The sequence below is a fragment of the Caloenas nicobarica genome, chromosome Z (assembly GCF_036013445.1).
Source record: "Caloenas nicobarica isolate bCalNic1 chromosome Z, bCalNic1.hap1, whole genome shotgun sequence".
Taxonomy (NCBI): domain Eukaryota; kingdom Metazoa; phylum Chordata; class Aves; order Columbiformes; family Columbidae; genus Caloenas; species Caloenas nicobarica.
Window position 1 is genome coordinate 10,381,821 of NC_088284.1, and position 262,007 is coordinate 10,643,827.

The window sequence follows — 262,007 nt, forward strand, 5'->3', positions numbered from 1 at the left end:
AATGTGCTCCTATTGTTTTGGGACCTGAAGATGAGGCTGCTTGGGTGGAAAAGATCCCTGGACATTGCGCTGGTTCTGGGCGTGGGATGAGCCCAACCTGGCTCAATCAGCCACAGCCACTTCTCTGCAGCGAGATGCACAAGTCATGGTAGAGCAGGTCAAGCTTCAAACCCTGCAGCTCAGGAATTGCAGACTGCAGTTACAAGACAGTGAGGGAAAAGAGTTATCATCAGGGCTCATTTAGAACTATATAGGGTAGCTGGGAAAGCATCTGGGTTGACAGCAATTTTTAAAATAGCATTGACACAGGGAGGGCTTCTTGCAAGGACTGGCATGTAGTTTAGGTCTGTGCTGTGGGATGCTCCAGGTTGTGTTTCTCTGTTTTTCTACTGTCCTCTAGCTATCATCTCCAGTTACTTGGGGTCATATTAAGCCATTCAAAGCCTTACAAGATCACTGAGTATGTTGGGGTTCTGTGTGCTCCAAAGAGTGTCCTCTGCTGTCTCAGGTTTGCTGTTTGGAGGGAGAGCAAATCTGGTCTGGAAGGTGGGCTGAGGGCATCCCTTAAACATCAGTGTCAGTAAGTCTTTGGTTTTGCCTCTTGATCATAGTTGAAATGCAGCACAGGCTGAATGACTGGAAATTGTTTTCCCAGATACAGTCCTAGGATAAGGTCTTAATGGCATAAATTTAAATCCATCCCACTCTATGCTGGCACTCTGTGACTAGTGGGCAGTTGGGAAAGTGGAGGATTCAAACGTGAAGCACCATGGTTTGAAGGTAGCCACCTGGCCAGGAAAACTGCTCATTTACTGGAAAGGTGACAGACCAAACTTCTTCCCACTGCATCTCTACCCAACCCATGCTGGCTGCAGTGGGAGCTAAGACACCATGTACGTGTACACCCTTTATACAGGCACTGGAATTTAGACAACTGACATTGCAGGCTGCAGCCATCCCTGATGCATTCAGAAATTTACAAAGGAGGATGTGAATGGTGTGGTTATGCGGAAGATGCTACCCAGGGACCAAAGTGCAAGGCAAGGACAAGAGACCTCAGAGTTGAGTTCATAACACTGAGTCACTACTGTTCTGAGTGCTTCCACGTGTGCTGAGCTTCCCTACACGAGCAGGTTCCTGAAGTCCGTGGGGAAGGCATAGCTGAGGGAAAAAGTGATTGTCAACCTGTGTGAGGTGGATTTAAGTGCCAAGAAAACTCATTAACAGAACAGCCTATCAAATTTTTAGCTGTTTTAAAGTCTAAACAAGCCTCAAGGCCAGCCGGTTTTATGGCTGGGTCCACTCTCATGATAAAGGAAGGAGATAAACCTAACTCTAGAAAAGAAGAAATGACTGTGGCCAAGGTGAAAGTGGTAAGGAGCAAGCATAAAGAGAGCAGCAAAGAAAGTGGGAGTAGTGTGGAATGAATTGTCATTAGCTAACATATTAAAACGGGGGAGGGAAAGCAGAAGAAAGTTCTAAGAAGGAGGAAAACTCCAGAAGGAAGCAAGAACAAGGGGTTCTCCAAATATGTGGAAGGACCAAAATTAATCCAGATCCTTGGTTGTAAGAAAAGACGTGGTATTTGTGGCTGTTGATGTGAGATGGGGTGTGGGTGGTGAGAACATGAGAAATGGCTGGTGCAGGGGAAATTCCTTCTCAAGCTAGAGGTTTTTCAGTTCAAAATAATCCGAAAATCACCTGGGTCTTGAAGAGGTTAGTCCTAAATGCCAAGTCCCACGTTGGCGGTTCGTATGGATACTTTGTCTTGGAATTAGGAAGCCAATTCGATGAATGATGTCTCAGATAGGTGCAGCTTGGAAGAATAACCCTGAAGTCATTGCAAAGGGACATAGGCTCTTGTTCTTCTTTCAGAAATTGCTCATAGTTCTGTAGGGTCGTCTTCATCGCCACTCTGCACTTGAAGCTTCATGACCACTGCAGTACTGCTGTTGCAGCATCCAGGGTCCTCCATAGCTTTTCTCTTGACAGAACTTCAGAAAATTTCACCTTCTAGAAAATACTCTCTGGCAAAGCCTTGACTCTCGTGTTACTATAATTAAACAGCTGATTAATGCATTCAATTGTTTGTGGGTAGGTTTGAAATTAATTCTAACAGTGTTCACATAAATCCAGTGGGAAAACACAGAAGATGAAGGAAAAAACAGAGATAAATACACATAGAAATCTTTCATGTTAAACTTTCTGTTGCTGTCTGCAATGAATTGGCATGTTCCTGTCAGGGATTACTTTCAACGCGACTTGGGAAAAGAACATGGTGATCTTAGAGTAACTGCATTTCACAGGTATAGGGAAGCAGAAGCGGGATTAAAGTTGCAGGTGGCCCAGTTTTAGTCTTGTAGTGCACCTGGTAGGTAAAATGACAGGTGACTGGCACATAGGAGGGCTCTGTATTGTGAAGGATCCAACAATGTGGGGGCAAAAAAAAGTGAACGTTCAGTTGGTTGATGGTGGGAGAAGGAGCGGGAAGGTCAGGAGGCTCATGAGAGTGTGAGGGGGTTTTGGGGAGCAAGGGTCCCCTGGCCAGCGGTGAGGCCAGGCAGGTGCCCCAGCGGCCGAGGGGCGGTCACGGCCTCGGGGATGAGCAAGGCCGGACGTTTCGGCGCCGAAGTGATCCTCTGGCTGGCTGGAGGAAGCTCAGTGGTTGCGTTATGCAATTGTGCTCTACGAGGCTTTTCTCTGCAGGGTTTTTGCTACTCACAACTGTTGGAAAGCGGGTGAAGTGCTGCCTCGGCATCAGCTTGCAGGACGGCGTCTCTGCGTTTAAGGAGTCCTGACTGACTCCAGAATGGTGGTCACAGAGAGGGGCTGCTGCCGAGAAATGGATCGCTTGCTAAGTTCATCCTTTCTTAAAGCAATTTGATATGTTGGACTCTTTTACTCCCTTGGTTTCCTTTTGAAAGTTTCTGCGTCAGCAGGAGGTAGGTAAGGTGAGCAGCAGTTGCCTCTGGAATTAATTGGGGTGCCCCAATCCTAGGTGCTCTGCTTTTCTGCTTTACTCTTTCACAGCTTGTTGTGCTGAAGCAGTTTATTTTTAAGGGAGCTACTACACTCTCGCTATCTACAGGAAACAGAATTTAAAAAAAAAAAAAAAAAAAAAAGGAAGAATTTGGCCACGAGCCAAACCCAGTGACTGAAGTAAGAAGTAGGGAACTTGGAGTAAGTTTAGTTACCAGGACATTGCATGGCAGAGCGGGTGCGCAGTGGATTTTAAGGGGCTCGGAGACAAGCACGCGATGCCCATTGCACAGCGCAAAGAAGCTTTGCTTTCTTAGATGAAGGTCTTGGCACCGCGACTACAAGTGAAGCTGTTGGCTTGGGGAGGGAATAAAGCTGCGTGTAAATGAGAAGAGAGGAGTGTACCGGAGTGCTATGGAGGGCAGCAACTTTGTTGTGATTTTTACAAGCCTTCAAGGGTAAGACACAACGCTTTTCTTCTGCCTGCTTGTTTTCTCTCTCAGTTTTTGGGGCCAGAAAGCTTGCTTTTTTTTCCCGACCTGCGAGTTTTGCGAAGCTTGATTGAAGCTGTTGGGGCTGAGCTTTTTTTTCTGCGGGCGAGCTGATAGACTTCTGGGTGGAGTGAGCTGAGCTGTGCACGATTTCAAGCAGCAGCAGCTGCCCGGGGAAGCTGCTATTGTTTGCATTGTTTCGGAGGGAGCAGACTGCAGCCTGCATTTCTGTTTGGGAGCTCTCTCTGCCTCAGCTGTTGATCAGTAACTTGAGCATTGCAACTAACCTACCCAAAGGAGCTGAATGCAAATTTTTTTGCCTGCCATTCTGGTGTCAGTTTAAAGAGTGTTTTAATGAAGACAGATGGAAGATATCGGATCATTACTTTAAAACGTGGCAGATAACAGACTGAGTCTGTTTCCCAGCAATTATAGCTAATTGCATTGGCACATTTGAGTGTAGGGGGTAGGAGCACACAGTTCCATGGGTTTCTGTACGTATGGCTTGGAACAGCACCAAAAAAATAGCTGGAGGGCTAGCTCACCTCATCCAGGATACCTCTTCAGGTATTTAAAAAGTTAAGGAAGTTTCAGCGATACTTTCAAACCTCTTGCACTGAGCTAGTAGATTTAAACCAGAGTCACCACTCCTTTTATAAACCCTGATGCCAAGGGTGACCATTTATAGCTTTTTGAACTTATTCTAGATTGAATTCAGAGAAATCTGATTTCAGCCCCAAGATTAAAAACACGACTTTTGGTTGTCCATCTGGCAGCTTACTTTCCGTGTTTCCGATTTGCAAGTCAGGGAGTGGTACAACACATGCTGCTCCTTGTTTTGCCCTTGAGGTGTTTGAACACCAGAGGATGTAAGGAGGAGTGGAGAAATACAAATGCTAATGTATTTCAATGTTAAAAGATTATTAGTACTAATTATTTCTAATGGCTGAAATTTTTGTGTTTGCTTTTGATAGGAGAAAGCAAATGCATTGTACTCTTTGGAACCAAAATTTGAACAATTTGACTGAAACTGTTAATATACCAGAAGTTTAAAGGGGTCCCTTTGCAAACATGACTTTGCATGGCACATCACAAGGTCAGTCCACGCCAGGGGTGCCAGGCCTTTACATTGCTCTCCCTGGGGCATTAGCAAACGTTGCACCATCTCTGATGTCCTCTGCGATACCTGGGAGTGAACACAACGCTCCTGCTTTAGCACCTGACTTTGTGCACCCCCTTAGCAGGCTTGCAACTAAGGCATGGAGAAAACAGTTTGGAGACCTAATGTATTTTAAGCCTTTAATATTTCTCAGTTGTGCCTCCAAATCCAGTTTAAAGCGATACGTGCTCAAAATCTGGGGACTTAGATTTGGTTCATCTTGTGGTATTTAACAGCATTACTCCACCAAGACCACTAGGCAGTACGGACGGTCTTGAACCTTGTCTGTCACAACGCCCAGTGCTTGGAATCTGCTTTCTAACATATTGAGCTATTGGTTGGATATGTAGTACTTTAGCATGGAAAAAAAAAAGTTCTAAGACCTGTGGGTATTTGTGATTATTACATCAGCTGAACAGGGATTTAAAAAAAAAAAAAAATTAACTCATAAATCTTGCTCCGGTACAAAAACTGACCTGACATGGAAAGGTGGTGAGTGGAGGCATGGTCTGCTTTCTGAATTTTTACCTGGACAGGGTTATTTAAGCTTTTTAGGGTGTATACATACTGCACTATGTTTGGTGGCAAAACTGACTAGAGAAATCTTGTTCTCCTGCCTAATCCTCCTGGACTCTGGGTACTTGCTCCTAATATTACAGTGTAATTTGCTGCCCCCACAGATCTACTACAACCACTGCTTGGGCAGGAATTTTGGTCTGTACTGAATTACACCCCATGGTCTGGATTAAAATAACCCTTCCAAAAATGACTGTATTTAACATAGATCATTTCACAGAGTCTGGGAACAACATGATGGAAGCAGAAGCATCAAGTGTTTTCTAATTCATATTTATCACTGCATCTGATATATCGTGTAGCTACATCCACAGAAACAGGGCCAAGAAACTAACCATGTTTTCCATCTGCAACATTTGCTCTCCATTCACCCGAATTGTGCCATGTCTGTTCTCATTTTGCTACTCATCACCACCATGGTGGGAAGTGCCTCCTCCACCTCCAGTTTGCAATACAGCCCTTAGCAAGCCATGGCTTTGGATTAGGCTGTAATCTTTGCAAATTCCATGTGTCGTAGCTCATCGCAACCTGTCCCTCATGCAAGAGGAGCTTTGCAGTTTTGTTCTCAAGCCAAATCTGGCTCTTGTCCCTCTTAAATAAGGTGGAGCTTGGTTTGCAGGAAAGCATCCCTTCCCTATTCAAGAACCATCAAAGTAGCTTCTCACTGTGGATATTAAATAGCTCAGAGCCCATGATTAAACTGTCAGTAGCTATAAAGCAGGTGGATTGTCTTTGCAGAAGTATAAGCCATAGCTAGACAGTTTGTAGAGCACTGTAGGTACAAAAGCCTTCTATAGCGAGAAGGGATAATTTATTCATAGCTTATCCCCGCAAATCCCCATAAATGAGGAACTGGGAATCTGGGCTTTAAATATTTTTTGCTTTAGCCTTTGGAAATATGGGGAAGTAACATGTGTCCCTTTCTGCAGAGGAGCTGGACCTGTATGATTATTCAGATACTGTGAGCCCTCATTGATTCCTGAACAGCACAAGGTACTTGTAGTGAACACAAATGAAAACAACCAACCAACAACAACAAAACAAACACACGCCCCCACAAGAAAGCAACAACAACAACATCAAAACAAACAAACAAAAATAAAAACACAACAACAACAAAATGATCAAGTGGAAAATGGAACAACACAAAAAACCCAGAAGGGCTGACATGGGCTCTGGAAGGCAATTTGAGATTTAGGCAGTGCTTCACTTTGCCTCTGAAAATAGTTGGTGCCAGGGAAAATGAAGGCAAACAGGAAATTGCCTTTCTTCTGACTATAGGACGTTTTCATGTGTTTTATGGGTTTTCAGTTAATTCAGGAATAGGAGGCTGTGAAAGTGTCTTACCAACATATGAGAAGTACTTCATACCACATGAAAATGAGACGTGAGAGAGATCATTTTTTCCAGAAAGCTCAAAGGGAAATTAAAACCACAGCAGTGCATGTGAGCGATATGAGGCTGAAAACCCATTGTTACAATTTTGGAAGGGAAAGTGAATCTCAGATTTAAAAAACAGAGAGATACGTAAAGAAAACTGAACACGGACACAAATTTTGATTTAAAGTGGAATCTGTGAAAAAAAAAATACCCATAGTGAGGTTGTTGATACAGACGCAAAGATATTGGATCCTGCAAGGTAGGACTGAGAGTCCAAAATACCCCAAGAAAATGACCTGGGACTGAAAAAAAAAAAAGTTAAGGTCAGCCAAGAGACCACATCTGTGTGAAGTTGTGGTAACTGACACAAACAGGAGCAGAACCTGAGGGACCACCGAAAGGGACAACTCTACCATCATTTGCTTAGGTTTCTTTTCACACCTGCAGCTGATGGTCAATGAACTCTCAGACTGAAAAGAAACACCTGGAAGCGTGAAGGTGTCCTGGCACGAACAGGAGTGTGAGCAGACATGCACAGAAGCTGTAGCCAGCGTGAGAGAGGCTTGCTAGGTAAAGGAGTGTGAGGATTAGATGTGTGAGTCAATAACAAAGCAGCAAAGGAAGATATTTGCAATATTATGAAAATAAAGGGTATACCTTAATGCAATAGGGGAGTGTCAAGTCCTTAATGCCATCATGTGTGCCCATTGAATTCTGACACATTCTCAAATTACAGTGTGGTTTGGGCAAGCCAGGAACTGAGTTTTGCATGAAGAATCGGGTCAGCTTGGGAAGGATTCGTAACTTCTGGGCTTTAACTAAGTGAGCAGCTATGCTAAATCTGTGCAGTGGAAATGAGGTACCAGAGACGTAATTGCTGCAAATGGGTATGGCAAAGTTATCACCCACATCTGCCCTGAGAGACAAGGTTTTACAGAAATGGTGAGCCTGAAAAGACATTTGTGCTGGCCATGATGGTAGCTTAAATTTGCCACTGAGCAAAGATGTTCAATGAATGCAATCCTAACCAAATGCACTGGGAAGCTGAAGAGATTAAAAATGCCCTCCATGAGAAAGCAGTGTATTGTTGCAGTCTTGTTGTCATACTGCAGTCATGCCAGAAAACAGTGATTAAAGAATCACAGTAATTTAAAAAAGCCATGTGTCAAGGCTGAATGAAGTTTCAGGTTTTTCTTTGTGAGACAAGGATCTTAACTGTATTGTTTGTTGCATTTTATTACTGCTGTACAAAGGCTTATAACCTCCTCCTCCTCTCCTCTCCTCTCCTCTCCTCTCCTCTCCTCTCCTCTCCTCTCCTCTCCTCTCCTCTCCTCTCCTCTCCTCTCCTCTCCTCTCCTCTTTCTTCTATTTTCTCTTCTCTTCTCTTTCTCTTTTCTCTCTTTTCTCCCCCCCAAAGCTAAACATCCTTTTTTCCCCCTCTGCTGACATTATATGCCTTGTCAATTGAGTACAGAGCTGGAAGAGATTTGGTAGTTGCGGAGTCTTTCCAAAACGTTTGGCAAATACAGCAAAATCCAGAATTCAGCAGTATAGCCATATGGTGATTACAACCAACCAACCTTTTGCATCCTTATGCTGCAGTGGACAGTGTTTATCAGATCTGTGGCTCTTGGTGCTCTAGGAGATCTGAGGTCTTTACCTCTGGGTGTGTGGGAAGCTTGTCTCCCTCCTCCCACCAGTTCATGGCGAGCTCTCAGCCCTCATTAGGAGGCTTTTGTAAGACATAATAGTAATTCTAAAACGTGGAAGAAATTATGTTGAAAATAATAGACTGAGGTCAGTGAGGGATGGAAAGCAAGGCCGGTCAGCAGGGTTGAGAAAGCTTTAGGATGTGGCATTGAGTATTGTAACTTTAAGCAGTTTAGCTCCATGGACATTTTGGGCACAGGTGTTGCTCAAGCGTTTGTTCTGGTGGGCAGAAGCAAGTGGCTTTATGTGAGTGAATAGAAAAAGGATCACACTCAAGCACAGGGGACAGAGGGGCTCCCAAATGCTGCGAGGAGCCCCGTGCTGGGGCTGCGCTGTGCTCAGGGTGTGCAACAGTTGGCTGGCTGGCTGGCCTTTACCTGCTGCTGTTTGCCTTATCTCAGGCTTATTGAATTGCAGCTGCTAAATATAGCTTTGCTTCAGCATCTGGAACAGAGATCTGTGCAGAAATGTTCGACCTGTGCAATGATTGCAGAGTTTTCCTTCAAGTTTACCTTAACTTTCTGAAAAGATTTGAAACCCAAGCTTGCACTGGGCATGGTCCAGTGATGATGTATCAGGCTTGCATTTGAGCAGTTGATGGCCTGTATGTGCTTTTGCTTGTTTCCAAAATAGAACATATTTGTTATATTTGCCTTCTTAGGTACCATTGCTCTGCACAGATAGCACAGGATAAAGCGCAAAAACTTCTTTCTGTCACCTAGAAAACTTTCTGAACAGATTATGATTCCCTCAAATGTCTCAGCTTGGCTCCACTGGCCAGTTAAGCAACTGGTACAACATTCCTATTGATTCAGACTCATGGTCAGCCAAGCCTGCTGGGCAGTGCCAGCTTTTCCCGTGCTCACAGATCTTCTCAGGCTGTCAGCACCGACATCACCATTAAGTCCTTCAAATAAACTGGGAGATGTGTGGAACACTGAAAGTTTCATTCCTGACAGGTTTTGATGAGGTATTGTTTAATGCTCAGTTCCTCTGTGTATCAGGATATACTCGGTGCCTTAAATGCATTTCTGGTGTCTGGCTTTTGGCTTCTGGGATAGGATGTTTGCAGCCAGGAGGGGAGAAGTTTTACTTGGAGCCATCCAGGCTAGTTCACCCTGAATACGGAGGGTGACAGGCAGATGGACAACAGTGTGAGCCAGCACATGTTGAACACAGGCAAATGTACAGGAAACAAGTGCTTCCCGCTGCTTCCTCCTCTTCAGGGAGGCTGGTCTTGCTCTGGGTAGTCACACAGTTCCTCTGTACCTGAAGTACAAGCCCTGTGTGCATATTTCTCCTTTTCATGGTAGGGCCAAGATAGTAGGAATGTCCTTTTCAGTCTCTCCCAGACCAGCCCCTTCTTTCATGTCGGGAGATGAACAGATCAAAATGTCCAAGGTAAGGTAGCACACACTGATGCAGTGCAACTTGCAAACCTGAGATGGTTCTGCATTTTAAAAGACGCTATGTGATGAACTGTACCTGTTTGCCACAGTGCTTAGGAGTTTGGTCTTCCATTTATTGGGCAAAGGTTTACATGTATGTGCTGCATCATGTCGTGCTGTGGGACTAGAAACCCCCATTGTGAATTACCTTCTGTTTTCTCTTGCAGAAGTTCCATGGAGTTGGACTAAAATAAAGTTTTGGGATGTCTCTATTTGAATTGAAATTTGGAAAGAAGAAACTGAAAGGTGAGTGCGGTCTGGTAATGCTACTGTCATGGGTGACTAATTAAGGAACGTAAATTCAGCACACGTGCGAGCCCTTGAGATTGTGTTTGGCTGCATGTCTTACAGTGGCAGAGCAGTCAGGGGAAGACACGCTTTCCTTATTTTTCCTGCATTCCATACCATCTTGGAGGAGTGCTATGAACTGTGTGCTGGTGAATGGGGGGACATCAGCAGCAGAACAGACTGCAAAGTTTGTGCTGTCTCATGGCATATGACTGGTTTGGGGAAGTTGAGTTTTGGTGGTTTTTCTACGAGAGTATTTTGGGGGAGTGGGTGGATGAGCAATGCACAGTGGCCTCTCTCAAGCAGTTTATAAAATATGCTAGAAGCAAGTTAGCGTGAAGGTCTGATACAGTCTTTTGATGATGAAATATGTTGATGGCAATGGCCCAGACATTCCCTTCAGTAATAGGTAGGAAGAAGAGCAAAGTACAGAGGTGCACCCTAAGAGTACCCCAAAAGCTGCTGAGGGAAACACTGACTCTGGAAATGAAACCAGAGTCTACATAATTGCCTCCCTGCGAGCTCCACCCAAATAAATGCGTGTGGAGATAGGGAGCAGACATCCTCTGCAGCATGATCCATGCTGGACTTTGTGGCAGAAATCCCTGAAGAGAGGAATGCTTGGAAAAAGTCCATCAGGAGGGCTACTAACGTATCTTTAAAGTGGGCCAGCTTCCTACAGCTCCTTAGGGTGCATCTTCATCAGGCTTTGCAGCAGGGGCCACTGAACTGGGTCTTGTGTTTTATCACTTCACCTCCAGGTGCAGGGTACGATCTCTGGTTAGGGATCCAGGTCCACAGATGCTGTGAAAATGGGAAGTCACTAGCCTTTCCTTTCCAGGGTGTTCCTCCTTCTATTTAATGAACCCAGAGATTAGTGGCCTACTTGTATTTTGACATAAAATTATTTTTTTCCCAACCTCTCAATAGCTCAGAAGACTGAATTGCTTTTTCCCAAAGGTTTATTTTTGCAATTGTGCTGCTGTTTCCACGTCCTGGCACAGGGCAGATCGTGAGCTGTGGTGTTAAGACAAAACCGTCTGCTTGCTGCTCTGAAAATCCCAGGAGAGGAGGTTGTGATTGCTCCTGGGGAAGGATCTCTGCCAGCCCAAGGTTTCTTTCTCCATCTTGGTTTTGGAGATGTGGGAGCACAGGCTTGTCTGTGAACCACCCTCCATCCGGGGCATTCTCACTTGTAAAGCAGCAGCTCTTCCGACTATCAAAAAGATTATGTTGCTATCTTAGGAAAGTTTTGTGTTTTGCTTGGTCCTGTATCAGAGTTTTAGCAGGCAAGTGTTCAGCCCCCCATCAACCATATGTCTAAGAAACTCAGATCTTCCTAGATATAAACCCCATACTTCATAGGGAAAAATGATTTATTTTCATATTTTATGTGCTTTTGATCACCAGTTCAAAACCAATGAATTCAAACTGGATAAGGGAAGCTGGGGTGATCAGAGAATGAGGCGCTTCCATGACAGGAATCTAAAAGAGCATTTGTCCCTCCCCTTTATTTTTAATTCTTTTGCCTTGCAGCCCAAAAGCTGAAAGGGCTACGATTGCTCCTTGCAATCATTTCACTGGAGTAAATGCCAGGGTTGAAGTGCTATTTTAATCCAACAGTTTATAAGCCTTTGTATTTGGAGAAGTGTCTGGGACTGTGCTGCCTGGCAGCAGACAAGGCTTTCTGCAGGGAACACCCCATGCACTCATCTTAGAGGGACAGTACTGCTCATGGAAAGACCAAATTTCTATTCCAAACCCAAAGCTAGGCGACAGTTAACCTTATGCAAGATCCATGCTCGTGATATGACTTTCAGGAAAGGGAATGGGTTACCTCAGGCATCAGCTGTTGAAACTGAGATCAGGATTGCTCCCATGAGAACCAGTAATACTTTGCTGTTTCCCCCCCGGCAAGACATGGCTGTTTGCACATGAGCTGGGATGCAGGCAAAATTAGGAGAGTTTTTTCAGGATAGGTATAGTTTAACAAGACAGGTTACATGGTCTGTATTTCTTGGAGATAAGAGTCATTTTTTTATATAGTTTTGTGTTCACAAGGAATCAGGGATGTAATTAAAACTCAGCTTCACAGAGCAGTTATGTAGTGTCTTGTCAGACACACAAAGACTGTTGGAGGAAACTAGTTCCTAGATGACTAAACCTTGGTGAAGCTCTTCAAGCTGAAGTGGGGAAGTACATCTCTTAGATAAGCTGCAGTAGTGTTTCTGTGGAAAAGATGCCTGAGATCTTTTACACTGAGGTTTAACCTGCAATGAGCACTGATGAAACAGAAAGGAATGAGGATGCTTTCATTTCATGGAGTGTGTGGGAAGGAATTGGTGATGGCTAAAAATGTGGAATATGGAATATATATGTCAGATCAAGCTCACTGGCTTGATCTGACAGCAGCTTAACTCGGCACTGGAGCTTCGTACCTCAAGGATAGGAGTTGTCAAGTAGTATCTATGTCACAAAGGGAGATAGGGCACAGAGAGAACTCATCTACACAAATAACTTTGTCCCAAGGTGTGAGCTTCCAGGCAATGGCAAGAGCAGTCACTGCCACAGCTTAGTCTCTGTAAGCCCAGCCTAGGGGCCCTGTGAGAGGAAGAAGAAGGATATAAATTGAGCCAGGACTTTTGAAAAGTTCCACTGGGTTTTCCTTCTTTCTGCTAGGGTCAGGCTGTTCTCCAGGGCAGCCGGGTTTTGAGGAGCTGGGCTCTGGGCAGAGCTTGGCGGGGGTAGCAGCTCCCTATGGAGAAAGCAGCCTAAGACTGACATAAAGCTCGGCTGCCTTCTGGGACTCCTGTTTAGATCTAATAGGAAATGTTTTACCACAACAGACTTTGAGTATTAAAAATATATTTATTTTAACAAAATTTCCCATGGGGGCAATAACTGTGATTTGAAAAGCTTCTCTAAGTTTGTGTCAGAGCTGTATTTATTTTTGTGATTTTTGCATCACTTCCTATCACTGTGTATTGCTGTTATTAACATGTGCAATTGTGTCAAGCTGTGGCAGTACCAGCATGTCTAGGAGATACTGTTTTCTAGTAAAGGGAATCATGTGTGCCAGTCTGTCACTGTCAGACCAGTTTTTAAAAATGAAAACAATTGACTATCTCAGCTGCTTTATTTGGCATGCTGATATCGGTCAAAATATTGTGAACTACTACAAAACCCAGGACACAAAGTGATATAAGATTCTAAACCAAATTTGAAAAAACCCCCAAAACAACCAACTTTAAGATTAAAATTTTCCATAATGAAGAAGAGACAATTTCTACTGCTATTAATAATATATTTGAAAAAATGCATACTTTAGTCTGAAGTGGGCTGAAAACAGACATGAAAATATGTAGATGCTTCCTGAGAAATAATCTGTTGCAAGGCATTCCAGTTATGTGGTGAGTCCTCACCCCTTGCCCAGAGCCAAGGCAGATGGGTGAGGTGTTGCCAGGTGGAGGAAGGGAAGGAAAACCAGAACTTGTGTTATTGTAGGAGACGGGGAAAGAGAGAGACGAGGCAGCCCCGTTCCTTCCCAGAATAACCTAGGAGGGAATATTTTCTGGTTTAAGGTCATGTAGCACTTCTTCCAGGCCTGTGTCCCAAAAATGGTGTTTGAGCACAAGTGTTGTATATGCTGGGCAAATCTGAGGCATCCATTTGGAGCTATCTTTTCTTGTTTACTCTCTCCTTATGGTGATAATAAAAAATGCTGCTTTTAGAAAATGGCAGGATCTAATACTGAAGTTTATCTTCTTATTACAAATGTACTAGACCTGAGGCAGAAATAATTTAAGTTCATCCTTAAATTTTTTTATTTCAGACCTTTCATCTGCTCTATGAAAATGGAGATGTCAGTACCTCTCCCAAGTGGGCCCTCTGTTAGTGATGCCAGGAAAAAAATAATTTTGTACTAATACCAGGGGCATATGAAATGTTTTACCTGTGTGGGAAATTCCCGTTGCCACGTAGCGTTTGTTTAGTGCTAGCGGGAGGCTGGGCTCAGTACCAAGCACCAAAGACACAATCCATGACCACGAAAGTGTATTTCAGCATTTCATTTCTTCAGGAGGAAGAAGGATTCTTGTTCTTTCAAGGCAAAAAGACATAATAAAGAAGATCTTTATTTAATAATGGAGGAACAGGCAGGAGGGAATAGGGCTAAACCCGTTTATGGTGGTGTCTCTGAATGGTCTTGCTGCAGGTTTTTTTAAAATTAAATCCCTCACACTCAGTACAAGCTACTCCATTTCAGAGATGAAAATGCGTGTGATTGCCAGCATAAATCCTCTCCAGCCACAGCAGCCAGAGGGGCTCCACAGAAGAGAGAGCATCTCCACACCAAAAATCTGCAGTTTTGTAACATGGAGCCCTGGAGAGGCCCTCCTTTGAGTCAATAATAATTAAAAAAAACCAAACAAACCACGTTTGTTTGCCAGGCAGCTGGGCATGTTCCTGCTGCGAGCAGGGCTTGGCTGTGACCTTCCCCTTCCCCGTTTCCATCCCAGCGGGTTCTCACCGCTGCTGCTGCCCCGGCCACGCCGGCTGCGCCCTGCTGGGCTCTGGCTGCGGTTCAGGGCAGCGATGGGCTTGGGTTTCGTGCCACGGAGCAGCTGGCACGCCGGCACCAGGCAGGTCACAGCGTTAGCCTGGAACTCGGGTAATGAGAGTTCGGCTTTTCTCTGTGCCCCAGGCTGGCCGTGAATTGTAGATATTCAACCAGTGTGCCTCAGACCTGTGGTGTGGCTCTTCCCTTCACCCACGTATCCTCTGATCCATGTTAAATGTTGAGCTTGTTGGGTAAAAATCCCTGGCTTTGGTTTTGGGCAGAGTTCGCTGGGTGCAGCTCTGACCCCAGCAAGGCGCTGCTGTATTATGAATGTGAAATACTGTGATATCGCTGCTGTAAAAAATAATCCTGTTCCGCTGGCAACTCTGCCCCGGTACAGTGCCTGCAATGGAGAAACTCGTTGTATGGTTCCTTCATTTCTCATGATTGTTTTATGGTGCAAGGAGATTTTGGCTGTTAGCTTGTAGAATAACCTCCCCGGGAGCAAAGATTTTAGTTACCTTGCCCTCTCCCATGGAGTTGCCTTTCAGTGCACAGTGTAATTCTCTTTTTTGAGGGAAGGATAGAGGATCTGACCATGACAGGTTTCAGTTACTTGTGCACACGAAGTAACAGTTCAGCAAACACCAGAAATAAGGGGTGGGATTTCTCTGCCTGTGAAGAGATGGGAGATCTCCTGGGTGGCATTTGTGCTGTCACTGAAACGTGATACCAAAGCTGTCCCACAGTGATGATGGGGTGCCCAAAAGTAGAGTCAACAAAAGTAGGAGGGAGATGGGACACAGTGGAAGGAGGCGCATTATGAGATCTGAAACAAAACAACGCGCTGTGGCTGGTGGAGGTTCTGAGACTGCTTATAGCCTCTTGCAGGGGCAAACTGAATTACGGTCTCAGGAAGGTCAGATTCGTGCCCTTGGGAGCAGAATAACCATGTCACAGCTTTCATGGCTTGGTATTAGTGAGGTTAGTAGCTTTGCTGAGAGCCACTCTGCAAGGGAAGCCAGGATCCACCTCCTGAATACCACTCTTCATAGCTGGTCCAGAGCAGCATTCATGCTCTTGAGGTCGCTTGTATAAAGGGTGGAGTAGAGATCATTATTTTTACAGAGTTTATGTTGTCTCTGTTCTGTTGTCAGGCTTAGTTAAGCTGACACTCCCCTAATTGGGCTGTGTTCATTTCATGCATGAGGTATCAGGCCCTAGTTTGTGTATGACTTGGCAAAACCAGGCAGATCTCAAACCTGTTTCTTGGAGCCACAAGACATAATATCTACAAAACTTTTCCAATAGCCTATTGAAAGCACTGCTCTTGGCATACACTGCTTAGCATAAACCAGAAAAAAATTTCCAGGCTGTCTGACCAGATCTTGAATGTAACCTTATGCAGGACTTTTCCGTGCAGCAGTCCTAAATGGAGGAGGCTGGTGGGCTGGCCAGTTACATTTATAGCTGAATTTTGGCATGGGTTTAATTTTATTAAATACAGATGTTATTCTGTGGTTTAGCTCCTAAATCGGTCTGCCTGAGAAAACATCCACTTTCCCAGTGACTTGGTCTCAGTGGTTAGACCAAGAACTGGGCACTAAGCCATATTTATGTACGCTGAGTTTCCACTGATGAATAATTTTAAATAGTTTTCGGTGGCAGTGAAATGATAACTTGGAGTACAAATCCCATTCCTTTTTTCCAGTGATTTGTGACTGCAGTTTGCAGAAGCAGAAAGTTTGAGTTGCTTAGAGATACAAAAAAGTTTTCAGAAATTAAATACTTCTCATCTGATAGCCCTTCAGGTTTCCCCTCCCTTTCTCCTCAATGCTTTCAGAATCAACAGGGCATGATAAGACATGCATGCTTGGATCTACAGCCGGAATACTCTGAGTTGTGGTTTCAAGGTGAAGCTGGTGTAATGCTTGTCAATCCCTAACTTTTTGTTTATTGTGATCACCCAGGAGGCTTCATTTCTGTCCAAACAGTTCCAGAAACAAATAAGAGTTGCCTGGTCTGTGATAGTTGGGAACTGCTGGGTGTAGGAGGCACAGCAGTAGGACCTCACAGTTCTCTGTTGGTAAAAATAAAACCACCAGAGCAGTGTTGCCCTGTGCATGTGGTCAGTGGTGGTTCTCTTTTGGTGTAGCCAGAGCACAGAAAGTTCTGTTTGCTGACGTTGTTGGATGAGGCACCCTTTGCAATTCCTTGTGGTTGTTCTTGCTTTATCCAGAGGTATTGGCTGTCATCCAGTAAAAAAAATGAAATTCTTACTATAGAAATTAGCCTCATATTTTAGCCTTTAGAGACACCACCTCTGAGAGGCACAGGTGGCTACGGCAGGACAGAGGCTTTCCATTCAGTTTTGAACCAGGTTCATGGCTATTTGGAGCCTTCAGAAGAGGGTTGTCCTAGAAAACCTGCCCCTGGGTACCATACAACCAGGCACAGGAGAGCAATGCCTGGAGTGAGTTTAATTTGCTGTTTTTGTTTCATGTCCCACTGCTTCATGTTTTTGTGCCATCTCGAAGCATTTTGCAGCTGTTTGTGAGTCTCTCATAAAAGCCGCTCCTCGTGCAGAGTGCATCCCTCACTGCGGTGGGAAGCCGGGCTCTTTTCCTCGCCGCAGCAGGTACATGCACGGTTTCTTTCTAGCAGCATTTCAGATCCTTGAATTCAAATGCATGTTTTAAATGCCTCCTCCCCAGCTGTACAGACCCTGGGGGACAGGCTGAGGAAGGGGGACAGTTCCTCACACCCGCCACGAGCCCTGGGAAGACCAAAAGAGCTCACGGAACCTCCAGCGACTGCCAGCAGCACTTGAATTTCTGTTTCTGCATGCAGTCTCCTCAAGGGCTGCCCTGCCTACAAAAGATGGAAAGTCACTGAGGACTTTAGAGCCTCTCAGAAGCTGCCATGTGACCCTGAGTCTCTGTTGTGTGCCCTGTGTGAAAGTTCTGGCAAGGGAATATATACCCGAAGGGCTCCAGCCCAGATTAGCAGTTCAGTATCTCTCCCATCCACCATGCGTTTCTGTAGGTCCTTCTGGCAAGGCAGCTGGGTAGACCTGCTGGCTGTGAGCAGCATGGACAGTGTGGTCCCCTGTGAGCGCTCAGCCTTTCATTTCAGGGTCACCACAGGTCTTTGGCTTGCCTGTGCTGCTCCACATGAGCACATGGTCTTCCCAGGACCAGCACGGGCTCTGCAAACGTGCTTCTGTAGCCTCGTAGATTTTCAAGCTGTGTCATCTATTCCTCTTTACATTAAAGCTGTTTATGTTTTTTTGGTGGCATTTGTTCCAGGACTAGACCTGTAGCCTCTGGGGAGGGGATCAGACTAGTGCTTGCTGTATGGGAGGAAACGTGCAAGTGTTGGGAAGTTCTGTTTTTAACAAATAGATTTATCTTTCATCTGCTTTGATAATACTGGTTGCTCTTAGGAAAATTCCTGAAGGGGCACATAACACAATAGCTGAAGCCCTGCAAGCCTGGACCTCTTGAGCTCTGCTTCTGTTTTACTCTGGGAAGCCAGACAAGTTACTCTGATCTCTCTTTATATTGTTCTCTCCATTGTAAAATAATAGAAAAATGTGTCCAAGGAAAGCAGTGAAGGATTAAGCACTTTGAGGGTCTTGAATGAAGCCTCTGTGTTGGTCTGAATCACCCAGTAGGAGCAGATGGCAGCTGACTTGGAAATGTCTCACACATCTAGATGTGCCTAAAGAAAGTAAAAAGCACATTTACCTGCTAACATAGCTTTAAATTAGTAATTAATTAGAGGGCTTGATGAAAACAACCTGCAGAGACAAAAAAAAAAAAAAGAAAGAGGTGATCTGAAGAAGGGATAAAAATTAGGGAGGCTGTGTTATTTATAGGGTTATTGGAGGAAAAGGAGGAAGGATAGCAGTTCAATGCACTAAATAGCTCAGACGCTTGCTAATGCCAGAGTGAATAAACAGGAAGAACTAGATGTCTTAACTCGTCATTTAATAGGTATACTAGGCACGTGCTGAGATAACTCATGAGGCTGGAATATTAATAGAAAAGAATAAAGCTTTTTCTGGAAGGGTATCAGAGGTTTTCCTTGTATGTCCATATGCTCTGAGATCCAGCATGAAGAAAGAGATGAACAAATCGCAGATCTCTGAATAATGCTACAAGGGTAAACATCACAGGCACAGCAAACTGAGGAGGGCAGTCTTTTGTGAAAAAATAGTACATAGTTTTCTGAGAGGCAGAGCATGGTGGTAAATGAAGAATTCTAGTTATGCAGAGACAGAGACGAGTGCAGGGGAACATGACCTGTTCTGCTGGCACAGGGCTTTGGTGCAGAGGTTGGTAATTTTTTGGAGCTAGAGAGGAGGCTGTTTCAGAACTGATTCCCTCCAACAGGGAGGAGCAAATTGGTCGTAGGAAAGCAGGAGGGAGTGTAAACAGGAATGGTTATGAAATGACGGTATGATACTTAGGAAAAAGTGACAATAGCAAAGTGTTTAAAATGGACTTTAAGAAGGAAATCTTCAGTAAATATGAAGAACTAGTAACTGAGATCTCATGGGAAAAAAATCTGGGGTGGAGGAAGAATTAAGCAGAGCTGTCGTTTCCTTAAATAGTTGATATTAAGGGCACAGATACAAGTTACCATCTTTCAGGGAAGGGCTCGGAAGGGTAAGTGAAATGACAGAAAAAGCTGTTGAGGATGTAAAGGGCATTGAAAGTTGTTCTGTAAGAGCTGGGATCTCTGGGGTTCTGTAACCATTCTAGTAAGAGGGAGATCAAAGTTTATGTCTGCTACTCAGTGAAAAAAGCCTAGCAAATAATGTTAAGAAATATTTTTTGTTGTTGTTTGTTTGTTTTGCTTTAGACATCTAACGTAACAGTTGCCAGAAACAGAGGAGAAGGGGGGAGGTTTGGGGCTGGAATAGAGAGGGAATGGGTTGGCTAGGTAAAGTAGACCATGTCCTGAGGCAATGCTGCCTTTGAGAGTTTCTAGTGCACAGACAGGCAAAGTTCAGAAAACTGGGAAAAGAGCAAGCATAACATCTATCTTGAAACAGGGGGAAATGAAAAGCTGAGCGATTATAGATATATTGGCTTCTCTACTTGGGTAAAGGTTGAACATTCCAACAAACCACTTCGAAGCAACTAGAAGTGTGTGTGTGGGGGAGGAAATGATTAACAGTCAGCAGTCCTGAAAAACTGCATCAAACCAAACTTAATTCTGTATTAGTGGTAGCCAGAGGGCTTGTGAATTAGCTTTAGATAACTGCCAGGTATCTTGACTGTCATTTATGGCATTTTTACAAGTAAACTGGAGATACACATTCAAGATAAAATCACCACACAGTGAGTGCCAAACTTTTCAGAAAAAAAAATACACTGACAATAGTCATCAATGACTGATTATGGAACTTGAGAGATTCATGATGGATGTATCCTGAGTCTGGTATTCAATATTTTTTTCTATGTCTTGGCTGGCAGAATAGAGAGCACACTTAGTAAATCTGCAAATGGCACCACGCTGGCAAGAGCTACAAGCACACTAAAAGATAGGATTAGAATTGACTAGTTGGAGAAATAGTCTGAAAAAATTTGGATGCAGTTCAGCAGGCACAAATGGAAGATTTGCATTGCCTGATGAGGCATAGGCTCTGCCAGAAAGGATCTGCCAAAATGGATCATATTCTGGAATGCCATCAGCTGCATGCTGGTGGTGCATAAGGATACTATTTTAAATTACTTCTAGGTGAATTCCCATGTCAAATATGCATTGTCTACAAGACAGATGGAGTGTCCCTTGCCCTCTGGCCAGCTTTGGTAAGGCCTCAGCTGCAAACTGTGGCCCATTTTGGCCACTGTGTGACCAGAATGAGGTGAACTAGCTGGGAACCCCACTGGAGAGCAGCAAGAGTGATGTTATTTCTGACAGATTGACCCATAAGAAATGACTGAAGAAACTGGAGTTGCTTATTCTCGGGAATAGAAGACTACAGTAAGGCATAACAGCCTTCAATGCATAATGTGCTCTGCGTCTTTGGCAAATAGAACAAGGAACCAAGGGGGAGCAGAAGAGCACTGTTGACCATCCCGGGAGAAGATATAATTTGTTTAAATTGAATTAATGAGTTTTATGTCAGATAATGGGGAAAAACTCCCCCAGCAGAAGGACACTGCAGTCCTGGAGTAGGCAGTCTAAGGAACAGTCATCACTGGAGCTTTGTAGGACATTTATTGGGAATGACAGGCATGACCATGTCTTGAGGTGGAGGATAGATATGATGACTTTTTGAAATCCTTCCAGTAGGTTTTGATTTCACAATAGCTCTTGTGGTGATGTCTCATCTGTGGGATGATGCTATGAGATGTACTTGTACTGGAGGAAGGTCACTAACTGTAGACTGATGGCAACAGCCTCAGAGGGTTCAGGGAGAAGAGATGGAGCAGGGTTGGAATAGTGAGTACCGCTAGTGAAGCATTAATTCTTACCCAGGAGAAGGTGAACAACCTGTAAAACCAGTGGTGGCATTGCAGTGGGATGTGTGCAGAGGAGAATCAGAGTATGGGCTTAGAGTGCTGTGGTACCAGTCCACAGTGCTGCTCTATCAGTGTCATCACCAACCTTCTCAGTTCCCTGACATGGGGTGGTTGCACAGAGCACAGATACCTGGTGACATTGTCTTTTAGCAGCTCTGCTTGGTTTTCCTGATGCTTCACTCATGTCTACATTGACTCTGCTTACCTTCAAGCATATCTGACACATTTTCTCTTCTTTACAGAGGAAGAGAGACAACTTCAAGCAAACAACCGGGATTTTAATCTGCAGTTTGAATATGCTGTAAGTAACCAGCATATGTTTTTTCATGCAGATGTTGTCACAGATGCAGCTGCATCTGCTTCATATCTTGCGTGTTGTTTCAAGGCGGTGACATGACTGGATGCTAGCTATGACGCTGCAAACAAGGCAAGAATGTGCCAGATGAACCACCAGAGATGGTTCATTGCTGAGTCAGCCATGGGCAGCTCTGCCTTTGGAGTCAACCCTGCAAACGGGCAGTTGAAGGAGATCTGATGCTGGAAGAGTGAATGCAGTGACTTCTCACACTTCCAGAAAATTATTTGTGACTCAAAGCTTTTTCAGGATCAGGCTTCAAGGCCTTTCAATAACGGAACCTTGGGGGGAGTTTGATGTTGGAAACGTGTCTTCATTTAAAGAAAAACATGAAAGGAAATGTGTCAGTTCCTCAGCTCTTGCAGCGAAATCCTCTCTGGCAGGAAGGTTTTCGATCTGGCCTTTGTGGCTTCCTGCCAGCTTTATTTCCAGCTCCTTAACAGCATACTTAGGTTCACGTCGTGCCCTGAAATCTGTGACTCGAAGGAGCACTATGACATGGGCTGGCTGTGACCCAGGTCTGCCAAGCTGCGGTGCCAGGCAGCTCCTTGAGAAGCTTCATTTCCAAAGCTCATGGACCATTTGCTGATGCTGTGTGCAGAGGAGATGTGGCTCAGTTGCTAGACCTGTAGTGCCTGGCTGCAGGGTCATCTCCTTCTTGAGGCAAGCCTGAAGCTCCATTCCTTCAAAGCATTTGCAGCTGCCAGCTGATATCAAAATTAGTTTTGTGCATTTTTTTCCTCTGCATATCTGAATTCCAGTGGTAAAATTCATCCTTCAGTTTTACTCAGGAGCTCCTTTGAACCATGTTTTGGTTCAGGAACTTCACAAGTATTTTCTTGGTAAGAATTGGAAAAAGTCAACATTTCAGAACATTGTAATTTCTTCTGAGATAAAAAGTCTGACTTGCCAACAGCTTTGACTAAGGATGTTAATGAAGCTGATCTGCTGGCAACATGAACTGGATGGTTTTCAGTGGTCACTTTTCATCCATGAATTAACCAACACAGGTTAGAGACTTCCTTGGTACAGAACTGCTGCATGTGTCCTGAATATGAATGCACTGTAGTAAGTATACGTAAAGGACTATGCAGCACAAAAGCCTTATCAAGCCTGGTGATTTGAGACTGGGAATGTGCATTTGGTTTGCACAGAACCCTGCCAATAGAGTACTGGTGTGGGTATTGCCACTATGTACAGATTTGTGATCTTTCACTGAATGATTGTAACGTAGACTATGTGCAGCAGCGGGGCAGGAAAGCAGGAGGGAGATGTAAAATGGTGTCAGGGTAGAAAGAACAAGCAACACATGTGGTTCTGAGCCTATTTCTGTGAAAAGCCATTTGTAAGGCTGACTTTGGATGTCTCTGTTTTCCCGTTGATTGCTTGCATGCCCAAGGATTTGCAAATAACCAAAATTAAGGAGAAGACTGTGGGACCTCTGGAGGGTTTCCGTAAGAGTCTCCTGATTAGGTATGAAAATAAAGGCAGCCAAAAAGCCAGCTCAATATAATCTGTTAAAACTTGGCAGTGAGTTTCAGTAATCCTAGCTCTCATTTTAGTCAGCTGTGGCTCATGATTTCTGGAGTCTGGTGTGCACTGAGGCTTATGAAATCTAGAAAACTGTCCAGAAGGAGCCAACCCTTGAAGTGGTGAGTGGCTGGTCAGGTACTAAAAGGCCTCAAGTGGTGATGCAGGCGCTGCCCTAACTGTACAGGGCTTCACGTTATTCCTGGGCTGCTAATTTCCAATAAGTACTGGTAAAAGTTCAATTTATTAAACCCACATTACCATGGTGTATAAAAGGGCTTAACCTTGCTCATAAGTTACTTCAGATCCTATGTTATAGATTTCTGGGTGCATCTGGAGATGCCAAAAAGGGAGAAAGTCTCGTGGTGCCCTCCCATCCACATATGCGTGATCCTTCTGAAAGTTAGACCTTCCAGTCCTGTAGTCCACTGCAAAGGTCAAATCTGGGCCCCTTCCTCATGTCCAGGTTTCTCTGAACATTGGGGTTGCACTGCTAAGCACTAGGATGTGGTCTAGGGGAACCAAGACTATCCAAACAGAGGAGCCTGCCCATGGTTGCTCAGGCACAGCAGCTATGAGGCTCAGTTGTCTCTCAGCATGCTGACATTTTCTGAACACAGTAATTTCTGTCTCTTGCAACCATAGTCCTCCCTCAAGACAACTTACAACCCTCATGTATTTAATTGGACCTGTGTACAAGCAAACAACAGAAGCGTTTGGACTGCCTGTGCTTCATTGTGGTGCTCAGCTCTTTGGGACATGAATATTGGCAAACACGGGCAGCCACATTATAATTTACATCTTTTTAGAGCCAGGAGGGTAATAGCCATCCTCCAGCTCTCAGTCCCACAGAGAGGACTTTTAGTCCTTGTCCTCGTGCACAGGAATCCTGTCTTAGCCTGAGGCACAAGGAAGGTTGCACCAATAGCTGTTCCAGCCAGGTAAAAGGGACACTGGGCAGAAACTGGAAGAAAAGCCTGTAATATAACAAAGCTTAGAAAGTACTTTAGACAGTGAAAGCTGCAGAAGTGAGGTTTACTTCACTTGGTAACTTAAAGCCATGTTAGCTATAAGACCTATAGAACAAGTTCTTGTAACAAAGCTAGGTGAGGCGGTAAATGTTTCTGTAGGGTGAAGCAGTTGCTGAGAAAGGCCAGTAAGGAAAAGAAAGGGAAATGCAAATGGGAGTGTAGTGTATTGCCTTACTGCTGCTGTATGTTGCAGCTGTTGTGAAAGTTCAAGCCTTTCACTAAAAAGAGGGTTTCGATTATGTAGGCATAGATAAAAAGTACAGAGATGCTTTGTCCTTGGTCAGTTTCAGTGAGAACAGGGAAGTGGGAAAGTACAGTTGGAGGTGGGTGTGTTGTCACTGAATAGCTGGTGGTTATCACCCCTTCCCGGTGCAAAGTCTACAGGATATCTATGAAGGGAGACGAGAGAAGCTGAAAAAAACTTGTAAACTCTATTGTGTGTGGAGTCTGACATAAGCTCTGGCAGCTGCTGAAAGCTGGCCCTCCTGGTATGAAGCAAGACTCACAAATATGCTCAAACCAGCTTTGCAAGAACCTGACGCTGCAGTGTGGAAAGCTGTGTCTGCCAATGCGTGCAAGGACATGTCCAGATCCATCACACTTGGACTTGCAGGAGACCTTGGAGGGCAAATTCCCTCCCAGAGCTCATCAGCAAATACGCGAGAAGCCAAGGTGCAGATTGTCCCTTCCATGCTGCTCCAGCCATGGAGCCTCTTCAGCTGAGCACCCGCTGGGCAAAAGGGTTGGACAGTGCAGCAGGCTGGACTGATGGGTAGCATGGGGATAAAAGGCGGGTAGGAGCTGCACATAGTGGAAATCTCCTTAACACAGGGACTCCGCAGTGAGGCAGAGAGGCAGTTTCAGGAGAAGAACTGAATGTGTCTTGTGGGCATATGTGTTATGCGGTGGTGAAACGGAGAAATAAACTTAACAGCGGAGTCAATTATACTGTTAGGCAGCATTATTTATTGACAACGCTGGAGAGCTCTCGGGATCATCCTCCATAGGTGCTCCAAAGACTGGATGCTCTTGTGTTGTTTATTTTCACATAATTATTACATATGCATTACAATTTTTGAAAATTTTGACACACAATACATCTATACTAGGAAATAATTGATGATGTTTGTTATAATTGTTTAGTTTCTTACTTACATCTATTAATTATTAGTTAAATATAAACTAAGCACTCTGCTTCTAAACAGTGTATTACTTAATCTTCTGTCTCGCCCTTATCATGCAGAGGGATCTAAAACTTGAAAAATATCGCCTTGTTTTGCAGGTGGTCAGAAAGCATTTATCTCATGTCAATTGGTTAATGAGGGGTACATCTTTTATAACTTAGTCACAGTATACATTAATTTGGCAGCTTCTTTTCAGTGGGCTGGAAGATTGGGATGGTCTCCTTCATCTCCATGAGCAGAGACAGTACAGACTGATATGAGGACAAGGGAAGTGCCTCTTGTCTTAAGAAGCCTCTTACCTGTCTTCTGATGATTTTTGCTGCCGTTAAATAATAGGAGGTGCCCGTGGTTGAGAGCAGAAGCTTCAAGCAATGGCAATGCTTGGGTAGGTCAAGATTTATTTGGACTTGGTGTGAAGACTGAATCTGAAACTAGAGCTCTCAAACTAGTGCAGCCCCAGATATCCTTGGCCTTATCCTGCACAGCAAAACCACAGTTGCTTAGAAAAATAAACTTTAAAACAAAGTGCTGTGTAGTTGACTGGAAGGGCTGAGTGTGAAGGTATGTACTACCCACCAGCTCACAAAATTAGTTAGGAATGACTCAGAAACCAAGTGTGAATGAGTGGCATGCAATGGCACTTAGTGCAGCACAAAAATGGACTCAATATAGACCTGTAAAAATGAAAAGTGAAGTCCTAATCCTGTGTTTATTCACACTGCAGACAGAAAGATCCTTCCTGACTTCGGTGAGAGATCTGCCTGAAATAAAGTGAAATGCAGGGTGCCAGATGTGGTCCAGCAAGATTTAAAGGCTTTGATCAATGTTCTTATCTGAGGCTATTCAATCTGAATGCACTGTCCCCAGTCTGTCTGCACTGTCCCCAGCGCAGTTGCAGAGGGGACTGACCTGTGTGAGTCCACCATGACGGGCTCTCTGTCTATCGACACTCTACAGAAGAAAATCTCTTCTGAAGGCTTTTAATGTTTGCTCTGATCCCAATTCCCTTTTATTTCTTCACTTTCATGTTGGAATTTAGCACAGCTGCACTGGGACGTCACAAAGGGCTGCGAAAACAACTTTGAAATTGGCTTTCAGACAATAGGAGAGGAAATGCAGGGCCCATGAGTCAACGACAAATTTCATCTTGGATCAGGATCTAGGGTCAAACCAGCATCCTTTCTGCAGGGCCAGCAGTGAGGAGGCTGCCTGGACTCTGCTTTTGTTCTCCCTGGTCACCTGGTAAACTGTAGTGAAAGAGGAGGGATGTATAAATCTTATGAATCACAGAATGGTTGGGGTTGGAAGAGACCTCTGGAGATCATCTAGTCCAAACCACCTGCTAAAGCAGGTTCACCAGAGCAGATCGCACAGGAATGTGTCCAGATGGGTTTGAATGTCTCCAGAGAAGGAGACTCCACAACCTCTCAGGGCAGCCTGGTCCAGTGCTCTGGCACCCTCAAAGTAAAGAAGTTTCTCCTCATATTCAGATGGAACCTCCTGTGCTTCAGTCTATGCCCATTGCCCCTCATCCTATCGTTGGGCACCACTGAAAGCAGTCTGGTCCCATTCTCTTGACATCCACCCCTGAGATATTTATAAAATCTCCTATGGCAAATACACCTCCACCTGGGCTGAATCAGCAGCTGGGTTCTTACCTCTTTTGAAATTAATCGTGGAGAAGGTATTGGGATCAAGCTCTGCTCCACCGCCTCTTCTTGCATGCTTTGATCTGAAAAGGATGCCTGGTGGCTTATTCTCAAGGACCTTGGCAATGTGGTCAAGGTGGTAGCAACAGCTGCCCTCTCTTCCCATATGAACCTGCAAATATTGCCCAATGTTCATCACACTCAAGGCTGAATTAAGTGTTGTCTGATCATGTGAAGAGTGGTCTGAGTAGCCCCTGAAAGTATAGCTGCTCCTTTTGCATTTAGGAAGGTCTTAGCTGGATTCACCCAAAGACTAGCTGAGACACTGTCAAGTAGCAGCCAGAGCAGGGCTGCCCTATGAGAGGGGATGAGTTGGGAGCTGAGAGTGACCCCAGTGCAAGCAATGTCCTCACTGACCAGGACGCAGTTCTGCAGCATCTGGTTGGGGGACAGGGCAGGATGCTACTAATGAGGCCCATCCTGGCCATCCCAAACAAGGTGAGGTCATGAACCAGGTCCAGGGTCCATCTAGGGAGCCTAGTCAGGGGCAGTGGGAGACAGACTGCACCACATGTTCAAGGTCCACCCAGGAGGCAGAGATGGCTAGGTCTGTCTGGGAGACTGGGACAAATGTTAGGCTGGAGACTGATATTCCTACAATGTGGCTCAGGTGAGGACTGAAGGCCCAGGGCTGGGCTTAGGTGGAGCTCCTGAGCCCTGGGCAGGGGCTGTGGGTGGAAGCTCCAGGTGAGGTCAAGGCCATTAAGGCATATTAGGGCCCTGACAGGCCCAGAAAGGCTGAGCTGTGCCAGACATGAGCTGCAGTGAAGTTCATAGACTCTCTTCAGACTGAGTCCTTCACTCTTCATCTTACCTTAAACCTCACGGAGACAAAACTACTGCTATACTGGTTGGGAGTCTGACTATGTGAGACCTTAACGAGTAGGGTATGGTGGTTTGGAGTTTGGCCCTCTGCACCTCTTGGCAGTGCTCTGCCTTCCCCTTCACTTCTCCTCCCTGCCTGGCAGCAGCTTCAGGTACTGAGCTGAGTGGAAGGAGAAAGCAACATAGTCAAAGGAGATAAATAAGAGACAAGACCTTTAGATCCCATGCATTGGCCTGTCCGTAAGCGAAGGCATAAGGTCATCAAGCCATGCCAGCTCCATCTGCCTCCACGTCCTCCTCTGCACCACCATGACGAGGACACTCATCACAGTAATGTTACACGGATTCACAGCTCTGTAGTGGGATGAGTCCAAGCACAAGGAACAGCATAGGAAAACACAGCCAGTGACCACATGTTCCTAGAGGTTTTCCTGGAATACCCAATGTGTGATGGGATCCTAGAACTCACTTTGTTATTTCTGTCAGGAGGCTGTTGAGGAGCTACATGTGTAAGAAATCCTAAAAACTGTTAAAAAGAAAAAAAGAAATAAAGAAAACAAAAAAATAGAAGTTTGGGTTAGATATAGATCCTTTTATTTCAGGTGTTTAGCCTGTCTTTTACTTCTGACAGTCAGGATGAGATTTTTGAAGAGACCAAATGAGACCGACCAGCATCCTGTTGGCCTTTCTCAGTCTTGTGTTGAGTTGTGACTCCCGATCACTCTCAGGAATTAGGCAGTGAACCTGGCAAGCTTAAAACTGATGTAGTCTGGCTACTCTGTACGCCCTATGGAAAGAAAGGCTCCCTGGTATCGCATGCGTTGTTACGAGTGTTTATTAAGTATGTCCTTGAGCACATACACAGCTCTATGGTAACGTTTCTGCATCTGGCAGCCACGTGCTTTCAAATTGCACTGCTGCATTTAAACAAAGTGCCATCGAATTGTGCTCCTGCTGTCTCCTTGCAAGGCTTTATCAAAGCACCCAGGAAAGCCATTTCTGCTTCTCGGCTGTTTCATTGGTCTGTACCTTGTGCTACATAGGCACCAGTGAAATTTCCAGGTCTCGTGGCACAGCACCTCCTTGCGTGACAGCCAAGGCTTTTCTAGGATTTGCTTTGACGCAGGTTGTCCAGCTGCTAGAAGCTATTGTCACTGAGACAGGGGTGTGAATGCAGGTGGTCAATATCCTGCCATACTCTGTCTTTTCTGGTTATCACCCTTTATCGTCTGTAATCTAGTCACAAAAGCAGCAATTTCTCTTATTTCCAGTGACTTTTATGGCAAGGAGACCATTTGTTTGCTCAGCGACCAAAGGTAGGAGCCATCTGCTGAGCATTTGCCCACAGTTGGACGTCACAGCCAGGCTTCTGAGAACACCCCCAAAGTAACAGTTCATCTGCCAGATCTAGACTTGTGTAACTGTGGTGCGATGAGCACTATTCTTGGGGACAGCATTTCGATGGAGTCACACCTCCAGGAGGTGTGAATCTAGCCCCTGAAAAGAGCAGATGACAATAATCCCTCACCCACAGACAACATTGCTCTCGTGTCAAGCTTCGCATCTGGGGAGCTCGAGGCTGGCGGTGGGTACCCACGCTTGAGCCTGTTCATTTAGGACACAGGTGCATGCAGAAGCTGCCCACCATCAACCAGAAGTCTATGGCAGACTTGGAAGTAAGTGTGAAGCTCCCAGTTCCCATCTCTGTGCCCAGCCCATAGAGTTGCTTTTCTTAGGTGTTTGATTTTTATAAATCTATAGGAGAACCAGAACCTCCTGTAAGGCCTCTTAATACTTAATTGCTGCTTCAAAGACATTTCCGATCCATCAGTTTTCCCTTATGGGAGTCTCCTTCACTGAAGGCAGGGCACGGGGAAGGTAAGAGGATGATGCTTTAGAGGTATTGCTTATAAAATGATGGCTGCATTGGACTGTTTAACACACTGTGGTGCTGCAGGTTCCTGTAGTACTCCTCCCATCCCAAAGTCAGGTTCCAGTACAGGGTGTGACGGTGTTAAGCGTCACAGAATAGGATAAGATCAAGAGCAGAGGCCAACTGAGATTTCTCTGCAGTCAACTGAGAGCCTGACCAGTCAAAGCATACAGCCTTGGTGTACTGCATGAAAAGATAAATTAAGCCTTACACAGAGCTTCAGCTGTATCCTTGATGTGGGAATGCAGAGCTTTGAATTGTAAAGGCTGAAGTTTTCCCTAGTTTGTTTTGATCATTTAATATTGATATTCCCTTAGTTCCCAAGGGCCATGAACAAATTGCTTGTTAAGCTAGAAATATTCATAGTGATTATGAGGAGTTCTTTTTTCTGGTGCTTAGTTTTAATTACAGATTTTAGAACAATGAGCAGATCCACTACAATACTCTCTCTCTTTACTTTGAGGTCTGTGGTGTCAAAGTGTCACAAAAGACAGTGTGTGCCAAACAATATCACGATCCTGAACTACTATGGGGAAAATTTTGGATGTCCAGATTTCTGCAGTTGAGCATTTGAATTTGTTATGTCTGGGTTTTTTTACCATGCCTAATGGCAATAGGAAACAAAATGAATGGCTTTGATTCATTCAGTGGTTTTCCTGACGTAATTAATGGACAGAAATAGAAGGCAGGAATTGAAATAAACCACTCCGTTTCTTTTCATATTCTTCTCTGAGATTTTTGCAGGTCACGTTCTATAAACTTCATGTGTTTACTGAGTAGTTTTTCCCATGTCGTATGTGACTCTCCGAAATCTGTCGATGCACAAAGGTTGTGTCCCCTTACTTTTTCCTGCAGCCACTGTCTTTTTTTTTTTTTCTTTCCAGTAAGCGGCTGTGATGTTTTTCTTTAGATTAGTAGTCAGGGAACATCTTTAGATCCAGGTTTTATTAAAATGTCTGTCAAACTCTGTGTCTGGTGGACACAGACTTGTCAAGCAAGTAATTTAATTCTCTGTATGTTGGGTTTGTAGAGGATGTTGTTATTCCATTTCTTCTGTTTTAGCAGTGTCTGTGGAGCCTGTATGAAACACATATTCCATGGTGAGGAATTTTGAAATAAACTAAATTTAATCATGTATCGTGGCATTTAGATCACAGACAGAGTTAACCACACCCAGAGATGGCTACATGATGTCAGGAGACAGGCAATATTGTTTCTATGTTGATCACTGATAAACTCATTTTCTTGCTGGAGTGCAATCAATAGGACGATTTGGCTAACTCTTCCATGAAGGGCATTTCCATCTCTGCTCTTTTAGAGACTTATTCATTGGATTGTACAAGGGATAAACATGATGTTAATGCTGAAGAACATTGCTGCACTTTGTGTCTGGACATAGCCAGAAATCCAGTAACTGCCTAAAATGGAATAGTTCCCCATATACACCTTACAGAATAGCTTTCCCCATACACACCTTAAGGTGGTGATCTTAAATAATGGGTTTAGTGGTAGAAACCTGAAGATGTGTGTCAGTTTAGAAGTCAAGATCTTGGATTAATGCATGGATTGGAGTAGCCTGTGATCATAATTGGTTGCTTCTGTACTCCCTCCAGTGTAGCCATATATAAAGGTTATTAGAATACTATAATTGCCATTTTCTATCCCATTGAACCAGTAAATCTATTACCGAATGAAGGTGCACTGTGTAACCTCTGCCTCCTTGTGCTGTCACACCTTAGGTCCCTTGGGAGAGGGTTAATATGTGTCTTCTGGAGAACTTCTGAGGAGGAAATTTTAGATGTGCTGGCAACAGATGGCATACGTGGTTCCAGGACTAAACGTGGATGAGTACTTGGTAGAATTCATATAAAAAGAAAGTCTAAGTCTAGCACACCTAAATACTGAAGAGAGAGCCCCAACTGGTGTATTGATGGATAGAGCCCATCTATTAGGCGGCAAGAATCAGACCAGAGAGCTCTGATCTTCCAGGAAGAAAATACCCGGTTCTGTAATCTTGAGCCTGAGTCTTTCTCTGTTTTGAAGAAGACAGATGGGGCAGCAGCCATTGTTTGTGGCTGGAGGGGCCATCTGCAATTAGAAAAGGAAACTGGAAATAGGGAACAAAGCTGCAACTTGCTTACTGAAATGGTGAGTGCCTGTATTACTGGCTGTTTGCACAACACCGCATTCATGGAATCTTTGTGGAATAGAAACAAGCCACTGCTCCAAGTTGCTGAGTTCAGAGGCTGCTGAATCAGCTGAAAATAATAATGTCATGTTATGCTCCTGAGAGAACCTACAGCTCCTGTGTGGTTGTTCAGCCAAATGGTATGTCAAAGTCTCAGACAAGTTACAGATAATTGACCTTGCATGCATTTTCTAACACGGCTTTGTAGACGGTACCAGTGAAATGTTTTACTTGTGTCTTGGTTACAGTTTTTAATTCTATCTGTGCATCATGTAAATGGAGAGACTAATAAAGGAAAGGTGCATCTCTGTGAGCAACTGCATGTACCTGTATCTACCTGCAGTTCCACTAGCACAAACTGAACATCACGTTTTCACCAATTCTGAGAGGAATTCTGTCTGTTTATCCAGGCTTGGCATGACTGTGTGGGGGAAAAGGAAATGTTTTTTGAGCTGCTGTTGGAAACAATGCTATTGCTAAATATAAGCAAGTAAAAACACAGTTGAAATGGGTTGTGCTGTAATTTTGTTTCCTGTTTTACCAATCCTTTTTTTTCCTTTTTTTTTTCCCTACAGAACAATTCAATTAAAACATCAAAATACAACTTCTTCACTTTCCTGCCTCTCAACCTGTTTGAACAGTTTCAGCGAATAGCCAATGCTTACTTTCTTTTCCTGCTGATTTTGCAGGTATGAAATCACTGTACTGTTTCTAGCAGATTCCATTGTCTGTTATCAAAGACTGTCTATGTATGATAGCTGTAATAAGGTGCAAGCCATATCCCTGTTATGAATTAGCATCTTAGTAAAACCTGAAAGTAGATAGAAAGTAGGGCAGAATAAAAGAAATTTCCTCTCTTACCTTTGGATATGAGGGTTTGAACTGAATAGAGAAAAAAAGTAATTAAACTTTTCAACCAATTGTGTACATTTTTCATGCCATGTCCTACTACCTTTGTATCTACATCTGAGTGCTCCTGGCTGTTCTTGGATTTGCATTACTTATTCCACCTGTAGTACGAAAGGTGGTTGTCTCTTATCCATAGGTTTAAAGGCAAATTTCACTGGCAGTCACAAAGAACAAGGCAAGAAGAAGAACAAATTTGTAACTTGTACTATTTCCCTGGGAAGGAAGGAGTTAACATCAGGAAGGTTCAATGTTGGACGTAGTTTGCTTAAAGCTGAATATTGCTGCTCCCTGGTCAGCAGGGTGAGGGAGGTGTCTAATATGGGGCATGTCAGACACTGGCAACACTACTGAAGCCTGTGGCTCATCATGGCATTGAGTTGCACTTTGCCCATTGCTTTGGTAATACTACTCTGTCTGGAAGCCGAATGCACCTGAGAAATTGATATCAGGATTTCTGCCCCATTGCACTTTGCTAGAACGTCGATAAATGCAGTGTACTCTGGTGCCGCTGAATCATACTGGAGTACATGTTATCAAAAAAAAGGGTATAATTTTGATTATGTTTAAAGTATACTGTTTTAAATTTGACCATTCCGGTGCACACAAGTTTGCAAAATTACCTTCTTCAAATGCTATTTTTCAATTGCAGCTCAAAAAAAGCATAGGCAAAATCTTTTTAAGCCTGTAGCAAGCTACATACAATCTTTGATTATTTACAGGGAACAAATTTGGGAAATTTCAGCCCACGTGTATTTTTCAAGAAAGTAGTGAAAGTGCCTTTTCAGCCAAACTGACAGCATTGTTCCTGTGTTGTTGTACTGCACTCTAGCTGCTTGTCCATCAAATTCATAGTATTTCAAACTATTTGCCTTAGATTATTCTCCTGTATTGTTTGCTGAACCATCTAGGAGTGACTGTGTGTAAAACCATACTACTTTTTCTGCTGCCTGCATCAAGTTAGGCTAAAAAGGGAAGCCATTAGGCATTTATATTTACATATACCTCCGCGTAGCTTTTTTCCCTCTTCTGCCCACTTGCTCCATCCCTGTAGCACTGGGAGTATCCCTTCCTGCATCAGGGCTGGATGTGATGGGTGGGCTGTGGGGACTCTGCCTCTCCACTCCTTTGGCACAGCCCAGAGGGACATGCCCAAATCCACTGTAATGGATGCACTGATGCTGGTGTCACATTGCTTCCATCATTAGTGCCATGCTTCTCGAGGAAGCGGGGAATTACGCTGGACTAAGAAATCCATCTCTGCATCACTGAAGGCATGACAGAGTCACCTTCAAGTCTTGGGTCCTCTCACTATTAAAGATGTGGGAAATAAAAATAGCTCTGTTAATCTTGGAAGAGCAAGGTCATCCCTGGGATCAGCTATGCGTTGTTTATTGATATGAAGTTTACTTCAGCAGAATGTGAACAGTTACTGAAACAAAAAACCAGAAGTATTTGAAGGCTCTGCCACAGCAGGCCTTGCTCAGATAGCTCTGGGTCCCTCACAGAAGGCTTACCCATGTCAGTACCTCCACTGGGACTTTGCAATCCTAGTTTTACAAACAACAAGAAAGGGCAACCCACTACACTTCCTGACAGCTCTGTGTTTATAACCTAACTTACAACTTGTTTATAAGCAAAGCACAGGTTCCTTGGCTCTCCCACCTTTGTGGGATCACGTATAAATGATAGAGCTACATTTCTGTCTCTATTCTGCACTCAGGTGTCATAGAAAGATGTTATCTGCAGTTTCCACAGAAAACAGTGGTTCGTTTCCATCTGTTGGCTGAACTGGCAGGAAATTTCTTAACTCAGATCTTTTCTTCCTGCAGTTGATTCCTCAGATTTCCTCGCTGGCCTGGTTTACAACGGTGGTGCCCCTGGTCCTGGTGCTGGCTGTGTCGGGAGTCAAGGATGCCATTGATGATTTCGTAAGATTTGTATTGCTGACCTGTACTTTGGACTTTGCCCATGATTCTTCAGCACAATCACTAAAGCAAACCACTTAAAATAAACACAGCCAGTGGCAAGCAGTTGGAGAACTGGTCTGTGGCCAAGATGGGGTCTGAGATTAGGTCTCCAAATCTATAGTTCATTACCTAAAAAGGAGCTAGAAATTCCAAATTGCTGAGAAGCCCAGCAGTTCCATTGACTCTTTCTGAAACTGCTCAGCATGTCTGAAGATGTGGTCACTGATAGATATGTCTGGATACATGCACGGAAGTCTGTTCTCAGGCTTCCATTTCGGAGAACTCATCCTTTGCCATCTATCTGCAATGTAGATGGAAAAAACATTTGTTAGGAAGTAAGCATTCAACTCATGTGTGATTTTTCAAACTTGCTCAGCTTTGGCTTAAGTCTGCTCCATCAGAGCTGGATAAAGTTCCATTGACTTAATGGGGTGACATTAGAGCTGAGTTTAGCATCTGAGTTTCTCTCATTATTAAAATAATTTTGATGCTCCCTGGACACTTGGTGCAACTTTCCAAGTAGAGGTGGCGAGGTGCTCTCCCAGGAAGCAATGTCAGAACATCTATGCACACTTTCTGTATCAGAGCAGAGGAATGGATTTCTCTGGTGTTTATGAAACTGTGATGGGCAGGACTAATGCCAGTTGAGCAAGGACTGTGCTAAGTGACATACAAGGCTCTACACTCTTTATTCTCTCTAAGAGCAAGCCCCGTGTTGCCTGTTGCTCTTTGCAGTCCAGTTATGCCCTATGTCACTAGTGTAAATGTGGGCTTGTCTATGACTCAATTGCGACTCAAATCTGCCTGACCCATTCAGCCGCCCGGGTTAAAACCTAAAATGTTAATGAACTGCCTACAGCTTTTGTGTACTTGGTTTCTTGGAAATGCCTTTTAATGTACTGTTCAAATTTTCAGAATCGACACAGAAGTGACAAACACGTCAACAACCGCCCAGTCCAGGTCCTGATTAATGGCATGTAAGTAATTTTTATTTTACTGTAACTTTGACTGGGAAGAGCATTTTATTAGTATTTTCTTTTTTCCTCTGTGATTCTCAAGGATCACTGAACTACTTAAAATTTGATTATCTTTCACACCATTAGTTCACCGTTCTGGACTAGGTGTCTGATTAATGAACCCAAGACATAGTACCACAATCAGTGCAGACATTATTTCTGTGACCTTGCACTGACAAAAAGTAAACTACTTCTCCTTCCTGGACATATATATATGTTTATATAAGTGATACTTTGAGAGTATTGTATTATTTTACTCCTTACCCTAGAAGTGACAAGCAAGGCTATCTTCCCATGTCCATTTATGTTCATAGCAGTTATTGCTGCATTAAGCAAGATGAGGCATTATCAACAAGTTCTTTTAAATTAAGAAGCATAAATAGCTTCCTCATACATGTCATAATGCTTTGAGTGTGTGTAGCACTTCTGACTTAGATGTTCTCAAAACATCTCAGCTGTGTGCTTTGGACATTGTACTGCTAGCACTGTTCTTTCCTGCAGAAAAAATAGCAGAGGCTTTGGCTTTTGTGGCAGACAGATGTGCTGTTTACTTGAGGCTTCATGAAGTCCAAATGTGTGTCAGACACAGCTGTAGACAGCTGTGAAGTCTCTGATGACTTTTTTTTCCAATACTATAGATAGCAGTATGTTGTGTAAGCTCCAAAAGATGATCAGACAGTTAAAAATGTAACTGGAAACTGAAGAATAGGAACATACTTTTTGTACTTTCTGCTAAGTAAACCAGTTTCTTAGTTTACTGTGTATGAGTTACTGTATCTAGGAAACATACATTGAAATAGAACTTTTCTAATATTTTTACTTTGTTCAAAAACTAGGAATCATAGGTCCTACCCAACTCCAAACAACACTGAAAAAGCAAGGTGGAGCTGAACTCAAGCTGGAATACCAAATCCTGTTTTGATATAGCTCTTGATATTTCTCACCTCTAGATTTTGCATATACATCTATCGTGACTCGGTTACATTGGCACTTGCAGTCTAGCAAGCTGTCTCCATGCACATCTTGCTTAATGCTGTGAAGGCCATTGCAGACATAGCTTAGCTGGGCACAGGCAAAACCAAACCACCTGCATTGACCTTCCTGACAGACAGGCCCACACAGAACTGGATCTGTTGCTCTGGCCCTTAACACCACTTAGGAAAACTAACACAACTGGCAGTTTTCCCAGGTGTTTGGAAAGTCTGTTATGCAAAGTAGAGAGTTTTTTCTGAGAAAATGTGGCTCTTTAGGAGAAGGAAGAGAGTAGTCAATCCAAACAGGACAGTGCACGTGGACCGTTCTACTATTGTGGGTCTTGGTCTTAACCCTGCACGGGTCACCGCAACCACTGTTACCACTTTTTTGTATTGTGGTGGTCCCTTAGCTTAGTATGGATCAAGCCACATCATGGCAGACCCTGCTCCATCTAATCAACAGCCCAAGTCCTGATGGCACTTGCAGTCTGGCTTCAGGAGCTGAGCAGAGTATCCTACTTTCCCAAGTGGAGTTTGCTTTACGTACCTACTTACTAGGAGTTTTCTTGCAGGTTAAAGGATGAAAAATGGATGAATGTCCAAGTGGGGGATATAATAAAACTAGAAAACAACAACTTTGTGACGGTGAGTACAGTTTCTCTTCCTCCTGCATACGGTCTCTGTAATGACTCTTATCATTCACATGCAAATTAGTCAGTAGTGATAACTGCCTCAGAGACCTGCAGTGTGCAGAAACCACAGGTTGCATTGCGGTGCCATGCCCTCTGACCAAGGGAACTCATGCCAAGTCTCTCTGTCCACATTCAGGCCGACCTACTGTTGCTGTCGAGCAGCGAGCCGCACAGCCTGACATACATCGAGACGGCTGAGCTGGACGGGTGAGTGAGCCTGGGGGTGCAATCGCTGCTGCCAATGCCAGGCCAAATCTTCTCTGGTGACCCCAAGCGCTGCAAGCCTACCCGCAAAAGCTTTTGTAGCAAGAGTTTCCTAACACATAGAATAAACTTTGCATAGGTATCTTGAAAATAGCGTGTTCTGGTGGATACTTTTGCCACTTCCACTGCAAACGTCGTGTGAGGAGGGGATTTTTATTTTTAGGGACAGTTCTAACAGCGATAGTTATTTTGAAATGTGTTCTTGCAATATCCCAGGTCACTGGCAGAAGCCTTCTGTTTCTTGTATCTCACTTTGTCTTTTCTCTTAGCCAGATTATCTGGGTGAGATAACCATGATGAAAAGGTCCAGTCCTTTGGGCTGCTATACCATAATATTAATGCATGCAAAGGCTTCTAAAGGTTGCTTACTCCAGGGCACAACTGGCTTCAAGTCAGAGGGCTGCAACTAATTTGTATTAATTAGAATAAACTGGATCTGACCTGTCTTTATGACCCAATTTGCACTACCCTTTCTGCATTCCCTGGAGCTAGCATCAGCTTGAAGGACTAAGCAAAACCAGAGAGATCAAGAAATCGTGTCACTCCCAAGACCCTACAGACAATGCTCTGGACTCTCACTGTCTAATTTCTGCTGAAAATGAGCTTGTAGTTCTTGTATATGCAAGTGCCAGGAGATCCTGAAAAAATGCAGTGTTTCTTTGGCATTGCATTTAAAACTCACCTTCCCAGCTAGGTAGTCCCAGGACCTGAATACTCTTCAGGACCAGAATACCATGGGAGAAGATCCAGAGCTCTCCTATATACTCAAATACCTCAGGGTTGGGTGTGGTATGAGTGACAGGACAGAAGGTGAGCTGCTCAGGGAACTGAGGTGGCTGGTCTTGCACTTTGTGGTGAAAATGAGAAGACAGAGCCCCCTCACCCTCTTTGCTACCATGGTACCACGTCCAGAATTTGGCCTGCCTGTCTTTGCAAATGAAGGAGACACGTACACTTTTTGGCCAGGCAAAAAAGGCTGATGACGGCGTGGTCCATCAGATGTCTAAGGAAGAAGACTGTCCTGAAGAGCAGAATTGACTCTCAGGGAGAGCTTTCAGTTCACACATGGCTTTCGGTTCATGCTTTTGTCTCCTGTTATTTGTTACAGTGAAACAAACCTCAAGGTGAAGCAGGCACTGACAGTCACTGCAGAGCTTGGAGAAGATCTTCAGAAACTGACAGAGTTCAATGGTGAGTGTACATGGAAAATTCACTTACCAAAACATTTGCCCGAACACCAGCATTCACAAAGTGCCCATGAATCTTCCTTCCCGGCTGTGCCCTGCCCCCTGCCAGGGCTTCTCTGGGTACAGCGGCAGAACAGAATGGGCACGTTGCAGTCTGTACAACAGATATCAGCAGTGTACATAGAAAAAGAGGTCCCCCTTTGCATGCGGGTCTCCCCGTGCTGTGCATGCCTACAACCTGAAACGGCACTGCTGGCAATTCTCCTTCTGGTTGAGTACTTTTCTTTAACATCAGCCGTGTTGAAACTGCTCACCTCGGACTTCAGTACAAGAGTTTGTGTAATTGCACCGTGGAAACAGTTTTCCTCAAACTGCTTGCTTCATTCTGATCTCGAATTATTTTCACAATGCACTTTTACACTGATGCAGTAATGCTGGTGCATTGATTACATTTACAGTGGCAGTTTTCAGACACTGTGCAGTCATGAGAGCTAACTGTGCACATAGGACAGGTGACAGCTTCCCATCCTGAAGCCTTGCCCTGCCAGCATTCCTCTCCTCTCTTGATGCAAGAGTAAAAACTGCATTTTGAGATATTTAAAGACAAGCAGTGCAGACATAGTTAGTGGGCAATGTGTCCTTTCTTAGCACTGTTTTGTATATCAAATACATAGCAGCACATGCACAGAAAGAAGCCAGACCTGTCAAAATCAGAATACTCCATGCTCACACATCATCTGTCTGTGGAGAGGATGGGGGAACAGACCAAGTGGTGTTAGTCATGCTCTACCGTGTCCTGCTGGCTCAGGTACGAGGGCAGGATTATGGGAAGAGTCCATATGGAAAGGGGTGGAGTGAATGCTGCTGTCCTTGGAATGTCTCAAGGACCGCAAGCTGAAAGGAAATATTTCTAGATAAAGAGGAAAACTAATTTTTAAAAAATGATTCAAGGATAAATGATGGGGATGTGGCAGAGAGTTAGCATAGCTGTGACTGTCTCTGGTAGAGTCATCCAAAGGCATGGGCTTGGCTTTTGCTTTCTACATCGAGGTTTTGTGAAATAATGTGCGTGGTCTCAGTTGAGTGTCAGCTCAGTACATCAGGTTTCCTCTGAAGTGATGGCTGAGGTTCTGAGTGTTTTAGGTCTCTTGAAATATATTTGCACAGGTGCAGTTAGATGCTCTATGTTAATAGTCAGGGTGGCATGCCTTAATTATTTTCCTGAAGAGGCTGCAGTGTGTATCAGTTGTAAGCAAAATCTTCATCTGAAATAATTTTTCAAGCTTTTTTGTGTGTAATTCTTATCTAAGAATACTGCATTCTTGAAAGTCTATAATTAAAAAAACATTTAAAAACTTTTAAAGTCAAATATTTATTTGTCCTTTAAATCTCTATTTTAATTATATTGTAAATAAAAGTGGCCTCTTCACAATACTTAAAATGAATAAAATGTTTCCCAGGATGAATTATATTTGGCAGAATACTGGGAAGAGTGCCTGGAATCAGACCCAACCTTGCATTTCCCCAGCAAACCTCCGTAGAAGTATTTAAATATTTATGTAACTCTTTATCTAATTACTTCTTGAGACAGGAAGAGAGGGAAGGGTTGAACAGCTAATACAGGCACTCACTGGAATGCTTAATGTGAGTTATAATGTTTGTTGACGTCGTGATGGTTCAGATAAGGGAGATGCTTGCAAAACGCTGAACTTTTCATTTGATTTGGGGAACTGGGAGATGAGAAAGCAAACAATACTTTCCAGTTACCTACTCCTTATCACATGTAGACTTGGCAGTTTTTAACTCTTTCAGGTGAGGCGCATTCCAGGTATCTTCTTGCTGTTAGTGGGAGGAGAAGACAGGAGGCATGGTGCCCTGCTGGGGCATCTCCAGCTGCAGAGTTACTGGTGTCAGTGCAGGTATATTGGGTGGATCTGTAGGGCTTCTCACTGTTTTTTGTGTGATCGGTCTAATCTGGATGAATCTCTTCTGATCTCAAAATCAGCATAACAGTAACCCAGATGAGCCCACTTGCTGGAAAGCAGACGTGGATGTTGACAGGCAAGGCTGTCCCACAGCTGGCACAAGGAGAGGCACAGTCTTCCTGGTGAGGGATCGTGCCCTGGGTTCTGTTCACCAAAGTCTCGTTGTGCTGTGCGCCAGGTTGCGGTGCAAAGCGTCTGTTTTCTTTTTGCTTTTCAAGGAGTTACAGGGGCTTCAGTGAGATGGGTCTGGTTGCTGCAGACTTTCAGAAATGATGGAGGAGAGGCCCGATTGTTGTTTGGTTGACTAGATGACAAAATAGAAGATCAGCATAGTTGTTAGTACGAGCTCTGGCATCACATGTGTCGTAGAATTTGCCAGTTGCTTCATCTTTCAAGTCTAATGATTTGTCTGCCCTAGAGAAGAGCTACTTTTCTATGAAAAGGACATCCATTCTTGATTTCAAAATATGCAGTGGTAGAGACTACCATGATTCTTAAAGCTGTACTTTTTTTTCTGTACTTCTCTGGATTTTCCTTCCAGTCCATTGAGCTTGGTATGTTTTGTCTGAGAACAGCTGGAAAAGCTGTATTCTCTGCAAATGCCAGTCCTTATGTAGATATTTGCAGCCTGCAGTCAAAATAACTTTAATGTTCCTACTGATTAACTAAGCAGACTGAACTCTTGGATTCCCTTTCAATAATGTGTATTTGTATTTTCCAGTTCTTCCTTATATATTCATAGGGCTCTGCTTTGAATCTTTAGATGTCTGGTGCAAATTTTGATGTACATAATAATTTTTATACCAGAGGATCTGTGTTTACAGTTTTGTGTGAACAGATTTTATTCTAAGAAATAAATATAAAGCATGGAAATAGGAACAGGTTCTCCAATCACTTACAGTGTCAGCTGCGTGGCTGAAGGTAGTAGTACCTTTTTTTCATGTGCCACTAGGACTTAAAGTATAAAATAGATGAAATTAAAAAATAGTGAACAAAGACACCTCACTTAATTACTCTCTTTCAGGCTTCAGGCTATGATTTTCTCACTTGTACTCCTGCAGTTTCAAAGAAAATGGAATAGGAATTATGTGAAATCAGCACTTTTATCTAAAGTTACCCAGTGGCATCCTACCACTATGAACTTGCTGTGGAAGTATGTTGCTGTATTAAAAGTATGTTGCTGGTTCAACATTTCTTCTTACCCAAAAAAAGGGCACGGAAACTTTGTTTTGGACTCTACCAGTGCAAAATTGCGATGTTCAAAGAATAGGATAAATTTACAAATTCATTGTGGTCTGTTGGATTATGACCTGAATATGAGGAAGGAGCAACATCCCAAAACATCAGTAAATATAGGATATAGGATGGGAATGACAGGGACAGGAGTGGACTGCAGCTTCAGTGGGAAATATTCCCTGTCTGGGGAACAGCCAGGAATCCAGTATTGACCAACATATATCTGGCCAAGAAGATTTCCACTATCTTTTTGTTTTTACCTTCCTTTTACAGGTGAAGTCAAATGTGAGGCACCAAACAACAAACTGGATAAGTTCACAGGAACTCTCACTCTTCGAGGAGAGAAGTACGCTCTGGACAATGAGAAGATGTTGCTGAGGGGTTGTACAATTAGGAACACAGAGTGGTGCTTTGGTCTTGTTATTTATGCTGGTAGGTAGAAAAATGGACATATGAATTGCAAAGCACAGCAGCAGTAGCATGGAAGTACATCACACCCAGTATGCACAAAGGAACCAAGAATTTTCCTCTTTGGAAAATATGTTTCTACTAGCTACAAGAAGAAAAGCAAAACAATACATGAGATCCCTTGGCTTGATTCTAGGCTGCAAATGATGCATATTGTAGGGGATTTTAATCTGAGATTTTTTTATAGCGGTCTATAAGAGGAAATGGCTACATGACAACATCCAATTCCATCTTAAGTGCTTTAGTAAGATGAAGTAGTCTTTTATTTCAGAAACGCAGCAAAGTTTATGAGAAAAGTCTTAATCAATAAGAAAGAATATAAAAATTAAATCTGTTTAAGAATTAAAGCTGAATTAAATCTGCCTTTACTGGCCCACACTGGGCCAACTGATGTCTTTCTCTCACCAGGCTTTTTCAAAAATTTTCGCCCTTAAGCGTATTTTATTAAAAAATCCACATCATTTCTATATTATTTGAATACATATTGGAATATCAGGGTCATCAATAATATTATTGTAGTCCATTAGATCTGTGCTTTTTATAAACATAGACCTTCTATTGTTTCTATACTGCTGTAGACATGTGAGATGATGTGTAACATGTCAATAATAACAGAGCAGTATCAAGTATTCTGTGAAAAGTAATTAAACCTGAAAGGGAGGATTGTCTGTTGAAAGAAGAGAACAGGATCAAAATCCAGAATAAATGGCTTTATTTTACTCTCTCCATATAATCTAAGGCCTAAGTTTCTGCCTAAGTTTCCCACCAGCACTGTAAAGTCTGTACCTGCCTTCAAGAAAGCTGTGATGAGTATTTTTGGTATAAAGCACAGTGGGGCCTCAAAAGGAATTAGCTTTAGAACAGCTAAGCTTTATTACTAGAATTCATGAGTGTGTTTCATCTCCAGGGCCAGACACCAAACTAATGCAGAACAGTGGAAAAACCACTTTTAAACGTACAAGCATTGATCGGCTCATGAATGTCCTTGTGTTGGTGGTAAGTCTGATTCATGTGTCTTCATTTTTTCAGATGTTTTGATCATTTCCAGATGCTCCACCCCTTTGTCCACACAAATGAGGAATATCAGTAGTGACTAATGATAAAAAGAAAAATTATGTAATAATTTATTAGCAGCCTGTGTTCTGTAGGGCCTCTGCCAGCCCGTCTTGCAAAGCAAGGCCATTGCTTTGACAGCATTAAGGACCTTTCTTCTGAGCTTTTCATTTGCTCTGCTCTCCCTTGCTCCCTTTTTTGTGAAAATCACTTTGAAGCCTGCAAATGCCCTTTATTCCTAGCAATTTTGTCATTTTCTGTTTAAATAAACATTAGCAGTTCTCCTTCTTCTTCCATATTTCTTGGCATCTCTGGTGATAGCTGCATAGGACTTTGTAATTGGGTTTGTTAATTTACTTGATGCCAGCTTCTGACTTAACACATTAGGGTGAAATATTAGACATGGTCTCATTAATACTCGGAAACTGGTGTTTTTAGAGGCTGGGAAATTTGAGAACACTAATCTTATCTAGCAGGCACTCTCCTCAGATTGGAAAACAGATAAGATTTGAGCATTAAGCTTCTCAGTTGTTTTAACGAATGGCAAATACTTCCAGGCAGAGGTAGTGATTCTTTTATAGAATCTCCCAAGATTTTACTGCTTGAATTCAAAACCACTCAGGGAAGAAAGACATATACTCTGACACTGCTTTACTCAATGTTACTTGAAGAAAAACTCTCTGGTTTCAGGCTTTTATTTTCCTGTGGGTGGAAGTTTGTTACGGCTTTTCATGCATGCTGCACCACCTTCTGTTCACAACACTGGGAAGGTCTGGTGGCCACTGTTCCCTTCCCTTTCCTCCTGCTCTTACTCTCCAGCCCAACCTGACAGCCAAGCTGGGGCGAGGATCCATCCCCAGGCATTGGAGCAAGGCGTCCAACAGCGCTTGCCCATCACAGCAAGGCTATCCTGAGCTGTCCCTGCTCTCCGTCGCTTCATGCCTCCTCAGCACCAGGGCTTATCGCACAAATGTCTCCAGGATTGCAGCAGTCTCCAGCCTTGCCGCTTCACTCCAGCCCCCATCCACCTGCTTTTTTCTCAGGGTCCTGAAAGCTCTTTGGGTGGGCCCAGGGATGGGGGATGTTAGTGGACAGAGCCAGCCAATCTCTGCGAGACTGGAACAGAATTAAAGCAGCAGCAATTAGCTGGACTCTCAGCGCTGTGAAGCAGTGCCCTGAACATCTGCATGTGCCTCTTTGCTGTAAAGCAGTGCCACAGGACAGAGAGCCACTCCACGGTCATCTTCAAGCCCTCTTGAGTCCTTGCTCCGTGTACACTAAGGACATGCCCTTGACTTTAGGACAGGCCAAGTGAAAATCTTGATTGCCACTATCAGCTTGTTTTCCTCACTGTTTTCTTCCCTTACACTTAAGTGGACAGCAAAAACATACAAGGTTTGGGCCTCTTAGGTTCAGAATTTTGCAAGCATCTAAAAAACTTCACATTTTCTTGGGTCTTCTGCTATGCTCCAGCTGGAGAAGAGGATGGGCTGTGGGGTAGGGCTATGGGGCATCCACAGGGCACAGAAATGGAGCAGGTAGAAACTGAGTAGGGAACTCAGGACTCAGCATTCAGTTAAGTTTTGCCAAATGTCCTTTTACAAGCCAAGGGTCCCACCCAAAGCTTTCAGTCTGCTTGGCCTCTCTTCATGGACATGAAGGAGATGAATTTATCTTGTGGCTCCATTTTTAAAAAACTGAGCAAGTTGCAGCTGATTGCATCAGCCTCTGCCTGGGCTCTTGGGCACTGATGGAGCCAAGGGTGTGTTTTTCTCCTTTACTCATTTTTAAGGCGCCTAACATCTTGGTGTCTAAGTAAAGCTCTGTCCTACCCTAAGCAGCAGGCTCTTTGCACAAACAAGGGGATGTGGCATCAGGTCCTTCCAGCCCACTGGGTGGTCAAAGGCTATGAAGTGCGGTCATAAAAATAGGCAGTATATTGCACTCAAGTATGGAAATAAAAAGCAGCCACAGCTCGCTATAAATAGCTTATTTTAAGTGTAATGAAACTTGTTCCATGTTAATACTGGCAAAACTATTTTGTGTTTAATTGCCCATAAAACTTCCAGGCACAAAGCAGTGTTTAAGTAGGGCTCACCAATGGAGCACTGGTTAAATGTTGCCCTGGTCTGTCCCAACAAGAGTTAACCAAGAGTGAACCTTTCCAGATGGCAACCATAGCTTTTTTTTCACATTTGGGAGTGTTTCTCAGGGATCTGAGAAAGAAGTGAATGTTCTTCTGCCAGGGACGCACCCGCCAGCTCCAGGAATGCTTTTTCCTCCAGAGCTTGCTTTTTAGTAGGTTTGGGGAAGTTTGTTTTCAGGCAAGTACATCTGTCGCCTTCATCTCTTAAACAACTTCTTGCTTCAACTCCTGGAGCAGAGCTCAAAGTGCCAATAAAGAATCCAAGACAGTTTTAATTCACAGTCCAACAGGAAGTATTTGTCAAAAGTCACCTCCTCTTTACAAAAATACAACTCAGTCCCGCAGAGGATCTGCATGGGCGGGTCCCAGGGAGGGAGGATGTTCATGCTGGGAAGCCCTATGAGCACACATAAGCCTGTGATCAGGGCTTTTTCACATCCTTCTCTTGCAGAGCTGTGGTTATGATTACAACACCCTGCACACAGTTGTTTCTCTGCACAGAAATTAATCTCTGGGGCTGCTGTTAACAGCTTGATCTTTTGCATTTGTCTCAAAGTGAACAGCGTGTTAGTGAGCTCAGTGTAAGCATGAATATTGCAAAGAAGTTGAGCTGTTAGGGATGAGAGCATTGCCATGCAAAATGCACGTAAAGCAAAATGTATATAAAGCAAGTGCAGGCATAGACAAGCACTGCTGTGACATGGGAAAGTTCAGCTGCTGTCTTGCCCCATGTATATTTCTGTTGCTAAATCCTGCATTGGATTCCCTACATGGATTGTGATATTCTACAAACTCACAATTTTTAACCTGTGAGGAAGCAGGAAATTATTCAGGGTATAGTGATAAAATAGAATAGCCAGCTGGCTCTTCTAATTAATTTAGTTCACAACAAACAAAGTCTGCAGAGAGAAGTAACATGTTTTACTCTACCGACAGAAATATTTATAAAAATGGACAGACTTGTCTATTTTATCTGTCTATGTCTGCTGGTTTAGTAAAGGACATGACCTGCCCCCTGGCTATGCCTCTCATATATCCTTAAGTCCTGATGATTACAACAGCACAAATCGAAGCCTGTTTTTACTGCTGGCCACAGAGGTTTAAAAACACTGCACTACATTCCTTACCAGCAAACAATACTGTCTTCATTTCACAGAATCACAGAATCACAGAATGTTAGGGATTGGAAGGGACCTCAAAAGATCATCCAGTCCAATCCCCCTGCCAGAGCAGGAACACCTAGGTGAGGTTACACAGGAAGGCGTCCAGGCGGGTTTTGAATGTCTCCAGAGAAGAAGAGGAAGGAATGTGGAGGAATTTATTTGACCTCCCACAGTTAAATAGAAAAGCTGCTACTGATGTGGGAAATGTGTCCCCTGAAATTCAGCTTATCACCTTTACTTACAGCAGTTCGCTTTGAGCAGCTTCTTGGTATTACAACTCGAGTTGGTCAAACATGAACTTTTCACCAAGTGATTCAAATCGCTCCATTAAAGTATCCTTCTTGCTCTCACAGATAACCTCAGCAACACAAATATCAGCATTACCAGCAATGTTTCTATGTTTGTACCTCAATTACTGTTTTTTCAAAAGGTTGATTACTGTTTTAATGTGATTGTTACTGGGTGGCCTTACACATAATGGCCCAACTTACTCATATTTCCTCCCTAATGATTATACTTGCAAAAGATTATTTTTAACTGTTCTGTTGTGCAGCCTGTTGATTCCATATATTCACATTTTTACTAGGACATTGGTTGTTTTAAGTCAAATGTTTGCAGAAGTGTATATCAACAGAACTGTTTTATTATCATCTGTCCAGGAGGGATGTCAAGCCAGCTTCAGTTTATCTTTCCCATGATCACTATTTCTACCTTTCAAATATTGGAACTATCATCTTAGTAAATTTTCAATATGGTGGAGCTTCCCGCTTTTCAAATTGCCAGACTCTGCACTGTGTGATTTTGTCCTTGAGGTAAAAGTGTCATGACTTTGCTCTTTTTCCTCCTTCACCCCTAGGAACTTTTCCCTGTGATTCAGACTGTCCAACCCAATCTCATTAAGGTCTTCTGATTAACCTATACATAATGAATTTCTTGTTTCTAAGTGACAGTATTTTTTTTTCCAGATCTTTGCATTTTTAGCACTGATGTGTCTTATCCTAGCCATTGGTAATGGCATCTGGGAATATGATACGGGCTACTACTTCCAGGTCTATCTGCCCTGGGCAGAAGGTGTCAACTCTGCCCCCTACTCTGGCTTCCTCATGTTCTGGTCATATGTGATTATTCTAAACACGGTGGTGCCAATTTCACTCTATGTCAGGTACGTGCCAGAACCTCCTTTCATGTTTCATATTAGCAGAAGCTTAGCTTTTGCCTTAGCTGTAAGCAGCATTTTTCCTAGACACACATTCCACCCCATTGTGGACAATCAGACACAATCACAGTGATGCTTTTGTTTCTGCTGTCTTTGGAGGTCTTTGTCAGGGTTGGAGCAGGGGTAGCAGTGAGCCCTGGAAGAGAAAAGGATGATTTTGCAGTTAAAGGGGAGGCGTAGGTCTAAGATGCTATGGGAGTAAGACTGGAAGCCTGCCATAAGTGGCATCTTGCTCTCTCTCACTTGCATTGCCCACCAAACAAAGTGAATGGCATGTACTTCGAGGTGGTTGTAGGGCTCATGTGAAGAGTGGATTGCCATGTAAGTAGGTATAACCAAGTTAAGGATTCATAGTGCTCAGTGCCATATAAGCAGATTGAACACCATAATTTCTCAGAGAACGTAGTGCTATGCTGATTATTGCGGATAAGCGAACAGGGGTAAGCAGTGCATCCGTGATGCTCTCAGAACCTGGAGGTTGGACCTAACTCTTCAAGGCAGCTTTGCTACTGAGACCCTCTTTTGTGTTGGTAAATATGAGGAATTTATCCCATTCCTACCCAGCATGTCACACTAGCAGGAAAGTGGAAATTCACGTCATCTGCGAGCTGATACAGCTCCTTGGGTGTATTGAGTTATACAATGATTCACTTGTTGTGGAGCTCTGGGATGTTTCTGCCGTGGCTGTGCTCATCCCCCAGCAGCGGGCTCAGCCCAGCCCAGAACCCCACTGGAGATGTTCCCATCCAAGCACCACTCCCGAAACTGCATCAAGTGAAACCCACAGCTCCTGCCTTGCTTTTCAGTCTGAAAACTTCTGAAACTTTTCAAATACATTTATAAGACGCGGGTTTATAAATAGAGGCAAGGAATTTACTATAAACCTAACAGATAGTGTCAGCGGGACTTGCTTCAGCTTTGCTTACTGCAGGCCATTTGAGAACAACCTGATGAGTACACGTGTCATTACCTTCAAAGTTGTCTTCTAATTGCAATTGCTAATGGTGGTGCTGAAGATAAAGATCTTGTCCCTTAAACTATTGAATATTCCATCACCTTCTCTTTCTCTTTCACCAGTGTAGAGATTATACGCTTGGGTAACAGTTTCTACATTGACTGGGACCGCAAAATGTATTACCCCCTGAACGACACGCCGGCTCAGGCCCGTACTACTACACTCAATGAAGAGCTGGGGCAGATCAAGTACATCTTCTCAGACAAAACAGGAACTCTCACTCAGAACATCATGTGTTTTAATAAGTGCTCCATCAATGGCAAATCCTATGGTATGTTATCTATTCGTCTTACTCTCCAGGTTTTATTCTATGACGTGCCTCTTCGTCCACAGAAACTAAATGTGAAATTCAGAAAAGAGTGTCTTGTTAGAAGCTGCAGTGGTCAAGTGTAGGACTGCCGCTCAGGAATGCCTGTACAGCCCTGTTTACATCATTTGCATAACGATATCATTTTCCTGTCACTACTCTCCCCTTTTTGCCACCCTTTTACCTCTGTTTTTCTGCCCCAGTATCATCCCAGCTAAAGAACCTGCACCTTATTACTTCTTCTTCATTGTGCCAGTTTTACTACATCTGTACTCAAATTAGTTTTCTTCCTGTTGTCACTACCTAGGTAATCTCAGCCTTTTATGGTATTATTGACATGGTTACCCAGATATTACTAACCCTGCAAAACATAACACATACCTCACATAACTAACTCCCTCTTAACCATTTGTGAAGTCAGCCATACCTCATGGGGTTATCTTCAAATTTTGTTGACTTCTCACACTGTCCTTTCTCACATTCAGCAATATCTCCTGCCGTGAGTGGCGGTTTTCCACATCCCGTTCAGGTAGCTTAACCTTTGGTTGGCACCTCGTCAGTGGCCTGGTCATTTGTCTGCAGCTCTGACATATGGCACCTACCTGATGAGAGAAGAGTTTTTAGGGAGTTGGAATAAATGGGAAACAAAAACTGTTAGCTCTGTTGGATCCTAACAGTCATTGACTTAAAAGGCTTGTTCATTGTATGGCCCTGGGCAGTTTTCTTCATACTGCTCAAGAGGTGCTAACAATCCACAAACTGACTAGTCTGTTAACATCATTAGATTCCCCTAGATAAATCAGTCACATCTTGTTGGTAGATTGATGCTCGTTTTACCTGTGTCAGACCTGCTGATGTACTAGTGTGCCAGAAAGCTTGTCTTCTTTTCTCAGTGCTCTCAGCTGTCCTAATAAAAGAAGTTATTTCTTCCTGTAAATCTTGTTTTGTGTATATTTAGAGACCATAATGTCTCAAACAGTGCTATGTAGCCAACCTCAGGGCTGCTAAACAGTTTGGGAAATATTCAGGCTGCTCATTCATATATCCTGTAGTTGACTTTCCCACTGTCACCACTGAACACAGATAGAGGGTGTGGGTTCAAGAAATTAATGGGAAGTATGTGGAAAGAAGACACAGTCTATTGCTTATAGATTTCTAAATGTTTAACTTCTTCCCCAGAATATATGTCTTTGCATTTGGAAAAGCCATGCCAGAAGGATGAATGAGTTCTGCTGCCAGAGAGGGTACTTGGGAGGCTTAGGCTTCCCATTGGGAATCACAGTATAAAATCATAGAATAGTTTGGGTTGGAAGGGACATTCAAAGGTCCCCCCCTGCCATGAGCAGGGACATCTTCAACCAGATCAGGCTGCTCAGAGCCCCGTCCAGCCTGGCCTGAGGTGTCTCCAGGGATGGGGCATCTACCATCATTTTGGGCAACCTGGGCCAGTGTTTCACCACCCTCTTGGTGAAAAATGTCTTCCTCATGTCCAGCCTGAATCTCCCCTCCTTTAGTTTAAAACCTTTACCCCTTGTCCTGTCATAACAGGCCTGCTAAAAAGTCTGTCCCCATCCTTCTCATAGGCCACAATAAGGTCTTCCCAGAGCCTTCTCTTCCTCAGGCTGAACAGCCTCAAATCTCTCAGCCTGTCCTCACAGGAGAGGTGTTCCAGCCCTCTGATAATTTTTGTCGCACTGTGGGAAGGAGGTGTCCTCTTGGTTACAGTTCTCAGGGGATCAGCTGATGTGCAGTTCTCAGGAGACACAGCTTCTTAGTGTCTTTTACACCGTCAGGGCTTTTGTGAGGGAATATCAGTACCTAGAATTGACTTAGGTCACCATTGAGTTTGCTAGTGCAGATATGGATCTATCGTTCATGTAATTCACTGTATTTCAATCTTATTACAATGAAGTGCTGAATCTGGCTGAGCTGGACATAGTCCATACCTTCCAAGTGAAATTTTTCTTCAGGCAGAAGAAGTTTCAATAGCGTTTACTGGAAATTAGATGTCTTCCATTTCTGTGACCAGATCATCAGTTTAGGGAAAATGAATGGAGCAGCCTTGCTACCTAGATGTGGGAAGAATGGTCTGTGACAACTCCTCTGTGGTTGTCCAGGGACTGTTGCAAACGCAGTATGATCCAGAAGCTGGATTTTGTCTCACATTCCAAAGGGAAGGTACAAAACAAGTCATCCCCTGAAGACACCTTTGTTTCCTACCCAGCACGATGTCTTTTTTTGGGTTCAGCTTGAGCCAAGATTTCTTTGCCCAAATGTCAGTCATTTTTATGGTAACTGCTTTGAGTTTCAAGCATCTGTCAGTCTCCGGATTTTGTCATGGTTTAACCTAGGAACTGATTGATATGAATTGTCAGTCTCCGGTGCCCATGTCAAGATATTTGTGCTTACTGCAACTTTTTAGATACTAGCTTCAAAACACTTTAACCAATTTTTGTGGTAGAAAAGTTCAGAGACTGCACTTACATGGAGTTTGTGACTATAACCTCAGTCTTTCTTGCTTGCAGGTGATGTATATGATACATCTGGACAAAGGATAGAAATAAATGAGGTAAGTGCTCAAGTTCTAGCAGGATCTGTTCTTTCTGTGCACCTGCCTGCATATTTGCTAGTGTACATGACCCACCCAGGCACAGCTCATGCTCTTAACCCTGCCAGAGCTGATGCTCTTGACCCTGACAACAGGGATGCGTCCTCTTGTGGGTGTCAGAGCATCGACAGAGTTGTATTCCCTTCCAGTAAACCTGGTTTAAACCTGCAGATCGGGCAGCCTGAGTGCCCACTGTTCCCTCAGCTTACCATGACATCCTGGTGCATGCACATACTTGGCCATTAATATTTGTTGGAAACATGGACATTGGTGCATTTTAATATCCTTGACAGCTAGTTAAAGTTTTGATGAGGAACCAGTGAGTTCAGTTCATTTCGATCACAAGGTCACTGTCAAATTCCTCTGATATCTGGACATTGGAAAGTGTGAAAATGGGTGACTCCTCCAGTTCTCTCTAGCCTCTGCTTGCTGGCACAAGCACATGTCATGGATTTCACTGCCTAACATGTCAGAAAACTGCATGCAGCAGTCCAAGTAGCAAACAGCAAGATGATGATGAAAATCTCACTCCTCTTTCCAATGATTCATTTCCAGGCCATTTGAAAATTAAATTACCCACTGAAATTGGCTATTTGTAATGAGCGTTATGCCTTCAGACTGCCTCTTGCTCAGACAGCAAAATGCGAAGGGCTGACTTGCTTGGGGAAACATGCTGGTCTCCTGCCAAACGGCTGCCCCGCAGCTCCTCCTGCCCATAACACTTGCTGGAGCAGAGTCCTGCAGGTCAAAGGGCTGCTGCCCACACACCCATGGAGTTGCAGTGCCCAGAGCTTGCTTGCAAAGTTGGCTGTGTGCGTGGGGTGGGCCGTGCTCTTGTGGTAAGTGCTCATTGTCAGCTTGTAGAGGTCAAAAGGATGACTCCCATCCTGGAAACTCTGAGCTCATTGGGGATAGGGCGGGAGTCAGAATCATCCTGGGAAGGCTCAGCAGTGCGTTCCTTCATGACACATCATGGTCTGAGCTTCTGGCCATCTCTCCACTATGTTTCCCTCTGCTTGGGGCTCCTTGTATTTATACAAAATGGGCAGTGCCTGTGAAGCCGAACCTTTACATCCCTTGTCTGTCGTCTTTTTCCATATCATGGTTTTTTTTCTTGTTTTAGGAGAATAGGGTGAGCAACACAGCCTCTTGAACTGTTTTAAATGGGGCTTCCACATTCCCCTGTCACAGGCAGCCACTAAAATCAGGAGCATGATGCCACCAAGCAGGCGTGTGTCAAAGGCAGGAATTTCTTTGCTATAGAAATCCTTTGGCAGGGACCCTGCAGGAGCATTTGCTATCTTACGGAGAGCCATCTTTAGCTAATCAGGTTCTCAGCCTGAGTGCTGCTTTGAACAGCACCCCAAGTGCCTGTCCTCTCCTGTGGTTCAGTAGCTTTCATGACCTCCCACTTATTTAGACTCATCAGTCTCTGTCATGAACAGCCCTACAGGAGAAAGCCCTTTGTAAATGTAAGAGAGGGGTCCTATGGTGGGAGCATGAGAGGTCTCCGCAAATAACACCAAACCATGTTTTTGCAGAACACAGAGAAGGTTGATTTCTCATACAACCAGTTAGCCGACCCAAAGTTTGCCTTCTATGACCATAGCCTGGTGGAAGCTGTGAAGCTGAGTGATGTCCCGACGCACAGGTTCTTCCGGCTGCTCTCACTTTGCCACACAGTGATGCCAGAAGAGAAGAAGGAAGGTGAGGACTGTCAAAGGCATCAAGCTGAGTGGTTATGTTCACCCTGCACGACAGTATGTCTTCTCTCTGCAGAAGCTGTTATTGGTCCTTTTGGCTCCTTGGTGATTTTCTGTAGTATATGGCTACACGTAAATCAGTGTCTTTGGAGATGCCACATGGGAAGAGAAAGGACCAGGGCCCCCAGTCCCTGTGTGTTCCTGTGGTGGAGCTGACACTGCTGCAAACACCACATTTCTGGAGTGCAGAAGTTGCAGGTGCCACAGCTTCCCTGAGGTGGCAGATGGCTTGCCCCATTCTTCCTCTGCCCTTCACCAAGTCCCATAAAGCAAAGAGCACAGAGCACCTATCCACCAGAGACTCTTTAGCTCTGCTCACTCAGTGTTCCTGTGGGTACTGGGTCAGTCTCTTCTAATCTCAGATGGGAAAAATCATGGTTTAAAATCTATAGCCATTGACACATACAAGGTGAAAATACTCATGAGAAAAATATATTCAGATGTAACTAGAAGGGGTTAAACCCAAGGAAGTTGTCCTCTCAGTGAGATCTGTTGGACTCTGAAGAGAGTGACAAAAATCCCCAAAAGAGTCTAGGGGATCTCTTGCCCTGTCCTGGAGGAGGTGTTTGTGGGACTTGATGGAGACCTGTGGACATAAAGTTCTTTTTAGTGCTACACCTCTGGGGATAGACAGAAAAGCAAAGGGTTAACTGCTATACAATGTCTTTGATTTTATATTCGTTTAGCCTCAGAAAAGAGTCAGAAACCACATGATTTTTTTTTTTTTTTTTCCCCCTTGCATGTCAGGTAACTTGGTGTATCAGGCACAATCTCCTGATGAGGGAGCCCTCGTCACTGCTGCCAGAAACTTTGGATTTGTGTTCCGGGCTCGCACACCAGAGACCATCACTGTCGTGGAAATGGGAGAGACAAAAATCTACAAACTCCTGGCTATTCTTGATTTCAATAATGTTCGCAAGCGAATGTCTGTTATTGGTATGTTCCCTTTGCTCCCTTCTTTACTTCCTGACTTTTTCGGCTTTCAAGTTGGCCCTCATCTTGCTGTGATGCCTTTTCCTAGGAGACCTCCTTTGCAATGCTTTCTGAATAACATTTATTTCTGAGCACTTGAGATGGGCTGCTGTGACTTTTCAATTACACAGCAACAGTGGTATTATATTAAATACTGAATTTAGGCTGGTGGGAGAACATCTTAACATCTGGACTACAATGATGCAGCAGCCGGCTGAAGACACTAAGCTTTTTGCATATCTTACCTCCCTCATGAAAGTGCAGGAAAGACCTTCTTTCTAATCACCTTCAAAATTAGCAGCAAAATCTGAGAAAGCCGGAAAGAAGAATGCAAGGATAGGTAGAGAAGCTCACTTTCCTGAGAGGAAAATTGAGAAATTATTCAAGAAACCTCATCTGGCCTTTATTAACCCTCCAATGTCCTCAGATATTTCAGAAATTGGAATATCATAACTGTGGCTAGAGAGTGGTAGTACCTTTACTGGTAGGAGCAATAGAGCAGCAGGACCAGTTCCATAAGAACAAGTTGTTCCTGACTTTTGAACACAAATGTCCTACCTGAAGGACAAATGTCCTGCCTGTAGGAACCATGTAGTTTATCAGATCATCTGCTCAGACAAGTGCAATCAGAGTACAGTTGCCTATGCTGCTACCGCTAATGTGAAGAATAGTTACGCTGTCTTCTGTTCTAAGCAAAGCCTGTCTTGATTCCTGTGAGGCTGCCAACATTTGGCACAGTTTGGACACCTCTAAAAACCTTTATTTGTTTTGACGTGAAAGCTGTGAATCTCAAGTGCCTCAAGTCTGGGATTTGTAGCATTTCTCTTCCTCTTCCTCATAGTGCGGAGCCCAGAAGGTGACTTGACTTTGTACTGCAAGGGAGCTGACACCATTCTTTATGAACTGCTTCATTCATCCTGCGACTCTCTCAAAGAGGAGACCACAGAACACCTGAATGTAAGTGTTTCATTCTGCATGACATCTCTGCATTTGATGGTTTCCTTTTGTCCAGGCATGGAAATGTACTTTGTATTAGGAAAAAAACAGGTTGCAAAAGCAGCACCCAAGCACTAGTTTTTTGTTTGTTTGTTTGATTCATTGTTTAATTGAGTGATTGGGTTTTTTTTGTGGGGAATGGAGAAGCAAATCGATTTATAAAGCCTTAGGTCTCAAGTCAGTTGCCTAAGCATGGGCACCAGCTACCATTTGAACTGCCCTAGGATATCCAGGACATCTGAACACGAATGGCAAATACATTGCTGGACATTCAGAAGACTTGTATTTCTATGGATTAGGAGCTGGAAGCTAGGCAGAATAGGTGAAACACCTGAAATGGCACTACACATCTGTATTTTGGCAGCTAAATTCCATCCAAATCTGCTGTTACTCTACAACACATGCACCTGATGCGTTCAAGCCTGACTTGGATGAGAATAATTCAGTTGATCAGTAAAGGGCCACAGAGCTGTTTACCTTCTTGAATACAATTCAGATTGCAGTGAGTGTGATCCAAGAGGTCTCAGTCAGAAAGGACTGAGCAGGTACTGGGACCTGCTCACTCCCCCTTCTTCTAGGCCATATAGGGGCATATTGACTGTGTAGGAAGACAAATGCATCACTCAAACTTGTGGCCTTTTACATTGTTGTTGGTGTGCACCAGGTGGATGTTTTGGCTAACATTTGCTCCCCCTTGTGATGCCAGATCCTGCTGGTACAGTGCAGAGCACAGGATAACAGAAAGTTTTGCCAGAGGGTTGTGTAATAGCATTAACATCTCTGCTCACTGCCTGGGGCAGCCAGAGAAAGTTGCTGGTGAGAGCAAGGGCAGAGCAGAGCTGTGGATGTAGCCTGATGTGCCTTTACTTCAAGCCTGGGGGGAACACCTCACTTTTCACAGAGAGATCTCTGTTATTCCACCGAACAGTGAGATTCTTACTGTCAATAATATATCTGCAGAAAGCACACTTACGAGGACTTGCTGAGTTATCATGACTGACTGCTCACATTGTACCTTTCAGCCGGCATTTGTACCCTCAAAATGTTGAGCCCAGGTCCAAAATTCAAGGCTGTGTTCAGTGTTTATTTAGGTTTCACTGTTCTGAACCTTATGTTGAGAAATGCAAACCTGGGAAACAACTATGTGGTTAATGTCAAGCTTTAGAGCCAGAAAGTAGGAAAGCTCTTTGGAATTTGTTCTTTGTAAGGACCATGGATGGCAATGATAAAGTGGTCTGGAAGTAGTTTTTAAAAAGTACCCTAAGGTTTGTGGTCTAAGGTGTGATTTTTTTCACCTTTTCTCTGCAAACTTCAGGCAATAAGCTTTTACAAATAGCCATTTACTTTCTGAAGGTCCTTTATAAGCCTGGGTGAGCAAACTGCTTTTTTTTGACTGATTCTGCCTCACCACTGTCTCGCAGGAGTTTGCTGGTGAAGGTCTGAGGACACTCGTGGTGGCCTATAAAAACTTGGATGAAGACTACTTTCAGGACTGGATCAGGCGTCACCACGAAGCAAGCACTGCCTTGGAAGGACGGGAAGATAAATTGTCGGAGTTATATGAAGAGATTGAAAAAGACCTGATGGTTGGTGTTTCAGGGAATCTGGGCCAAGCTCTGGGGGAGGCAGTGAGGATGGTGGTTTGTCAATAAACAGCTCAGTATGAGTTCGGTAAACATTGCTCTGCAAACAGCTCAGTGGGTTGTGTGACGGGAGCGGTTGAGAATACGGCAGTCCTGGGTTTTCACTGGCACCTCCATCAGGAGCCTGTAACTGGGGTGTCAGCCACCAGTGCAGGGGAATGGTTTTATTTTAACTCATGTGGGTGTCAGAGTAGCTTTCTCGTGATGAAGTGACATACCAGAGCCGGAGGGAGCTGACGTGGACACAAATATTTTGTAGTGATCCTTTGTATGTGCAAATGGCTGATCTATTTATTTTCCTGTCTTTGAAATGTCAGGCAGTGAATAATCCCCAGTGCCCCTCCTTTTCAGAGAGTGTCTTCTTTGTTCTTGCAGCCCTGGGCAGGATGAGGAGATGATGTCCGTGGACATGTTTGTGTCAATTTGAAAAAGGGTTAAACTGTGATCTTCAAGTCATTCTTTTCTCCATGAGTGTTGTTACAGATTTTGAATGCCCTGGGGGGTCTGCCTGTGTTTTAGAGCTGTGAATAATGAATTAAAAGGATGTGTGGGATCTGAGGGGAAGCAATTCAGCTTTTGCACTCGCAGCAGTGCTTTCCTGAAATCTTGGAAATCCTGGGAAATGTGCTGTTGCTCCTTCCATTAGCTTTATGCTCAGGATGCCAGCAGGGCCTGGGAAGAAGCAAATATGAGGCAAGGAGCTGCTGACCTCTGGAAGTCGTATAGTCCATGGAGCAGGGCCTACTGCCCTTCTGGGTCTGGTCTGGGAAAATGCTAACCCTCTAGTCCAGAGAATGCTTTGTGCAAATGCTGCGTGGGTTGTGTCCAAAGCAGGAAAGATATGGAGGTTTAGGAGGTTAAGGAGCCAACTGCTTTGCAAGGAATGTTTATGAAGCTCATAGTGTGAGTAGAGAAGAGGTCATGGATGCGCAGCAGGAAGAAATATGGCTCAGAAGAAAACACTCTTTACACCAGACTCTTCTCTGTACTCTGTACAGGAGTGACTTGACTTCCCGAAGGTGCTTCAGGGAGAGACAGAGGGCAGGTGCAGGAAATCCTGGCTTGTGACAGAGATTGGGTGTAGGAGCCTGAGTCAGCAAGGAAGTAGAAGGGTCTTGTGGAGACGCAGAGGACTGTCAAATATCATAATCAGGTTGATGGGCAAGAGCAGAGGTCCCTCTGTGTGGCAGACTCCTGATAAAGGTCCTTTGGGGGAGTAAGGATGTAAGGACAAGGAAGAACAGGGTTGGAACATGGTTAAATTCAGAGAATAGTAGTAAAAATAGTATTTATAATTGGTTGACCTAAAAACTAAGGAAGATCCGCAGTCAGGAAGGCATCACGATCGTCCCACCAGCTGCTCTTACATCAGGTCGTGGGCAGAGAGGCAAAGGCCTGTCAACAATACTATTGTGGCTTCTGCAGCTCCAGCAAGACAATGGCTGTGGGGAGTGCACGCCCTTGTTCTCTGTTTCTGAGCATATGAGCATCAGCGTCCATCTTTGAGCTTCCAGCTCAGACTCAGGATGCCAAGGATGAGCAGGTACTCCCAGGAGGTGGCTTTGTATGCTACAAGCATGTAAGCTCTCACTAGCTTGACCAGGATCTACTGCTGTGAAATGTGGATTGTGCAGTTTTGAGGACCCTATAGAGAAGTTACCTCAGAGCTGTTATCTACATTGATAACCCTCATAGCTGATGAATGATGAATATCCTGGGAAGCCAAAAGGGATCTTGGGCTTAAAGCCAACCACTGAATTTAGTCTCCCAACAGCAGGAGGTACGTGGTAGCAGATGCTGTCTAAACCTGAGCTAGTGATGAAAATTTCATGTTCCTTTGACAGCAGGTTAAAGCCACCAAGTATCTCCAAAATGCAGAAAAAGCTTTACTTTAAAGCTTTACTTTAAAGTAATGAAGGTTTGTGTCCTGAGCCATCTGTGGTTTAGTTGTGTGACAGTGTAAAACAAGGTGGGGACAGGTCTGTTGTGCGCTCGAGAGGATGCTTAGCAGCTGTATGACTGTGGTAGCGCAATATGGCTGGGATCAAGCTGCACACTAGAGGACACATGTGGAGGTTTGGGGACACAGATCCACATCTGATCTTGTCCCTCAGTGACAGCTCTATCTGCTGTGAAGGGGACTTGCAGGTCTGCAAACATGCTGGCAGGTAATTTCCTGCACGTTCATGATCCAGCTGAGCCTGGAGGATTGGAGACTAGAACATTTGTAGGATTGGGGCTCTACTCTGTACCCTAAATTTGCTGAGGGAGAATGAAAATTAGTACAGCCCTACTCCTGTGTTTTTGTTTGCCTGAATAATTAGCTGGAGGCCTAATGCTTTCTCCTTTGCTAGCAATGGGAAAACTTACCAGTTCCCTGCCATTTTCTGTTAAGCTGCTAGGTGCCACGGCGATTGAGGACAAGTTACAAGACGGAGTCCCACAGACAATTGAGACTCTTGCCAAAGCCAACATTAAGATATGGGTTCTCACTGGAGACAAGCAAGGTAAAGGGGCTACACTTTTGGATGTTTCTCTTCTCTCCCACTGGTGGGATAATTCTGCTATGTTCTCATTCTTTCTCCTTTGAAAAACTTTACAGAGGACAAACTTACAGGGCTTTTCTTCATTGTCAGCTAGGCAAAACTCCAGTTATCTGGAATTAGACCAGGTAACTGTAGGTAGTGCCTGTTCTTAATTCCTGTCCTGAGGCTGGAAGGAGCATCCTTTGCCTTTAGAGATGTGACAAGGAGCATCCCATAGTCCCTGCCATGTGCTTTGAAAAGGTGTCAATTTAGTACAGTTGACCATCTTGGTGAAGAAGGTGGAAAACATCTTGTCCTGTGTTCCAGAAACTTTAATGCTAACATGGATGTTGGGTCTGTTTCAATTTGGTCCTGGCATTAATGATCCAGAATAGAAATGCAGGAAACACGGACTTTTGGAGAAAGCATTGAACTGGAGAGAAATGTGAATAGACTCAAGTAAATTCTTTTGGAAAAAAAGCAACTTCACTGAAACAATGATGTTTCAGGGAGGCCAAAAGTGTTTGCACGTGCTTTCATGTGAGAAATGAGAAGACAATTTTTGAGAAAAATGAAACATTTTAGTTTTGTCATGTTCTGAATGTAGTAGTCCTGCTCATGAAATACCAAAATACTTTTTTTCCCCCAAATTTTCTGAACAAAATGTCTTGATGTTCTTCTTCAGAACTATGGTTTGAGGCTTTTCTGGGAGTAGGGGGAGAGAAAGATAATATCCTGAAAAAAATTTTGGAATCAGCATGAGATATTTTTTGTTACTTCAAGTGTATTGGCCAAAGGGTGGTTTAAGACTTCATTTTGGCAGAATTTTTTTTTCTGTGGCCACTTAGGGGAGATTTGCTGCCATGTCCATTAATGTGACTCTCCTGACTCTCTTAAGCTGTTGACTCTGAAAGAGTGAGAAAGAGAGCTTTTGTCATGTGTGTAAAAAGGCCACAGAGATGGTGTGCAAGTTTGCGGCTGCTAAGATGGATCATCTTCCTGGTTTTATCTTTCCCAGAGACAGCAATGAATATTGGTTACTCCTGCAACTTGCTCTATGATGACATGGATGATGTTTTCATTATTGAAGGCAGCACATCTGATGACGTACTTAATGAGCTGAGGTAAACGGCTGAAATATATGTCTTCATTGCTGTGCCCTGACACTGGAATGGAAAACTATAGCTATTGCTATTCCTCCATATTGTGGTCCTTTGGATATGGTCCTTTTCTAGCACTATCTGGAAATTTGCCTTCTGCCATAGCCTCCTTAGTAGACACAAGTTCTTTGGCATCAGTGAAAATGAGAAGGTTTTTCAGTCATTTTCTGTTGAATTAGGTGTTTGCCACACAATATACATAGAAAATTGGGATGCTCTTTGGGATACTGTCCTTCATGGCATTCAGATTATTTGTTTGACTTTAAATCAGCACAGGTTTAGCACACACCTTTTAGAGTTTCAGGAGCATATTGGTGGTCTGCACAAAAACCAGAAGCTTATCCATGCATGTTGTTGTAGGGATACAGGGAAAATTGAACTAAACTATCAAAAGGAAGCATCAATTTTTTTTAATTTTCATAAAGTTGATTTAATAAAACATACATGTCTTTGCAAGCTTGCCATTATTACTCTGTATTTTTTTTTAGGAATGCAAGGAAAAAGATGAAGCCAGACTCCTTTCTGGACAGTGATGAACTCAACATTCAGTTTGAAAAATCACCAAAAAACCCCAAAATTTTACCTGATGAACAAGCAAATGGAGTGTATGGTCTGGTTATCACTGGCCACAGCCTGGTAAGGAAGGTTCAGAGTCATGTTAGGGCTGAGTTCTCTTAAGAACTTAATGTGATAGGGGCACACTGCAAGTCTGAAAGTGCTTTAAAAATTTAGTTCTAGAGAACCGTGGTTTTGTTTTTATTTTTTTTCCTAATTGAAAATTGGACTCAGTGGTTACTGGAGGCATCAAAGGTGATGAACACGGTTTCAAAAGACTGGAACAGGGAAGAGTTTACCCTGATGCTAGGTGAACAGGAGGGGTAGAGTAGCGGGATCAATTTGCACTTCCAGAAACATACCAGAAACATAATCAGACAGCTTATGGATGCAGCAAGAAGATAAGTTAACATGAGACATGTGTGTCAAGTATGACAAGAACACATTCTAACAAATATACCTGATAACAAATATATTTGACAGGCAGGATATATATCCTATAACTTAACTAATAAATTGTTTGATGCTCTCTCCCATGACGTTCTTCCAAGCAAACTGAACTAACACAGTCTAGATGAAGTTGTTAAGTGACAGATGCAAGACAGCTTAGAAAGTATGACTTTCAAGAGCTCACTGTTGATCTACAGCAACAGTTAAGTGGCATCTGCAGGGGGCTATCCCACATCTGTTTGATATTCAGTGTTTTCATTAACTGCTTAAAAAAAGAGCACAGGACATCAGGGTGGGAGAAACCACAGGCATGATGGAGTAGAAAATTAGATTTTAAAACAATTTTAAGAAGTTGGAGAAATACTTTGGAACAATGGAGAATGCAATTCTGTAAGAGCAAATGTGTGTAGTCCACTTTCACATAATGGACTACACACATATAAAATCAGAGAGATGTATGTAAAAGCATCATCTGTAAGACTTGTGAAGGAAGCCTCCTCCTTCATTTGGCATTGATAAAGTCTTAGCTGAAATTATTTAACTTTGGGCCATTTTCTTTGAAAAAATATAGACCAACTAGAGAGAGTACAAAGAAAACTGTAAGAGTACTCATGCATGATCTGGAAAGCATAAGAGAAAATGGAGAGAGGATTTCTGAGCCTGAAGGATGCTGATCAGTCTTGGTAATACTTTTCAAATCATAACAGGTAAATGAAGTAATGGAATTAAACTGAGCGAAGAGATTTTTAGGTGAAACGTCTTCCTGGTGAGAACAGTGAAGCACTGGAGTAGATTTTCCACCCTTTGAAATTTTTTAGAACAGGTTATAGAAAAAAAACCCCAAAATTTAGATACATTTCAACCTGTCTAGGAGGAAGGCTTAATCTAGATCAGGTTTATTTATCTACTGTGTTTTAATTTCCTGGATTACAGGGGAAGCAAATAGGTAGATATGGAAAGAGCTGGGAGGTGCTGCCTTTCAGAGAGAAGATGCTTCTCTTCCCTCGGTTTGCTACCTCTCTTGATGGCAGTCCAGCAAATTTAACTCCCAGCTCTGTACCAGCCCAGCAAGTTACTATTAAAAGAATCTCATCTTGCTCCTTTTTTGGCTTGCATGCCCTGTATACAGAGCTTGGACTATACGGGACACTTTCAGGCAGTGTCTATGTTGTCAAGTGCACCCTCTCCCTCTTTTACACTTGCGCCCTCTTTAACTCCAGGGCCTTAATCCCATTTAGATCCCCACTGCAAAACAGACAAGAGCTCTATCAAGTTTGGTACTTCTGCATGAGCGAATCCTCTGACATCCCAGCCACCTGCAAGCCCCTGCCTGCTCCTGCTCCATACCTTCAGCCTGCAGGACAGACCTGAGTACGGTGCTATAAAAGCACCACTGGCAGTGACAAAGCTTTATTTTTATTCCTGGAAAACTACACACTCACCCACACCCCGGCAAGGAGATATGTACCACACAAAGAAATTCAAACCTGGGCTGTACAGGAGCAACCAACCCATATAGCCTGCAACAGAGAGGACACAGCCAGATTCACCAACACCGTGGCTTTCTCCTGGGTGTGGGCCACAAGGACAGTGTGGACACAACTATATGTTATGTATTTCTGTGAACCTAGAGCCTGAAAATGGTAACAGTGCTAATACTGTCCCACTCCAGCATAGCATCTGCTCTACCCCATGCTACGCCTATGTGTAGATGGGTGCAATGGCTGCTCTGGGGCTAGGCACATGGGTTGTCTTGCTTAAACTAAGCAAACAAACAGAAGCACAACAGCATCTGTAACGGCATCATCATATAAGTAGTTGCTTTGTGTGTAATACCACGAATATACTATGTGATAATGTTTTGCTAGTGCTGTGCAGTGAGGATGTTGTGGCAAAAGCCACCTCTAACAGCAGTGACCCGCCAGTACTGAAGCTAAACCATGAAAAGGTATCTTGCTGAGCAAGCCTACCTGCCATGGACCAGATGGAAGCAGGAGTGCTGCTGACTCATAGCTCTGTTTCAAGAAGAAAGGGTATCTAGCCTAAGGATTGTCTGCAGAAAGGACAGTGCACCTGCTGTAATGGCTCTGAGGAGGAGAGAACCTTGTAGATTCTTTGCATGCATGTCTACAGAGAAGACACATCAAAGAACAAAGCCAAAAAGCATGACCTAAAAGAAATAACAAAACCTAACACTGCTCCTTTTCTCTTGTGCGAAGCTGGAGGAGCGACCAGACATCCAATTATCTCTGTGTTTCCAGAACAGAAATAACATGGCTGACTGATTTAAAAGGTCAGCACTCACAGCAAAGTTGCCTTCTCCCTGGCTTTGTGTTTTGCTTTGTCACGCCCACCTAAGCTCAGCTTCTTCCATGTTTGTTTGTTTGTTTGTTTAATTAAGTACTCCCAAATTGAAATACCCTCCATTTATACCACGGATCTCTCAGAGCTTAAAAAATAAACCAAGAGGGATGAGCAGAGATTTACATGGAGATATGCGAGGTTGTCTCACGCCCAGCAGCTGTGTTAGTTTAGTGATCCTATTGTCTGACACTTCTGCTGCACTGTCAGGTTACATCAGCCAGAGCAGCTGTTGTGCAAATCCAGCTGTGAAGAATCCAAGGTGCAAGCTTGTAGGTGTGTGTTGTGTGGTTTCATGTTGTGCTGTGTGGATGCTCCCTACAACTAAACGGGTGGATTCACTTGGGGTACCACATACTTTCCTTCCACTGAATACAAGTGGAAGAACTAGCTCAGTTCTCATTTCTATCCCGCTGCATCCTCATTGTCAGCCCGCAGGTTGCTGTTAGTCTGACCTGAACACCTCCTTTGCTCCTTCTTCTCAGGCTTATGCACTGGAAGGGAATCTGGAGCTGGAGCTAGTGAGAACTGCTTGTATGTGCAAAGTAGTGATCTGCTGCCGGGTGACGCCGCTGCAGAAAGCCCAGGTCGTGGAGCTGGTGAAGAAGTACAAGAAGGCTGTGACACTGGCAATTGGAGATGGTGCCAATGATGTCAGCATGATCAAAAGTGAGTGATGGCTGACAGCCGGCATGTTCTAGCAAACTGACTCACCAATGTATTTGCTATATCATAGAATCATTATGTTTGGAAGAGACAGAAGTCACAGAATCACAGAATGTTAGGGATTGGAAGGGACCTCAAGGGATCATCTAGTCCAATCCCGCTGCCAGAGCAGGAACACCCAGATGAGGTTACACAGGAAGGCGTCCAGGCAGGTTTTGAATGTCTCCAAAGAAGGAGACTTCACAATCTCCCTGGGCAGCCTGTTCCAGTGTTCTGTTACTCTCACTGAGAAGAAGTTTCTTCTCATATTTAAGTGGAACCTCTTGTGTTCCAGTTTGCACCCATTACCCTTTGTCTTATCATTGGTTGTCACCAAGAAGAGCCTGGCTCCATCCTTGCGACACTCACCCTTTACATATTCATAAACATTAATGAGGTCACCCCTCAGTCTCCTCTTCTCCAAACTAAAGAGCCCCAGCTCCCTCAGCCTTTCCTCATAAGGGAGATGCTCCACTCCCTTAATCATCTTTGTGGCCCTGCGCTGGACTCTCTCCAGCAGTTCCCTGTCCTTCTTGAACTGAGGGGCCCAGAACCGGACACAATATTCCAGATGAGGTCTCACCAGGGCAGAGTAGAGGGGAAGGAGAACCTCTCTGGACCTACTAACCACCCCCCTTCTAATACACCCCAGGATGCCATTGGCCTTCCTGGCCACAAGGGCACAGTGCTGGCTCATGGTCATCCTGCTGCCCACCAGGACCCCCAGGTCCCTTTCCCCTACGCTGCTCTCTAACAGGTCGCTCCCCAACTTATACTGGGACCTGGGGTTGTTCCTGCCCAGATGCAAGACTCTACACTTGCCCTTGTTATATTTCATTAAATTTCTCCCTGTCCCACTCTTCAGCTTGTCCAGGTCTCGCTGGATGGCAGCACAGCCCTCTGGTGTGTCAGCCACTCCTCCCAGCTTGGTGTCATCAGCAAACTTGCTGACAGTGCACTCAATTCCCTCATCCAAGTCATTGATGAATATATTGAATAGTACTGGTCCCAGAACTGACCCTTGAGGCACTCCACTAGATACAGGCCTCCAACTAGACTCTGTCCCATTGACCACAACTCTCTGGCTTCTTTCCTTCAGCTAGTTCACAGTCCACCTCACTACTCGATTGTCCAGACCACACTTCCTCAGTTTAGCAGCAAGGATGCTGTGGGAGACTGTCAAATGCTTTACTGAAGTCAAAGTAGACCACATCTACTACTCTGCCATCATCTATCTGCCTCGTTATGTCCTCATAAAAGGCTGTGAGGTTGGTGAAGCACGACTTCCCCTTGGTGAAGCCATGTTGACTGCCCCTAATGACCCTCTTATCCTTGATAGGCCTTGAGATGGCGCCAAGGATAAGTTGTTCCATCAGATCATCGAGTCCAACTGTTAACCTAACACTGTCACTCAACCATGTCCCTAAGAACCTCATCAACGTTTCTTTTAAACACCTCCAGGGATGGTGACTCAACCACTTCCCTGGCCAGCCTCTTCCAGTGCCTGAAAACACCTGAAATATGAGGTGGCCCAGCAGCACAAACACATATCTGAGTGCCTTCTGTACCACCCTCCTTGTGGCAACAAGTGGCAGTGTCCCAAGTTTTGGCAGGTTTCTGCAGAGCGCTGTCACTATAGGCTACTCATGTCTTCTGCCTTCCAGGACACACAGGAGGCCCCTTTGCTGTCAACCCACCTCTAGGATCGCAGGAAGCTAAGGTTGCACTTATTGCCTGTTTCTCTGTTTCTACCTTAGAACAGGTAAAGCCCACCAGGGCTGTGACATGGGCACCTGTGTGTCTGCAAGGCCACCATCACAAAGAGAATGGAAAGAACAAAGAAGTTTGTTTCAGAGAGGGCCTGTCTGCAATGCAGAAAGAAAATCTTCATGCCTGTAAATAATCTGGATAATGTTACATGATTTATTTTAACATTTTGATGTGGTAGGGCCATTTGTCAATTATCTCCCTTGAGCTATAAATCAAGGGCTTCTAGGCCCCTTCGTCCTTGAGCATCATATGATGCTGCATTACCTCAGTGAATTTATGAAAAAACATCCCCTAACTAGGTATAATGAAATTAAGATTTTTCAGAAGGGCCTATTGCTAATCTTCCTTGTGTTAATTTGTAGGAATTGATTAACTGTAGCCTTTTAATTAAGAAAGAAAAGGCTAAGTAGGGAGCTTCAAGGGAGATAAGTCAGGCAGTCAGTAAAGAAAGGATAAGAAAAGCAAGTTGAAGTGTACATGATAATTAGAAACTAAACCACTCCTCCCATGGGAGGGCTGGGACTTTGGGATTTTATCAATTTACTATTCCATGGAAACTTTTGAATTTAACCAACATCCAGCCATCAAGATTGTTCTAATTAGTTAGAGCTGTATAATTAGCTGTCACATTAAACTTATGTCCATGTTTAATAAACCTAAGTTACTATTAAAAAAAGACGTGACTCGTCTATCTAATTATTTGATTGAACTAATAAAATCTAGGAAATGTAAAAAGGCCACAGTCTGCCTTGTAGCACTGTGTCTGAGAAATCTATAAGGGGTTTGAAGATTTTGCTTGTCTGGAGTGATTTTTTAAGGCTGCTGGAAGGACATATATGCATGTAAATACAAGTCACCTATCGATATAAATTAAAATTATTTTTTCATATCAGCAGATGTTATGAACAACAGCATTTATGCAGTTATAAAACATTCGGAGAGAAAATACAAATTGTCACTGAGGGTGTAATTTCATTCAAATAATACAAACCCAGTCACTGGAAAAGTATCACCACAGCCAAAATCATAATAGGATTAGTGCCCCATTTTTTTTTTCTTTTAGTAACTTTACATATGACTTTTCATGAAAGCTGGAAAGGAATTAACACAGTGTCCCAGTGCAGGGGATTCTTTCAAAAACTGGAGTAATCAAAACTCACACTGTAATTACATGATCAATAACCTTCTTGTTGCAGCTGCCCACATCGGGGTTGGTATCAGTGGCCAGGAGGGGATGCAGGCGGTCTTGTCCAGCGACTTCTCCTTTGCACAGTTCCGTTACCTGCAGCGCCTGCTCTTGGTCCATGGCCGGTGGTCCTACATCCGCATGTGCAAGTTCCTCAAATACTTCTTCTACAAGAATTTTGCCTTCACGTTAGTGCATTTCTGGTATGGCTTCTTCTCTGGCTTCTCAGCACAGGTAGGTCCAGCTTCTGTTTTGTCATGGTCATGTCTAGCATTTTCAAGCAAAGTGTCTGGCAACATTTTAGAAGGAAATAGACTAAGCCATTGCTTCCACCTCACTGCATGGCACACAGGTCTGTCGTCTTCTCCTGTATAAAGCAGATATTGCTGCTCTCATTGTACTGCTGGTAGAGGATGGATGCCTGATGACAGTTAGAATAGAATTATAGAATCATTTTGGTTGGAAAAGACCTTTAAGGTCATCGAGTTTAACCATTAACCTAACACTGCCAAGTCCACCTTGAAACCACGTCCCTAAGAACTTCATCTACACACTTCTGAAACATCTCCAGGGATGGTGACTCCACCACTTCCCTGGGCAGCCTGCTCCAACGCCTGACAACCCTTTTCATGAAGAAATTTTTCCTAATATCCAACCTGAACCTTCCCTGGTGCAACTTGAGGCCATTTCCTCTCATCCTATCACTTGTTACTCAGGAGAAGAGACCAACAGCCTCCATGCTACAACCTCCTTTCAGGTAGTTGCAGACAGTGATAATGTCTCCCCTCAGCCTCCTTTTCTCCAGGCTGATCAGCCTCAGTCTCTTCTTCTGCTCCTCAACAGACTTGTGCTCCAGACCCTTCACCAGCTTCACTGCCCTTCTCTGAACTTGCCCATTGAAAGCTTTTCTCTTGTGTGGTGAAGGAAGGCCCAAGAAATCTATGAGACCAGTAATTACATAGTATAGCAGCCTGCTCATAGGAAATCTATAAAGGATCCAGGAGCTCTGATGTTTTGAATTGAGAGAGGCTTAGCACCATGGATTCCTGTATCCATAAAACTCTCAACAGTTCAGGACCTGCTTGGATGATCTTCATATTCTCTGTGGAGACAGTTATAATCCACTTAGTTAAAACTAGGTGCATTATGAAGCACACAGGTACCTTGTGGGATTTCTGAAAGTGTTCAAACTGCCTACATCCACCAAACAAGGATAGAGATCACACAGAGGCTGGACCAGTTTGGCCACATCTGTGTAAGCCCCGCACTTGCCTGATAAGCACATTTCACAGAATCACACAGAATCACAGAATGTTAGGGATTGGAAGGGACCTCGAAAGGTCATCTAGTCCAGTCCCCCTGCCAGAGCAGGAACACCCAGATGAGGTTACACGGGAAGGTGTCCAGGCGGATTTTGAATGTCTCCAGAGAAGGAGACTCCACAACCTCCCTGGGCAGCCTGTTCCAGTGTCTGTCACCCTCACTGAGAAGAAGTTTCTTCTCAAATTTAAGTGGAACCTCTTGTGTTCCGGTTTGTACCCATTGCCCCTTGTCTTATCATTGGTTGTCACCGAGAAGAGCCTGGCTCCATCCTCGCGACACTCATCCTTTACATATTCATAAACATTAATGAGGTTGCCCCTCAGTCTCCTCCAAGCCAAAGAGCCCCAGCTCCCTCAGCCTTTCCTTATAATGAAGATGCTCCACTCCCTTAATCATCTTTGTGGCCCTGCGCTGGACTCTCTCCAGCAGTTCCCTGTCCTTCTTGAACTGAGGGGCCCAGAACTAAACACAATATTCCAGACGCGGCCTCACCGGGGCAGTTTAGCCCCCAGTGTGTTCCACCAGCTTGCAAGAGGAGCAGCTCCCGTGCAGCGAAAAATCTGGTGTTAGTTTAACACAAACCGATCCCCAGCCCAGCCCCTGGGACGGGCGGGCAGCCTGCGATCGCCAGCGGAGCGCTGCCCGCCGCGGAGCGCGGCCCCCCCCTGCCGGCGGCCGCGGCGGTCGTGCTCCGGCTGCGGAGCGAACGGGGCCGGGGTGCGACCCTTCCTTCCCCCGTGCGTTCACACAGCTCATGGCGATGAGGCGTTTCGGGCTGCTGAGATTGAGTCACCTGGTAATTTTGGTCTCAGCGGCGTCTCAAATTAGCATGTCCCAATATTTAATTGTGTATGCTTTTGAAGAGCTGGAAAAGGGACCATTCTGCTAACTCCATGCTCTGTTTATTTGCTTGTTTGTTTTATCTTTAGACTGTCTACGATGAGTGGTTCATTACGCTTTACAATTTGGTATATACCTCCCTCCCGGTGCTAGGAATGAGCCTCTTCGATCAGGTACTGTTTCTACCACCACTTCTATTTTTTTTTTTTTTTTAATAGGGATTTTATCTCCAGGTGCTTTGAGCTGGTTCCATGAAGGAAAAGCAGCTGATTTGTTGGCTTGCTACTGTGGTAGCTCCTAAAATAGTTTCCTTCCAGTGAGACCTGAGAGCACCAAAAAAATAAAAAAAAAGGATGCACCACAGAGGATATCGTGATTTGGCCAGTGGGTTTCCATGTGTGATGAGACCTTTGTGTTAGGCTGTTGACTACAGAGAAATCAGCCGTTGCAACGCTCCCCTGAAGCTCTGTTCCTGAAGTCTGACAAGTGACTTTTTAATGATCACACAGAGCAATGAATGAACTAGAACTCTGAAGCCAGGTTTTCCAGGTTCAGCCTTTCTAGTGACAGTCTTCCTGCAGTAATTTCACATACACATTTCTATCTCATGCACTATTCAGCAAGACAAAGGAGCAATAAAGCTGCTCCTATATGACTTTTACAAGTTAAATAAGTAGGAACTTGCCACTCCACAAAGGTTCACAGTGTTCAGTTCTGGACACTTAAGGGATATAGGTGAGGCAGCTTTGCCTGTGTGTGGACCCAGGGAAGGTATTTTCTATCTCTTAGCTTCCAGGCAACTCACAGGAGAGCAAACCATGCAGTCTGCTTAGGATGAATCATACCTTCTTTTTTATTTCTTGCAGCACTTGTCAGCTTTCTCAGCACAAGAAAGGTGAAATTCAACATGGAAAACGTGCCTAGGTGATCTTGGGATATGGCATGCTCATCAGCACAATGGAGTGAATTATGTGCTAAACCTTTCCTCATGGAAATGCATGTCACAGTGACGCGGCAACCCTAAATGATCTTGTGTGGTTGGTTGGGTAGGTGTCAGAAAATCTGACCATCTCCACTCTACTTTCAGGATGTGGATGATCGTTGGAGCATGCTGTTTCCTCAGCTCTACGTGCCTGGCCAGCAAAACCTCTATTTTAACAAAATAGTATTTGTCAAGTGCATGTTTCAAGGGATTTACAGTTCCCTCATTCTCTTCTTCATCCCCTATGGGGCCATGTACAATACAATGAGAAGTGATGGGAAGGCCATTGCTGACTACCAGTCCTTTGCACTGATGGCCCAAACCTGCTTATTGATTGTGGTGTCTGTACAGGTAAGCCATTCCAGGTAACATTTTTAGGAATTAGTTGTTATTTTATGAAGGCAGCATTTGGAGGGCCGCTTGGGATCTTGATAGCATTGCATTTGCTGCTGCGTCTTGCATTCTTGCAAAAAAAAAAAGTCTCTTGACACCAGATTACTCTCCTCAGTTCAACAGAACAACAGATTTGTATGTTATGAAAGATCAGGGTGAGAGGAATGCAGATTCTTTGCCTTGGCAAGTTTAGAGTCATAGCAGAAAAAAAACAAACAAAAAAACCAGTTAAGGCTGGGAGTAAAGAAGGACTCATTCCTATTTTACAGGATGGGTTTGAAGCATAGGACTGTCTGTCTGCTGTCAGGCAATTATTTGCAGGATCTCCATCATGAGCCTGTCTCTGTAGCCTGGCCCTATGCATGACACAGATTGTGCAGCTGTACTTTCTTGAAGAAATAGCTAAGACTTGGGTGGTAATAAAATGCAGACGGTACTAGCAGGATGAGAGAAATTTCTTAAAAGAAAAGCCAGTCAATAACACCTCCCTTACTTTGAATGGTGTCACATCATCCTATGATCTGTGTCTTGGTGTTTCTTGAAACTTGAATGAATAACAGTCTTGGGGGCAGGGGTACAAAGAAGAGGACAAGATCTCTACCTGTGTTCAGCACAGATCTGCTAAATAATGAAAGCACTGACAATAACTATATTGCTCTGTTCTTTCAGATTGGCTTGGACACCTCTTACTGGACAGTTGTGAACCAGTTCTTCATCTGGGGCAGCCTTTCTGTTTACTTTGCTATCACCTTCACCATGTATAGTGATGGCATGTACATGATCTTCACAGCCTCCTTTCCATTCATTGGTAAGCCCTAGGACAAATTTGGATTGCACTCAAAATGGGCACACTGCAGGGCTTAAATCTGTCGAGTATTTCTAGTACATGTTATTGCCTCTCTGTAGGCAATAACAGAATATATTGATTGCCTTTTCTACAAGAAATGCCAGGATATTTCTGAGGGCTACTGGGAATGCTTACTTTGAATCCTGTCCATGCTGGTGAACTGTGCTACATTCACTTCCTTGCATAAGAATGCACATTCACAGGCAGACACAGGAATGAACCTTTAAATAAACCCACTGAGCTGGCTGGAATGCTTTCTGCAGCTCTTTTATATTCTGTTTCTAGGTGGACACACTTATAGATGGACACATACAGATATCTAGCAGCATTTTGTTTGCAGAAGAGTGCATGTTCTTTTGCAAATAACATATTGGTATAGGAAAGCGTAGAAGCACAACATTCAGCTAGACATGAGAAAAATGCCATATGATTATGGTGAGCCTTCTGCCAGGTTAAATGGCAAATTCCCAACAACAAAAAAATCCAGTGATGACCATGTCTTTGGAGTTAATCTACGTAGCAGATTTCTGAACACATGCAAAAATTGAAGGATAGTATAAAAATGAGTCCATCTCCTGAGACTTTGACCGGGAGGAAGATGAAAGTGTAGCGAAGTAATTCAGGTGGTTTTTAATAGCTCTCTGCATCCATAGCAAATATTGATACAGTATTGTAATGAGACTCTGTTTCTAAAATCCCAGTGACTTTTGTTCTGAATCTCAGGTTAGTATATTAATCAGTGTCTTTATTTCTGGATTAATTGTTAAGGCAAGATTTGTTGTGCCTCTCTTCACGGCAATATCAAGGTGCTTGGCCATTTTAGAAATATGTGATATGCAGGTCTGTTGTTGCAATATATTTTCCAAGCAGATGGTCACAGCCACTGGAAGATGGCTTTTAGTGTCAAAAGTGCTGAGTGAAAGAAGACAGAGTGTCTGTTCAGTTTCCAAGGACAGGTAGCAGCTCACTTGCCAGGGATATCTCTATCTGATGCTCTATTGATACTACATAGGTCAAATTAGCCATAATGCTGAGTGACTCTTAATAAGGCCTCAGTCTGAAACTATTTTGAAGGAAAGTGTTTCTGGTCTGGACAGAGACAACTTGTTTACTTGAATTTCAGTGGAGTTGTATTACAGCAGAATTTGGCCAACTGAAAAGAAAACATTAAGCAACTTCACTGCCAACGACAGCATCACTGAGCCCTGTAATCAGAGTTTTGCAGACTGTTTGTTCTCTCTTACGTTCCTTCAGTTTTGGAGAAGCCAGAAGTGAGTGCTTTTGTTTCAAAGAAGGTTGCAGTGTCACGCCAGCCCAAGGCAGCTGCTCTGTCAATACACCCTTTCGAGTATGCTGTCCATGCAAACACCCAGGGCAATACATGTTTATTTCATAAAAGGCTGTGATCCTGTTGTCTGCTGGGCAGAGCCAGTACTCCATATGCTTCAGGAAATGGTGCTGGAAAGTAAGAAGATAGTGATCCTCCTTTTTGCACTAGAGTTCTGGCAAAACATGAGAGCACTGGAGTGCTGCTCAAAAAGGTCTCCTGGACATTTGTATCAGTCATTTGCAGTGACTTGACTCTTTGTAAAGAGATTAGGCATTCACTCTGACATCCTTGTCTCCCTGAGTTGCTTCAGTTGTCTGGATGCTGCATTTTTCTTTGCTTATCTCAGTGTTACCAGTATTGCTGTCCTGTTTAGAGCAAGCTGATTTAATTATTGGAGATGGTGTCTGCTTTATATTTTCATCTGTTCACTGAGTGCTTCAGGATCACAGAGAGTGAAAGGTTCAGGTGAATGATGGTGAGAGGTGCTGCTGTCACAGTTTTAATCACACTTTTATTTTTCAGGTACGGCTCGAAACACCCTCAGCCAGCCAAATGTGTGGCTAGCAATCTTCCTCAGCATCACCCTCTGTGTGCTGCCTGTGGTTGGCTTTCGGTTCCTGAAGACTCAGTTAAAGCCAACTCCCAGCGATAAAGTAAGGACATACCTTATCAAGCCAGAAATCCTGCTTACTACTACCTGAGCTTACTGTGGAACCATAATGCATGGGCTTGAGCATTGCTCAGAGTCCATGTCCCTATAGGTACAAGTGCTGCCATCCGTCTGTCCCCTAGTCCCTTGAGAAGGAGGATTGAATACGGGGTTTGGCACAGTTCAAACCATCTGCAGCTGGGACCAAGGCTGAGATTATTCAGCTGTGGATTAGATTGCACTGGAGCAAGGAAGCTGCACTATTTTTAGGTGCAGGGTTTAAGTGCTGTGGCTCAGTGGCAAAGGAGTGGCCTGTTCCTCCCGCCCTGCTGCTGTGCAGTTTTTATCCTGGCAGACCACAGCCCTTCACTCTCCACCCAGGCATACTTGTTTGCTGGGGATTTTTTTTACTTCAGAATTTACTTCATTGGTAGCCAATGGTTTTATGCCCCCTCTGAAGCCAGCTGCCCTCCTACCCCTAGGAATATGAATATGAGGCCATTAGGGCAAGGAGAAGCTGTGAGAGATGAATAGCTTATGCCAGAGACATCACTGAGAAACTTGCCCCCCTTAACCTTCTCAAGGATCTTCTGCAGGTGACTCCCTTGCTCATTTAAGACTGATGAACCTGGTACTTTGTGTATGGTGTGGACTGTAGCCCTGCCTCAGGGAGCTGGCAGAGGTTTGCAGGAGCCTGAGCTCGCTGCTCTGTTCCTCCTGTGGAAAGATGGTGGGTTTGTAGCTCAGAAAGCAGCGTCTTTCCTGAGGTCCAGTGACTGTGGTATCTCTGCTGCACAGTCTCTTAAGTTACACATGTATCCCTTAAGGAGAAAACACATTGTTAATTGCATTCTTCTAAATGATAAGGGATGAGAGAATTTGGTTGCAACAGAGAAGCTCACCTGGGCTTCTTCAGCTGAAGTTTATTATCTGGAGTTTTGTGTCCAGTCTGGGCTCCCCTGTTTAAGAAGGACAAGGAATTACTGGAGGGAGTCCATCGGAGGGCTACAAAGATGCTGAGGGGTCTGGAGCATCTTTCTTATGAGGAGAGACAGAGAGACCTGGGTCTGTTCAGCCTGGAGAAGAGAAGCTGAGAGGGGACCTTATCAATGCTGATAAATATCTCAAGGGCAGGTGTCGAGAGGATGGACCAGACTCTTTTCAGTGATGCCCAAAGATAGGATGAGGGGCAATGGGCACAGACTGAAACACAGGAGGTTCCTTCTGAATATGTGGAGAAAATCGTTTACTCTGAGGACGCCAGAGCCCTGGAACAGGCTGCCCAGAGAGGTCGTGAAGTCTCCTTCTCTGGAGACATTCAAAACCCACCTGGACACATTCCCTGCTCTGGATAACCTGCTTTAGCAGGTGGGTTGGACTAGATGTTCTCCAGAGGTTACTTCCAACTCCAACCATTCTGTGATTCTGCGACCACATAGCTCACTACAGCCAATGGACTTCTCCAGAAGATCAGCATAAACACAGCTTTCCGGAGTTGCTTCCGAAGAGGAGCATCTGCTAAATGCTGCTGCCACCTGGTGCTTCCTTCGTCTTCCTGCACCGAGCTGTGAGACACGACTGTCTGAGCACAGTGCCAAGGGTGTGCTCCTCAGTGGCTGCCCTGGTCATCCTTGGGATGTCTGCGAAACTCCCCAGGTGCTCCAGGACTGTTGGAGAAGGAGTGAAGGGGAATTCTCAGCCCTTGCAGAGGGGGTAGGTGGGTGCTAGAGAAGACTGCTAGGTAGGGGGGTCCCCAGGACACAGAGGCAGTTCAGGTGTGTGAAAATGGGCTGAGTTTACCCTTCAGTTGAGTGGAAGTCCAACAAAGCTGTCACCCAGAATTCCAGCCTCAGTGCCTGGGTTGAGCATCTCTCTCTAGTGCAAAATTGCTTTACTTTTCTACCTCCTCTGGGAAGTGAATTGTTACAGGAGAGGAGTGTTTGTGTGTCCTGCTGTATGGAGATCCTCAGCTGTCAGAATGACAGGAACTTAAATACAGACCTGATGTTTAGAGAGGCCAAGTAATGGCAGCAATGGCTGCCATTGCCCCAAGCCAAAAGTGCAGTGGTCCGGCAGCTGGTGATTCTGCTGACCCACTGGCACTCAGCACTGGCTTCCTGCCTTTGACAGCCCTTTTCTGAAAAGATGCTTTTCTGCAGATGATCTTGGTGGCCATGTGGGAGCAGAGAGCCCACTACCTGCAAATAAAGTGCATTATTTCTTTCCCTTCTGCCAAGGAATATGAGAGTCTATCGATCACCATTCTTATCATGAAAAGCTTTTATGTATCAGAGATCCCCTTTAGTAGTCTGTTTTCTAGATTGAGTAAGCCAGTTCTTAAATGCCTCCTTATTTGTTTTCTGGACTATTGATTATTGTTGAGATGACTTTCACATTTTGGGTTATTTGACTGAAGGAGTTGCAGTAATACAACAACCAAAGCATCTAAGAGCTGTGAGGACAAATACACTGAAATTATCCCTTTCCATGACTTACAGATGATACTCCCATTAATGCCTTTTAGGATAAGATTGTCTTTTTCTTTTACCAGGCTGCCATTCTGTGCTGCCAGTTCAGTTCCTGCTCCACAACCCCTCCTGCCATCCCTCTGTGCTGTCAATAATTTTTGGCTTTGGACCTCTGTTTCTGTTTCCCTTCCTTTGTTCTTCTCTTACTGTTCTTGTGAATAATGATGCACTTCCCATGTTTTCCATCTCATTTTCTGATTTCAGGTCCTGCTCAAGATCAAAGAAGACAAAAAGCGGCCACCTCCACCCTCACCCAAGAGACGCCTGCGTCGGACTAGCACCCGCCGCTCCGGTTATGCCTTCTCCCACCAGCATGGCTTTGGAGCACTCATTATGTCTGGAAGAAACATGCGGCCAAAATCACCTTTTGCCACAACAGGAACATTTTCACCAAATAGTGACAAATATAAACACAAAGGACTGTAAAAAACAAGCAAGTAACCAACCAACAACAAAACCACAAAACAAACCCCTAAACCCAAACAAACAAACAACAAAGAAGAAAACAACAAAAAAACCCAAAGCAAACCAAAATAAAGGGCTATCAGGAGAGGAGGTCATGCTCCCTGCAAAGCATCGAGCCAGTGGTGGCTCAGAGCTCTGCCCTCTGGGGTACCAAATCAAGGACTTGGGCCTCTCCTTTCACCCACATGCGTGCTCTGACTCCAACTTCTTTTCCAAAGACGTGTGCTGCTGCCATGGAAGGCAGGCAGGGTGAATAAGAGCTATTTCATGGTATCCCAGAGGGTGTCCATGGAACAAGAGAGAACATACTGCGGAAGGCATCTCTGCTCCTTGAGATTGTTCATAATGCTATTTTATTTTTTTCCCTCCCTTTAACTACATACCTCAGAGCAAAGAGAAGTCCAGGCTGAGGGAAAGGCTGAATTGGTGATGTCTTTCTCATTCATGTGCCTTTATTTTTGTCATAAATCCACTCCTGGCTGTATTACTGGGGTGACAGTATTGACCCCAAGTGTGCCTTAGGTCCAGCCACACAACCCCCAAATCCCCGATCTTTGTAATATGTGTAATTTTTTAGTCTTTTAACTGTATACAGGCACTCTGAAAGGCATGAGTTGGAAATAACCTCCTTCCAAACTAACTGTTAATCCAGTTTCTCAAGAGATGGCCAGTGACCAAATACCAGCATCTTCCCGCATCTGCAGTCAGGAAGTGCTGCAAGCTCAGAGAAACCCTTAGTTGGTCAAGGGACAAGGACTTGGCATTCATCGGCCTGCCCTGTTTTATCTGCATTGCAAATCTGCTCTTGTAAAGAGATCATTGTCCTCAGAGCCCTCTCAGGTTTCGTAGCTCGGCCACAGCCATTTCATTTAGACTCAAAGGGCAGAAGCAGCTCAGGCTGCCATAAGAGTCAAGCCATAAAATCTAGCCGTGAGAAGGCCAAGACACGGTTAGGGCTCATCTGAACTGCTGGCACCCAGTGTCTCTCCCACCAAAACAGGCTGAGGCACACGCACGTTTGACTTGATGGAGATCACTCGAGCAGTATCAGAGGCAGAGATGCTATTTCATGGATAGTGGAGGGTGTCCTGCTCCACTCGTGCTGTTGCTCAGTGTAAGGGATGAAGCATGACCCAGTGGCTCCCTCACCCTCCCTGATGAGTGATGTGGGTCAAGTTTCAGAGGAACTTAGTGAAGGCTTGGGGGCCTCTACAGAGTTTCGCTGTGCTGGCTAATACTTTATTTGAGAATGGCTCATCTGTGAACCACCATCTGCAGAGAGCTGAAAATCCTACCAGCCTGACTGCCAGCAGAGGGACCTGAGATGCACAGACACAGCCAAAGACATGGTTATCCTGGGGGACTGGGATTTGCTCACTGTTTTGTTACACCAGCTCCATAAGCAGCAGGGTTAGTGGGTGGAAGGCCAGCGTGGCAGCATGAGAGTCTGTCCTGCCAGCACTGCTGAGCTGTCTAAATGAAGCTTTTTTGTGCAGAGGACTAAGCAGCATTTGCTGGTTTGTTGGTTTTTTTATGGTGCTTCTATACAAATGTAGACTCTTGTCTTGTTTTGAACTGGATTTTTTTGCACAGTAACCATCTGGTATTTATTGGTAGCTCTCTGCCTCGAGTCTGAGCTATCGATGGAAGCAATGTATGATGGCAACAGGCCAGCCATGTCCCTATTACATCTGATCTGCATGTAACACCTTGCTGCCTGTGGTCCCAGTTTCAGCAGTTACTAAGAAGCTTTAATAAAAGGTTGAAGCTTTAATAGAAGGTTTCATCTCCCAGCATTTACCCCAGCACCGAAAAAAGATTCTGTCGCACCTGCTGCTTTGGGAGGGTCGTTGCAAACTGTGGTATTACATTTCAGCATAGCCAGTGCAAAACTAGAACTGGGACTGGATCCAGACTTCAGCATCCAGGAGCTGCTTGCTAGGGAAGGACCAAATTCTAATCATTGGTCTCTCCTGCAAGGAGATACCTGAGTAAAGTGAGAGCCTGCACCCTGACTGAGGAAACCACTGTGATAGTGCTTGTCACCGGTCTCTGATTTAGCATTCACTTTGCACAGACAATCATGGCTTTCTGATGAGGATTGTGGGTTTCACAGTCAGCCTCCCTGGGGCTAGAGGAAAATGGGGAATTTATGCAGTTAAACAGACATCCCTACGATACCCAGCCTGGTCTGTGGGCTGAGAGTCCTATCAAAGCTGTTCCTAGGATGTAATGCAGCAGAATACGATGCAGAGTAGCAGAGGCAGACCTTTTGCTGACAAAGCAAGGCGACTCTGAGACTGTGTCATTCTTCTCATACGGTTTAAGGGCAAAGCATTCACCTTCTGGCTGAAGCGAACTTGCAGATGCTGCATAGGACGCACAGGGGATAATAGAGCTGCTGGTGAATTTGCTTCGGATACAAATATTTCAGTGATTTGACGAGATCAGCATATGAAATATATCAGCTAGCAGTGATGTCTGTCCTACATCGCTCCTGATTTTGTAAAATAATTTTTTTAAAAGGAAAAAAAAAATAAAATATGGGGATGACTGATTCCGTTGCGAGTCTGTGAATCGATCAAAAGGAATTTTATCACCACATGTGCATCTTTGTTCTTGGACCTCCTGAGGCCAGAGGACCCGGGCGGGAGGCGGGGAGCGCCGAGGTCCCGCCCCGCCGCCCGGCTGTAAACAGCGGAGCGGTGCGGGCGGCCGGTAAGGGACGGCGGGGTGCGGGGCGCGGGGTGCGGGGCGCGGGGTGCGGGTGCGGGGTCTGTCCGTGGCCGGGGCGGGCAGCCCTGCGCGGCGCGGCGGGGCGGGCAGGGGGGCTCGGTGTTCGGCGTGTGCGTGGTCATCTTGCTCGGTCCCGCTGCGGGGCGGGGGGAGGGGAGAAGATGTCAAACCTCGTGTCATCGGGTGTGAAGGTGATAACGTAATCTTGCTGAAGCTCAGTATTTGATGGGTATATCGAAAATTAGTCCCTGACATGGATTTTGTTTTTTGCTGTCTCACCCCGCCTTTTCCTCATTATTCCATAATACAGACGTTCGTGATTTGAACCCTCTTGTTCTGCTGTAGCACCTAAATACTTGACAGTGTGCTGGGCAGCAGTTTCAGGATCGTGAATGATAATGCTTTGATGATAACCACTGATAGAATCATAGAATCATTTTGGCTGGAAGAGACGCTCAAGATCATCGAATCCAACCATAACCCAGCTCTAGCACTAAGCCACGTCCCTAAGAACCTCATCTACATGTCTTTTAAACACCTCCAGGGATGGTGACTCAATCGCTTCCCTGGGCAGCCTGTTCCAATGGCTGACAACCCTTTCCATGAAGAAATTTTTCCTAATATCCCATGATGATATCATTGTAATGACGATAACATTACTTTTATTACACTGTAGCAGAGGAGGGCTTAGAGTCTCTCTCCTGTGAACCCAACATGGTGATGGGGAGCAACCTATGCCACTAATAGTGTGGGGCATCGGGTGCTTTTGAGCAGAGATGCGTTGAGATGCTTTTGGGCAGAGGCACCTCAAGGATGTTTTACATGGCTAAGTGCAATGCCTGCATTCCTGCTAGGCTGCCTGGTGGCTCTCACTTTGTTGGTGTGCACCCACACAATTCTCTTCCACGGACCTATATCCTGGAAGTCACTATTCATGAGCAGCTCCTACGGAATGGAAGGACGAAGGAACGCCTCAGGCTCCCCAACTGGAATGATCCTCAACAAGGTCTGTTATAAGAAAGGGGCCATCTGAATAATGTCCTGTGTTAACTACCAGCTGGGAACAAAAACTGGAGCATAAGGGAACTCTTGGATACCTGTAGGCAGAGGTGCTGTGTTTGATAACCCCATCGGACCACTGATAAAACTTAATCCTAAAAACAGCCGTTCCAGCTGAAAAACTTCTTGTTCTGATGGTTGATTCCGCCTCCCCCCCCTATAATTTTCAACCTAAATGTGTTCACTGTGCGTTTATTCTCTTGTCATGCCAGCATTATCCTTTTGCTTCAGCAGTTTTGTTTGTCTCCTGTGATATATTTAGAGAGCAATCCTATCTGCACTCTGCCTACATTTGGCTAGGCTAAACAAACCAGGCTCTTAAGTTTCTTCTTGTTTGATAGGTTTTCTGTTTCCCTCCAGGCCCTTTCTGCACCTGTCAATTTGAGTTTATCATTTTTAAATGTGGGTGACCAGAACTTTTTTGTATGTTGCTCCCTGTCATCAGTGTCTATACAATAGCACTGGTATTTCACTGCCTTGTCTAGACTGCATTTGGTTTTTTTATGGCCTCATCTGTGATCCCTACTGCAGCTTTAGTGGTTATTTTTCCTAACTGTACTGTGAATGTGCACAACTGTCAGCTAAATTGTGTTAGCTAAACAAATACCTCTCGTCTCTCACTGTCTCATGCCTGGTAACGTGAGGAGGAGCTGAAGTCATCACAGCAGAAGTCTGTGCATGTTGATGCTTTAAACTGGTGCCTTTTCCTCAGGGGCAAGCTTTTTCCGTGAGGGCTGGCAAGGGCTTTTTACTACATCTGTTTATGTGTTGGCCGATGTAAATACGCTGGCGTGAGGGAGCTGTCATTCCTCCTAGCAAAAGTAAGTTCCTAGCCTCAGCTCCCTGTCCAGGAGCCACCTCTAGCCCCATTTCAGTGACAGGGGACTGGGTCGCTGGAGGGGTGGACGTGATGCTGTGCTCCAAAGAAGGGCACAGAGCCCTGCAGCCTGGGCTTGACCTGTGAGTGCTTCTGGCTGTAGCTGCAGCTCAGCTGCTCTTTGGTTTTTCCAAAGCTAGTCTTCTGCTGCCCTACTTTTTGTAATTCACTCAGAAGCCGAGAGTGTTTTTCTCTGCCTGGCACTGTGAAGGAGCAATGTCTCTCCCGTCGCCCCAGCTTGAAGTGGTTTTCATATCCCCGTCTCTTTCCCTAGCTCTCCTCTCCTGCTGGGTGGAGCTGGCTGTACTGAGCTGGCTGTACTAGGCTGTCAGCTCCCTGCCTTTCCGCACAACGCTCAGCCCTCTGCCAGACTTTTCAGCTATAAATGGATCTGGCTTTTTCCAACCCCCCTTCCCACCCCCCCGACACCAAGAGATGTCGCGGGAAATCGGAGCTGGGCCACGCTTCCTCTGAATTAGGAAAACATATGATCCAAACACTGGCTTTTTGAAGGTTCTCTGGAAGCATCGTGCCTGGCTTTGAGGAATGGTCTGTTCCCCTGGTGAGAGCTGTGCTGCTGAATTGCTTCTTTGCACTGTGAGCGTGGTTATTCCCAGACCCAAATGCAAAGCTGGGGCAGACCTATAGGTGCTATCTCCAGCCCCATGCATCACCCCACAAACAAAGCGCCGTCTGATCTGAGCGTCGTGTCTCAAGGGAAGACCAATGTTTTGTTATAGGCTGCATCCTGCTTCCGCATCCTATTAGGCACTTAATAAAAGGAGCTTGGCTTTTGTACATAATGAACAACCCCGTTTGCCTCCCTTAACTTTGGGATTTAAGGCAGAGGTCCTGGGATCTTTTAAGGTTTATTGCATTCCCCTCCCCTGAGAGGCATGGAGGATCAGTCTCTTTGTGATCAGCTGCAAGCTGGGGCCTGAAATATGCAGACCAAGGTGACTCAGGGAGTCCATAGCTGCCCTGAATTTTAAACTGAAGCCTTTTGTGTCATCTGGAGCAGAGTACTACCCTCCATCAGCCCTGCAGGCACCCAGGCCATTCATTCCATATAGAGTATAGGTCTGTATTTAGAAAACTAATTTGTACTCTCATGTTGAAAAATTGTAGTCTGAAAGTTTCCCAGTTCGTGTGCTTCACAGCAGCTGCTGGGCCAGGTTCCAGTCTGGTGACCTTTTGCTGACAGCAGTGGGTTTGCATCCCTTGGGCTTAGGCAGCAACACCTAGAGGAGATGCTTCAGAGGCTTCCTTACCCCCTGGCAATTGTCCCTCAGAAACCTTAAGGCTGTGGATAAGGAAACATATAATACTCGAAAGGTGCAAGCCTGGTTTATGGTTACCCGGTATTCTGTCTGCAGTTCTGCTTCTGGTTCAGTTTCTGCTGTGACAGCAGATGCTGTCTGACACTTTTTCCTGTGCAGGATGCCTGGTATCCTGAGTTTTCTCTACTCAGTGACTTGGTTGTGTTGCCTGTTGGATGGGTTGCTGGAGCTGTTGACTGGGCAGTGTGCGATGGACAATGTTCAGAAATACATCTGTTCTCTTTTTATGTGAGCTGGTTGCCCCAGACCAGAATATTACATAGGGGTTATGGTTGGCTGAAACCTCCTTTTGGTCTTTCTGCAATATTTTGCAGGTAATGTATGAAACATAGATGAAGTGCCTCCTTCAACCTTTCCCATGTCATCAAGCTGCTGTGTGGCAAGGGTGCCTTTGAACTCTGGGAATAAATGAAATGAAGATAACTGTGTAGCTGCCTGATGCTCTTTCCTGTGGTAAGCTCTGCTGAAGCTGGGCCAGGCACTAGATTCTACTGATCTGCCAGCTCAGCTTGGGGTGCTTCAGGGTAAACTTGCCTGGAAGCAGTTCTCCTGCTTGCCATATCCATCCCAGATGTTCAGAGAGGCTGGTTTCCCCAGTTCTGCTTGGCCTTACACAACCTGCTTTCTTCTGAACACTTAATTCCCAGTTCTTCACCAAAGCCCTGAACAGATAGCAGGGTGCTTTCTGAGGTTTGTTTGGTATAAATCTCTGTTCCTCTGATTCTGGAATGTGAAACCTTGTTGGGGTTCTGCTTGTGGTATCTGCTGCTCATCTCAAGCCCACAGTTTCTCCTCCTCTTCTTCCCATTCTTGTGTTCTTGCCTGGATTGGGAATGTTGGTTTCCACAATTCACAGATGTTGTACCTGGGGTGGGTATTTGCCGAGCATCTTTGCAACCCTTAAACCTTGCCCCGGACTCTGCACTTCAGACTGAGTCCTCAGCGGAGCTGTGGATGGGTGTGTGTGTCCATCACCTGGCACTGACAGATTCTTTTAGGGATCATTGGCAGAATGATGACAGCACTAGATCGTAGTTACAATTAAAGCTTTATTTTCTTAACAGGCTCTTGGCATCCAGGAACCTTGGGGCTGGTATGGTAGGGAAGAAGAAATCTGTTTGGTTTGTCTATTTGCTGCACAAGACCTTCAGGGCCCGATAATGAGCGGAAGGGAACGAATACATGATCCGCTTGGTCACAGAGAATGGCAGTTCGCCTCATAAAATGACAATAGTTGGTTCTAATGACATTACCAGGGGTCAGGAGCAGGGGTTACCAGTCACGCCATGTCCTCAGGACCATTCCTGTCTGAACAGTCTCCCCACGGGCGGCTCTGGGGCTGCAGTTACAAATGTTCCGCTGACACCAGTATCTGTCTGGCACAACCTGTGAAGGCTGTTGGAGGACACTGCCTTAGGGTGCTTTCAACCTCTCTGCTAGTTCAATTGCTTTGCGGAAAACTATACACTGTGGTGGTGGTACCTCTTGGGCAACTCATTCATGTCCTTCACAAGAAGAACCGCTTGCTGGCTGCTTTCGTCATGGCTGGTTCAAGCTGCTCTAAGATCCCCCACGAGTGTCAGGACAAGACACTGGTTCAGTTGCTGGTGTGTCAGCACAAATTTGATGTGCTGCTCATCTCATCCCAGCGGTGGGATGTGGCGTGCGGTTGTCCTACTGCTGTAATGGTTGTGCTACCATACACACAGCATTGAGACTGTGCCTGGCAAAACCTGTGGAGTATCTGGTACAGGTGTCTACCTGTGTGTGGCTCTGTGTCAGCACAAGTTCAGCTGCAGACCACGAGCATTAGAGCTCCACAGGTCCTTGCATCAGGCCACAGTGTGATATCCCCCTTAGACCAGACATCCCTGGTCACCGTACTTAGAGCATTCCTTGTCAAACACCTGGCTTTGCAATGCATCAGAGCTCTGGTACCTGCAGTCCTGGGTCCCATGGGGATCCCTGTGGAACACATGCTGTGTAACACATCTAGCTGTATTTGGAGTGAAGACTGGAATTTTCTGACAATTCTATGTTATTCAGGGTGTTTGGTTTGAAAACTACCTGAAGAATTATAGGGGTATCTTGCAAAACTTAGCATGATAGAACAGCAAACGGCGTTCCATGCTGATAAATGCCACAACTTTATGCATGTGATGGTGATTTGTGAACAGTTTCTCACTGCCCATAAGAAGACCTTTGAAGTCACCGTGGATTGTTATTTGAGCTCATCAGCTCAATGTTCAGCTGCAGCCAAAAAGGCAGCCCTCATACTGGAAATAAAGAATAAGTTAAAAATTGCTGGTATATATTCTTGTATACTTAGGCATACAGTCATGTTGTTCCTCAGTCTTGAGAACCACACACAGTCAGGTCACTGTCTCTCAGAATAGAGTGGCGTAGACCTAGGCATGATGCAGAAAATGAGAATGGGGATGATGACAGGACTGGAATACCTTTTGTAGGAAGACAGATTAAACAAGGAAAAGTAGATGATAGTAGGAAAGAGTAAAATAGTGTACGGTGGGGAGAAGTTGAGTAAGGAATGACCTTACTCAATTTTGCTGTTTCTCACAGCACAGAAGCAGCCCATCCAGAAAAATTATTTACTAGGCAGGAGGTTAAGGAAGTCCTTTTTCAACACAGTTGATTTGTAGAACATGTTGCTACGAGATGGCATGAAGGCTGAAAATATACACAGATTCCAAAAGGAACCAGACACCTCAGTGACAGAGATGTGTTTCAGTGACTGTTAAACATGGTGGTCAGTGTGCGATCTCCAGCTCTAGAAGTTCCTCGACTGCCAAAAGAGTATGGCCTTAGGAGAGCTCACTCAGTACTCTGTGGCATGTTTATGCCAATGGCAAAATGTCAAAGATAGGACACTAGGCCAGAAGAGTTGTTGGAGTGACTCAATGTGGTGGTTCTTGTTACGCGAACATGCCGAAAAAGTGGGGTGAAAATGAACTGAATTGGTTTTGAATGCTTCTGATCTGATCTGGTGACTCTGCTGTGGGAGTTATGAACAGGTCACCACCAATTTTCTTACATATATTATTAGCAAACCGGAAAGCACTTGCAGGAGAAAGGGACTGGTGCAGGCACATCCCACCACCTCGGTGTGCCAGATGCTGTGGTTGTTGCAGGGAGGATGCCCCAGGTCAGTGACTGCTGCCCACCCTGCCAGGTGAGATGCCGGGCATCTTCTCTCTTGTCCTATCTTTGCTCACCCTTGGCTTCTGATTAGGGTCTAGTTTATGTCCTCATGGAACAGAATCTGGATTCTTAGAGACTCTTTTTCGTACAGCTGTGGGTGTTCTTGTCATCCATCCAAACGTCTCATTCTACAGTGAGGGGAAAGAGCAGGCTATTGCGAATTCTATTGTGAATTCCTCTGTCCTTTCCAAGTCGTGTGTTGCAATTTCCTTCACAGTCTAAGTAGCAAAATGTCTCCAGTCCCCCTCCACTGAGAACACGGAAAGTCTGGAACTGCTGCCTTGAAAAAGCTGTTTGCTGATCATGGAGTGCCTTAGATGCTCCTTTTAGGAGCAACGGCAGAGCTGCTGTTATTTGCCACTCACCCCATTGAAAGCTTACCAAATACATGTTTTTTTTCATGGGAGCTGGCTGAGGTTGTAGCAGAAGCAACCAGACAGCAATGGGCATATGATTTTTGCCTGGCATTCAGTTTGCTGAAGGAGGATTCTGAACTGCTGAAGCCTGAGCCTGGTATTGCAGTGGGATTTTGGGAACACTGGGCTCAGAACTCAGCCATAATTTTAGCTCTGCCTTGTTTCTTGAACCCAAATCTACACACTCACGAGCTGTAATGTTTGTGCCTCTTTCACTGAGATGGATAAAGAGTTTAAAGCCCCTGTTGTGCTGCTCAGTTCCCTGCTCCCTGCAGAGAAAAAAAAAAAAAAAATCTCCTGGCAGCCTCAAGCTGTTTTTAAACGAGACAAATGCCCAGGGTGCCTGTCTACCAGAGCCCCCAGCCAGTACACCGAGTCCCTTTTTAGCACGCTTCTCCGCACAGCTATATCTGGCTCCAGTTCCTTGCTCTGGGAACGTGACCTCATAGTTGTTTTGATATTTCCAGTGATTCAGCCTGGTCCGGGGCAGGGAGGAGTCATTCCTGGTGCAGGCTGACGGGTGTTTGCACGTTGCTGGAATTCCAGAGCGGTGCAGCCCCAGCCCTTCCGCTGCTTTGACAGCTCGGCTGGGCTGGTGCATCGCATTCCTGTTGGCAGATGGCCTGGACGCAGCTGGTAGAAGGACTGAAGCTCCTGCTTTTGGGGTTAATGGGGATCCCTGTCTTTGCAGCATACCTGATGTGGTGAGGGTGAAGAAGGCTTCATGCAGTAGCTTGTACGCCTGGGAAAGCCACGAGGAATCTCTGCTCTATGGGTGGAAAAAGAGTCTCGCAGAATGCTCGGTACTGTTTACAGACTGCCAGCACCCCACAACGCAGTTAACTTCACAACATCTCCAGCAGCTTGGTAAGTGTCATGATCCTTATTTCACAGTGAGGGAAACAGAGGCACCGAACAGGGAGGTGGTCTGCTTGAGGTTTTATGCAGCTGAGCTGGAAAAGTAAACTCTCGTGAAGTAGTGCTGACTGTGCATGTCCTCTCCTGTAAAGGCTGGATTCCTCCAGTGAGTGATGAATATGGGCAGTGGGTCAGACTGAGGTGGAGCAATGCTTGTAGGGAAGAGCAGCTCCCAAAGTCAGACAAGGCCAGGCTGTACAGATTGTTAACCCCCATTTTCTGTGGGTATTGCTCTTCCTCTGTCTCTCCAGGTGTGGTCAGAAAGCCCAGGGGAGAGCTTGTAGACAGGGTTCCCCAGCCAAGGTCAATGCTCATGCTCCTGGCAGGCTGTGGATGCTGCAGGGCTGTCACTTGTGCCTTGGCAGGATTGTTATTGCTGCAGATGCGGCGAGCCTTATTGCAGCCTTGATCTAAACACTCTCAACTGCCTCGCTTGAGCCTGAGTTGTTGTGAATGGTTTTTTAAACCTGTCGGCATCATCTGGTGGTTAGCCATTCCCTGGCTGAGACCTGTTTGGCTGCAGAAGCAGCTTAGTTGAAGATGTGTCTTCAGTGTTGTCTAGCTTAGCAGCGAACCAGACTGTCAGTGTAGTCGCTTCAGCCCAGCAGAAACTTGTTCCCAGTTTGTTACTACACAAGAATAAGTCATGAAGGTTCATCATGTTTGGAGAAGAAGCCCCCTGTCTGGAGCTCTCTTGCCGATGTTGATGAATACTTGGCTGTATTTTGTCTCAGAACTATTTGGTAACCTGCACCTTGTACCAGGTTCACCATTGTTAAATTGGAAAGTTTTCCCTTTTTTATTGTGCAAGGGCAGCTCAATGCTAGGAGAGTTATCTCATCACAAGGTCAGCTAGGCTGGGCTGTGGTGGAGAATCTCTGCACTGTGGAAAGGGAAAGTGTGAAGCACCTTCCTCATGGCAGGCACCATCAGCCTAGGGAAAGAATACCAGCATGTGCAGGGAGTTTTGACTCCAATAACCTTGCTTTCCCAGTTGTAATGAGGGGTAGTGGCTGTACCAGCAGTTTGCTGGAGAGAGGAGACAATAGATAATACAACCTTTTCTTTTTACCTACATACTGCTGCTTTCATTAACAGGGAACACGTCAAGCTGAGTTAATGTCTGTCTGGCTTCAGCCCTCTTGTATGTATCGCCAGGACATACGCCTGTTACCTTGGGGTCCCTGAGCTCTCCTTGAAGCTAGGTTTTTGACAGCACTTGCTGATGCAATTGGCCTGTGTCAACCGTTTTCAACCATTTTTCTTTGAGACCAGGCAATATATTTTCAAAGGAGGTCTCTGCTACCTCTACAGAACAGACTTCAGCTATTATGTAAGTACGTGAACTCCCTGTTTTTTGACACTGGTTACACCCAGGGGTCACTGGCGTGAGCTATAGGCCTGTCTGGCACTGCGTTTACTGAAAACAGGCCATGCCCGCTGTGGTGTGCATCCTGACACATCTCCTCAGCCTCTCACTGAAGTCTTTCAGTGCTGGTTTAATGGGCAGTAGCCAAAACCTGCAGACCCCCTGTCGCTTTCAGTTGTGGGGACGTCAGAGGCAAAGGCCCAAAACCTTCTGAGACATTGCTTCTTTGCTGAACTAGTCCCTGTCCCCCATCGTCCTTATTTTGTGTAAATCCAGTTGCAGTACAGCTTGTAAGTTATCCTGAAGTGGGAGGGAAAGAAGAATCTTAGCAGGAGGTGCCAAAGACAGTGAACTGGAGAGGGTAAGTCCCAAAGATGTGGAGCACAGAGAGAGAGCCTGGACAACAGGAATGGGCTCCTTCACCACGAGCTGATCACACACGTGGATGGAGCCTGATCAGCCATTCTCCCAGGTGTGATGGGCTGCCGTAGTTCTGTGCACCAGAGAAGGTGTGGGGCTGGGGCTGTCCAAGGTGGGATGTAGGATGGAAATTTGCATAGGTTTGGATTACCACTATCTAGCAGGTACTGTGTACGGACTTGTAGGAGCTGCTGGAGGGTGTGGGGTTGGAGGGTCTCCACTGGCTAGTGGTCACTTTGCCCCATGGCTTTCCCTCGCAGGCAGCTGCCCTGCCAGCCCCTGCCTGTGCAGGAGTCAGCCCGCACAGCCCCATCACGCACGCTTCTTTCTGAGCTTGCTGTAAATGGCTCTCTGTAACACGAGCTGCATTTCTGCCATAGCCCTCTCCAGAGTGCATCTGTATTTACACTGGGGCTTTCGTTAGCAATCTGGCTCTTGCATCGCCAGCAGCCCGCAGCCCTCGCTTTTCCCTCCTGCCCACACGCTCTGTGACTGAGCCCAGCGCCCTGGCACCACCGTGCCCGAGGAGAGGCAGGAGGAATCCCTGAGCCAGCTCCCATCTGGAAGAAGTGCCTTGTCATGTTGCCTCTAGCCCTCCATCCTGCAGCAGCGGGGCAGCTGCCTGCGGAGAGTCCCCGCAGCATGGCTCGCTGATCCCTGAGCCGACACGGCGACAAGCTGGTTTTGCTTTGGATTATCACCAGCTCTGCTTGCTATATCGTTCCTGCTGCTCTCATGCTGTTACTGCTGCACCCAGCTTCCAGCTGCAGCAAGCTGAGCCTACGACCTGGGGGAGATTTTATCTGGCAAGGTAGGAGCTGATCCCTTCCATTTCTTTTGCTAAAAGCAATGTGGCCAGTCCTGCCCCTGTCTGGAGAGCATGCTTCAATTAGTAGTGTGTATGTGGTTTTACTTTGCATTGTTCTGTAGCTCTGATGAATAATCAGTATGCTGCTCAGGCTGTAGCCTCTACTACATCGAAAGAAAATGTATGTATCCATTTTCTTTTTACCTACACCCTGGAAAATCAAACCGTGGCTCTCTTTCTACACCCGGATGGTGGGCTGGTACTCCAGAGCTTGTCTGTCTTCTCTGTTCTGGTGCAGCATCCTGTGCATGTTCTGCAGGGCATGTCACCTGCTTCTCCAGGTGACATAGAAGGAGATAGAGTAGTCTGAATGTGTCTTGGGAGAAAGGGGGAGGGAGAGGAAACTCACAGGAAGACAAAAATCAAGGAAGTTCAATAGGCACGGAAATGGCTTTAGAGAAGTTATTTTTACCCCAGAATATTAGACAGAGGAAGAGCCTCCTTTCCCTGGGTAGTCTCAAAAGGATATTTTTTTTTCTTCAGTCCTTTAAGCAAGCTGTTTTGATATGGAAAGGCCTGAGGCTGCTGTTGTCCATAGGGATGAAGGACAGTCAGGCTTGTTAGTCTGGTGCCTTCTTTCCAGTGAACCTCACTAGCATTTAATGCTTCACCTTCCCCCACCACTGCACAACTTTACTGGGGCTGTGAAGGGAAAAAAGATGATGCCCAAGGAACCCTACCCCTGCTGGATTTCCCTGCAGTAGCCAAGGACAGATAAAACAGGAGGGCAGCAGCATTTTATTCTCAGCTAGCTGGTGTTTAGGCACAACTGCTCCCTTTTTAGTCTACTGCAGCTGGGGTTCACCTGCCCCTGTGCACACAGCCATCCACCTTCCCCAAGCTTGCTGTACTTGGGCCTTCCTCCCATGTGGACGAGAGTCTCTTAAATAGGACAGAAAAGGATATCGGGCCTTCTGCAGGTGATGATGGTTTACGTCTGAGGACTAGACCAAATAACAAGCCATGTTTTAAGGCGCCCCTATATCCCTAGCTGCTAAGCTGTGAGGAGGAAAGGGGGTCCTTTAGCTTTCCCTCCTTAGCACATCCTACTGTGCTGCCAGTGGGTGTATAAATAGTGCCCACAGTATACTATTTTGGTGACAAGCTCTTCCCAGGATTCATCCAAAGAGTTATGTGAGCAAGTGTTAAAAATAACACCGAGCCCTGCCCAAACGCTGGCGTTGTTTCAGCCAAAGTGTTGAGAATCTTCCATAGAGAGCAGCCTTGGACCCTTGGGAGGGAGCAGCAGGAGGGGGCCCAGCAGGCCTCCCCATATTTTCCTCTTCTGACCACAGAGGACACCAACCCTCAGCTTCAGCAGATGTGCTGTCCACTGAGAGGATGTGAGACTTTCACTTCTAATTAGGCTATTCGCTACTGAGCTTTCCCTGTGTGTTCTAGGTATTATCGCTAGGTCTAATGAGAGGTACAGGAAATTCCAGGAGGGGTTAACCTGAGCTTTAATCTAGCCTGCTGCCACATTCCTGCCAGCAGCCAGTGCTAGCTGCTTCCCTAAAAATTCTTGGGCTGTAGCAGTGGTCAGTTCTGGCCCTGCATTAGGTTTAGCCTGAGGACTGGTAGCTGGAGATCAGTTTAATTGCGGAAGGCATATTAAATGTGTATATTGAATTAACAGCTACAGCTCTGGACATTCTTGCCATCCATATGAACACAGAAGTAATTCCAAAATTCTGCCCTTTTCATGGTGTGGTCAGTGCCTATAACTGAAAACCAGACCGCACTGCAGAGGCTGCTGGGGAGCCGTGCTCTAGGGCTGTGCAGCCACCGCAGGGTGCACCGTCCCGCGGAGGAACTGGAAGCTGCAGTTTGTTTCCCTCAGGCTGGGTTTTGCCTGTTGTTGGTCAAGTCTTATGCCATTCAGCTGCTCTCATGCTGCTGCATCAGCTCCTGCTCTGGTCTGGAGAACAGCAGACCCCACTGGAAAGCAGCAGACCTCACTGAGTCTTGATGTTCACTTGGTGGAGCCCAGAGCTCACAGAAATGCTTCTTGGGGGTCTCATGCTCAAAGACGCCCCGTGTGAAGACAGAAATGCTCCCTCTTGCAGATAGATGATGTGTGTCCACTCTTGCCTGGTCTAATATGGGATGCAGGAGAAATGACCCCCTGTAGAAGTGCAGTCCCCATTGCTGTTACGCGGCTTAATACATGGAGCCTTGCACACAGAAGAAGATGGAATGAGCCAAGATGTCTTCTGGCTGCAAGCTTGAGGGCGGTGCTTGGGTTTAGCAGTTTGCTCTGAGTGGAAGGCAGCAGTGTCATGGACAGGGGAGATCACGTTTTCAGATGCTAGGGTTTAGGACTGCAGCATTAATCCCCTTCTATAGCTCGTGGCCTGCACGTTTGCATCCCCAGATACATCTGTGCTAGTTTCTGACTTTGTAGAGGAAGGGCCAGATGCTTCTGCAATCTCTGAGTACTTTATTTTCAAAAGGGCTGGATTTATTTTAAACTGATACAGAAAGTTGCTGTGAAAGCAGCAGGCATGCGAAAATTGCTAAAAAGGTCACAAGCACTGTTTGGCGCTCCATGCTTCACCTCCTCTGATAGGGGATTACTAATTCTGGCAGATGTTCCCAGGGATGGAGAGCAGGTCCTGTCAGAATGTCGTGACCAAGAGTTTTCTCCAGCCCTTGCACTGAGAATGAGTGAGAGCAGAATGGCCGCTCATCTTCTGGCTTGGGCTGTTGTACCTCACATGCTCATCCCTTGCTAGCCCTCCTCTCCACCTCACCATTTAGCTGATCTTCTCTTTTCCTTGCTGTGTGTTGAGAGGCACATGCTGGGTTTGTGCACAGGATGGAGTGCTTTCTTAAGTGTGTATTGAAAACACAGACTTTGGAATTGTCCGGAGATGGAAATACGTCATGGAGATTAAAAGCATGTTTCTGTTTTTCCAGGAACATGCTCTGGGCAATCAGTCAATGAGGGGCTTCCTGCTTGCTCCTCCTGTTCCTCTCCCATGTCCAGCCAAAAAAGGAGGTCTCTGAGTCACTGTTGTTGCTGCTAATTAGGCCCGAGCCAAGGCTCTGTGTATCATCATACGTTACAGAGCTCCTGAGGTCTCTTTCAGGGCTCTTTCCACCCAGGCATGCTCTTGTTCCCCTGGCTGGAATGTGTCTGGCGTGGATGGGGACGCATGACTTTGTTTGTCATCTTAAAGCACCTCTTTGCTGGATGTTTCTGAATACTCTTCTTAAGCACCTCTTTGCTGGATGTTTCTTGATAGTCTTCTGTGCAGTGCCAGAGCCCCACACCATGGTTTCCAGCAGTTCCTGAAGTGCTGAGACATCTCCATGGGGAACCCTGCAGAGCAGTGCTCCCCAGCCCTTTCATCTGCTTCACATGTGGCTGAGCGCTGTTTTAGTCTGTCCAACACAGTCTAAGCTTGCCGTGGTTTTCAGGCAGCTCCTGTGACCTGCTTTGCCTTTGCAGCCTGCCTTCTTGCTGGTGCCAGGTCATGGGCACTCTGAGCTTTGCCTCTACCAGCTTTGGTTTTCTATTTTAAAGAACATGGCAGGATTTCCTCCCACACATGGATCCCCTTTATCCCTATAGCATTTCCGTTGCTGTGGGTCTTTCTCCAACTGGAGCAAAACTGTTGCACGCAGTCGACAGGCACGTTCTTCCCATTTCTGACTCTGTGTGCCTGCCTGTGTATGAGATGGCTGCCTATGGTAGAACATGTCTTTTGGAGGAGGTAGACCTTGCACAAGTGGCTGCACAGCAGTTGGTGCTGCAGATGGGACTCATTGTGCCAGTTAAGCATACGCTGATAAGCACATACAACAAAAAGGTTGTCTAATCATGGGCTAACTTGACATGAAGACATTCAGTGCAGCTGATGGGTGTTCCAGGACAGCCTACTCTAATAGATGGGAAGAAGTTGATAATAACCAGAGAGAACATTAGAAGGGTCCTTAGCCTATGGTGATAGGACAAGGGGTGATGGTTTTAAAATAATGGAGGGGAGATTCAGGTTAGAAATGAGGAAGGAATTTTTGACCACGAGAGTGGCAAAACACTGACACAAGTTGCCCAGAGAGGTGGTCGATGCCCCATCCCTGGACACATCCCAGGCCAGGCTGGACGGGGCTCAGAGCACCCTGATCTGGGTGAAGATGTCCCCACTTATGGCAGGGTCGTTGGACTAGATGAGCTTTGAAGGTCCTTTCCAACCCAAACTGTTCTACAATTCTGTGATCATCTTCAACAAAACCGAATTAATGAGAAAAAATCTCTTCACTGTAGTGGATGAAAGGAGGATGAATCTACTGGCCGAAAGCTGGTGGTAAGCATATTCCATTTAGAAAATAAACCAGCAAAACCGGAATATGTTTTTAACAGCCAAGTGGATTAGCTACCAGATCAGCTGGCATGGGATGCTTTTCCATTCTAAGGCTGCACCTGTAGGTTTGCTGTGTCTTTCCAGGAGCATGTTTCTGTTTCCGTAAGTATTCTGCCTCACAGAATAAGCTGCTTGAGGCTTTTAATCCTGCATTAGAGGCTTCCTGCTCCTCTGAGTCAAGCAGAAATCATGCAAGAACAAGACCTCCAGAAGCCATATAATTACATCTCCCTTACCCAGGGATAGTGAAGTTGGGCTATGCCATTCCTTGTGTTTCTTCATTTCATATCTCTCTGGAAGCTCCCAGGGACTGGGGCATTATCTGCTCCATCCTGTGTCATAGCAGTTCAGTCTCTCCCCTTAATCAGTACCTCCACATCTCACACTTGGTTGGCCAAGACACTAAGATATGCTTTTCTTCAGTGGCAAACTCAGAAGAAGAAATTATTTATAATTTCTGAGGTTAAGGGCCTGTCAAAACTAACTGGAATGCATACCTCTACATAAAGTGCTTCTGAAACAAACAGGACCATGCAAAATATTAAGAAAACCAATCTTCTCTCCTGACTGCTGTGGTGGAATAACGAATGGCTAGTTTTATCTGTTATACCTTCTGTCTAACCTGAACTTCCCTGGCTGCCCCTCAGGGAGCCTATTCCTGCTGTCACAAATGTGGAGAACAGCTTATTCCCTTGCTCTTGGCAGCAGCCTTTTATGCATTTCAGAATTGCTTTCACATACCCCCTGCTTTTCTGCAGAGAACTAGCCCACTTGCTTTGCAATTGACTCTTCTTTGGTTTATCTTGCTCTCTTTGAGGTCTTACCAGTTTGTCCATGTAGGACATGTCCATGAGGCATGTGCCAGGGTTGGGCAGAGAGGAAAGATTACTCCACATCTTGCATATGACATGCCTATTCATACAGCTCTACATACTTTTTGCCTGCTTCAAAGCAAGTTGCCACTATTACTCAAGTTCAGCCTGTGATCTACAGTAACCACAGGTCCCTTCTGAATGAGCAGGTCATGCATAATTATTATGGGTGGGGATGTACCATCTGTGCTGTGTGAGGTGTCATGGTAATGATTATAATTTATGTCACTTTGCTGTTTGTGTACAGACCTTATCCCTTCAGCTAACAGTATCGGTACTGTAGACTATACAGACCAAGAGTGAAAAACAACTGCTTCATCTGAGACCCAGCAGGTTAAATGCACAAGTGTTGGATGGGGTCTCCAAGATTTAGTTACAAGCCTGCATTACAGAGGCTTTTTAGCAGAAGTTTTGAGTGGTTTTCCCTTTACTGTCCTGTTCCCTCTCCTCTTTGCAGCTTTTCTAGGTGCCTATTGGGTTGCGGGTGCACAGGCAGTCTCTCGGGTGCCATTGGAGTTCCATGCCTGCCAATCTTGTGCCGTAGCATTGATGTTGGTGGTTTTTGAGTGTACCTTCAGCAGCCTCTTTTAATCACAGAGTGCTTTGCAGAAGCAGAAGCTGTCTAGACATTCCTTTATTTGCCACTAAAATGAACAGCCAGCTAGAGCAGGTAACACTGCGTAACAGTGCTACGTGTCCAGTTTGGGTAGTAAATGGAGAAACTTAGGAAAAAAAAAATCTGTATAAACAGCCCTAATTAATATCACCTGTGTCCGATAAATCAGCTGGTGTGCTCCCAGGGAGCGTTTGAGAACAGGGAGGTCTGTAAGGGACGCGCTTTGTGGTGAGCCGGCAGATCTCACTGCGTGACTTTTGCTGTTGCCCTGAGCAGCGATGGCAGAGAAGCACTTCGGCATGCGCAGAGGGAGGAGAGTGTGGGTTTTCTGCATGAAATCCAGAGCAGTTTTCATACTTGCCGTTGCCTAGGAAAACTGGAATATTTATGAGTCAGTACTGAAGCAGAAGGGCAGGAGGCTTTTTCCATTCTTGGATGTGGCCTCTTGCGTGTCTGACAATGATGTTTTTCTTCTCTGCTTGCCCCTTCCCTGCTGCATCCCTGTCACTGCAGTTTCTGTGAGCAGAGGCTTGTTTGCAGCGCAGTCACCCTCACTTTGAGTCAGCTGGGCGATGCCCCTGGAGCGGGAAAGAAGTGTCACTTCGGTGTACATCATGGGAACCATAAGCTGTCACCTTCCCTGAGCAGTGCGTGCTGCGTACACAGTGGTCTGTGGTTGTATTTAGTATTTAGTATTTAGTATTTCAGGGCTGCGGATTCAGCTCAGACCTGCAGCTTTTCAGCTGCTTAATTGGAAGTACGAAATTTTTATTTGAGGTCGGAAAACAAACCGGTGAATACAGCAGAACTGCAGCTGCCAGATTCACCAGCTCTAACACAGTATGTGATGTGGCACCTTAAGGCTTTCCTCATGGCAGTGCGGAGCTATTAAGTTATGGTGAAACCACCAGTTTAGGTAAATTGTGCTGTAGAGGAAACACTGAAAAAATTTTGAAAACTAATTTTAATAGGACCGAACCCAGTAACAGCTTAATACCCATTGTTACCATGGGCTGCTCAGAACAATTGATTGCCAGATTAGAAGCCTTTTTTTTTTTTTTTTTTGGTAATAATACCCTTTCTGCTCCTTTTGCCAAGGCTTTAATTGACCAAAGAGTTTGTATTCCCACTCAGTGTATCATCAATGTTAAAATGAGTGCTTGAAGAAGCAGGGTTGCTATTGCTGACCTCCTGCTTCAGACACTCTGAAATCTCAGGCTAGATCAGTTATGTCCAGGCTTTGCTTTAATTCAAGGTTTTCTGTGAAACATTATGAGCTTTGTTTATCAGATTGAAGCTGAGACTTGAGGAGCTGCTCTGTTGTTTCTGTCCTGATTTCCCTCTGCCTAAAAGTATTCAGCTATTTCTTTGTGCTCTTGCTTGCGCAGCACTAATTACTTGGGCTAAAAGATGGGCACTGGGGTTGTAGGATCGGTTCTCCCTCTCCAACAACCTTCCAAGTGATTCACACCTCCTTCTTGCCCCAGTCTCCTGCATGTAAAATGTTGATAGCAGGACCTTCCTAGAAAAACAGTATGAACATACTGGAATCCTGGGCTGGAAGGGACTGGATGCAGATGGCTGATTGTCTGCTTGGTTTGGTTTTCCTGTAGACATTTCCATGCTGTAGAAGTATGTGGAGCTGAGCCCAGCCCTGATACAAGAAGGTGGAAATCAAGACAGTGACTGGGATGAAGGAACCACCTTGCCCAGTCTGATTTTTCCAAAAGCAGTTGCAGGTGGCCAGCTAGGGAGGACAGGGAGCAGGGCAAGCAGGTATCACAGCCTAAGCAGGTATCATAGTCTATTTTTTTTCCCAGGAGATTTGCTAAGTCTATTGTATTTTATCTGTTTAGTGAGCTGAAATGGATCTCTCAAGTGCTTGTCCTGCCTCCCCTTGAATCCATGTGGACTTCTTCCATCCATAATACACTTTGAGAACTAAGAAGCAGTAAACAGACTAGAAAAAGATAACAGGAATGTTAAAAGAGGAACTACTGGTCTGAAGGGAAGTTTTTAGTAGAGAGTAGCCTCAAAATGGAGGCTATTCAATATGTCAAATAATGCTCTGAGCATTTGAAAGTAAGATTTCAGTAGCAGTGTTTCCCAAAAACACAAAAGCAGGAAGCAGCATCAGAGGCACTTTGGGATTATTCAGCAGGAAGAGCTTGGAAGTCCTTAAAGAATAATACAAACGGGAACTGAGTAGTTCAAAATGTTGTGGTTGTGTGCATGAGAAATCAGCAAAAAGTTTAGCTCCAGCTGAGAGATGCTCATTGGAGAGAGTGGGAGAGACGGGCGAAAACCCAAGGTTTATCAGTGATGTGCAAGGTAACTGTGAGGATCTAGTCTGATGCAGCCATGAAAAAGATAAATGTCATCCAATGTGACACATTGGACAAAATATTTGTAGAAGAGATGGGGAAGTTTGAGCGCATTAAGGCACATCTTCTTGCTCAAAAGTCTGTGTGCATTTCCAGTCACTTTCTGAAGGCTGTATGCAAACTGGGGCAGGTCCAGAGAAGGGATATGGGTATGATCAAAGAAACGGAGAGACTACCTAATATGAAGTGATTAAAGAGCTCAGATGATATAACTTTAAGCACAGACTGGATAAATGCTGACGTTAAAGCTCATTTTTGGAACATGAGTGAATAGGAGTGAGCTGCGCATGGATAAAGATAAGATGGAAATTCTGAGAATGTTCTTAAACATCAGAGGAATGCATTTGGGGAATTAATTCTGTTAGAAGATAGTTAACAAACAACACAAAATGTCCAATTTTGGGAAAAAAACAGCAACAACTTTCTCTTTTAAATCCATTTTGTTATTTGGAGGTGTGACTCCTGCCTTGGGTCACTAGCCCTGAGGAAAAATCGGTCTGCTGTTCTGGGTGGTGGGGAGGGCTTGCTGGGTCAGCATCATCACAGGGGGCTGGTGAATCCCACTGTTGTGAACGTGACTGTGACTGGCATAGCCCCACAGAGTCATGTCCCCGTGTCCTCAGATCCTCTCGGAAGGCAGGCTCTGTGAGGATGGGTTAGTGACCCCCTGGGGAAATGTGAGGACTGAAGGCAGGCATTGGCCACTATGCTAAGGTCTGCTTTTATCAATCTGCTTGGATTTTTGACCCCTCATTTAAAAGCTCCTGTATTTGTTACTACCGAATAGAAAAGTTGTCAAGCACATGTTGGTAACGATCAGCCTGTATTGATCTCTGTGTGTCTGAGAGAGAGATGGTGTTTGACCTTGAAGGGCAGGGCTTGCATGGATGGGGAATTATTTTGTTTTTCCTTTCTAAGGATTTTTATAAAGTTTTCAGCATCTCCTGCTTTCCTGATAGACTCTGTGCTCTGGTCCCCCTTGCTCCAGTTATGCAGGACCATGCTCTTAGTTCAGCACTGACCAACATGTCTCTCTCTGGCATTGCTTGAATGGTCTCAGTGGTGATGGATGAGGTTGTCATGTCTTGGGGATTCAGATTTCTGCCACGAGCAATGAATGAGCAAGATGGGAAGGCACTGAGCTGCTCCCACCTTATTCCTGAGTGGTCCATGGTCCACAGACCGTAGAACGTGTGGGAAAGAGCAATGACATCCCTCCCTCCCTGTGGCCATGCTACAAATGGGGTCATGATGATCCAGAAGCTGTAACCTCAGCATGTTCTTGCTGTTTTGCCCACAGATAGCAAGGCACGGATTGTCCGCCATGGTGATGAGCTTTCTGTTGCTCATACCACTTTCTGTTTTCCAGAGAGCCATGGACACACTGAAGCTAATGAGGGCTAGATCAAAATATCCATCCTTCAGGAGAAGGCAGCAGGCAGTTCCCTGTGCTGGGGAACAGTTATACCTGTGAGCTGCGGCTGAGAGGTGGCAGCCCTGGGGCTGTTTGGCTGTTGCTGGGGTGGGCAGGTTGTGCACCATGTCTGACGGTGAGGGGTGATTAAAGACCTGTTCCTGCCTGGTGCTTGGTGCCAGAGCTACAGCCCAGGCAGCCAGCAGGGCTCTGAGGATGAGATGTTTCCAGTTCACAGCTCGCTGGAGCAGATTTGCAGCAAATAGGTGGGAAGCTTGGGCTGCTGGTGGATGATTTTGCTGTACAATGGCAGCAAAAGTGGAAAGGTTTCTTGCTTCTTGTATGTGGGGGCGTGCTGACCTCAGCAGCCAATTTCTACATGGTATGTTAAGGAAGGAGCCTGAGGCCTAGGCAGAAATATGCTGGACTTTTTACCACCAAGATGATCTATTTGTGTCCTGGTTGTTGTCAGGAAGGGCTCCAGGTGCACACACAGCTCGTGTCCAGTGTGAGTGCAGCACATGGGTCTTTCCCAGAGTGGTGACCTCTGCTGCAGGCCAGCACTGGGAATGGGGTGCACCACCTTACACGGGTGGGAGAACGTGTTGTATAGTGAGTTGTCACACCCTTCGAACAAGGGAGAAGGAGGCAAGATGGCAACAACCCTGCCTGACACCCAGGATGCCTGTGAATAATGAGATCAACATTGCTTGATAAGTAATTTTCTTCTGCCAAGCTGCATCTCAAGATCTGGGGTGTGTGGGAAGCACCTATCCCTACCTCACCAGGCCAAGCAGGATGAGGACCTCTGTTTCTGTAGGGATGGGCATGTTCTGGCACTTCCATCTCCCTCGCCTCGCTTCTCTAAGGAGCGCCGTCACCAGCTTGCAGTATCCCTGCTCCCCTCCTTGCATGAGACTCTGGAGTCAGCCACGCTCCCCTTCCCACAGTGACTCATCTCTGTGATCAAAGAGAAGTCATCTCTTAGAAGACAGTCCCCAAGAAAGACCTTTCTTCTTCCTCATTAGCGCCTGTAATCTCTTACTGCCTATGAGGCTTTGGGACAGCCCATCAGTTTCTGCCACTGTTGCAGATCCTGTGCGGAGATGCAGCAACGGGGTGCTTGCTGCAGAGGTGCAAGGCTGCGTGAGCTCTGAGTGGGGGAAACGTGCTGAAAATGTTTCGGGGAGGAGGATACAAGTGTTTATGTCAGGAACAGATAAGTAAACAAGAGTGTTTCTCAGGGAGCCCCTTGTCTGCTGCATTGCTCTGTCTGATTTTTAACAAAACAGCCCCCTGACTCCATCTGCTCTGGTGTGCGTGTCAGGCATTGCTGTCAGTGAATTGGTTAATGCCAGTGTCCTGGGGCAGGGACAGGGATGCGGGCAAGCGCTCAGCCTGCCAGCATTTATACCTCCTGGCGTCAGCATTGGCAATGCTCGTGGAGGACTGGGGAGGGCACCGAAATAGTTTCCATTCTCCTCTCTGCTGTGGGAACGAGTCTCCTGGGCAACAAACGCTCCTTGTTCTGCACAGAGCTCCACAGCTGAGACTCTCTGTCTCCTTCCTCGCTGCTGCTCCCTGACTGTCCCAGCTGAAGGGTCTGGACACGTCTGTGTAAGCCTGCCTTAATTAATGCTGACAATACAATGGGACTGGCCATACAGGGGTCCAGGGGCTGCACACTAATGGGAGTACAGTAAATAGTCTCATTTACTGCAGCTCGGGTGGAGCAGAGCCCGGCAGGACTAGCTTTCTGCTTGCTGTAATAGCCAGCCTTGGAGGTACATCCCTCTCTCCTGTGTCCTCTCTGGGGCTTGTCCCTGCTGCCTGAAGGTGACCAGCTGGTGGTGTGGGTCCCAAGCATCCAAGGGAAGGCAAGCAGTGGGCTGGGGAGCGTCAGGTGCCACAGATGGGGCAGATGCAGTGGCCTCTTGGGAAGGACCTGGGGAGCCTGAACTTTGGAACGGGCTGAGGGATCATTCCCAGCGTTTTGGAGGTGAGTAACTGAGCCGTGTACGTGATGTGGGCTCCAGTGCATTGCAAATGGGCTGCACATCCCACAGCCAGACCAAGGCTTTATCTCCTTTCTCACTGGAAGGATCTCTCTGCACTGGGGGTGGTCCTGGACTCCTGCCTCTGGGGGCCTTGGTGGGAGCCACCCACCAGCCACTGGGTTTTCAGTCAGAAATCAGATCTGAATGTTACCTGAAGAGAGATTTTTAAAGGTTTCTAGTGGTCTGGGATCTGAGACAATTGGCAGCTGCTTCCAGTAATGAGTCTAACATTTTTCTGGCATAGCTTTTTATGTTGGCCTTTCCAGAGGCAGAAGCTTCTACAAAGTGTTGTATTGTCTGGGCTGTTGTATTTGTTTTGTTTGGTTGCTGCTTTGGGTGCAACATGGCATTGAGCAAAAAATACTCAGGCATGTGAAGGTTCTTTGTTTCTTTGAACTGGGTGTCTGTGTGACATTTTTACCTCTTCTCTGACTTACCTGCTCCTCATGAACTATCAGTTTAGGAGATGGGGTTTGGTCTGGACTTGTAGGTGTTGCTTTTTCCAATGTGGATGCTCCGTTTTCTCGGCTCTGCTTAGTTCAGCAGAGGGTGGTGGCTGTAGGAGCTGGGATAGATGGCAAAGTGCAATAACATTGAGTGGTCCCTCAAAGATGGTTGTCTCAGGGCAGCTGCTCCAGCACTAGAACCATCTCCCCTGGCACAGCCTTGAGCACAGCTGAGTTTCTGGGGTGTGTGGTCATGCCCACATTATGGTAGAAAACCAAAAGGAGCCACATGTGTCCTTTGGGGAAGCTACCTGTGCTCTACCAGGAACTGCACCGACTTGCCTATGGAGCAGGATGCAGCTGCCTCTGGTGAAATGGGGTGACAGAAAAATCCTTTAACATGGCCCCAGGATAGCAAGAGACCCTGGGCTTTCACAGGTGGTCATGTCTGGTTTCAGGAAGGAAGGTCTGCCAGGATTGCTTTGCAGAGATGCTGGGTTTTAGCCCAGGTTACGGGCAGCACTTTACACTTTAATCACAAGCTGTAGTTCTTAGTTGCTGGGATCTTGATTTGAGATTCCCTGTGACAGCAGGAACTTCAGCTATCCTGTCCCTGGCAGGTGTGTTTGGCACTGGGGGAAGTGCTGGTGGTTGCATCTTGCTCTGGGGATGGCTGCATTTCAGGGATACTGTTGGTGAAGCTCTTTAGGACAAGGCACTACAGAAATGTTAAAGAAGCTTCAGGAAGCTTCTCGTAGTCTTCCTGGTCTCTCAGTGATAAGTCCTCCATCCTTCTCCTCCTGTGTGTAGCTTTGGAGACTAGCGTTTTATCTCCAAGGGCTCTGGCTGCCGTTATCAACATAGCACTCCAGTCCCTTCTGCTTTCCTTTGCCAAGCCAAGAGATCAGGCAGCTTGCAACCACACAGCATCTGAACGCCAGGCTCATCACAGAATAGGATGCTGCAGCTCTATTTTATGGCATAAGCTTTAGTCTTCTTATTTCTCCTTATGCTACCTTCCCCGTTTCCCAGTTCCTGTCAGAATCAGTCCTCCATCTTCCAGCTTGATTTATTTCCCCTCCTCTCCTTCTGCTCTCCCTCCCATCCTCTGCCTTGTCTGAGGTCCCGCAGGGACTGATTGCGAGCTGGAGCGGCAGTGCTCTGGGCATGCTTGCTCCTTCACACGCAGCAACATCACAGCAGCAGCAGCAGCAGCAGGAGCATTGGAGATGTAATTGCGCAGACCCTCTGCATTGCCAGGGATGCAGCTGTGAAAAAAAAAAAAAAAAAAAAAATTGACTCTGTGTTTCCCACAGCATCCTGGTGAGAGAGCACAGAGCCTGCTGGGATGCCAGTGCTCAACATTGCCGGAGCAGAGCGTGTTCAGTGAAAGGAGACAGGGAGCGGAGGATCTGTGGAAAGGTGAGATGGAGAAATGATTCGGGGTGGGCGTTAGTCGTACTGATGGTTTTCAGGCCGTTCGTTGTCCTGCAAAGTGGCTGGTTTGCTTTTGTAGAGATTGCTAGCTACCCGATGAAGCTTAAAGAATTTAGGGTTGCTTTGTCTCTAGAGAGGCTGCGTTGCTTTGGAGCTGCTGTGATTATAATGGATGTAATCGAGTGAGGAGGCTGGTGTGGCTGTGCAGAATGCGTGTTTGTCCATTGTCGCTATGAAATACCAGTTGTCATGTCCGGGGCTGGTTGTGCAGGGGCGAGCCGTGCTTCACCCCGACAATGCGACCTCACAGCTCTCCATTGTGCCTGCCATGACAGCCGAGCCCACACGGATTGTTTTGGTCCTGCCAGCTACCATGCTCTCTGTGCATCCCTGGCGGTGATGCTGCTGTGCAGCTCAAAAGCTGTTTTGACAGACAGCGCTTCCATGAAAAGACAGAAACAAAGGATGCAGACAGAGGAAAGGCTGCTGTCAGTGTGGCTTTTGGCTTTTTTTTTTTTCCCCTTTTTTTCCTGAATACCTGTAAATAAATTGCTCAAAAGACATTAGGATAAAACATTGTGGCAGGTAAAACCCTGCTCTTCTGCTAAGAGATACACGGGCTCTGTGCGTGCTGGAGTCCTTTGTGTTGCCCAGGGTGTGTCTGTGCTGGCTGTGTAAATGGATGCTTTCTCCCTGCCTGTTTCCGTGGATCAGATGAGAAAGGTTATCTAGGAATGGAAGAATTAATGCTTTTAATTACTGAAATGAGGAGTCCAGGCTGGGTACCAGTTACTAGAGCTTGATTACATGGTCTTGTTATAGTCAAATCCCTCTTTTCCCTCCCTGCCTTCCTTCTTCTTCCCTCCTCCACCCTCTGCACAAATCCTCTGCAAACACAAAGGGAGAAGGGCTTCAACAAAGAGAAGGGTGTATGTGGGATAGGGATATAGATGCCGGAGAGGCGATATTCAGGATAACAGTCAGCAAGAAGAATAAGGTGAAGGTATAAAAGTACGAGATTTCGTAGAGGTGTATGGTGTGTGGGGGAAGTGCAGATCTGCTTTTTTACGTTCAGGCACCTACAGCCTTATATGCCAGTGTTGCTAATGAGCGAGCTTGGCAGGTCTAAGCAATTCACAAAAGCTTTCTGCTTTTTGCCAGTGACCCAAGAATAATTTAAATAAAGCAGTTTTAGGCTTGTCAGGAGCAACAGGATTGTAGGAAAAATGTAAAGAAAATGGTAAATATTTGGCAGATCTGTAAAGGAACCTCAGAGCAGAAGAGGCAGGTGTGAGGGACATTGTAGAGCTGGAGGAACAGGGGGCTGAGGGTCAGAGACCAGCAGTAGAAGGCAAAGGGGAGGAAATGCAGGGATATCGTTGTCAGGGAATGTGAATGTGCCATTTGTACGGTGATTCTCCAGCCTCTCACTGTGTTCTACCAGACAGTCAGTGCTGGATGCAGCCCCAAGGGGTCTGTGGAGGTGGGAGTGGTCCCCAGCACAGCCTTTTCTGCAGCAGTTTTCTGAAGGAACCATTTTGCTGCTGCAGGTTCTCAGCTGCTTGCTCCATCTCTCTCCCCATGGAGTGGCAAGTCTCTGTGGCCTTTACACCTGCTGAAGAAGACAGATAAAGCCAGTGTCTCAGTGCAGGGTGCCGGGTGGAAAGGAGAGGGCTTCCAGCAAAACCCCACAGTGCAGGATGCGTTCTGCTCACAGCTCTGTGACAATGTTCTGGAAGCACCGTAGCGTTTCCTGAACTGCAGCTCCTTCTCTTCCCTGTTTTGCCCTGAGACCTGGGAACCCTCTCTGTGTCTCCAGGTCTGTCCCATTCAGCCCGATGGGAGCAGGAGATGCTCCTGATGCTGTGTACCAGGCTGTGTTTGTGGTGATGCTGCAGAACAGGCTCCCGCAGGAGCTTGCAGGGGGGTAACAAAGAGCACGTGTGTGTTTGTAGGTGTATTGTGGGCTGGAGAAGAGGACACGCAACAGGACATATCTATGCAGGATATACATACTGGTATCGGGGTGTGAAAGAAAAATTGTGTGTGGTTTGTGTTTACAATGCTTGCCTAAAGGAATAAAAAAGACAGGCATGCAGCCTCCTTTGCTGTGTGGGATAGGAACACTCCCCAGGACATGCAGGCTGTGCCTAGCTAGCAGGTGCCACTCTTACAAGAGCATCTGTTAAACAGTGAGAGTGCACAGATAATCTCTGCCTTGAGACGCTTAAAAGATGTGCAAAAGCTTCTGGTGGCTGGAGCTGGCTGAAATGATTCACGGGAAAGAGACAAAATTGCTGCTGTGTGTCTTCCTCACTGCATCGATGCAGAATGCTGGAAATAAAGTGCAGCTGGATCTCTGGATCCCAGAGACCTGGACCTGCATTGCAGAAAGTGCAGGTGACTGAGGAGAATGTGCTGTGGACTCAGGAATGGCCTGCCCATAGTTCCATTACCACCTGTCAGATGTCTGAGGCTGTGATAGCAAACGAAAAATGAGTTCTCTGTCCCAATGATCTTAATTTTCTCCCAGTCTGATGCTCCTGGTGAGGCAAGATCTCACTCTGGTATTATTCCTGTTAGACAGACAGTAATCCACCTTTAGCAATCCCATGTTCTGTTTTACCCTATTTTTCATTTATTTCCCAGTCTTCTTATTCTTTTCCGATGCTTTCTAAAAGCCTTGTGTAGTATTAATGGCAGGTCAATAGATCTAATGTGGGTCACTTTCCTTTCTCTTTCAGAACAGGTACAGTTTTATTATTTGCCAACACACAGCTTCCGCTTCTTCCTCTTTTTCCTGATGGGTATTTTTATCAAAAGCCCTGTCGCCACCTGTGATCATGCAACTATTCTTTCACTGTTCTGGGATCAAGACTATCTTGTCCCTCTGACTTGAGTGCATTTATTTTCTGGAATTTGTTTCCACTTCAAAAGCTCATTTCCTTTCCTGCACCTTCTTTCCTCTGTATTGTCTAACCTGCAGTTGCTGCAGCTTCAGTATTATTCTTCTTGCCAAAACAGCACCAAAGATGCTGTTTTGCTTGCCTCTAATATCCTTCTTGGTGTGGTCATTCACTCAGGTTGATCAGGAGCCCTGCTCTTCTGATTTCCTCACCTTGCTTGGTGATTCCAGATTTTTTTTTTTTAATCCATGATATACATTCAAAGTCTCTTCTGCAGTACTTCTCCAAGCTCTTTGTTCTTGCTGGCATAATAACTGTTTTCCCTGACACGCCAGAGACCTGCTCTTTAAAAATTTAAAAGGTTTCATTACAGAGCTGTTTGCATTCTACCCTTCTGTTTAATATAAACCGGGTCAGCTTGAGATGTTCAGTCCAAAGCCACTTCTATATTGTAGATGCTGGGTAATAACTCGCCTCAGTAGGCAAGGTTGTGATGGACCTGAGCAATGGTTAAACCCAAGATAGGCAAACAAAAAGTGAGAAATGTGGAGATCTGTGCAGAGGGGTGAGACACAGAAGACCAGAGATGGAGGTGCCTCCTCATCAGCTGTGGAATCTGAGGGGGACAGTACTGGATGAGAAGATTTTGTCCCCGTGTTTGTAGAAGCCATTGAAATCCAACTGGTGGTGGGAAAGCTCACTTGTCTGCTGCCTGTACTGCTTCATGCGAGGTGTCCTGATGTGGATAAAGTGCCTCTGGCAGTCCAGACTGTAAGGACAAAAGGGCCAGAAGTTCACCCCATTCTAGAGCTATGTGGAAGGCTGCACGATAAGGCTTGAGGGAGCTGAGGGAGCTTGGCTGGCAGGAGGTGAAATCCATAGCAATGATCTCGCCTTAGCAGGGATTTGTCACGTTATCTGCTGAGCAGGTTCCCTGCATGCCCTAGCACTCCTCTCAAAGTTGGTTACTGTCCAAAGAGGAAGAAACAGGCTGTCAAAATGGCTCTAGTCCCTGATTCTGCTCCAGTTTTCTCTCTTGATGAAAATTATTTTAATGTTCGTATTCCAAAAGATGTGGGTCAAAGCAGGGACATAACTGTTAAGATGAGCGCAAGAGCAGGCATGTCCACAAACTCTTCCTCTCCCCACTGCCATTGTGTTGCAGTCTCAGGGTCATGTAGACAATGGGTTTTTTTCTGCCCGTCAGACTCATGCAAATATTCCTTACTGGGAAAGGCTGGTGGTGGTTATATCAGCAGATATTAAAAAAACCCACAAAACAGAACAAAACAAAAACCGCTACCAACAATAAAGCAAACCCAAGCCCCCCAAAAACAACAACAACAAAAAACAAACCAAAACCACTGCAGTTCTTAACTCTTTTAAATAGGAGAGAGGCAGGAGACAGAGCTGTAATGTAGGTGAGTGGCCATGGTGTAGCTAAAAGTAACTTCTGGCTCAGGCTCACCCTCTGAGTTTGAACTACTGGGAGAGACACCGTGTGTTGGTCTTTGTGCAGTGCTGAGGATGTGGGGTTGGCAAAGCCTTTGAGTGATAAATAATAGATATTTGAGTGATGGCAGCAACGCTTTGTACTGACACTGTGCCAAGTGATGGGAAACTGGCACTACCACCAAAATATCTCTCTCTGCTCCAGCGCAAGGTGCTCTCTGGAAGCAGAGACCAAGTGTCACTGCTGTGCTTTTTGGGTCAATGGTACAGGTATCTCAGGGTTATGGGAGCCAGGAGTTCCTTCTAGGAAGAGGGGATTTTCTCCTCTGGGAGTTACGGGGAAGAAAAAAAACATGAGACCCTGTTGGGAAGACCCTGGCAAATATATATTTCACCTGATAACTTCCCTGGGACCTACTGTCACCTCAGACTAGACCATGCTCTGTTCTTGGGGAAGGGTGGGACGCATGGACCAAGGATGGGTACTGTACTGGGAGAGTCTGACTTCCCCCTGGTTTCCAGATGTGGAGACTCTCCTGAGCATCTGTGGCTCTGACAAACACTCAGGAACTTTCCTGCTTATCGGTGCCAGAACAAAAACCATACATACAGTTGCAAGAAAAAAAGTTTTTCACAAGAAATGTGATGTGATGTGAAATTTAAGCTGATGCGTTGCTTAACTGTGATGCAGTCAACACTGGGGAAAATTTATGCTCCTGAGTGTTGGCTAACACAGACATGATTCTGCACCAGCTAGAACATCTCTCTCAGCTCCTTCTAACCCTCAGGGAACGGGCTCTTTATGTGTTACCCTTTAAGGGAGCAAGGAGTCCTCCCTCCATACACTCATCGGTTTGTTTTTACTCCAGAACTGCACCTTATTCTTGGTAAACTGCCACCAGCTGCCATCGCTTCTGGAAAAGTCTGACCTAAATACTTTGGGTGGGCAGGCTCTTCTCTGTTTTGCTCTGCCTCCATTGCTGCAGGAGAAACAGGCATACTCAACCTCCTTTTGCCTAGTAGGCCAAATTCACCTGAATTGTCTACCAGGCCACCTTCTTTTGGTCCCTCTCTGAGGTTCACATGCTGAAGTGCAGGGACGAGTGCATCGTGCTGCATTGTCAGGTGTCTTCTGTGTAGCTCAGATAGCATAGCTGTCCTCATAGATGTCCTTCTCAGCAGGGAGAATGACCCATCTGAACCATTGTTGCAGTGCAATTTACTACTCTTAGTAGTAAGGCTAGTTCCAGAGCCTGCTTTCATGGCATTTTTCCCTGCAGTCTGACCCTCAGACCTTTCCCACTAACTTAGGTGGTGGATTCATAGGTCCATATATGAGAAGATCTACTAGGAGGTATTAATAATTGATATCTCTGGTCCCAATATATTGTTGGCCCACTTGGTATATCTTCCCTGGCTTTGCCTAGATCCTTCTAATGATCGATACCTGGAGTGACACATCTGCCCTGGGGTTTGGCTTACTCTGGTTGACCTCTCCTTCACCACTTGTTAGTTAGTGAGTAGTTGTAGCCACTCCTAAGGGATTTCTTGCCTGGATGTGGCTTATCATGAGCAGTTATTGTAGCTTGATCCTTCAGGAACAAGAAGTGGATTTCAGCAAGCATCAGCCATTTTCTATTAGCAACAAGCTGCTTCTTCTCGTCCACACTCAGTGGCATCTAACTTAACCTACTGCTGGGATTTATCTCCAGCTGCAGGTCATACTACTTGAAATGGTCATTGAGGACATCATCTTCCTTACCCTGATGTCTCCTCCTGCTTTCAGCTCCATGTCCTATGCCTCATTTTCATTTCTGCAGACACTTATATTTATAAAGCACTCCAAAGATGGTGATGACTTATTACAGTAAGCCTGATAGCATTTTCATACCCCTGTGCTTCCCTTCGCTATTTCCTCTTAAGACTGGCTGTTTTGGAGGGAGGACTGGATCAGAGGAAAGGTGAGGCAGCATGGAGCACAGGGGGATCTCAGACACCCCTGGCGGTCTGTAGACCCTAGTACAGCAGGGCTAGGCAGTTCATGGCACAGTAACAGAGGAGGAGAGGAGGAACTGCCAGAAACAGGTATGTCCCAGCTCTGACAAGCAATGGCATGAGAGTGGTTAATGCGCAAAGGTGGCACTCCTCCAGTCACATGCCATTCGGGCTATGTTTGACCATATCTTGTTGAGACACTGATAGCAGCTGTTGACCCATTGGGGTTTCTGTTCTCTGTGCTTCTGGTGGTGACTTTGCACAAGCTATAGAGACCCCAAAGAATGTCTCCTTCTCTGTAACCCTGACCTCTCCCAGGCTGTGTGCTACTGATGTGATTTGGTACTGCATGGTGGAGGAACACCCCAATCCGAAGCAAAGCATTTATATTTGTCCTGGAGGCACTGAAAGGTGATTCCCTTCTGTACCAGAGCATGTTTGACAGCCAGTATTTTGGTCTACTGCCTTGTTGTCTGCTTTCCTCTTGGCATTAGCTGAGGCTGAAAAGAAAAACCACAACAATCTCTTGGCCTGCCCATCAAAACAGAAGGGGAATCTTCTTTCATGGAGGCAAGCCACCAGACCTCATTGATTTAACGAGGCAAATTCACCAGGGAAAATACCCTTCAGCCCAGACCTTAGTCAGACATTGATGACCTTCATCTCTTGGGAAACCACAATGAGAATTTCCATGGGAACGTGCAAAACCTCTCCCCACAGGCCTATGACAAGAGTTTGTGCAACTTGAGGGAGAAAAACCCCAAAAGCCACACTCCATAGACAGCAAAGAGAAACTCCTCAGATAACAGATACATAAGAAAAAAACCCTGGTTTCTAGTGGGCTAGTTTTGGTGCAAACCTTGAGGTTTTGATGCTATGTTATATAACTGTGTGTAACGGAAGAGAATCACAAAAGTACAGTTCATTGGTTTCCAAATCATTAAACTGATTGAATTGATTCAAACTCATTAAACTGATGTCATTAAACTGCGAAAAAGCACCTGGATGTCGCTTTGGTCATAAGGAACTTTACTGGGTGAACATCTACATTAGAATGTTAGGATACATAAGAAATGGAATAGAAAACTATGGTACAGAGTCTCCTAATGTTGATACAGAAAGCAGGGAACATCTCAATGTTCATTGGGAAACTGTGTGCAAATAGTCACCCCAGCTCAGAAGCATGACTGCAGAGTTGGAGGAAATTGAGAAACTGCCTGGAAAACTGCACGAAGTCCTGGAAAACTCTCATAAGAGAAGCAACTGAAGAAATGGGAATTGTGTTAAAGGGGAAACTGTAGGGCTTATGATGTAAAATAATGAACAGTCTGGAGAAAGATGATAATGATTTATGTTCTGCCCTGCTTGTAAGACGGAAGTATTCCAGAAAATTAAGGAGGATTATTTGAAACTGATAATAGGAATAATTTTCACATACTGTGATTAATTAGTCCAGGAAGCTTTCTGTCAAGCTTCAAACCCCAGCAATATTCCCAAAAGGCTTGGCATTTGTGTAAATAAGACTACCCAGTGCATTTATTGTACAAGTTTAGAAGTTGCAGAGTTTTGAAACCTCCTGGTTGAGCTGAGGCACATCTCAGTGCAAGGGCTTAGGAGAGACAAATTCTTCCTCACCAGATGTCACAGGTACTTTTTCTTTTCTGAGACAATCTGGTACAGAAAGGACGTAACATCTTCAAGAAAGGACGTGTCCAAATGTGAGCATGTCCTAGCTGGGAAGATCTGGGAGCCTACAGTCTTAAGGTGTCTCTTCAGTTTCTTGAACAACCTTGAAGTGATTAGAAGCAGAATGGTCATCCGTCCAGTAGTCTTGTTGAGAGTCTGACCTGCTCTTCCAGTACAGAGCCAAGGATCATCCCCATTTGTCCTCTTTTTTTCTCCTGCTGAATAGTTCTATGCATCCTCTGCAGCCCAGCAAGACTTTCCTTAGCAGAAGACCTTGGTTAATCCAGGGTTATCAGATTTAGTTAGTTAGACCCTTAATGCTCTGTTGAGCCCAGTCATTCCAAACCTAATTAGCACATGAGCTGTCTTGTGGAGCAATATCCTAAAATAAACTGTCCCAAATAGCTACAAGCTGAGTTCAGTTTGGGGTGCCCGCCCCTGCAAGGGATAAGTTTCTCCTCTCAGAAGAAAAGTATTTGTAATCATTAGGAGTGCCTGGTCTGCTTCATAAGTATTTTATTAAGGTTCTGGCTTGCCTTTTGTTAGTTCTGTTGCATGGAAAATATTCTGTTACGTAAATTGATGCTGCGGTTTCATCCAGATCCTCTGAATTCTGCCTTGCCACTGGCCATGCAAACATGGAAACACACCCACACATCAGGAAGACACTTGGGGAGAGGCTGGTGACAAGACCAAGGATCTGAGAATACTCTTGTATGTGAGCAGAATGAAAACCTTGGGATGGCTCAGAAGAGTGGCAAATGTAGTAGAAAATACGGTACTTTCCCTGCCCTAGCCCACGGACAAGCAATGAAATTAAATGCCCGTATGTTCAAAAGGACTGACAGACTAACTACATGTAATTTGGTGTGGAACTCACTGGTTCAGGAAGTTACAAACCCTAAAATTTGCAAGAATTCAGGAAAAAAAAAAGCAGGATGTTATAAAGGATGTCAAGAATATATAACACTATGATAGTATAGGCTCCTAACTTTCTATGGGTGTGTTATGAAACCCACTTCTAGACATAAACTGTTCCCATATGGAGGAGACTGCTTTTGATTGGGGAGTAATCTTGCAATGGTCCAAGGATTTGTTCTCATTTCAGAAGCTTCTTGTCCTGTCATCTTGGGAATCATTCTGCCATTTTGTCACCCACCCTGAATTCTGCTGAAATGAGCTTCAGACAGCATTTGGACTTGATTACAGTGGACCTGTTTGTTCAGGGACCTGACCAAAAAAGGGTCAATTAATGTACAGTCTTGACAGTAATCAGGCAAATTCCCTTTTCAAACTTACGTGTTACAAGACCTTTTCCTCTAGCTACCTTCAAGGGATTGCAAAATCCAGCATTTGGACATCAGCAGCAAAGTATACGCGGTCCTGATGTCCTTGAGAGAGCAAGATAAATTCGATGCATTAATCTCATCAGATGCTGTCTTTATTGGACTGTTACTTGGCCTTTTTGCTTTGTAGCATGCTATCATCCACAAATCAGGGTGCTGCCAGCCTCCAGACTGTTGAATTGCTTATTGCATATTCCTGCTTTGGAGAGATGGAAAATTTCTTCTTGTGTATCCAGTTACTGTTTCTGGTCTTGGCAGAACAACCTAGAGCTAAGAAGCATTAAAGTTTCCTGCAGTCTTTGCAGGAGTCAGCTGTTGGACGTAGCTGCTGTTTGAAAAACCATTTATATGTGCACTATGTGGAGGAACATCTAATAAAACCAGGCTGCTGCTGGGATGTTCTCTGTTTGTGCTTGATTTTGGAGCTTCTGATCTGGTTACACACAACATGTATTAAATTCCATGTAGGATTGCATCATATAAAAATAATACAGCTCTGCAGATGCAGGCATTCTTGCTGTCTGGCAGAACTGATGCCCATCTCTGCTAGGTAATGCCACACCTGCATTGCTTCTCCTGTTCACTGGGAGGTCACTACCTAGTCCTGATAGCAAACCATTGCACCACTGCTGCGTTCAAGACTGAAAATAATCCTGCTGGACCTTTCTGACATCTCTAGCAGCTTTATTTACAGTGGCTTGTGGGATTGTACTTCAGTTATTTCAAGAACTTGGCCCTGCTGTGGTTTTACTTCACTGTCTCGTAACCACCTTTGCCACCTGCTTTGCTTTTACTATGTTGCTACATGGGGTTGTACATTTGTAATCTGCCATCCCAGAAATGTTTGTTTTTCACTTGATGGTGGGCGATTCCTACATACATGGAGCTCTGGACTGAATAGACAGTAAGCATGATTTTACAGCCTGTTTAACTGAGTTATCTTATTGGTCGGCCTTTCTCCAGTGATCGCTGACACTTTTGCCTTTCAGGGAGGGTTCAGGATTGTTTTGCAGCTGTGATTCCTGCAAGGGGTGGTCTGGACAGAAATGCAATGTCAGTTTTTATCTGGATGGAGAGGAAGCAATAGTGAAGGTTTGCGGCTGTGGAGTGTCTGGAGTCTGTATGGGTGTGCTGACCTGTACAGCAGTGAGATACTGTCACTGTGAAGACAGACCTTTGTCCCTCTCAGGGCTTAGCTCATCTCTTTTCCCCAAGTCATGAAGGTGATAGAGGATCTGGATCTACTTGAAATGGAGCTGTTCTCTTGTGCTTTTTCTTTGTTCAGATGAAACTTGCTTCTGAAATTATCCTCCCATAAGCCTTGGCTAAGCAGAGCCTCTCCTTTGGTCTGGACAATAACAAGTTGTCTGAAGCCAGATTCCAGTAAATGTTATGGGGGAAAGTCCTGGGGGGGGCCAGTGGAAGTGATTTGTGACCTCTCATTGAGAGGTCTTTCTGAAGTTTAGTAGTTCTTGGGATGTTTCAGATCATCAGCAGCCCCTGAAACCTCCAGTGCTGTTGACAATATCTCCATATTAAGCATCCACACCTTTTCCATCTCTTGCTGTCATCTCAGGAGCCTTCGCTCTGGCAGTGCACACCTGAGCAAGAACAGCTGCTCATTCGCCATTGCCTGTAGCCGTGTAACAGACTTTGGGAGCAGCTTTGCCATCTTGTACGCCTGCAGGCACAGGTCAGAGAGCCAGCTTTGATCCCTGAAGCTGCACTGAGTTTGATGCCTGACTCCCTCAGCAGGACACTTTATTCCCTTCCCTCCTGTGGCTGTTGTGGCGGAGAGTTTTGACCTCACAGCTTCCAGGCATAGAAGCTGGTGGGAAAACCTTCACTCCGCACTTTTGCTGGCTTTGACTCTGGTTCACCCACAGCTGCTGGCTGTGTTTTGTCAGTCCTCAGCTGCAGCCCCTGGTTCCTAGGGTCCTCAGGCATGCAGGTCTGTAGAAGGAGCACGTTCATGAGGGAGCCAGCTGACAGTCCTGCTTTGCGGCTAAGCCTTGGCCAAAGCTGTGCAGTTAAGGAGGAGTTAAGACTGGCACCTTCAGCTACTGATTCATCCCAGCCATTTCCTTTGCTTATAGGATTATTTTTCTTTCTTCATGGGTTCTTGAGTGCTCCAGGAGCCCTTCAGCAGCCAGGCTCCAGCACCCAGGCAGAGCCCTGTTTCAGAAAGGAATTGTGTAATTTCTGCTCCTGTGAGATCTTCAGTATGCTTTTAGAGTGCTCAGGCAGAAAGGCACTACAGAAGCATGGTTCATCCTCCTGCTGATGCTACTAGAGCAGCATCTATGTTAAGAAAGGATTTACTCTGTCTGCAGTTAATTCAGCTGCAATTTCGGTCTGATATTAACAGCTAGAAACATCATAGTCTTTTTCTCCTCTGTGGATTTGCATATAGTAATTAGGAGCGTGTGTGGTGGCGGCTGGGGCAGAGGAGAGCCAGTGGGGAGGAGGAGGAGCAGGTTCCAGCCCAGATCACCTCAGTGGATGCTAGTGAGTCACAGCCTGTAAGTGGCTCCTGCGAGTGCCACATGCCAGATGATGAGTCACAGAGCAAGAGAGCACAGAAATGGGAGAAACTAGTTGGGTGACTGTCTAGCTCTTGTGTTAGCTGTTATAGATCTGCTGCTTGAGCTATTTCTGAATGTCTTCCATAACTCAAAATGCATGAAGCAGGTGGGGCTTCTTTTCCTCTGACTGGGAGGCAATATCTGCCTCATGCTAGTTGCGTTCATCAGCAGGAATACACATTACCTATTGCTTATTTTCGTCTCACACACCCTCTCATCTCTGCTGGCAAGCCCCTCAGCCCTGACCTGTGCAGCTCCTTGCTGTCTTGCGCACAAGGGCTGTGATTGATCATCATGTGCTGCAGTTTCCATTTTGAACACATCATAACCCTGTATAGTTCTGGGATGTAATGATACATTAATCATGAGCTTAGTCAGGCTGTCCTGGAAACCACTGGAAAAAGCCCTGGCCCAGGCAGCACCTCCCTGAGGAAAGAAAATAGAAGTGGTCTTTTCAGGAATCACTGTTTGCTGAGGGACAGGAGGGGAACCAGCCTGAGCTGAGGCACAAATGTACTAAGTATTCAGTTTTACTGCAGCTCCCTTGATGTACAAAGTGCTGGAATATTCACCCTGTGACCAGGCAGACCACCATCACTATGCTCCCTGTTCTCTGAGGCAGGGAAGAAGAGCTAGAGGTTTAGGATGAGTCAAACAAGTGATTTTTAATTCTACACCTTTTATTTCCTTAAACTGGATGATTTCCTGAAGCATTTAATGAACGCTTGAATTTGGCAGAGATGTATTAGCTGGCAAGAAATAAACAGACATCCAAACAAATACCACTGGCTAGTCCCACCCTACAGCAACTTACAGGCTTCCTCACCTCCACCGTCTTCTTACGCACCTGAGTGGTTCAGACCCGTCCCCAGGCCACTCATCCCGTGCCTCTCGCTCCATCCTCTTCATTCATGCTGCTCCCAGAATGCCCTCCAGCTTGCTGGAATTTTCCCGTTGAATGTTTTTTAAAAGCATTCAGTACTTTCTGGCAGCTTTTGGAGTGGCAAAGCTGGGGCAGGGACAAACTGCCATACTGGGATCCTGGAAACTGGTGCTGGAACCAGTGAGCTCTGAGATCCCCTGTGCTGAAGAGTGGCTTTCAGTTTGGATTCATCTCCCAGCCTTTTTGCCTGGAGGTAGACTTACAGGGAGTAAACTGAATATATCTCTCACTGTGGAGCAAAGAGGAGAGGTCTGTATTGTGCGCCCATCTGCAACCCCACAGAAGCTTTTGCTTTTTGCAGCATTTCTGCTCATACTTGTTTTGTAGACCTGTGTGGTTTCTTCAGGCGTGTTAATGCAAATGCTCTGTATCAGTCAGGGATTCACATAGAACAACACTCAAAGAACAAGCAGCTGCAGTACAAAAGGATTTTTGCTGGCTCATCTATGTAACTGAATGCCTAGATTTTAACCCTGTTTTTTCCATCTTTCACCTTTGAGTGACATGATGGATCTCGGTCAGTCTGAGGAAGATGATAATGACAGTGAAACCACAGCCATTCAGAAAGAGGCAGCAAGAACCTTCACAGTTAAAGCCTTCCATTAGGCATTCAATTTCATAGATGAAGTGGCTTGAGATTTGTAGAAACAGTAATCTGTTCAGAAAAGCCAGCCTCCGAAAAGCCAGCATTGCCTCCATCTGACTGTTCTGATGATTGTGCTCCTGCCTCTTCATCGTTGGTGCTACATATACACAAGCTTCTTGCATTTAAATCACATTTATTTCTTAAATCTCTGCATGCCTCCCCCAGTATTGCATTACATTTTGTGAGGAAACTTGTGTCGCAGCGTGTCGAACCCGTCCGCCCCACGTGTGCAGTTGAGAGGATTGATCAGAGCAGGGTATTAAGCAATCAGCGATGGAACTCCAAAAGCGTGGCTGGAGCCGTAACAGATAGTGGGGTATGTCTGGAGGTATGTGACCGACACACCTAATGCATCAACACTTAGAGGCAAGGCTGGTGTTTGCAGCAGCCCCCTCTAACTGAAGAAGAGCCTTGCAGGCCAGTTTGGAGCTAGCTCTGATGGCTTCTGCATCTTCTCAGCGGCGTTGCAGAGGCAGGAGGTTGTAATCCAGAAGCCACGGAGCTGCACTGACCACCCTGAAAATCAGCACAACGTTCTCAATTTTTGAGGGTAGGACAGAAGGGAGATTTGGAGGCATGAGGTGCAGAGCCTGAAGGTCTCAGCTCTGCAAGGTGCTGCATGCCCCTGTTATCTGCAGCTTGCTGCCTCCTTTCTACAGCACAGACACAGCTTGGCAGGCAGCTGTCAGATCAGTGCCGAACCACCTTTTGTTGCTCAGTGCTCCCCTCCTGGTTCTTACCTAGAGCTTTGCTGCAGTTAAGGAGTTTTTGCCATGTGTATATATATATATATTTATACCTGGAGATGCAAGCATTGATCACAGAATCACAGAATGTTAGGGATTGGAAGAGACCTTGAAAGATCATCTAGTCCGATCCTCCTGTTGGAGCAGGAACACCCAGATGAGGTTACACAGGAAGGCGTCCAGGCGGGTTTTGAATGTCTCCAGAGAAGGAGACTCCACAACCTCCCTGGGCAGCCTGTTCCAGTGTCTGTCACCCTCACTGTGAAGAAGTTTCTTCTCATATTTAAGTGGAACCTCCTGTGTTCCAGTTTGTACTCATTGCCCCTTGTCCTATTGTTGGTTGTCACCGAGAAGAGCCTGGCTCCATCCTCCTGACACTTACCCTTTACGTATTTATAAACACTACTGAGGTCACCCCTCAATCTCCTCTCCTCCAAGGTAAAGAGCCCCAGCTCCCTCAGCCTTTCCTCATAAGGGAGATGCTCCACTCCGTTCATCATCTTCGTTGCCCTGCGCTGGACTCTCTCCAGCAGTTCCCTGTCCTTCTTGAACTGAGGGGCCCAGAACCGGACACAATATTCCAGATGAGGTCTCACCAGGGCAGAGCACAGGGGGAGGAGAACCTCTCTCGACCTACTAACCACCCCGCTTCTAGTACACCCCAGGATGCCGTTGGCCTTCCTGGCCACAAGGGCACAGTGCTGGCTCATGGTCATCCTGCTGTCCAGCAGGACCCCCAGGTCCCTTTCCCCTACACTGCTCTCTAATAGGTCGTTCCCCAACCTATACTGGACCCTGGGGTTGTTCCTGCCCAGATGTAAGACTCTACACTTGCCCTTGTTATATTTCATTAAATTTTTCCCTGCCCAACTCTCCAGCCTGTCCAGGTCTCGCTGGATGGCAGCACAGCCTTCTGGTGTGTCAGCCACTCCTCCCAGCTTGGTGTCATCAGCAAACTTGCTGATAGTAGACTCGATTCCCTCATCCAAGTCATTGATGAATATATTGAATAATACTGGTCCCAGTACCGACCCTTGAGGGACTCCACTAGATACACGCCTCCAACTAGACTCTGCCCCATTGACCACAACTCTCTGGCTTCTCTCATTCAGCCAGTTCACAGTCCACTTCACTACCTGATCATCCAGACTACACTTCCTCAGTTCAGCTGCAAGGATGCTGTGGGAGACTGTGTCAAATGCTTTACTGAAATCAAGATAGACCACATCCACTGCTTTGCCAGCATCTATCCACCTCTTTATGTCTTCATAAAAGGCTATGAGGTTGGTCAAGCACGACTTCCCCTTGGTGAAGCCATGTTGACTGCCCCTGGTGACCCTCTTATCCTTGATATGCCTTGAGATGGCACCAAGGATAAATTGTTCCATCACCTTTCCAGGGATGGAGGTGAGGCTGATTGGTCTATAGTCACATGAGTCCTCCTTCTTGCCCTTTTTGAAGAGTGGAGTGACATTTCTTTCCTCCAGTCCTCAGGCACCTCTCCCATTTCCCATGACTTGGCAAAGATGATGGAGAGTGGTCCAGCAATGACTTCAGCCAGCTCCCTCAGCACCCGCGGGTGCATCCCATCTGGGCCCATGGATTTGTGGATGTCCAGATTGCTTAATTGCTCCCTAACCCAGTCCTCATCAACTAAAGCAGACTCCTCCATTGTCCTGACTTCCTCTGGGGCCTCAGGGGTACGGGGCTCCTCAGGACAGCCTCCGGCAGAGTAGACAGAGACAAAGAACTCAGTAACTCTGCCTTCTCTGTATCTTCTGTCACCAGGGCACCCAATTCATTAATCAGTGAGCCTACATTGCTTCTAGTGTTAGTTTTACCTGCCATGTATTTGAAGAAGCTCTTTCTGTTGTCCTTGACCCCTCTCGCCAGGTTTAATTCTAAGGAGGCCTTAGCTTTCCTAGTTGCCTCCCTACATCCTCTGACAACAGCCTTATATTTTTCACAAGTGGCCAGCCTCTCCTTCCGTGATCTGTAAACTCTCCTCTTCCACTTGAGTTTGCCCAGCAGCTCCCTGTTTAACCAAGCAGGTCTCCTGGCTCCCTTCCTTGACTTCCTACATGTCGGGATGCTCTGATCTTGAGCTTGGTAGAAGCAGTCCCTGAATGCTAACCAACTATCTTGGGACCCTTTACCTTCAAGTACCCTTGCCCCTGGGATTTCCCCTAGCAATTGCTTGAAAAGGCCAAAGTTGGCCCTACTGAAGTCCAGGGTTGTGATCCTGCTGGGTATTCTGCTCCTGCCACACGAGATCCTGAACTCCACCATCTGATGGTCGCTGCAGCCAAGGCAGCCCCCAACCTTTACTGCTTCAACCAGACCCTCCTTGTTAGCGAGGATGAGATCCAGTAGCGCTCCTCTGCTAGTCGGCTCATTCAGCATTTGCATCAGGAAATTACCATCGATGCACTGGAGGAACCTCCTGTACTGTGGATGGCTGGTTGAGCAGTCCTTCCAGCAAACATCAGGGTAGTTAAAATCCCTCACAAGAATCAGGGCCTGTGACTGGGAGGCTGCTCTCAGCTGCCTGTAGAAGGCCTCGTCAACTTCCTCACCCTGATCTGGTGTAAGAGACTCCCACAACAGTGTCACCCCTGCCAGCCTGCCCCTTAATTTTCACCCACAGACTCTCAACTCACTCCTCAACCGCACCTGGACAGTACTCTATACATGGTAGTTGCTCTCTCACATAAAGAGCAACTCCACCACCACGCTTGGCTGGCCTGTCTTTCCTGAGAAGGACATAGCCATCCATGACCACATTCCAGTCATGTGAGCTGTCCCACCATGTCTCTGTAATTGCCACCAGATCATAGTCTCCTGACCGAACGCAGGTTTCTAACTCCTGCTTATTCCCCACGCTGCACACATTGGTGTACAGGCATTTCAGGGAGCAAGATGAGTACACTGATTTCACCCTAGGGGTATGGGAGGCCTCCCAGTCTTTATCAATTCCTGCATGCTGCCCCACTGGTGCAAGCCCAGCTACAACCCTATCCCGCTTCGAATCTAGTTTAAAGCTCTCCAAATGAGCCCTGCTAATTCCTGCCCCAGCATCCTTTTGCCCATGTGAGATAAACCTTTCTCACGTATCACTGTCTGGACTGGTGTCTTATAAAACCAGCCATTGTCAAAGAATCCAAAGCCTTGCCTGCAGCACCAGTCTTGTAGCCAATCCTGTATGGACTGAATTTTTCTATTCCATCCCATGTCATCACCTGAAAATGGAAGGAGGGAAGAGAAAATCACTTGCCCCCGAGAGTCTTTTACCAACCATCCCAAGGCCTTGAAATCTTTCTTCATTCCCCTCAGACTGCGGGATGGAGCTTCTTCCCCATCTGTCTGCAAGATCAGCAGTGGTTAGTTGTCTGTTGGGTGAACCAGGTTGGGGAGCACCCTAGTGATATCCCTGATCTGGGCTCCAGGTAGACTACATGCTTCCCTATGATGAGGGCCAACTCTGCATATTGGGCACTCTGTTCCTCTCAGAAGGGAATCGCCTACTACAATTACCCTTCTTTCTTTCTTATCAGAGGCAGTCTTGAGGTGTGGAGTCAACTGCCTCTTCCTATGTGACCTTGTAGGTGGGCCTTGCATGACATCCTCACCTACCTCTTCTTCAGGATCCAGGGCCTCAAACCTATTACAGATGGGCACCTGGGGAAAGCAAATTCCACACCATAGGTGGCTGGCCTCTGCTGTCAAGGAGGCACCCCAATGTCAATTTAGGCAGGCAACAAGCTCTGCACAGCCTTTATTCTAACCATACCTGTTTAACAGAAACCATCTACAAATAGGGTTTGTCCAAAATTATTCAGCACTCCAATAACATTATACAACATGGGTCTGGACAATAGTGAGGAGTTCAATTACTGTGCAACTGACTCAAACTCAAAGGGATCAGATCCTAAAACTGATGAACCATCAGTGATGGTTCAAAATGCACATCTTCCCACTCTGTGTCTAAGTGAGGACTCTCCAGGGTACCCAGATCGCTTACCAGATTGGCAAGGTGTCTCAGTCCCCAGGGAACGTTCCTTAGATGACCAGTCTGAACAGAAGAGTCTTCAGCTACACACTTGCTGCCCCAAGGAAGACCAACTCAACTGAGGTCTCTAGTGGGCTCCGTTTATACCTGAGTTGAATCCGAGCTGTGGTAATCTATGGTAATTGTCCAGAACCTTCTCTCCACCAAGGTGTCTTATTGGCCAAAGGCCTTGCCTGTCAACCAAGGGGTGTGTGCATGACCATAGTGGTCCATCAGCCTAGAAGTTTCTGGTGCTCTCAGGAGTGGGGTGGGTGGAGAGTGCATCTGCCACATCTGCTCCATATTAGCTTGGCTGGAGTGAAGCATCCACTGGTAATGAAGTGTCTGGCCTTCACCTTCTCCAGGTAACCCTTAGCACCTCAAGAAAGAGCTGACTGAATGAACAACCCATATCTCCTGTGTAGCAGCAGTTGGTGTCAGTATGGAGAAGGTAAAGAATTTTAAAATTTGCAGTCAAAGTGGCTCTCGTACTGATGTGTTTAGAGTCATGGTGCTCCCTGTGTGCCTCCCTGCCTTGTAGTGCCACCACACGCTTTTCTGGGCAGGGAACATTGCTGGATGCTGTGTCTGGTGTTGTATGTGTTAGGATTGAGCAGGATTCAGCTCACTGTGGGCCTGTGCTATTGCAAATGATAAAAAGAATGAACTGATTTGGCAAAAAGTGTTCAGGTACAGTCTGGTATCCCCTCATCTGGAAACTTGTACTTGCAAAGAGGTGTGAAGGTTTTACAAAGTGCTGATCAAAGCCAGCAAAATCTAAAACTACTCTGCTTGCTGGATTTTATTCTCCAGCATCAATCCCAGCCTACCAGACCCTGAATAGAAGAGGAAGGATCCTTCTACAGTCTTCCAGCATCAGGGAGAGAGAGCCAAGGGGTGGTATGGCCAGGAAGGATGCTCTGGTGTTGGAAATTGAATAATCCCTGCTCTGGCAGTGCCACTGCCAACCTCCCTGCATCCTTGAGACAGGAGGAAACCACAAGAGGTGTCCCAAGGGAGATGGGGTTATCTAGGTCACAAAAAAAGTCATGCATATCCCTGGGGAAGCTGTCAGACCGACTCCTGGCAGGAGCTGGCTGTGTGCTGCCTGTGATATTGGACCTCAGAGCCTGGTGCTGGGAGCAGGCTGTGGGTGCGGACAGGGTGGGCATCCGTCTGCCACAGCATCTGCGTCAGCCAGTGAATCACAGCCCACCTGGGGAGCCTGTGCTGCCACTGAAACCAAATAGCTGGGCAGAGCTGCTGGCTGCAGCCAGGGCTCCAGAGTGACAGCTGGGAAATGGCTGTGTGTCAGATCTCTTGACATTTTGCTGTCAAATGTCAAAGTGTGCCTGTGTGAGCCTTGTCCTCCCACAGCAGCATCTGCACCAACATGAAGTGTGTGTCGCTCAGCAGGGCTTGTCAGAAGATCAGTGCTGGGAGCCAGCTCCAAGCAGCCATTTCCCAGAGACAGCGGAAATTCGGTGCTTCAGCAGTGAAGTGTGCTGTCATCACGGTCTGTATCCTCAAAATGATGCTTTTCAAGTCTTTGCATTGTGGCAACACTCAAAATATAGCAAAACCTTTTGGGGATGCTTGATCTAAGCATTACAATCAGCTACCAAAGCAGTAACAAGGGCAGACAGATAGTGGGGGAGCAGCTTTTTTGCCAGAGTTCTGGAGAGGGGTTACAGGATAAATAGGGGCTCCTGCTGCTACATGTACCAGCAATGGTGTGCAAGGTCAAAAATGGGGCGTGAACACTGCCCCAGCTTCTGAATACCACTGTCAGTGTGTGTGTGTGTGCTGGACACGGAACCAGGAGCTGCTGTTCCCCTTGGTGGTTCTTGAACACTGTGATCTTGGGAATCCCTCATGTGAAAGATCTTGTCCCAGGAACTGGGCTGAGGACAGACTCATTCCTTTCGGTGGCTGTGGGAAAGGAGCCAGAGGCTGGTAGGACAGAGGAGTCACTGAAAGGGGAGTGAGGAGTGATATAGGCATTATGAAGGCTATATATGGGGTGTGGTTTAGGGGTCCCATAACAGTACAGCTGGATGTGGTCCAAGTGGTCCAAATGACCTTTCTACTTCAGAGCCTAATCCTGGGTGAAACATCCCAGTAGACGCAGACATGAAGGGTGAGTGTGTCCCTCGTGTAGGTATCATTATGATCTCTGGTAGAGTCTACCAGAAGGTTTGTCTGTTCTCTAACACTGGTGTTAGCATTAAATTTTACATCATTAGGTGTTTACTGTAAACACTAGGTCCATTTCTATCTTCGTGGTTTTTTCCTGCTAGCATCATCCTATGTCTGTGAGAAGCACTACTATGCGTGGGAGGAAAGTACTTCTTTTGATCATTTTTTTAGCACCTTTTAATTGCCATTCTTATGCCATGAAGCTGAAAGAACTGAAAAAAATGAAGTTCTTGATCTTTCTGTGGAGCTGTCTCATTGCTTACACTGTTGTTCTAACTTCACTTATCTCACATTTCTCAGTTTCCCTCCTGGGCTCCCATGTGCCTTTGCAGCTCTGCTCCAGATCCATTATCATCCCATAGCCACACATGCTGGGGTAAAGGCAAAGTCTGATATTGTGACTGCTACTTTCTGGAGCCTGAAGGTCAGCAATGGCAGCGGACTCAGGGTCCAGGAGTCTGCAACAGGATCATGGTGTGTGGTGTCAATGTGCTTTGAGCACTGGGGATGCCTGGATGAGATATGGGATATAGATTGCTGACCAAGGGTGTCTGGACCAAGGTTTTCAGAACAAGTGATGGATATATGAGAGCACAGGTCGTTTTTTAATCCCTCATGATCATCCTGGATCACTGTTGTCTTTTGTGGTTTCTCCCTCTCCTTGCTGCTTTAGCTGCCCTCCCATGCACTTCTCTGTGCTGGCTTCAAGGGAAGGCAACAGGGAAAACCCCTCCAGACTGTCCTGGAGGCGATTGCATGTTGGACCTCTGGAGTGGATGGGGAAGGAGGAATTAATATGTTCTCTGCTGTCTCATATGAAATGCTGGTGAACATATTGCTCTAGCTTTATTTACTGAACACTGAGGGAGTGGGGCTCTTAGTGTCCTGCCTGTACAGCTCGTGGGACTGTGGGCTGTGGCAGTCGTACTGTTGTGAAGTGCAGCAGGTAATAAGGTGAGCAGATAAATGCCACAGATAATGTGGCAGGGTGCTAGAGGAGAGTGAACTAGGCACCCCAGACCACAAAAAGAACCAGTTTGAGCTCATGCTTAACTGTCAGCAAAAGGTCAATGGAAGGCAATGTGCTGCGTGGGACCTATTTAACCATCACCGGTAGCTTCCCATGGCCTCACTGAAGTAATCTGCTGCTTTTCACAGGAGAGGCATTTGTGCACATAAGTAGTTGCGTACTTTGGCATGCTCCCCTGGCACCATTAGAAGAGCTCAGGACCTCATGGGAGTTCCTGGATTTTGGAGAAGAATGGTTGTTGCTACTTTCCTGTTCCAGTCTGCTCTTGCTTTCCAGTCACAGCCGAGACTTGTGTCTCTCTAACGTTGCAAGGTCTGGCAGAGCCATTCAGTGTTTGGTTCTTAAAGGGAAGTTCAAGGTACCTAGAGGCAGGCAAATGTGTTGAATCCAGTGCAGGAAGATGGCCTGCTCTCACCAGAGTGCAGCGCTGCATTTTAGACCCTGTGCGGTCTGCATGTTTTTCTGTGAGCATACAGTGCCATCCACAGTCAGGTCTTCATTTGGCTCAGATCCTGTGCAACCCTTTGGCTACTTGAGTGAAATCAGTAGCTCACTTCGGGTAAGTTTGAGAGGTGTCACTAGGAAACACAAGTGTTGTTTCAGGAGTCTGGGAACAAGTTTGTCTTACATTGTGATGTTTTCCCTGGAAAAGGACAGCTCAGGACCTTGTGCTCGGGTACTTGTGCGACAAGGACCAGTCTGTGTGGCCCTTGTCAACACATGAAGTCTTCAGTCAAACCCAGGATGCTTCAAAGAGCCACTACCTTTCCTGAGAGGTGACTTCCTTTGTGTTTTTGTCTCTCTCTAGGTATCTGAATTCCCCCATGAGAAGTGCCCTCCCTGCCTCTCATGTGCAGCCCTACCTGTCCATGGGTAGCACCAGCTTAACTGATGTCCTGAAGAGCATTCCTCACCATGGATAGTCCACCCAAACTGACTGGTGAGACGCTGATTGTCCATCACATTCCCCTGGTGCATTGCCAGGTCCCTGACAGACAGTGCTGCTCCGTGAGCAAAAGGACCAACCCCTTCTGCCAGCCAGAGCTCAGCATTACACGAACCTCTGCCCTTCCAGACAGAGACCTGTCGCAAGCCGACTCCTTGGTGTACAGCAGCTTTCTGCAGACCTCCAAAACCTCAGCAGAGGCCTCGGACAGCAAAGAAGGCAAAGCGAGGGATTTGATTGTCCCTAGTGTCAGTAAGCGACACAACCCTTTTCTGTTGACTGAGGGCGAAGACCTCAGCGTTTTTGGGGATGACTTGGGTCAAAAATCTTTCCACCTTCACAACTCACTTGTGGCTGGCAAACCTCCCTTTCATCTGCACGAGCTGTCCTTGCCCCCTTTCCACCTTCACGACTCCAACCACATTGTGAAATCCTGGAACATGGCCAGCCGGTCGGGTGTGGTAGATGGGCAAGAGGACAAAATCAGCAGTGATGATGTCCAGAAGAGGAACAATGCCAACCGGTGCCACCAGGCCTCAGAATGCATGGAGCTGGATGAATGCAGCTGCCATCGCGGCAGCTCCTCCAGCTTCTCCTTTGATGTTGGTGACCAGGAGTGGAACCAGAACACGAGTGAATTGCTGAGGAATCAGGATGCCCCGCACAGCCGGACATGCAGCTGTTCCAGCTCGGAGCTCCAGCACTGTCACTGCTACAGTTCATCAAGTCAGTCTGAAGTGATTGACCAGCAGATGGGTTACATCAGTGACTCTTCCTGCAACAGCTCCGATGGGGTGCTGGTGAACTTCAGTGCTCTCTACAACAAAATGAATGGCCATTCTCGATCTAATCTGAATTCAGCAAACCTGTCTTGTGACTCTTCCTTCTGCAGCCACTCGGACACAGGAGCTTTTTACCTGGATTTGCATTCATCACCCACAGAATCCAAGATGTCTTGCGAGTCACATCACCCAGAGAGTTCAGAGAAGGTGTGCGGGTGTCAACACTCTTCCTCACCTGTTCTTGATGCTAACTGCAACTCCTATCACCTCCACTGTGAGCCTTGCACTTCGGAGAGCTCAGACCTCACTGCCTGCTTCCAGAGCCAAGCACGGCTTGTTGTGGCTACTCAGAATTACTATAAGTTAGTCACATGTGACTTGTCTTCCCAGTCATCCCCTAGCCCAGCAGGATCTTCCATAACTAGCTGCTCGGAAGACCAAACCAAAGGTAGCCCAGCCCAGCCCACTGAATACTATCTGTTTAGAAGGCCTGACGTGAGACAGGAAGAAAGCAACGTGGAGTGCAGTGAAGAGGAGGCAAAGGGAGAAGCCACGCAGAACATGATTGAGGGTCAGGTCTATGTGAATGTGTCACCACCTAACCTCAACACAAGCCGACAGCGCTCCAGGAGCTATGATCAGAACCTGGACAGGAGTCCCAGCAGCAGGCTGGGCTCCTTGGAGCGCATGGTGAGCTGTCCTGTCAAGCTGAGTGAAAGCCCAGCAATACCCATTCAGAGTTCCCCCCCGAAGCGAGTGACATCTTTTGCTGAACTGGCTAAAGGCCGGAAGAAGAACGGCATCTCCCCACCACTCCGGTCCAGTGGTGATTCCTCTTTGGATTTCTCCCCTATCCCTGAGGCACAGCGGGATTGTCCAAGCTTCCTTGAAGAAAGAGCTCGCCGCAGCCAGAGTCTTCCACCCATGCCCTTCGTCCATGGCCTGAACCGGAGCTGCGAGGGCTTCTGTTTAAATGATGCTTTTGGGGACAGCCAGGCTTTGTGTTCCACCAAAGACTCGATCTCCAGTGAGAAGGTCCCCAGTGGGCATGGGGCAGGTGAGCAAGCTTCTCTCTCCCTGCTGACGGAGGCAGATGCCAGCTTCTCAGGTGGCTCTGCCAGTGGCCACGGACAAAGAGATGCTAGAGCCCGTGCAGACGGTAAGGAGACAAACTAGGCAGAATGGAGAAGTAAAAAGAAAGGCTGCTGTTTGGGACTTGAGGGGCGCAGCAGAGGAACCAGCATGGTGATGGGAGACCAATGCCTGTGCAGTTTGTTTTCTGGTCTACCATTCCCTGGGAGAAAGCTCCGCTGTGCTTATTTCAGACCTAGATCGGTGCAAGCGCCATGTCCTTTTATGTCTAAAGCCTCTTGAGGTTTTGTGCAAGCCTCTCATATCATGTAAGGGAGGACATGGCATTAGCACTTAGGGTCAGTGCAGCTTGGAGGGTTGTCTCCTTTCCAGGGCATTGTACTCCCCCCAGTCCATGAGAATCACTTGCCTTTGGCTCCCAAGACAGACATCTGAAGATGCTCAGCAGAGTCATATTCCCAGCAGACAAAGGGAAGGGAACCATTGAGGAGTTTTTAGCTGCCTTTGGAGCCTCATGGGGCAGAGGTGGAGAGGGAAGAGGTGTAGCCAGCGGTCTGCTCTCACTGCAGGGTCAGGGACCTCCCACAGTCTCTGCCAGACTTGAGTCCTGCAGACAGTAGAGGACCTGTGTGTCTCTGCTGGAATCTCCTGGCCATGTCCTCCACAGTGCATTGGGCTGCAGCAAAGGTTCCTCTGGAAGGTAATTGTCCTAGCTCCCTCTGCAGGAAAGCTTGTAATACATTAATTGCTTTCCACCTTGAAACTGCGTTTCCATGTCCTGATGAGGAAGTTGTGTGACAGCCCCATCAGAAGTATGGCCATTTCTCCAACATGGCAGGAGACCTCTGTCTCCACCATAGACAGCACTTGTACCTGCTTCACAGGTAGGAACCTGTCTAAGGGGATTGTTCAGCCTGGAGAAGAGAAGGCTCCAAGGAGACCTTATTTGGCCTTTCAGTACTTAAAAGGGGCCTATGAGCAAGACGGGGACAGACTGTTGCGATAGGACAAGGGATAATGGTTTTAAACTAAAAGGGGAGATTCAAGCTGGACATGAAGAAGAAATTTTTTACAATGAGGGTGGTGAAACACTGGCCCAGGTTGCCCAGAGAGGTGGTTGATACCCCAACCCTGGAGACATCCCAGGCCAGGCTGGACGGGGCTCTGAGCAACCTGATCTAGTTGAAGATGTCCCTGCTCTTTGCAGGGGAGTTGGACTAGATGACCTTTGAAGGTCCCTTCCAACCCAAACTGTTCTATGATTCTATGATTCTAAAATGGGGCTCTGACCAGACTGCTGCGATAGATAGCTCCTAACATGCCAAGTACCAGACTGCTTCCTTTTCTGGCAGGAGACAGGAAGAACATGTGACGCATTGCTGTGGCAGGTGTGGGAGAGATTCTGGCCTTTGGAATGAGAGCTTTTTTGTGTATCATCCTGCTTGTTTATTGAGCCTTGAACATGCACTTGGTGCAGGATGGCAGGGAAGGCTGGTCTCTACGGGGAGCAGGCAGCACGTAGCAGCCCTCTAGGTTTACAGAAGGAGTGCTTGGAAGGAGCAAGAGCTGCTCAGGAAGGAGAGGACAGACAGGAGCTCTCAGGACAACGTTCCCCAGCAGTTCCTGCACCTCCTGCTGCGATCCCTTCCTCTGCACTGTCACAGCAAGAAAAGCGTTAGGGCTGTGGGGAAAGCTCTTGCCTGTGGCTGGAGATAGAAGCAGAGCTGCCTTGCACCGGCTGAGAGCAACATGTGAGCCTAGAGGGTCTGAGGAGGGACTAGAGGGAAAGCAAGCCCTGCTGAAGGCTAGCTATAGGGAGAGAGGACTGGAACGCCCTGCAGGAAGCAGCAACACCAGGGCTCTGCTTGGAATGGGTCCTTTGTCCCAGTATTCAAGTTGCAGCCTCACCAGTGCCCAGTACAGGGGGACGATCACTGCCCTGGTCCTGCTGGCCACACTAGTTCTGATACAAGCCAGGATGCTGTTGGCCTTCTTGGCCACCTGGGCAAACTGCTGGCTCATAGTGGGGGACGGGCAAGGCAGAAAGTGCCACACTGCACTGGGATGTGGCATGGATGGTGATCAGGGATCCCAGTCAGCCCTGTGCGTGCATCCAGTCCTGTGTGTGTTCTGCACTGTGCGCACGGCATGTCACCCTTCAGCTGTGTCCCTTGGGATACCGTGGGCCCACCAGGAGCTGCAGGCATGCATAGGGGATCAGCCCAGCACACTCCCTTAAGGACATCCCTGCCAGTCGTTTGATGGATCAGATCTGCTTTTTCCAGGGTTGGAAGCTCTCTTAATTCTGCTGTGGTCTTAATGTCCTGCTTGGATCTGGTACGGGCAGGAGGAGGAAGGAAGTGGTGTGTTCAGAGGTGGAACAGTTACAGGAGGAAGAGGAGGGAGGGAGAACGGGAAGCAAGCAGCCTTTCCGACAGCACTGAGAGCAGTGTGGGCTGCTGAGCCGCGGTGCTATTGCACGTAATGCCTGTGCTTGGCTGGGTGAGTTCTCAGCACACGTGAGAGGGAATGGTCCTTTGGGATAAGAAATCTTGTGGTACCACAGTGCATTGGGCCATGTCTTTGTGGTGCAGCCTGGGCAGAGGCAGGTCAAGGGCAGGCGCTTGGGGCCATGACATTGTGCTGTCCTGAGAGCAAGGGATGGGGAAGGGACGTGAAGCTGGTGACCCTACCAGGAGAGACAAGCTGCTGGTGCAGCACTCTATGCTTCCAGACAGCTGTCAACAGCTGGAAACTGTGCATTTGTGGCCACATGTCTTTACCCTGCCAGCTCATGATGTCTGTAACCGGTTCAGACTTGAACCACTCTGCATGTGTCACCAACCTCTAGCTCATCCTCTTCCTCCCTCAGCTGAGAACATGTAGATGCCCCATCCCTGGAAACATCCAAGGCCAGGCTGGACGGGGCTCTGAGCAACCTGATCTGTTTGAAGGTGTCCCTGCTCATTGCAGGGGCGTTGGACTAGGTGACCTTTGAAGGTCCCTTCCAGCCCATGCTATTCTATGATTCTGTGTTCCCTTTTGCCTGAAATCTGCTGGGCTGATGATGGCTATCCCCCTGCCCATCCTCACACTCTGTCCCCCTTTCTCTCCTCCCAGGTGGTGGCACTGACAGCAAGCCTGTGGTACGCTACAGCAAGGACCAGCGTCCCACAACTCTGCCCATCCAGCCGTTTGTTTTCCAGCACCATTTCAGCAAGCCACCCAAGGCCCGTGCCCTGCACAGCCATTTTGCCTCCAGCCTTTCCCAGCTCTACAGCCTGTCCAGCAACCGGCCTGCCAGCCAGCAGATCTCCTCCAATTCCCACTCCTCAGCCGTGGCCACCTTGGCAGAGCAGTCAGGGGCTGGGGGGAGCCAAGCCCACAGCACATTCCTGACTCAACGCTCAGCGGATGGAGCTGCCTCACGCAATGATGGCTGCATGAAGAAGCCTGCTCCCGAGACAACCCGGCCGTCCCCCCTGGGGAGTTACTCTCCGGTGCGATGCAACGTGCCTTTCTTTCAAAGCGTGGAGTCCTCTTCCTCGCCCACCACAGAGAGAGCTGGAGAGAGCCAGCCCCCCAGGAGCAGGTCCTGCCCCATCTCTGCCAGCCTGCTTCCCACCAGGTCTTCCCCTGCTGTCAGTGCCATGCAGCCCTCCCAGGCCACCAAAGCCGATGCCCTGAGGCAAAAGGAGAACCCCAAGCCAGTTCTCAAGAAAGAGATATCACTGGCATCAAGCCCACCGCTCTCTGAGTACCGACTCCACAGTGGGTCCCTCCCGCCGCTCTCCTTGGGTGGTATGCCCATGAGCAGAGTGAGAGGCCATGCAGATCCCCACTGGAGAAGTGGCAGCGAGACCAGCAGCTCTGGCCCCCTGAGCAGCGTGGGAATACGGCCCCTCAATGGTAGGTACCCATCTGCCAGGACGTGCTAGTCTGGAACATCTCCAGCTCCCTATGGCTATGGCTGTTCCCTCTAATACCACCCACCTGTATAGCCATAGCCTGGGCCAAAATCGCATCTGGATGCTGCAGTGCCAAACAGCCTCTACACTTGCTCTGCCTGCAAAAGAAAGTCCTGCACTAAGGGCATGTCCCTCCAGTCCTGACTCCTACACTGTGTCTCTGGAGCAGGCAGCGTGGACCTGCTGATCTTACAGCACCCCATGCCAGGTGCTGGCACCCTGAACCTGTCCCCTCTATGCCTGCAGCCACAAGGCCACCCAGGACCCTGCCCTGCTTTGCCAGGCTGTGGCCTCCACCTCCCTTCATGTTTATGTGCTAACGCCCTGGAATGCTGCTGGACTTTTAACTAATGTGCTGTCTGTCTTTCTCTGTCCTTCCTCTTTCTTCTTCTCTCTCTCCCCATTTCCCCTCCACATCCTATTGTCTGCTCATGTCCTTTTGCCTGCGGCATCCTAGCGAACCACCTCTCCCCACAAGCGCTGAAGTGGCGGGAGTACAGGCGGAGGAACCCCCTGGGTCTGGATCGTGTTTCAGGGCTGCCCGGCTTAGCAAGCAGCCTAGACAGGAGGCAGCAAGAGCCTCGGCTGAACCGGGGGAACCCCGTCTTTGATCTCCCTGGCACTCTCAACACCAGCCATTTCCACGGCAAGCTGAACGGTGCGCACCACCTTTCTGCTGGGGGGGTCTTGGGAGGTGGCCTTGGGGCTCAGATTCAGACTCTTTTCAGTGGTGCCCAACGACAGGATGAGGGGCAACAGGCACAGACTGGAGCACAGGAGGTTCCATCTAAACATGAGGAGAAACTTCCTTACTTTGGGAGTGACAGAGCCCTGTTAGAGGCTGTGGAGTCTCCTTCTCTGGAGACATTAAAAACCTGCCTGGACACCTTCCTGTGTGATCTGCTCTGGTGAACCTGCTTTAGCAGGTGGTTTGGACTAGGTGATCTCCAGAGGTCCCTTCCAACCCCAGCCATTCTGTGATTCTGTGATCCCTTGGGGCTCAGGTTCAGCCTGGCCTCATCACTGCTCTGTCTGCTGCCGGCAGGACGGATGATGAATTTGATCATAGTGGGACCAAGGTGTAGAAGAGGAAGGTGAAATTTGCCTCACTGAGGGGTACACTCCGTGTGGAGCCTCCTTTCTTCTCCACAAGCTGAGAGCAGTTGGATCCAGATCTAGTCTGGATTGAAAAGGAAAATGAATGGCCCAAGAGCTGGCTCAGACCCCAGAAGTGCTAGCTTGTAGTTCATGTCCTGTTCAGGAGGAGTTGTAGCCCTTGCAGATGTTGTGTCGGTGCCACACGGGGTCTGCCCATCTGCCCCAACCCTGGCTGTGTGCCAGGTGCTGAGCTGTAGCTTTCATGGAGCAGCTGTCAACACTGCAGGGCTCCGTGGGGCTCTGTCTTCTCAATACTTTGCCCTTAAGGTCTTCCCTGTCCTCCAAAACCCATACAGGAAGGGCTGAGAGGGGCAGGCTGCTTTTGGCTGAACCTTTGAGAGTCTTCTGGGAAGAGCAGTGGGGTCTATCTGTGGGAGGGAGAGGGTTCTTCAGGCCAGCCCCAAGTCCTGGAGGGAATTCTCCAAAGCTCTACACCTCACGCTGCAAATCAAAACAGTTTCTCCATCTGCCTTCAAGGGAAGATGCCTAGCACAGAGCTGGGGAATCAACCAGATGGAAATAGAGCACATGAAAGAGCTCCTGCAGAAGTCACCCCTTGAAAACAGAGACCATCCCAGGGGACAGGCAGAAGACATGTAGTCTGTTGCCTGTGGATGCCTGTGTGTGACAAGTAGTAACTCTCTCTGTGCTTTACTTTTGACCCCACTTGCAGGAGCTATCCACGCAGCAGCCCTGAGATACTGGTGCGGCAAGGTTTCCCTTAGTACCAGCCCCCGAAGGGTGAACCTCCCACAGCATCTTCCAGTGCCTGTGAGCCCCCAGTCAAGCTGGGGCTGGATGTTGGATGTGCTGTGGGGTTGAACTGCACAGGCTCACATTGCAAACCATTGCTGGTAGAGTAGTGAGCTTGTAGGCCTGCTGTCCCAGTCTTGGAAAAGCTGGGGTGAAGACTGTTGCTCATGCAGGTTGCTTCAGAGAGAAGCAAACAATGTGGGAGAGGCTTCAGTATAAGGGCATGGGGCTGATCCTTCTCTCTCCTCTCTTGGCCCTGCAGGACAGTCTATGAGGCAACTCCAGCTTACCTACACTGACTTCTTCCCTGACTACTTCTCACTAGCAGAGAAACCCCCTGCTGAGTTCTGCCTCTCCCCAGATGGCAACACAGAGTCCATCTCCATCGACTTGCTGCAGAAGAAGGGTGAGTCTATGAATCTCTCATGAAGGAGGGTGTGATGTAGCACAGCATAAGGTGAACGGTGCTTCTTTCTGTCTCGTCTCATATCTGATGATTTCTTTCATCTCATGATGAGATGATTTCTCATTTTGTAATGGTTTCTTTCCCTGCTTCTCTGTACTGTAGCATGATAACTACATGTCCCCCTGAACTGATGGCTGTTTTCACAGCAGGTTCTTGTCTTCTCTGCACCATGCAATATGCCACTGAGTATGTTGGAGCTGTTTGTCCCAGGAAATGTGATTAGAAAGAATCTTGAGTCCACAGGAAAGGGCAGAGAGAGCAGGCAGGCACAGTAGTATGACCCGCAGGCAGGACATGCTCCCACCTTTGCCTCAGTATACATGGGTAGACCTGTGAATCCATGTGAGGTGGCAGTGTGCTAGGCTGAGCTTTTGTAATTTAGGTAAAAGATCTGTTGTGTACTCCATGGTAAAGTGTTTATGTAAACGGGTGGGAGAAAGGATTCCAAAGTAGGACAAGACGCAGCTGTGATGAGATCCATGATAGAGGCAGGCTTGGGGACGGGGTATCATGTCAGAGGCAAGGGATGTGCACAAAGGTTTCATGCCTTTGCCAACTGTGTGTTGGTGACTACCAAATAGCAGCTTTCCCCTCTATGCCACTTCTCTTCTTGCATCATATGGATGCAGATGTCACGTTACCCAGCACTGGTTTGTTACTGGAAACCATGACATAGCTCGCCAAAGGCATGGCTTCTGCCCTGCCACCCCATAGGATCAAATCAACAAAAGACTCCATTGCATCAGACCCCATCTCTGCTCGCTCAAGGGATGGTCTGGGTAATGATAGTCCATGTCTCTTGGGAATACTGACAGGGTGTCTTATCCTTCAGCTACTTCTAAGGGTTGTCCTGCTGTTGGGCTGGTAGGTGGGTGTTGGAACCAACAGGGATAGATTTGGTGAGGAATTACGAGGGGCTCTGCAGAGAGCAGAGTTTTTTGTCAGAGAGTGCATGTGTGTTGTCATGGGCTTGAAATGCTGCTGCCTGATTTCTTCATTAAGTGTTGGATTGGGGTCTGTCCTGGAGGCCCCTCAGGCAGCTCTCTGACTTGGTCTTTCCCCCTAGGCCTGGTGAAGGCAATCAACACTGCTGTTGACCTGATTGTGGCTCACTTTGGAACCAGCAGAGATCCAGGGGTGAAGGTAAGTCTTGCTTTCGGTTTGATTTATCAATATCATGAGTAACATGGAGAGGATGGGGAAAGATTGTCTCTCCATTCTCTTTTTGTTCAAAAAATACGGGGTATTCAATGAAGGTAGTAGTACCAAGAACAAAACAAAGGTGATGGTACATCATACATCAGATAGTAAACCTGTGGCAGTTCTTCCTGCTTGATTGTGGGGGTGCTAAAAGATTATGTGGATTTAAGGGAAGATTGGAAAATTACAGGGAAAGGAAATTCATTGAGGTCTACTTAAACACATAGGAATAATGTCCAGCTTAGGTAGTCTCTGAGTCGAAAGTAGTTGTAGTCTGGGAGAGAATTAAGGGAAAGTATTATATATATGCTTGCTCTGGTTTCACTATTTCTTATACACTTACTCACGGCTCAAATGAGAGAGGATACCAGGCCAGCTGGACTTCTGGACTGTTGCAGTACACCAGCTCTTTTTTCTCATGTAGTGGGGAGTTGTGTCTCTCTCCTCTACCCGTCCCACAACACTGCAGTGTCCCCAGTCCCTCAGTGTGTCACAGGGCTCCATAATGATAAAAAAGTGCATCTGTCACTGCTCACCTGTGGCAGGTGGGCATCCCCTATAGCTCTTACCATGAACCCACTAGTTTCAGAGTTCATCTAGATTGCCCGTGGAGCTGGATGTCTGTGCTGCCCTCATGTCCCATTTCTGGAATGATACATCAGCAGAGCAAGCTCCAGTGTTTGCAGTCCTGTCACACCCACCATGTTTGCAGTGCCTCCCCTCCCAGCTGAATGCTCTGTTTCAGTCCCAGGGAGTCTGGGGCAGCAATGTGACACTAGTTGTACATGACAACTGCCCTGGAGTACCATCCCTAAGGAGAAACCTGAATGGGACAGATTCCAAGTCCATTCAATGTTATCTCAGACCCCAGGGTAATTTGCCCCTAATTACAATTGTTACTGATGGAGAGATTGCTGTGCAGCTTAACCAGAGCTGTTTGGATTCCTATAGCTTTTTAAGGCTTCACCGTGAACTTCCTATTCTTGCAGTGTTGGTTTGGGGAATAATTGCAACATTCCCCCATTACTTTACTTACCAGAAAATGCTGTGGTTTTGAGCTGGGGTTTTGTTATTCATCAGTGTTCCAAGGGCTGAGCATTCACCTGTCAAAAGGCAGCAGCCGTCCCTGATGCTCTCACGCTCAATGGATCTAGCAGGATTATTCCTGACCCAGAAGTTCAACCTCAGTTCAGGGCCTTTGTGGACCCATGCCAACCAGCCAGTGTAATTCCAGCTCAGCTGGTAAAATCTGTGCCCTGAACACAACCGCCTGGGGCCACCAACACAATGTGCAAGGCCTGGGGCTGATCCCTATGGATGGACCCCTCAGCAGCTCAAAGACCAGCTGCAGCAGTGTATGTCCCCACTCTGCTGATGCTGGGCTCTTATACTCTTCCTCACCTCAACCTGAGCTCTGTCCATCCATTTTACCCTCACCCTATTTATTTATAGTAATCCCTAGGAATTATAGCTCTGCATGTCACTGAGTTAAGTGTTCCTTAACCCCTCAGTGATGGGAGTTCCTATTTTGCTTGCTGCTTCCTGCTTCAAAAATAGCAACAAGAAAATCTAGAGCAGCAGAAAAATCCCCTACTCTTTTCTTCCTCCAGCAGGACAGCCTTGTTATATCTCTAGGGAGGACCAGGCATCCCTTCTAACTGGGATATTCTCTTCCCAAGCTGTTGCCTCATCCCAGCCTGAGGCAGACATTGCAAGGAGCAACTCAGAGCTGTTGTATGAGGCAGCAGGGCTGATGGGGAAGACCCTGCCTGTTCAAGGAGCCATGGAGCATCGTCGTTGTCTGGATATTGCCTGCTGGATATCTGCTGTAGGCAAGTGGGGATGGACTGTTTCCATGCATCTGTACCTTGTGGAGCACTTACCAACACTCTCCCTGTCACCTGTTGTCCTTTAGGCCAAACTTGGAAACAGCTCTGTGAGCCCTAACGTGGGGCATCTCATCTTGAAATACCTATGCCCTGCTGTCCGAGACATCCTGAGTGATGGGCTCAAGGCTTACGTCCTGGACATGATCATTGGCCAGAGGAGGAACATCCCCTGGAGTGTGGTGGAGGCATCCACCCAGCTAGGTAAGGAGGGTCTGCAGTGATGCCCATCTCTCTGCAGTACTCCCATGTTGTGGCTGAGAAGGGCTGGGGAAAGCTGGCTGTAAGGATGGGGATGCAGAATAATACCCAGCTCGCTGCATGGAACAGAGTGCACCTTGACCTTCTCTTGCAAGGCGGTAGAGCTGCTGCTCTGTTCTTCCCAAATATTTCTTGTAATTTCCCCTGAAATTTTCAGATTCTCGTATAACAGGCCCTAGCAAAGAAAAAAGGAAAAATGAAACAAAACAAAACAAAGAATGCCCTTTTTCCCCGCTCTGACTTTCCAGGGTCTTTCTAGACCTTCATCTTCAGCCCTGCACAGCTACTGTATAAAGCAAAGTTGTGCTATAGCCTGGTCTGCAAGAAAATTTGCACACATGCCTCACTTGGCTCAAGCATCCCCACAACATCTGCACCTTCTGCTAGTACCAGTCTGCACCCCAGACTCTGACAGTGGCTACCATGCAGGAGAACTCCTTTCTAAGCTTACAGATGGCAGGGCCACACTGATATCTGCATTGTGAAGAGCTTACATCCAGGGCTGGGAAGCTGCCAGCCTGTTTGTGGTAAATCGCCAGCTCTGGGGTTTTCTATCTGATTGCAGACGCCTCAAATTAGAACAACGCACCACAATATTCTGTTAACCTGCTGATTTTGAGCCAAGGGCCATGATTGTCCCTCAAGTATGGGAGGCGGGTCCTTGTGGTATTGAAACTCTCCCAGAGTTTTGGAGTTGCAGTCTGGGACACACCACAATCCATGTCCCAGACCACATGTTGGGATGGAGCGAGCTCATCTTGATGGTTGGTGGAGGGGCAATGCACATACAGGCATGGGCACACAGCCAACATCTGTCTTTGCCTTGATGCTTCTTCCCATGGTGCCATTTTGGCTTTGCTGACCACAAATAATCTCAACATTTTTCTCCTCTCCATAGGCCCCTCTACAAAGTTGCTGCATAGCCTCTATAGCAAGATCAGCCAGTACACGGAGCTCACCAACCACACCATGAGGTTCAACGCATTCATCTTTGGCCTCCTCAAGTAAGCAGACCCCCTAGGCTGGCTGCATGTCAATGTCCAGGGCTGGCAGCAGATGCTGGTCCTCGATTGCAGGCAGGCACAGTTGCCAATGAAAAGACGTAAGAAACCTGGGAAACTGCTCAAAAGCTGTAGGTGAGGGAATGAAGAAACTGTGAGCCTCGAGGAACTCCAGAAGGATAAAACCTACCCTACCAGGCCAGAAGTGAGAAGAGGTGGCTGTAGCCACCTGAAGAATGCTGTAAACTTGCTTTAACCCCAAAATGTGGGGTGGGAAGAGTCTGTCTGGCAGGGTTCATGCAGGGATAGATATAACGTGAATAAATTACTCCTGAAAAATCCCTGCTTAAATCACTGCTTCCTGGAGCTGCAGTGCATCCCAGTGCATAAGGCTCTGAAGGAGAAATTGCCCTGGTCCAGGACTAAAGGCTGACCCTTCCAGGCTGGATAAGCAGTGTGCACACTACATTCAGTGTTAAACATAAGTAGGTAGTGATGAAGGGCTGAGTGCTGCTAGGATGGTCTTTCCTTGCTCCTCTCCAGTGGTCAACAAGAGCTCTGGCAGTGGAAAGAGTCCCCAAGATTTCCAAATGTTGAGGGACCCCTACAAGCAGGAGCAAGCTCTGCCCTGCTCTCCCCACTGAGAGTGGCCCAGGTCTCCTCAGCTGGCATAGGATGCCAGCATACCTTGGGCAAAGCCTGCAGAAGTGGTCTCATGTTCATAGGTGATTTGCCTCTTCCATGTGAGCCCTTCTCAGTAAAGTTAAGCTCTGCCAAAGACATAGGACCTAAATGGTGACGAAACTTCTGGAAACATGCTTGTTAGGGGTTATGGTTGCACAATGCCTCATGTAAAGCAAACTGGATGGCTCCATGACAGGCTGGGTGGCTGTGGTCTGTGCATGCTGATGGAAGCGAGCCACTGTCCTTTCACTAGGTCTTGAAGTTCACAGGTTCATGCTGTATAAATGCCCTTTCCCAGCCACCTTTCTTGAAGGGAGCAAGTCAATCATCACTATTTATTTCTTCCTCTGCTTGTTTTCCCTTCCTGTAGTATCCGATCCTTGGAATTCTGGTTCAACCACCTCTACAACCATGAAGGTAAGAGCCTGAGGGCTGTGGGCTGCAGCATGGACCAAATTCTGCACAGTGTAGAGCACAGATGTAATCTCTGGGGTGTGTGTGCCTCTTGTTGGTCTCTCAGTCTGAGCTGCTCCCTTCTGCCCTGAGCTGAAGGACTAGCCTATACACAGTCCAAGTGTATGTGTTGCTGGAAGGCCACTCAGTGAAAAGGAGCAAGGTGGAAGTCACATCTTCATGCGGATCCCTCCACCGGTGCCTGGCCAGCCATGTCCTTCCCAGCTGCAGATAGTACCCAAGGCTTTCACAGTACCCAAGGCTTTCACTTCTACTGCAGATCCCTCAGTCTACTCACAGGAGACCAGATCTAACCCTCCCCAAATTTTTGCTGTCCCTGCCCAGTGCCTGAGAGCTTTTTGTGGCTAGAGTTGTGCACACTTAGCTGAAACCCTTCAGGAACGCGAAATGGAATGGAAAACCTCCTGCCAAACAAAAGGCACATTTTACTGGATTTATCTGGTTTTTCAACCAGAAATGTTTCTAGAGCATGCAGATTACCCAGCAGCATGACCAAGCTGCCTGATGCCTAGAAGCAGCATGACTAAGTGCTAAGCGCTCAGTCAGACAGACACCCCTGACCTGCTGTATCCTCTGAGAAGGCTGCTAGTTCAGGCTGTGCCCAGCCCAGAGCGCCAGGCGCTGCAAGAAGTCCATCCTAGTATCTTCTAGCAGGTTTGGGACCTGACAGCTGACACTTCACAGGTCTGCACGTGCAATCAGCACTTTCCTATAGAGCAGACAGGAGAATAGACTTGCCTTTGTTCTGAGCAGTGTGACAAAAGAAAGCACCCTGTTTTTCTGGAGCAGAAGATGACTATCTGTTTCAAGCCACCATTAAGAATTGGAAGTAGCTAGGGCTGTCAGGGTGATGAAGGTTAAGCAAAGGGGTTGGAGATAAGGTGCAAGTCCTGTCTGTGGTGTAAGTTTAGTATCTCACTGGGGCCTAATGGCCACAAATCCTGTTCCCAACTCTTTCCCTGGGAGAACGAGACCAAACAACAAAGTTGAGTTGGTGGAGCACTGTGGAAGTGGTCAAATGAAGTGAAGGATAAATGCTGCAGGTAGAAATGCTAGTTCATTTTCTGTTAGGATCCACAGTTCAGCCCAGCCAGGTCCCTGGAAAGATGGTATTCATCTGTCCCTGATTCCTCTCTCTTCAGGGCACTGGTAATGACCAGATCTGCAGCTCCTTGTTTATCTCCAGGAGGTGGGGAAGAGAATTTTAACGTGTGCCAACCCTTTGATGCTCTTTATTCACACCTTCCTGCCATGGTATTTTGCAGCAGAGGTCATCCCAGTGGACAGTCTGTCAGGCATGTCCTGGCTGCAGACACAATTGGAAGCAGGACCTGGGCCAATTTGCCCAGAGCTCTCAGAGCATCTGGTGCTCCCTGAACCAGTGCTGAGCCTCATGCTGCAGCCATAGCTATGACTGAAAACTAGTGCCCAACTCCTTTCCCCATAGCTTCACCAGCTTCTTGGTGGGTGGCAAAGGCGTCTCCTCTAACCAATGTCTCTCGCCCTACAGATATCATCCTGGCACACTACCAGCCAGTGGGCTTCTTGTGCTTGTCTCACAGCGTGTGCCAGCCTCTTTTTGAGGAGCTGCTGCTCCTGCTCCAGCCTCTCTCCCTGCTGCCCTTCAACCTAGACCTCCTTTTCGAGCACCACCTGATGCAAATGGGCAAGGAGCAGCAGCAGCAAAAGGAGCTGCTGCGTGTGAAGCAGGACCTGCTGCTTTCCGCACACTCCACCCTGCAGCTGATGCGGACACGGGGCAGCAGTGAGGATCCCGACGGCTGCAGCGTCGCCCCTGAAACATGCAAAGTGGGTGCCAGAGATGGTGACATCTCACCTGGCCACAGCCCTCAGCAAGCTGCAAGTGAGAGGGTCAAGGGGGTGGGAGCTTCCTGCGGAGAGGGTGACAGGGAGGAAGAGCAGAGGAAGGTACAAGAGAGTACATGGGAAGAGAAGAAGGACAAGCAGGCGGGCTGGTGGTACCAGCTCATGCAGAGCTCTCAGATTTACATCGAGGGCTCAGCTGAAGGCTCGAAGTTCATTCGCTATGAGAAGAAGAAGAAGGCTCTGAATGCTGTCCCCAGGGCAGCGGAGGCCCAGAAGGCACCACCCCCCCGTGAAGGGGTGGTGGAGGGTGCAGAGGCTTGTCCCATTGCTGAGGGCACCTTGGAGGAGAGGCCCAAGGCTGCCAGCAAGCCAAGTCCTCAGCCTGTGGAAGAGCCCTTGGAAAAGCCCCAGCAGGTACTGGTCAGCGAAGAGGTGAAGGAACGGAGCTGGCCCTTCTGGATGGGAAGCCCCCCAGACTCGGTTCTCACAGAGCTGAAATGCAGCAAGGAGAAGGAGGTGGGGATTCAGCAAAGAGTGGGAGCAGCAGCAGCCGCAGCCCCTCAAGAGGAGAGCAGCACCAGTGCATCAGAGGGCAGCCAGCCCATCAAGTGGGGCCACTTGTTTGGGTCCAGGAAGGTGCAAAAAGAGCCCAGGCAGCCTAACAGGTAGGGACAGGGATGGTTTGGGGCTGGAGAGGGCTGGTTAACCTCAGATTGCAGCAGTGCTGGTGGAAGTCGGGCCAGCCGCCGACCTGTGGGCTGCACCATGGTGGCACATGAGAGACAGTGTGTGAACAGAGGGGTCTGTCACCCTTGCCCAGCCCTGCCTGCCTGCCTTAGTTCCCACCACAGCACCATTACCCTCTTTGGCTGCTGTTCTTGTTCAAATCCACCTCAGTGGTTTTCCTCTCCTGCCTGAGGTGTACACCTGCCTTGGCTCCTAAGCCTCCTCTCTGGGGCATGGGATCCTGCTGCACCACCTCCATCATCATCCCATCCCTCCCAAAAGTGCGTGGTAAATGAGAACAGAACACAGAACCATCCCTGTTGCACACAGCAGGTGATGAGGAGGCATTAAGTTGCCCCACGTACCTGAGACCTCCCTGCATTGCCTCTCAACCTGCACCCTTCTTGCTTCTATAGCCCTTGGAAATGTCCTTCCCAGCCTAGGCCATGATGTGTCTGGAGGATGCTGAGCCGCCCCCACCAGGAGACAGCCTGGGGCTCACTATGTACTGTATGCACAGAGCCAGACCTCTAAGGCATGACTTTGCCATGAGAGCAGCTGCTTCCCTGCCAATACCTGCTTCTGTCTCCTTCTTGCAGATTGCCCTCTGGCTGGCTGAGTTTGGACAAGTCTGTGTTCCAGCTGGTGGCCCAGACGGTCGGGGCAAGCATGTGGCGAGAGGCAGCTCCTGAGCCAGAGCCACCCCAGCCAGAGTCACCTGAGGTGCCCCCCATGGCACGGCCGGCGCGAGGGCTGTCTCCTCACCCTCCCTGGTGAGCGGCACTATGTGGACACCCTGCAGGTCCTGGGACATGGTGGGTTGGGGTTGGCATGGCTCTGCCTGGTCTGCTTTGTACTTGTGGGCCAGGGGGTGTTTTGGGGCAGTGATGGAGCTTGTGCATCCATCCACCCCAGCTCTGCAGTCTGCAGGCAAGGGGCAGCTGGGAGCCTGGCTGGGTAGGGAGGCAGGGCATGTTTTCCTCGCTCCTCTGTGCCCATGGTGGTCCCTGGGCTACAGCAGGGTGAGTCTCCTGTGGCGAACTAACCCTTCCTCCTCTTCTTTTGCCTGCAGCGAGGTGAAAGCTCTTTGCCATCACATTGCCACCGAGGCAGGACAGCTGAGCTTCAACAAGGGGGATATCCTGCAGGTCATCTCCAAGGTGGATGGTGACTGGTTGCAGTGCAGCCTCGGCTGTGAGAAGGGGTTGGTGCCCATCATGTATGTCACCCACCCAGAGGACGAGGACTATTGACGTGACTGGGAGGCCAAGCACAGTACCGTGGGCTGCTGAGGCTCCTCTGTGGAAGCCCACTCTGCCAGAGGAACAGACACAGCTTCTTGCTAGTTTCTTACCTTTCTTGCCATTACAGAATACAGTAACCATAGATGAGTTCCTTCTTGCTCCTCCTTGTGCAGCTGCCAAAGGCCAACTCGGCCCCTGAGGTCTTCTGTGAGCTGCACTTCGTATTGCCAGGCATCACCATGCATGCAGCCACACCGGGGACCACCTGAGACCCCTCCACCCCACACCACCCCATAGCCCGTGGACTCGTACATAGCAGGAACCCAAGCAGTCCCGGCCACGGCAGCGCTGCCCTGCTGCCTGGCTCAGTTTTGCACTGGCTGTCCCCTCCTGTTGGGTGGCAGTGAAGTCTGCATCTTTCAGCATCCCTGGCACCATCTGCTGCAGGGGTGGGACAGCCATTCATTGGGAAGGTCTCTGCAAGTCTGGGCTGATGGGTTGCATTATGGCTTGATGGGGGGCCACAAGGTAGGTTCCCCCACGCTGTAGCAGCCCTGTTCTGATGTGTTACAGTGGTGCCTGGTGGGTTTTAGAGAGAAGGGACCCAACACTGCCAGGCTGCAGGGCTGGGGCTGTGCCTGACCATAGCCAGGGGAAGGGGAATGGGGCAAGTGTGTGTGTGTGCAGAGCAAAGGGGTGCGTGGGGTTGTGAGGAAGGCGCGTGGATGTTCATTGTTACATAGATCCAGGATAGGTGGTGCCACCCTGTGCAGAGATGGGTGTTTTAGGGGTTGGCCCTGTGCCCTCCATGCAGAGCAGGGAGCCAGTGCCTGGGAAGCCCTGGGATACTCAGTGGAGGGGGGTTGGAGGGGAGGGGGTGAGGGCAGGGTCCCTGTCTGGGCTAGGGATGCTCTTTGGAGTTGGGGGCAGTGCTCCTGGCAGGTAGATCAGGGGGTGCTCCCAGAGGGAGCCAGGGAGGGAGGGGTGGTGCTCCCCTTGGCATAGGGTTTCTGGTCTTGCTGAGCAGTGCCATGGGGTGGGGAGGGGAGGACAAGTGTCGTGCACAAGCACAAGGGGATGTTGGGGGTCCTGGGGTCCTCGGGAGAGGCAATGCCAGGTGACCCCTTGCCATGTTCATGCCGCCCGCTCGGTTGGGGATCATCACCTGCCTGTCAGGTGGAGAACAGTGTTAATGAAAGGCCATGCCAGTATTTGGTACCTTGGCCAGGTTGACGCTGCTCACAGCATCGTGCCTGGGCTGGCTTTTCCATGGTGAGGGGCCCTGGTCTTGCAAGGTTACCTCCTGCTTGTACATCGCTTAGCTGATATTGCACCATATTTAATTTGTATTTCCCTGTTAGAACAAGGTGTCTCGCCTTTATTTATTTCTTTATTTATGATGCATATTAATAAAAAAGGTGCTGATTGAGCTCTCTGCTATGCATCCTTGTGATTTCAGCCCATCCCTGAGAAGGGTCTGAGGGTTACCTGTGCTGGGACACAGCACTGCAGGCTTTGTCCAGCCTCCACCACAGCCAACAGCAGACCTTCAGAAGGAGGTTGTTCCCAGCTGTCAGACCTGTCAGCTCAGGCTTGGGGGACTACGTCACATCATCAGACGATGTTATGTCTCAGGGAAGCGGTGTTGTTCAAGGTTCCTTGTGCATGCTGGAGGGGGACCAAGCAAGATTCAGACAGAAGTTCACACCATTTCAGTCTGGCATTTGCTTCCCCAGGGTGCTCCAGGTATTGTCAGTAAGGTGTCCATAGGTGCAGCCAAACCAGAAATTATAACCCACAGGCAGCAGCAGGTAGTCCTGAGCAGCCCAGGAAGGAGGCGGTGAAGGATGGGTTGTGGGGCTGGGACACCTGAGCTGGGACCCAGAGCCTGGAACAGCCTCACCACAAGATTCAGTGGCTCTGGGTCACCCACAAGGACAGTCTCCATGGCTTTTAAACTTAGACTCGGACAAGAGTTGGACCTCCAAGTCCAGCAGGAATGAGCCCCAAGAGCCCATCCCTTTCCTTTACACCTCAGTATCTCCCAGGAGGAGGGAAGAGCTCTGCTTGAGGCTCCAGCCTTTGCTGCAAGGACACCACGCTGGAGTCTTTTGCAACCATGTGGACAAACGATCTGCAGTGGTGGAGTGAGTCAAAACAGTTGAAAAAAAATCCAGAAATGAAGCAGCATAAACTCCAGTCCTGGCATGGAGAGACATGGAGCAGTCAGGACTTTAATCAGTCTCTCAGAGTGGGTGGTGGTCAGGGCTGTTTACAAATTGCATGGAGCCAGGCTGTTCTCCCCACGTGCATGGGCTGGCCCAAATGGGGAAGCGGACCGTGTGCTGGCAAATAGCCCCATGGGGTGCTGAATCAGCCCCCGGGTGGCAGAGGGGATTTCCAGCTGCCTGTGCTGCTGGCACTGACATAAAACGGCTCTCCGGGTGTTCACTGCCGGGGCAGCCCAGGATGCAGGGGGGACATAGTGGGTTGGTTATGGTGACAGAGTCTGGATTTCGGGATGCTGCTATAGGATTTGCAGCTCCTGAAGTCTTCTTCAGTGTCATCTGGACAAGCTCAAGCTGTGTCTGGTTGGTGGTTACCAGATAGCCTGTCCCGATCAGGAGCTTGGCACAGGGCATGAAGCCATGAAGCCAGCATGGCTGGAAGGCATGCAGCAATGTGTATGGGGCAGTGGCTGCCAGCGCCACTGCTGTGGTTGGGTGGCCTTGCTGGTGGCCTGGTCCCAGAGGGCCACCTGTGGGATCCTGATGGGGACACAGAGCCATGAGTAGCACTGCAGGCAGGCGGAGCAGGGAGGGGAGCTGCCAGGTGCTGCTGTGTCCTGGAGTCGATCCTGTTGTGGGGAGGGCAGCTCAGCCAGCCCCTGGCACAGGGACCTCAGCATCCATTGGTACCCGTTTGGCTGGGACACAGCAGCAGAAAGGTGGGTGCTGTGGGGTGCTGGTGGTGATGGAGAGAGGGATTAGTGTGGTCCATAGCCTTGTGAGCACCTCCAGAGGAGATGGGAGCAGGTTAGATGGTCATGCTGTATCCACCGCCCGTCCTGGGTGCTTCCCTGAACCCAAATGCAGCAACCCTTCACTAGTGAACAGTGCAGGTCCCTGGCTTTGTCACTGCACTAAATCAAGTACCTTCCCAACCTTCTAGTGCAGGCTGCCTGTCAGCGCCAGCCCCACATCCCCCTGCCCTCCACAGGCACAGGACAGAGGAGCTGCCAGCCCCCTCACCAGTGTCACCCCACCACCAGTGCCAACTTCAAATGTCCTGAGGTGCAGAGTGAGCCCAGGGACAGCTCTGGACCAGCAGCAAGATGCACAGTCAGTCCTGCCCATCTCATGTCCCCTGTGCAGGGTCTTGGAGCAGCAGCAGTGTCCTTCACTCCTGTCCTTTGCAGGCAACTTCAGCCTCTGCTTGGCAAAGTTGCTCCTGGCATCCTTGCAGATCTTGGTGGAGATCTTGGCAAAGAAGTGCTGGGCTCTGGGAATGAACCCTGGAAACAGAGCATATGGTATATGGGTAGCAAAGAGGAGCCCAGCTTCATGGAACAGAGATCTGCTCTGGGCTGGTGGTAGGGGACTATGGGACCCAGTGGTGGGGGAAGTAAAGGCATGGGGTGACAGCATGGCTGGGGGCAAATTAAAGGTGCAGTGGGAGTCCAGACGTGACACGAGTGCATGAAAACCTGAGGGACATAGAATCATCGAATCATTTTGGTTGGAAAAGACATTTAAGATCATCAAGTCCAATCGAGCACTGTGAAGTCCACCTCTAAACCATGTCCCTAAGAACCTCATCTACATGTCTTCAACACCTCCAGAGACATGCCCCAGGTGAGAGGCAGAGACCTGCTAGTACCAGGTGCTAGGGGGTTGCGGCAGGTCCCCTTGGACCTTCTCTGCCTAGGTCATCAGTGTCTGACTCATCGCCAGAGTGAAGGCTGTGACCATGGCCCCTGGATGCCTGCCAGGGCTGAAGCAATGCACATGGAATCAGCACAGGCATGGGGAGGTGGGACAGGGATGCACATGCAGTCAGGACAGGCAGCCCCAGGGTGAGCACAAGGGCCTGGAGGTCTGCAGCCGCAGCAAGAGAGCTGTCTTCAGAGGAGTAACCCCATGGCTGGCCCATGATGTTATGAGCCATTTCTAAGGACAGACCCGCAAGCCATGCCAGCCAGCAAGGCTCACAGGAAAGCAGAGAGTGTCTCATCGTACAGTGTTGGTGGCAGCCAGTATCAGGCCTTGCAGAGAAGTGTGAATGTCATGTCACCACAACTGTGTGGCATCTGACAGAGAACAAAGATGGCACTGCATTAGCATGGCAGCCTTTCAAGCACATATTGGGGAGGGGCGAGAGAAAATGCCTTTCCTTCCCATGCCTCTCCTGGCAGCAAAACCTAGTGCTCATCCTGCCAGCATCCAGCAGGCAGTGACACATCCCAGAAACCCTCAAGGCTCCATGCAGCAGCCATGCCATACAGGGCAGGGGGTGCCAGGCTGAGGGTGGGCATGCAGGTCATTCTGACACCTCTGCAAACACTGCTTTGGGGATTTCAAACCATATATGAGCTCATACTAACCCCTGAGAGCTTTGTGCATGCTCAAAACAGCTGAACATCTAATGGTGTTCTGGGGTGCATTAGGAAGAGTATGACCAGCAGGTTGAGGGAGGTTGTCCTCCTCCTCTACTCTGCCCTGGTGAGGCTGCATCTGGAGTACTGTGTCCAGTTCTGGGTTCCTTACTTTAAGAAGGACAAGAAATTACTGGAAAAAGTCCAGTGGAGGGCTACAAAGATGATTAGGGCATACTTCTTATGAGGAAAACCTGAGAGATCTGGATCTGCTCAGCCTAGAGAAGACAAAGCTGAGAGGGGGTCTTGTCAATGCTGATAAATATCTCAAGGGTGGGTGTCAAGAGGATGGGACCAGACTGTTTCCAGTGGTGCCCAACAGTAGGATGAGAGGCAACAGGCATAGACTGAAGAATAGAAGGGTCCATCTGAATATGAGGAGAAACTTCTTTGCTTTGAGGGCTCCAGAGCCCTGGAACAGGCTGCCCAGAGAGGCTGTGGAGTCTCCTACTCTGGAGACATTCAAAACCACCTGGACACATTCCTGTGCGATCTGCTCTGGTGAACCTGTTTTAGCAGCTGGGTTGGATTAGATGATCTTCAGAGGTCCCTTCCAACCCCAGCCATTCTGTGATTCTGTAATATCCAGCTTTCAGACTAGCCTAGCTGCAGCATAGCCTGGACACAGGCCAGGTCCCTGCATGGTGGCTGTCACAGCTTGGGGCCACAGGGGTGGTTTCACAGGTCCTTAGTTGGTGTGACCCTACTCATGGGAGTAGCCTAGGAGTGCTGAGGCAGGACCAGAGGCTGGGGTGCAGCCTGGTTCCCTTTCAGCAGGAGGAAGGACAGAGCTGCAGTTGCAGCATCCTGGGAGTGAGCATTGAAATTGGTGTTTGCCGTGCAGACTTCCTTCCTTAGCCCCTTTGCTGGCTGCCTCTCTGCCTCAGTGCCCCCATATGTACAATGAAACCCATGATGTTTCCTCTGAATGAACTTCAGTGGCAGCATTACTCGTGAGAGGCTTTCATGCCCCAGAGTTCCTGTTTCCCCTTGCTGCGATGCTCATGGCCCAAGAACCTGTCTCTGTGCACCAGCAGCTGTGCATGGTCCATGGGTGATGGCACAGGGGAGATTTAGGTGAGGATTGGCAAGCCAGGTGCTGCTTCTAGAGGGCATCATGCAGGGGAATAGCATTCGTGGGTGCAAGCACCAACTTCGATCTGCAGGCAGGAGGCCAGGAGAAGGCAGGAGCACATCCACTGAGCTGTGGCCTCAGTGATGGCGTCCTCGCTTTAGAGGAGAGATACAAAACCTTTGCACCACAGATACCCTTTGGGAACTGGGATCCCAACCAAAAGTTGCTGGAAAGAGTTCGGAGAAGGGCAACGGAGCTGGTGAAGGGTCTGGAGCACAAGTCTGATGAGGAGCATCTGAGGGAACTGGGGCTGTTCAGCCTGGAGAAAAGGAGGCTGAGGGAAGACCTTATCACTGTCTACAACTGCCTGAAAGGAGGTTGGAGCATGGAGAGTGTTGGTCTCTTCTCCCAAGTAACAAGTGATAGGATGAGAGGAAATGGCCTCAAGTTGCACCAGGGGAGGTTTAGACTGGATATTAGGGAAAAACATCTTCACAGAAAGTGTTGTGAAGCACTGTAACAGGCTGCCCAGGGAAGCGGTCGAGTCACCATTCCTGGAGGTGTTTAAAAGACGTGTAGATGAGGTTCTTGGGGACATGGTTTTGTGCCAGTGTTGGGTTAATGGCTGGACTCGATGATCTTGATGGTCTCTTCCAACCAAAATGATTCTATGATTCTATGAAAAGGCAAGGTATAGTACTGCTGCTGTTGGTCCTCAAGCATCCCAATGGCTGGCTGGCAATACCAGGCAGAGGCACGCAGAGAGTTGGTGTGTGGCTCCTCCACATGCACCACAAAGCCACGGAAGAAGATGGGGAACTGAGCTCTATGCCGGACTGGGCTGAGCACGTTATCAGGAAAGGGCTGCCTGCTGGTGGCAGCTACAACGTGCTTTGTTTCCATGACTCTGCATAATCACCAAAGGTTGAAAAGTCCAGTGGCATCTTGGTTCAGTTTCAGAAAGGGGAAATACATGAAATGAGGAAGTGTGGATAAAATGAATCTAAAAGAAGCAGCATGGTCACAGTGTCCAGCAACCTTGCAAATATTTAAAGTAACCTTTCAGGGATCCTGGTATCTAAAGGTAGAGAGGAACCAGCAGCACTAACCACCAGGGCCAGAGGTTATTTGGCATAGAGAGACCCTTCAAAGAGCTGAAGTCATTTATAGATGACAAAAAATAGTATCAGGCAGATAAGATGTAAAAGCTCAATAAGATGAAGAAAAAAGAGAGCAAAGAACAGCCAGTAGAAGCAGTCAGCAGTCCTTTTTGCAAACACATCAAGAGCTTCAAATCTGCCATGAAGTCCGTAGGGTCGACAGGAGAGCATGTCCTTGCAGCTGGGGAGGGATATCCCCCAGGGTGACAAGATTGCTGCAAAACGTGGTTTAAATGCCAGTACACTGCGAGATTTGTGGCAAAATGGAACACGTGTGTGGCAGCATGCCTGGACCTTGGCATCATGGCAGGATGCAGCTCCCTGCCTGCACTCCGCCGAAATACAGCCTGCTGAAATACACCCTGCTGAAATACACCCCCCCCCATCCTCCCAGCTGTGCCAGGTCTACCGGCTGCATTCTGCAGCAGGTGACATGGGGGAGGCAGTGGCACCTACCAAACCAAGAAGCCCAGAGACACCTCTGTCCTGTCTTATTGCAAATGAGCTAAAGATGTCTTTGTGGCTTTGGGTTTGCTTTGTGTGACCAGAGCATGTAGCTGCTGGACCTGCTTGGGAAGGTGGCACCACCTTGCAACACTGCTCGTCTTCTGTGCAAGAGCCTGGGTTATGCTCAAGGCTGGATTTTTCTGGTGTGGAGCAAGGGGAAGTGTGAAAAGCGAGAGAGCGAGAAGGCTTCCTGGCAACTGCTTGGGCCACACTTCCTCATGGCTTTTGAGGTTTTAGATGGGGTAACGAAGGGCTTTTGTAGATGCCATGTACTGTTAATATAGAAGCTGACCACGGTTGTGCTGGGAGTGGTGAACAGAGGGACTGGGGATGTGATTGGTTTAGTCCTTTTTAATACAGGAAGTTTCCCTGCTCATGTTCCAAAGATGCTCCAAATGAGGAACCTACTCCTACTGAGATGGCTTGCTTTCACAGCCCTTTAATTATTTCTCGAAAGACTCAGCAACACCAAGGGAAAGGGAGAGGTCCTGTCTGAGTTGCTGCTGCTGCTAGAGGCAGAATAGTGGTTGCTTCTCCCCACCCCACAAACCTCCCACCCAAGGCAGAGCACAGCAGCCACCTCCCAGCTACCTCCTTCTGCAACGCGGGGTCCAGACTGTGCACTTGCAGCTCCAGGGCACTTTGACCAGGACAAGTGTGTTTGGGTGTGGTAAACTCTCTATGGGTCGACTTCATATCTGAGCGAAGGAAATAAGAAGGCTGGTTCTTAAAGGGAACCAGTGGCCCTACCAGCTCTGTTGCAGGAAGAGATGAAGCATAGGCAAGGGAGAAGAGGCTGAGATGGTCTTTCTGAGCACAGGAGGGCACAAGGAAGGTGTCTGGGCAGACTCCAGCTCTGTCCCTGAGAGTTAAAAGAGTGCTGGAATACCCACCCTCAAGCATCATCATTGCAGAAAGAAATAAAGCATGACTTTGGCCATTATTTTGCACAGGGTCAGATTTTTGGAGAGGCTGGGGAGTGTATATCTGGACATACTGGTCTGCCCAGTGCTGCCGAGTAAAGGTGTTGCAGGGTGCACAAATCCAGCAGAGGATATGCATCAGCAGAAAGCAGAGCCTGACCCCAGGCTTGGGAGAACTGGCCCTTGCTGAAGAACACAATAAAGAGGAAGGACATCACAAGGGGCTGCAGCTCTGCTGCAAAGCCTCAGAAAATATTTCAGGGCTTATTTTTCTCCCAGCTGCATATTTCAGCTGGGACGTGGGCCAAGCACATCCAGCAAGGGCTGCTGAGTGCCTGGGGAAGCTGGAGCACAAATTCACTAACTCCTGCCCTGCACCGCCTCTGATAGTCTGGTCTGCTGCCATGGCCAGTGCCACTAGCCTCCAGCTGCAGAGAGAGACTCACTGGCAGCCCTTTCCCTGCCTACTGCCATGTCTGTGCCACCTTATCACCCCTTCACGGTCACTCCCACTCCCAGCATGTGTTGGCAACACGATCTGCCACAGCACTGGGGCTCCAGATCCCCAGGGTTCTTGCCAGCTTCCTCCCAAGCATCTGATTTCTTGCCCATGGCAGGGACTACCAGGTAATTAAGATCATCAGTGCACTTCAGAAGTCCTTTTATCACAGTCCTGATCAGGCAGTAACAAGGTGAGGGTCACCCTGATGTAGGCTCTGCTTGACTTCACCATGTGAATGTGGAAGCTACATCTTCCTGCAAAACCCTAGTCATCAACCAGCACAGTTCATAAATAATCATAGAATCATAGAATAGTTTGGGTTGGAAGGGACCTTCAAAGGTCATCTAGTCCAGCCACTGGCAACGAGCAGGAACATCTTCAGCTAGAGCAGGTTGCTCAGAGCCCCGTCCAGCCTGGCCTTGAATGTCTCCAGGGATGGGGCATCGACCATTTCTCTGGGCAACCTGGGCCAGTGTGTCACTACCCTCATTGTAAAAAATTTCTTCCTCATGTCTAGCCTGAATCTCCCCTCCTTTAATTTAAAACTGTTACCCCTTGTCCTACCTCAACAGGTCCTGCTAAAAAGTCTGTCTCCATCTTTCTTACTGGCCCCTTTAAGTACTGAAAGGCCACAATAAGGTCTCCCTGGAGCCTTCTCTTCTGAAGGCTGAACACAGAATCACAGAATCACAGAATGTCAGGGATTGGAAGGGACCTCAAAAGATCATCTAGTCCAATCCCCCCGCTGGAGCAGGAACACCCAGATGAGGTTACACAGTAAGGTGTCCAGGCGGGTTGGAATGTCTCCAGAGAAGGAGACTCCACAACCTCCCTGGCCAGCCTGTTCCAGTGTTCCATCACCCTCACTGAGAAGAAGTTTCTTCTCATATTTAAGTGGAACCTCTTGTGTTCCAGCTTGAACCCATTACCCCTTGTCTTATCATTGGTTGTCACCGAGAAGAGCCTGGCTCCATCCTCGTGACACCCATCCTTTACGTATTTATAAACATTAATGAGGTCACCCCTCAGTCTCCTCTTCTCCAAACTAAAGAGACCCAGCTCCCTCAGCCTTTCCTCATAAGGGAGATGCTCCACTCCCTTCATCATCTTTGTGGCCCTGCGCTGGACTCTCTCCAGCAGTTCCCTGTCCTTCTTGAACTGAGGGGCCCAGAACCGGACACAATATTCCAGATGTGGTCTCACCAGGGCAGAGTAGAGGGGCAGGAGAACCTCTCTCGACCTACTAACCACCCCCCTTCTAATCCACCCCAGGATGCCATTGGCCTTCCTGGCCACAAGGGCACAGTGCTGGCTCATGGTCATCCTGCTGTCCACCAGGACCCCCAGGTCCCTTTCCCCTACACTGCTCTCTAACAGGTCGTTCCCCAACCTGTACTGGAACCTGGGGTTGTTCCTACCCAGATGTAAGACTCTACACTTGCCCTTGTTATATTTCATTAAATTTTTCCCTGCCCAACTCTCCAGCCTGTCCAGATCTCGCTGGATGGCAGCACAGCCTTCTGGCATGTCAGCCACTCCTCCCAGCTTGGTGTCATCAGCAAACTTGCTGATAGTACACTCAATTCCCTCATCCAAGTCATTGATGAATATATTGAATAATACTGGTCCCAGTACCGACCCTTGAGGCACTCCACTAGATACAGGCCTCCAACCAGACTCTGTCCCATTGACCACGACTCTCTGGCTTCTCTCCTTCAGCCAGTTCACAGTCCACCTCACTACCTGATCGTCCAGTCCACACTTCCTCGGTTCAGCTGTGAGGATGCTGTGGGAGACTGTGTCAAATGCTTTGCTGAAGGCAAGGTAGACCACATCCACCGCTCTGCCATCATCTATCCACCTTGTTATGTCTTCATAAAAGGCTATGAGGTTGGTCAAGCATGACTTCCCCTTGGTGAAGCCATGTTGACTGCCCCAACTCTCTCAGCCTGTCCTCCCAGCAGAGCTGTTCCAGCCCTCAGATAATTTCTGTGGCTCCTCTGGCCCCTCTCCAACAGGTCCGTGTCTGTCCTGTGCTGAGGGCTCCAGAGCTGGACGCAGGACTGCAGGTGGGGTCTCACCAGAACGGAGCAGAGGGGCAGAATCACCTCCCTCAAACTGCTGCCCCCAGTCCTTGTGATACAGCTGAGGATACAATTGGCGTTCTGGGCTGCAAGTGCACATTGCTGGTCACATCCAACTTTTCATCCACTAGTACCCCCAAGTCCTTCTTGGCAGGGCTGCTCTTAATCATGTTCATGACCACTTGGGGAACTTGAACATACCTAAGTCTATGGGATCTGACAAGGTGCACCCCAGAGTCCTGAGGGAATGAAGTAGTTGCAAAACCACTCTCCACAGTACTTGAGAAGTTGTGGCAGCCAGGTGAAGTCCCTGGTGATGGGAAAAAGGGAAATATCACACGCATTTTTTAAAAGTGTAGAAAGGAGGACCCCAGGAACTACCAACCTATCAGTCTCACCTCTGTTAGATAGAGTTAATTTTCTTCACAGCTAGGACCACTGAGATCTGTGCCAGGAGAGGAGACAACACAGCTGTTGTGGCTAGTAGCTGCTTCTTCCAGAAAACCTGAAAACTGTGGTTCTCAGATGAGAGATCAGAGAGCAGCAAGACTGCAAAAGGGACTTGAAATTGCCCTGGTGCACAGAAGAGAATGAAAGCAGTACTGACACTGGCGGAATTTCCCTCTCCAATGAGGAAGCCTCTTGCGCTGTATGTGATTTCTCTGCGTGGCAGTTTCCTTTCTGTGCTCACACCTCTTGCAATCAGACGAGTGTGCTGTGAGGCAGCCAGTGGGGCTGAGACCTCAGTCCTGCCCTGGGTGCATAAGCAAACATGGACTTACAATGGACATTTCTCCTGGTCCTCACACTTCTGCTGGCAGTGACGGAGCAGGAAGAGCCAGATCCGCAAGTCTCTGGAGAACCTCTGGAAACAGGTAAGAAGTGCTCTCTCCTCTCCCTGCAAAAGAAGGTTTTGCTGCTCTCCTGATGCAAGGTTGCTGTGTATCTTTACCACATGCAGGGTGCAGTAGCTTTATCAGAGAGGACTGGAGCTAATGTCCATACCAGGGCTCAAGACACTCGAGCATCAGCTGGGTTGTGGTGGGATGAAGTTCTGTTTGGGAATGGAGAGCAGCAAGCCTTGGTGTGCTGGGAAAGCCTCCACAGGGGCCGTATCATTCCTCTGTGGAGGGGACAGTGTCCCTGAGGGCAGCAGTTAGCCATCTCTCTTTGCACAGTGTGAAGATACCATGTCCTCACTGCAGTGGATATGGGTGCTGATGCCCAGCAAAGACCATGGAAGCCATAAGCTGAGCCCCAGTGTGTCCAGGAGACCCCAAAGGAATTATAGTTTGCTGGAATTGCTCTTTAATGGGCTTCCTTAGTACCAGAATGCCAGGGCAGCCCCAGGGTTGGGCTTTTCCTATGCAGGCTGCACACTTTCATCCCAGCAGAGTCAGCTAGTGAGTATCTGCAGGCTCACATGTTATCTGACCTCCAAGGAAGCAGATGAATCAATCCCGTGCAGCACTGTCTGGGGTCTGAGCTGTGGTTCATGAGCTGTGATATTGCATTAGTCTTCATCTCTCTGAATTGGAGTATTTCTCTAAATTTGTCTTGCTGGAGTTAGGTGATCAAAATCATTATACTAACATCTACTCATGTTGTCCTGACTCGCTGCAGGGATGCATCTGGGCTGGTGCAGGCTAGATTAAGGACGCTGGCTATGATAGAGGCCAGGGAGTTGGACCAGGATCTTTAGTTGCTGATGTAAAACTCTTGTCAGGGTCTGTACTGTGTGATATGGACCATAGGAGCCCATTCCCAGGGTAATGTGTCCCCATGGTTGCAGGGAGCATAAGCACAAAACACTGTTACTCAAAAACTGAGGGCTAAACGTGCAACAGAGGATATTATCCTGGCCAGAGTAGCTTCCCCTTGCCCAGATCCCTCATGGAAGCTGTCCTCCCAGGCTAGCTTGTGCAACAGTACCCAAGCGTGGTGTGGCCCTTCGTCTTGTTTGCACCGTGCTCACTAAGGCCAGGACCTGGCCATACCTTGCATGGTAGGATGCAGTGGGGACCTGGTGGTCAGAAGACCCTTGTCACATTCTGTACATCTTGGTCACTCAGCCAACCCTGAAGGACGCTGGGGCCGTCTGCAGCAGAGATTTTATTGCTGAGTTTGCACCTTGGTGTTTATGTAAAGCGGAATCAAGACAAAAACATTCGTCAGCTGCGCCCAGCAGTGCAGGCAGCCCTGCCTGCATCCACAGCACGTGAGCTCAATCCGTCCCAGGACCTGTGCCATGGTCCACACCTGGTGGATCAGGGACCTTTCCTTGCTGAGGGAGAGGACAAGGGGTGTGCCCAGGATAGGGCAGGAGGATTCCACCCATCTGTTAGTGTGGGGGTCCTGGTGGACAGCAGGATGACCATGAGCCAGCACTGTGCCCTTGTGGCCAGGAAGGCCAATGGCATCCTGGGGTGTATTAGAAGGGGGGTGGTTAGTAGGTCGAGAGAGGTTCTCCTGCCCCTCTACTCTGCCCTGGTGAGACCTCATCTGGAATATTGTGTCCAGTTCTGGGCTCCTCAGTTCCAGAAGGACAGGGAACTGCTGGAGAGAGTCCAGCGCAGGGCCACAAAGATGATGAAGGGAGTGGAGCATCTCCCGTGTGAGGAAAGTCTGAGGGAGCTGGGGCTCTTTAGCTTGGAAAAGAGGAGACTGAGGGGTGACCTTATTAATGTTTATAAATATATAAAGGGTGAGTGTCACGAGGATGGAGCCAGGCTCTTCTCGGTGACAACCAATGATAAGACAAGGGGTAATGGGTTCAAGCTGGAACACAAGAGGTTCCACTTAAATATGAGAAGAAACTTCTTCTCAGTGAGGGTGACAGAGCCTGGAACAGGCTGGCCAGGGAGGTTGTGGAGTCTCCTTCTCTGGAGACATTCCAACCCGCCTGGACACCTTCCTGTGTAACCTCATCTGGGTGTTCCTGCTCCAGCGGGTGGATTGGACTAGATGATCTTTTGAGGTCCCTTCCAATCCCTGACATTCTGTGATTCTGTGATTCTGTGAATGGGCCTCTGTGGGGCAGACAGTGGCAATGGGGCAGGGTAAAGCTGTTGGGCAGAGATGGGGGACATGGGAACAAGACATGACCCAAGCATCCCACTTCCCAGGCATCCCTGAGTCCTGGCAGATGCAGAGTACAATCCATGAGGTAGAACAGCCCAGTGGGGACAGTGGGCAAACAGCTCCTGCTTCATATTGCTGTCCCTTTCCACGCACCTACAAAGACCCTTCACACTGGTGGGACCAGGGTGCCAGTCGGTGTGGGGCTGTCCCTGTTCAGCAGGGCTCCTGCATGCCAAAGCCACTGGGCCAGCTTCCCCCACTTGCCCATCCCCCAGCACTGAGCACCGGCAGCGCCAGCCACGGGCACGGCAATAATTCTCGGGGAGCACCGTGGGCCACAGACTCAGCAATTGCCAAGGAAATGAGGGCAGAGGGCAGAGCCATGTCCCAGGATTGGGTGGACAAGGTGAGCATGCACACGGTGCTGGTGGGGTCACACACGGTGTTGCCAGAAGCCCGGGGAAGAGCAGAGCAGCTGCAGGCAGAGGATGTGGTTGGTGCCTGCGGTACAAGTGCAAGCCAGCACAGCAGTGCTGCTTTGCACACCCCGTCACCAGGGAACCGTGCACTGAGCAGGGTGCATTGTTTCCTTACCCTATTGTCACCTTATTGTCTTGCTGTGCTCGTCTCAGAGGGGTTTTCTCTCTCCTGAGGTGCCTCGCCAGTGTGAAAGCCTCATCTCCTTACAGTCCCCGTGTGCCTGGGAGGCAGGTGGAGAAGCTTCTAGGGAGTGATTTCCCTGCAGAGTCAGACTCCATGATCCAGGCTGGCCCCGGTCCTTTTCTCATCAGTCTTTCTTGACGTTATGCAGTGATTTAGTAGCAGATTTCGAAGCCCTAACTTGAAGAGTAGCTGTAATGCCTGGTGAGCGGGAGAGGGCTAGGTTAAATAAGACCACACTCAATCTGAAAGGTTTTGTGTTAGTGGGGCTCGAATTTCCAACAGTACCTAGAATAAATCCTGTGGGGATCACAAGCACTAAGAGATGCTGTGGAGGAGCACCTTGGGGCTGGACACCCTTGGGACTGTGAGCTGAGTGCTCCACCATGCTTCCCCTTCCCATAACCAGAGTACAGTGAGGATTCAGGAAACAAGTGTTTCACCTCCTGTTCTTAAAACTCTGTCAGATGCCCTTTTGCATGGCAAAACTGCACAGGTTAAAGTGCCAGCATTTCCCTGCTGTCCTCATGGTGCTTGCTTTGCCACCTCCTATCCCTGGCACTGCTCCCACCCAGAGCCCCTTCCCCACCCTCACATTGCCCGTTGCTCTTAAAGACCCACTCAGCAGCCTTGGTTTCTTGCAACAAATACAGAGATGCTTTAAGAACCATGCGTGTCTTCTCGGTGGCTTGCAACACCACTCTTCACTGGTGGAAATGATGCTTGCTTTTCCTAGCTCCTCTCAGCAAGCACAGGGCATCAAATGCAGCAGGACTCCAGCATGCTTTGCTGTGACCTATGTTAGCTGCTGAGCTGCCATGGGAAAAGGGTTGAACTTTGCCTGCTGCTCCTTAGATTTCACCTGGTCTTTTATTCTTTGTGGTAATATAATGTAAGAAAGTATATCTTTTGCTGATAAGCAAAGGACTGAACCCAGGAGCTTGACCTGAATAACCAGCATAGCTGTTTCTCCTTTCTCCTGATTGTCTGTGACTTCTGCTTCTAGGGCATGCCAGGGCTTTGTTTTACCTGCCAGACTCATAAACCCTTTGCAGCAGGGACAGGCAGTAAAGGTATTTCTGTAAAATGCTTTCTATATTCATGTGTATTAAACAATATTAACAAGGAGGTTATTCATTCAACACCATAAACTAAAAACAAACAACAACAAAACACACACATACCAAAAAAAAAAAAAAGTAACAACCCAGAACAGTTAATCTCCGACTATATGAGGCAAATAGGCTAACCTTTTGTTACCACTCCTGCCTAAACATTCAGTATTCTCCACTTTGCAGTGAGCACACGTTGCATGTTATCAGAAGTGCCTGTTTGTTCACATCTATGCCATATTTTCCATGCTGAAATTTCACTTGTCTCAGCCTTTTTCCTATAGTTGGGGGTGGAGGGCCTGTGGGTGGTTCTCTGCATACCACGGTGCAGGGTAAAAAACAGTGTTTGATGACTGTATTTTTACCCTCCCGGATGCCGTTAGTCCCTACAACGTTAGAAGATGAACGTTTCTTTCCCCTTTCTGAACACCCTCCCTTCTCCAGCAGTACCATGTCCCCCCACGCACAGGCGTGTGCATCCGTCTCCTTTGCACAGATGGTGAGCGCCAGCCTGGTGAAACTGCGGCAGATCTGATACCCTCTGACTCATGTGTGCCATGCAGCTTCCCATGGCCACCACCAAACCACACAAACAGCCACCCTGCACTAGAGAAAAGGCTCCTTTGCTCACACGAGCTCTTTTCTCATGCAAATGTTACCAACTGGTTGGGGATGGAGTGTAAGAAAGAGGCATTGGTCCCCTAACCTGTGCATCTCTACTGCATTCAGCAGTCATAGATTAGCTTCTCTCAGCAAGTCTCAAGTGGTAACTAGATGCCTGCTTATTGGAGAGGTGAGGCTGAACTGGGTTTTATTCAGCGATGTTCTTGAGATTAAATAAGACATGGACTGAAAGTGTCTTCTCTTCCCCTTTCTGTGGGGAAGCAGAGACTTCTAGGCTCTACCCTCAAGCAATCATCAGCAATGCCACCAGGAGGGGCTCTGAGGAGCTGCAGAAGCCTGAATGCAGATGGTGTCAGTGCTGTGGTGCCTTGTGTTTCTTTGGCTCCTCGTCAGCGGCTGGGTGGGGGTAGGAGGGAAGCTCTGGAGGGTTTGTCATGGCACTGACACTGCTATGAGAACGCTCTGCAAACAGGAGGCAAATAGGCTTTGGCAGCGTCCCAGGCTGTCTCACTGCTGTACACTACCCCTCTGCAAGGCAAGCAAGCTCATTTTGTCATTCCCATCCTTCTGCCTGACAGTGCTAGTTCCCAGGCTAATTTCAGAGGTTGGTGCACTCCCCTACAGCAGCGCTGTCCAGGCTCTGGCTCCTCTGAGGCTGGGGATGAGCTGTGGAGTCTGTCTGTTTCTGATCTCTCCCACCCAGCCCCCGGGCACTGCCCAGCGTGGTCCATGTCCAGCCTTGGTCTGGGTGCTGTGTTAGCCCCTGCCTATCCCATGCATGAGGACAACAGACCCACATCCACCAAGCCAAAGTGCACAGGGGAGCCTGTGGGGAAGACAAAAGAGGGCCAAATGACCACCCCCACAGCTCAGAGGGACAGGCATCCTGCTGGTGTTTGCAAGGGGCTCTGCAGGCACAACCAGGTACAGGGAGGGAGCAAGGACTGCTCACCACTCTAACCCTTGTGCCCAAAGGGCAGACGTGGCCCCTGGCACACCGCCGGCACATGTGCAGCGTTTGCAGAAGCACAATTCAGCCCTATGACCTTGCCTGATGCCGCACTGGAAACCATAGTGGATCACAGCTGCAGCCCGCCACCCACTCCTAGCAGACATGGTCAGGAGGACAGAGGAAGCCCTGGATCAAAAACTGCACCTCTGCCAGGCCCATTTCACCTGAAAAAAAAGAAAGGGGAAAACATACTAACATATCTGGCAAACAATTAGGGCTGGTAAATGCCCAGGTTTAAGATAAGTGATTCACTAGAGTCCTGATGAAGGTGACCAGCCTAGTCAGAAATGTGTGGTTCTTGTGCCAACTGTGTCCAACGGATTCCATCACACATGCTTCCAGCCTGGGAGCCTTACAAAGCACCTATTTACTCGTAATTCAGTGAATTGCTCATAACTAAGGCAATCAATCCTAAGTATCTGTCAACAGCAATTTCACTGTGCAGAAGTGTCACCTTTTAGTAAAAAAAAAAAAAAAAAAAAAAAAAAAAAAATCATAAACTTTAAACAAAGACTATTTCTCCTTTGTACTACAGCAAGCCTGCACTGTGTTACATCTCTAAAGCAGCAACTATGAGATATGGTGTTTTTAAATGTAGTGTCACCCTTGGCTTCTGTAAGGAGGCACTATACAGGGCCAAAACCCTCCAGAGAGGGTCATTCATAGTTGCATCAGCAGCAAATGCTTTGCTACATGAAGGGCACTAAAAGTTTCATTGCGAGGCTCAGAGAGGGCTGGGAGCAAGGCAGAGCTCTGGCACACAGCTGCAACCACCCCTGCCAGCAGAACATCGGTGGTTGTAGGAAGACACGTCCAAGATACCTCTTGAAACCTGCACCTGCATCAGCAGTATACACATTTCTCCTGAATTTCCCTCCTGGTACGTTGCCATGTCCTGTGCTGCTGGTGTGTTTTGGGTCACTTCAAGGATTGTAACAGCTACCAGGAGGTATGGAAGCACTTACAAAAGGGAAAGCAACCAGGCCCCCTTGCACCGAAGGTCAAGACTGAGACAGTCTGGGAGAGGCCAGCCATGCCCATGCGCACTCGCAGCCCCCTCGGCTCTTAGGGCTGTCCCCACTGGAGGAGTTTCATTCCCTCAAGCTGCTTCTTGCTTGAGGTCAGGCCCTTCAAACCTTTTCTCCAGCAACAATTCTTCATATTATTTTGCTGTGACCCTAAGACGGAAGGCTCCCCATCAATGAATAAGCTTTGTACAGGCATGATTTTAGGCCCTGAAATGCAAAATGAAGCACTGGAAATGCCTTCATGAGTAGGTCTCACCTGCCTGAAAGAACTGCTGCTCAATTTGCCAGTCTGGTGGGATTTTATTCCATTTATTTGGCAGAGGCTTTATTCTGGCTGAGGTGATGCAGCTGTTGTGGTCTGCTGGCCTTCTGCACGAGGAGTGCAGAGCAGTCATGGTTTCATGGTGAGTCTCAATGCCATTTCGGTGTGTTGGGAAACAGCACAAACTCACTGTGCCTGCCTGGCTGCACCCCAGTTACTCTGAACAACGTTTGAGTACTTACAGCTGAATTTGCTGGATGAAGAGAGCTTACAGAGAAGTATATTTCTTATTACATGACAACTGGTATCTGCTCAGAGGCTAGAGACTCAGATTAGTGCCATGCAGAGACACAGCAGCAATCCTGTCTAGAAACTAATGGAAAATGAAAATGAAGATGTACTTCTATCAATCGTCCAATCTGCATGTTGCAGAATGCAACTAAACATGCATCTAGTTAAACATGTACCTGCAATCCCTGTTGACTCCATTCTGCCAACCCAGATGGGGGGTGTTAACCCTCTTGGGTGAGGATGGGAGGGGTATGGGACAGGAGGTACCCAGTCCTAGAGCCAGTGGGTATTTGGGGCAAGGGATGGAGAGAAGAAAATAACAAGTGTGGCCTGCAGAGCAAGTGAACTGGTACTTGACTGAGCTTTTTGCTGCAAGTGTGCACATGGGTATGAGCAAGTAGTGCCCAGCAGGAAGACGGGAATGCAGGTGAGTGGTGCCAGCAGAGACTCCCTGGGGCTGGTGCACTCGCACAGCCCCTGTCTTTGGAGGAGAGAGCGCAGGAAAGAGCAGCATCCTCCAAAAGGCTGGATCCCGCTGGCTGGGATCCCTCCACACGTGTGGGTGGGAAGGAGGGCCTGCAGGTAACCGTCCTGCACTGCACCTGAGGCTGCAAGGAGGGTTAATGCACCTGGGGTCTGGGGCCTTGTTCTGGGAGGTGCTCATCTCTGCCATCCCTCTGAGTGAGGGGGACCAGCACCTCTCTGGACAAGGTCTCCTCACCCCTGAGGATGCTCCGTGAGTCCAGCGATCCTCAGGGCTTTCCCTCATGGCCTTTGCACACAGGAGGATGTAAAGCTCCCTCCAAGTGGGACCCCAAGCTGCAGTTTACCCCAAACCAGAGCAGCTATGCCGTGGACGATTTGGTGCAGCTGAGCTGTGCTGGGGAGTATGTGCCATCGGTCCCCCAGATCAGATGCGTTTCCAGCGGGACGCAGACCTTGTGGAATGAGACTGCCACCTGTGAGGGTAAGCAGAGCCCCACGTCACCCTGGGGTGTCATCCTGGGGTCCTCAGCTGACATCAGACCCTCCATGACATGGTCATGTCTCAGCTCCTCCTGGATGAGAGTCCAGGAACCAGGGACCTGGATGCCTCAGCTTTCCACCTGTCTTGGCAGTGCTGGGGCACCTTTTATCTCAGCACCTTGCTGCGGGGAGCTGCTGGAGTCTGAGCTCCTGGGGAGGAGTTCAAACGGGGCAACAAGGGTCATGGTGCTGGGGGCTACTGTAAGCCCCATGCCTTCAAACAGTGCCTGGGCATATGGCCAAGGTGATAGGAGTGGAAAGCCCTTTGTGTGAAGGCTGGGCAGGAGCCCATTCCCAAATGAAGCCTGAGTGGGACAGCCTACACATCTCTAGGGATGGATGGGGCGGCACTTGGCCGGCCTGTGTTCAGCCTTAACTCTGCTCTAGGCTGCAGGAGAGAGATTTGGAGTTGAGTGGGTGGTAACCAAAGGAGCTGGACACTGTCAAAGTCATGGCAATAGACCCCACAGCAGGCCTCTTCCCATCCTCTTACATCCACCCTTTCTCCTCTGTACAGAGAGATGCCAGCAGCCCCAGTGGGACCCAAGGCTCCACTTTACCCCAAACCAGAGCTTTTACAAGTTGAGCGAAGAGGTGACACTGAGCTGCTTTGTGGAGGACCCCCATCCCCTTGCTGTGATCAGATGTGCAAAAGGGATGACTCCAGGTTGGAAGCATGCTTGGGAGGTGAAGGACAATCAGGACGTGTGGCATGAGGTGGCAAAGAACCTCACCTGCACCACAGGTAAGTGGAGAACAGTAGGTCTCCACTGCAACAACACAAGGAGGGATCTGCATATCCATACCTGTGAGGTGCCTGGGCCACAGCTCAGAAATGGGTCCCAGATGGGAGCAGTCTCTAAGATGGGGAGGGACAGAAGCCTTCAGTGTGGGGCAGGGTTTCTCACTGTCCCCTCATCTCCTCCGTGACTATTGCAGAGTTGCAGGCCATAGGGAAGCTGGAGGAGGCCGGATCCTGCCTCTCAGTTCTCCTGTCTCCCAGTGTCCTATACCACCACCTTGCCCAGGCTCACGCTCCTTTCCTGCACTTGGGCCCTTGACTTTCCTCTGGGTGTTCAATGCTGACACCACAGTCATGGACCAGCCTCAGTCCCCTTCTGCCTTGTGTACCCCCTGTCCTCGAGATGGTATCTCAGACTTTCTCCCTCCAGGAAAGTGCCCAAAACCCCAGTGGGATCAAAAACTTCGGTTTCAACCAAACAGAAACAATTACCGACTGAATGAAGAGCTGAACCTGACCTGTCCTGGAGCTCTGAAGCCATCCGTGCCCAAGGTCAAATGTGCAAGGCAGTTCGTAAGAGTGAACTCTGGAAAACCAGTCTATGAAGATACCTGGTGGGGCAGGAAGAGCACAGGTGCCTGGATACCCATAGAGACGGCCGTAGAGTGTATTGGTAAGTGAGGCAGCAGCAGCTTTGCCATGTCCCCCCTCTACCTTCACATTCCATAGCTCGTTGCGGGGTTTCCCCACTGAGCAGCAGGCACAACACAGTCTACCCTTGGTGCTGTGTTGCCCATGCAAACTGTTGAAGAGGACAGCCCAGGCAGGCAATGAGACAAGTGCCAGATGGGCAAGCCAGCAACTGCTGCAGTGTTTTCTGGGCAGAAGAGAAGGAGAGTCCTCTCCCAACAAGACTTACTGAGGGGTCATGTCCTGACAGATGGACGTTTCTCCTTCCCTCTCCCATCAGCAGCTGGAGGGATTGCTGTGGATTGCTGATACCCCACCACCTACCTGTACCCTGCCTTGTCACCACCCACTGCAACTAACACCCACTTTCACCTCTGCCAGAAACATGCCAAAGGCCTCAGTGGGACTCCAGCCTCCAGCTGACACCAGACCAGAAGAATTATAAGAAAAATGACGAAGTGACACTGAGCTGCCCTGAGGGTTTCCAGCCATCTGTCACCACAATCAGATGCTCAATTAATGTCCGGCCCATCAGCTTCCGGCATCCTGCATACAGCGTAGATTGGAGTGGACGGGACAGCAAAGGTGACTGGATCCACGTTGGGTCCAGTGTGAAGTGCATCGGTAAGGGAGCCATCTGGAGCTCTCCTGGCTTCCATGCTCTGCTCCAAACTGAATGATTGCTGAGATCCCACCACCCACCCCTGTCCCAGCTTGTCACCTCCCACCTGCCTGCCCTGTGCTTGTCCCAGGTGGGGATGCGTCTGGTGCCAGGCTCAGTCTCGGAAGGAGCTGTGGGATCAGGGTGAGGACAGCGGCAGAGCTGCCCATGCCAGACCAGGGCAGAGCGCTGGGTGTGCAGGGCTCCAGCCTGTGATTCATGGGTGGTTGGGAGGTTCCTGGTGGGGGTACCAAGAGTGGGGCCCTGCAGATGGGTGCGAGGGCCTGGGGCAGGATCCAGAGCCAGCACTGAGGTGCACACGGAGGTGCTCTGGTCCTTGCTCTCCCTCCAGATGCCACACCAGAGTGCACAGATCTGCTTGCCCCCTGCCCGCCCATGCTGGCGAGGGACCCTGGGGACCTCTCCTGCAGCCCCAGGAGCTGGAGTGGAGGGGACTGAAGGGAGCCCTAGTGCTTGGGGTTTCGTTAGCCCTTGGCATCAGGCTAGAGGCTGTGCGGAATTAGAGGCAGGAGCGATGCCCTCCCGCCGGTGATGGGGATGTGGGGCTGCCCCAGGCAGGGACAGAGCTGTGCTGGGTGTGGGGATGGCTGTGCAGGGGCCGCCCAGGGCTGGGTGGAAGTGGACAGGGAGAGACAAAGTGGGGAACTGCGTTCTGCTGGTGGTAGGGGATGGCTGAGAGTGTTGTGGACAGAAGAAGGTGGATGGGGGAGATTCACGGATGGGTGGTCCTCCATGCTTTGGGTGCACAAGGAGAGCCCCCTACTCACAAGACTTGCCTATGGGTAATGTCCTAGCACATGGACATATCTCCTTCCCTCTCCCTTCAGCAGCTGGAAGGGTTGTGGCCGCCCCTGCCTGAGCCCATCACCTCCCACCCCAAATAACACCCATATTCATCTCTGCCAGAAACATGTCAGAAGCCCCAGTGGGACTCAAGTGTCCATCTCTTACCAAGCCAGTCATACTACAAGAAGAACGAAGAAGTGATGCTGAGCTGCCCTTTTGGTTTCCAGCCAACCTTCACCCATGTCAAATGTTCAAGCGAAGACCAGTCCTTCAGTCATGGGAAACCCAAATACAGAGAAGTTTGGCTTGGATGGAACATGGGAAGTGCTTGGATTCCCATTCAGTCCGACGTGGAGTGCCTCGGTAAGGAGGGCATTAAGAGCTCTCCTGTCTCAGGAGCTCTCCTGACTGCCCCGCACTGCCCTTCCTGAGCAGGGGAGGGCAGGCTGTGTGTGCACAAGAGGTTTTTGTCTCTCTGCCTGCCTGGGGAATTGGTAGGTGCTGCTGAAGGCCATGTGGAGGCAGCTCCTGAGCCTACCCTGTGCTTGTCCCAGGGCTCCAGCAGAGCCTTGGTGGGGATGCGTCTGGTGCCAGGCTCAGTCTCGGAAGGAGCTGTGGGATCAGGGTGAGGACAGCGGCAGAGCTGCCCATGCCAGACCAGGGCAGAGCGCTGGGTGTGCAGGGCTCCAGCCTGTGATTCATGGGTGGTTGGGAGGTTCCTGGTGGGGGTACCAAGAGTGGGGCCCTGCAGATGGGTGCGAGGGCCTGGGGCAGGATCCAGAGCCAGCACTGAGGTGCACACGGAGGTGCTCTCGTCCTTGCTCTCCCTCCAGATGCCACACCAGAGTGCACAGATCTGCTTGCCCCCTGCCCGCCCATGCTGGCGAGGGACCCTGGGGACCTCTCCTGCAGCCCCAGGAGCTGGAGTGGAGGGGACTGAAGGGAGCCCTAGTGCTTGGGGCTTGGTCAGCCCTCGGCATCAGGCTAGAGGCTGTGCAGAATTAGAGGCAGGAGCGATGCCCTCCCGCAGGTGATGGGGATGTGGGGCTGCCCCAGGCAGGGACAGAGCTGTGCTGGGTGTGGGGATGGCTGTGCAGGGGCCGCCCAGGGCTGGGTGGAAGTGGACAGGGAGAGACAAAGTGGGGAACTGCGTTCTGCTGGTGGTAGGGGATGGCTGAGAGTGTTGTGGACAGAAGAAGGTGGATGGGGGAGATTCACGGATGGGTGGTCCTCCATGCTTTGGGTGCACAAGGAGAGCCCCCTACTCACAAGACTTGCCTATGGGTAATGTCCTAGCACATGGACGTATCTCCTTCCCTCTCCCTTCAGCAGCTGGAAGGGTTGTGGCCGCCCCTGCCTGAGCCCATCACCTCCCACCCCAAATAACACCCATATTCATCTCTGCCAGAAACATGTCAGAAGCCCCAGTGGGACTCAAGTGTCCATCTCTTACCAAGCCAGTCATACTACAAGAAGAACGAAGAAGTGATGCTGAGCTGCCCTTTTGGTTTCCAGCCAACCTTCACCCATGTCAAATGTTCAAGCGAAGACCAGTCCTTCAGTCATGGGAAACCCAAATACAGAGAAGTTTGGCTTGGATGGAACATGGGAAGTGCTTGGATTCCCATTCAGTCCGACGTGGAGTGCCTCGGTAAGGAGGGCATTAAGAGCTCTCCTGTCTCAGGAGCTCTCCTGACTGCCCCGCACTGCCCTTCCTGAGCAGGGGAGGGCAGGCTGTGTGTGCACAAGAGGTTTTTGTCTCTCTGCCTGCCTGGGGAATTGGTAGGTGCTGCTGAAGGCCATGTGGAGGCAGCTCCTGAGCCTACCCTGTGCTTGTCCCAGGGCTCCAGCAGAGCCTTGGTGGGGATGCGTCTGGTGCCAGGCTCAGTCTCGGAAGGAGCTGTGGGATCAGGGTGAGGACAGCGGCAGAGCTGCCCATGCCAGACCAGGGCAGAGCGCTGGGTGTGCAGGGCTCCAGCCTGTGATTCATGGGTAGTTGGGAGGTTCCTGGTGGGGGTACCAAGAGTGGGGCCCTGCAGATGGGTGCGAGGGCCTGGGGCAGGATCCAGAGCCAGCACTGAGGTGCACACGGAGGTGCTCTGGTCCTTGCTCTCCCTCCAGATGCCACACCAGAGTGCACAGATCTGCTTGCCCCCTGCCCGCCCATGCTGGCAAGGGACCCTGGGGACCTCTCCTGCAGCCCCAGGAGCTGGAGTGGAGGGGACTGAAGGGAGCCCTAGTGCTTGGGGTTTCGTTAGCCCTTGGCATCAGGCTAGAGGCTGTGCGGAATTAGAGGCAGGAGCGATGCCCTCCCGCCGGTGATGGGGATGTGGGGCTGCCCCAGGCAGGGACAGAGCTGTGCTGGGTGTGGGGATGGCTGTGCAGGGGCCGCCCAGGGCTGGGGGGACTGGGCAGGTAGAGACAATATGGGGAACTGTGTGCTGCGGGTGGTGGGGGATGGCTGAGAGTGTCCATGGACCAAAGTGGGTGGATGGGGGAGGTTCACGGATGGGTGGTCCTTCATGCTTTGGGTGCAAAGGAGCGTCCCCTCCTCATAAGCCTTGCTTATGGGTAATGCTTGGCAGATGGGTGTTTCTGCTTACATCTCTCTTCAGTGCCTGGATGGACTACTGAGAATTTCCTTGCTACCACCTACCCATGCCCATCCTCAGCACCTTTGAGCCCAACTAACACCCACTTTCACCTCTGCCAGAAACATGCCAAAGGCCTCAGTGGGACTCCAGCCTCCAGCTGACACCAGACCAGAAGAATTATAAGAAAAATGACGAAGTGACACTGAGCTGCCCTGAGGGTTTCCAGCCATCTGTCACCACAATCAGATGTTCAAGTAGTGTCCGGCCCATCAGCTCCCGGAATCCTGCATACAGCGTAGATTGGAGTGGACGGGACAGCAGAGGTGACTGGATCCACATTGGGTCCAGTGTGAAGTGCATCGGTAAGGGAGCCATCTGGAGCTCTCCTGGCTTCCCTGCTCTGCTCCAAACTGAATGATTGCTGATATCCCACCACCTACCTGTACCCTGCCTTGTCACCTCCCACCTCAACTAACACCCACTTTCACCTCTGCCAGAAATGTGCCAAAGGCCCCAGTGGGACACAAGACTCCAGCTGACACCAGATCAGGAGAATTACAAGAAGAACGAAGAAGTGATGCTGAGCTGCCCTGAGGGCTCCCAGACACCTTTCACCCATGTCACATGTGCAAGGGCAGTCCAGCTCACCAGCAATAGGCAGCTTGTGTACACAGACCGATGGCTTGGTAGGAACAGCAGAGGTGACCTGTTCTTCATTCAGTCCAGCGTGCAGTGCATCGGTGAGGGAGCCATCAGGATCAGGAGGGTACTTTGCAGGAGCAGGATTCTGGGAATGTGTCAGGGTAAAAGTCATCATGAAGGTCATGGCTTTCCCTTGGGGCCAGCGCCATCAGGTTGATGACCTGGAAACAGTTCCAGGATGAAATATGTCCTGTTGTGCTCTCCATGGCACCAAAGTAAGACTCCAGCCACACAGCTCAGAGGGTGTGAGGGCAGAAGGATGCCTTTGTTCCTCCCTGTGAGCGGGGGTCTAGCCCACCTGGGTATACCATGTTCTGCCCTTCCTCTTGTTCTCCCTGCCCATGTCCTGACTGAATGGGGGCAGTTGCTTCACTGGGGGAAATCTCCCAAAATGTCATGCCAAGCCTTTGAGTGCATCATGAGCCCAAACTCCTCCTGCTCCCCTTCCTGGAGAGCTGGAGTGAACAATTTCAGCCTCTCGCTTTCCCTCTCTCCTGACTGGGTGGGGAGCAGAGTTGTCTGACTGCAGCATTCTTGCAAGGTTCAGGTGGGAAGGCAGTGACCCTCTTGCAATGTCTCCTTCCTAGACATCCTTCAGGTTGTCCCTGGGACCCTGGAGATTTCAAGCACCAGCATCAAACTGAACTGGACCTGCAGTCTGCCTGACATGTGCCAGCGCATGTGGGCCAGGTGCCGTTTGGCAGACCCTTCGTCCTCTTCCTGTAAGGCTGAAGAGGTGAAGGGAGAGGAGACGCTACAGGGCCAGGAGGGAACATTCACCTGTCCCACTCTGCAGCCCTTCACTGACTACAGTGTCACCATCTCCCTGCCGTCCAGCACGATTCTGTACAGACAGCTCCACAGGACGAAGGAAACAGGTATGTGTCCACCTACATGAAATGTAAAGGTGCCCTTCGCCTAGCAGCTCAGCCTGATCATCCACTCCCTGCAGTGATGGTCTTGGATTGAGTCTTCTCAGAGCCAGTGGGGGCTCAGGGAAAGGGCCTGTGAAAGGCCCTGGAGCAGAGCACGTCCCCTCCTCCCTCAGTGTTGTCCCAAAACCAGGGTTCTTTACCCAGTGTGCATACAAATGAGCCAAATTTAGCACACAGAAACAAGATATTGTTTATTACAGAGCCGCACAAGTCTGGATGCTGGAATAAAGCCAGTATGACAGCCAGAAAATTAACAGTTGTTAAATACAAAATCTTATCACTACCCAGGGCAGTCCCAAAAAGACAATTGGTTACACATTTGCTTATGGCATTACATAATCCTTCTAGCAAATAATGAGCAATGCTCAGCTAAAGGACACTTTATCCAACAGTCTCAAGATATGTGTTAAAGCAAGACTGAATTACTTATGCAGGCTTCAAAATGTCTAAAGCTGCAAGGTCAATCTCTCTGATTGGGTGCTTTGCAAGTCACTCTTATCTTTGTCAGGCTAACTTAAAACTGAAAGCATTTACATATCTTTAGGTTAGTAATTGCAGACAGGATTCATTCTTTTAAGTGCTAATGACAACACCAGGAGCTGTCTGCACCCTGCTCTGGGCTCAGCTTCTCCTTGGCATCACCACCCGTGACCCTATCCTTCTGTGCTTCCAGTGCCAGACAAACTGGAGGAGCTGTGGCTGGATCCCAGCACAGGGTCCCTCAGATGGAAGCCACTGCCCTCCTGCAAAGGAGAGATCATTGGATACCAGGTACCAGGGGAACACAGAACTCCCATGGTCCCCCTTACCTTGCCAGGCACCTCCCTGCCTGGAGCTCTGTGCAAGCAGCCTGGGGAGAGTGGGGAAAGGAAAGTTATGATGACCTGCAGGTTGAAAGAGAACTTCAGGTCTCCTCTTGTGGTGGATGTCACCACAGCACCTGCACTGCAGCAATATTATACCAGTGACCTGGCATCAGGCTCATTACAAATATATACACCTATCCAAACGGACAGCCTCCCCCTTGCCCTCAGCTCTTCACAGAGGCTTTGCTTACAGAGGCAGCCACTCTAATGTGTTGAGTGTTGGCTCAAAATTCCTCCTCTTGTCTGCATGGGGCCAAGGCTTGTGCTGGTTCCTCTCTGGAAGCCTTCCACAGCTGGGGCAGCTACAGAGAATGGGAGGCTTGCAAGGGTGCTTTGCTCTCTCTGGATGTGCTGTGCGCAGGTTCCCAGAGGGCAGGTGGGAGCTGCTGCCCTCCAGCTCTGTCTCCTGTCCCCAGTTGAACATCACAACGAGGAGTGCGCAGGATGGCAGCCTCCTGGAGATGGAGCGGCTGTGGCTGAACAGCCCCGTCACTGAGTACCGGCTGCCTGAGCACAGCCCCGGCAGCAGATACGTGGTGACGATGCAGGGACTCACGGCTGCCGGAGCCGGGGCTGCGTCACTGTGGGAGCTTCAGACGGACAGCTCGGGTAAAGCTTGCTGTGTCCTGGTCCCTCCAGAGTGGCCATGACAGGTGTCCCGGCTGAGGCAGCTCTGCGTCCCCAGCCCTGTGGCCTCCTGGTTGTCCTGGAGGAGCCTGGGCACCCAGGAGCTGAGCTCTGCAGCCTGCACTGCCTGGGGTGTCCCTGTTCCCTGCACGGCCCCTGCCGTGCTGCTCGCTGATGCTCAACCCCCAGGTCTTCCCCTCCAGACACCCCACACCCTCTTGACATCAGCTGCCGCAGCGTCCATGACATCTCCCCATCCCAAGGGACAGCAGTGCTTCCTCTCCACCCCATCACCCGTCCCTCTGAGGCAGCAAGGTGAGTGCAGCCCCCAGCACCTCTGCTCTCCACAACCCCGAGATGGGTTTCCCCACCAGCAACACTTGCCCACAGCCACCTCCACCCCTCTTTCCCTGTCCCCGTCTCTCCCAGCCCTCTCACCGCCCTGCCTTGCAGGGAGTACCAGCTCATCGTGGCTGTGATGGACAATGACACGTCAGTGGAAAGTGCCTGCTCGGGGGAGCCGCAACCCTTCAACGCCAGCCAGCAGCCTGGTGCCTATGTGGCCGCCATGCTCAACCTCACAGCCCCCACAGAATTTGTGTTGGGCAATGGGATCCATGGGCAGGATTACCACAATACTGCCCTGCGCCTGGGCTGGGACTACTTGGCCCTTCTCCGCCTCGTCCGCCGCTCACAGCAGGTACCATCCACCCATCTCAGGGGCTCTGACGATGCTGCCAGCTGGGGCCGGGCCCCTCGGCAGGGTCAGGGCTGTCTGCCGACGGCAAGTGGCAGTACTGCACAGGCTCTGCTCTGGGTGTCTGTGCTGAGAGTCCAGGCACCTTGGCAGGACAGTGTCCCCGTGGTCCTCGGCCACAGCTGGGGCATTGGGTGGCCATGGGTGGGAGGCCTGTGCCCCCAGGGCAGGCTGTGGGGCAGGAGTGGCCTGAGCTCTCGCTCCCTCTCCTCCAACAGGCAGAGAAGTTCTCCTGCATCTGCTACAGCTTCTCTGTTGGTAAGTGAACTCCTTGCTCCCTGTGCCTGAGGGTCTCTCCTGCACGTTGCCTTTTCCCAGCCTGGCTGCTTCTCGTGGAGAGGAGCTGGCTGAGAGCAGGAGCTGTGGGGTCCCATTTTTCTACTTCTGTCTTCGTGCAACTTCTCTGAATCTTGAGACTACCTATGGTAGATGGGCTTTGGGCTACCTTGATCTACTTGAGCAGGTGTGGCACAAATGGCAGTTGGACACTCTACATTATTCCTGCATCTTAGTCCTAGCACTCCCCTGGTGCATGTGCAGCCCCAGAAATGCAAACCTCACTAGGCTCTGGGCTATGCCTGGGGCAGTCAGGGAGATAGAGCTCACACCAGAGGGTACCCCAACAAGCAAGTACCTACCCTTTCTGCAGCAGCTTAGCTATTCTCCAATGCACAGCCTGTGGCGGGAGAAGAAGGAAGCTACTTTTCTCCCCTTGCCCCTCTGTGATCTCCCAATGTCCAGTTAGGGCTGTGCCGAAGCCTGAAACTAGGCTGTGCTGGTTGCAGGGCAGGAGCCAGTGCCTCAGCTGGGCAGTATGTCTGTGCTTCTGGCAGTCTTGCTGGTGGCTGCACTCCTGGCACTGGGGATTTTGCTGCTCTTCGTGCTTTTCAGGTCAGTATGTGCCTCACCTCTCCTGCTCTCTGCAAGGCATCCAGCACCTTGCACGGCCTGGGAGAGTCCAAGTAGACCCTGAGATAAAGCAAGGTGGGAGGCCAGGCCACTATATGGGCAACAGCCTCTCCTCTGTCTCTCTCTGCTGCTGGTCTATGGGCCTGTCTTGCTGTTTTGCAGGAGAAAGTACAACAGTTCAAAAACCTCAGAGAACAACAGTGCTATCCCCCTGCGAAGACATCGAGGAGGTGAAGTATGAGCAGAGGCCCTGCATGTCTTGTCTGGACATACTGTCTGTTAAAAGCACAGGCAGGGTGCTTACAGGCTCTGTAAGGCCCTTGCAGCAACAAGGGGACCAGAGCTGGCTGGCATAGGGAAAGTGACACTTCCCAGGAGAAAGGGACAATCTAGGGTTTAGTGGGGTTCTGACCACTGCAATTCCAGCTCAGTCCCAGCTGCAGAGTTGTAGGATCAGCCATCAGGCACAAACTAAACTCCTGGCTTCATGGTCTCCATAGGTGTGGGCAAGCTGAACACAGAGATCCCAGTGGAGGAACTGCTGGAGGCTCTGAAGAGGTTTAAAAGGGCAGAAATAGAAGCAGAGCAGACAGAGGATGAATCAGTCGACAGGCATGGCGCTGGGCGTCTGAGAGAGTATCAGGTCTGGTTTAGCTTTGCTTTTCCACCTGGCTGCACTGTTCACTCAGCCCTCACCTCTTCCTTGGGTGTGTGATGCAGTTGGCTTTGGCCAGCCCCAGAACACATGCCAATGCAGAATGGACTTGTCTTCTTCCTCTGCAGCAACTGTCCTCCACTTTGTTGCATCCCTGCGATGCTGGGAAGGAGCTGTGTAATCAGAACAAGAACCGCTACAAGAGCATCATCCCATGTAAGCAGAGCTCTCCAGAGGTTGGCACAGGCACTCGGAGGTGGTTGGGCAGTACAGGGTTCTGGCCTGGTGTAGGTGGCACTCCAGCTCATCAGCAGAGCTGAGCTCCTTGCCGCATTGACCGTGGCCACCAAAACCCAGAGAGATTTTTCAAAATTGTCACGTTGGACGTATTTTATATCCGGTTGGAGAATCCTTGTTCTGCCCCTCAAATCTCCTTGCAAGCTTAATCATTCATCATTGTATTTCTGTTCCTGCTGTTAGTCTTTGCTGAACACTGCCATGTCCCATACAGAGGTGGATATTTGTGCGATAGTGGAGGGAGTGACCCAATTTCTATCAAAACTTAAAGCTCCTCTGGGGCCCACAAAATGTGGGCATTTGGCCACTTCATTAACAGTCTTCCCCAAAACCATGTTGCATTTCCTGCTCTGCCACATCACCTTTCATCTCCTCAGCTGCTCTTTACTTCTGAACATGTCCTGAGGCCTCAGGTACTGCTGAGGAGGGAGAAGACAGTCCTGGACTTTCCTAAATTACATACTTCTCCTTAAACAGCCACTTAAGTTGGTGCCCCAAAGACAAAGTCCATGAACTCCCACCTCCCTTCTCTTTCAGATGATCACTGCCGCGTGGTGCTGCAACCCTCTGACACAGGGAATGGCTACATCAATGCCAGCTATGTGGATGTAGGTAGCGAGGACTTGCTGCCATGGGCAGGGTGGAGGTGCCTGGGCAGGGTAGGAGGGGTGACTGTCTGCTGAGTGGGGACAGTCCTGCTGACATGGGCGACCCCAAGGTCTGGCACCTCCTGCCCTCAAGTCCTGTCAGATCGTGGGCCGTCACTTTCCTTGTGTCCTCTCTGAGCTACTCAGAGTACTCGGTTTTTGTGCACTTCTCATCTCTAACAATAAGGGACTTGTGTGAGGGACAGAAGCCAAAATACAGTCCCTGGGTACCCACTGTGTGCTGGCCAGGTGTGGTGCTGTGGGACATGAGGGCTCTGGGCTCTGGTGTCTGTAGGGATGGGTCTTTTATTTTGTTCCCTGTTAAACATTTAACCCATGTGACCGGAGATGTTTGAACTTCTTCCCCACAGAGCTACCGGAGTCCACGCTTCTTCATTGCAGCTCAAGGTGAGCGCTCCCAGCCCTCATGCTCACGACATGCTTGTCACTGCCCTGAGCACTTTGGAGAGGGGGACCTGTTAATAGCTTGGTCCAAGGTGCTGTATCTCCTGGGCCTCTGTCTTAGATGGTGGTTATGGCTGCTGCAGGGCATGGAAGGCTTTAGTGGCACTTTGGCAGTGACCAGCTGGAGCTAGTCCCTGGCTGAGTACATAGTCCTTCCATACACAAGCCTGGTTTGTTCCTTTTGGTGGCTGGTGTGACAGGGACAAACCTGCAAACACCTGACACGTCTGCACTCAGTGCACTCAAAGACAGGATCCTTCCGATGGTGTGAAGCCAGGATGGGTTAGTCTGCTCTGTGCAGCATGTGGTGAGGTTTCCAGCTCCTTGCAAAGCTGCAGAAATGCTCTTCAGGAAATAGAACCCTAAATGTAGGAGCAGCTCATGGTTGTCTTGAGGGTCTGGGTGGGGAAGCCCCTGAAGCAGCAGTGAATCCCTCATGTATCCTGCGCTCAATTGCCCTCCCTCTTCCATGTCCCAATTTCTAACATTGGTGATGAAGCCAAGGTGCCCATCACCACTGGTCAGGTGCTGCTGTCCCCAGGCAGAGGGAACCCAGGGCTTCTCATAGCCTGGGAACATCTGAGTTGTGCCTTGGAGCACCCTCATGGCTGGGACACTGGCACAGGGCTCTCCTCTTCCTCTCCAAGGCCCCTTGCCTGGCACGGTGGTGGATTTCTGGCAGATGGTCTGGCAGGAGAAGACCTCAGTCATTGTGATGCTGACGGGCTTAGTGGAGCAGAACAAGGTAGAGAAAGCATCTCAGCCTGTGCTCAGCTTGGGCCTCCCCAGAGCCCAGGCTTCCTTGCCTGCTTTGCTTTGCTCCCAGTGCAGCTGGCAATGAGGGCAGACAGCAGCTCCACACCACTGCTGGCTTGCAACGCTCCTCTCATGAGTTTGCTAGTGCTTAGCAGTCTTGCTGCTGTTGACAGACCAAGTGTGAGCAGTACTGGCCAGAGCAGGAGCAGGTCTACGGGGACCTCACTGTCACACTCAACAACACCAGGACCACCACGGGCCTTGTCACACGCATCTTCTGCCTGCAGAAGGTAAGCCTGGCATGTAGCTGAGATGGGGATGTGAGATGCTTTTGGGTTTCAGCAGCTGGTGGGAGCTGTTGGCCAAGAGACGATGTGGGGAGCCCTGCCCGGTCTCTAGCACGATCAGGTCGGTGTTGCTATCACTGGATGCCGTGCCAGGGCATCGGCCCCAGGTTTCTGTGCCAGGCAAAGGCAAAAGCTCCAGTGGTCACTTCAGCTGGGTCTGGACTGAAGATGCACATGGGCAGCTCATGCATCCTTGAGGGCTTGGATGAGGTGACCACAAAGGTTTTAAATGCAGTTAAAGGAGTGCATCCAGGATGATGGGACAGGTGTCTGCTTGTCCTGGATTAATCTGCAGAAGGTCCACATAGAAGTTCCGTGGTCACACAGTTCCTAAAGCTGAAGAGATACTTTATCTTTTAATATAACTTAATTATATTTCTCAAGATGGGTACTTCTGCTGAAGTTGTAACTCAGATAATAAGCAGAAACTGAAGGAGCTGCAAGGAGGGGAAAACAGGTACAATATAAAGAAACTGCAATTATGTGTATTCTCTTCTTGTTTTGGCCTTGTCTAGCTAAAAGGTAAAGCCCCAAGAGCACCTGATGGTGGGACATAGTTCATTAGTTCAGGTCAAGTGAATATGATATTTAGGGAAAAATACATCATGGGCTGGTAACAAACATCACTACATTCACATCAGTGCAGGAGCAGCCTTAGGAAATGCCTTCATTGGGCAAGCCAGGGCTTTTCAGTGACTATGGAAACACTCTATGCCGTGATTTTTGTCTTTTTTTTTTTCCTCTGGGGCACAAGTTGCATTTACTCCTCTGAATTCACTGTACACAGCATGGGGAAGCAGAAAACAAAGTGAATTGTGTGGCTGTGCACTGGGTGAATTTGGCCTTTGCTGCCTGATGAGCTATAGTGGAGCAGCCATTGTGGTAGGGGTTCTGGGGAGAACACTGTGTGCTGGTTCCCTCCCTAAGTGATTTTCTCCACCGCTCCTTACTTGCTGACATGCAATTACTTCACACAAGTTTCCAAGCTGGCTCCTGCTCCCTGCTCCCAGCCATGTCTCCCTCTTTGCAGGCAGGCTGTGCTCACCCAAGAGTGGTGGAGCAGTTTCACTACCTGCTGTGGCCAGACCACGGGGTGCCCAGAAACCCTGCCCAGCTCCTGTGCTTAGTGGAGGTGGTGAACAAGAGGGCTTTGGAAGCTCCTACTGGACCTGTGCTGGTGCACTGCAGGTACTGGGCTGAGAGCACTTGGGTGCTGGGGCAAGGCTGGCCGTGGTAGCACTGACCCCCAATTTTCTGCATCCTCAGCGCAGGGATTGGGCGCACAGGTACCTTCATCTCCCTGGACTTCCTCCTGAAGATGGGGAAGGCTGAGGGCAAGGTGGATGTGTTTCACTGCGTGCAGAAGCTGCGGGAGCAGCGGGTCAGCATGGTGCAGACCAAGGTGAGGAGAGTTACCAGCTCCCTGCACACTGGCAGGCTGCAGATCTGCTTCCCACCCTTCCCAGGGATGTGGTGTGCAAAGCCACGCTGGCCATGCTGTACATGGTCTAGCCACAGGGACTGGAACTGCCAGATGATGGAGACTGCAGGATCTCATTTTCACTGTTTTGTCCAAACCCAGTCATGATCTGTGTTCCCCTGAGACCCTCTGAGGTGTCAGAGGCATTCAAATGTACCAGTCATTCTGGTACAGAAGGGCTGTCTTGTAGGCAAGAAGCATAAACAAGAGTCCACGTGTCATTCAGGTTTTCAGGATGTCTGCCCTCATGGCATCTTCTGTGCAGCAGTGTCCTGGCCTAGGGACTACATCCCTATGGTCTGCTCAGTGCTGGGACACTACGCAGGAAACTAAGTTGAGAAGGATCATCCAGCTGCTTGTAGGAGGACTAATTAGTTCACTGGTTTTCTGGGTTTCCTTCCCCAGAGCAGGGACCTAGTCTGAGAGCGGGCATTAAACCACAGGAATATGGTCTTGTGTGGGTTGTTGCAGTTGCTGGCTGTTTCTCAGAGCAGGGCTGCTTGCACTGAGGAGTGTCTGGCCTCGGGACCCCACAGCAGGAGGGTGAGGGATGGACCTGGCTCATTCCTGGCACAGGTCAATGCCAGTGACCTGGCGGTCTGAAGTCCCAGGGCTCCTCACGGAGCTGCTCCAGACTATGCAGTTGACCCACATCCTCATGCAGGAGCAGTACACCTTCCTGTACGAGGTGCTGCTTGAAGGCTTGCTCTGTGGCAACACCGGGGTCCCAGTGGAGAGCTTCACCAGCCATGTACGCTGCCTTCGAGAAGCTGAGACCTCAAGGCACAACAATGTCCTTGAGAAGGAGTTCAAGGTACCACCAGGATCTGGTGAACTGCCTCTGGTGTTGTGGGGACCGGTCTGTGATGCCTCCCTGCTACGGCTCCCCTCCCCAGCTGTGGGATGGAGATGGGGAAGCATTTCTCTGGGGTGGCTGAAGAAGGGGGGGAGCTGACAGGCAGGTCTTGCCTGGCTGAATCATTCCTACAGGCCCTGCAGAAGTTTTCTGAGTTGTTCCAGCTCCTGCCATGCAGAGAAGCAGAGAAACCCAGCAACCAGCCCAAGAACCGCAAGCCAGGGATCCTGCCAGGTACTGCTGGCAGGGATGGGCAGCCCCTTGCTCTGCGACCCAGTGCCTGGGAGCAGCGTGGGGGGATGATGCTGCCCTGCTGCTTCCCTCCCCGACACCGTGACACTGGCATGTGTCCCAGCTCGGCTGGGATAAACGTGTCCCGGGGTCTAATTTTTGCCAGTGGAGGAGCCCAGATGAGGCATTAGGGAGCAATGAGGAGTGTGGACCTGCTGTGCCTCTGTGCCTCCGTACATGGGGTCTTGGACATGTCATGCCAGGCAGCCCTGAGCTTTCATGGCCATGGGGCTGGTAGTGCCTGTTCATCCAAGCCTCTCCACCCCGTGTCACAGGGAGCCACGCTGACCCCACTGCTTGCAGGGCAAGCCTCTTGCCTCTGTGCAGGGGGACAACGGTTTATCATTTCTCCCCGCACTCCTTGCCTCCGCAGCGGATTCCTGCCGGCCCATCCTCATGTCCTCGCTGAATGCAGACGGTTCACCAGGTTACATCAACGCCGTGTTTGCCAGCGTAAGGCTCCAGCCCCATATGGGGGTGGGAGCTGCTGAGAGCAGCAAACCACCCCCCTGCCCCGAGCATCACTGCTCGAGGCCGGGGTGACCATGCCGCCCTGGTCTGAGGTGTCCCAGCCCTGGGGCTTCTTCATAGCGACTATTTCCCAGTGGCTGTGGCCCTGCTGCCAGGAGATGGCCCCCGTGATCATCCTAAGCCCTGCCTGCACAGGCAGCTCAGCACGCTGCTACACAGCCACTGACTTCTGCCTGCTGGGGAGCAGAGCCCGGCTGCGAGGAGCTGAGGGGCCAGCGGGGTGCAAGCCTGCTCTGAGCAGGGCTGGGGTGCCCTAAGTCTCCTTGGGCTTTCCTCTGCCCCTGGACCAGCAGAGCCCTGGCTGGAGGGAGGCAGAGAGCTGCTCCTGCTGTTAGAGGGGCTGTCAGGGGGTGGATTGTGTGATCTCTTCCCCCAACACCCTGATGTGTTTTGCAGACATACACCAAGGAGGACAGACTCATCATCACCCAGCTGCCTTTCCCCACCACGCTGGTGGATTTCTGGGCTCTGGTCTGGGATTACACCTGCACATCAGTGGTTGTGCTGAACCAGCTCCAGGAGCTGGACCAGGTCAGCAGCCCACGCACAGCTCTCCCCTCTCCTGTCTCCCCGTGAGCCCGGCCAGTGTGTTTTCTGCTTTTGTTCCCATGCAGCTCTTCTCACAAGAGCCTGCTCGCTGCAGGAGCCCGCTGCAAATCTTCTGGGGTCCCCCAGGGAGAGCTGTGAGGACAGCCCCTGCACCATGCGCCATCCCTTGATACATCCGAGGCCAGGCTGGACGGGGGTCTGAGCAATCTGATGTGGTTGCAGATGTCCCTGCTCATTGCAGGGGTTTGGACTAGATGACCTTTGAAGGTCCCTTCCGACTCAAACTGTTCTATGATTCTATGGCACTACATCGGTGCGGTGTCCCCAGTCTCACGGCAAGGTAGCACCTCTGGGGTTTTGGTTACCCCTGCCCAGGTGTCTTCTCTACAGGAGTGTAATTTTTCTGGCTGCAGCGCTACGGGTTGGTCCCCAGAAAATGGCAGGCAGAGCACCCCCATGCACACTGTAGCTTATGGGCGAGGGGCTGGTGTGAGCACACCCACATGAGGTACTGAGCTCTGCCATGCTTGCAGGTCAGGGCTGTGTGTGATAGCACACATATCTTCCCCCCACAGACATACGTGGAGTTCTGGCCCACCCAGGACGAAGCTGCTTACGGCCGTTTCCATGTCCACCTCATCTCAGAGGAGCCTGGAGATGGATTCACAACCTGGACAGTTGCCCTCACCAACAAGCAGCAGGTAGGCTTTTCTGCACAGAGATGGCAGAAGTCCTTTGAGAGCAGCCTTTGCAAGACCTGGGAGAACCAGTCGGGCTCCAGAGTCAGCAGGCTTTGATTTGGGGTCAAAATTACAGCTAGGGGTAGCAGAAGCCACAACAGTTAGATGGATCTGATGGGGTCCTGGAAGGGCACTGGCCAGAGCAGGGCCTTTCACCTTGGGAGAGAGGTCAGTCCCAAGAGGATGAGGCTGCAGACAAGGTCACAAGGCAGAGGTACATTTCTGTGACTTCCTAACTTGGAGGACTACAGCTGCTGATAGAGTCTGTGCATCTTGGTGGTGGTTTGTGGTTGGGGAGAGTTGTCACAGGTAGCTGGGCACTGGACCAGCATCAGTTTGAGCTGCATCTGGTGGCCAGCCCTTATCTTGTGCCCTGTCTGCCTTCTCAATGGAGGTCAGAGGCTGGGATTGGGACATCCCACTGTGGAGCTGTTGCCTTGATCCAGTGTGCATGGCTGAGCCAGGACTGACACACGCTGTCACTCCCTTTCCTCCATGAAGCCAAGGGTTTTCTTCTCTGCCCAACCCACTGTCTTTCTTCCCTGCTAGCCCAAGAAATCTGCACTAGAAGTCCGGTTCTGGCAACTGAAGGACTGGCCCATGCAGCAGCGTCTTCCCCCACACCCTGCCACCATCATCAGCCTGCTAGGGAAGGTGGAGACACACCATCGGCAGAGCCAAGATGGACATATCCTGGTCACCTGCTGGTGAGTGATGTCTCTCAGAGGAGCAGCCTTGGCACAGAGTTGGGTCAGCCCAGGTTGCATCAGTGAACTTGGGTCACAACAACATCCTCAGCCCAGGTGAAGGGTGGACATATGGACATGAAATCAGCTGTGTTGAGGGAGGAAGACTTCCTGTGGAGGCTGGCTGTGTGCAGGATCTGGGGACATGACCATCCTGAGAGACTGTATGGCTAGTGGGACATCTCTGAGGCTCAGCACTGCCAGGTGACATGAGGGCAAGTGACTCTCACCTTGCTCTCTTCTGCAGGGACGGTGCCAGCCGGAGTGGAATCTTCTGTGCTGCTGGTTTCCTGTGTGAACAGATCCAAAGTGAGGGGCTGGTGGATGTATCGCAGGCTGTGAGGATGCTGAAGAGGTGGCGGAGACAGCTGATTAAAGACGTGGTAGGTGCTGACTTCAAACCCAGCCAAGGTGACAACACCAGAGCAAGAGCCGTAGCCTGGACTGTCCCAGCAGCTGCCCTAGCACCTAGCTCAGATCATCCTGGGGGCAGCAGGAGCAGATTAGACCTCTGAAAATCCTGCTTTCTGCTACTGGGATAAACCCACTGACTCAGGGGCAGGTTCTGCAGAACTGGATGGGCACAAAAGCATTCTGTGGGCTGAGTTGCTCCTCTCTGGTCCATCTGGCCTGCTCAGTGCAGGGCTGTACTGGTGGCTGCTCAGGTGCATGTCCTGCATCCACCTTACCACCCTGTCTGGGTGCTAAAGGCCATCATAGGATGAGCACCCTGGATGGGAGTGAGCAGCAGATGCTGCATGTCATGGATGCTGGCTCTCCTCCCAAGACCTGCTGGCTCCAGAATTGGGGTAGCCCAGCTCTCAGCTACTAGACCACATGCCTGTGCTTCCTCAGTGGAGGAAGGTGGTCTCCGATGGAGAGGAGAAGAGTGGGCTGCACCTGCGCCTGGCTTGCTCAGGAAGCTGTTGGCAGCCAAGGCTGGCCTTCTGCTACAGGTGTTGGTGTACCAGGTTCTCACATACATCCTTCTCTCCACAGGAGCAGTATGGGCTCTGCTACGAACTTGCCCTCAGCTACTTGAATTCATTTGAAACATATGGGAATTTCAAGTAGAGGTGTGACCACAGCCCATCTCTGGCCAGGACTTTGACTCTCTTGACAGCGCTCCATCAGTAACAGTGGAAACCAGAGGAGATGAGAGGGGTGTGTGCGGCCCCAAGATACTTTCCTCTCCTGAAAAAAAAAACATCCCAATGGTCTTCTGCAGCTGGAGAGCACAGGCTAGAATGTCTCCAAATTGTGGTCAGGTTTTGAAGTGGGGATATGACCCTTTCCCAGAGTTTGCACAAGAACTTACCTGGAATCACAGCCCAAGCACACAGATCAGAGCAGAGGCACCAGCACTTGACCTGTCTGTGCCAGGGACAAAGAGAACCATGTGTCCCATCCAGGCTCCCTTGTCGCCTCAGGCAGTTCCAGGGAAAGTGGGGTAGCTCCACCAACACCCAAACTGTGTTTTTCCAGGGAAGCATCAAACTGCTGTAAGATCCATGGATCTCAGAGGCACAGGCTATCTGTCCTACTTTGGGAGAAGCATGAAGCCCAAGGCCAACAGGATCCAAAGGCGGGACAATCCACAGCCCTGCAATACTAGCCTGGTTCTTCCCAGCCCACACAATTCCTTCCTGGATTTTCATCTGCCTGATGCTGATCCAGGTGCTACAGCCCTACCAGATCCAGAGAGGCTTCCTCTCTAGCCTGTCTGGCTTCACCATGGCAATCCCTGCTTGTAGCAACTCAATTCAGACACTCTGGATGTTGTTCTGGTAGGCTACTGCCCAGAAAGGGGCTGCTGCACCACGGAGACTGGTTCTGCCTTTGCTGTTCAAGGGCAAGAGGCTTCACAGACAGAACCGACCCCATGGCATTGTTCTGTGGCTCACTAATAAAGGCTCTTTTCTGGCCATGGTGGTGGTGACCTCTGATTTTCACTTTTCTTCCAGGTTTGACCTGACATCAGGCCTGCAAAAGAGCTGAGACCACGCAGGTCCCTCAGCTCTAGCCACAGCATGAGCAAAGAACACACTCCTGTCCAAGATGTGCATTGAGGAACATCAGCCTCCACTGATTCCCATCACACATCTCATCCAAATGCACATGAGGGCTGCCCAGAATGTCCCTGGGGGTCAGTAAGGCTGTCCGGCAGCACTCAGGAACATGAGGTCACAGCAGCCCTGCTCGTGGCCTCCTCTCAACAGGGTGCAGTTAGCTCCGTGCAGGAGGATGTGACCCCAGAGTGGCAATGAGGAGACAAGGCAGGACTGGTGGGACAGGCAGCCCCCTCCAAACCACAAGCCTTTATTTGTTGTCCACACAGAGCAGGCAGAGTCATGAAGGCAGCCAGGTTGGGCCAAGCTCCAGCAGAGCCCTGGATCTGGCTGAGTATCAGCAGAGAGGGGTTGGGAACCCAGGACATGACAGGAGCATGGGCATGCCTCAGCCTGAGTCCAGCTGAATCAGGGACTGGGAAATCTGGTGTACAGTCCCTGATTCCAGGAAAGCAAAAATGAAAGCAAAGTCTAAAAAGCAGGCAGTACGGAAAGTTGTGCTCAAAGGCCTTACAACAGAGGTAAGTGAAAGCTGGGAGGTGAAGGGGTTGAGGAAAGAAAAGCTCACAACCCTCCTTGGCCTCCTGTTTTCCTCTTGCTCTGCTGAACTGGATGAGACCCCCAGTGCTGGTCACAGTCACAGGAGAGCCAGGGGACCTGGCAGACATCAGTACGGAGCTGGGGTCATTCTCCTCACCTTCTCCACCTCTCACCACTCTGAATGTTTCCTGTAGTCCTGGGCAGGGGATGGAGTGACTGATTTCCAGCCTGGCCACCTTTATGTGCCCTGCACCCAGGGCAGGGACTGCTGCATGCCCTCGGCTTTGTGCGGAGCTCATGCCATCACAGCTGCCTGCACACACAAGTGTCTGAGACAGGATGGAGCACAGGGCAGTGCCTGCCACAGCCCAACCTCTTCATCCCAGCTGTGCCCAAATGCAGGTCCCTGGAAGTGCCCACCTGGGTCCAGGCGCAAGCAACAGTTCCTGAGCCTGACCCTCCTGAGACCCCTCCTGGCAGATCTCTCCTCTGGAGGGGATGACATGGCCATTGGTCCCTCAAAGGTCTGAGCCATGAGCCACCCTTCGGGATGACTGCCTTTGCTGGCCCCTGCCCCTGCTCCAGGCTGGGAGCACTGTCTGGAGCCACATTTTGCTGCTGCATGGGGCTTAGTGGGCAGAACCATCCCTACTGTCCCTGGCAACACAGGGCTGGGGCAAATGGAGAGATGTGTCATTGAATAGGTTGAGATGATGTTTCTCCTGAACGTCAGGCTCTCCTGTGAGATCTCCACTCTCCTCCCAGTTGCCACCCAGCCATATAGCCCTTTCTGTGACGGTTGTCCAGGGAATTGCATTTTCCTACCTTTTTAATGATCCTCCTTAGCTTTGCTGGGCAAAGACTTCCTTTTCCTGGAAAGTGAAGAATCACAGTCAAAGGGGACTCCTGAGTAAGAGACTGGAGTTGCCCGGGGCCCTGCTGAAACCGTCCGCTTCCTACTCACCTGGTAAGCACGAACCACAGGATCCCTGCAGAAATGAGGAGGAGTGCCAACAGCACAACCACCCCAATCACAGTCCCATGCCACGGGCCTGGATGCTGCCCTGCAACTAACATACAACCAGGGGTGGGTGCCACAGCCTGGGCTGCATTCTGACAGTGGCCCAAAAGATGGCAAAGGGTATATGGAAGTGTGTGGATGTGTGTCTTGGCTTAGGTTTCTTCTGAGACGGAAGGTCACCCCCATGGATGGAAAACAAAAGTTTTCCCCTGTCCCTCATGAGACCCCACAGCTCCTGCATTCAGCCAGCTCCTCTCCACGAGAAGCAGCCAGGCTGGGAAAAGGCAACGTGCAGGAGAGACCCTCAGGCACAGGGAGCAAGGAGTTCACTTACCAACAGAGAAGCTGTAGCAGATGCAGGAGAACTTCTCTGCCTGTTGGAGGAGAGGGAGGGAGAGCTCAGGCCACTCCTGCCCCACAGCCTGCCCTGGGGGCACAGGCCTCCCACCCATGGCCACCCAATGCCCCAGCTGTGGCCGAGGACCACGGGGACACTGTCCTGCCAAGGTGCCTGGACTCTCAGCACAGGCACCCAGAGAAGAGCCTGTGCAGTACTGCCACTTGCCGTCGGCAGACAGCCCTGACCCTGCCGAGGGGCCCGGCCCCAGCTGGCAGCATCGTCAGAGCCCCTGAGATGGGTGGATGGTACCTGCTGTGAGCGGCGGACGAGGCGGAGAAGGGCCAAGTAGTCCCAGCCCAGGCGCAGGGCAGCATTGTGGTAACCCTGCCCATGGATCCCATTGCCCAACACAAATTCTGTGGGGGCTGTGAGGTTGAGCATGGCGGCCACATAGGCACCAGGCTGCTGGCTGGCGTTGAAGGGTTGCGGCTCCCCCGAGCAGGCACTTTCCACTGACGTGTCATTGTCCATCACAGCCACGATGAGCTGGTGCTCCCTGCAAGGCAGGGCGGTGAGAGGGCTGGGAGAGACGGGGACAGGGAAAGAGGGGTGGAGGTGGCTGTGGGCAAGTGTTGCTGGTGGGGAAACCCATCTCGGGGTTGTGGAGAGCAGAGGTGCTGGGGGCTGCACTCACCTTGCTGCCTCAGAGGGACGGGTGATGGGGTGGAGAGGAAGCACTGCTGTCCCTTGGGATGGGGAGATGTCATGGACACTGCGGCAGCTGATGTCAAGAGGGTGTGGGGTGTCTAGAGGGGAAGACCTGGGGGTTGAGCATCAGCGAGCAGCACGGCAGGGGCCGTGCAGGGAACAGGGACACCCCAGGCAGTGCAGGCTGCAGAGCTCAGCTCCTGGGTGCCCAGGCTCCTCCAGGACAACCAGGAGGCCACAGGGCTGGGGACGCAGAGCTGCCTCAGCCGGGACACCTGTCATGGCCACTCTGGAGGGACCAGGACACAGCAAGCTTTACCCGAGCTGTCCGTCTGAAGCTCCCACAGTGACGCAGCCCCGGCTCCGGCAGCCGTGAGTCCCTGCATCGTCACCACGTATCTGCTGCCGGGGCTGTGCTCAGGCAGCCGGTACTCAGTGACGGGGCTGTTCAGCCACAGCCGCTCCATCTCCAGGAGGCTGCCATCCTGCGCACTCCTCGTTGTGATGTTCAACTGGGGACAGGAGACAGAGCTGGAGGGCAGCAGCTCCCACCTGCCCTCTGGGAACCTGCGCACAGCACATCCAGAGAGAGCAAAGCACCCTTGCAAGCCTCCCCTTCTCTGCAGCTGCCCCAGCTGTGGAAGGCTCCTGGAGAGGAACTAGCATGAGCCTTGGCCCCATGTGTGGACCTCAAAGCAGACAAGAGGAGGAGAGGATGAATTAGGAGCCAACACTCAAGACATTAGAGTGGCTGCTTCTGTGAGTAAAGGATCAAACTCCTCTGAAGAGCTGAGGGCAAGATGGACATTGCTCCTTTGGATAGGTGTATATATGTATAATGAGTCCGAGGCCAAGTCACTGTTATGGTATTGCCACACTGCAGGTGCTGTGGTGACATCCTCCACAAGAGGAGCCCTGAACTTCTCTTTCCTCTTGTGCAAGGCTGGACTCCAAAGGCTTTGTCTACATGCAAAGGGAAAGACAGAATTCCCACAAGGGATACAGATGGAGGCTCCCTATTTCCAATGCATTATCTGAATTTCCCCTGAGATCCTGGGCCCTCCTTGCAGCTGTCATAGTGTTTATGGAAATCAAATCTTGACAACATATTAAAAATGAGTTTACTGAAACCAGAAAAAGGACTCTTTTCACAAATAGAGGTGTCTGGGAGCAGAGAACCAGCTAGAGCACACCCACAAGAAATGCCATGAGGGCCTCTGCTTGGTGGTTTCTCCAGGAAAGGTCTAAGAGGGGTAGGAAGAAGCAACATGTCTGAGTTCCTGTCACCCCACAGAGAGGCCTTTCCTCAGAGAGATCACAGGACACACTGGTAAGAGTCTCACCCCACCTCAGTGCTAGAAAGCAGGGCTGCACTGTGAGAAGAGCCACAAACCCACAGACAGAAGTGCTTCAAGGCACACACTGAGGAAAACTCAAGGGAACACTGCAGCTCTCCCAGAAGAAGAGGATTTTTTAGAGGACGACTCAAACTGCAGGGTTCTGTGTGGCAGAAACCAGAAACAAAAAAAACCAAGAGGCACAGGAAACCCTGGGAGGCCACCCCAGCACACATATCACTAAGTGCTGCACACCGAGCTGCAAAGTCTGCCCAGCTCCGAGAAGGAAGACCAGATGGGAGGAAACACCCACCACCTCCCCATGCAACTACACAGCACTGGAGATGTTGAGGGTGAGAGAGAAAATGCTCATGCTCACCACAGCCAGATATTCAGCCAGACTGGCTGGGAACTGCAGCTCATCATGGATTTCCCTTCCCCATGCTCCTCGCTCACCTGCACAGAGTTCCAGGCAGGGAGGTGCCTGGCAAGGTAAGGGGGACTGCAGAGAATCCATGTTCCCCTGGTACCTGGTATCCAATGATCTCCCCTTTGCAGGATGGCAGCGGCTTCCATCTGAGGGACCCTGTGCTGGGATCCAGCCACAGCTTCTCCAGTTTGTCTGGCACTGGAAGCAGAGCAGGATGAGATCACGCATGGGGCCAGCGAGAAGGGTCTGATCCCAGAGCAGGGTGCAGGCAGCTCTGAGTACAGGGGACACACTGCAAATGGACCCCCAAGTAGGGTTTGTCCCCCACAAAGGGCGTGTGAGCCACAGCAGGAGCAGCAACAGTGTGGTGAGAAGGGGGAGGATGAGGAGAGAATGTGCTCTGCTCCGAAGCCTTGCACATCCCCTTCCCCAAAGCCCCACAGGCTCCAAGCAGCCCCCAATCAAGGATCATCACTGCTGGGAGCAGCTGATCAGGCTGAGCTGTTGGGCAAAGGGGATGTTTATCCATCTACCCTACCTGTGACACCAGCCAGGGCTGTCCCTCATATACTCACGTGCACATACCTGTTTCCTTTGTTCTGACCAACCATGTGAACAGGATTGTGCTGGGTGGCAGGGAGATGGTCACACTGTAGTCGGTGAAGGGCTGCAGAGTGGAACAGGTGAATGTTCCCTCCTGGCCCTGTAGTGTCTCCTCTCCCTTCACCTCTTCAGCCTCACAGGGAGGGGAAGAAGGTCCTGCCAAACGGCACTGGGCCTGCATGCGCTGGCACACGTCAGGGAGACTGCAGGTCCAGTTCAGTTTGATGCTGGTGCTGGAAAACTCCAGTGTCCCAGGGACAACCTGGAGGACCTCTACAAAGGAAACATTGCAAGATGGTCAGTCTTTCCTTCCCCTCCCAGTCTTGCATGTGTGCTGCCGTCAGACAGTCCTTCTCTTCACCCCAGCAGGAGGGTGGGAAAGCAAGAGGCTGAAACTGGTCATTCCAGCTCTCTGGTAGGGGAACAGTAGGAGTTTGAACAGGAATGAATGTGGACTATTTGGACTACTGTTGCTCAAGGCAATTTTCCCCATTGAGTCAAAACTGTCTGTTCGTCCCAGCAACTCTACAGTCCAACAGATGTAGCTCCTAGAAAGACCTGGCACTTTCCTTCTGTGCGTAGATCCCAGGAGAAAGGTTCATTTTTCCTGGCAGTATAGTGAGAGATGAAGCTCTAGGACACCAGTACAGAGTAGCCATCCTACACCACATCTCCAGGAAGGGGTTGAGGGGAAAAATGGCCCCATGTTGCTTCCCCCAGGACTCCCAGGAAAGGCCAGGAGGAGTAAGAGCTTGGGGGACCCATGAAGGGACTCATACTATGCACAGAGCCTACACAGTGACTGATGGATCAACGTTTGACCATGGTACATTGTGGCATCATCTAAGAGGCCAGGGCTATTTTGTGCCTTAGGAACCTGCCACACAAAGTCAGCAAAGAACTTAACAGGACCAGGCAGGACACCCTGAAAGCTTGGGCCATGAATGGAACTGTCCTCGGGGGGAGGTCAAACGAAAAGCATCCCCTTCCCCTCGCACAGACCTCCCCACACCACCCAGGCTCACAGCTGCCTGCAGGGAACCAGCCCTGACTCCTCTTGCTGTGGCCCAGGTCTCAGGGCTCTCAGTGAGCTGGGAAGCAGCAGACGACTACTGTTTTCAAAACTTCAGGGACCTCTCATCAGGTTCCCAGATCAGCCCGCTATTGCCCTGTGCTCTCTTGGATGTGACCTCAGTACCCCAAGCTGTCAGAAGACGGTGCCAAGCCTATGCCCACCATGACACAGAGCGTGGAGGGGACCTGCCTACAGGGAGCAAGCTGTGGTATTCACAGTTGCACAGTCTGAGAGGACACAGACAGCAGAGCCCTCTGGTCCTTAAGATCAGTTGTGCTGCAGGTACCCAGCCCTCTGAACCAGAAGACAGGGATGGGGAGCAGAATGAAGCCCAAATAATCCAAAGTGAAATGCTTTGTGACCTGCTACACCACTTAGACATGTACAGGTCTATGAGGCTAGGTGGGATACATCTAAGGGTGCTGAGGGAGCTGGTGGAGCTGCTCACCATGCCACTTTCTATTTTCTATCAGCAATCCTGGTGAAATGGGGAGGTTCCAGTTGACTGGAAGTTGGCAAATATGACGCCCATCTACAAGAAGGGCCAGAAGGAAGATCTGGGGAATTACAGGCCTGTCAGTCTGACCTCAGCACCAGGGAAGGTCATGGAGCAGATCATCCTGAGTGACATCATACAGCGCATACAAGACAACCATGTGATCTGGCCCAGTCGACATGGGTTTATGAAAGGCAGGTCCTGCTTGACCCACCTGATCTCCTTCTACAACAAGGTGACCTGCTTAGTAGGTAAGGGAAAGGCTGTGGATTTTATGTACTTCAGTACTTATGTACTTTAGTAAAGCCTTTGACACTGTATCCCACAGCATTCTGCTGGAGAAGCTGGCAGGTCATGGCCAGGGTGGGTGGACTCTTCAATGGATAAAGAACTGGCTGGAGAGCTGGGCCCAAGGAGTTGTGGTGAACGGAGTCAAATCCAGTTGGTGGCCAGTCACAAGTGGTGTTCCCCAGGGCTTAGTATTGGGGCCAGTTCTGTTTGATCTCTTTATCAATGATCTGGATGAGGGGATCGAGTGCATCCTCAGTAAATTTGTAGATGACACCAGATGGAGTGGGACTGTTGATCTGCTGGAGGGTAGGAAGGCTCTACAGAGGGATCTAGACTTGCTGGATCATTGGGCTGAGGCCAATTGTATGAGGTTCAACAAGGCTGAGTGCCAGGTCCTCCACTTTGGTCACAACAACCCCAGGCAGCGCTACAGGCTCGGGGAAGAGTGGCTGGAAAGCTGCCTGGCAGAAAAGGATATGGGGGCATTGATTGATGGTCAGTGGAATATAAGCCAGCGTGTGCCCAGGTGGCTGAAAAGGCCAACAGCATCCTGGCTTGTATCAGTAATAGTATGGCCAGCAGGACTAGGGAAGTGATCGTCCCCCTGTACTCGGCACTGGTGAGGCTGCACCTCGAATTCTGTGTTCAGTGTTGGGACCCTCATTGTAAGAAAGACATCGAGGTGCTGGAGAGAGTTCAGAGAAGGGCAACGAAGCTGTTGAGGGCCTGGAGCACAAGTCTGATGAGATGCGGCTGAGCGAACTGGGGCTGATCAGCCTGGAGAAAAGGAGGCTGAGGGGAGACCTTATTAGTATCTACAACTACCTGAAAGGAGGTTGTAGCATGCAGGGGGTTGGTCTCTTCTCCCAAGTAGCAAGTGATAAGACAAAAGGAAATGGCCTCAAGTTGTGCCAGGGGAGGTTTAGATTTGATATTAGGAAAAAAATTATTCGTGGAAAGGGTTGTCAGGCATTGGAACAGGCCGCCCAGGGAAGTGGTGGAGTCACCATCCCTGAAGGTGTTTAAAAGGTGCATAGACAAGTTTCTTAGGGCCGTGGTTTAGTCCTAGAGATAAGATTATGGTTGGACTTGATGATCTGGATGGTCTCTTCCAACTGAAATGATTCTGTGATCCCCCTGCCCCATCCACAATGCCAGGCAGACCACAAACTCCCTCATACATAGCTCTCCCACACTTCTCTCCTTTGTGTACATGCTCTTGCCAGAAGCCCTCAGGGAGGCCCTTATCACCCACACCTCCAGCAAGAACCTCCTACATACTGGTGAACCACTGGCTGGACTCAGGTCATGCTCAGGGGCTGCCTCAACATGGCCTTCAGCAGCACATACCATTTCCCCAGGCAGGCAAAAAGCCCCAAACTTCATGTGCACACACAGCCTGCCCTCCCCTGCTCAGGAAGGGCAGAGCGGGGCAGCCGGGAGAGATCCTGATGCTCTTCTTACCAAGGCACTCCACACTGGACCGAATGCGGATCCCGGCACCTCTGATGTTCATTCCAAGCCAAACTTCTCTGTATAGAGGTTTCCCATGACTGATGGACTGGACTTCCCTTGCACATTTGATACGGGTGAAGGTTGGCTGGAAACCAAAAGGGCAGCTCAGCATCACTTCTTCGTTCTTCTTGTAATTCTCCTGGTCTGGTGACAGCTGGAGTCTTGAGCTCCACTGGGGCCTTTGGCATGTTTCTGGCAGAGGTGAAAATGGGTGTTAGTTGCAGTGGGAGGTGACAAGACAGGACAGAGGGAGGTGGTCGGAAAGATATCCCCAGCAATCTATCGAGCCCCTGAAGGGAGAGGGAAGGTGACATGTCCATCTGCCAGGATGTGACGTGTATGCAAGGCTTGTTGGGAGAGGGCTCTCCTTGTGTAACCAAAATGTGAATGATCACTCATCCATAAACCTTTCCTATCCACCCTCGTATCCAGGGACACTCTATTCCCTCCTCCACAGCAGGGAGCTTCCCAAGACAATCACCCCTGCAGTACGAACGTCTCTCCAGCTGTTGTCATCACTTAAAAGAATGAATCCTCTCTGCAATTGTTAACCTGAAGATATATAAATTCTTTCAGGTTTGGGTCGGTCTGCTCATATAGCAAAGATAAAAGTGACTTGCAGAATACCCAGTCATGAACTACAGACACTACTGACCTTGCAGTTTTACATCTTTTGAAGCCCACATTATTAGTTGAGTCTTACTTTAACACACATCTCGAGACTGTTGGATAAAGTGTTCTTTAGCTGAACATCACGTATTATATACTAAAATGGTTATGTAATGCAATATGTGAATGTGTAACCAATTGGCTCTTTAGGGTGTGAACATAGTGATAAGATTTTGTATATAATGGATGTTACTTTTCTTGCTGGCATGCTCACTTTATTCCAGCATCCAGACTTGTGCAACTCTGTAATAAAACAGTATCTCATCTCTGTGTGCTAAATTTGGCTCATTTGTATACACACCAGGTAAAGAACCCTGGTTTTGGGACAACACAGCCACTCGTTCAGGCATGTCACCCACCCCAGCTCAGGCTGCCCTTGAAGGGCTGTGGCACCATGAGCCCTGCTGGGTTGTGTGTCTCTCCAGCCATGTCTCATCCCTCCCAGAGGGATCAGAGATGGCCCTGTTACACTTGTGAGGTCCTTGTTCTGGCTCAGCCAGTCCCTTGGCTACTGTCCTCTCACTCCACGCCACCATGCAGTGGGACATGGGGATGAGTAATGCTTTCTCCATTCGCATTCCCTGCTTTACCACAGACCCTGCCCCATTTTCCTGACACAAGCCCTGCTCCCTTCTCCAGATCTCATCCTCACCACATTTGTCATCCCCTGGGCTGAGCTGGCACAGACTGTCCCAACATTTTGCTGAGTGCTGCAGGGTGAGGCTTTGTGGCAATGATTCCTACAGGCAAGCATGCTGGCACCTGGGAAGGAGCACTTCCCTGTTCCAGCCTTTGCAAGGGTCTCTGGGAGGCCTCAAAGTGCTTAAAATACAATTTTCCTTCTCCCAAAGGGGTAGAAATTAATCTCACAAAGTTCAGACCATCTTCTAAACAGCCATGAAGAAGTACAGACATGACAGTGAACAAGCCACTTGCGGTCAGGCTTTGATCCCCAACAACCCTGATTGCAGAAGGTGAGAGATGCTCAGCTGAGCACTGCGGCCAGCAGCTCTGTCCCACAGACACACAGCTGTGACCCATCTCACACAGCGACACTCAGTGCACCCCACACACACACAGGCCTCTCCAGCTGGCAAAGCCACAGCAAATTCCCTTTTTGCTCTGCTTTCAGACTGTGCAATGTCCCTCGAGCACACCTGGGGATAGGACGTATACAGAAAGTGGTAGCCCTGCCCCTGAAGACACTGATTCATGATGCATAAATTCATGACACTTGATTCACGAGACCTGCAGCCTCCATGGTACCATTGGCAAACTGGCTCAGTGCAGGGCATGGCCCAGCCCTGACCATCCACTCAATCCTGTCCTTCCACAGCACACCTGCTGCGCCCACACCACACTGTATCTCCTGTCCCTGAGGTCTCCCAGACACAGCAGGCACCCCAGCTGGCACAGCCCTTAGGTGTCTGCCAAGGTTTCAGCCCAGGACTGCAGATAGTAAAGACGGGTATCAAACTTGCACAAGGAGGAGCAGCAGAATCTCTCCGGGGAAGAAGAGGAAACACTTCTTACCTGTTTCCGGGGGTAATCCTTGGACCTTGGGATCAGGTGCTTCCTGGCCCTGTGCTGCCAGCAAAGATACAAGCACTGGGAGAAACCTCAGAGCCAACAACTGCAGGGCCATGCCAGCATGAAAACCCCAGGCAGAACTGAAATCTCAGCCCCACTTGCTGCATCTGAGCTCAGGCATTTGTAAATGACTGCAAGACTTGCAACCACAGGAAGGAAGCAGAAGCATGGGGAAATCTCTTGACATACAGGAGGCTTCCTCTTTGGGCAGGGAACCTCCCATCAGTGCTGCTGCCTTTTACTGCATTTTTTCCCCAGCGGCATCCAGTCTCTGGTACTAAAGAACCCTGTCACCAAGATCCCAGAGTTTCCCCCCAAAACCCTTCTAGTTACCAGAGTGCATTCAATAAGCACTGCTCCTCTTTCTGGGGCAATGTCCATGTGCTTCCCAAGACCACTGCATGGGTTTTAGAGTCACCGTGAGTCACTGCACTTCCCCTCCATGATCACAGGAGATGGAGGACCTCTGAGAAAGCATATAAAGAGCTGATAAGATAGGAGATAAGGATGTGAATACCAAGGAGTACCTCAAGGCCTGAAACAGTCCTTGGCCCTTCTGAAAGACACACTCAACCCACATCCTCTCTCATCCTTCCCTGCTCCTCCACTCATGGCTACCCCCTCCTCCTCCCCCTCAGCCTGGCAACACTCTGTCCCCAAGTGTGCAGAACATCCTGCTCTTCAGTGCCAGCTGACTGCCTGAGGAAACCCTCAGAGCTACTAAACCAGCCCCCTTGGTCTTCAGCAGCTTCTGCTTTTCTCTTCCTCCAGGACCTCCCACAGGCCACCTGGCATGTTGTCACGGTCCATTCGGTGATGGACTCGTGATGGTTCGTTCACCTTGATCTCAAGGCGCAAAATGAAGGCAACCAAAATGCCACGGGGTTATAATTCAATCAAGCAATGTTGCTTTATTAATTTGCCCGTAAAGCGGCACGCGATAGAAAGAGAGTAGAGGAAAAGGGAAAGGTAAAAAGAAAAGGCAGAAATGAGGCTGGGTTTACCACCGAACGAGCTCCAAAGGCGTCCCTCTGGTCTCAGGTCCCGTGACGAGAGTCCTTCTGGTCCTCCGTCATGGTTCAGGATCCTCCGGTGGGGAGATCTCCATGATGTCCCATCAGGAATTGTCTTTTATGCTTCTTCATCCCCCCTCATTCCCGTAGAGCGAGGCCAATTTCCGCCTTTATTGCGCAATCCAGGCTTGACTACGCAGGCCCAAAAAGTGCCCGCTTCGCTTGCCAGGGCCCGTCTGCGCCTGCGGTGCCTCAGTTCAGGGGTCTCTTACTGGCCCATTGGGTGACCTCAAGACCCTCTGCACATGCTCTCCTTCGTTGGCCTTTATTACAGGGAGGAGGTGGGGGGCAAGTCTGGCTCAAGCAACAGGCGAAAATCCATCTTCTGGACAGCAATTATTGTCCTCGGGTCAGAGAGGCCTTTGTAACGCAATTCTTTTCAGGTGGTGGGGGTAAGTTTGGCTCAGGCAGCAGGTAGAGTCCATACAGCACCTGTAGCCTCCAGGTCAGAGAAACCTGCACAACACAATTCCTTGCTTCAGGCCTCTCTCCAAATCATTGTCCAATTCTTCCTCTCAGTCCGTTCTGTTCTCCAAGTCCCTGATGGCGATGTTCAGGCAGAACCTGTTCTTCGGACCAACTCTCACACATGTCTCATATCCGAGAGAGCTGGGTGGTCAGACACAGGGGCTGCAGACGAGCAAAAGACCATGCTTGTCCATGTCACATGCTTTGCCCATGTCACATGCACAGGACACACTCCCACCCAGGAAAAATGGCAGGGAGCACCACCACTCACTGGTTCTCAACACACATTCCATCCAAACGCACGTCGGAGCTGCCCAACACAGTCCTGAAGGCCTGGGGAGGCTGTCAGCCACAGTTCCAGGCCTCAGCAGCCCTGCTCATGGCTTCCCCTCAACAAGGTGAACTTAGCTCAGCACCTCACAGGGGCGATGAGGGAAGCAAGAAGGAGCTCAGGGCAGGTGCAGGCAGCCCCCTCCAAACCACTAGCCATTATTGATTGTCCAGACAGAGCAGGCAGAGTCATGAGACTGACAGCCCAGGATCTGACTATGTATGTGGATATGGAGTGGGTATCAGGAGAGCCCAGGCAGTGGCAGGAGCACAAGCAAAACATCTGTTCCCTGTATCTCAGCCCTGTGCATTCCCCTTTTTCAACCAGCAGCAGCCACACGGTATTCAGCTCCTTCTTCCCCTCTCTGCCCAACACCCATCAAGAGCAGCTCCATCAGGTGTGCAGGTCACGCAAATGAATGTCCATGGGAAGGAGATGGTTTGGTCCCAGGGACCACTCACAGTTGCCACAATGATTGTCAGACAACTCATATGAATGACTGTCAAAACATGTCCTTACTGGCACATGCAGGTCATCCCGGGGTAAAAAAAGGCTGGAGAAGAAAGTGGTCAATTGCCCCATGTTTCAGCAGTGTGCTCCTCACCAAGGACACCCTCAGCATCCAGGCTGCACCGGGCACCACATCCCTCAGTGTGGAAGAGGCAGTGGCTGCTGGAGGCTGCACCGGAGCAGCAGCAGCACCCAAGATTGAGTAGATCCTAAAGGCTGCAGGATGGACATTTCCCAACACGGCCAGGGAAAATTACACCTAACGAAATGGGAGACGAGCACCAAAACCCATGGGGGAGGTAACAGACTGACACAGAGGTCCAGCTAGGCCTAGTTGAGACCATGCTACCTGTAGGATGGGGAGGAGGGAAAGTAGGAACCCAAAGTGTTGTGCTGGGAGCACACAGCTTCTCAAGTGTGCTTCCTCAGGACTGCTGGGGGCTGGAAAAGCTTTGTCCAACCTTCTCCTTCATGGGAAGATGTCCCTCATTCAGAGGGACAGGGCTTTCACACACAAAATAGGGAAGAACCACGACCAGGTGGGAGCTGTCATGGGGCAGGCAGCTCCTGCAACCAAGAACAATTTATTGGTTGTTTGGATACATCAGAATAGCTGTGAGGGCAGCACGGTTGGGCCAAACTCAAGCAGGGGCCAGAGTCTTGATGGAGATGGGGATATGGAGTGAGGAAAGAAGGGTTGGGACCCAATGACATGCTTCAGTCTCAGGGGACAGTTGCAGGCACCAGGATGCAGGTGAGATGGCTTTGCCAGAGCACTGGAGGACTACCAGAACATGTCCTTCTTGGCACAAGTAGGACGTCCCAGGCCTTGCGCTGCTCCTGCTCTGTAACAGGGGATGTTGGAGCATGATGAAGGAGAAAAGTTAAGGAGCAGAAATAACCAAACACAAACTATATCAGGCCTTGCTTATAGTGGCGGAGGACCAAGACTTGAAAAGGGGCTATGGGAAGTGCCATCAGCACTGAACCTTGGACGTCTTCCCCATTTTCTCCTTTCTCCAACTGTCTCCTGAGGACTACAGGACAGGCAGGCACTGGGGCAAAGGCTTTCCAGCCTGGCCATCTTTACCTGAAGAGACCAAGAACAACCCAGGCAGAAGCTGCTGTGTGCCCTTGGAAGCAAGGGGAGCTCACGCCATCACAACTGCCCCTCTCCACCCTCACCAGGCCATGCATGGGAACAGGCCGGGCACTCCATCTCCTACCTGCATCTTCCACTGCTAGTAGAGTCCCCTTGATCTCACAGTAATTATCTAGGTTCCCACAGGGCTGGAGCTCTGCAGGGACATGACAGAAACAGCCTGAAGGACCCAGGGGCCGCAGGAGAAGGATCAGGGCAGACTCAGGCAGGCAGCAGCGCTGGGGGCTGTAGGACACCCTGGGACATACACCGTCAGGGCAGCAGGGCTGGGCAGAGTTGCTGCCTCCCCTGAGCAGGGCAAGCATGAGGGGCAGCTCCCAGCCCTTACCGGCACCAGGGGGTGACCCCAGCCAGGAGCTGTGGGAAGGGGCAGTCGGAGGGGGCTTTTGGTCGGAGACAGCACATATGGGACACACTGCTCTGGCAGGTCAGCTAGCGCCGGCTGGGCTGCCTGCAGACACCCTGGGATGACAACAGGCTCTCTTGCAACAGACCTGCTCCCCTCCAGCTCCCACAGCATCTCTACAGTTGTCTCTGTGATGGGGACCCTACCTGTGTAATGATCTTCCTCGGCTCTGCTGGGAGAGGCCTTCCTTTTCCTGGGAAGGCAAAGTGCAGTCTTGAGACAGGGGAGTGGCTGAAGTGGCCCAGAGCCTTACTAAACTCAGTGGCATAGGCCTGGAGGGCTCTGCAAACCTTCCTTTGTGTGCCTCAGAAGAACTCCAGAGCAACAGCCGTGGTGGCAGCAACAGCAAGAAGGGAGGGGTCCCTGAGGACACAAGGTGGCTGCCCGAACCCCAAGGAATATGCTCATGGGACAAACCGTGGTGGGACCAGCACGTTGCATCCTTGGCACCCAGAGAAGGATGAGAACAGCTGGGGGAACCCTGCCTGTCCATCCCCAGCCACCCCACAGCACAGCATGGCCTGAGGCAGAGCAGCTACTCCAAGTCTCCTGCCACTCACCTGGACAGCACAGCCCACAGGATCCCTGCAGACAGGAGGACCAGCACCGACAGCACCACCACCACTGTGACTGCCATCCCTGGCCATGGACCCAGAGGCTCCCCTGCAACTAACACACAGCCAGGGGTGAGTGTCACAGCCTGGCCCATGTGCCAGAAATGGCCCCGACCTTGACGCTGGGCATGTGCATGTGAGCCGACACGTGTGTCCAGGCTCTGTTGTCCTGTTTGCTGCAGGGACAGGCAGCAAGGCGCAGCCTTCCCTTGCCCTCACGTGGGCTGGGCAGGGCAGGGCAGGGCAGGGCAGAGGGAGGCTCAGGAGCACAGGGACTTGTCCCATCTCCCATACACAACCAAAGGGTTGGGAAGCCAACTCAACCAGACTGTGCACAGCAAGAGGACACACAGACCCAGGCTCAGCAGCCCTACTGCTGTCTGACTATGAGACCCCGTGCACCTGAAAGCAGGGTTGGATATCATCTTCTTCTGTGGAAGAGCAGAGGTGCGCACTCTGCTCTCACAGACACAAAGACGGGCTGAAGTGATGTAGCTGCGCTGGGGACCAGGTGATGCTCCCCCTCACAGCAGGATTCACCCAGCCCCACGGCCCCACCGCTGCGTTGGGCTCTCAGGCTGCCCACACTCCTGGCCTGTCTCTCGGAGGAGATGGGGTGGGTGCACACACAGCTCCAGGCTCAGTGCCCACTTCCAGCGAGGTCACCACAGCCAAACCCAGGGCAGAACAAACTTTACCTGAGAAGAAGCTTTGAAATTCCAGGACTGACACAGCCCCAGCACCAGCTGCTGTGAGGCCCTGCACTGTCACCAGGTATTTGCTTCCAGGTGCCTGATGAGAAGGTGTGTACTGAGTGACAGACTGGTTCACCAGCACCTGCATGAATTCAAGGGAGCTGCCATCATGTGCTCTCCAGGATGTGATGTTCAGCTAGAGGAAGGACAGGGAGCTGTTGAGGAGCAGCACCAACCTCCCACTCTGGCACTGGGCAGCTCTGCAGAGAGGAGCTGCTACTGCTGGCTGGGGAAAGGAAGGGACATGACCCCACCAGAAACACCAGCGGTGTAGAGCTGATGAGCCCTGCTCCAGGAGGGCTCACACCTCTCTCCAGGCTGCCTGCACAGAGCTCAGGGAGGGAGGTGCCTGGCAAGGTAAGGGGGACCGCAGGGAATCCATGTTTCCCTGGTACCTGGTATCCAATGATCTCCCCTTTGCAGGAGGGAAGCGGCTTCCACATGAGGAACCCTGTGGTGGGATCCAGCCACAGCTTCTCAAGTTTGTCTGGCACTGGAAGCAGAGCAGGATGAGATCATGCATGGGGCCAGCAAGAAGGGGCTGATCCCAGAGCAGGGTGCAGGCAGCTCTGAGTACAGGGGACACACTGCAAAGGGCCTCCCCAGGCAGGATTTGTCCCCCACAAAGGGTGTGTGTAACAACAGCAGCAGCAGGAGCAGCAACAGTGTGGTGAGAAGGAGGAGAGAGAGAAGGGACATTGAACAGAGCACACACCAGGGCTCTTTACAGCCCCTTTCCCTGAGCCCCACAGGTTCTGAGCAGCCTCACTCCCAGACCATCACTGGGTGGAGTGGATGATCAGGCTGAGCTGCTGGGCAAAGGGCACCTTTACATTTCATGTAGGTGGACACATACCTGTTTCCTTTGTCCTGTGGAGCTGTCTGTACAGAATCGTGCTGGGCGGCAGGGAGATGGTGACACTGTAGTCAGTGAAGGGCTGCAGAGCGGAACAGGTGAATGTTCCCTCCTGGCCCTGTAGCGTCTCCTCTCCCTTCATCTCTTCAGCCTCACAGGGAGGGGAAGAAGGCACTGCCAAACGGCACATGGCTCTCATGTTCTGGCAGGCATCACGGAGCCTGCAGGTCCAGTTCAGTTTGATGCTAGTGCTGGAAATCTCCAGGGTTCCAGGGACAACCTGAAGGATGTCTAGGAAGGAAACATTGCAAGAGGGTCAGTTCCTTCCGATCTGAACCTTGCAAGAATGCTGCAGTCAGACAATCCTGCTCCCCACCCAGTCAGGAGAAGGAAAATGAGAGACTGAAATTGTTCACTCCAGCTCTCCAGGAAGGGGAGCAGGAGGAGTTTGGGCTCATGGTGCACTCAACGTCTTGATATGACATTCTGGGAGATTTCCCCCAGTGAAGCAACTGCCCCCAAATATCAGTCAAATATCAGTCTCAAAGCTGCCTCACAGTACATGGCTAAGGGCACTGCAGCTGCTCAAGCTGCCACCAGGCCCACCACTACCTAGTCTTCACAACAACCTGCACCATGACAGCTCCAGCTGCAGCTCCCTCCTCCAGTTGTAGCTCCCTCCCTGCATTATCCTCCATCTCCAGCACAGTCCTACAAGTCCATGACCACTCACCTCCCCTTCCTTTTCTCACCATGCCTTTCCACTCCAGCTGAGTGCTGACCTGCACCCTGGGGGCACTGCCCTGTGTGTGTCATGACACTGCTGTGTCCATCTGTGATCCAGAGAAACCTGACACGACAGTGGGTTCTCCCTGGTCATATGATGTAAAGTTCCAAGGATGTGGCAACCTCATTAGCAGAGAGCAAGGGAAGAGTCCTGGACATGGGCAGGGAGAAAAAGGGGAAGGGAAGAACAGTGTGTCCCCAGGTGGGCTACACCACGGCCCACAGGGAGGAACAAAGGCATCCTTCTGCCCTCACACCCTCTGAGCTGTGTGGCTGGAGTCTTACTTTGGTGCCATGGAGAGCACAACAGGACATATTTCATCCTGGAACTGTTTCCAGGTCATCAACCTGATGGCACTGGCCCCAAGGGAAAACCATGACCTGCATGATGACTTTTACCCTGACACATTCCCAGAATCCTGCTCCTGCAAAGTACCCTCCTGATCCTGATGGCTCCCTCACCGATGCACTGCACGCTGGACTGAATGAAGAACAGGTCACCTCTGCTGTTCCTACCAAGCCATCGGTCTGTGTACACAGGCTGCCTATTGCTGGTGAGCTGGACTGCCCTTGCACATGTGACATGGGTGAAAGGTGTCTGGGAGCCCTCAGGGCAGCTCAGCATCACTTCTTCGTTCTTCTTGTAATTCTCCTGATCTGGTGTCAGCTGGAGTCTTGTGTCCCACTGGGGCCTTTGGCATGTTTCTGGCAGAGGTGAAAGTGGGTGTTAGTTGAGGTGGGAGGTGACAAGGCAGGGTACAGGTAGGTGGCGGGATATCAGCAATCATTCAGTTTGGAGCAGAGCAGGGAAGCCAGGAGAGCTCCAGATGGCTCCCTTACCGATGCACTTCACACTGGACCCAATGTGGATCCAGTCACCTCTGCTGTCCCGTCCACTCCAATCTACGCTGTATGCAGGATTCCGGGAGCTGATGGGCCGGACACTACTTGAACATCTGATTGTGGTGACAGATGGCTGGAAACCCTCAGGGCAGCTCAGTGTCACTTCGTCATTTTTCTTATAATTCTTCTGGTCTGGTGTCAGCTGGAGGCTGGAGTCCCACTGAGGCCTTTGGCATGTTTCTGGCAGAGGTGAAAGCGGGTGCTAGTTGGGGTCAAAGGTGCTGAGGATGGGCATGGGTAGGTGGTAGCAAGGAAATTCTCAGTAGTCCATCCAGGCACTGAAGAGAGATGTAAGCAGAAACACCCATCTGCCAAGCATTACCCATAAGCAAGGCTTATGAGGAGGGGACTCTCCTTTGCACCCCAAGCATGAAGGACCACCCATCCGTGAACCTCCCCCATCCACCCACTTTGGTCCATGGACACTCTCAGCCATCCCCCACCACCCGCAGCACACAGTTCCCCATATTGTCTCTACCTGCCCAGTCCCCCCAGCCCTGGGCGGCCCCTGCACAGCCATCCCCACACCCAGCACAGCTCTGTCCCTGCCTGGGGCAGCCCCACATCCCCATCACCGGCGGGAGGGCATCGCTCCTGCCTCTAATTCTGCACAGCCTCTAGCCTGATGCCAAGGGCTAACGAAACCCCAAGCACTAGGGCTCCCTTCAGTCCCCTCCACTCCAGCTCCTGGGGCTGCAGGAGAGGTCCCCAGGGTCCCTTGCCAGCATGGGCGGGCAGGGGGCAAGCAGATCTGTGCACTCTGGTGTGGCATCTGGAGGGAGAGCAAGGACCAGAGCACCTCCGTGTGCACCTCAGTGCTGGCTCTGGATCCTGCCCCAGGCCCTCGCACCCATCTGCAGGGCCCCACTCTTGGTACCCCCACCAGGAACCTCCCAACCACCCATGAATCACAGGCTGGAGCCCTGCACACCCAGCGCTCTGCCCTGGTCTGGCATGGGCAGCTCTGCCGCTGTCCTCACCCTGATCCCACAGCTCCTTCCGAGACTGAGCCTGGCACCAGACGCATCCCCACCAAGGCTCTGCTGGAGCCCTGGGACAAGCACAGGGTAGGCTCAGGAGCTGCCTCCACATGGCCTTCAGCAGTACCTACCAATTCCCCAGGCAGGCAGAGAGACAAAAACCTCTTGTGCACACACAGCCTGCCCTCCCCTGCTCAGGAAGGGCAGTGCGGGGCAGTCAGGAGAGCTCCTGAGACAGGAGAGCTCTTAATGCCCTCCTTACCGAGGCACTCCACGTCGGACTGAATGGGAATCCAAGCACTTCCCATGTTCCATCCAAGCCAAACTTCTCTGTATTTGGGTTTCCCATGACTGAAGGACTGGTCTTCGCTTGAACATTTGACATGGGTGAAGGTTGGCTGGAAACCAAAAGGGCAGCTCAGCATCACTTCTTCGTTCTTCTTGTAGTATGACTGGCTTGGTAAGAGATGGACTCTTGAGTCCCACTGGGGCTTCTGACATGTTTCTGGCAAAGATGAATGTGGGTGTTATTTGGGGTGGGAGGTGATGGGCTCAGGCAGGGGCGGCCACAACCCTTCCAGCTGCTGAAGGGAGAGGGAAGGAGATACGTCCATGTGCTAGGACATTACCCACAGGCAAGTCTTGTGAGTAGGGGGCTCTCCTTGTGCACCCAAAGCATGGAGGACCACTCATCCGTGAATCTCCCCCATCCACCTTCTTCTGTCCACAACACTCTCAGCCATCCCCTACCACCAGCAGAACGCAGTTCCCTACTTTGTCTCTCCCTGTCCACTTCCACCCAGCCCTGGGCGGCCCCTGCACAGCTATCCCCACACCCAGCACAGCTCTGTCCCTGCCTGGGGCAGCCCCACATCCCCATCACCTGCGGGAGGGCATCGCTCCTGCCTCTAATTCCGCACAGCCTCTAGCCTGATGCCGAGGGCTGACCAAGCCCCAAGCACTAGGGCTCCCTTCAGTCCCCTCCACTCCAGCTCCTGGGGCTGCAGGAGAGGTCCCCAGGGTCCCTCGCCAGCATGGGCGGGCAGGGGGCAAGCAGATCTGTGCACTCTGGTGTGGCATCTGGAGGGAGAGCAAGGACCAGAGCACCTCCGTGTGCACCTCAGTGCTGGCTCTGGATCCTGCCCCAGGCCCTCGCACCCATCTGCAGGGCCCCACTCTTGGTACCCCCACCAGGAACCTCCCAACCACCCATGAATCACAGGCTGGAGCCCTGCACACCCAGTGCTCTGCCCTGGTCTGGCATGGGCAGCTCTGCCGCTGTCCTCACCCTGATCCCACAGCTCCTTCCGAGACTGAGCCTGGCACCAGACACATCCCCACCTGGGACAAGCACAGGGCAGGCAGGTGGGAGGTGACAAGCTGGGACAGGGGTGGGTGGTGGGATCTCAGCAATCATTCAGTTTGGAGCAGAGCATGGAAGCCAGGAGAGCTCCAGATGGCTCCCTTACCGATGCACTTTACACTGGACCCAACGTGGATCCAGTCACCTCTGCTGTCCCATCCACTCCAATCTACGCTGTATGTAGGATGCCGGAAGCTGATGGGCCGGACATTAATTGAGCATCTGATTGTGGTGACAGATGGCTGGAAACCCTCAGGGCAGCTCAGTGTCACTTCGTCATTTTTCTTATAATTCTTCTGGTCTGGTGTCAGCTGGAGGCTGGAGTCCCACTGAGGCCTTTGGCATGTTTCTGGCAGAGGTGAAAGTGGGTGTTAGTTGAGGTGGGAGGTGACAAGGCAGGGTACAGGTAGGTGGCGGGATATCAGCAATCATTCAGTTTGGAGCAGAGCAGGGAAGCCAGGAGAGCTCCAGATGGCTCCCTTACCGATGCACTTCACACTGGACCCAATGTGGATCCAGTCACCTCTGCTGTCCCGTCCACTCCAATCTACGCTGTATGCAGGATTCCGGGAGCTGATGGGCCGGACACTACTTGAACATCTGATTGTGGTGACAGATGGCTGGAAACCCTCAGGGCAGCTCAGTGTCACTTCGTCATTTTTCTTATAATTCTTCTGGTCTGGTGTCAGCTGGAGGCTGGAGTCCCACTGAGGCCTTTGGCATGTTTCTGGCAGAGGTGAAAGCGGGTGTTAGTTGGGGTCAAAGGTGCTGAGGATGGGCATGGGTAGGTGGTAGCAAGGAAATTCTCAGTAGTCCATCCAGGCACTGAAGAGAGATGTAAGCAGAAACACCCATCTGCCAAGCATTACCCATAAGCAAGGCTTATGAGGAGGGGACTCTCCTTTGCACCCAAAGCATGAAGGACCACCCATCCGTGAACCTCCCCCATCCACCCACTTTGGTCCATGGACACTCTCAGCCATCCCCCACCACCCGCAGCACACAGTTCCCCATATTGTCTCTACCTGCCCAGTCCCCCCAGCCCTGGGCGGCCCCTGCACAGCCATCCCCACACCCAGCACAGCTCTGTCCCTGCCTGGGGCAGCCCCACATCCCCATCACCGGCGGGAGGGCATCGCTCCTGCCTCTAATTCCGCACAGCCTCTAGCCTGATGCCAAGGGCTAACGAAACCCCAAGCACTAGGGCTCCCTTCAGTCCCCTCCACTCCAGCTCCTGGGGCTGCAGGAGAGGTCCCCAGGGTCCCTTGCCAGCATGGGCGGGCAGGGGGCAAGCAGATCTGTGCACTCTGGTGTGGCATCTGGAGGGAGAGCAAGGACCAGAGCACCTCCGTGTGCACCTCAGTGCTGGCTCTGGATCCTGCCCCAGGCCCTCGCACCCATCTGCAGGGCCCCACTCTTGGTACCCCCACCAGGAACCTCCCAACCACCCATGAATCACAGGCTGGAGCCCTGCACACCCAGTGCTCTGCCCTGGTCTGGCATGGGCAGCTCTGCCGCTGTCCTCACCCTGATCCCACAGCTCCTTCCGAGACTGAGCCTGGCACCAGACGCATCCCCACCAAGGCTCTGCTGGAGCCCTGGGACAAGCACAGGGTAGGCTCAGGAGCTGCCTCCACATGGCCTTCAGCAGTACCTACCAATTCCCCAGGCAGGCAGAGAGACAAAAACCTCTTGTGCACACACAGCCTGCCCTCCCCTGCTCAGGAAGGGCAGTGCGGGGCAGTCAGGAGAGCTCCTGAGACAGGAGAGCTCTTAATGCCCTCCTTACCGAGGCACTCCACGTCGGACTGAATGGGAATCCAAGCACTTCCCATGTTCCATCCAAGCCAAACTTCTCTGTATTTGGGTTTCCCATGACTGAAGGACTGGTCTTCGCTTGAACATTTGACATGGGTGAAGGTTGGCTGGAAACCAAAAGGGCAGCTCAGCATCACTTCTTCGTTCTTCTTGTAGTATGACTGGCTTGGTAAGAGATGGACTCTTGAGTCCCACTGGGGCTTCTGACATGTTTCTGGCAAAGATGAATGTGGGTGTTATTTGGGGTGGGAGGTGATGGGCTCAGGCAGGGGCGGCCACAACCCTTCCAGCTGCTGAAGGGAGAGGGAAGGAGATACGTCCATGTGCTAGGACATTACCCACAGGCAAGTCTTGTGAGTAGGGGGCTCTCCTTGTGCACCCAAAGCATGGAGGACCACTCATCCGTGAATCTCCCCCATCCACCTTCTTCTGTCCACAACACTCTCAGCCATCCCCTACCACCAGCAGAACGCAGTTCCCCACTTTGTCTCTCCCTGTCCACTTCCACCCAGCCCTGGGCGGCCCCTGCACAGCCATCCCCACACCCAGCACATCTCTGTCCCTGCCTGGGGCAGCCCCACATCCCCATCACCTGCGGGAGGGCATCGCTCCTGCCTCTAATTCCGCACAGCCTCTAGCCTGATGCCGAGGGCTGACCAAGCCCCAAGCACTAGGGCTCCCTTCAGTCCCCTCCACTCCAGCTCCTGGGGCTGCAGGAGAGGTCCCCAGGGTCCCTCGCCAGCATGGGCGGGCAGGGGGCAAGCAGATCTGTGCACTCTGGTGTGGCATCTGGAGGGAGAGCAAGGACCAGAGCACCTCCGTGTGCACCTCAGTGCTGGCTCTGGATCCTGCCCCAGGCCCTCGCACCCATCTGCAGGGCCCCACTCTTGGTACCCCCACCAGGAACCTCCCAACCACCCATGAATCACAGGCTGGAGCCCTGCACACCCAGTGCTCTGCCCTGGTCTGGCATGGGCAGCTCTGCCGCTGTCCTCACCCTGATCCCACAGCTCCTTCCGAGACTGAGCCTGGCACCAGACACATCCCCACCTGGGACAAGCACAGGGCAGGCAGGTGGGAGGTGACAAGCTGGGACAGGGGTGGGTGGTGGGATCTCAGTAATCATTCAGTTTGGAGCAGAGCATGGAAGCCAGGAGAGCTCCAGATGGCTCCCTTACCGATGCACTTTACACTGGACCCAACGTGGATCCAGTCACCTCTGCTGTCCCATCCACTCCAATCTACGCTGTATGTAGGATGCCGGAAGCTGATGGGCCGGACATTAATTGAGCATCTGATTGTGGTGACAGATGGCTGGAAACCCTCAGGGCAGCTCAGTGTCACTTCGTCATTTTTCTTATAATTCTTCTGGTCTGGTGTCAGCTGGAGGCTGGAGTCCCACTGAGGCCTTTGGCATGTTTCTGGCAGAGGTGAAAGTGGGTGTTAGTTGCAGTGGGTGGTGACAAGGCAGGGTACAGGTAGGTGGTGGGGTATCAGCAATCCACAGCAATCCCTCCAGCTGCTGATGGGAGAGGGAAGGAGAAACGTCCATCTGTCAGGACATGACCCCTCAGTAAGTCTTGTTGGGAGAGGACTCTCCTTCTCTTCTGCCCAGAAAACACTGCAGCAGTTGCTGGCTTGCCCATCTGGCACTTGTCTCATTGCCTGCCTGGGCTGTCCTCTTCAACAGTTTGCATGGGCAACACAGCACCAAGGGTAGACTGTGTTGTGCCTGCTGCTCAGTGGGGAAACCCCACAATGAGCTATGGAATGTGAAGGTAGAGGGGGGACATGGCAAAGCTGCTGCTGCCTCACTTACCAATACACTCTACGGCCGTCTCTATGGGTATCCAGGCACCTGTGCTCTTCCTGCCCCACCAGGTATCTTCATAGACTGGTTTTCCAGAGTTCACTCTTACGAACTGCCTTGCACATTTGACCTTGGGCACGGATGGCTTCAGAGCTCCAGGACAGGTCAGGTTCAGCTCTTCATTCAGTCGGTAATTGTTTCTGTTTGGTTGAAACCGAAGTTTTTGATCCCACTGGGGTTTTGGGCACTTTCCTGGAGGGAGAAAGTCTGAGATACCATCTCGAGGACAGGGGGTACACAAGGCAGAAGGGGACTGAGGCTGGTCCATGACTGTGGTGTCAGCATTGAACACCCAGAGGAAAGTCAAGGGCCCAAGTGCAGGAAAGGAGCGTGAGCCTGGGCAAGGTGGTGGTATAGGACACTGGGAGACAGGAGAACTGGGAGGCAGGATCCAGCCTCCTCCAGCTTCCCTATGGCCTGCAACTCTGCAATAGTCACGGAGGAGATGAGGGGACAGTGAGAAACCCTGCCCCACACTGAAGGCTTCTGTCCCTCCCCATCTTAGAGACTGCTCCCATCTGGGACCCATTTCTGAGCTGTGGCCCAGGCACCTCACAGGTATGGATATGCAGATCCCTCCTTGTGTTGTTGCAGTGGAGACCTACTGTTCTCCACTTACCTGTGGTGCAGGTGAGGTTCTTTGCCACCTCATGCCACACGTCCTGATTGTCCTTCACCTCCCAAGCATGCTTCCAACCTGGAGTCATCCCTTTTGCACATCTGATCACAGCAAGGGGATGGGGGTCCTCCACAAAGCAGCTCAGTGTCACCTCTTCGCTCAACTTGTAAAAGCTCTGGTTTGGGGTAAAGTGGAGCCTTGGGTCCCACTGGGGCTGCTGGCATCTCTCTGTAGAGAGGAGAAAGGGTGGATGTAAGAGGATGGGAAGAGGCCTGCTGTGGGGTCTATTGCCATGACTTTGACAGTGTCCAGCTCCTTTGGTTACCACCCACTCAACTCCAAATCTCTCTCCTGCAGCCTAGAGCAGAGTTAAGGCTGAACACAGGCCAGCCAAGTGCCGCCCCATCCATCCCTAGAGATGTGTAGGCTGTCCCACTCAGGCTTCATTTGGGAATGGGCTCCTGCCCAGCCTTCACACAAAGGGCTTTCCACTCCTATCACCTTGGCCATATGCCCAGGCACTGTTTGAAGGCATGGGGCTTACAGTAGCCCCCAGCACCATGACCCTTGTTGCCCCGTTTGAACTCCTCCCCAGGAGCTCAGACTCCAGCAGCTCCCCGCAGCAAGGTGCTGAGAAAAAGGTGCCCCAGCACTGCCAAGACAGGTGGAAAGCTGAGGCATCCAGGTCCCTGGTTCCTGGACTCTCATCCAGGAGGAGCTGAGACATGACCATGTCATGGAGGGTCTGATGTCAGCTGAGGACCCCAGGATGACACCCCAGGGTGACGTGGGGCTCTGCTTACCCTCACAGGTGGCAGTCTCATTCCACAAGGTCTGCGTCCCGCTGGAAACGCATCTGATCTGGGGGACCGATGGCACATACTCCCCAGCACAGCTCAGCTGCACCAAATCGTCCACGGCATAGCTGCTCTGGTTTGGGGTAAACTGCAGCTTGGGGTCCCACTTGGAGGGAGCTTTACATCCTCCTGTGTGCAAAGGCCATGAGGGAAAGCCCTGAGGATCGCTGGACTCACGGAGCATCCTCAGGGGTGAGGAGACCTTGTCCAGAGAGGTGCTGGTCCCCCTCACTCAGAGGGATGGCAGAGATGAGCACCTCCCAGAACAAGGCCCCAGACCCCAGGTGCATTAACCCTCCTTGCAGCCTCAGGTGCAGTGCAGGACGGTTACCTGCAGGCCCTCCTTCCCACCCACACGTGTGGAGGGATCCCAGCCAGCGGGATCCAGCCATTTGGAGGATGCTGCTCTTTCCTGCGCTCTCTCCTCCAAAGACAGGGGCTGTGCGAGTGCACCAGCCCCAGGGAGTCTCTGCTGGCACCACTCACCTGCATTCCCGTCTTCCTGCTGGGCACTACTTGCTCATACCCATGTGCACACTTGCAGCAAAAAGCTCAGTCAAGTACCAGTTCACTTGCTCTGCAGGCCACACTTGTTATTTTCTTCTCTCCATCCCTTGCCCAAAATACCCACTGGCTCTAGGACTGGGTACCTCCTGTCCCATACCCCTCCCATCCTCACCCAAGAGGGTTAACACCCCCCATCTGGGTTGGCAGAATGGAGTCAACAGGGATTGCAGGTACATGTTTAACTAGATGCATGTTTAGTTGCATTCTGCAACATGCAGATTGGACGATTGATAGAAGTACATCTTCATTTTCATTTTCCATTAGTTTCTAGACAGGATTGCTGCTGTGTCTCTGCATGGCACTAATCTGAGTCTCTAGCCTCTGAGCAGATACCAGTTGTCATGTAATAAGAAATATACTTCTCTGTAAGCTCTCTTCATCCAGCAAATTCAGCTGTAAGTACTCAAACGTTGTTCAGAGTAACTGGGGTGCAGCCAGGCAGGCACAGCGAGTTTGTGCTGTTTCCCAACACACCGAAATGGCATTGAGACTCACCATGAAACCATGACTGCTCTGCACTCCTCGTGCAGAAGGCCAGCAGACCACAACAGCTGCATCACCTCAGCCAGAATAAAGCCTCTGCCAAATAAATGGAATAAAATCCCACCAGACTGGCAAATTGAGCAGCAGTTCTTTCAGGCAGGTGAGACCTACTCATGAAGGCATTTCCAGTGCTTCATTTTGCATTTCAGGGCCTAAAATCATGCCTGTACAAAGCTTATTCATTGATGGGGAGCCTTCCGTCTTAGGGTCACAGCAAAATAATATGAAGAATTGTTGCTGGAGAAGAGGTTTGAAGGGCCTGACCTCAAGCAAGAAGCAGCTTGAGGGAATGAAACTCCTCCAGTGGGGACAGCCCTAAGAGCCGAGGGGGCTGCGAGTGCTCATGGGCATGGCTGGCCTCTCCCAGACTGTCCCAGTCTTGACCTTCGGTGCAAGGGGGCCTGGTTGCTTTCCCTTTTGTAAGTGCTTCCATACCTCCTGGTAGCTGTTACAATCCTCGAAGTGACCCAAAACACACCAGCAGCACAGGACATGGCAACGTACCAGGAGGGAAATTCAGGAGAAATGTGTATACTGCTGATGCAGGTGCAGGTTTCAAGAGGTATCTTGGACGTGTCTTCCTACAACCACCGATGTTCTGCTGGCAGGGGTGGTTGCAGCTGTGTGCCAGAGCTCTGCCTTGCTCCCAGCCCTCTCTGAGCCTCGCAATGAAACTTTTAGTGCCCTTCATGTAGCAAAGCATTTGCTGCTGATGCAACTATGAATGACCCTCTCTGGAGGGTTTTGGCCCTGTATAGTGCCTCCTTACAGAAGCCAAGGGTAACACTACATTTAAAAACACCATATCTCATAGTTGCTGCTTTAGAGATGTAACACAGTGCAGGCTTGCTGTAGTACAAAGCAGAAATAGTCTTTGTTTAAAGTTTATGATTTTTTTTTTTTTTTTTTTACTAAAAGGTGACACTTCTGCACAGTGAAATTGCTGTTGACAGATACTTAGGATTGATTGCCTTAGTTATGAGCAATTCACTGAATTACGAGTAAATAGGTGCTTTGTAAGGCTCCCAGGCTGGAAGCATGTGTGATGGAATCCGTTGGACAGAGTTGGCACAAGAGCCACACATTTCTGACTAGGCTGGTCACCTTCATCAGGACTCTAGTGAATCACTTATCTTAAACCTGGGCATTTACCAGCCCTAATTGTTTGCCAGATATGTTAGTATCTTTTCCCTCAGCCTGTAAAAGCTCTGGTTTGGGGTAAAGTGGAGCCTTGAGTCCCACTGGGGCTGCTGGCATGTCTCTGCACAGAGAAGAAGCATGGGTGAGCACGATGGGAAGAGGCCTGCTGTGGGGTCTATTGCCCTGACTTTGACACTGTCCAGCTCCTTTGGTTACCACACTCAACTCCACATCTCTATCCTGCAGACTAGAGGAGAATTAATGGTGGCAGAAGGCCACTGCTAGAAAGAACAGAGGCTTGGCTGTGACTGACTGTGGTGTCAGCATTCAACAGCACAAGGAAACCCAAGGTGGACATCTGATCACCATAACGAGAGATATGCTCCTTGAAAGACAGCTCAATGTCATTTCTTCATTGAGCCTGTAAAACCTCCAGTTTGGGACAGAGTTAAGCCTTGAGTCCCACTGGGGCTGCTGATGGATGGATGGATGTAAGAGGTAGAGGAAAAAAAAAAAGAAGCCATGGCTTTGGACCTGGACTGTCCAACCCGCTTAGTAGCTGAAAAGGGTGCTCAGATTTTGAGAGCCATTGGGCAGAAGCAGCTGGCATTAGGACCTTGCAATTTACCTCTACACTGCTGCAGCTTAAGGGAGCTGCTAATATTAAGATTTTACAACTTGCTCCTGCTTTGCTGCTATCTAAATTAACCTGCACTCCCTAATACCCCCTGCTGAATGCAGCAAAACGAGGCATTATGGAGGTCATTAATGACCTTGAAAAAAAAAAATAATCAGCCACACCCATCCTCCCTATATTGGCCCGTTTGCATGTCTGATGAGCAGAGGTGCTTAACAAAGATATGCTTTTCATTATTCCCCTCTAAGGGAGGAAGACAAAGCATAATTTGTGTTTACCTAGGAAAACTCTCTGCATTAGTGTCTGGTGGATAGTCCTGGACTTCTAACTCCAGAAGTCTGGTTCCCAAGGGACCGAGGCCTGTCTTTGTGTTCTCTTACAGGACAAAAGGAAGATGAACAATCCTGACTGCTCCAACATATGGACGGGGTGGAAGAAACTCCAACTGAAACTGGGTGGTGGTTAAAGTCAGTCTTTGGAATGAGAGTCACGCCAGGGCAACACCAACAAACCATTGAAGAGGCAGCCATTGAGATTTGTGCCTGCGTGTGTAAGCAGTTGGTCTTAACAGAACCCTGTTACCTGAAATGTGCTTTTAGAGTTTTTGTAATGCTGGCTTGTCATCTGTACACTATCTTTGAAGGATATTTTTCTTCTCCTCTCCCTTTTTTCTCCTCTCCCTTCCAGCACTTCCCCTTTCAGACTCTGACAGTGTATTCATTTCTCACAGAAATTATGCAACAAACTTCCCTACCCTAATGAGATAGAGAACATATCTCATAAGTTTCACATCGTCTTCCAACAAGAAAAGATCTACAAACCTGGCTGTGAAGGGCAAGGAGAATGAGAGAAAGGGTTTGCTCTCAACAAGCCCTGGTTAGAGAAGATAAGAGGTGCCCAGCTGTAAAGTTGAGTTTGGCCCAGCAGGTTTCTGGTCCATGCATGGCAGAGAGGCAGGGCTCTTACCTGCTGCCCCCAGGCATGGATTTGTACAGCATGTGGTAGCCCTGATTCCTGAAAACTCTTGCCGTGATTCATGACACCTCATGATTCACAAGACCTGCAGCCTTCAGGGAACTACTAGCAAACTGCCTCAGTGCAGGGCACAACCCATCCCTGACCTTCTAGCCCAATCCAGTCCTTCCCACAGCACTCGCAGCACAGCCACACTGCACTGTAGCTCCTGTCCCTGGGGTCTCCCAGAGACAGCAGGCACCCCAGCTGGTATAGCTCTCAGAGGCCTGCCTGGTCTCCAGCGCATGTCTTTGCTGAGCATCAGCACTCCCCTGCCCAGCAATGGGGACACCTCTCTGCTGGCTCCAGGAAGACCATGCATTCAGGCTTTGTCTGAACACTGGGCAGCCAGGCAGACACCTCCTGGTCTCAATGACACTGCTCCAGGGGGAAGCGGTGCAGCCCTTGTGCTCATGGAGCCTCTCCAAGCACGTGGAGGCTTGCTGCCGTCCATCCCCCAAGAAAGCTTCAACCCACCACAAGCGTGGTACACTCATCAGGTCCAATCCCCTGAGACAGCCACTGCACACAGTCAAAATTTGCATCAAACTTGACAGGAGAAGGAGAAGCAAAATCTCCTCATGAGGCGGAATCACTTCTTACCTGTTTCCCAGGATAATCTTCGGAGTTTAAAATGAAGTTCTTCCTGTCCCTGTGCTGCAGGCAGAGACACAAGCAGCAGGAGAAAGCTCAGAGCTGGCCACTGCGGGGCCATTCTAGCATGAAGTCGCCAGGCAGGATGGGCTTTTCTCGACACAGAAAACACCAGGTCAGCAGTGAGACCTGCCAGGCAGGAGGCACTGAAGAGGCCTGGGCGTTACCAGAGCAGTGATTTAAAGGCAGTGAAACAGAAACCAGCCCTCAGTCGCTGAGGGAAGCTGCTCCAGCACCAGCATGACCCGCTGTGGAGTGGCAGATCTCTGTGCACAAGGAATTTCCTGAGGTAGGGAAGCACCAGGGAGACCCGCCAGGAGCCAGCAGCTCTCTCAGGGAACACTGATGAGGTCTTGACGTTGGCAAAGCAATGGTGGCCACCTTTCCCCCTGTGCCCTGTGAGGACACTGGGAAGAACCAGCGACCAGGACGGACAAACAGAGCACAGGGGTTTGCGCATGAGGGCGCCTCTGCAAAGGAAGCATTCTGCTGGCTGAGAGGGAGACTCAGAGTCATAACACAGCAACTGGGCACCGTTCTGTGACCATCTGCACAGGTCAAGGTTGCTCATCCTACCTGAGCCCCAAGGCAGAATGATGGCCACTCTTTGAGAGCTCTGGCTGGGAGGTCTGCACCATCTACCACACAGTGGTGGCCAATGCATCCATGCAGATGGACCTGTTGAAGGGAGACGCTGCAGGGCAGAGCTCAGGCTACAGGAAGCACCTGGAGCTTTCTCCTGGGGCAGGGTCAGGAGACAGACCTGCCTGCAAAAGGTGTGCCCAGGTGGAGGAACTCCTGGAGCAGATGGATGAACTCTAGGAGGTGGAGAGAAGGCTGTGAAGTATCAGGGAGGCTGTAAAGAAGTAAAATAGCTGGTGTCAGTCACAGTCTGCAGTGGTTCCACAGCCCATGGCCAAACAGCCAAAAACTCCCCCACCAGTACACACAGAAGGGATGGGGGATGATAATGCAGAAGAGTGAAAGCTTTCAATGGCAAGGACCAGCAGGAGGAAGAGACATCCCCTGAGGTGCCCTTGCAGAACCATTTCAGTGCTCTGCAGACTGAGGATGAAAGACATGTAATATCAGGAGAGTCACTGGAGTTGAGCAAGGCAGCCTGAACTGCTCACTGTATAACAACCAGAGCAACTAAGAAAAGGTGATGGGTGATAGTAGCTCATCAATGCATGCAGCATGGGTAACCAACAGGATGAGCTAGAAGCAATTGTGAAACATGAAAACTATGATATAGTTGCCATCATGGAAACACAGTGGGATGACTTGCACATTTGGAGTGCTGCAATGGATGGCTATAAACTCTTCAGAAGGGAAAGATAAGGAAGAAGGTAGCCCTATATGTTAGAGAGTGTTCTGACTGTCTAGAGTGTTTATTGGTAAGAACCAGGGGGAAGATCAACAAGGTAGATATCCTGATGGGAGTCTGTTACAGACCACTTCAACAGGATGAAGAGGCTGATGAAACATTCTGTAAGCAGCTGGGAGAAGTCTCGTGATTGCTAGCACTTGTTCTTGTGGGGCATTTCCGCTTACCACATGTCCGCTGGAAACACAATACAGCAGAGAGGAAACAGTCTAGGATGCTCCTGGAGTGTATGGAAGAGAACTTCCTGACATAGTTGGTCAGTGAGCTAGTTGGAGAAGGCACCTTACTGGACCTGTTGTTTGTGAACAGAGAAGGACTCGTGGGTGATGTGATGGTTGGAGGCCATCTTGGGCATAGTGATCATGAAATGATCGAGTTTTTGATCCTCGGAGAAGTCCGGAGAGGGGTCAGCAGAACTGCTACCTTGGACTTCCACAGGGCAGACTTTGGCCTGTTTAAGAGCCTGGTTGACAGAGTCCCTTGGGACGTAGTCCTGAAGGACAAAGGAGTCTAGGAAGTCTGGACATCTTCAAGAAGGAAATCTGTGTGCCAAAAGATGAGCTGGTGGGGAAGAAAACCACCCTGGCTGAATAGAGAGCTTTGGCTTCAACTCAGGAATGAGAGTTTATGACTTTTGGAAGAAGAGGCAGACAACTCAGAAGGGCTACAAGGATACTGTGAGGTTATATAGGGAGAAAAATAGAAGATCCAATATCCACCTAGAGCTTAATCTGGCTACTACTGTAAAAGGCAACAAAAAATGTTTTTATAAAGACATTCACAACAAATGGAGGGCTAAGGAGAATCTCCGTTCTTTAGTGGATGCTGAGGAACCACAGTGACAGAAGGCAAGGCAAAGGCTAACGTACTTAATGCCTTCTTTGTCTCAGTCTTTAATAGTAAGACCAGTTGTGCTCTGGGTACCCAGCCCGCTGAGCTGGAAGACAAGAACAGGGAGCAGAATGAAGCCCCCATAACCCATGGGGAAATGGTCGGTGACCTGCTACACCACTTAGACATGAACAAGTCTATGGGGCTGGATGGAATCCATCCAAGGGTTCTGAGTGAGCTGGCAGAGGTGCCACTTCTCCAAGTGACAGAGGAGTCAATCAGGTGTCTCTGAGCCCAGGCATCCATAACTGACTACAAGTAAGCCACAGTAAAGAGCCACATGGGGAAATCACGTGAGATGCAGGAGGCTTCCTCTTTGGGGAGGGAACTTCGATCAGTGTCAGAGCTGCTGCCTTCTGTTTCACATGTGCAAGAGCACCCCAAGGAACAGGCCATGACCAGAAGAACCTGTGACCAAGATCCCAAAATTTTTCCTCAAATGCTTTTAATTTCCAGAGTCCATTCAAAAAACCCTGTTCCCATTTTGGAGACTATATCCACATGCTTCCTAATGCCATTCCTTGCAGTCAAGACCTCTGGAGGTGTCGTGAGATGTCACCACAGTTCCTCTCAGTGATCACAGCAGTTTGAGGACTTCCAAGAAAGTATGAAAAGAGCTGACAAGAGCCAGTGATATGAAGAACTGCTGAGAATCTTTCCAGGTATGCTGCAGAAAACAGGCACTGAAGGGTCTTTGTGCTGCACAGTCAATAACACAAGCAAATGCTCTGTGTCATCAGGATACTGAGAAAAAGATATCATTTTCTAAGAGCACTAAGACATGATGTTCTGTGTGCCATTCTGGTACTTGCAGCTCCAGGAGGACAAGCAGAAAAGGGCAAGCATCATAGGACTTGGGGAGTGGAGGAACGGATCTCCAACTATGATATTCAGAAGTTGATACTCCTGCCCAGCTTGGGAAAGGAAGTTGTGGTAGAGGGTTACAACATCCTGAAGGCTGGAGTCAGGATGGATGTGGAAGCACTGTTCCCCCAGACCTCTTGGATTAGAACTAGGAGACTATTGCCCAAAATAGTGGGTGGCCAGCTTAAGACTGTAAAAGGAAAGTCAGTCTTTACTCAGCAGAAAGCAAGCTGAAGCTGCAGAAGCTGGCAGTATCAGCTAGGTGAGAGAGATTTTAGAAAGTCATGGACAACGGGTCCAACAAGGGATAACACAAGGACTGGGCAGCATGTCGCTCCAACATCCCAATTCCTGCCACTCGGGGCACTGGGGGCTAGCTCATGGAAGGTGGGCACGTGTGCTTTCTAGGGTGTATCTCCTCTTGTCACTGATGGACACCACACAGTGGGATACTGGGACCACCATGCCTGCCAAACTAACAGCTCTTACCCTGTTCTGACCAACGAGCTGATCTCTGGTATAGGACTAGAGGGGACAAGAAGGACAGTTCTCACCTGCGCAAGCAACTGGTTCCAAGACAAAAAAAGCCATGGGAGAAAATGGTCTGTGTTTCTGAGGTCATGAGCAGATCTCACACTAAGAGGAAGTGAATAGTCATGCCTGTTGATGATGCAAACCCTGCCTGGTCTTAAAAACAAAAGCCAGCTGTGAAGAAATGTGGCAGGACCTCATCAGACTGCACAAATGACAAACAGAACTACAGATATAACTCTGCACTGAGAAACATGGAGCAGTTGTTTCATCACAGCAAGAATGTTCTCCTCAGAGGCATAAGAGCACAAAATCTCACGTAGTACTGGTGGTCTGTCAAAGGCAGCTCAGGGGGTTCACTGCCCAATACAACATGCAGACACCAGGAAGAACAAGAAGAACGAAATAAAAGATATATCCACAGGTCACCCATTTGCAGTACACTTGCTTCTAGAACAACACATGGAATCCTGCACCCCCATTTCCAAAATGCTGTGAGAAATTTGAGGGATGTTCAAAGAAAGCTGACTTGGCAGAGGCCAAGGATGGTTCCCATACAAGCAACAACAAATAAGCCACAAGTCTTTCTGCAGGAAAAAGGGAAATGGAGGAACGATATGGTAGTTCTATAAAATGAGTGACTCGTAGAGAAGGGAAAGAGAACATCGGCTTTTTAAATTTTCTCTATGATACAATGTGAGGAGGAAGGGACAAGGACAATATGAGGAGCATTTAAAAGGCAGTAGGTTAGTGTCACGGAGGCACCCCAAAAGTCAGTTTAGGTGGACAACAGAAGAGAAGCTGCTAGATTAATGTATATTGTGATTAAGTTATGAAAGATGTACCCATTATTAACCATTTGACATGATAAATGCTTTCTAACCACCTGCAAAATGAGGGGATATTTTTCAAGTTTTAGATCCTTCTACATGACAAGAGGGAGACAGAAGATTAAGTGATACATTGCTTAGAAGCAGAGTGTTTAGCTTGTATTTAATGAATAATTAATAGATATATAGTAAGTAAGAAACTAAACAACCATAACGAACATAATAAATTATTTCTTTGCATAGATGTGTTGTATGTCAAAATTTCCAAAAATTGTAACGATTATGCAATAATTGCGTGAATATAAGCAACGCAAAAGCATCCAGTCTTTGGAGCACTTATGAAGGATGATCCCCAGAGGTCCCCAGCACTGTCAATAAAGAATGCCTGCTTAACAGTATAATCGACTCTGCTGTTAATTTTATTTCTCGGTTTCACAAGTTCCAAACCAGACTTTATTCTAGCTGAAAAATCGTAGCAAATAAACTGGCTAGTTACAGGGTTTATACAATTATTAAGCACTCTGACAACATAAAATACAGGTTTGGATATCAGTTGAGGAGATTATTTGAGTATGACTACATAAAAATAATGAGGATCCACAATGTGCATACACACACTTGCAAGAAACAAAACCAGAGGCCTCGCACTCCAGGGTACCCACAAGAAATACTCACTCACCTGGGTTAGGTGAGGAATCTCACTTGCCTGGGTTAGACAAGGACTCATTCAAGGATATATCCAGTAAAGAAAAGTAAACACTCACCGCAGTGGGAGGTGAGGTGCTCTCAATCCTGGGAAGTCTCCTTAGACAGCATCCCAGTCTAAGGGGAGGGCTTCAGTTTACCGACCCGCTGCTCCAAGAAGACCACTCCAAGAGGGGATTCAGCGAGGACCCCGTTCTGTAGCCTGGTCAGATCTGGCCGTGGGCTTTACGGCATAGTCCAGAAGCTTCTCAGCTACTCTGTGTACCTCCTTTGTTAAGGACCCTGTCAATTGGCCGAGGGTCCCACTCCTCCTGCCCCACCAGCTGGTGGAGGTGAAGTCACCCTGCCCTGGGGTAGGGGAGGATGTGACTGTCAGCACCTTGGTACCACCCTAGGTGTGTACATGGGGACAGGCACAGTGGGGCACAAAAGGTGCTAAGGAGCCATGAACTGCCCTATAGAAGGCTCCAGAACTCAGGGGGATGTGCAACTGCCACAGTTAGAAACAAAGAAACAAAAGTAGAACTTTATGCAATGTCAGGTTAAACCAGGGAACTCCTTACCACTGCAGACTGAGCATCCTCAGTTTGTTGTATTTTCCAAAAGCAATTAGACAAACTTGTGGAAGAAGAGCCCGTCAAGAGACATTAAATGCAAAGATAACACCTTTGATTCTGCAAATGCTTGAGCTGCAATAGCTAGAAGTTGGGAATATGTCACTGCAGGCTCAGCTTCTTCTTAAACTTGTCCCTTGGCTTCCCATGACCTGTCCCTGTGGAGGTCTAGTGCCAGGGCCACGTGCCCAGGGAACAGTATGCCACCCCATGTCCAGGGTCCTTGGGCTATCTTTTGGGAAGACCTACATGGCTGTGATGTTGGTTCTGTGAAATGTGTCGAGTTGCAAACAGCAGGTTGGTCTCCTGTGCAAAAGTGTTAAGCAAGGATGATGTGATGAGATCTCTGCAGCTCCATGCTTGCAGTGCCTAAGTCACCTCACTGCCTTCCAGACCTGCATTTCCCTATTGCTCAAAGTCCTCTCTTTCAAATGTCAGCGTTCCTCAGCTCTGGTACAAGAAAGATGGCATCCTTCACCCAACACTCCTATCTCTGCTCTACACTGTATTTTCAAAGATACTTCCACAACTAGAGAATAAGTCATAACAAAATCCCAGAAGAGTCATCTTCTCCTGTACATCAGAGTTACTATGACAATGTGACGGTCTGACTGAAATGGACTCAATTTTCCTTACGCAGTTAGAAACTTCTCTTTTTTGTAGCTAGCACAGTCTTTTGTCTTGGATTTACTTTAAGAACAATGAGAAAACATTGCTGTTCTCTGGGACAGAGATAATGTTCTTCTTTCAGTGTCTAGCTATGTTTTTCAATTGGTATGAAGAGAATGTAAGAACCTACTGATTGTCAGTGAAACCAAAAATGATTTTGGCCATCCAGCTCCAGGTGCAAATTGACAGGAGGGGGCCACAGGCACGACAATGCTTAGACTGACAATCAAAATTGATGATGAAATATTCCCTACCATTAACTACATGCTCAGTATATAACTGGAGTCAGCTTTTCCAGCTTGTTAGTTCTTTTCCATTCCATCTTCCTGCTTGCTAATTTTGCTTGGGAGTTCCATTCCATTGGGTGTTCTGTGTTAGTTCAGCCTTTTGCTGTTCTGTCATTTCACAGCCTTTGAGCCTTTCTACCTTTTGCTTCTTTTCTCTCCCATTGCGATCAGCTGCTCAGGATCAGAGTCCTCTCCAAGACTGGCTGTTTCAGCGCAACTAGAGTTCACGAGGGATTGAACTGAGTATCGTTCATTTTATATTAGTAGTAGTAGTAATATATTCCTATTGTTGTCTTATTAAACTGTTTTTATCTCAACCCACGAGTTTCTCCCTTCCCATTCAATTCTTTCCCCTGCTCAGAGTGTGGGAGGGAGTGAGCAAGTAGCTATCATGGTTCTTAGTTGCCATATGGGGCTAAACCAGGATAATCCTTTTTGGTGCCCAACGTGGGGCAAGAAGGATTTGAGCAAATAACAGATTAATTAGAGTGCATTAAGTGATTTATACCTGTTGGCATTTATGGGTCACGATATTGATTCATCTGTTCTCAATATTAGTTTATTTGAACTGCACTATGCTCTTGTTTTTGCAGTATCTGTTAAAGATTGGTGTCGGCTTTTGCAGTTTGCTGTGCTCTGCAAGGATTAGTAATGTTTTGTCTGGGAAATTTGTGACTCAAACACTGACCTTGAGCATTCTCTGGTCTTTGAGCTTCATAGCAGAAGCCATGACTGTACTTTGGGCACCACCTCGTGGAGACAGCTAGTAATTTTACTTCTTCCTCTGAAAAGCTTTTTATGGAGGAAATTTGGAATAGCACCTTTGCTACTTTCTTCTGTGATGTTTCCTCCTTCATTGCAATAACTTGCCAGTACCTTGAACATCTTTGAGTAGTTTAAATATTGCTATCGGTATCTTTTTGGAACATTGTTTCAGTTTTGCCTAAGGTTAGCAAGCAACTTAAGAATACCATCCAGAGATCTGTCCAAGGCCTGGGTAGTTATGAGTGGCAGGGTATGTGGAATAGCATAGGCAAGTTCCTAAGACAGTGGACACCTTCAGTGTTTTGGAACTTCACCCCTGCACAAGTGCAGAATCCTGAAAAACTAGTAGAGTGTTTAGAAGAACTGTGTTGTCACCCAGGTAATTCTGGGGAGACACAAATCACCAATGTGTGCTGGGGCCTGGCCCAGGCCTATTGAACCCTGCCTAACATTCTTCAGTACCCTAAAAGGGAAGAGAGGTTCTCTGGATCTGATGACAATGCAACAAGCACTGTGGCTACTCCAGTCCCCACAATGAGCACTGCAGTTACTCAAACCACAGCAGTAGGCACTGCGGCTACTCAAACTCCAACAACAGACACTGCAGCTACTCAGACCATTCTGACAGGCACTGCAGATGGGCCAGAGGACCAACTCATGCTGGTATCAGTCTCTCATATACAAAAGAAGAAAGCTTGAACAAGAAAGTATTCTTGTGTAGCAAGGGATCATAAAAAAGCAGGGCTATCATGAGAGAGGGAAGACAAAGAGGAGGAAGACAAGATGGTAACTACCCAACCCCTATCACTGAGTGAGCTGTGAGATATGTGAAAATATTTCAGCTGTAATCCATACAAGCATATTGTCACCTGGCTGCTCTGACACCAGGATAATGGGGCCAATAACCTGGAACTAGAGGATAAGGAAGCCAAACAGCTGGAATCCTGTGTTGCTTTATTTGAAATTAGGTTAATTTTCCATGTAGTTACAAACTTTTCTTCTTAGAAGCTAGTATAGTCTTTTGGTTTGGATTTAGTATAAGCATAATGTGATAACAATCAAGTTTCCAATGTTTTGCCTGAGAAGAACTAAGTTATTTCTTTTAGTAGCTAGGCTATATTTTGGAGTTGGTATTGTAGTCATTATCACTTAAAAGAATGAATCTTGCCAGCACTTGCTAACCTAAAGATAGGTAAATCCTTTCAGTTTTAGGTCAGTCTGCTCCTCTAACAAAGGTAAGTGTAACTTGCAAAACACCTAATCGGAAACTACAGAGACTACTGACCTTGCAGCTTTAGACATTTTGGAGCTTCTACAATTAGTTGAATCTTGCTTTAACACATGTCTCAAGACTGTTGGATAAAGTGTCCTTTAGCTGAACATTGCTCATGATACACTAAAATGATTATGTAACCAATATGCAAATGTGTAACCAATAGTGTCTTTAGGGTGTGAATGTAGTGATAAGATTTTGTGTGTAATGGCTGTTACTTTTCTTGCTGGCATGCTGGCTTTATTCCAGCATCCAGACTTGTGCAACTCTGTAATAAACAACATCTCGTCTCTGTGTGCTAAATTTGGGGGGTTTTGCACACTGGGTGACAGAACCCTGTTTTTGGGATACAGTATGAAAAGAATGTAAGAACTCACTGATATCTTGGCTCTTGTCAGGGAGACCAAGGACTTTGGAACTGTCCAGCTGCAGATGCAAGATAGGAGCTGGGAGGAAACATAACAGGAAAGCACCGAGAGTGACATCCACGTTGACCCATGAAATATTCTCTACTATTAGTGTCATGATCTGTATATAACTAGAGTTGGATTTTCTATCTCATTAGTTTGGGTTTTCCAGTTTGTTTGATTAGTTCTGTTCCAGTTCAGTTCCGTTGGAATCGGGCCTTTTACTATTCCACCATTTTGCAAGCTAGCTTTTGGCCCATTTGCCTTTTGCCTTTTTTGCTCTCTAACTGCGATCAGCTGTTTGAGACCAGAGTGCCCTCCTTTCCCAGAATGCACTGCGATCAAACAAGCCAAGCAGTTAAAGCTTCTGTGAGATAGAGAACAACGGCTAAAATACAAATATGGGGCGGCCTGGAAGACTGATTATATCACACTTCCACAAACCTGCCGAGACAAGCACCGTATGCTTGCAATGGTGGAAGCAACTACCAGAATCACAGAATGTTAGGGATTGGAAGGGACCTCAAAAGATCATCTAGTCCAATCCCCCTGCCGGAGCAGGAACACCTAGATGAGGTAACACAGGAAGGTGTCCAGGCGGGTTTTGAATGTCTACAGAGAAGGAGAATCCACAACCTCCCTGGGCAGCCTGTTCCAGTGTTCTGTCACCCTCACTGAGAAGAACTTTCTTCACATATTTAAATGGAACCTCCTGTGTTCCAGTTTGTACCCATTGCCCCTTGTCGTATCATTGGTTGTCACTGAGAAGAGCCTGGCTCCATCCTCGTGACACTCACCCTTTACATATTTAGAAACATTAATGAGGTCACCCCTCAGTCTCCTCCAAGCTAAAGAGACCCACCTCCCTCAGCCTTTCCTCATAAGGGAGATGTTCCACTCCATTAATCATCTTCATCTTCTCAGATGGCTGGAAACATATGCCGTGCCCCATGCCACTGCCCAGAACACTATCCTGGGCCTTGAAAAGGAAATCCTGTGATGACATGGCACTCCAGAAATAATTGAGTCAGACAACAGGACTCGTTTCCAAAAAAACCTCGTAGATACCTGGGCCAAGGAACATGGCGTTGAGTGGGTATAACACATCCTGTATCATACACCAGCCTCTGAAAAAATCAAACGATACAACAGACTGCTAAAAACTACACTGAGAGCAATGGGTGGTTGGACCTTCAAACACTGGGATACACATTTAACAAGAAACACCTGGTTACTTAATACAAGGGGATCTACCAATCAAGCTGGCCCTGTCTAATGAAAATTTTGCATACTGTAGAAGAGGATAAAGTCCCTGTAGTGCACATAAAGTATACGGTGGGGAAGACAGCATGGGTTATTCCTGCCTCAGGCAAAGGCAAACCCATTCATGGGATTGCTTTTGCTCAAATACCTGGGTGCACTTGGTGGGCAATGCAGGAAGATAGGGAAGTCCAGTGTGTACCTCAAGGTGATTTGATTCTAGGTGAGAACAGCCAATGCTTTGAATTGTATCATGTTAATTTCTACATAATACTGTATATCATCAGTACTATGGCTGCTATATGCCACATCAATGTTATTATAGTAAGGATCAACCAGATTAGTGAAGAATGAAATTTGGTGACATTGAGCAAAGTGTAGTGATGATGGAACCAGAACTGGCTTCAGCAATTAACACCCAACAACTTCCTCAAGATTGACACCTTCAGCCTGCAGACTGTGGGCATGGACTGCACCAGATACACCAACTACCTGCTTCAGATGCAGCAGTGACCTGAGCTGCTTTGATGCCAAGTAACTCCACATAACCTCTGCTATCCTGAGTGAACACCATTAGAGATGGAGCCCAAAGTCATGGACATGAACTCAATGGGTATTTTGTGGACATTTGTGGACATTTTACAGACATCTCATGGGGCTGGTCAATAGATCAAGGGAATGAGATCTGTGTATTATATCAAAGGATGGGAAGTGTGGTGGTGGGTGATGAGAATGTATTGGATAGCGTGAGACCTGAGCTTGACATAAATGGTATAGAATAAAGGGTTGATATGATCCTGGTTTTGGTTGGGAGAGAGTTTGGGGTTTTTTTTCCTAGTAGCTATATTTTGGATATAGTATGAGAAGAATGTTGATATTAACACCAATGGTTTGGTTATTTCAAGCAGTCAATGACTTTCCAGCTTTCCATGCTCTACCAAGTGCAGAAGAATCTTGCAGGGAGCGAAGCCAGGACAGCTAACTCAAGCTGCCCAAAGGGGTATTCCTTGTGCTGTGACATGGTGCTCAGTATATAAACTGGAAATAGCTGGGGGGCAAATACTGCTGCTTGGGAACAAACAGGCTATTTGTGTCACAAGCAGTGAGCAGTTATTAATTTCACTTCCTTTTATGTCCTGTTGAGCTGTTTCTATCATAACCCTTGTTTTTTGGTTTTTTTGGTTTTTTTTTCTTTCTGATTCTCTCCCCCATCCCACTTGGGAGTGGAGGAGTGAGCAAGTGGCTGTGTGGTCCTTCTTGCTGGCTGGGATTAAACCGCAACACTTCCAATAAAGGTACAGCACAAGCACCTGTCACTCTGCTGTTAATTTCAGGTTTCAGGAAGGGGACCTGTCTCCAGGACTCAGAAGTAATGCAGGATATGCAGCCTTACTTTTGGGATGGCAAATGCAGAAGCCACAACTTGCAGACTTTGGAGGCCTTTCGTCAACCCAGGAGGCTTCTGGCATTCCCAAGAAGAAAAGATCACAACACAAAACCAGGTAACAAGGGAGCAGGCAGCTCTCCAGCTGCCACTTTCAATCCCTGGGCACTCAGCAGAGATGCAAAGACCAGGACAATGCCTTGACCCTGCAATCACAGGGCTGTGTTGCATTGACTGCCAGGGTAGAACCAAGGTCTCATGTCCACACACTGTGTCTCAGTACACATCAGTGTGAGCGCCTCCAAGAGAAACGAAACAGCCACGGCATCCAGCTCAAGAGGCTTCCTCGTTGGGGAAGGAACATCCATCAGTGTCAGAGATGCTGCTTCTCTATTCTTAGTGCACAGAGATCTTGTGTTCAAGGTCCAAGGCTTCCTGGGATCTGCCAGGTGGAATAGCCCAGCCTGGTCTCAGTTGAGTCAGGCTGCCCTCATACATAATCCTGCAAAGAAACATCCCCAGACTTTCCTCGGACATTCTTCTGCCAATGGAGGCTGTTCCTGCACCTCCCTGCTCCAAGATTTGCTAACTTTGTCCTCCTGCCCCACTGAAAGGTACTCCAGAAGGCTGTCCTCTCTTCACCAGGTAGAAGAGCCTCACATGTGCAGTGATGCTGTATCCAAGAATCCCAAAACTGTGATTCCCAAATGGACTTGAAGGTGCAGTGCCCCAGCAGCTGTGCACTATGCCTGGTACAGGACGGGAGTGCAAGGGCACTGAGGTCCTGGAGGATACTCAAGATCAACACAAATCTTACAATTGATAGAAATCAACTATGAAATACAGAAGCAGAAGAGTGAAAGGAGTGGCACGCAGTGGCAGCTACAGAGCTTGAGTGGCTTCGGGCAGATGACCAGCTAGTAGGAAGAAAAAGAAAAACTTGTAGCTATCAGACAGAAGGTGAAGTGCAGCACTGGAGTCAAAAAACACCAAAGCAAAGAAAACGAAGTGTCAGGAAATTTCACACAATTAGCCAGAGATTTGGCAGGGGAGAGAGATGACACTGAAGCAAGAAATGACAATGAATCTGAGTTCAGTTTTATAAAAAGTACATCCCATAAGCAGCTTGTCATACTCAAGTTCATGGAACTCAGGAGAGCCTGAGATCCCAAGGGCAGCACAAGGAGATGAAATGTCCTAGGGGACACACAGAGCTGGAGAAGAGAGTGGTCAATTGCCCCACATTCCAGCAGTGTGCTCCTCACCAAGGACAGCCTTCGGGCTGTCCCTCAGCATCCGGGCTGCACCGGATGCCACATCCCTCAGTGTGGAAGAGGCAGTGGCTGCTGGAGGCTGCACCGGAGCAGCAGCAGCACCCAAGATTGAGTAGATCCTAAAGGCTGCAGGATGGACATTTCCCAACAGGGCCAGGGACAACTGCATCTCACAAAATGGGAGACGAGCACCAAAACCCATGGGGGAGGTAACAGACTGACACAGAGGTCCAGCTAGGTCCTAGTTGAGACCATGCTACCTGTAGGATGGGGAGGAGGGAAAGTAGGAACCCAAAGTGTTGTGCTGGGAGCACACAGCTTCTCAAGTGTGCTTCCTCAGGACTGCTGGGGGCTGGAAAAGCTTTGTCCAACCTTCTCCTTCATGGGAAGATGTCCCTCATTCAGAGGGACAGGGCTTTCACACACAAAATAGGGAAGAACCACGACCAGGTGGGAGCTGTCATGGAGCAGGCAGCTCCTGCAACCAAGAACAATTTATTGGTTGTTTAGATACATCAGAACAGCTGTGAGGGCAGCACGGTTGGGCCAAACTCAAGCAGGGGCCAGAGTCTTGATGGAGATGGGGAAAGAAGGGCTGGGACCCAGAAAGCTGCCTCAATCTCATGGGACAGTTGCAGGCAACAGGATGCAGGTGAGATGGCTTTGCCAGAGCACTGGAGGACTACCAGAACATGTCCTTCTTGGCACAAGTAGGACATCCCAGGCCTTGCACTGCTCCTGCTCTGTAACAGAGGATGCTGGAGCATGATGAAGGAGAAAAGTTGAGGGGCATCAATAATCTAGCACAAGCTATATCAGGTCTTGCTTCCAGTGGTGGGCGACCAAGACTTGAAAAGGGGCTATGGGAAGTGCCATCAGCACTGAACCTTGAACATCGGCTCCATCTTCTCCTTCTTCTGACTGTCCCGTGAGGACTCCAGGACAGGCAGGCGCTGGGGCAAAATCTTTCCGGCTGGGCCACCTTTACCTGCAGAAACCAAGAACACCCTGGGCAGAGGCTGCTGCATGCCCTCAGAAGCATGGGGAGCTCACGCCATCACAACTGCCCCTCTCCACCCTCACCAGGCCATGCATGGGAACAGGCCGGGCACTCCATCTCCTACCTGCATCTTCCACTGCTAGTAGAGTCCCCTTGATCTCACAGTAATTATCCAGGTTCTCATAGGGCTGGAGCTCTGCAGGCATACGACAGAAACTGTCTGAAGGACCCAGGGGCCGCAGGAGAAGGATCAGGGCAGACTCAGGCAGGCAGCAGCGCTGGGGGCTGTAGGACACCCTGGGACATACACCATCAGGGCAGCAGGGCTGGGCAGAGTTGCTGCCTCCCCTGAGCAGGGCAAGCATGAGGGGCAGCTCCCAGCCCTTACCGGCACCAGGGGGTGACCCCAGCCAGGAGCTGTGGGAAGGGGCAGTCGGAGGGTGCTCTCAGCCAGTGACAGCACATATGGGACACACTGATTTGGTAGGTCAGCCAAGGCCAGCTGGGCTGCCTGCAGACACCACTGGTCAGCAAAAGGCCCTGCAGATATTCCTCATGAGGGACAATCCCTCCCAGTACAGACCTGCTCTCAACACAGCTCCAACCCAAGCCCTACAGCTGCCTCTGTGATGGAGACACTACCTGTGTAATGGTCTTCCTCAGCTTTCTTGGGCAAGGTCTTCTTTTTCCTAGGAAGGCAAAGGGGAGTCCTGAGTCAGGGGAGAGGCTGACATAGGCCAGCACCTTACTGAACTCAGTGGCAGAGGCATCGGGGGCTCTGAGTACCCTCCCCCGAGTGTCTCATGGGCACCCCAGAGAGACAGCAGCAGTAGCAGCAACAGAAAAAAAGGGATGGGGTCTCTGAGCACACATAGCCCTTGCCCCAGCCCCGAGGAATATACTCACGAGCCTCAGTCAGGAGACTTATTATGAGACAAGGTGGGACCAGCCAGGTGCATCCTCAGAACCCAGAGAAATATGATCTTCTCCATCCCCAGCCACCCCACAGCACAGCATGGCCTGAGGCAGAGCAGCTACTCCAAGTCTCCTGCCACTCACCTGGACAGCACAGCCCACAGGATCCCTGCAGACAGGAGGACCAGCACCGACAGCACCACCACCACTGTGACTGCCATCCCTGGCCATGGACCCAGAGGCTCCCCTGCAACTAACACACAGCCAGGAGTGAGTGTCACAGCTTGGCCCATGTGCCAGAAATGGCCCCGACCTTGACGCTGGGCGTGTGCATGTGAGCCGACACGTGTGTCCAGGCTCTGTTGTCCTGTTTGCTGCAGGGACAGGCAGCAAGGCGCAGCCTTCCCTTGCCCTCACGTGGGCTGGGCAGGGCAGGGCAGGGCAGGGCAGAGGGAGGCTCAGGAGCACAGGGACTTGTCCCATCTCCCATACACAACCAAAGGGTTGGGAAGCCCACTCAACCAGGCTGTGCACAGCAAGAGGACACACAGACCCAGGCTCAGCAGCCCTACTGCTGTCTGACTATGAGACCCCGTGCACCTGAAAGGAGGGTTGGATATCATCTTCTTCTGTGGAAGAGCAGAGGTGCCCACTCTGCTCTCACAGACACAAAGACGGGCTGAAGTGATGTAGCTGCGCTGGGGACCAGGTGATGCTCCCCCTCACAGCAGGATTCACCCAGCCCCACGGCCCCACCGCTGCGTTGGGCTCTCAGGCTGCCCACACTCCTGGCCTGTCTCTCGGAGGAGATGGGGTGGGTGCACATACAGCTCCAGGCTCAGTGCCCGCTTCCAGCGAGGTCACCACAGCCAAACCCAGGGCAGAACAAACTTTACCTGAGAAGAAACTTTGAAATTCCAGGACTGACACAGCCCCAGCACCAGCTGCTGTGAGACCCTGCACTGTCACCAGGTATTTGCTTCCAGGTGCCTGATGAGAAGGTGTGTACTGAGTGACAGACTGGTTCACCAGCACCTGCGTGAATTCAAGGGAGCTGCCATCATGTGCTCTCCAGGATGTGATGTTCAGCTAGAGGAAGGACAGGGAGCTGTTGAGGAGCCTGGCAAGGTAAGGGGGACCACATGGAATCCATGTTTCCCTGGTACCTGGTATCCAACGATCTCCCCTTTGCAGGAGGGAAGCGGCTTCCACATGAGGAACCCTGTGGTGGGATCCAGCCACAGCTTCTCCAGTTTGTCTGGCACTGGAAGCAGAGCAGGATGAGATCACGCATGGGGCCAGTGAGAAGGAGCTGATCCCAGAGCAGGGTACAGGCAGCTCCTGCACCAGGGGACACACTGCAAAGGGCCTCCCCAGGCAGAATTTGTCCCCCACAAAAAGTGCATGAGCTGCAGCAGCAGCAGGAGCAGCAACAGTGTGGTGAGAAGGAGGAGAGAGAGAAGGGACATTGAACAGAGCACACTCCAGGGCTCTTTACAGCTCCTTTTCCTGAGCCCCCGAGGTTCTGAGCAGCCTCAATCCCAGACCGTCACTGGATGGAGTGGATGATCAGGCTGAGCTACCAGCTAAAGGGCACCTTTATGTTTCCTGTAAGTGGACACATACCTGTTTCCTTCGTCGTGAAGTGTTGTGTATACAGGATTGTGCGGGGAGGCAGTAAGATGGTGACAATGTAGACAGTGAAGGGCTGCAGAGGGGGACAGGTGAATGTTCCCTCCTGGCCCTGTAGCATCTCCTCTCCCTTCACCTCTCCAGCCTCACAGGGAGGGGAGGAAGGCACTGCCAAACGGCACATGGCCCTCATGTTCTGGCAGGCATCACGGAGCCTGCAGGTCCAGTTCAGTTTGATGCTGGTGCTGGAAATCTCCAAGGTCCCAGGGACAACCTGGAGGACATCTGGGAACAAAGCATTGCAAGAGGATCAGTCCCTTCCTTTTCCCTCCCAGCTTTGCAGCCAGTCTCTGCCATCCCCACCATTCCCTCACTAGCCTGTCCCCAGTACAGCGCAGACGAGGCCATCCTGCCTTCTCCCAGACTACACTCAGCCACTGCCTGCACCTTCCTCTGGCCCTGGACCGTTCCCAGGGTATTCCAGCTGCTGCACTGACTGTGGGACAGTAAGAGCAAGCACTTGTGGCCTCTCTGCAGCTGCCACCCTGGAGCCAGAAACTGACCTGGTGACTGGTCTCTTTCACACCATGCATGACTTTGCCAACAAACAGGCAGCCAGAGCTGGTCCCTGCCCTCCTGCTCCTGGGCTACCATGCTTTCATCCGGGCAGACCCCCCTGGCTGGCCCGGGCATGCTGCCTGGGGCCACAGGACAGTGGAAAGGACTTGTCCCCCTTGGCACTGTGCAGGGTGCGCCAGCTGCCAACAGCACAGACACAAACCTGGGATGCATCAGCAGCAGGTTTCTCTGGATTGAAAGCCCACACAATGCCTGGACCACCCCAAGCACAAAGCACTAACACTGTAGAACACATGCAGCACTACCCCCTCTGCCTGCGGAGAACAGACTGAGACCACTAGGAGAGTGGTTGGTTCACTCGCTTACCCACACAGGTCATGTTTCCCTCCACAGGGTGCCAGCGGCCTGTGACATTCTTCACAAACCAGATGCTGCGAGAAGTCATGGAGCCTTGTCTTGGGTTCAGCTTCACACATTTGATCTCCGTTGCAGAAGACCAGTATCCTTCAGGGCATTTCATCATCACCTCTTCGTTGACATCATAGAACACCTGGTCTTGGTCAAATATAAACCTGGGGTCCCACTGGGGCTTCTGGCATTTCTCTGCACCAACAAGATGGGAAGGTGTCAGCAGGGCGGAAGGTGGTCTCACCAGGCATGCCAGGGCATGGATCAGGGGATCCCCTTCCCTGGCACATCAGGATGAGGGATGGAGCTGTGGGACACCACAAGGAGCCACCCTCCTGCACCATGTCCCTGGCAAGGGAATGAGGGTGAAAAGGACCCCGTGCTCCTTCCCCCCAGCCTGCCAGGAAAGGCCAGGAGGGGCTGGAGCTCCAGGCACCAGAGACACCATGCAGTGCTCAAAGCTGCATAGGGATGGAGAGTTCAACATTTGGCCTCGGGGCCTCACAGGCCCCTCAGTTGAGCCTGGACAAATGCAATATTAAGGGCTGGCAACAGTCTACAAGGGGACTGTACAGGACATCGTGAGAGCTCAGGCCATGCATGGGGCTGCCTCCAAGGACCCTGCTCAAGGATCCACAGGAGAAGCATCCCTTTCCCCTACCACTCCCATCCCCACACTCTCCATACTCACAGCTGTCTGCAGGAAACCAGCCCCGAGATGTCTAATTATGGTCTGGCCTGAGGGGTCACGGGCCATGTGGCAAGTCAGGCAGTGCCAGAGGACAGCTCATTCCTGACTTTCAGCATGTTTTACAGGGCTTCCCACACCAACACAAGTTCTCCCTGGCCTCCCTCATAGAGGATCACAGCACCCCAGGGCCTTTTGAGAAGACAATAAAGCCTGAACTCAAAAGCCAGCTCCCCTAGTGATGGCATACAGCGGAGACCAGGGGGGGACATGAGCACATGGAAGTCAGAGCCCTGCAATCTGCAATCCTCCTGCCAAAATCATGATGCCATGCAGACCACAAGCGCCACTACACATAGTTGTGCATTGCCCAGCACTTAAAAATCTCTATTTTGTTCACATGCTGTTGCCAGAAGCCCTCAGGGAGCCCCATGGCACCATGCACCTCCACCATCAACCTCCCACCCACCTATGAATCGCAGATAGGAGGCCTGCACACCCAGCGCTCTGCCCTGGCCTGGCATGGGCAGCTCTGGCCACTGTCCCCAACCCTGATCCCACAGACCCTTTCTGACGGGACCCTCAGGAACTGAACCTGGCACCAGACACATCCCCACCAAGGCTCTGCTGGAGCCCTGGGACAAGCACAGGGCAGGCTCAGGAGCTGCCTCCACATGGCCTTCAGCAGCACCTACCAATTCCCCAGGCAGGCAGAGAGAAAAAAACCTCCTGTGCACACACAGCCTGCCCTCTCCTGCTCAGGAAGGGCAGAGTGGGGCAGCCAGGAGAGCTCCTGATGCTCTTCTTACCGAGGCACTCCATGTCAGACTGAATGGGGATCCAGGCACCTCTGCTGTCCCTCCCCAGCCATGGGCCTCTGTATACAGGTTGCCCACGACTGACAGACTGGACTTTCTCCCCACATTTGACATGGGTGAAGGGTGGTTGGAATCCATCAGGGCAGCTCAGCATCACTTCTTCATTCTTCTTGTAATTCTCCTCATCTGGTGCCAGCTGGAGTCTTGAGTCCCAGTGAGGCTTTTGGCAAATTTCTAGCAGAAGTGAAAGTGGATGTTAATTGGGGTGGGAGGTGACAAGGCAGGGCAGGGGCGGGTGGTTCTGTATGAGAAATCATTCAGTTTGTGGTAGAGTGGGGCAGCCAGGAGAGTTCCTCATGCCTCCCTTACCAATGCATTCCACGTTGGTCTGAATGTTGATCCAGCTACCTCTGCTGTCCCTTCCCAGCCATGGCTCTCTGTACACAGGATTCCAGTTGCTGATGGGCTGGTCTTCTCCCAAACACTTGACATGGGTGAAGGATGGTTGGAAACCCTCAGGACAGCTCAGTGCCACGGCTTCATTCTTCTTGTAATTCTCCTGGTCTGGTGCCAGCTGGAGTCTTGAGTCCCACCAGGGCCTTTGACACGTTTCTGTCAGAGCTGAAAGTGGATGTTAGTTGGGCTGGGAGGTGATGCGATTGGGTGGGGATAGGTGGTGGGGTACCTGCAATCCACAGCAACCCCTCCAGCCACTGAAGGGAGAGGGAAGGTGACACACTCATCTGCTGGGACATGACCCTTCAGCAAGGCTTGTTGGGAGGGGACTATACTTTTGTACCCAAAGTAAAAACCATTACTGATCCATGAGCTTCTTCTATCCACTCTTGTGTCCAGGGACACCCTTAGCTTTTCGCCATGCCCTGCAGCAGGGAGTTATCTGGGATAATCCTCTCTGCACCAGGAGGCGCCCTTCAGCCACTCATGAAGACCTGCCGCCCTCCCTGGCTCAGGCTGCCCTTCACCTTGCTGTGGAATCAGAGAAACTCTCAGGTGACAGATCTCCGTAGAAGGCACCTCATGCAGCCATGGTCTCCACAATGCCAATGCAGGGCAACCCCATCCTGCATGAGGAGATACCTTCTTCCCTTCCTTTGGACCTGCCAACCTCCCTACCGCAGGTTTTGCAAAAGACCCTAAAACACTGCCTCAGACCTCTCCAGGCTCTAGGAGGTTCCTTCTTCAACCTCATCCATGCTAAAGAACTCTGGTGTCTTTCTCATTCCTTGAACAGAGGCCTATCCCACCATGGTGGGATCCCACCACCGTGACCCCTCAGGCCAGACCATGATGAGACATCTTGGGGCTGGTTTCCCAACTGCCCTGCCTGAGCTGAGATGCAGGCAGTAGGCCAGCATGCATTTTTGCAGGTGCAGACCAAGAGGGCACAGGCACAGAGCTGGGAAGTTCTCTCTCCCTGTCTACCTCCCCTGAGCACTGGGCTGCAGGCGTTCCTATAAGAATCATAGAATCATAGAATGTCCTGAGCTGGAAGGCACCCACAAGGATCATTGAAACCAACTCCTCTCCCTGCATACGACAACCCCACAGTTCACATCATGTGTCTGAGGGCATTGTCCAGTCTCTTCTTGAACACTGTCAGGCTTGGGGCTGTGACACCTCCCTGGGGAGCCTGTTCCAGTGTCCACCACCCTCTGGGTGAAGAACCTTTTCCTAATGTCGAACCTAAACCTCCCCTGGCACATCTTCCTGCCATTCCCTCAGGTTCTGTCATTGGTCACTAAAGAGAAAGAGTTCGGTGCCTGCACTTCCTCCTCCCCTTGTGAGGAAGCTGTAGACCACAATGAGGTCTTCTCTTAGTTTCCTCTTCTCCAGGCTGAACAAACCAAGCCACTCCTCATACGGCTTCCTCTCCAAACCCTTCACCAACTTCGTAGCCTCTTCTGGACACTCTCCAGTAGCTTTATATTTTGTTTTATCCTGTGGCACCCAGAACTGCACACAGTGCTCTGGGTGAGGCCACACCAGTGCAGAGCAGAATGGGACAATCACCTCCCTGCGCGGCTGGCAATGCTGTGCTTGATGCACCCCAGGACACAGTTGCCCTCTTGGCTGCCAGGGCACACTGTTGGCTCATGTTCAACTTGTCATCGGCCAGAACACCCAGATCCTTCTCCATGGAGCTGCTTTCCAGCATCTTGTCCCCCAGTCTGTATGTACAGCCAGGTTGCCATATTCCAGGTGCAAAATCTCACACTTGCTCTTGTTGACCTTCATGTGGTTGGCAATTGCCCAGTTCTCCAATTTGTTCAGATCCCTCTGCAGGGCCTCTCTGCCCTCGAGAGTGTCAACAGCTCCCCCCAATTTTGTGTCATCAGCTAACTTGTGGAGGGGTGGTTAGATAGTAGGGGTTATGTGAATTTAATACAGTTAGCAGAACAAGAGTTAGACAAGCAGCGAACCCAGCTCATGTGAGCCACAAGCAAGACACTGACTTGGGAAAATTATAAGGACCTTGACATTTAATGTGTAACAAGCAAAAGCCTTGCGGTCAGCAGTCCGTTGGGAAAAAGCAATGTAGAAACGAAAAGAATGTGGATCTAAGGGTGGAGTTGGTAGTTAAATTGTAACCAATAATGAGCTTAAGTTTTGTAATATGCATAAGCCAATTACTGATTATACTGAGTATCTGTTGCTAGACGAATTAAGTTAATGTAATCCCTAGATTTTAGCCAATCAGGTTATGACTAGTAGGCATAATTATTGGAACATGTATAAAAGTGAACTGCTGTGTAATAAAGCTGAAGTTTGCTGATACTTATATTAAGTGTTTGTGTCTTCCCTCGCTGTGACAAATGCAACAAATGGCGCCCGAACAGGGACATGAAAGGAAGCCCTGCAGCCACGGTCCGGCACGGTCCAGCGAGTAGGGGATAGCGGTCTCGAAGCAGCACGAGAGGCAAAAGAGCTGGATTCCATGCCCGGAACGACCTTAAAGAAGGGTTCCACCGCTAAAGGCCGCCGACGTCTTGCAAGGGCTGCAACGGCATGCTGAGGAAACAAGGTATGGATAGACAAGCGGCTTATGATTTATTTAAGTGCTTCTTACAGAAGCGTCAGCTTAAGGATATTGATTTAGATAAGGAGTTAGCAGGGTTGCTCACGTATGGAGTAGCCAAGGGTTGTTTTAAGGATCCTAATGAGGTTTTTGATGTAGAGGAGTGGTGTCACTTTGGAGAAAAATTGTGGAATGCAGCTATCGAGGAGGAAAAGGCTGCTAGGAAGTTGGGACGGCCCTGGCAGGTGGTAATAAATGCCTTAAAACAATATCATGCGGAGCAGAAGGCCGCCCATGCTGCCTCGGCAGCCCTAGCTTCCCCATCGGCCACTAATGCAGCCACTGGAGAGGGTTCGGCTTTTGCCTCGTCATGCCCGTTGCCCCCTGCCACTAATGTTGTTTTCCTGCCGTCGGGTTCATACGCCAGTTCAGTTCCTTCTGCGCCTCCTATGCTATCTCCCGGTCAACCGAGCGAGGAGCACTGGTCATCTCCCCCCGAAGGGGAGGGGAAGGCTCGCGCGCCTATAGACTCTAAAGACACTGATACAAGGGGAGATGCAGAGCGGGTGGCGAACGAGCGGCAGAAGTTGTGGCAAGAGGTTTCTAATCAAGCCTGGATGTCAGGGAACAAAGAGGCGGCTGAGGCCCTGGCCATTGCCTTCCCAGTGATATATTCTCCCACTGCTGGTGGCCTGAACGCCACCATCGCTGCCCTAGATTGGAAGCTGCTGTCGCAATTACGGGCTACAGTTAGTGACTCGGGTCTCCATGGTGAGCCCACCCATCAAATGCTAAATTACATTTGGGGAGGTGTTTTAGAACATAAGAAAGCACTTGGAAATATGAGGAAGGAAGATCTTGTGAAATATTATAATCAACGGTGGCTGCTGTGTAAGTTAGATGAATGGGAAAAGTGGCCGGAGAATAGAACCTTGAAGTATAACATTTTGTTGCAAGTAGTGTTGTTTTTAAAGCCAGAAGAGCAGGACAAAAATAAAACTCTACAAGAGATCATTAAATAATTTCAGACAGCTTTACAAGTGGAATGCTTTGAACTTCAACAAGCTGAGAAATAACTGATAACACACAAGTCATAGGAAACTTACTGAGGTCTGCAAGATGTTTGCTTTATTAACCTGTTTTCTTTGTAGGTATCTGCTTAAGCATATTACAGTTTAATAAGTCTTTGCCTGTTGTATAATATAGCAAGTTCACAGAATCATGAGAATCTGTTGACTCAAAATATGCATTTTGTGATTATACAGAAGAATGTGAGTAATTCAGTTTTTTACTGTGTGAATGTGATAATAAGATTTTGTGTGTAACAGTTGTTACTTTTCTTTCTACCATGCTAGCTTTATTCCAACATCCAGACTTGCGCAACTCTGTGGTAGGCTGTGTCTCATCTCGGTGTACTAAATTTGGCTCTTTTGTATGCACACCAAGTAAAGAATCCTGTTTTAGGATAACAGTTGTAGCATTTCAGGTGAGACGCATACAAAAGCCTTGCCCAGTCCGGCTTGCTAGGGCAGCAGGGGGGCAAGTGCCGCTTGTGCTCCAGCGCGCACTGATCTGTTTTGTCAGGGAGATCCAGCGACAATCTCCTCCTTGCTGAGCTGCAAGCAGTCCAAAGGTGCAATGCTAAAATTGAGACGTTGTCTTGAATAAGTGTAACTGTGATCCATCTGCATATTTGAACTTAGTGTTTGGTTTTCATATCTGAGCTCAGTATTTTAGTTTGTGTATATATATATATATTTGGTACCAAAATAATTTTGTTTGGGGAGATAATTACAAAATGGGAACCGGTTCCGCTACTAAAATACAACCTTGATCGCCTTTAGGATGCATTCTTACTTATTAGAATAACTTTTTGGGAAATACTCTGATAAAAGAAAAATGTATTTTGAATGTGGAATTCTGGGGTTTAGTGCTATATTGCAATTAACGTTGTTCTACAGAACTTTGGAAAAAATGAGATGAAGTATAGTACTGTAAGTAAAAAAAAAAAAAAAAAAAGACTCGTTAAACTTTGATTCGTATTGAATTTATGTGCTAGTTAGAAGTATAGGAAATAAAAGGTTGTATTTAAAAGTTGCTAAAATATGAACTGATTTAGATCTAGAAGAAATAAATTAATGAATTAATGGTTAATATGCTGTTTATTAACATCTTTAAGAAATTACAAAAAGTAAATAGGGCTAAATAATGTAGCTACTGCTAAGCTAATTGGAATTGCATATAAAGTGTATTATGTTTGGAATGAAATGGGAATATTTTAAATAAATAAATAAATAAATAAGCAAAATAGCCCGGGTCTGCGCTGTACAGCTTGAACATAAATTTAAAGCCTGTGTCAAGCTTCGAGATAAACTCAGCTCATTGTAGCTAAGAAGTTTTGCCAAGGCCAGGCAGCTCCCACTTAGCACCAGCGATTGTGCCACTTGTGTGGCCTTGCTTGTATCTAAACCTCAGTGAGAAGATTCTAAAGCGACGAAAGGGGGGGTTCTCCCCACCCCGACACTGCAGCGGTAGTGTAATTCTGAATGAAGCAGTCTGAGGGTGAAATTTAAAGGCATCTCCAGTGGATCTGTAGTTCTAATGAAGCTGAGAAATTAAACCAAAACCTTTTTTATATAGACTTTTTCTGTGGTAACTAATTGTAAGAGACTTCATATTAAATTCACCGTGATAGTTTTTGAAGTCGTGGAAAAAGAAGGCCATTTTTTGAAACCAATGGAATGCCAAATTTGGAACAAAGTTTTAACAGATGAATTCTCGTATTTGCCAGAAAGCCCTATACCTCTCTTGGGTCAAGATTTGTTAAGTAAATTGTAAACTCAAATAATGTTTTCTGAGAATTCCATTCAGTTACATGTCCCATAAGAAAATGTTTGGATGGTGCAGATCTGCTTGCTACAAGCAAAAAATCTCCAAGGAAATTTTAGATGCTGTATTTCCACTAGTACCCGCAGCCAAAGAATCGGTAAAGCCAACACTACACTGATAAAACTTAAATAGGACTTCAATCTGGTAAGGAAAAACAATATCCAATAAATATGAAAGCCAAAATGGAGTTAGAGACTTTGATGAACAAATTTATGACAACCTTACAGGCTGACTGCATTCGATTGGACTTGCATATTTGTCTACTTATAGTTACAACACAAAAACAACCTGTGGCTATTGTGGGACAGTATGTTGACAATGCTAACAGACTGATATACTGATTGTTACTGATCAAAAAATGCAGGGAATTAATTTAAGTCTTAATGGGTCATGATCCTTTTGTCATATATGTACCATTTGTGAAATCTAATTTTGATCTTTTTTTTTATTATTTGCAATCTATGTCCTTTTAAATTACATTAGGTGATTTTCTTAATGGCGTAGCTTTTGGCATGCCTAGATGTAAATTGATGTAGAATCTGCATGTCTTTGATGTCAAGCTACAGAACATACTTGTATTTGGTCTCATCCTACACGCTTGCACAGTTTTTGTAGATAGTTTAGGAAAGTCTCACAAAGCTGTAATAGTCTGATGTGAAGATAACAATTAGCATCATTCTGTTAAAATTATTGAAGGTTCAACCCAATTAATAGAACTTAATGCAGCTTTACATGCCTTAGAGCTTTTTAAGGAGGAACCTCTAAATTTGATTTGTGATTCTGAGTAAGTAGTCAGGACCATCCCCTTCACCTTTTTTGAAGAAATCTCGCAACAGTAGCTCTTTGAATTGTTTGTATCATTGCAAACTGCATTACAGCATTGCAGACGCCCACTATCTGTTACTCATATATGCTCTCATACCACTTTACCAGGTCCCATAACAGAAGGAAGTTGCGGACTCATACTGTAGCTACAGTCTGTTTCCAGTCTGCCAGGGCTTCACATATTTTCTTCCATTAGAATACTGCTACTTTAAAATAAATGTTTTATCCGACACTCGAACAAATAAAAGACATAGTTTGCTCTTAGCTGAAATGTCAAGGCCTAATTACAAATTTACGCTCCCTTGGAGTTAACCCTCACAAGCTCATAGCTAATGCCATTTAGCAGACTGATGTTACATGTGTCTCATCCTTTGGTCGTTTGAAATATGTACACATTTCTATAGATACTTTTTCAGGTATGCTTTGTGCATCTGCTTGTACTGGTGAGAAAAGCATGGATGTCTAGTGCCACTGGACCCACTGTTTTGCTATGCTGGGTGTGCCACAACAAATTAAAACTGGCAATGGTCCTGGCTAAACTGCTAGATCCGCGTAATATTTTTTATAGCAATGGGATGTTTTGCATGTCACAGGTATTCCACATTCTGCCACTGGATAGGCTATTATTAAACAGGTGCATTCCACACTGAAACAAACGTTATTAAAACAAAAAGGGGGAAGGGGATATGTGTGTGTTCTTATTCCAACAGGACCAAACTGACTTCCTGCGAAATATGTTAAATCTCACTATGAGCTGGAAAAACAGTGCAAGAACCCAATGCCAGAAGTGCAATGTCTGTCCCTGCAGCAGACGGCAACGAAGAAACAGAAGAGACCAAGGGAAGAGGCCAATGATGTTACCTTGGGGCAGCTAAAGAAGTTACAACAAAATGCAAGTACTGTTATGACAGCAGCAGGCCCCTCACTCCAGCTGACACTTTCTTAGCCTATTCGGGTATTATCTCTTGCAACAGTGCAGTAACAATGACGTGCATTGGGTAGATGGTGCATGGATACCACCAGAAGGTCAATTGCTGGAAAACAAGGATTGGATTAAACTTAATCAAATGCAGCAGTATTTTTTTGAGATCCCTGCTGTGTGTATTTATAAGAAATTAATTGACAATTGTTTGTCAGGGAAGTTTCACCTGTTTTATCAGTGATGAGGAATGGAGAAGTGGTTCAGAGTAATTTAGATTTTGTTTCCATTCTGGGTCTTAATATGCAAGGTATCTAAAATAACCACAGAAGATGTTTTGAGTTTGTACTGGACCCCCTGTAAATTAGAGGCACTAGCATATCAGAATGATACAGATTTAAATTATTTGGATTAGGGATTAACTGGCGAAAAAACTTTCAGTGCATTTGTTTTCCTTATTAGGATGACTAACCAGCCTTCTCCAATATTTGTTAATAAGTGTAATTGTTGTAATTTGTATTATTCAATTTTATTGTAAGTTGATTTGTAATAATAATGTATAACAGGAAAATAACACAGAAGGTATGATGATCCACAATGGACATTCAAACTCACCAACAGAATGCCGCCTTTTGACTTTGGAGGCAAGAGGTGACTGCACCACCACTCCAAAGTAGCCTGTCAGATCATGACTGTAGTTGCAGGGTGGATTGTGTGGCAGTTGCACATTCCCCTAAGATTTAGAGCCTTCAATGGGGCCGTTGATGGCTCTTTATTACCTGTCCCCAGGTCACATCCTCCCCGGTCTCGGGGCAGGGTGACTTCACCTCTACCAGCTAGTGGGACAGAAGGGGTGGGACCCTCGGTCAATTGACAGGGTCCTCAACAAGACGTGCCCAGAGCTATGTTGTAATGCCCACAGCCACATCTGACTAGACTAGAAAACGGGGTTCCCGCCAAAGATGCCCCTTGAGTGATCTTCTCGGAGCTGCGGGTCTGTGAACTAGAGTCCTTGTCTTGAATGAGCCCTTGCCTAATTTAGGCAAGTGTTTATTTATTGTGAGTACCCTGAAGTGAGAGGCCTCTAGTTTTGTTTCTTGTGAGTGACTACATGCACCTTGTGGATCCTCATTATTCTTATGTTATTGTATTCAAATAATCTCCTTAACTGATATCTGAACCTGTATTTTATGTTATCAGAGTGCTAAATATATGTAATACCATTGAAACTGAATTATAATGCTTATGAGCAAAATCAAGTAAAACAACACTTCCAAAAGAACAGTCTCAGATAATGTACAAGGCCTGATTTAGGATTTAGCCAGTGCCCTGAAAAACAAGTGCATAATTTAAGAATTAGCACTGTAAGATATAATGGTTAACATTATCTAATAGTATAAAATGATTAGACCCAAAAACTTGGTTTTCAGGCCTCAATCTGCACATATGGATTTTTGTGGGAATTAGGATGGCTGAGAAATCTACTTTTGCATGGATTAATAATACTGTCCGTGATTGTTGCTATATTGTTAATTGTGCACTTGGTTTGCGCAAAAACAAAAAAGGGGGAGTTGTGGAGGGATGGTTAGATAGTAGGGGTTATGTGAATTTAATACAGTTAGCAGAACAAGAGTAAGATAAGCAGCGAACCCAGCTCATGTGAGCCACAAGCAAGACACTGACTTGGGAAAATTATAAGGACCTTGACATTTAATCTGTAACAAGCAAAAGCCTTGCGGTCAGCAGTCCGTTGGGAAAAAGCAATGTAGAAACGAAAAGAATGTGGATCTAAGGGTGGAGTTGGTAGTTAAATTGTAACCAATAATGAGCTTAAGTTTTGTAATATGCATAAGCCAATTACTGATTATACTGAGTATCTATTGCTAGACTAATTAAGTTAATGTAATCCCTAGATTTTAGCCAATCAGGTTATGACTAGTAGGCATAATTATTGGAACACGTATAAAAGTGAACTGCTCTGTAATAAAGCTGAAGTTTGCTGATACTTATATTAAGTGTTTGCGTCTTCCCTCGCTGTGACAAATGCGACACAAACTTGCTAAGTAATTCCTCAAGTCTTGAGGGATATTGAAGAGTGCTGACTCTAAGATGATTGCCGGTGGAACCCACTAGTCACTGGTCACCAGCCCAACATAACCACATTTACTAGAAGCCTTTGAGCCCGGCCCATCAGCCAATTGCTCACCCACTGCACTGTGTGTTTACCCAGCTGTATGCTGGACATCTTGTCCAGGAGGATACTGTGAGAGACAGTGTCAAAGGTTTTACTGAAATCCAAAAAGGTCACGTTGACAGGCTTCATTTGGTCGACTAGGTGGGTAACCTTATCATAGAACGAAATCAAGTTTGTCAGGCAAGACTTTCCCCTCATGAACCCGTGCTGGCTGGGACCAATGACTGCGTTGCCTTTCAGAATTTTTTCAGTAACTCCCAGAACAATCTTCTCCATGATTTTCCCAGGCACAGAAGTGAGGCTGCCAGGCCTGTAGTTGCCAGGGTCATCCCTGTTGCCCTTCCTGTAGATTGGGAGAATGTTTGCCAGCTTCCAGTGAACTGGGACCTCTCCAGATTCCCAAGAGCAGTGAAAAATCATGGAGAGAGGTCTCACTATGATGTCAGCCAACTCTTTAAGCACCCTTGGATGAATCCCATCAGGCCCCAGCGAATCCCATCAGGATGAATCCCATCATGGATGAATCCCATCAGGATCCAGCTGGAGTAGCAGATCCTGTACAAGTTCCAGATTGATTGGGAGTTCATTGTTCTCACAGCCACGTTTTTCCAGCCCAGGGTTATGGTGGCCCCCAAGTCCATCACTGGTGTTGAAGACTGAGGTGAAGAAAGCATTAAACCTCTCTGTTTTGTCTATGACCCTGTTAATAAGGTGACCGTGCTCATCAATTAATGGGCCAATGCTACTTCTAGTTTGCCTTTTGCCATTAACATATTTTAAAAAACCTTTTTTATTGTCCTTCACAGTATTGGCCAGCTTCAATTCTAATTGAGCTTTGGCAGCGTGACTTTCCTCCCTACAACAGTGAACAGCATCTCTGTAGTCCTCCCATGTTTCCTGACCTTGCTTCCACTGACCATGTAATTTCTTTTTTCACTGTATTTCAAGAAGACCCCTGCTCAACCAAGCTGTTTTTTTACCTCGCCTGCTAGATTTTTGGCATTTTGGAATGGCTTAGTCCTCTGCTCTTAGTAGGTGGCATTTAAAAAGCAACCAACACTGATGGACCCCAAAACCTTCAAAAGCTTCTTCCCAGGGAAACTTACTAAGTATTCATCTGAGCAGCCTGAATTCCTCTCTCCTCATCTTTACCGTTAAGGTCTTGCTGGCAGTTTTTCTCCCATTAGCAAAGATTTTAAGCCTGACTTCCTCATGGCTGCTGTGGCCAAGGGAGCCACCGGTCACCACATCTCACACAAGACCCTCTCTGTTAGTAAGAATCAAATCTAGAAAGGCACCTTTCCTGGTTGGATCCCCTAGTACCAAGTTATTGTCCAGATGCTTCAGGAATCTTCTGAATCTGTTGATGCTAGGTGTGTGATATTCCCAGCTGACATCTGGCAAGTTGAAGTCCCCCATAAGGACGAGGGCAGGGGATTTGGAGGCTTCACTTAGTTCCTTAAAGAATAACTCATCAGTGCCGCCACCCTGGCTGGGTGGCCTATAGTAGACACCCACAACGACATCCACTTTATTTGTTTGTTTCTTAGTCCTCACTCAGAGGCTCTCAGCTTTGTCATCACCAAAAGCCAGCTCCATGCACTCCAGCCCCTTCACTACATATAGTGCCAGCCCCCCACCTCTCCTAACCTGCCTATCCCTTCTGAATAGCCTGTAGCCATCCATCATGACACACCGGTCACAGGATTCATCCCACCAGGTTTTGCTAATGCCAATTTTATCATATCCCTCGGACCGAGCCAAGGCTTCTAGTTCATCTTGCCTGTTCCTCATGCTGCCCGCATTAGTGTAGAAGGAATATAAGTGTGGTTGATTGTGCCCTTCACCTCATGGTGCAGTCTGAGGAATCTCGTTGCCAAGCATCTCCTCAAGCTTTGGTGTGGAATCCCACTGCTCATTGCTGACCTGTCTGCTACCGCTCCCTTCCCCCTTCCAATCTAGTTTAAAACCCTACCAATCAGTTTTGCTAGCCCCTGAGCAAACACCCTTTTCCCCTTCTGTGAGAGATGCATTCCATCTGATGTTTGGAGACCTGGCGGAGGAATGACATTCCCATGGTTGAAAAACCTGAAGTTCCATCCATGATACCAGTCACTTAGCCATGTGTTGATTTGTTGGCCTGCCTGTTCCATTCTATATTCCTGCTCGCAACTGAAAGAGTGAAGGAAAAAATCACTTGAGCACCTGAGCCATCGACCAGCATCCCCAAAGCTCTGAAATCCTTTTTGATTTGCTTCATACTACTTTTTCCTATCTCTTCCCTGCCAACATTAAAAACCAATAGCAGGTAATAGTCAGAGGACCTTACCAGAATGGGGAGTTGTAGAGCCACATCTCTTACCCTGGCCCCAGGGAGGCAGCACACTTCCCTGTGGGTTGGGTCAGGTTGGGATATCGGGCTCTCTGTTCCCTTAAGAAGGGAGTCGCCTATGACAATTACCCTTCTTTTTCTCTTTACATGTGGGGTTTTAATGGGTTTGCTGGGCTTCGTGTGGGGTGTGGGTTGTCTAGAAGACCCCTCTGTCCCAGAAGGGTCTTCAGCAGCAGCATCAGCTTCTTGCCCACCCAATTCCAGGGCCTCATAACTGTTGTATACAGGCATCTGGGGAGGTGGGGCAGGCTGAGGGTGTGTTTTCCTGCTGCCCTGAGCAGTAACCTGCTCCCATTCTACCTCATCTTCTGGCTCACGCCTTACAGCCTGGTGGCAAGAGGGTAGGGGGTTCTTTGTATATGGTGCCATGGTCAGTTTCTGCTCCTGCAACAGAGATGGTAGACTGCGAGTCCACCAGTCAGTCTCTTTTTCCGACTCTCTGATGGCCTTCTCGAAGCTCTGTCACCAGGCTGAGCAGCTCACTGCTGCCATCAGTCCTCAAGCAGAAACTCGGGCACACTCTGCAGCCTGGGACCTGAACAGTTGTATCTTCCCTCCCAAGCTCAGTTTGGGTGGCTGCATCAGTTCTTGCAGTCAGAGGGACCATGAGGGACACTGAAGGTACTGCTCTTCTCCGAGTGGATACCATGCCTCCTGGTGTACTTACCTCCCTGCTAGCGGGTTGTAGCATATGTTTGAAGTGGCAGGGTACTCCTCGCTCACCCTTGCCGCTCACCCTTCTGTTCAAACTGCTGCCCTAACTGCCTTACCCCTGTTTGTTGGCCCTGTTCACTGCACCTGTTTGTCTACACTCCTGGTCAACTGCACTTCCTAGGGACCGTTTAAATATCTTGGCAACGCCCCCGCTGCGTCAGCCTCTCTTGCAAGATCAGTCGGTTTCTGGGTGGTCCCTCTGCCTCTCCATGGATTTGCCCGGTGCCAGGTCTGCCTCTCTTTTCTCCTTGATCCGTGCTCCGCAGCAGAACTTACCATAACTGCCGCTGTGCTCCTCGCTCGCTTGTCGCTCACTGAGTGTTGCTCTCAGTTGTGCCGAGAATGAGTGTCCATGCTCTGCTGCCCCAGCTGCTGCAGGGACAGGCAGTGAGACAAAGTGCTGAGATAAAAGGTGCCCCAGCACTGCCAAGATGAGGGGAAAGCTGAGGCATCCAGGTCCCTGGTTCCTGGACTCTCATCCAGGAAGGGCTGAGACATGACCATGTCATGGAGGGTCTGATGTCAGCTGAGGACCCCAGGATGACACCCCAGGGTGACATGGGGCTCTGCTTACCCTCACAGGTGGCAGTCTCATTCCACAAGGTCTGCGTCCCACTGGAAACGCATCTGATCTGGGGGACCGATGGCATGTACTCCCCAGCACAGCTCAGCTGCACCAAATCGTCCACGGCATAGCTGCTCTGGTTTGGGGTAAACTGCAGCTTGGGGTCCCACTTGGAGGGAGCTTTACATCCTCCTGTGTGCAAAGGCCATGAGGGAAAGCCCTGAGGATCGCTGGACTCACGGAGCATCCTCAGGGTTGAGGAGACCTTGTCCAGAGAGGTGCTGGTCCCCCTCACTCAGAGGGATGGCAGAGATGAGCACCTCCCAGAACAAGGCCCCAGACCCCAGGTGCATTAACCCTCCTTGCAGCCTCAGGTGCAGTGCAGGAGAGTTACCTACAGTAACCCACATGGGTGGAGGGATCCCAGACAGTGGGATCCATCTGTCTGGAGGATGCTGCTCTTTCCTGCGCTCTCTCTCATAAAGACAGGGGCTGTGGGAGGTCATCAGCCCCAGACAGTCCCATTTCACACTCTCCTGACTTGGTCCCATGAGGCACCTGCCAGTACCAACATTCTGGCCACAAAGCTCACACCCTCCTCTATGCACCCAGCCTTTTCTGTGCACTTCATCCAAAATGATCTTGCCTTCTCCTGCCCTGGTACATGTGTCACACAGAATTGTTCATCCAGTGCAAACCAAGTCACGAGAAGACATTGGGGTAGGAGATTGCATCCCCTCAATTAGGATGGAACACCTCTCTTCAGCTACATGCATCTCTACAACTGCCCACTTCGTGCCACCAGTGCTCCTGCGGTTGCACTCCCTTACACGGGAACATGGGCGTCACCACACTTCCCTTATCTGGTAGCCAATTTTCAAGCCATCTTCTGTACCCTGCACCCTGGCTCTCCACCACGAAGGACAGTGGCCACCACCCCCATCCTTTGAGATCACGTATGTTGTCCAGATAGGAAACAACTTCTCCCAGAGCTGGTTCCCTCTCAGTACCCTCAGATCATGCACCTCATGCGACAGCCTAAAGCCTTGACACACCTGAAACCCTTGACTCAGTCTGTGCCTCTTTAGGCATCCCCACCACGCATCTTCCCCCATTCCATCGTTAAATGCCCCTGAAGGAGCTCACACACTCTCACAGTCCTCCCTCAGGGTGATATCCAGGATACTTCCCTACCCAGCTGTGTTGGAGCTACCTGCCCAGCAGCAAGCATTTGACCAGGGACACCAGCCAGCAGGGAAAAAATGCCTCTGATGACAGAAAATGAACCACACTGCAAAGAACAGATTTCCACCTGTGGAGGGAACATTTTTCCTACTGGTATTTGTGAGGAAACAGATTCCAAAGGCTGGCTATCCCTGAGATGCTCTACAGCCTCAAAGGACAGGCAGAAAACCCTTTACACAGAATGAGGACAGAGGATGCAGTAAGAGCACAGCCTAGCTCAGTCAGGAGGCTGATGATGACCTACAATGCAAGAGGACACAGTCACAAGCAGGTTGCACTCCTAAGGGAGTAGAAATCAACAAGAGCCCATGAGGAAACAGCTGGCAAGGCCAAGGCACGAGGCTGCCTTGTGCAGACCTCAGTGGGGAGCAGAAGGTGAGTAGAACTGGGCCACGGACAGTGTCAGCAAGTAACACGAGTCTTTGTTGTCTAGGTCTGGTCTAGAAAATGCATGTGGGTCATTCAGACTTTGATGGTGATCCTTAAACAGCAAGGACACAGGACATAAAGACAAAGTGAAAAAATCACACATCTGTAGCAGAGATGATTCCTTGATGACACTTGAAGACCACTGACTGCAGCTAAAGCCCTCCTTACAGGAGTTTGTCTTGGCATCAGGCCTTTCCTCTTGGTTCAGGTGGAGGTAAGCTCTGCCCCTGCTTGCCGCTCTGCTGGGCTACCCATAATCCAGACCCCAAAGTCCTCCTTCAGTGCTGCAGACATCAGCAGCACAGTTGAAGATACTGGTCAGAGCCTCAGTTCGGTGCCACACAGCTCTTCCTCAGACACAGATGCAAGAAATCTCCTCCAACTGCTCAAAGCCAACACCTCTACCTCACCCATCACAGCCTCCTCCAGCCAGGACTCCTCAGGCCAAGAAAGGGAGAACCGTGACGAGAGGAAGGGGCAGGAGCTTCTGCCGAGAGAGGAAAACAGGGTCCATCCTGCCCTGGATAGCAGAGGGCTGCCCATTGCTGGAAGGGTAGCATCCCTCCAGCCACCAGTGATGGTTAGCATGACTCATGACCCATCCAAAGACTTGGCAAGCCACTTCTGCTCCCATTTCCCTGCAGAGGCAATGACTCACACCTCAGGCCCCCTAGCCCATGATGCAAAGAGCAGCCGCTCCTGCTGTGCCCCATGGGGACCTCAACAAGCACTGTCAACCCCAGGGCACAGCACACAGTCTCTATAGGAAAGCCCACATTCTCCATAGGAAGAGCCCAGCAGAGACCCAGGAGATGCCACCTCACCTGGCATGGAGAAAGAACAATGCTGTTAAAGAACAATCCCACCGAACTATGGCTCCTCCAACCCCAGGAACTACAGGAGATAGCAGGAGCCCCAGCTGACACAGGGATTCATCTCACAGCTCCTCCTGTCTTTGCTGAACACCATTACCATCTTCCTCTGCAATAGGGACGCTGCCCAGATCACCCCAGGAAGGCCACATACCCTGACTTCATCTGCTCACCATGGAACAAGAAAAGGCTACCTCCTGCACTCCGGGAGGACATTGAAACTTGTGTGCTCATGGAGGCTTTCCCAGCACATCGAGGCTAGTTGCCATTCATCCCCAAACAGAGCTTCACCCCAGCACAACCCAATGGATGTGCACATGTCTCAGGACTGATGCAGACTCCAGGCTCAGCCCTCCCCAACACAGCCACTGTGGGCTGAATGGGCTAAAGCTGCACAGCAAATGTGCAGGGAGAGAATAGCAAAGCCTTTTCTGTGAGAGAGAGGTGCAATCCACTCTTACCTGATTCCATGGCTCCACCAGAGTTCTTGGGACCAGAGTTATTCTGTCCCCATGCAAGCAGCAAAGGGGCAAAGACCAGGAGAAAGGCCAGAGCCAGTCCTCGCAGGGCCATGCTGGCATGAAGTCCCCAGGCAGGACTCAGTTTGAGCTGCCTGGCAAAGGTCTCTGTGCAGCCCAGCGCAGGAGAAGTGCAGACACAGAAATGATACAGCCAGTAACAAAATCATATGTGGTGCAAGAAACTTCCTCTTTGGAAAGAAAGCATCGCACCAGCCATAGGGCTGCTCCTGGCCCATCTGCCCACAGGCAGTGCATCCATGCTTGATGGGGTCTCCTGGGTGCCTTGGTCCAGCCTTTTTGCAGTCTGCCTCAGGCCCCTGTAGCCCTGCTCCAACAATCACCTCCAAAACCTTCTCAGATGTGCCTCGCTCCTCTCTCCCTCCAGATCAAGTGGTAGATCTTAAGTCCAGCGGTGGGCTACAAAGATGATGAGGGGTCTGAAGCACCTTTCTTATGAGGAGAGACTGAGAGAGCTGGGTCTGTTCAGCCTGGAGAAGAGAAGGCTGAGAGGGGATCTTATCAGTGCTGATAAACATCTCAAGGCTGGGTGTCAAGAGGATAGGACCACACTCTTTTCAGTGGTGCCCAATGATAGCATGAGAGGCAACAGGCACAGACTGAAGCATAGGAGGGTCCATCTGAATACGAGGAGAAACTTCTTTACTTTGAGGGTGCCAGAGCACTGGAACAGGCTGCCCAGAGAGGTTGTGGAGTCTCCTTCTCTGGAGACATTCAAAACCCGCCTGGACACATTCCTGTGCAATCTGCTCTGGTGAACCTGCTTTAGCAGGTGGGTTGGATTAGATGATCTCCAGAGGTCACTTCCAACCACAAACATTCTGTGATTTTGTGAAAACATCCCTGTTTCACCTGCCCAAGCCCACCCCAGGGTGCTCCCATCACATCCACAGATGAGCCACCCACAAAGTACATTGGACCTTGAGGTGGTGAGATGAGAAATTGCTGCTCATTATTCAGCATCAGGAGCGAAGGCTGAGCTCAAAACCCATCATTTTCTCATGTCCTGGCATGGCCAGGGCAAGGCCACCATGCCAGCTGTGCTGGCCCCACAGCAGTGTCTCACCGACGCCTGCCTGCACCTACTCTCTCCCCAGGGCTGTGGGGGGACACCCAAGGGGCAGCAGCAGGTCCTGGTCAGCATCAGTGCCCATTGGTGCCCATCCCTCCTCGGGGTTCTCAGCAGGGCCTCTGTGAGGAGGGGCTGGGGCTGCCCCTGGCTGGCTATGCAGCAGCCCTCCCCGACAGGGTGCAGCCTGTCCTGTCAGCAGCACTGTGGGTGCCTCTGAGGAAATGGGTCCTGGCAGTAAGAAATGAAGAAAAAATTGTGAGAAAAGGCCCAGCAAGCACCCAGACAAGGGCAGGAGGAGGTGCTGTAGGAGCATGTACAGGTGTGGACAGGAGACAGTGCTGGAGCAGGGAATTACCCAGAGATAGCTCCCACAAAAACATGCACCCATCTAGGTCTCAGGCTGCCAGGTGCGCCAGAGCCTTTCATCAGTATCTGATGGCAGTGGCAAAAATAGTGGTATGAGGTGTGACCAAGCAGATGATCTGCTCAGCTTGGTGGCAGAGCTTCAAGAGGAAGTGGACTGGTTAAGGAACATCAGGGCACCTGACAGAAATATAAGACTGCTGGAACCATGCTCTGCCCTCCCCAAGACAGAAACAGGAACATCCACCAGAAAACAAACACACAAACAAACAAACAAACACACACACACACACATTACCAACCAACCAACAAAACAACAAAACCAGCAACAAAACTACCAAGATCAAGGGGATCCTGTGTCTTCCCCTTGCCAGACAGAAAGTAACTTCAAGGAAAGGAGTGAATGGAGGCAAGTCCATGCTTGGGGTGGCAGATGAGCCCCCTCCTTGCCCACCTTGCCTTCCCAGGTGCCTCTTTGCAACATGGATGAGGCTCTGGATGCGGAAGGCCAGCCAACTGAGTATGTGGATGATGGTCCATCTACACCAGAGGTATTGCCAAGGACAGAAAGGCGTAACCATTGTATCGCAGCCTTCTCCGCAAGGAAGGAAAGACAGTTTATAGTTGTGGGTGACTCCCTTCTGAGGGGAACAAAGAGTCTATAATATGCTGGACAGATCCTTCTCTTAGGGAATTCTGCTGCCTCCCTGGGGCCTGGGTTAAGGACATCACTAGGAAAATTCCTAGACTGATACTGGCCTTGGACTGTTAGCCATTACTGCTCTTCTATGTGGGTGGCAATGCAGCTGCAACACCTAGTCCAAGGGAGATCAGAAGAGACCTTGATATGGTTCTTAAAGGAATCTGGATCACAGGTTATTTTTGCCTCTATCCTTCCAGTTGCAGGCAGCCATGTTGGAAGAAGGAGAGAGACCCTAGTAACTATCTAATGGCCATTACTGAAACTTGATGGGACAAATCCCATGATGGGAGTGAGGTTATCAATGGCTACAGGCTGTTTAGAAGGGACAGGCAAGGAAGGAAGGGTGGAGAGGTTGCCCTCTATATCAAGAGATGGATAGAGTGTGAGGAGCTGTTTCTGAAGAATAGCCACAAGCAGTTTGAAAGCTTATGGGTAAGAATCAGACACTGAGGCAACAAAGGAAACTTTGTGGTTGGTGTTTACTACAGGCCATCCGATCAGGGGGAGACGATTGATGAAGCCTTCTTATTCCAGCTACAGGATGCATCGCACTCACAGGCTCTTGTCCTGCTGGGTGACTTCAACCAGCCCAGCATCTGCTGGAAAAGTAGCATGGTGAGCTGTAGGCAATCCAGGAGACTCCTGGAGTGCATAGAGGTTAACTTTTCAGCTAGGTAATAGACAGCCCTACCAGAGGAGATGTGATACTGGACCTGATGGTCACCAACATAAGCAAGCCCATTGCTGACGTCAAGATTGGCTGCAGTGATCACACGCTGGTGGAGTTCACAGTCCTGAGGGAGCTGGGTCAGGCAAAGGGTAAAGTCAGAACTCTGGATTTTAGGAAAGCCAGCTTCCAGCTCTTCAAGGAGTTAGTCAACAGGACCCCCTGGGAAACTGAGCTCAGGGACAAGGGAGCAGGACGGAGCTGGCAGATCTTTAAGGACACTTTCCGTAGAGTGCAAGAGCTCTTGATCCCCAGGTGTGAGAAATCAGGAAAGGAGGGCAAGAGACTGGCATGGACAAGTTGAGACCTGCTGGTCAAACTAAAAGGCAAGAAAGAAATGCACAGGCAGTGGAAGCAGGGTTGGGTATCCTGGGAAAAGTATAGGGACATTGCTCGGTTGTGTAAGGATGGAGGCAGCTGAAGGTGAACTTGACAAGGGACAAAAAGAATAACAAGGGCTTCTATAGGTATGTCAGCCAGAAGAGGAAGGTCAGAGTAAGCGTATCCCCCTCCAACGAACACAACTGGCAAACTGCTAACAACGGACGAGGAGGTTGAGGTACTCAACAACTTTTTTGCCTCAGTCTTCACCGGCAATTTCTCCTTCCACGCCTCTTGAGTGGATGGCATGCAAGACAGCGACTGGAGGAGCAAAGTCCCTCCCACTGTAAGTGAAGACCAGGTTCATGACCACCTGAGTAACCTGAACATACATAAGTCTATGGAACTTGATGAGATGCATCCCAAAGTCCTGAGAGAACTGGCTGATGTACTTGCCAGGCCACTCTCAGTTATATTTGAGAAATCATGGCAGCCAGGTGAAATGGTTGGTGACTAGAAAAAGGGAAATATTGCACCCATTTTTAAAAAAGGTATAAATTAGGACCCTCAGGTCCTCAGATCTGTCAGCATCACCTCTGTGCCTGGAAAGATCATGGAATGGATCTTCCTAGAGCTATGCTAAGGCACATGGAGGACAGGGAGGTGCAAATCTGTATAAACTGGAAATAAATTAAATTCATTTTCCCCAGGTGGAGTCCGTTCTGCCCAGGACAGTGACTGATCAGTGTTCTTCCTGTCTTTGTCCCGATCCATGAGATTTTCCACGATTTTCTTCCCTCTGAGGAGGTGAATCAGAGACTGTCTGTCGGGGGGTCTGACTGCAGCCCCAGGTCAGTCCACCACACCTGTGTTCAACCAGGACTTAACTGCTTTTTGTCAAAGCAATCAAAGAGCGAAAATGTGCTCTGTTCTTTTTTCCTGTCTACCCAGCTGGTCTCCAACTGTATCACTTTTACCTTGAAATCTCTCTACTTATTACCTCGTACTGACCCAGTTGCAACAATCCTGCTGTTTATCCCCACCAATAGACCCTCTAGATCTGACAAGCTCCTGAACCAGCCAGATGTCAGTGTTTTGCCTTCTCCTCCAAACTTTCCTGCTACCCTGCTCTGAGTTCTACTCTCTCAATGCCATCTAGGATGTGAAGCGCCTCAATATGGACAGTGCACAGAACACTGAGGGTAAGAAGGTCTTGCTGGAGCTGGATGGAACAAACTTATTCCTGTCCCTGGCTAGGTCAGGAAGGGTCTTTAAGTATGGGAGGGAATTCCTCTGACGCTCCTTGGTTTGGGCTGTAACCATAAGACTGGCTCACTCACACTCCCCCAGTCTCCTGTCCCTGAAGATGCCATCACCAAGCTCTTCTCTGAACCCATTTCCAGCTCACACACTGCTGCATGGCCTCAGGTTTCCATGAGTCCTGGCCACCCATGCTGTTGCAGCTCTCCTGGGCTGCCCCTTTCACTCTATGGTTTACATGGCCTCCCTCTCTCTGTTTCCCTGGACAGAGAAGCATGTTCTGGAAATGGGTGCTTCACCACACGGCTGGGACCAGTTGGCCCAGAGTTCCATGGCAGATCCTTTCCCAGAAACCATTATCCACAGCCCCACAGGACAGTGCTTGGTCTGTCTTTCTGCATTACCCTAGGGGAGCAGCAACACTGAAAGGTTTCTGGAAGCTAAGATCCGTTCAGGACCATCAGTACATCAAGCCCAGCTGTCTCACATACAGCTGTTGTGAGATTAAGGGTATAAAGTCTTGCAGCAAGAAGAACAGCAGCACTAAGTCATGTCCTCCCTGTTTCCTCGGTTCCTTGGGCTTTGGGAACCAGGTATTTTTTTTTGTCCCTATTCAGCCAACAAAGGTGCAAGCATGCAGCAGAATGGCCACAGCTAGCACTCTCTGGGTAATGTCCTCACAAAATCCCAGCGTTAGATGTAGACATTCTCACAGCCTCGCTTTGCTATATGAAAGAAGCAAAAGGAGTGAAAAGAAATGCTATATGAAAGAAGCAAAACCAGCCAAGCTTTAAAAATGTACATGTGGTGCAAGATGCTTCCTATTGCAGCTGATGTGAGTATTTCTTTTCTTTTCTCCTATCCTGAAATGTGCTGTGGTCTAGCAATCTGTTCGGTCTCTTCCTCCTTAGAAATTTATCATTTTTTGAGATTTATTGTCTTGGTGCATAGCATGCACCAGCAAAATGCTGAGGAAATACTGAAAGCCAGCACGTTCTGTCATATACCTAGCTCTCACACAGTCTAACATTAGAGCTGCTAGTTCAGTTGATGATGCCTTGCTTCACAGGGAACCACACAGCAGAGTTCAAATGAGAGAAGGTTTCCAAGGGACCATCAAGTCTGCCAGCAAGTCATGAATCCAAACTCATCATGGCAGGATCAGCAGCAGGTAGTGAGCCCCAGCTCCGTGAGACCACTCACTGCTCTTCCAAGAGCATATCACATGTGGATTGCACATGCTCTGCCTATACCACTCTAGCCCTTGCAGCAGGACTAAGTCTCACAAAGCCATCTCTACACATCTCAGATGCTTTCTAATACAAATTTCCTGCTATAGCATACAGCAGATGTATACATTTTTGCACATAATGAAGACAGCCAGGCATTTACCATCCTCTCAGTGGGGCTGAGGCCCGAAGGCTGTTGATTTCATCATTGTAAACACGATCAATGAGCTGTTTCCTGAACGTCCAGTTCGATCGTCAATGAACTAACAGAACACAGAACTTCAGAATGAAGAAAGAAATACGCAAACTACTTGCAGTTTACAATCAGTTTTACTTCCAATAGGGTAGAAGACTCAAAACTGAGGGCTCAAAACCATACACAAAACCACAAGGAAAGGAGAAGTAACTGTGGCTTTTGAGGATCAGGCTTTGTGGGAAGCACTGCTAACATATCCACCATGTTGCCATGCAGTAAAGTCTATTCCTATGTCAGACCTCACAAATAACAGAAGTACATTTGGGGCCTTACCCCATCCCTAACCCATACCTGTCCTTGAGGGACCCCAGTGTGAGGCATACCCATAGATTATCAGATATGGCCATGGTGATGGGGGTGGGCTGAGGCCAGGTTGGGATGTCATCCCACAGGTGGTGGGTGAGGATCAGGCCTGGGGAGGGTAACCCAGTCAGATCCAGCCCTGGGATGGCCAGGCACAGGTCTGCTTCCAGCACAGCACCAGCATATGACCCTGTGGGGTCTGGGGGGCTTCCTCTCCAGGACACAGCATCTGCCTCAGTTAGGGCTGCAGCCTTCACTGCCAGAGCCCAGAGCCTTCTCTGGCAGGAAGAGTTGGAACATGTCCACAGGACCCCGGCTACAGCCAAGCCCCGGGCCCTGCTGTGGGTCTCCCTCACCCCTCCAGCAACCTTCCCAGTCCCACCAGCCTTGAACCTACTTCCATGCAGGGATCGTGCAGTGCCATCAGGGGGACAAAGGCTTGTGCACTGTGCCACGCTAAACTTAGGAGCCTTCCAGTCCCTTCCCCAAGGTGACAATAAAACCCGACATCCTGGTCCCCTATAGCACATCTGCAGCACTGAGGGAAGAACTCCAGACCTATGGGCAGAAGTAGGGTAAGGGGAGCTCCAGTAGTGCCAAGGTGCAGAGAGATTTCTCCAAGGTGGCAGTCTGGTCATGATGGGTTATCACAGTCTGCTTTGGGCCCAGCAAAATCTTTGGGAGGTCTGCAGAGAGCTGTGCCGCCCTGGGAGAGGGGTGGCATAGGGGCACCTTTGCTGTCATCCAGTTGGCAGCAGCAGCAGTGGCAGAGACTCCCTCTTGTGGCACTTGCCACCCAAGGCTGCCATCTCTTCTCCCAAGGTGGCTCGTGGAACCAGCAGGTCTGCCTGTGGCCTGGCTGAGAGCGGAGGTGTGACGAGGGACAACACGGCAGCGTGCAGGGCTCCCAGGAGGGCACTCCTGGGTGCTGGGCAGAGCAGCTGCTGGGCAGGTCGTTGGGGCTGGACGACCATCCCTCCTTCTCCTCTGCTCTGAGCTAGAGCAACCTCTTTCCAGGGAAGCAAGCAGGACCTGCTACCTACTCTTCACAGCAAGCATCTCCCCACCTTTCTGAGTGTATATGTGCATGCCCCCCTGCCACAACCCTCTCCCCAGAAGCATGGACCCAAGCCAAGGAAGACTCTCTTCCCTGTCCTTGCTACCTTGACGCATGTCCCTCTGCAGTGACAGCCCGCCCACAGCCCCCCACCCAGCCTGCCCAGGCACATCTGGCCTCTTGCTGCCACTCATGCCTACCCCAAATACACCCCCACTCCCCTTCACTCTCAGGCTGCAACTCCCTCCCATCTGGCTGTGCACTTGCTGACCACCCAGAAAGATATTTTTAGCACAGAAAATTGGACATAAGCAGTTTGCAGCTGGGAGCAGAGTGGAGTAAGGCTGGAGGGATGTGGGACGCTGCGTCTTGGTTTGAGGAAGATGTGCTCAGAAATGGGGTTTCCAGCTCTGACTCTGAGCAGCTCCACATCTGGTCCATCCATTCCTGCTCCTGTCCCTAGAGCCATCTTCAGCACATCCCACCCTGGTTCTTGGACAGAGAACCTGTCTAAGCCCAGAAGGTGGGAATTGTAAGATTTAGAACACCGTCTCAGGCCAGACTAGCTTCTGCCAAACCCCTGCTGCCTGAGGGTGCCATTTTCAAAGCAGGTTCTCTGCACCAGGATCAATACTTCCAACCTGCTCTTTCTGCCCTCTATTTCATACCAATATCCCCCCATCTGCCCTCTGACAGGGGAAGCACATTGTGCCTGTGGTTTCTCTCTCTGCCTGCGTGGAGCAGCTCTCTGCTTCCTAGAAAAACCCTTCACCCTGCACCTCCTTCATTGCACAAGCCTCTCTACATTGCTCCCGTTCGAATGCTCCACCCAGCTCCATGTGCTGGCCCCACACGTCACAGCTCCCTTTCATAGGCAGCTGATGGAGTGCATGTGTTTGGTGGAGTCATGAGTGTCTCCTTTCATACACGGGTCTTAAATAAAGGGCTTGTCATTTCCCCTTTTCAGTTCTCAGCCTGTGCAGTTTCCAGAGGAAAGCAAATCCTGAGGAACCGCCTGTGCCACCCAGGGTAGCTGTGAACAGAGAAGTGCCCAAAATATCCTGAGCCCGGAAGGAACCAGATGAATAGGGAACAAAAAGCCAGCTAACTGTTTCCCCAGTGAACTGGAACCAGTGGCCTGGTGGAGGGGGGAAGGTGGCACAGCTGGTGCTGTTAGCTGATGTTCTGGGGGCTGCACAGCCCCATCGTCATGTTTGGCCTTGCACCAATGATGCCTTGGGAAAGCATCGCTGCCGATGGGGGGACCCTGAGCTGGCACAGCTCCTGCCTGACCCACCCCAGGATGTCTGTCCATGTGCTGTCTGTGTGGTTCCCATCAGCAGAGCGCTGTGCCTCTCCAAAGCAGCTCCCCTCACACATGGGGCACCAGAAAGCCAAGGTCTGGGCTGGGCCCCTGCTCCCCACTTTCCTCAGTGTGTGGTCCTGCTCTTGAGAGCCTGCTGGCTTCCCCCAGCCTTCAGCCTCTGACCAAGTCTTGTCATGGCATGACACTGTTTCCCACAAAGGCTGGGCAGGTAGAGGAGAAGGAGGAAGGAGGGCACTGTGTCCTGGTAAGTCCATGAGAGTGATGGAGGTGGCACAATGCCCAGAGCCCAGGGAACAGATACCCTTTGTTGTATAAATACATACATAAAGTCACGTGCACTCACAGGCCAGGATCAAGCCAAGGGGAAGATCCTGAGCAGATCTACAGCAGTGCTACAGCTGACCCGGATGCAAAGGGAAGGTGCCATTTCATGCAATGACCTCCCAAGGGGAGCCCCAACTTAGCCTGGCCTATTCCCCCTTGGCCAGCAGAAATCCTGTGGAGCCCAGGGCAATGGAACAAGCAGGCTGGGGAGCCAGGTTCTCAGGTGAGAGGCAGTGAGGAGGGAGGGTGGATGCTGCTTCACCTCTGCCACAGAGGAAGTCAAGTGTCTGGCTGGCACTGGGAGGAGGATATCAGTCTCCCTCGGAGGAGCTCAGCAAGACGATGCCTGTGATTGTCCTTCTCGTGAAAGCCCAGGCTACAGGGCAACCACAGAGATGCTCCTGAATGCCCCATAAGAAAGGATTCGCCATGAATCATGGTGTGACTTACATGCCAAGTGCTAGACTGGTGGTGACACACTTGGCTCACCCACAGCCTGCAGCACCAGGTCTCTCCTGGCTGTAATTACCCCAGGAGACCAGTTTGTCCAGTGCTGGTGCAATCGGCCACAGTAGAACAAGGGCTCAGTAGGGTGGGGTGACCAGCCACCCATGACACAGGTGGACAGAAATTAGGCCATAGTAATCAAAGGTATTAATCTGTTGTGGAGGCATGTAGGTGCTGCCTGGGAACAGGGCTCCAGCTTTGCAGGGCACAGCAGGATCACAGCCCTGCCCCGCTCATCTCAGTTCTACCTTCTGCTGAAGCCTGCAGAGACCCCAGGTTAAGGCAGCATTACCACCACTTGTCCTGACTCAAGTGTCATTTGCTTCTGCTGTTGCTGGCATGGGACCATCAGCCTCACGTTTGCCACTAACATAGCTGAGTAGGACCCACTTTCCTTCCTCATTTTTTACCCACCGCGGATAGGGACAGCTGTGTATGGACAGCCCTGCTCCCTTGCCCTGTTGTGGTGTAGAGATGTCCCCACATAGAACAAGATGCATCTCATAGAATCATAGAGTACTTTAGGGTGCAAGGGACCTTTATAAGTCATCTAGTCCAACCTCTCTTCAATGAGCAGGGAAATCTTCAACCAGATCAGGTTGCTCAGAGCCCCATCCAACTTGACCTTGAGTATTTCCAGGCATGGGGCATTGACCACTTCTCTGGGTAAACTGTTCCAGTGTGTCATCACCCACATTGCAAAAAGTCTGTCCCCATCTTTCTTACAGACTTCTTTTAAGTACTGAAAGGCCACATTAAGGTCTCTCCAGAGCCTTCTCTTCTCCAGGCTGAACAACCCCAACTCTCTCAGCCTGTCCTCATAGGAGAGGTGTTCCAGCCCTCTGATCATTTTTGTAGCCCTCCTCCTTGCCCTTGTGTTCGTGGCAGACCCTCGCACACCTTGTCTAAGCCAGACCCATCCATGTACACCAAGGTGTGGGAAGGATTTTTGGCCCATGCCCCGTGGAGTGTGGTGGTGCACTCCCTTGGAGGTCAGGGTGTCTTGAGTCACAGGAGAGGGCAGGAGATGAGAAAGGCTGGCAGCACTGCTCACAAAGCTTGCTAAACCTAAAGAGATTTTCAACAGCCAGGAGAAGCA

The 262,007-nt window shown here is 49.0% G+C and overlaps 6 protein-coding genes across 19 annotated transcripts; 3 read left to right on the top strand and 3 right to left on the bottom strand.

Annotated features, from left to right (window-relative positions):
- The first annotated feature begins 2,739 nt into the window (after window positions 1-2,739).
- Window positions 2,740-80,073, top strand: LOC136002273 (phospholipid-transporting ATPase FetA-like). 3 transcript variants are annotated; one of them, XM_065657173.1, is made up of 28 exons: window positions 2,740-2,942; window positions 9,911-9,989; window positions 21,371-21,429; window positions 32,459-32,572; window positions 34,622-34,720; window positions 35,675-35,736; window positions 37,322-37,394; window positions 37,578-37,648; window positions 38,814-38,896; window positions 42,387-42,545; window positions 43,489-43,577; window positions 47,909-48,105; window positions 49,237-49,445; window positions 52,007-52,050; window positions 53,631-53,796; window positions 54,600-54,788; window positions 55,666-55,781; window positions 57,242-57,406; window positions 59,859-59,970; window positions 61,007-61,112; window positions 61,637-61,784; window positions 65,000-65,183; window positions 68,186-68,409; window positions 70,428-70,511; window positions 71,426-71,671; window positions 72,383-72,521; window positions 74,413-74,543; window positions 77,272-80,073. In XM_065657173.1, exons 2-28 carry the CDS (start codon window positions 9,947-9,949, stop codon window positions 77,491-77,493), a joined length of 3,534 nt encoding a protein of 1,177 aa, XP_065513245.1. In that variant the 5' UTR covers window positions 2,740-2,942; window positions 9,911-9,946; the 3' UTR covers window positions 77,494-80,073. The 3 variants fall into 3 exon arrangements, with proteins under 3 accessions (XP_065513245.1, XP_065513244.1, XP_065513246.1); XM_065657172.1 differs by lacking the exon at window positions 2,740-2,942 and adding an exon at window positions 3,201-3,437; XM_065657174.1 differs by lacking the exons at window positions 2,740-2,942; window positions 72,383-72,521; window positions 74,413-74,543; window positions 77,272-80,073 and adding exons at window positions 3,201-3,437; window positions 71,205-71,262 and having other exon boundaries at window positions 71,426-71,491.
- A 119-nt stretch (window positions 80,074-80,192) lies between these two features.
- On the top strand, window positions 80,193-145,813 carry RUSC2 (RUN and SH3 domain containing 2). 9 transcript variants are annotated; one of them, XM_065657165.1, is made up of 14 exons: window positions 80,193-80,250; window positions 87,871-88,046; window positions 104,227-104,332; window positions 126,738-128,816; window positions 131,870-132,658; window positions 133,175-133,375; window positions 134,891-135,034; window positions 136,161-136,237; window positions 138,210-138,384; window positions 139,340-139,445; window positions 140,497-140,543; window positions 142,111-143,092; window positions 143,753-143,926; window positions 144,226-145,813. In XM_065657165.1, the coding sequence occupies exons 4-14, from the start codon at window positions 126,845-126,847 to the stop codon at window positions 144,404-144,406; spliced, it is 4,848 nt and encodes a 1,615-aa protein (XP_065513237.1). In that variant the 5' UTR covers window positions 80,193-80,250; window positions 87,871-88,046; window positions 104,227-104,332; window positions 126,738-126,844; the 3' UTR covers window positions 144,407-145,813. The 9 variants fall into 9 exon arrangements, with proteins under 9 accessions (XP_065513237.1, XP_065513235.1, XP_065513242.1 ...); XM_065657163.1 differs by lacking the exon at window positions 80,193-80,250 and adding an exon at window positions 81,123-81,274; XM_065657170.1 differs by lacking the exon at window positions 80,193-80,250 and having other exon boundaries at window positions 87,721-88,046; window positions 143,753-143,968; window positions 144,226-144,305.
- Window positions 145,814-156,011: 10,198 nt separating this feature from the next.
- Window positions 156,012-184,957, top strand: LOC136002469 (receptor-type tyrosine-protein phosphatase kappa-like). 3 transcript variants are annotated; one of them, XM_065657531.1, is made up of 33 exons: window positions 156,012-156,177; window positions 164,157-164,339; window positions 164,916-165,143; window positions 165,571-165,813; window positions 166,212-166,454; window positions 167,419-167,661; window positions 168,707-168,949; window positions 170,012-170,254; window positions 170,390-170,632; window positions 171,182-171,472; window positions 172,203-172,300; window positions 172,812-173,004; window positions 173,226-173,337; window positions 173,476-173,722; window positions 173,998-174,037; window positions 174,565-174,670; window positions 174,851-174,918; window positions 175,189-175,331; window positions 175,472-175,559; window positions 176,178-176,248; window positions 176,659-176,695; window positions 177,400-177,497; window positions 177,682-177,798; window positions 178,886-179,043; window positions 179,122-179,257; window positions 180,000-180,149; window positions 180,326-180,425; window positions 180,856-180,935; window positions 181,410-181,544; window positions 182,138-182,263; window positions 182,852-183,009; window positions 183,296-183,431; window positions 184,048-184,957. In XM_065657531.1, the coding sequence occupies exons 1-33, from the start codon at window positions 156,075-156,077 to the stop codon at window positions 184,120-184,122; spliced, it is 4,935 nt and encodes a 1,644-aa protein (XP_065513603.1). In that variant the 5' UTR covers window positions 156,012-156,074; the 3' UTR covers window positions 184,123-184,957. The 3 variants fall into 3 exon arrangements, with proteins under 3 accessions (XP_065513603.1, XP_065513604.1, XP_065513605.1); XM_065657532.1 differs by lacking the exon at window positions 181,410-181,544; XM_065657533.1 differs by lacking the exon at window positions 164,157-164,339.
- Window positions 184,958-185,374: 417 nt separating this feature from the next.
- LOC136002029 (uncharacterized) lies at window positions 185,375-195,798 on the bottom strand. 2 transcript variants are annotated; one of them, XM_065656847.1, is made up of 11 exons: window positions 195,676-195,798; window positions 193,423-193,665; window positions 190,079-190,369; window positions 189,594-189,691; window positions 188,046-188,238; window positions 187,713-187,824; window positions 187,328-187,574; window positions 187,013-187,052; window positions 186,622-186,727; window positions 186,483-186,529; window positions 185,375-185,774 (listed from the first exon to the last, which is right to left on the bottom strand). In XM_065656847.1, the coding sequence occupies exons 1-10, from the start codon at window positions 195,785-195,787 to the stop codon at window positions 186,487-186,489; spliced, it is 1,485 nt and encodes a 494-aa protein (XP_065512919.1). In that variant the 5' UTR covers window positions 195,788-195,798; the 3' UTR covers window positions 185,375-185,774; window positions 186,483-186,486. The 2 variants fall into 2 exon arrangements, with proteins under 2 accessions (XP_065512919.1, XP_065512918.1); XM_065656846.1 differs by having other exon boundaries at window positions 185,375-185,853.
- Window positions 195,799-199,151: 3,353 nt separating this feature from the next.
- On the bottom strand, window positions 199,152-211,168 carry LOC136001436 (uncharacterized). Its single transcript, XM_065655757.1, has 12 exons — window positions 211,050-211,168; window positions 210,247-210,474; window positions 209,577-209,819; window positions 209,066-209,178; window positions 207,729-207,864; window positions 201,908-202,198; window positions 201,447-201,544; window positions 200,995-201,187; window positions 200,243-200,345; window positions 199,605-199,633; window positions 199,341-199,412; window positions 199,152-199,204 (listed from the first exon to the last, which is right to left on the bottom strand). The coding sequence occupies exons 2-12, from the start codon at window positions 210,332-210,334 to the stop codon at window positions 199,152-199,154; spliced, it is 1,419 nt and encodes a 472-aa protein (XP_065511829.1). The 5' UTR covers window positions 210,335-210,474; window positions 211,050-211,168.
- A 6,160-nt stretch (window positions 211,169-217,328) lies between these two features.
- LOC136001437 (uncharacterized) lies at window positions 217,329-244,832 on the bottom strand. Its single transcript, XM_065655758.1, has 13 exons — window positions 244,716-244,832; window positions 243,289-243,345; window positions 237,074-237,200; window positions 235,209-235,460; window positions 232,341-232,631; window positions 231,881-231,978; window positions 231,611-231,803; window positions 230,859-230,961; window positions 230,416-230,488; window positions 230,188-230,216; window positions 229,924-230,096; window positions 229,687-229,787; window positions 217,329-217,538 (listed from the first exon to the last, which is right to left on the bottom strand). Exons 1-13 carry the CDS (start codon window positions 244,830-244,832, stop codon window positions 217,329-217,331), a joined length of 1,824 nt encoding a protein of 607 aa, XP_065511830.1.
- Between the last annotated feature and the right edge of the window lie 17,175 nt (window positions 244,833-262,007).

Excerpts from the sequence above, each read along its gene's own strand:
- LOC136002273 (XM_065657173.1), top strand. The coding sequence starts at position 9,947 with ATGTCTCTATTTGAATTGAAATTTGGAAAGAAGAAACTGAAAG. Across the intron at positions 34,721-35,674 it reads AGGATGCCATTGATGATTTC|AATCGACACAGAAGTGACAA; the intron begins GTAAGATTTGTA and ends TCAAATTTTCAG. Across the intron at positions 72,522-74,412 it reads AGCCTCCTTTCCATTCATTG|GTACGGCTCGAAACACCCTC; the intron begins GTAAGCCCTAGG and ends TTTATTTTTCAG.
- RUSC2 (XM_065657165.1), top strand. The coding sequence starts at position 126,845 with ATGGATAGTCCACCCAAACTGACTGGTGAGACGCTGATTGTCCATCAC. Across the intron at positions 133,376-134,890 it reads TTTCCACGGCAAGCTGAACG|GACAGTCTATGAGGCAACTC; the intron begins GTGCGCACCACC and ends TTGGCCCTGCAG. Across the intron at positions 135,035-136,160 it reads CGACTTGCTGCAGAAGAAGG|GCCTGGTGAAGGCAATCAAC; the intron begins GTGAGTCTATGA and ends CTTTCCCCCTAG.
- LOC136002469 (XM_065657531.1), top strand. The coding sequence starts at position 156,075 with ATGGACTTACAATGGACATTTCTCCTGGTCCTCACACTTCTGCTGGCA. Across the intron at positions 164,340-164,915 it reads TGAGACTGCCACCTGTGAGG|AGAGATGCCAGCAGCCCCAG; the intron begins GTAAGCAGAGCC and ends TCCTCTGTACAG. Across the intron at positions 172,301-172,811 it reads GAGAGATCATTGGATACCAG|TTGAACATCACAACGAGGAG; the intron begins GTACCAGGGGAA and ends TCCTGTCCCCAG.
- LOC136002029 (XM_065656847.1), bottom strand. The coding sequence starts at position 195,787 with ATGGCCCTGCAGTTGTTGGCTCTGAGGTTTCTCCCAGTGCTTGTATCT. Across the intron at positions 188,239-189,593 it reads GGGAGATCATTGGATACCAG|TTGAACATCACAACGAGGAG; the intron begins GTACCAGGGGAA and ends TCCTGTCCCCAG. Across the intron at positions 187,825-188,045 it reads GCTTCAGACGGACAGCTCGG|ACACCCCACACCCTCTTGAC; the intron begins GTAAAGCTTGCT and ends CTTCCCCTCTAG.
- LOC136001436 (XM_065655757.1), bottom strand. The coding sequence starts at position 210,334 with ATGACTCCAGGTTGGAAGCATGCTTGGGAGGTGAAGGACAATCAGGAC. Across the intron at positions 207,865-209,065 it reads CTGAGGGTTTCCAGCCATCT|CCAACCTTCACCCATGTCAA; the intron begins GTCACCACAATC and ends TTTGGTTTCCAG. Across the intron at positions 202,199-207,728 it reads GTCCGACGTGGAGTGCCTCG|ACATCCTTCAGGTTGTCCCT; the intron begins GTAAGGAGGGCA and ends TTTCCTTCCTAG.
- LOC136001437 (XM_065655758.1), bottom strand. The coding sequence starts at position 244,832 with ATGAAGCCTGTCAACGTGACCTTTTTGGATTTCAGTAAAACCTTTGAC. Across the intron at positions 231,979-232,340 it reads CTTCACGACGAAGGAAACAG|TGCCAGACAAACTGGAGAAG; the intron begins GTATGTGTCCAC and ends CTCTGCTTCCAG. Across the intron at positions 230,962-231,610 it reads ATTTCAAAGTTTCTTCTCAG|GGGAGCCTCTGGGTCCATGG; the intron begins GTAAAGTTTGTT and ends TGTTAGTTGCAG.